This window comes from Neolamprologus brichardi, chromosome 18 (assembly GCF_056152115.1).
Source record: "Neolamprologus brichardi isolate AB-2024 chromosome 18, ASM5615211v1, whole genome shotgun sequence".
Classification (NCBI taxonomy): domain Eukaryota; kingdom Metazoa; phylum Chordata; class Actinopteri; order Cichliformes; family Cichlidae; genus Neolamprologus; species Neolamprologus brichardi.
The window spans coordinates 14233499-14521856 of NC_142121.1; the positions used below are offsets into that span (position 1 = coordinate 14233499).

At 39.9% G+C, this 288358-nt stretch overlaps 8 protein-coding genes across 11 annotated transcripts in view; 5 read left to right on the top strand and 3 right to left on the bottom strand.

Moving 5' to 3' along the window:
• Positions 1 to 2232: 2232 nt before the first annotated feature.
• LOC102799796 (receptor-type tyrosine-protein phosphatase mu) lies at positions 2233 to 168293 on the bottom strand. Of its 4 annotated transcripts, none has more exons than XM_087831285.1 (34): positions 167993 to 168293; positions 130603 to 130725; positions 117630 to 117904; positions 113294 to 113372; positions 111412 to 111527; positions 109710 to 109884; positions 102683 to 102976; positions 85103 to 85411; positions 79196 to 79305; positions 73291 to 73492; positions 72222 to 72324; positions 62244 to 62517; positions 59313 to 59349; positions 58479 to 58553; positions 56911 to 57046; positions 55635 to 55664; positions 46902 to 47179; positions 44457 to 44537; positions 43787 to 43813; positions 40464 to 40657; positions 36303 to 36390; positions 35352 to 35428; positions 30113 to 30149; positions 19767 to 19864; positions 17358 to 17474; positions 16568 to 16722; positions 15161 to 15296; positions 12988 to 13131; positions 12489 to 12662; positions 11496 to 11627; positions 7046 to 7171; positions 5558 to 5721; positions 5231 to 5366; positions 2233 to 3441 (listed from the first exon to the last, which is right to left on the bottom strand). In XM_087831285.1, the coding sequence occupies exons 1-34, from the start codon at positions 168063 to 168065 to the stop codon at positions 3388 to 3390; spliced, it is 4629 nt and encodes a 1542-aa protein (XP_087687411.1). In that variant the 5' UTR covers positions 168066 to 168293; the 3' UTR covers positions 2233 to 3387. The 4 variants fall into 4 exon arrangements, with proteins under 4 accessions (XP_087687411.1, XP_087687412.1, XP_087687410.1 ...); XM_087831286.1 differs by having other exon boundaries at positions 2234 to 3441; positions 7046 to 7159; positions 12988 to 13137; XM_087831284.1 differs by having other exon boundaries at positions 2234 to 3441; positions 12988 to 13137.
• A 4609-nt stretch (positions 168294 to 172902) lies between these two features.
• Positions 172903 to 174902, bottom strand: LOC102799523 (uncharacterized). The gene has a single exon (XM_006792275.3). It carries the CDS (start codon positions 174617 to 174619, stop codon positions 173720 to 173722), a length of 900 nt encoding a protein of 299 aa, XP_006792338.1. The 5' UTR covers positions 174620 to 174902; the 3' UTR covers positions 172903 to 173719.
• Positions 174903 to 184881: 9979 nt separating this feature from the next.
• Positions 184882 to 193564, top strand: rheb (Ras homolog, mTORC1 binding). The gene is made up of 8 exons (XM_006792274.2): positions 184882 to 185176; positions 185962 to 186033; positions 189073 to 189140; positions 189255 to 189337; positions 189445 to 189501; positions 189603 to 189650; positions 190043 to 190124; positions 192767 to 193564. The coding sequence occupies exons 1-8, from the start codon at positions 185125 to 185127 to the stop codon at positions 192857 to 192859; spliced, it is 555 nt and encodes a 184-aa protein (XP_006792337.1). The 5' UTR covers positions 184882 to 185124; the 3' UTR covers positions 192860 to 193564.
• An 884-nt stretch (positions 193565 to 194448) lies between these two features.
• On the bottom strand, positions 194449 to 195905 carry ly97.3 (lymphocyte antigen 97, tandem duplicate 3). Its single transcript, XM_035908350.2, has 4 exons — positions 195794 to 195905; positions 195341 to 195410; positions 194968 to 195090; positions 194449 to 194743 (listed from the first exon to the last, which is right to left on the bottom strand). Exons 2-4 carry the CDS (start codon positions 195402 to 195404, stop codon positions 194637 to 194639), a joined length of 294 nt encoding a protein of 97 aa, XP_035764243.2. The 5' UTR covers positions 195405 to 195410; positions 195794 to 195905; the 3' UTR covers positions 194449 to 194636.
• Positions 195906 to 197612: 1707 nt separating this feature from the next.
• Positions 197613 to 200095, top strand: LOC102789601 (gamma-crystallin N-A). The gene is made up of 4 exons (XM_087831747.1): positions 197613 to 197682; positions 197882 to 198130; positions 198532 to 198677; positions 199780 to 200095. The coding sequence occupies exons 1-4, from the start codon at positions 197662 to 197664 to the stop codon at positions 199913 to 199915; spliced, it is 552 nt and encodes a 183-aa protein (XP_087687873.1). The 5' UTR covers positions 197613 to 197661; the 3' UTR covers positions 199916 to 200095.
• Positions 200096 to 202485: 2390 nt separating this feature from the next.
• On the top strand, positions 202486 to 215081 carry acvr2ba (activin A receptor type 2Ba). The gene is made up of 11 exons (XM_006792273.3): positions 202486 to 202928; positions 206249 to 206456; positions 208233 to 208348; positions 208743 to 208894; positions 209062 to 209205; positions 209340 to 209483; positions 210163 to 210311; positions 210519 to 210633; positions 210771 to 210909; positions 211149 to 211279; positions 211801 to 215081. Exons 1-11 carry the CDS (start codon positions 202877 to 202879, stop codon positions 211993 to 211995), a joined length of 1545 nt encoding a protein of 514 aa, XP_006792336.1. The 5' UTR covers positions 202486 to 202876; the 3' UTR covers positions 211996 to 215081.
• An 806-nt stretch (positions 215082 to 215887) lies between these two features.
• LOC102797945 (rho GTPase-activating protein 29-like) lies at positions 215888 to 246850 on the top strand. Its single transcript, XM_006792271.2, has 22 exons — positions 215888 to 216074; positions 216692 to 217083; positions 229846 to 229989; positions 234046 to 234145; positions 234437 to 234509; positions 234761 to 234821; positions 235428 to 235577; positions 236173 to 236237; positions 236346 to 236456; positions 236566 to 236646; positions 236987 to 237154; positions 237292 to 237429; positions 239131 to 239318; positions 240654 to 240820; positions 241307 to 241441; positions 241816 to 241914; positions 242513 to 242676; positions 242819 to 243007; positions 243195 to 243332; positions 243592 to 243827; positions 244328 to 244628; positions 244895 to 246850. Exons 2-22 carry the CDS (start codon positions 216783 to 216785, stop codon positions 246149 to 246151), a joined length of 4266 nt encoding a protein of 1421 aa, XP_006792334.2. The 5' UTR covers positions 215888 to 216074; positions 216692 to 216782; the 3' UTR covers positions 246152 to 246850.
• A 2750-nt stretch (positions 246851 to 249600) lies between these two features.
• Positions 249601 to 288358, top strand: part of LOC102789304 (retinal-specific phospholipid-transporting ATPase ABCA4-like) — a 42808-nt gene continuing 4050 nt past the window's right edge. Inside the window, exons 1-40 of the mRNA XM_087831319.1 lie at positions 249601 to 249721; positions 249908 to 250049; positions 250143 to 250282; positions 250924 to 251051; positions 251225 to 251422; positions 255885 to 255974; positions 258117 to 258354; positions 259251 to 259390; positions 260010 to 260126; positions 261864 to 262061; positions 263519 to 263724; positions 265950 to 266126; positions 266944 to 267166; positions 267791 to 268012; positions 268502 to 268706; positions 268821 to 268913; positions 269380 to 269577; positions 270052 to 270229; positions 270565 to 270696; positions 270830 to 270969; positions 271053 to 271190; positions 271549 to 271730; positions 271928 to 272033; positions 274837 to 275042; positions 275577 to 275631; positions 278650 to 278810; positions 279074 to 279198; positions 279303 to 279401; positions 280294 to 280575; positions 280792 to 280824; positions 280948 to 281053; positions 281144 to 281218; positions 281486 to 281655; positions 282995 to 283172; positions 283295 to 283410; positions 283613 to 283760; positions 286268 to 286391; positions 287179 to 287308; positions 287448 to 287568; positions 288265 to 288327. Of these exons, the coding sequence (XP_087687445.1) occupies positions 249601 to 249721; positions 249908 to 250049; positions 250143 to 250282; positions 250924 to 251051; positions 251225 to 251422; positions 255885 to 255974; positions 258117 to 258354; positions 259251 to 259390; positions 260010 to 260126; positions 261864 to 262061; positions 263519 to 263724; positions 265950 to 266126; positions 266944 to 267166; positions 267791 to 268012; positions 268502 to 268706; positions 268821 to 268913; positions 269380 to 269577; positions 270052 to 270229; positions 270565 to 270696; positions 270830 to 270969; positions 271053 to 271190; positions 271549 to 271730; positions 271928 to 272033; positions 274837 to 275042; positions 275577 to 275631; positions 278650 to 278810; positions 279074 to 279198; positions 279303 to 279401; positions 280294 to 280575; positions 280792 to 280824; positions 280948 to 281053; positions 281144 to 281218; positions 281486 to 281655; positions 282995 to 283172; positions 283295 to 283410; positions 283613 to 283760; positions 286268 to 286391; positions 287179 to 287308; positions 287448 to 287568; positions 288265 to 288327 (5904 nt within the window). The remainder of the gene's footprint in view (positions 249722 to 249907; positions 250050 to 250142; positions 250283 to 250923; positions 251052 to 251224; positions 251423 to 255884; positions 255975 to 258116; positions 258355 to 259250; positions 259391 to 260009; positions 260127 to 261863; positions 262062 to 263518; positions 263725 to 265949; positions 266127 to 266943; positions 267167 to 267790; positions 268013 to 268501; positions 268707 to 268820; positions 268914 to 269379; positions 269578 to 270051; positions 270230 to 270564; positions 270697 to 270829; positions 270970 to 271052; positions 271191 to 271548; positions 271731 to 271927; positions 272034 to 274836; positions 275043 to 275576; positions 275632 to 278649; positions 278811 to 279073; positions 279199 to 279302; positions 279402 to 280293; positions 280576 to 280791; positions 280825 to 280947; positions 281054 to 281143; positions 281219 to 281485; positions 281656 to 282994; positions 283173 to 283294; positions 283411 to 283612; positions 283761 to 286267; positions 286392 to 287178; positions 287309 to 287447; positions 287569 to 288264; positions 288328 to 288358) is intronic.

The window sequence follows — 288358 nt, forward strand, 5'->3', positions numbered from 1 at the left end:
TAAAGCCTGTCTATTTCTGCATTTGTTCCGTCAAACTTGCAGGGTGCTGACGATTCTTTAGTTCCTATTTGAACAGGAACATTTTGAATGTGAAGTTTTAGGAGATCTAATAAAACTGTGGAATATTAGGAATCAGAAATTTCAATAAAAATCTGGAGATTTATTCACCAGAAATTTTAATGTTGCATGATCCACAACAATACGGAAGAGGATTAGGGCCACTAGAAAAAAAAATCTGAGAAAAAAGTCAAAATTCTGAGATTAAAGTCAGAATTCTGAGAAAAAAGTCAGAATTCTGAGATTAAAGTCAGAATTCTGAGAAAAAAGTCAGAATTCTGACTTTTTTCTCAGAATTCTGACTTTTTCATCAATTTTTTTTTCAGAATTCTGAGATTAAAGTCAGAATTCTGACTTTTTTCTCAGAATTCAGGAAAAGAAGAAGAAAAAAAAGACGTGCCCACTTTTTTTTTTTCCAGTGGCCCTAATCCTCTTCCGTACAACAAACTATTCATTTATTGGTTGAATATTTGACCAGGGGAATTACAACCAGGAAAAACTGGCAAGCTTAGCTCAGAGAAAATTATTTTCATGAAAGAACATATTTCAGTATGTCAATTAACCAATCAATGATGAAATTAAATAGATTACTCTATTCTATTGTAATCCAATGTGGCAGCTGAATCAGGATTATGAAAGGTTGTGTGAATGCAAAACCTAGTTTTATGGGTAGCAGATGAAACCAAAGGTGGAAATGGTCCAAGATAATTGTCTCAAATCAGTTTTGGGACACATACAGAACCCTGTCTGTATTGTTTTGTACTTACATAAAATACATTGAATTTGTGCACACATATGTTTTCCTATCAGGAGTATTACAAAAATGTCACAGTTGTTGGAATTATCAGTGGAGAAGAATATAGTCAGACTTTGATTTATCGTGTAATCATTAGCTTGATTTTTCAAGATAATCAGATGATTTTCCTGCACTGGTGTCTCGATCCCAAACAGACAGCCAGTGCAGTAAAAACTGCTGTGTTGATAAAATGAAGGTGGTCATACAAAATATTGTTGGAGAACGACACTGTCAAACTTATTTCCATGTGTGTTTGCACATATTTGAATAAACTGCTGCACGTAATTCTAGTTTTCTTAGTAAAATGTAAAGAAATGAGGGGTAGCTTTTGCACAGCACTGTACTGTATCAACAGATGCAGACTAAATAACACAAGATTTCAGCAAAGTTTCATTTTGTTTAGAAACTAAAACGTTTCAGTTTTTGTCTCTGTTGTTTTTAATAAACATGAGCAAACTACAAAAACTTGATTTGGCATCATTTCACATAGAGTGCTTAAAGTTATTAGACCACTACCCGGTGTAAGTTTTATGTCACAGTTACATTAAATTAACAGTACTGGTAATTACCAAAATCATTTTAAAAAAAAATCCTAATGCTCCAATATGTTGAAGCTCTTAAATTGAAATATTTTTAATACCAACATAAAATAGTTATCCATGAACTTTAAATTGTTTTACCAAAAACAATGATGCCAAATTACAGTTATTTACTTTCATTCCTGAACATAAAAATTGTTTTAGCGGCTGAATGTTACGCTTGAATGTTTTCTGTGTATAAAAATGTGAATTCAATTTGGTAAATACAGTAAATCTTTTAAATAAGTATTTGACAGATTTTTAAAATGTGTGTCTCCTAAGACCCGAACTCTTTCATGGCATGCATTTTTAATTTTTCTTTGTTATTTGGGCTGATTGTTTTTACATTGATCAGGTCCCAAAGAATTACCAGATTTTTTTGTTTGACCTAATTTTTGTTTCTGAGAAAAATGAGAGCCACATATGAGGACATTCATTTTAAACTTTGATAGAACAGTGGCAGTATAATGTCCTCGTTAGTGGATATCAGGCCCTTGTAGAGCAAAATTAGGTATTTTGGTCTAGACATCCCAAAATGTGATGTCCAGATATGTGGATGCCAGGTCCTAGGAGGTTAAAATAAAGAAATGACAAGTTTCTCAGAGTGAGCTTTGTCACAGCTGATTTGCGTGTGTTATTAAGAGGGCTTTGAATAATCTTTATTTTGTATACACACAGTATGTTACGTATATAAAGACTCCCAAAATATAACCGTTCTATTCCAAGGCGTTAATAAAAGCATTTTAGAGATGACTGTGAAAAATGAGAACAATAATTAGCTTTTGAACTATTAAATCATTGCTAATATTATATTTTGTAGCATTTTACTGTAATCTCTTTTTCCTCTGAAACCTTATGGGCATTGTCTATTTGCTCAAAACCAAACAAACTATCTTTTTATTCATGTGACTGTGCTTTAAACTGAACTGATATATATCTATAAACAAGTTAAGATAAATCATCATCATCATTAAAAAAAAAAGCTAACATTGGATAACACCTGTAGTGCCCTCATCTCTCCAACAGATGCTCCCCTAATGCCATCCTCCCCAGCTCCCCTTAGAAACGAGGCAAAAATAGATAATCCACCTTTTATATTGTAGATACATTTATATAATCATTTTTTGTTTTTGTTTTCTTTTTTACAATGGAATTGCTCCGTCATACAAGATGACTGGAAAAAAAAAAGCACACAATACACTCAATAAACCAAACCTATAGAACATATGATTGTCACTTACTTGCGAGTCACACAAAAAGTACATACCGCGAATAAATAATCTACAGAAATATGTACAATATGCACAACAAGAAATTCAATGGAAGTGCAAATAAAGCTTTGGATCCCTGCACAGGAAATAAGGTAAGCAAATGTGAGCCAGCTGTCCCCAACATACAGTATGAAGCAATAGTCATCCGAAAGTCATAAATTTACAGGACATTTAGTAACATTTAGGCTTTGAGCTCCTGCATTTAATGACTTTTAATAATGAACTGCGTGAAACAAAAATCTGAGAGATTAAAATGGACACATTACATTATGTACAGCGTATCGCATTCCACGGAAAACTGGAGTGTTTTCAGTGCTTGTCGTCCAATGCGGATCAAGGCAACAACCACGGGACTACAGGCAGAGACGGAGAAAAGTAGGGATCCAGAGAGAAGGCTGCTCACTGCAGAGGATTAAAAAAAAAACAAACTCATTGCACCTCTGCTGGCTTCCTTAGCTTGTAGTGACTGAAACATTCTGTGATATTTAACACTGTACAACTCTGCTAACTTTCCCATCTAGATCGAGAAGAAGAAGAGGGACGAGAGCTGGTCAAAGGAGGTCATGTGTGCACGTCACTCTTGTCGGGTCGGTAACACACACTCTTAGCATAATGCACACATGTGAGCTGCAGTTGTCTGTAATGTCCCGAATTAAGAAGTCCTGCTGGGTGCGGTAGCTCCAAGTTACCCAGAGTTCAAGTACTCCAGTGCCACTTCATAGCAAAATTTGTATTGGTCCTAGCAGGAAAGAAGAAACAGACAGAGGCATTAGAGATGTGCAGGAGTTGGCCTGAGAAGCAGAAGGTTATTTTGTAATATACAGTATGTCTAGGTGGGAATATTACCACTCCCAGGGTCTCCTAAGTCATAAATTAATACCACAAGCCCCCTGGGGATTTTTGCTATTCCCAAAGGGCCTGTTGTTTGTTTGATAATCATACCATTTAAATCCTATAACTAATTGACAATACATCAATGGGACTTTAAAGTCGAGGCTTTCGGCACATTAAACAATCTCAGTTCTGCACCAGACTGAAACTAATAAATAACTGACATCTTCAAGCGGATGAGAAGGTATTGACTTTATTGCTTTACTGCTTGTCACTATGGAATACGTGTCAAAGATGCAGATATATGGACCCCTAATCGTGCGATCACCATCTTCACAATCTTCAGCGGCAGAGGAAACCAACTGTCAGATACTTCTTCTTCATAAAAGTTGCAACAAGCAGCAGCATAACGCATCACTTCCTCTTCCACTGGCGGAAAACGTTTAAATAAATATGAGTTGATTTAATATGGTCCGGAGCTGAGTGTTTTTAGTGTGTCCTCTTGATTTTTGATTCCTGATTTTTGATGTTTTCTGTGACGAACGCTTCAAAGCTGTATTAATATAAGTGAATTTTGACATCTTGCCACAGTTTATGTTGAGAGTTGTCAAACATATGACTCACGGGCCCAGAAGTAGCCATTCAAATGATCCAAGACAGCCCACTAGCTAGCTTTGCAAAATGAGGAAGTTAAAATTACAGAGCGGGTCTGCTGGAGGTTTTTTCACGTTAAAAGGGAGTTTTTCTTTCCCGCTGTCACTGCCCAGCCTTGCTGATAGGGAATCATCTTATTGTTGAGGGATATCTGTATTATTGTAGAGTCTTTACCTTACAATATAAAGGGCCTTGAGGCGACTGTTGTTATTTGACGCTATATAAACAAAACTGAATTGAATTCATTGATGCACGCATTACAGAGAGGAGGCATCAGATGAAAAGTTCAAAATAGTTAGTTATTGAAGTCATAAGTAAGTAAAATACTTTTGCTCTTTAGTTCCAAAATATCATACGTAAAGGTCCACTGTCAGTTGTAATGCACAAGTGAAAGGCCCCAGGACACACAAACTGGGAAATATCAGGAAGGGAGTAAAGCCAAATGAAATATGTGAAGGTAACACTGCTGTGTTGACCATGTAGTTAAGGCAGTAACTGAAAGCAGCTTTTTTAATTACTTTTTTGTGACATTAATGGGTTTAAATCCCTGGTGTCATTCGTACAAAACAACGGACAGCGCACAAGAGAGGTGAAGAAGAGAGTGCAGGCAGAGTGGAGTGGGTGGAGATGAATATCAGGGGTGATTTTTGACAGAAGGGTAGCAGCAGAGTGAAAGGGAAGGTTTACGAGGTAGTAGTGAGACCTGCTATGATGTGTGGTTTGGAGATGGTGGTGCTGACATGAAGACAGGAGGATGAACTGGCAGAGCTATAGATGTTGCTATTTTTATTGGAAGTGACCAGAACAGACAAGTTTAGAAAAGAGTACGTCAGAGGCGGCACAGGTTGAGTGTTTTGGAGACCAAGTTAGACAGCCAAGGCTGAGATGGTTTGGATGTGCGGAAAGACAATATGTTGTTCTCTCTGCTTCTTCAGCCATTATACCTAGATTGTTGTAGATTCCCAACTGGTACTGTGAGAAACTTAAAACAATATACTGATTTATGAAGACTGCATTTTTTCAGCTCCTGCAGTGTCCCTCACCAGTAGGTCCACCATGTTGGGCTTATTATTCCTCAGTGTCTTGACAGCGTGGAAAACATCCACAGAGCGCTGGTGCTGAAGCATCTCACACACAATGCTGATGGCACAGAATGTCCCACTGCGGCCGCCTCCATTCCTATGGTTGTGAGAGAAAAGTTAAATATTCAAAATTTCAATGTCACCCAAGAAGAGTTCAAAAAGAAAGCTAAAGCTGACACTAAAGGCTCACAAACGGCTGAGGTGTGTTTTGATGCAGTGAAGGCTTTCAGTCAGTAGGTGGAGATGTTTCATTTTTAATACCAGCAGGGAATGAAGTTGGAAACTTACAGACAGTGGACCACAGTGCGTCCTTCTCCCCCGTCGTACTCCTCCTGCCACTTATCCACCTGTCGAATGAGCTTGAGGAAGGAGCGCTTGGACATGGGCGTGTCTCTGTACATGGGCCAACCCAGGAACTGGAACTGCTGCACCATCCGGTAGCCATCCTGGGGCTAGAGGGGGGAAGGACAACGGTTATCCCAGGTTAATACACATATGTAGGGGGAGGGAGTTAATCGCTGTTGTATAAAGATGCAATCAGACTGTAAAGATGCAGGGAGAGTGAAGCTAAGCTTCATCAGAGGCTGGATAGAGATGGTTAAAGGGCGCGGGGAGTCGCTGAAGAGATAAGCGTGCAGATAAGACAGGGTGATAGATGAGCACAGTTGCTGCTCGAGACAGATAGTTAAGCAATCTAGGATACAGACACTCTAAATCACACTCAGACATATCGATCAATAACACTTGTCCGCGATCATGTGTGATTAGCTTGTAGTTCACTTAACATGCTGTAGGTGCCTCTGCCGGCCAGAGGATGTTACAGCACGTTAATATGAGGAGCGATTATTGACAACAGAGAGCAGGCTGTTGGGATAAACAGCTTACACAGGTGACTGCAGGTGATGCCGGCATGGGTCAGGTGCCTGTCTGTGCAGTGATGTCTGGTAGCTCAAAGTTAAAGGGTCAGTACACGCCATGTTGTGAGATATCTCCCTTTGAGGGTTCTCTCACGATTCCAGCAAAATGCAAGTGAACTAGATATGTGATACTTATTTAAATCATTTAAAAAAACAAACATCGTTTTAGTTTGAGTTATTAAATAATTTAAATATGAAAGGTTCTCCCTAGGGGCTCACTTCAAAATAAATCTAGGGTGTCACAGGATGATACAAGAGACACAAAATAAAAGCAAATGTATTTCTTTTTATGATTTTTCTGACTCATTGCATGAAATAATTTATCCTCTTTTGGCCACTTCAAAAATGATGCAAAGGAAACTGTCACCTTTAAAAAAAAAAAGTTGCACATTGTGCTGCGGATACATTAGATTCCACTTATAAGAAGTATGTGTTGGTAGTTTTTGTTCAGCATCGCCGTGTTCTTGTTCGACCCAAAATGTGTTAATTGACGGGAAAACCTGTTTTCTGCTTCTTCTTCTTTTAACTACATGTGACAATTTTCTCAAGCTGTCTAAGAGACAATTAACTTGTGGCAATCACACCTCCATCCAGTCAACTGGTGCAGTGGCATAGTTAAAGAGCACAATGACTCTGCCTCTGCACAGCTTGAACGGACAGGCCGACGTATGAGTGGGACGTGTGAGGTGTGCAGTCACAGAATAAATTGGCTTCACAGCAGGGAAGACAAACAAGTTTCAAAAGTTACAAATAAATGGGCAGCAAAGCAGAAAAAAACAACAAAAAAAAAACCAACTACACGTCAGGCTGATCACACGGAATGCTTTTTTAGTTTGTAGCATGTCCATTGTTACCGTACCCGAGCCGCATTGTAGATCCGGAATATTCTGCTGATGATGTCCTCTTCCAGATCAGCGGAGACAAACTCCACCTGGATGGGTCCGTGGCGGTGGACTCCGTTTTCTGGCCAGTACTGTGGGCACAACTAAACCAAATAGGCATGTACACATACACACACACACACGCACACACACACACATATAGAGAAATGCATGTACACCAGGACGGAGACAAATCAACAAAGGGAAACACAAGAAAAGGGAAGATGACTTATTAGTTTCAGATCCAAACTATACTGACTAAAGACGGTGACTCTGATGTCAGCTCCTTTTATACACTTGCAAAAAAAAAATTAAGGAAGTCTGAAGGCAAAGTGGCACGGTACAATAGGCAGTCAAAAGAGGTGAATTCATTCAATACAAAGTACTTTTCTTTTTAAAATTGAACATTGAACTTTTTTTAAAAAAAAAATTGAGAACATTCAATATAAAAAAGATTTATTTATTTTTTTTGATATTGCAGAAACTAAACATACAGTGGGGCAAAAAAGTATTTAGTCAGCCACCGATTGTGCAAGTTCCCCCACTTAAAATGATGACAGAGGTCAGTAATTTGCACCAGAGGTACACTTCAACTGTGAGAGACAGAATGTGAAAAAAAAATCCATGAATTCACATGGTAGGATTTGTAAAGAATTTATTCGTAAATCAGGGTGGAAAATAAGTATTTGGTCACCTCAAACAAGGAAAATCCCTGGCTCTCACAGACCTGTAACGTCTTCTGTAAGAAGCTTTTCTGTCCCCCACTCGTTACCTGTATGAATGGCACCTGTTTGACCTCATCATCTGTATAAAAGACACCTGTCCACAGCCTCAACCAGTCAGACTCCAAACTCCGCCATGGCCAAGACCAAAGAGCTTTCGAAGGACACCAGGAAAAGAATTGTAGACCTGCACCAGACTGGGAAGAGTGAATCTACAATAGGCAAGCAGCTTGGTGTGAAAAAATCAACTGTGGGAGCAATCATCAGAAAATGGAAGACATACAAGACCACTGATAATCTCCCTCGATCTGGGGCTCCACGCAAGATCTCATCCCGTGGGGTCAAAATGATCATGAGAACGGTGAGCAAAGATCCCAGAACCACACGGGGGGACCTGGTGAATGACCTGCAGAGAGCTGGGACCAAAGTAACAAAGGTCACCATCAGTAACACACTACAACGGCAGGGAATCAAATCCCGCAGTGCCAGACGTGTTCCGCTGCTGAAGCCAGTGCATGTCCAGGCCTGTCTGAAGTTTGCCAGAGAGCACATGGATGATACAGCAGAGGATTGGGAGAATGTCATGTGGTCAGATAAAACCAAAGTAGAACTTTTTGGTATAAACTCAACTCGTCGTGTTTGGAGGAAGAAGAATACTGAGTTGCATCCCAAGAACACCATACCTACTGTGAAGCATGGGGGTGGAAACATCATGCTATGGGGCTGTTTTTCTGCCAAGGGGACAGGACGACTGATCCGTGTTAAGGACAGAATGAATGGGGCCAAGTATCGTGAGATTTTGAGCCAAAACCTCCTTCCATCAGTGAGAACTTTGAAGATGAAACGAGGCTGGGTCTTCCAACATGACAATGATCCAAAACACACCGCCCGGGCAACAAAGGAGTGGCTCCGTAAGAAGCATTTGAAAGTCCTGGAGTGGCCTAGCCAGTCTCCAGACCTCAACCCCATAGAAAATCTGTGGCGGGAGTTGAAAGTCCGTGTTGCTCGGCGACAGCCCCAAAACATCACTGCTCTTGAGAAGATCTGCATGGAGGAATGGGCCAAAATACCAGCTACTGTGTGTGCAAACCTGGTAAAGACCTATAGTAAACGTTTGACCTCTGTTATTGGCAACAAAGGTTATGTTACAAAGTATTGAGTTGTATTTTTGTTATTGACCAAATACTTATTTTCCACCCTGATTTACGAATAAATTCTTTACAAATCCTACCATGTGAATTCATGGATTTTTTTTTCACATTCTGTCTCTCACAGTTGAAGTGTACCTCTGGTGCAAATTACTGACCTCTGTCATCATTTTAAGTGGGGGAACTTGCACAATCGGTGGCTGACTAAATACTTTTTTGCCCCACTGTAGGTGTTCTCCAAGTATGGGAGCTTTCTCCTAATCAACTAACCCTTTGTTCAACAAATCCAACTGAAATTTCTCAAAATCTTTGGGTAATTTTTTTCCCCCTCTTTAGAAAACATGCACATTCCTTAAAAGCAGTTTAAAAAAATTGATTCATGTCTAAGAAAAATGTCATCAAAGGCAAGATCATCAAAAGATTGATTGATGGAAAGATAATTCATTGGCTGTATTTTTGATGAAAGAAATGTATTGTTCCTGTCCTTTTTCTGGTATATTCCTACAACCCAAGCGGCTAAAGATTTTACACCAACAAACTTGACAAATTTCATCTTCAGCAAAATTATTCCATCCTTTTAACATACATCATTTCCAGCCAAATAAACTTTATATGTTTTGGCTGAAGCTGCAAGAGACAGTTAAAAAGGTCTGTGGCCACACCCATTTCCCCTCAAGGCTGTCTCCTTGGGTAGTTTTGCACCACTTTTAGCGCTGACACTGCTTTTAAATCACTCTGCGGATGTCTTGTTCTAAATAGCTGCACTTGTTCGTCTACAACATGTCTGGATCTCCACCAGTGGGTCAAAATAGTCACCCTTCAACTTTTATTTATATTGGGGAAGAGAACAAAGTGATAGGCTGGGAAATCTGGCAAGTAGGGTGGATGTAGAGTGAAGATTTGTTGCTGTGGCCTTTTCAATGCAATGTGAGTGGACCGAGTGTCATGCTAGCACTGCTACGGCATAGAGTGCCCTTAAATCATCTCCCTTCTCACATGCCTTTCTCTGACCCTAGGGAGGCATTTATGGTAAACAGCCCTTCATATGTAAACTCTGACTTGACGCTCAATCTTTAGGCGAAGACATTTATTCTCTTCGCTTCATTCTCTGAAAACCGCTGTTTGGCATCTGGGGCATAGTCAGAAATCCAGCTCTTATCAGAAGTGATTGTGGACACAAATGTTTGGTCCGCTTGACACAGAAGACTGGTCTCTACACAAATTTAAGATCTGTGGTAAAATTGGAGATGCAAACAAGCAAGTGGGTGCCAGAGCAGGACTTTGAGGGGCTGATAAAGATACCAATCGTCCTGGAGGCTGTGCAGGGTTTCATAAGCAGTCGACCCTGAACAAGAGATGAGTCAAATTTGGAATGGGCATGGACTTTCTGATCTCTTATTGTAAAATAAATTACAAGCTTTTGCAGTGTCAGATGGACAAAGCAATGCTACCTTGGGTTTTGCAGTAAAAGACTGATTAATTAATATTCAATCAATAGATTGTTTCAAATAAACACTAATCAGCAGTTAACTCTAATTACAAGTCTTAAGCGGCAGTTATCAATATTAAGACTGCCTGCTCTTGTGCACTGTGCAGAAACCCCCTAGGATAGCCTCGTAAAAGCAGTAAAAACCCCTCCATTTCCGCTCCTTTATGAGAGAAAGCCCAGTTAAGAACTTGCGCCTGTGGAGCCAGTCGCCAGCCTCAGAGCTCTAAATCAGACAAATGGAAGCTTACACACAGATGGACACGTCTCACGTTGACAGACATGTCATGTCACAAATGCATGCCACAGTCATAAACAATCAAGGGGGAGAAAAAAGGGACCATCTTGGAGAAATGCAAATAACAGACCTCAACACGGGAATGCAGACGGACACGGAAATATTCGCTTACTTTGTGTCTCTTACACACAAAAGCAGAAGCACATATGCTGTCTGTGTGGCAGCTTAAGCACCGCTTTCCGCCTTCCTTTTAGAGCCCATCAAAACTTGACAAATTCAACAGATGCAAAAACAAAGATGTTGATGGAGAAGATGGTAAACCTCCGTCGCCTTCATCTACTCCTCAACCTCCACCCACCCCCTTTCCTACCTTCCCACCTGCGCTGCTTTCTTGGCTTGCTGACGGGCTGGCTACAGTGAGAATATTGAATGAAAGGCCTTTTCTATCCAGCCAGTCAGCCAGTCACCTAGGGAAAGGGGATTTGGATGGGGAGAGCAGCCTGGCTTCAGGCTTTGATCCCCGGGTGTTATGACAGAGCCTCGGGCTGAGAAATCTGGAGTCTCTTCCACAGGCCTTCTTTTCTTCGTCTACTTTTACAGCAAGTCCTATTCCTTCCACTCTGCAGTATATACCTTATTTCCCTGGGTTTGTGAAATGTAATCATTCAATCGGTTCCCATCAATGTCCTTTTTGCAACTTTCAGATAAAAAAAAAAAAAACTGTCATGAAAGAACTCATGTCTCATTTGTTTGTGAGTACAATTCTTGCAGTATCCCCTTCAGGATTTCATGTGCACGCTACTTATTTAAGCAAATGTACTGGGTCGGGTTTACCTGTGCTGGGTCGACATCATTGAGCATTACTATGGATGTGCAGTGGTAGTCCAGCACCAATCTCCAGAAGTCCTTTACTGTGTTTGGCAATGGGTGCTGTGTCACTATGAATGCAGAAGGCTGCTTGTAACTCTGGAAGGAGGGAAGAAGAAGAAAAAGAAAGAGCTGATGCTGAATAGACCAAGTGCATGCTTTTGTGCAACACTGTCAAGAATAAAACCATTTCTAAAACGACCTCCGTCTCTCAACCAGACTTCCTGCTGAGAGCTGTTTTCTAATGGAGATTCCATGTCTAGGGAGATTATTTTAGGACAGAGCACTTTTAATGTGGTTTCTGGCTCCCAAATGTAGCCCAGTGGGGACTGAGACAATCCTGTACCTGAAAGGTCACCTGCTCAATCCCAGCAAGAGCCAAAAAGTCCATCAGCGAGCATGTGCCTTGTCAAGGTGTTCTTTGTTAGGTCCCCTTAAGAATTTCTAGACATAGCATTTTCGATTGTTTCCTTTGATGTTTCTTAGATACTGACAGATAAGTGCTTAATTAGAAGTGACAGCGATGCAGAGATGTTGTGAAGTCTTAATTCTGTGGCAGAAGCTCTTAACTCAAGTAAGTGCTAGGTGGCTGCAGTCCAAGTTAAAAGTCTCAATGAGTAAATTTCAAGTCAAGATTGCAAGACTTAAATCTGAATTTTGACTTACTATATCTTTATAAAAATTAGCAACATTTAAAAGTCACATAAAAATCAGCATTGTATAGCAGGCTGAAATACCAACATGTCGTAGGTCTTACTGCTACAAAAAAATGCAAAATACCTGCTTTCAAATCAGCAACATTTTAAGGTTCCAGTATACAAATACAGGCAGCTGCAGTTTCACCACCTTGTGATTCAGTGCTGCTTTACCACTTTAAAATTACAGCGATGAAATCAGCAGGATGATCTGAACCAGCATGCAAGCAGACAGACTTTAAAGTGTAAAATGTTTGACCCTTACATCCATCAGAGCGGCATTGATGTAATTGGAGCTCTCGCCATCGATGGTGATCAAGAAGGGAAGGCAGCGGTCCGGAGGCAGGACGTCCATGCAGCGGTTCTTCTCGTGGTTCCTAGGCAGCAGGGCGATGCTGCAGTCTTCCACCCGCAGCGTGGGAGTCACCATATTGAGTGTCTTTGAGATTGAAGCAGAATTACATGGTGTCATACTGACGCAGGAAGGTAGGCACTTGGGTTTTGAGTGCGCTAATTATCTCCTGATATGGTAATTAACAATGCGATTTTTTGATCAGTTACATTAGTGATAGCTCTGACTCCCCTGAAGTGACTGGGATAAAACTTAGAGTGGGGTGGCGCATTTCATATAACTATATATTAGATGCATCACCTATTTATATAAAGTACGTTTATGCACAGAATTTGCAGCCTCGTGCTTCAGATAATGTGTCATCATGAATTTGCACACACTGTATGTCTAATTACGTTAAATAGCTCCTCACCCTGAACTCCTCTTTAATGGGGCTGGAGTTGGTCTGTGGGTCCAGGCGGTTCATGTCGTAGTAGACGGAGCGGAGCTGACTCGCAGGAATGGTGGTGTCGCCACAGAGACATGCCTCCAAAATGGCATCATGGATGAAGACATACTGCTCCTGAAAAAAACAGCATCCTCATTGCGCATCCATCAGACATCTATGACTTATGACAGAAGACAAGCTCCGCCCCCCCCCCAAAAGAGAAAGTTTTCTTTTATTTTTTATTTATACCACTGCTATAAGCACAAATATGTGAGCCAGGGTTTTCCTCTGTTTTTGCTAGAAAAATTCAGTGACCTTTCCATGACCTTACTGGGATTATGCTTTACCCCCACGGCAGTTTCTGTGTCTAATATTTGTCATTGTCTTTGTTCAAAGGTTACAATACATATTTTTGCATTTTTTTTGGTACACAGCTTATTTAATTCTCTTATAAAACCCAGAATTGTATTACATTTTCAAAAACCTTAAAATATTTAGAAGTCTAGCAGAAAATATTTTCATGAATGACTTGACCTTTTCCATGTTTTTTTTTAGGATCCCATGAAACCTCAGTGAACTTATCAAGGTTAGGATTTCCTCATGAGCATTGCTATCATTGTCACAGGAAGGTTAATGGTTGAGTTCTTATATAAAAACAAAAACAAGCAAACAAACAAAAAACCCAACACCCACTGTGCTCAATAGCGTGCGGTCTGAAACATAAAATCGTAACACATTTCCTCCTCCTCAGTCAGTCACTCAAGCAGTGGACATGGCGACACAGCTTGAAGCTTGATGCAAATCTATTCTGAAGTGACATTTCCAGCTGACACTTCCTTGTCACTTTGTACCAAAATCCACGCACATGCACAGGGGTCAGATTTACAGATTGAAAGAGGAACATGTGTTGCCATTTGTTAAGTCTAAAGCAGAACGTGAAATGTTGACCTCAGAGTTTGACTATCCCTGCCTGGGTCAGTAAGACCAGCTCTATCAATCCGCAGATTGATAGAGCTTATCTGAGCTCATAATACGTAAACAACAACAAAGCATTTCATTTCTGTGGTTAAATTAAAGCATGGTAGGATGGTGGCGTGTGGCCGCGGGGCTGAGGAGCTGTGCCAACCAGCCAGAACACCTGTGAGGGAAAATAGACACATACACAGAATTTGAAGGTCACTGAACTTGAGGAGAGTGACTCAGGGTGAGCAGCCTTTGGTCTCCAGTTGCTCAAATCCCAATCCAGACGTCAGCGATGAAACATTTGCCCATTAAATCCAATGACGCTTGTGATTTAAAGGGAATTACGGTGAAATGATGCATTCACCGAGACTATGGACACCTCCAGATGGCCGGTGTTCAGGAAAGCACAGAGTCTTTCGGTTGTCCGCATCAGCGTAAAACTACAGGATGAGCCGGGGATGTTTTGAAACCATCAATATGAGCCAAATCCTCAACACTCTAAACCCTTTTATTACAGCGCGTATTGCCAAGCACTTGTGTTTACCACTTGGAGAAATAGTTAGGGTGTGCACTCCAGTAAACGTCCTTTGTGAGAAATTATCATTAAAAATGTAACAGTAGTGCAAATGGTAACAATAAAATCCACACTCCTGTTCTAGACATAAATATGCCAGCTTTGAATATGAATATAATTCAAATAATATTAAAAGCAAACTAAAACAAGCGGAGCACTTGCTTAACATCAGATTATGTTAATTATTTGGATTGTTTAATTACATAATGAACATATCTTTGTTTGAGAAAAATGTTACACTTGAACTGGCACTTGAAAGTGAATGACAGGAAAACATTAAACTACCGTATTATACAGCATTTACAAAAATAATGAGCATCATCAGTCACTGGGAAAATGCTTAAAAACCTCTTGTGGATCACCTAAGCTGCAGAATTAACGACTAATAAATGACAGGCGATGATTTATTTGTTCCAAATATAAAACATGCTTTTAATGACACTGCTTCTGGCTGGTATGAATTCTCAGCATTTGTTCAGGACCAGAGAAGCAGGGGGCTCAATCTAAGAATTATTTATTGATTCTAGTTAATCCACTTTTGAGGACCAAAACCTGTCAAACTGCAGTCCTGCATTTTACTGATGTCTCTGTGGGGAACTGTTTAAACCAGTCGTACAGTACCTCAGTCTGAACCATGTTGACCCTCCGTGAACGCAGCTCCCTCACACAGTTGTAAATGTCCACCACGCCCTCTCTCTCCGCCATGTCCAGCATGATGTCAATGACGATGAAGCAGCCTGTCCGACCGGCTCCAGCGCTGCGGACAGACACGGATTTTTATTCATGAGAAGTGAGGTTTTTTTTTTTTGCTTTAAGTTTAAAGAAATATAACTTTTATGAGGTGGAATAAGATTAAATGATTTCCCTAACAATAAAAAGATGAGCACACTAGGGTTTCACATCAACAGCTTTACTTGATCTGTTGCCAACATTAAGAGTGCCCAGAGGTCACTTATGTTTCAAATTGGCTATTTAATGCAGTGATTACCAAGCACCACAGGGAGACCAGCTCAACTAAATTAAAAAAAATTAAATTACAATTTAATTAAAGAATTAAGTGGACCTGAACAAGTTGAAGCAGCAAAGCTAACATTAGGTTTAGGTGGCATGTAGCTAATAGGGATGCCTAAATTACTAAAAACAGATAAAAAACAAACTAAATAGCTACGTATGGAATAGTAACAGCAAAAACTGTTGGCTAACAATGTGGACAAATCACTGAAACTTCTAAAATATACCTAGTTGAAACACTGTTTCACTATTAGCTAAATGTAACTAGTTTAAAATGCTAGCTGAAACGAATTAAAACACTGAAGTTTATTGTAAAAATGGGGCCACCAGTTGAACATAAGCTAAAATTATGGATTAACAGTTGCTAACAAAATGAATAAATGATTACTGGCTGAACATAATGGATAAAAAGGTAATTTCATAATAATAAATGCATATCTGTTTGTGAATGATGGAAAAATAATGGGAATTGTTAGCTTGCTAACTTGCTATCCAAGCTTGTAAATATGATAAATGGTAAACAGAAGGGGTTTGTGAGCTCACCTGACAAGGATTGTTGGAAACCACTAATTTATGTAATGTTACATTACGATTTATGTTTTAGCAGTTATTACGATCCCATAATTGTGACCTACACTGTAGTGTACATTAAGCCCAATATACAGTACAGTAGAGGTGAATCAAATTTTGCTTGTTGTGTACACAGTACTATAAACACCAAAAATGGCAAATGATATTTAAAAACCTTAACAACACAACATCTTTCCATGGATACTGTCCCAGTTACTAATACACAGGTTTTGGGGACTAGTTCTTGGATTAAAAGACTGAATGAAAACTTAAGTAACATACCAGCCACAAGGCAGTACTTAGCTATACATATGTAACCTTTGCATTGAGCCGCTATTAGTCTAATGACTATTGTATAAAAATACGCAAATCACAAAAATAGGTACACACGGGTTAGAGCTAAAACACAAGTATCAACAAGAGTTCTTCATCTGAGTGCACACCAACCTGCAGTGAACCACCATGGGTCCGGCATTGGTCAGGGTCTTGGACTTGACTCTTCTAATAAACCCCAGAAGGCCGGTGGCGTGATATGGCACACCGTGGTCCGGCCAGCCAGTGAAGTGAAACTGTCGGATTTCCCGGATCTCATGAGCTCCTCTCTGAGGAACACAGTTTAAGCACACAAAGCAAAAGAGAATGTAGTGAGAAGAACATGGATGTGTGAAGTCTTTCTAAAGTAAATACGGGTTGAATTGAATATCAACACACTCTTCATCAAGATCCAAGAAAGGTTTGTACAAAGTTTAATTTAGCAATGAACAGGATGTTTAAGGCCAGTGTAGCCATGTGTCTTCACCTACTGTAGCAGCTATCTGTCATGCTGATATTAGACAATATGCATTGCATTAGTTATCTGGGCACTTTGCATGTACCATAAAGAACAGTATATTCCTCTATGTTATATTGGTATGTGTGTTTATTCTTTGAATGGATATTGCCTGAAGATTTTATAAAATGTCATAGTAGAATGTAACAATTAGGAGTTGTTATATGGTATAAACAATAGTTAAAGAGAGAAATCGAGAGTTACAAATGATTCTATTAGGTTATATTAGGTTAGGTTGCATATTAATATATGTTAAACATCCATCCATCTATTTAATAAACATTGTCATAAAGTGCTAGAGAAGCCTTATATATGTCCTTCTCCAGCTATTCAGGTAGGAAAGCTACATCTGAAAAGTTATGACTGTATTTATAATTGGAAAAAAGTGTTTAAAAGGTTGAAGTGTACCTTCTCTACAGCAAAGGTCCTGATGACATACTCTGACAGCAGCTCAGTCTCTATCAGTGTCACCTTGATGTCTCTGTAGATCTCCGTATCATCAGGCCAGTACTTACAGCACTTCACCTGAGAGTGACAAAACCAAGTGTTTGACAACATCCTCACAAGCTGTATGCTAACTGCAATGAATTTATATTCACAATGCTCTACTTCACTGCACACATTCATATTAGAATTTCTGCAAGTTGCCAGGCCATCATTTTTTCCAATAAAGATAATTGTCACATAACATTAGCCCCCATTTGCCACCTGATATTTCAGCTTTTGAAGCATTTCTTTCAAATCAAAATGAGATTTGCTTCATATTAGTTTCGGCCCCCGGTCAAGGATCTGCTGTAAATGGGAATCTTATGTATCGATGGGAGAGTTCATTCGCACGTTATTGCTTTTTCATTCTCATGTCGATAATGTGAAAATGAGTCTAAAGGTGGACTGTGCAAAAACCTGGAACAGAACAGTGGAGGTGCAATGGGAGTGTGTGATTTCTCCACCTTAAAAAATTGACTACCAGTGTGGTGAAATAGGATAAAACATAAAAAAAAAAATTGTGTACAACAATTAAATGAGGGAAATATAATGACAATCCAATATTGATATGAAATAATAAACCCTGAGCTGTTTAAAACAGATTTCCCAACAGAAATCTAAAACACCCCACTGGAAATATTACTTGTATTAGGTATCATAAGAGCGCAAAATTACCCCCCCCCCCTTCCCAATTAAACTGTTGATACAGAGGGAAGTAAGGCTGGTAATAGAGATTGAGATCACGGAGGTATATCAGAGAATGATCATTTTTGATGAGGTATAAATGCGACATCAGCCACAAGTAGATTCAATTTTCATTCCTGGCGTCTATGCACTGATTACGAATGAAATGAGATTTTGGTTTGTGGAATGACACAGACAGAGGGGGACTTGGAGGTCCCTCTCTCTGACACCCCTGATGACTAATCCCTGATGACAATCACAAATCCACCGTCCGCTTCCAGCCAGATTGAGTTAGGCAAAAGCCATTACCTTATTAGATCAATCTACCAGGCGCCTAGTTTGGGGGGGAATTAGCCTTTGGGCTAAAATATGCCAGCATAGACACAGATGTTCTTTGGTGCGGGCACACTTATGAGCATGTGACGAGCGTGCACAGGACTTGCACGTCGTCACTCATATGGATAGAGTGTATAGAAAAGAAGCACATGGAGCATCACCTCATCACACACATCAGCACGCTGACTTCCAAACCAAATCTCTCGTACATTAAAGTGTGCCGAGCACCGCCCCCCTGTCTGAAACCAGCGGGAGAGAGGCTGCGCGTGCTTCTGTGTGTGTGTATGCCAGGATTTCCCAGAGTTCATCAGTGACTGTGCCGAGCAGATGGCCCACTGTGATACGGTGGAGTGATTTTATAGGGCCCTCTGTGGAGCTACCGTCACTGTGACCAACTGTGCCTACCGCCCGCCATTGGACAAGGATCATATAACAGACGGTTTGAGGGCCGGGGCCCGCCGAGTACGGCACAGAAGCTAAGCAGGTGTGGAGAAGGTGCGGGGTGGGGTGGGCTGGACTCCGCTACTGTAGAGGAAAGGCCTAATGAGGTACCTAGAGATGGGGCTATGAATCATTATCAGCTCTGCTACATTTAAGCCCCACCAAAAATGCACATCAGCAAAATCAAGGTGTGCCTCTTTTTAAAGGGCTTTCAGTGTATTTAAAATTCTTAGAGAAAAATCCCGTGGCAGTCAAAGCATTACACTGTACGTTAAGACCTTCATTTTCTCTTGATTATAACCTAACCAGGAGGAACTAAAGTGCGAGTTAAGTGGAACAAATTAGGACTGAAGCAGGGCTCTGGGTTTTTTCCCCCCCTGAGGCAGGCCACATGCTGTAGTGAACAAGAAAAGTCAAGGCTTTACCATTAGTTTGAACATTATGAACTGTCCTCACTACTCAATAACAGTCCCCTTTTGTCCAGTGAGGACAGCATTAAGAGATGTTTCTGCTCGGAGGAGCCTGGAAGGAGCTGGCGGCTTCAGCGGAGTCTAATCTCCTGTTATAGAGCCACTGAGATGAAACAGTAGTCAGACGCCTGGATGCCTCTCTGGTAATGAAGGCCATCAATCAGTTTCTTCTCACTTCTCACTGATCAGATAGATGGAAAAAAGAGCTGGCGGCACACGAGTCCCATGCCTCACTAAGTCAGCGCGTGCGTGCACACAAACATCTGGGGACTGATGTTCAAAGATAATAACAAAAGGTGTCTCAGTTTGCCTTGAAATACAATCAGGCTGTTAGTCGACTGGGGGCAAGGTAATCTTATTTGAGATGTGCAGTTCAAGTGAACGTGTCATAAATACTCACCCTGCCCACTTCCACCAGGTTGGTCACCATGACGATAGCTGCAGTGTTCTCCTGCCAGACCATCCTCCAGAAATCAAATACCGTCTCCTGCATGGGGCCTAGGAGAGACATAGAGAGGAAATTACATTTTACAAATATTTTTTCCCCCCAAACCTACCTTAAATATCTTACAATAGCTTCACACAAGTATTGGGGTGTTGAGGCTTCAGTCAGGTTTTATTGCAGTCTAGCTCTTTCCCTTAGCTACCAACAAATGTCTGTGGGCTTCAACGCATGTTACACATTAACAGTACCCTTTAAAAAACTACAAGTTTGGCATCTTGTAAACACATCTGGTTAATCTGGTTCATCCAAAAACACGTTAATGCATAACCTTCAGTGGTTCATATATGAGCAATAATCAGTTGCATATTATTGCTATTATTAGTGGCTCTTATTAGTCGATAAAGTGCACTTACTACTTTTATTTTGCGCGGCCATATTCCTAAACCACGAGGCCATTACCTAAGAGTTTTCCCCTCCTAATTACTGCAGAATAAGTCTTAGGCTACAGAATTATTTATGAGCGAACCTCACTTTAGACTGCAAGACACATTCAGAGTTATTTTAGGGTTATTTGGATAATATTAACACTTGCAGTTTGCCATTTTGTTATATAAGAACAGACTGTTCAGAGAAAGGACTCATAGCATTACCACCTTACAGGCACAAAACTTTGTAACTATCAATGATTAGTATGCAGGAGGGTCACTAGGGTAAACGCTTAGATAATAGTCCAGTAGTTGTAGAATATGGTAGTGCAGAATAAAGCATTTGTAAGTGTTTACTAATGACTAACAGGGGACAAATGAACTCTAATATGCATTCTAACAGGCAAGCAGCAGATTGTAAATTTGTGTACCTTAAAACAACTACCTAAGTTTCCATGTCTCCAAGTTTATTTTCATATTTATTAGTGGAAGAATTTGTTTGCCACAATGGACTATCTATCACTAAATTTGGTAATGCGCTTTACTGCTGACGTGCATGCTGTGGGTAATGTTTTCTCATCAGTAACGTCAGCTTCTTCCTCAGATTAACTTCCAAACATAAATTTGGTGGTATTACTGATATATTGGAACAAGAGAGTTTACAGGGCATTTTCTCCAACATTTTCACTTCACGGATCTAGCGCTGAAAGACGTGTCAGGTATAATTTATTCATGGTGCTTCTACATCAGATTCATCACATAGTGCTTACTCTACAACACACAGCTTAAACACGGATGAAAACGAGAAAGGAAAATGAATCACAAATTTAAATATGAGCCCAACGGCTGCTGTTCTCCGTGCGTCCGCACATGCGTGTGTATGGCAAAGCTCAAAGTAATTACCACTACATCTCATCTGTTCAACACCAACCTTTCCACCGAACCGGACCCAAATGTGTCTGGTGAACATCAAAATAAATGAACAGAGAGCCAGTCAATGCCTCCAATATTTAAAACTTCACTGAGCAATAATTGTGGGCTGAATTTAATTATTATTCTGGTTAATTAAAATTATTAATATTAGTTTTAATCAAGCACCAAGTAGAAAAAAAATTACTTCTGACAAATTAATTAGTGAATGCAAATCTCTACAACTGTGCATTCTCCCGAGTTGGCCCGAATTACCTGGAGACATAACAAATTATGCAGACACACACACAGGCACAAGCTAAGACAAAACATGGCAGATACACAATCTGCTGGCGTTTTCTTCGTTGCCATTTATGTGGTAGGTAAATTTAATAAACCTTAGGCCACTGAAACCTGTAAAAACTCAAGTCATGAAAAAGAAAGAAAAAAAAAAGAGAAAGTTTTCCTCAGGAATGCACAAAGTACGCACCGCGACTCAGCATCTTGTAGACCAACCTTTATCAGCAATTAGTAAAATAGTAAATCTGTATGGCTTTGTAAGTCTCTCACATCATTATGGAGGAATTTTCACAACATTGCTTCAGTTCACTGAGGTTTGAGGTCATTTGTTTATGCACAGCTCTCTTACAACATTTGGACTTTGGCTGGACAATTGCAACACCTTGATTCTGTTGTAGATTTGCTGCGATACTTGGGATCATTGTCCTGTTCCCAAAATTCTCAGACAGATGGCCTCACATTTGACTATCCGGTCGTTAAGTCTGACGTCACTAGCCGTTGTCTGGGCCTAAACTCCGCTGCAGGTCCATATATCAAACGATCACTATGGCATTACTGAGAGTTGAAAAACTGTCTATAGTCTTTCATCTTTAATAAAATGATCAGCGTTCTGCTCTACCAGATGTAACAATTGAGTTTAACATCCAGGCATCCATGAAAACGGAATTTATGACATTTAACGGAGTTAGAAGTTAGCAGGAAGTTAGCTCGCTAGCTTCTATCTAAATACAATATAGCATGTCCTGACTGCGGGGTTTTGGAAGCAAATTCAAACGTACAGCTCTGTTATCACTCCCAACATAAATGAAGACAGAAAACTAAACAGCAGTGACGTTTGTAGGGTTACTGAAGTTTGGCTAGCTGGTATATAATGATGTGCTACGTAGCACATCATTATATACCAGTCACGTACGTGACCGCTAGCGACACAGCTATGTTAGCATAATATAAACAAGCTAACTTTTTTCCACTCGATAAAAGTTAACGTGAGTGTTCTCGGTGGTCAGGAACAAATGTAATCGCATGGCAGGATGCTGTAAAAGGACCAAACTTCAGCCAGGAGAACAACTGAGATGATCCATCCACAATATGAGGTTAGTCATTCATATACTGCTGCATGGGCTGGGCTGTAGTTACATCCTAAGGTTTTAAAACTGAGCTTAAATAAATGATTAGCGGTAATAAAAGCCGAGGGAGGTTAACAGTGATCACTGACTGTTTTAGGAGGTTTTTGAGATTAAATAGAAGAAAATACAAAACATTAAACATGTTAACAACACAAAAGCCATATTAAACGCAGACTACTTTAGGCCCGGAAGTAGGATTCGTCACATCATCACTTAACGACCGGATAGAATATTTTACTAAACAGAACAGTTCATGGTTGACTCAGTGATTTCCGGGTGCCTAGGACCCTGTGGCTGCAAAACAAACCCAAATCATCACCCCTCCACCACCGTGCTTGATGATGGGTATGGGGCATTTATGCCAATATGCTGTATTTGAGTTTCTCCAAACATGGTGTGGTGCCTCATGACCAAACATCTCCATTTTGGTTTCATCTGTTTAAAGAAAGTTTTTCCACAACTTCTTCAGCTGTAACTTGATAAACATTAGCCATGTTGCTCTAGAGCAGGGGTAGGCAACTCCAGGCCTTGAATGCCGGTGTCCTGCAGGTTTTAGATCTGTCCTTGATCCACCAGATGATTCAAATTGCTAAATTACCTCCTCAACATGTCTTGAAGTTCTCCGGAGGCCTGGTAACAAACTAATCATTTGATTCAGGTGTGTTGACCCAGGGTGATATCTAAAACCTGCAGGACACCGGCACTCGAGGCCTGGAGTTGCCTACCCCTGCTCTAGAGAGAATTCATGAAGTGCATTTGATTAGCAGCACCTGGCTGCTACTTACATTCTCAATTCCTATGGAAGCATAAGGATACACTTAATTGTCATACAAATTTGAACAACTGTTATCCAGTTAGGAAACAAGGATACTTTGACCTGTGATGTGCCCTAAAGGTATCTTAAGGAACACATAAAAGTTTTAGCATATTGTTGGTTACTCGGGAAGCACATTGCACCTCCTTTCACTTTAGTAGTAAATTAAAGAGTCTAGTCCATGACACAACACCTTGGTTAATCAGAGGACTTTGTACACCAGATAAGGTGAGCAGTACAAAGTGGAAAAAATGAAAAAGTCATTGGGGAAATTTGTGTTGTGGGTTATGCAGATGACTTTCACCTGGGAAAGTAGGGTTCAGATCCCCTATGCAGCCAAAAGCATTATTTTTAGTGTGTATAAAGAACATGTGCATGGCCTTGAAGGGAGAGGATAGTAGCAGGAAAAAGGTTTCCCATTTAAAAAAAAAATCTCACTTTTTGGATTTATGCCATCTGCAGCTGTAAGCACTAGATCACTAGGACACCCAGGGAAAGATCTATATAAAAAGTAGTAACAACAACAAAGGTGGGCATGAAGAGAGTTGTTCTGGCTACTGCATAGCTATACGGGCTTTAGTATCTGGCTTGAGTGCCATGATCATAAAACCACTAACTACACAATTAAAAGAAATGAACAACAATTTGGGAAACCTTAATGAAGAACTAAAGTGCTTGAATAAAAATGAAATCATTACGGGCTAAAATAGAATGTAGTATAAAAACACATTTGAATATATCATATTGTATTATTACTAATTTGTTTTGCCTTAGTATGAGGAGCTGCAGCATTTCCTGGATCCTATCATTGTGCTGTTTGTGCTTCTTATTGACTTACGCCTTCTGCAACAACCTAATTTCCCTCAGGACATCAACAAAGTGTCATCACCATTTTATTCACTTGATTGATCAAGCCATGTTTGATCTGCTTAGTGGGGTGCCTAAACACATCCTCACTGTCATGCATTTAATTGTGCAATATTGTTTGACAGAGTTTAAAAACATCTATTTCTAAAAGCAGATAAATTAAATTAAAAAGACACTTTAAAGAAATAAAAAACAAAAAATGATTCAAAACCAACCATCATTTCTGCGAACACATTTCCATCCTATTTGTGCTTTTACAGTAAAAATACAAATAGCATCTATCTCAACTAGACAGCTAGAGAGTTGGAACAAGGCTACTCCATAACTTCCATCTGTATTCCCCTACTTCCTGTGCTTTGCATGTGGTGGTATATCTCGATTTAACTGTAGGACTTCGGTTTCCGTCTCTACCCAACCTGATTGAGCCACCCACTCCGCTACCTCCCACATTTGTCCCTGAGGAAAGATGCACATTGCTGAGAAGTTTGGGAGAGGAAGAATGAGAAGCAGGACAGCTGGTGTGTAGGACTTCAGTAACACAATACTACTTGGCATTATATGATAAACCATCCAATGGGAGGCTCCTGCCAAGCTTTAGCTAACCAATTTATGCTTTGTTGTGAATGCAGAGATGGAAAATGGGTACAGATAGCTTCCTGGACTGTAACTTGATGACACCCATGAGGAAGTGAGTGTGCTTCTTGATAAGTAGATATACAAGAACAAAGGAATCGCTAACACAGTTGATTTGACAACTTTCACACAGAACGGCTTCAAATGTTGAGGAAAGAATTTATTTTAGACTCATTGGTTTCTTAACCAGTCTCCATTGAAAAATAGCATGCTTTTAAAATCCTAGATTTCTGCTGCTGTAAGCTGACATGTGCCACTGCAGTCAATGAGCTGTAAAAGTGGAGCTTTTATATTATCGAGTTCGCAAAAACCTGTTTCAGTAAGTTAAAAAATGTCTAGAAAGCACCTCTTTTCTTTAGCCATAGGCGGTGCTGGGCCACAGCATGCAGCCTGAATGTCTTTGCTGCACTTTTGGCTGACTGATTCTCCAAGTATCTGTAACTCTATTGAAGCCACTGAACACAATTGCTTCATAAGCACTGTCTAATATTACTTTGCAAAGTCACTCAATGGTCTTTAGTTGGCTTGAGATTTGGTGACAGCCAATTCTACTAGCAAAAAAGCCATATTTTAATTTGCATAAAAACATTCAGTTACAATTTGTATCTGATGCTGACGGGACGCTATTGTCCTGAAAGAAATCACTTCCATCAGAACAGTTTGTTTGTCGTCTTCTATTTTAAGGGTTACAGGTTCAGGCTTTTCTTTTCTTTATTCTGTAGTATGATACTGTGAGCGCATTGCAAGATTTTTAACCAGAACCCCCTCATTACCTTAACCTTAATGTTCATGTTTGCTGTTGATGCTTGTGACAGTTATTTACATTATAATATATTATAATAATAATATAATATTATAATAATAATTTACATAATAGGAATCATGTTATCTGGATTACACGGGTGCCAGATAAGAAAAAGCACATGCAGTTGGCTTGTGAGAAGAACAGCAGCTTTGAGTTGTGAGGTGAATCAATTTATTGGCAACACGTTGTCCTTTTTACACGAAGTTTCAGTGTGTTGGTTAGTGTTCTCCTAAAGTGGTGGCAGCTAAACTTTGAATATTTGAATGAGACCAGATATTTTCCTCTTGTTTCCAGTGTATATGCTATTCAGTACTGTGGAAAAGTCTTGAACTCCCCTCTCATTTCTTTATATTTTTGTAGGAAAATGGGAAAGATGTGCTGCAATGTATTGAAACGTGCATATATCCATGGAAATACTGTATATAAAGCAATTCTAAAAAACTTTAAAGTGAATATTTTGGTATTTTATTCTTCAACATCTTTTTTCCGTAGTCTTCAACAATAGTTCTCCAGGCTTCTGGAAGACACTTGAAGCTCTTCTTTGGATGCTGGCCTTTTGTTTGCCTTTTGTTTTGTTAATAACACTGAGGTCTGAGTTCTAGGGAGGCCAAAGACTGATAGTGTTCAATGGTATGTTTTCCTGCCAACTTATAGGTGCATGTTTGGGATGCTGAATGAACCTGCATGTTGGATCAAGATCTCGTTACTTTTATGTGTTCACAGGTCCACCAATTTTAACAAGACCATCAACACCACTGGCTGAAATGCAGCCCCAAACGGTTACAGAGCCCACATCGTGTTTTACACATTGTTGTTCAGTAAACACTCATTTTTTGTACCTAACCTCCTTCATCACTCCACAAGCTCTGCTGCTACTTATTTTCAGAACTGCTATTGTGTAATTTGGGATACCTAAGCCATTCCTCATAGTTTCTCTTCTTGAAGAATGGCTTTTTCAAAACTGCCCTTCGACTAAGACCATTTATGATGAGGACTCACAACAGCAGATAAATCAACTGAAGGGGCAGATGCATCTCTCAGATCCTGTGCCAGATCTTTGATGGATTTTTTCTTAAGAACATGACTTTCAGATGCTGGTCAATCAGTAGGATGGTATTTTGAAACACGATTTTATGGCTGTCAACTAAAGAAATGGGAACATTTTAACGTGGAAATTGTAAAAAATTGCCTAAAGTTACAATTTAAAATTGGTTCTTTGCCAACACAGAAGTGGTTCATCCCCTGAGTTACGTCCTTTTTATGCTTGAATTATTCATAGGCCAGTGCTAAGATGCTTAACAAAAACATTTCTCTGAAAATTGTCGGGTACAAGGACTGGACTGAAATGAGTAAAAAATGTATCCAGTGAACAAAGAAAACCTTTGAAAGACCTTTAGAAACGCTTGGAGAACTATTTCTCACAAAACTAAAAACAAAACAAAACAGAGAAAGCCTGGCTTCTTTCAAAGAAACTATAAAGAGATCAGTGGTAACTTAAGACTTGCCCAGCACTGTACTTAACCATTGAAACCTCCTCTTGGCTTTTGTTCAAGAGAGCAAGTGTGGCAGTACTGTCAAATTTGAACAATCTTTTTAAAATACAGATTCAGGCAACCAAAATTAATTTCTGGTACCTTTAAGATAAAAAATAAAGTCTCAAGAAAAAAACAAACAAACACTATTAAAAAATAAACAAATAATCCTGATAGCTAGCTGTACCGAGGGGAAAGCTTACATTCTCAAAGACTAGGCCACAGGTTATTTTCAGAGAAATCAGTCTGAGAGCTCACTTGAAGAATACAAGCAGAGTGCACTGTTTGTAGTACAGAGTGCGTGGTGCCTAGTTGGTGAAGTTTGGAAGAGGCACTTCACAGAGGCAGAACACAAGTAGGAGCTTCACTTCCAGCTGTCAGAGAGCTAACGCTGCTGCAGCTGATGCTGTGTTTTGGGACTAGGCCCGCACCTCCTCAGAAGCAAAGAGTGTGACAGCTGTAGAATCCCCAAGCCAGGTACGGCACAAAATTTCTGATCAACATGTTCACACAGACACTCACAGACAAACATGCAGGTGATGTTCCCCTCTTGCCCATTAATATTACATGTGGCAGGCTGTGGCATAATGTACACTCGCTTATCATTGATTTGCTCTCTCTCTCTCTTCCCATCTCCCAACCCCACACCTCCCCTGCTGGGCTTTGAGATGTTAACCTGTAAATAATAAAACTTTTGGGCTCCTGGTGACATTTGCTGCTTGTGAAGGAGGGGAAAGCGGAGAAGACCGGAGGGGGAAAGCTTGATGAAATTGAACCCTTTCCCGTGTCATGAATATTTTCCACATCACCAAGAGGATGCAGGGGGTTATCGCAGCTGTTTGCATCCCCGGTGTCAGTGTAATTCAGTCTCCACTAGAAGGAAGCTCATGTCTGATCAGTATTTAAAGCGATCTGCAGGACATAATAATGGACAGAGGCATCAATACGGGAGGGCTGAGGTGCATGCACACATTCAATCTGCTAAGTAGGTGAGCTGCAGTTAGAGAATTACTGACAGACAGTTATTGTATTGCTGCAGAAAAAAAGAAGCTCTGGATGAGAGACTGACCTACATAATGAGGAGCAGAGCTTGGGTGATGAGGCTTTTATGGAGTGACAGCTGTTCTACCTGCCATTGTCACCTTGACAGAGCAAAGGGACTCGTCAATAAACCCCAAACTAATGAGTGTCATTGTAGTTTATAGCATTATAGAACGGGGACGACGTTATCCCACCTGTCTGCCATATTAAGCACACCGCAAACCACCTCCACAACCAATTTATGACAAAGATTTTTTAGCTTATCCAGCAGTATTGCGGGTCTCATTTTCCTGAGCTACCGCTGGTCCCAGTGGACTTGAGTGGAAGTGTCATTCACTGAAAAACTTTACTGGGGGAGAGAGGAAGACTACTCCCTCATTTTCAGCAAGCGTGCCAATGCCCAGGTGCTCTTTTCAGGTGCTACAGTATGCCGTTTGTCTGACTGAGAGAGACAGGTCTGTGTCTGGCTTTCCTATCATCTCTGGCTGCTCTTTGCTTCAGTGTCAGCAGACTGAGGCTTCCTTCCTGTCAGTCTGCCGGAGCTGATGATGAATTATAAAAGGGCCTGGTCTCCCAGAGAATACAGATGTTTCCACACTCTCTCTCTCTCTCACACACACACACACCTCCACGCTTTTGTACTGGATGGATCTACCCAGTGAAAAACCTTATCATGCTTGCGATACAGTCGATGGAAAATGAGGACTTATTATGCAAGCTCAATGAGAAAACTGGGGCTAATTAACTTGAATGGAAACACGTTTGGCTTCTCGAGCTTTTCATCTTAGAGAGGGCCTTGTTTGCAACATTTCTTTGACTGCTGATCTCCTCATGCATATTTTTTTAATGAAAATTGGAATGCTCTTAATGACTATAGGACAATTATACAAGTCATAATAATCCAGATGAAACTCTTTCAGAGTTGAATTTGCCAGTTATACCTCCTTGTTTTGGTGAACTCGAGGCGCACAGGAGAGAGTCGGCACTTGACAGCTCAGTTTCGAGTGCTGGACTCAGCGGTCAGCGCGAGGCAGTTCAAACTAGGTGCCATTCATACAGACAAATGTGCAGACCGAGCGACCACTGCCTGATTAGTATGCCATCTCTTTCTGAAGTAAGAGCAAACAGAGCGTTGTTTTAATTGAGACACTGAGGAAGAGAGGCAATGCACTAATAAACAGGTAATTATGCAACTCCCAGCTCCGCCAAAGCAGATTGTGAATCCATTAAGGCCTCTTCGCAAAAATAATAATAAAAAAACCTTGCCTTTATCTTTTTTTTCCCCCTCTCTTCCACTGATTTTTTTTCTTAAGTAGTATGTAAAATCCCCATGCATGCTGCCCGGTTGTGTGGGAGTGAGGCTCGCGATGCAAAATTCATAACAATTAACCATCAATCAGACTTAACCTCTGGGGTCACGGTAAGTGCTCCTCACTCTGCGAATCTGCCGGCCAGATTAACACAGTGACAAAATGCGCCTGTACATGTCAGCTAATCCATTTATTTATTCAGCCTACTCCCAGACTGCCTGATTAATGGCTCCCACACCACCGACGGGATGGAAACAGACAGCGAGAAAGCGTGCCGCTACGCTTGCTCAGAGGCGCGTAGGTACGTGCGTTTGCGTGTGCACACCGAGAGGCACCAGACTCCCCGAGCACACACCTGACTGAGCATCAAAGAGTAGTTTGCAAGAGCGTATGTAAACAACGACGGGGATGTTCAGATAGATATTCGCAAACACCTGCACACATCCATCTGTCCAAACAAACAGACACCGTTAAATTCTCACCGCCCACACACACACCATTCTAGTCTTGCAATTTTTAGAAAGTTTTTTATTCTTACCCTGAGTGGCGATGTAGTGATTTGGCCTGTGGTAGCCCTGCAAACAGAGAAAAAAAAGGAGAGAATATAAGAATCACTTTATGTTCCATCTACTTCTGAAAGACCAGCGCAGAGAGGCTAAAAAAAGACACTGCTCTTGACATTTAGTTGGTTTTTTTGACCTTTGCATGCAAACTCAGTCTGCTCCTACAATGCGAACCATCACATTCATCACTGAACAGATTTGAACTGTATAGAAATCCCAGTTAACGCATTTTTGTTTGTTTGTTTCGGATGCCCTGCGTTTATGCAGCCAAGATGAACTCTCGCTTCTACGCCGCTCCGCCACAAGAGGAATTATTTGAGAGATTTGCGTGCTTGCTTTCAAGAAATACTCTGCATAGTAGATCTGCCAGCTGTTTGCCACTGCACACCCTTTCAGCTCTTTGTTTCAACATCCAACTGCAAGATGCACGACTGAAAGCTCATGATGGATGCTGCTAGATACAAGATGCAAAAAACACTCTCCATCATACACTCTATATACGGCACACCTCTGGAGTAAGCAGCCAAAGTGTTGATAATCCCCAAGATACAACTAACAGCACTGATCTTCACAATAGGCCCCTAGTCTCACGGATTACTCTAATCCCTTCAAGTTTTATTTGTCCAATTCCTTGTCTTCTCTCCAGAGATATGAGGCAGGAAACAAAACATTAGGACTTAAAGGCTCTTCCCCGCCCCAGCCTCCCCTTGATTGTCTACCCCCCCACCACCACCCCCACCACTTCCCATCCACCCCTGCTGCTCTGCTTATCTCACTCATATTCAATTTAACTTGGACTGTGATTAACGCTCCTCCAATGAAGGGAGAAAAGACACAAAGGATATTTTCCTCACTCACTCATCCACAGGGCTCCTCCAGCTATTCAGCTGTCCTCCATTTTTAATGACTTCTTTATCTCTGGACTGAGGAGGAGATTTGTTTGTGCTTTCATGTATGCTCTGTCAAGTAAAGTGGAGGCCCAATACTCTGTCGGATTAGCGAGGGAGAGACGGAAAGAAAGGAAGGGCCCTGACAGTGAGTGTCAGGTGAGTAGCGCTTACTATAAATGGGCTCGTGGCTTTCTGTAAGCATGTTATATCAGGCACGCAAGAGCATATCTTTAACACGAGAAGGTAAAGATGTAGAAATGTCAATATTGCTCTTATTAACTGGAAAAAGTACTTTTATTTTCCAGGGCTGCATAAGTTAGGAGCAGGAATTAAATGTGCCGTCTGTGTTTTGCTGCATTGCTGATTACAGTGATCATTAATTCTTTCCAGTAAGAAAAGCTGGCGAATGGAATGTCTAAAATATGCAGCATGAAGTGCTTTTGCCTGTGGGCATGAACTGGTATTTTCAATTTGAATATCATTAGATAGCCTACTTTTGCAAATCTGGAATACCTATCCCTATTACCTGGAAATTTTTGCTTTGCCAAATACATTTAGGAGAAAACAGAGTAAGTGATATTTTCACATTCTCTCTCTCTCCCCTCCCCCCCCCTCAATCTAGAATATGTAACATCCTTATCCTACAAATTCTACAAATAAGTCATATTACTAAAGGGGAAAAAAGCAAAGAAAATGCCCTGAGGCCCCTTATGCCAAGCAATCCCTAAGGCCTTTAAAATTGAATTATTATTATAATTATTAGGTTTTTATGATCATATTCTTAAATCTTTTCTGAAGGCTCACACGAATACCTTCAAGTTAGAAAAAAAAGTTATAAATACACCCAGCACCCCAAATAAAACATCTTTTGACTTTTATTCCATGGTTGTACTACTTATGTGTTTTCTCTTTTCTCCAAATTTCCCTTCTTCCTTCTTTACCGGATCCTTTTACCTGAAGCTGAGTCTGTTACAGGAAAAGGGAAATGTTGCGTTTAACTGTTGAAATCTTGGTCCCAAACCTGTGGGAAGAAGTTTCACTTCTGAGCTGTTTAAAGTGGCCACAGATGTAGAGATCTGTGTGCCAAAACATACAGAGTGAGCACTTCGCAGTAAAAAAAAATTGTTTAACCAAATTACCATAAGCAGTCGTCCCCTCTGCTTATTTTTGCCCCCAAGCCCCTTGCAGGATTAAGCCAGCAAGGATGGGTGGTTGGATGTTTAAGACACAAGGTTCAAGTTTGCTTCTTTTCTCCCATGTGCTGTTAGCTTTAGGATACAAGACCACTTGATGAGGGTTAGAGCCTGTTGACTTGCTTAAATACTGTAAAAGCTAGCTCATCCCGTTTTATGGCTCAAGTCGTTATGGATTCAGAAAAGTTTGGAAAAATCAAACTACTGTATGCTGACGGTGATAGTCTTGCAGATGGGGAGTAGGTACTGTTTCAGTAACGAGTCTGCAGCTTTGCTAAATATCAGCATTTTGTGGTTACACTGATAAAATTGTAATGTGAATCAGATAATGTTTTCTGCTGAGGCAAATTAGCAGTCAGTGAACATGAACACATTTTAGGAGACAGGAGCTTTGTGAACAACTGAGTGATTTCTGCACAAGCCTGCAAATTCACCGAACCACTGCATCACCCCAATATCCAGTTAAGAGACCCAGCGAAAACCCATATGTACACACATGACTCTACAGCAAACAGGCTATTACACTACGTTTCCTCTGCCTTCCAAATGTTTATGAAAATACTCAATCAGCTGGAGAGAAAGGAAACATACCAGAATGGCTCGGAATAATCGGCAGTGTTATAGAGTACAATAACAAACACTGTGGGAAATGTTCTACACATAAGAGTTTATTAGGCAGGACAAGCTTTTAGATGGGTTAAAAAGCTTTCTGAAGAGCAAAAACATCATTACCCATCTGCCTGCATTTCTACTAAGTACTTTTCCAATGAAGCTGGCAGAGCGATGGAAATCCTTTTCAATCAGGGCTCTCTTTAATATGCGTATATTCTTATCTTATAATGGGACCCTCTCTATTGCGAGCGTCTTCTCCGCAGCGCCACTTTTTGCAGCATAATGGGCCATAAACTGAATGGTGGGAAAGGTAAATAATTTAAGCCCCCTGCATTTGCTGTGGCACACCTTGCATTATGAATTTATGTTTGAAGGCGTAACAAGAGATTACAAATTACCACATTAGAGGGGTGGGGGAAGAGAAGACGGGAGACTGAGGGAGGGTTCTCTCCTGAGCGAAAAACCACTTAGGGAGTCAGGTACATCACCAGCCCATTACACATGGAGTGGAAGCATCTGCCTAAGGAGACCAGTGAGCTGCAGTGATTGGTCACATCCTGCTACTAACACTGCTATTAAGAGCAAATCAGTTCAGATCAGGAGCTTCTATACTGTGTGAGCTAAGTGAGTTAGGACTGTTTAAAACCTGAGCCATGTCTGACGCCACTTTTTAATAACTTTTACTTTAACAGCATGCCAAGTCATTCCAGTGCATGTAGAAGCTGTTTTGCAAGGACTTCCCTGAGGTAAGAAGTGTAACCGAACCTCTGCAGATACTGCTGTGTCTACTTTAATTTAGGGCGTCCTTGAGAGTTTTTCAGCATCTAAGAGTAACGAAATCAGCAGCTGCCTTATGCAGATATCAAGCAGAGAGATCAAATACAATCTATGGAGATTTTCCTCGCTAGAATAACAACCACGGCAGTCGTTTCAAAAGTTTAACTAATTTTAAATTTCCTAACCACCAGGTCCTAAAATTATGTTAATGACTGTTCTCTGGAATAACTAAATATAATACTACAGGGACTTTCCAGTCTTGCTACAAATGTCTTATGAAGTAGACAAGCGTGGATAGGTAGACATATAAATGATCAAACTTTAATATCAGAAACGACATTTCAGTAAGGCTCACTAGACTCAAAAGACGAATGTTATTTGAATTATATTTTACATTATAGCTCTCATTTGGGACCTACTGCACTTTCAGCCAGATGCAGAGAGAACAGCAGCAAAATCCCTCTTTTCAGAAGAGTGCAGGCATAATATTAACTCAGATCTAGGGTGCAGGCAGGTTGCAAAGTAGCTTGTAGATATGAAGCAGTTGCAGGCAGGCTAAGGCCCCATTTGCACTAGAGGAACAAACAGGGTGGCAAACTCCATGCACAAGAAAACTTGGTGATTGGTAAAGGTTTTTTTCTTTCTTTTTTGCTGTCTGGGACTGATTACAAATAGTTGAGGTAACTAATTTCCATCGCAAGGCACACAGCTGCACATGATTGCAATAATTTTGGTCAAACCACAGTTTTCAATCACCATTTTCCCTTGTGTGACTGCAGATGAAAGCAACGTAAATAGTGCAGCCTAGAGACGCTCTACCACATATAGAGAGGGTCATCAGCTGATCTGTTGCAGCTAATGCTATGCTGGAACCTCTCAGTTTAGTTTACAAAGGGTGTTATCAACAAGTCGAGACCAAGACACTTCTGGACACAATAGCCTACACCCAACATTAACCAGACCCAGGCAGGTATGCCAGTCACTGCATCAAACCCACCTCATAGCAGATAAATGGTTGTGAGTGGACCTACAAAGGCAAGGCCGGGCAAAAAAATATGTTTCTGTGGGAACTGGGCCAGGCACAATCTGCCACAGCAAATAAATAATGAGCTATCAGATCCGCCTGGTTCGTAGGCTGTGCGGGTCAGAAAAACTCACACGAATTATTTATTGTAGTAAATTGAGTTGCATACAACAACCTGTTTGCTGTTTGATTGTTAATCTTGAACATTGTTTCCAGTGTTACAAAAGCAACAGAACAGTTTTCGAAGCTTTGCTAACAACTTTAACTTTTTTCGTCTATACATGTGCTTTGTTTCCATTTGAAATTCTGTGTATTATTTCAGCTTTATTCACTATAACTTTACTAAGTAATCATCTATGAAACCTCACTCCCTTTCTCATCTTTTTGGTTCTCAACTATAATGTTGTTCAAAGCAAAGTCCAAAACTATAACCTCAGTTTCCCCTCTGTGCGGGTTTGCCTTTTCTCTCTCCCAGTGCTGTCAGCCTCTGATCTTTATTTCTCTTAATATATCCAATGAACAGAGTGATACAGCAGCCCTCTAAAGTCAAATAAAGGCAGTGTGTTTGTGTGTGTGCTTGTAGCTGTGATGGACAGGCGGCTGGGCTGCACTGTCCCTCAGGCCCCCCTGTGACGGCGGCACCAGCGCGCCCTCTCTCCCCCCAAGAGGAAGCGCGCTGACCTTTGCGTTGGTGGCGCTGGCTGGTGTGTGTACTTACATCAACGTAATTTGCATTAATGTAATCGGAGCTCTGTTCCCCCTCCAGGGCCTGCAGCCTGACACGGGAGTGATCATCTGGAAGAGAGGCAGAGAGGAAGAAACCAGTGTTGAATTAATCATATTAACGAGGGCATCGGGAGAAGAAAAGGGGGAGAGGGACAGAGAGACAGACAGTAAAAAGGAATAGAGAGAAATTATAAGAGGAGGAGAGGGGGTGATAGAGCAATAAAAGCATGGTTAGACTGGCATCATACAGAGGCAAAAATGAAATTGGTGCTGTAAAAATGCAACATGTCTCATAGACAGCGTTCACGTGACAGTCTTCATTAAAACCGCCACCACCCTATCGTCAGGTAAAAATCACAAAATCATAGCCTAAACCATTTTTTCTTAAGTCATTGACCTTAAAACTTGCTTCTTTAGTAAAATTTAGTAAAAAAGGATCGCTTTGCAACAAAATAATATACGTGCGGCATAATAATCTTTTTAAATGTGGGGAACAATTGATGGTAAGAGAACCACAGAGCCTTAACTTTTGATTTCAAATGACATTTTCGTAACTGTGGATAGCTGACGTCATTTTTGTTGGGCAATGCCCCTTTAACTGATGTCAGTCAGAAGAAGTAGATCTTCAAAGTTTTTCCATGGCATCAGTTATTAAAGAGGGTTAAACTGAACTCTTATAGCGATTAATTGCAAAATCAACATTTCTTTTTCAAACACAGCTTTGTGTGCCATATCCTGCATAGGCTTATATCTCATAACAGTAAAGACGGTAAAGGAAGATGAATATAAAAGTAGATCGGAAAGGTCAAGGCTGCTCTCGTTGGCTGATAATAAAAGTCGGTTTGAGCAGCTTATAGTCATCCAGTCACAAGCCTGGCCAATAAATCAGGCGGAAGAATGAGAACAAAAATTCATGAGCGTTGAGGAGGTGCTTTGTACACACATGCAATAATATTCCCATATCGGTTCTTCATGCGGTTCTCATCCTTCTTGGCAGAATCCCACGGCGCAGACTGTCCTTCAAAAAAGCTCTGAAAGGAGAGAAAACAGGACAGAGAGGGGGGGGGATGAAATATTGTGTCATGTGTGAACACTCCAAATGATAACCAGGCTAAAGAATACATTCTTTCTCTTTCAGCTCTACAAAACAGGAGGAAGTGAGCGCTGGCAACAGACACAGAAAGCGATAGATTCCCAGTGTTATTAGGCAGGAAACACAGGGAGGATTGGTGGATCCCGGGGAGTTGTGTCAAACAGCGAGTGCCATTAGGGCAGATGCAGCGGGTGTCACACTCAAACCTCTCCCCCTGTGCCGCTCTGCTGGGCGGAGCAACCGCGGCGGCTGTCTGTCTCCCTCATCTGAAGGACTCAATCAGCTCGTCGCGGGGAAAAATAAAGCCAGCTCATCGTCAACACATCAAAACTGCTCTGCTCAGATTACCCTCATGAAATATTTATCATCTCTCACTGGGGAGATTTCCATTCTGATGGCACACCAGGCACAATTAAACCAAATTATGAAAATACATCTACACTGCCAGTCCACCGCTGTTCAGCAAGGGCGGGCGGGGCTGGCTCAGAGCGGACTAGCCTGCAGAAAAACATGGTTTTCTGTCTTTTTGATAGTAAGCTAATGCACATTTGAAAAGTCAGGTAATACATTACGGGGCAGACCATCTGCAAATAAAGATTCAGGAACGTTTAACGGAGGTTAAAGAGACTGTTTGAGAGTTCCTTTTAGTGAGGAGTAGGAGGCATCGTCTTCAATCATCACTGCTCTAAGACTTGATGGCTCGATTCATCTCAGTGCTGTGGCAGGCAGCAGGCAGTTTGTCTAGCATATAAAGGCCTTTCAGAGACCACACAAGGACATATTCCTGTATGAAGTCCTAAGGATTAGTGATTTCACTGAGAAACAGCTTTAATATGCTAAAAATATGTTCCATCCTTCCAGTGAAGATGGAAGCATGTCCCCAAGATGGATTATAAAGGCCTCCTCCAGTGGCAGTATTTCTTGAGGAAATGCACAGGCCAATGTCGTGCTGTCGGTGTGAAGGATACAAGTCTAATATCAAGCCTGTAAGGACAAATCATCCTCAAGCACAAAGGCGTTACCTGGCAACTTTAAAATAGCTCTCTCTTAATCTGAGTGACCCCGCTATAGTCATATTCCTCCAGCCGTTATGATCATGAATTCTCATGGGGGTAAAATAATGAATGTCCCAAGAGGTAGAGATTACACGAAGGCTTTCAATTTAAAGGTTAAATGCACATAGAGGGAATAAATGGCCATTCGCCCGACGCGTATCGAAAAACAACTGAAGGCTCCACCTGTAAAAAGTATTTAGTAGCAAAAGGTATGTGATGAATTGTACTTTACTGCAGCTCGTCTGCAGGTAGTTTTTCACCTTCCTCAATTATTCCCACTGGCAGAGATCCAACTTAGTATGTTTTTAATTACAGGCTACCTGCTGTACTCCAGTCCCTGCACAGTTATTCCGCTATGCTGTTTCTTTGTCTGGAACTACTTAACCGTAAGTGAAAAGCAGAGTAATTTCTGTGGATAGGGATAAAACATTTGACACAAAGTACACACCATGGTGAAGTAAAAAACAAAAAAAAAACAAACCAGAAACAAAAAATAAATAAACAAAACATGGATGGTCGAACAGAAGCAGGAACGTTTAGTGAGTTGCTTCTTTATTAATTAATCTTTTACTATGTGAGAAGAGGAGGCTCATTCAGACTGACTAGTGTTCATTTGTGGTTGGAGCTTAAAGAATTTCAGGATTCTCACAGTAGGCTAGATACAACACATTTCTGTCGACATGAAACGGGCTGAACACAAGTGAAACAGTGACGACATGGCAGCATTAATGACGCTGAAACTTGTTCCTGCTTCCTGTTTGCACGGTGAAAATGTGCACCCAGGTGCAGGAGGCTGGACATGCAAAATGCTTTGTTAGGTCTGTAACACACACGGCCTTATAAAGCTTTTGCAAAGTATACAACATGGCTTTTGCAAAGTTTAAAGTGTTTATCGTGTCCCTTCTAATGGTAACATTCAATTTCCAGTCAATAAATCCACAAGGTAGCCCGAGCTTAGAATTAAATTTGGTACTTTGGTGGACTGGGTATATGATTGATCAGTCCATTTTAATTATACATTGGTATTCCATTTATCTTTCAAACTACTGCACTTTTACTATAAAAATTATGCTCTTAATAACTGATGGTGTATTAAGTATGCTTTTGAAAAGCTTTATAAACATCAGAATCAAGCTGCGGAGGATTTGTGGTGCTAACAATGTCTGACTAAGGGAAGAAAAAGCATGACGCTAAAGAAAAATGTCACTGCTCTACATATTTCACCAACTGAACACTGTCAGATAATTTGATAATGTTGGTAAATGCCCTTTTCAAACTAAATCCAAAAAAAATGTGATCTTTTAATCCCACAGGGTCTTAAAAATAGCCAGCAACCATTACTGATCCTGTCAGGTTTGTGATATAAATCTACAAGTCTAAAAAATGAATAAATAAACTCACAAAAAAAGTATTTTTCTTACCTCATTTATCTGATCCAAAGTTAACGTACAGAATAACAAGAAGCATGGGTCAGAGAGAGATATAGTACAGTGTAAGTCAACAGGTTTAGAGGTGCACTAAGCTCCAATCTCATCATGAAAAATAAACGGTTATTAAAAAAAATAAATAAAAGGGCATTAACCTTAAGACAGATTGAGATAGATATATATATATTTATAAGACAGCAGTGGAACAAAACATACAAATGAATCGCTCTAGCCATGTGAGAATGAGCTCCCTTGCACACTTTAAGCACCCCACAGGACTTTTTGCAACAGCCTGTGGACAATAAGGTGACAGCAGGGTAAGCAGCCAGTTGTTCCATATTACGTCTCTGTTGATCGACTGCTATTAATCCATGCAATGTTGGCCACGTGGACCCCAAACTCCCTTTATCCATAACGGATTAGACCCAGAAGGCAGCCCAAAGCACTCCAAACCCCTCAATGATCGGATGCTGAAGGTAGCAATGGGAGACGACGTTATTTCATTCCACAATCATGAATGGGATGTGGGGAGTTAATTACCAATAAATCTGACACTGATGGAGAGAAGGCGGGAGATAAAGAGAAGAGGAAGGAAAGCAAGGAAGGTATAGATAAGAAAGTAAGAGAAAGAAGTAAGCTGAGAACGTTAACAAATGTGAAGGTCGTTAAGAGAGAAGATGAGGACAGGGAAGAGTGACAAAGAGGGTGTGTTGTATAAAAAGTAGCAGCAATAACGGCGAAATGTGACAAGAGGCCGAACTGATACGGATAATATATTGAAACTGAAGGATTTAGCTCGAAGCCAGTCTGTTACAACATGGCGTCGGGGCGAGTTGAGGATGACTGGTGTGGTGCTGAGGGACAGCAAGGAGGGCTGGAGTGCCGCCAAACCCTGCCAGACTCTAATGCGAGGAAATGAGAGTGATGCCCTTCTGGGGCGAAAATCTTTTGTTTGGTGTCAGTAAGAAGCGCAGTGACAGATTACTGATGCTGTTGCGCGACAAGCAGTAGGCTACCAGTGCTATCTGACCCGTTTCAGGTGAAGGAGGGGACGCGGTCTAACACAGGCAGTTTGTGCATTTCGCATTGGTCTACAGCTGAGTCTCCAAGGAGAATTGGGACACAGCTTTTGACCAAAAAAAAAACAAAAAACCCACCACACTCATGCACACAAAATGCACAATCGCTGCAAACAACAAGGAACAGATGAACAACAAAACGAATCACACCGTAAACACACTGAGACAGGGTACATTAACAATTTATCATAAAAGTGCATCTGGGGAGAAACAAAACAGTTCTGCTGTGCGGTGCAAAACAGAGAGAGAGGCAGGCAGAAAAAAAGAGGGGCGAGAGAGAGACAGCGAAAGAGACATGGGGCTGTGCACCATAACACAGATGAGGCCTCGTATTAGACTGATAAAAATTTCCATTCAAGAACCTCAGTGGAGATGTTACAAGTCTATCACCAGGCTTTATTTGGGTTTGCAACCTTAATGGTGGGAGGTGACAGCTGGGCTGCTTCCTACCTCGTACTCCTCCTTAAAGCCGTAGCCCTCTGCGCACTTCATCTGAGTGATGTGCTGGAGGAGGTCCGCCACGCGGATCGCCGGGTGCAGCTGACCCGTCTGATACGGCACGTCGACGGGCTCCCGTTTCCTCAAGGAGTGAGTGTGCGACTGGACCAAGCTGCTTGTGTCGCTGCCCATGTTCTGACTCTCATCTGTGGGACACAAAGAGACAGAGAGGCCGGAGCAGGTCAGCAAGAGGAAGCTAAAGGAGCTAAAGTCACATCAAAGGTCATCAATTTATCGCTGTAAGATACATACGGGTGACATAATGCTCGAAGCAGTAAATGAAAGTGGTTTCCTTTGAAGTTGTTTTACTTATAAAGTTGATTTATCTAGCTTTAATGTTAGGTGTTCATATGTGACTTACAACTGTTCTCCTTAACAGATGGCACATTAGCTCATTTACTGGTTAGCATTATGTCACCACACGCCAGATTGACCAACAACTCGACTAGTAATCTGTTTGTTATGGATGGTCACAACAACACAACATCATTGAGTAATAGAATGAGTCATGTGGTGGGAAGGTTTAGGTCCATCTGTCTCAGTGTGGCTGGAAAATACTGCACTGTACAGGAGTCCATCGGCATTTAAAAACAAGATCCTCTAAGTGAAACCCTTATGCTACAAGCTTTTAACATTGTTACCAGCACTGGCTCTCAACTGTGAGAAACATTATACATTAATCATAAAAATCCCCATCAATGTGTTGTAAAAACAACAAGTTTTCCCTTTTTTTTTTTTTTAAACTGGCAGTACAACATGCTGGTTTGGGCTGAAGCTCATATTGAGAGTCAGACTCCATTCCAGCTCTTTCATACTGTAATCCAGTCAGTGGCAGACATGAGGCACAGATGCTGTGGGGAGCCAGCGGATGATGGAGGGTGTCCAAAAACATGGAGGAGGAGGATGTGAGGGGGTGCGGTGGGCCACAGTGAGCATGTTGCAGCAGGCACCTTCAGAAGCATCACACAGACACAGCGTGGATTCAACCCCTGCCACCCATACTTCCCCGAAAAATGAACAAAATAAGATAAAATAAAAACAAAACCTCAAATAAATAGAAAAAAAAAACAACAGAGAACCCAAGAGGGAAGCGGAGATGGGAGGAGAATGCATGTGGTGATGCTGCCATGGGGCACTGTGTTTGCTTTGACCATGCTAAGCTAATGGTGGCTTGGTGGCACGGTACGGAAGGGTGGGTGAGATGCTAACATGTCCACTTGTCATGCAATAAATGTCGTAATGCCCGTGTCAGAAGCAGCCTCTCACTGTCGGCATGCTGTCTGAGTAAACACCGTCTCCTTCCCCCAACCCAGGGCCCACTTGGGAAAACTTACCATTAATGGGCACTTTTTAGATAGCAGATACATAAGAGGTTACGTATGTAAAGAGAAAGAGAGGAGAAGAAACAGGAGAGAGGGGATAAGCAACAATCCAGCATGAGAACCTGTTACAGTAGTGTTTGAGCTACTCTACAGGGCAAGATCACACGCCTTCTCAGTTCAAACTGCCTTGGTATAAAAGCCTAGTCAAGGGGGATGTTGAGTGGATGGATGGGGCAATTTCAACAGTGCAAGACAAAAAAAAAAATAAAAAAATAGAAAAAATAAAAACAAAACAAGGAAGTCATGGATTCAAAAGGGAAAAAAAATAATGATAGTCTTTGGGGGAAAAAAAGAAGCTGCAATTGTTTCAGATCGCCGACTTGCATACGCTAATGAAGCTAATTATTTTTTTAAACGTTCTGACATTTTGAATTCCTCTCTCTAATTGCTATAATTTTATTTCCATTTGTGCTCGGGGGGTAACACCTGTATTTGTGCCATTTTCGTTCTCTTTTTTTTTTTTTTTTTTTTTTTTTAAACTGGTGCGCGATGAAATCAGAAATGCAACCGATACTCTGTGATCTAATCAGTTTTGATCATTAACCTCGAATGATGAGACAATGCCGTGACTGAATGTGTCACAAACCGAAAGCATGTAACCTTTTCTGGCTGCTGTAATTTTATGTTAATCGTTTCACGCTTCATTAAATGCGGAACTAACATAAGCAGCTGTCACAAGAGCGGTGATGAAAGACACTGCTTTAAGTTGCACTAATGTGAAAAGGAAAAAAAAAACACAACAACAACTGTTAAAGTTGCCTACTTAAAAATGCAGCAGTGGTGCTTGTGGTGAAGCCGGAGTCGAGCTGCTTATTGCATCTTTCTTTTTGTCCTTGAGTATTAAATTATTACACTCCTAGTGCCCCACTTAGTAGCTACTTTGCGGGCTTCGCTGGTAGAAAATGCATCTGCTCGTGTAAGATGCCGCACTTTGGGCTGTTGTGCATCTTCAACAAAGGCCAGTAATAATTAACAGGAGAACAAAATGCTTTTTTATAATTCTATTTTATCACTGAACAAGATGAATAAACACTGGAAAAAACAAAACAAAACAAAAACAAGTAGGTCAATAGCAGTTAGCCAAAGGCAGAGGGAGCGACATTAAAAAGAATAATAGAAAAGGTTGTCGTTTCAGAGGGGAGGGGAGGAAGGGAGTTTAATGCATAGTGAGGAGAGAGGGGAGGGGAGGGGAGGGCAGCACAGCTATTGCTAGACTTTAAATGTTCAGACTCAACGCATCCTGCTTTTGGAAGTTCTGGTTAAAGGTGGAGAGGGTTGTGGGGGCTAAGTGAGAGCGTTTTTGGGCCTCCCTCTCACACAGTTTTTGCCTGTTGTGTCTCAGTGCAGCTGCTACGGCTCCAGCATGCTGTCGCCTCAGTTGCCGGGGCAAACTGCCCCCCGCCCCCGTTGCCCCTCTTAGACACTCCCCCACATCCAGTCCACATGTCTGTCCATGCATATGAGAGGTCAAACACGTATGTGACATCACACGCACGACACGCAATGCGGATGGGATGGAGTGAAACCAGCCTCAGCCCAGGAGAGCCCCTCGTTGGACAGGAAGGGAGAGGAGGAGGAGGGGGGAAGAAGTTAGGGAAGGGTGGAGGAATAGGAGACGAGGAGGAGGAGGAGACGGGGAAGCAGCAGGCAGGTATGGAAGTGAGGAAGCCATCTTTAGTAAAAGAGCCATCCAAAAAATAAATAAATAAATAAAAAAAAAGAATGAAACAAAAAAATAATACATAAAATAAACAAAAAATTGTGCTTTTCTTTGGCCTCACAGTTAGGTGTTCAAACAGCATTCTTACAAATGTAATGCACGGTCATTTTCTTTAGCATAGAGATAAGAATAAATACTTAACAGCAATGGCAAAAGGAAAAATTGTGTCTCACCTAAGATAGCAGTTGGCACAAAGGGATCTGCTCAAACCCCCAAACAATCGCAGAAGTTGGAGGAGGAAAAAGAGTTGCAGTAAATTAAAGATAATTAAAGATAACGCACAAAAATAACACGAACAGAAATTAATGGACAGCTTTTTGGTTTCTTGCCAAGCAGCATAACAAGAAACCGATCATATTTTAAATTCAAAGCTAATTATACAGTAACTTTAGTTGATTATAAATCTAGCTGCCCTTTACCCCATTTAATCAATGAGCTGTGATCTGATTACATAAGACACTCAATTATGGATATTATTTGGGATAAACTGAAGTCATAATTAAACTGCTAAAATCTATCTTGGCAAAGTAATATAAAACATAACCAGAAATGTAGCAGAGTGTAAAGCCATCTAAAGTTAATCTAGCTGCTTTCTCATTTGTAAAATCATTTTCTAATTTTTAAAGCAACTCTATTAGGTAAATTCATACCACACATTACAGAAATAGGCTGTAATTTACATAAAAAAAGAGCCCATAAAACTTCATCTCTTATTTATTTATTGTGGAGTTTCTATTTTTTCCCTTTTCATTTCATCATTTGTTAAAAGCACCGCTTAGGCTGTGCAGTAAGCACTTCTGTGTTGACATACTGGATTATAACAAGGAAATAGAGTATGTTTACCTGGGTAGTATGAGTTGGTGGGGATAGAAGTACTGAGAGTGTTGGCTTTTGGTAGTGTGAAGGACGACGGTGATGATCCAGCTACAGATGGGGGGGAAGAGAACAGAACGAAAGGCATTAATAGTCTAATCTAGAGTTAATAATCGTGGAAGCAACTCCCACTGTAGTAAAATTCCGGTGTAATAATGCACTTTACAAGTCTTGCTTTTGAAATTTGCATGTGCTATAAAGGATCACTTTGAGGTTTCTGATTTACCCTGTGGGAAAAGCTACTTTAAGTACACAAATAAAATTCCTTTCGCATCTACTAAATTGTGATGGAAGCAGAAATCTAGGAGACCTTGACGAAATTAAATGGAAACTGCACTGGCGACACCAAAAGAAGTAGGTGAGAAAATATGTGGCTTTGTGTTTTGGGCTGAGCCGTGCAAAGCACACAAGTATGAGAAATAAACTGCACTTAACCTCGTGGAGTCCAGGTTGATTTGGTTGATTTTGCAGACTTTGCGTGCAATCCTTCTCGTCATTTTTCTGGTTCTTTAAAACAGCCTAATGCATTATGCATGCTGCTGTGTTTTTACGGCACACGCCAAGCTACAAGTTGCTACAAGTCGCTTCTTATTTTGTCAATTTCACAAAGCCAGAGGCCGCAAGGAACCTGCATTACATTCAAAATAAATTAGCTTTCCTTTGAAAATCCTCATGTCTAAATTATGATCAATATTAGTAAACATAGATTATGAAATCTATTCTGTCTCATTTATATACGCAAAATTAATTTTGAAAAGTTTGCAAAGTAAAAATGAAAAATGAGTTAAAAAAAAAAAAAGTTTAACTTGCACATTTTTTCCAAGTCTTCTAAAGTCCATGAATGCCTGCAAATCTCCAAAAGCATTAATAATTCAGTTTTTAAAGCTACTTTTAAAAAACAGTTAAAGATCAGTCAGTTGCTTTAAAGATATCATCATTAGGTAGCTTGACATTGAGATAGAGCAAAGGGGCCAGCGTAGAACAATAGTCACACAAACCATGGAGGAAGTGACATTTACTCCTAGACTGTCATTTTCTCCTCATGCAACGTCAACAGAAATGCTACGACGCCGACGGGCTTTACGCAGGCAGTATGTTCAGGACTATAATCTGTCAGCGATGATGTTTTGAGCCAAAACGACACGGCCGACAATAACGTAAGGTCACGGAGTGTGAGAGGGCTTTAAACTGACAGGCAAAGTGAGAAATAATGCATTTAAATCATTTGCGCTGGCAGACAGAGGGGCCAGATTTGAACATCGACACTAACAGACAGTTAATCAAGGTCAAAGCATCTTTGGGGCTCAGCCCCTGCAGGGGTGTGGAGACAGAAGCTGCTGTGCAGTTTTAATCTGATGGTTTTGACTGGGATTATACTAGGTCAAGCCCTGGGTGCAGACTTAGCCGAGCCGTCCATCAACAAAGTATTAGCTTTAACCTGGGACAGAGAAAATGAACAGGTTATCACACCAGAGCCCATCTAGTACGTGCTATGTGTTTCCATCATGAATTGGAAACAGCATGAGTTTGGGACCTCGTGACGGATTTCTTGGAGCTCGAATGTCTGCTGATAAGCTTTAAGGTCAGCGTTGGGATTTCAAGAAGTCTTGAATATTGATCTCAATACAAGACTCGCTTCAGGCTATTAACATGCGTTTGGACGACCATTTCTGCAACTGAACTAGCGTGTGCATTAGTGACAGTTAGCTGAAATGGTATGTTTGCAGATTTCAGAGGAATTTTAATTAATTTAACAAAAATTAATTAGAGAAACTGAAGCAATTTAAAAGGAAATGTTTGAAAAGGGTGGATGAAACCCTCGAGGGGTTCTAAAGAAGGAAGTTTCCACTAGAGAGGAAAAAAAGAAACAATTTGATCAAAATCATATCAAAAGATGTTTATATCCAATTCTCTTCTGCTGAGTTGAAACAGCAGTTTCCCTGTTGAGGGACAATGGGCAGTTTCACAAGAGCCATAAAGTAATGTCATTTATGCTGACTACAAATATTGCGTATTAAAGCAAAAATAATCCCTAATGTTAAGATTGGTCATTAAAAATTTATTTTATACACTTTTTTCTTATATTATTGAGAAAAAGTTGCACCGCCTTGTCTCACCACTTAGTTCTGATACCAGCATTATTAAGGACAAATGCAAGGATGTCTTTTGTAACGTCAAAACTCCAGTATTTACCAGAGACATGACTTCAGGTCTTTCTTGAAAATATTTCTAAATCAACAGTTCATTGGAAAGCAGACCAAGGAAAACATTTTCAGGTTTTCCCAGGTTGAATATTTCCTGTGCAGCCAAGTCTAATTTCTTTCCCACCTGACCAAACCTAATAAATTGCTTCCACCCTGCTCTGTGAGTGTAACCGCGTAAAAAGGGAGGTATGCCGATGTGGGGCCGTCTTACCTCGGCCGTTAAGAGTGAGGGCGCACTCGCTGCGGCCGTTGAGAGTGAGCGCACACTCGCTGCGGCCGTTGAGCGTGAGCGCACACTCGCTGCGGCCATTGAGCGTGAGTGCACACTCGCTGCGGGTGTTCAGCGTATGGTTGTGTGTGTCCATGAAGGACAGTGCTTCGTCACAGTTGGTGCCCTGCTCTGTGTAGCTCTTGTCCATCGAGTTGACCATCACTGTCATCTCCTGGCGTGTGCTGCTCAGTGTCTCCTTGCGCTTCTTGGCCAGTTTCCTTCAAAGAGGAGACAAATAAAACTGATGAGGCAAAAACAGAAATGACACAGCTTACATTGATCTGATATGAAGCTAGTAGAGATGACTCATTCATATAATGAGATGGGTGAGCTAATGTGCCCTGAGCTGTGGTCACATTAGGTTTCATTAGGAACCAGATGTTTTCTCCCCAAGCAGTGAAATATGAATCCTGGAGAATGTGCAAAGGTGTGACTCTCTAACCCAAATACATCAGGCCCTGATGATTTAAAATTAGCTGGAGTATTTTGGGGTGAAAGAATTAGAGATGTGAACAGTGAACTGAAACAGTCAACCTGCTTTTATTGACCTACTTTGAGTTGATGCGCTAGAGCCTACGAGCAATCTGTCCCTGATCAAACACCATTAATGCACAGTGTACAAAACCTGTGTGCACAAATCCACATACTGTACATGGACATGCATTGGTTTTACCCAAAGAACAAACAAATCCAACCTCCACTCAAATACAAAAGACTTTTGCAGTTTTGACTGCAGTAAAAAAAATATCCTTGAACAGACAGCCGTATGGCATACTTAGTGTTTTAGTGCAATTCTGTATACGTTTATTAAATTTCATATGCAGTTTTACCATTTATTTGGATGCCTTTATGTACTAACATAGCATTATAGTAGTGCAAATGTTAGGCATGTGCTCCAATCATTTTTTTTATATGTTACACCCCCCCATTCCACCCATGTATGAAAGGTTCTGGCTCCCACTGGAAAACATGGCACCCAACAGAAAGCTATTCTTTAAGCCCCAATTTGGCTCAAATTCAAAGCAGCGTCAACCTAGCATCATATGCTACGCTGTCTCTTTATATCCAGTCTGTGATGTTGAAACACTTAAGTAATATATGGTGCTAAACATCATCATGCATGACTGTGATTATGAGCATGTTGTATTACTGATGTTAGCAGTTATGTCACCAGTATGCTTCACTATGCTCATAGCTCACGGCTGGTAGTAGAGCTCGACCGATATAGAATTTTTAAGACCAACACTGATATTTAGTGATTTAAAAACATGATGTTTCAGCCAAAATTTCTTTTCATTCTGACAATGCAGTTAAACCCCCCCCCCCCCCCCCCTTTTTTTTTTATAGTTACTAGTCATAGATTACTTGTTTATGCTGGATCAGCTGGTTGTTGTGCTTGTTCCAAACAGGTGTTGCTAACAAGAGAACTGCAAAACGCCCTCTTGGTGGAACGACTATACAACATCCCTCCAACATGTTTGAAGGGCGTTCTCATGTCTCTGGTTTTAAAATTTAGTTTATCCGATGCTAATAAATGAGTATACAGTTGACGAGTAGCTATTATCCACTGATATATCAGTCAGGCTGTAGCTGCAAGCACAGCTGTAGAATTTTTTCCTTTTTAAGAAGTGAAACTATTTATTTTGATGAGCTGTGTTAAAAAAGAAAACTGTAAAAAGTAATTAAAACATGATGCGGTGTGATGAACCACTTGTGGTTACTTATTCCTCAACTAGATATATAAAAAAGTTGGACTTTTAAAATCTGTTCCAAACAAAGATTCAACTGCTCTCTGCAGCCGACCTTGACCTTTGACTTCCTTGATTAAAAAGGATATTTCACATAAGCGAATCACACGATCACCCGGATGAGTTAACTTTCCTATAATTCCACAAAAGATGAACTACAAAGGAATGGCAAACAGCTAGAGTGGGAACATACTGCAGCAACAGCCATATCTGATGCCTGCCACTGCTCCGTAGCTGGAGGGGAGCAAGTAGTGTAAGAATTAACTATGGCAGCCCTCACACTGATCCTCGCACTTTGTTACTCTCTGCGTGACCCCTCTGCCTATTTGGATTGCAGTCTCTCTCACGGACAACTGCTGTCTAATGATGCACTCCTGCTGCTTTGTTTTCGCAAATCTCCTCTGTTTATTCAATTTTGTCGCTGTCTCATGCCATATGGCAACAGGCCCCCACTGCCTTCAAACAGTCATTTGCTCTGAAGCCCGCGACGTGAGGCTAATAGTGGATCCGTTCTTCAGAAAGCAAAGTGACAAATTAGTGACATTTGTGTCTGCTGGACCCACTTTTTGTCTTCAATCTGCAATTAGAGCTGGGAACAAAATACCAGTGTTGTCTCTTTTTTTCCCCATTATAGCTTCATATTGCAATAAGGAAGAGTGAGGATGGCAGGGGGATGCATATACCCCAGGCAATATTAAGACAGATTCGGCACTGTGTGCACTCATGGAGAAGACTATTAAGAACAACTATAATCCAGGTTTTAATACTGTATCACTGTTCTTATTTCTGAGCCTGCTAAATCTTGGATTTCCTCTTTCCTGGCCTGTGAAACAGTTGAAGAGAGAGCGCTGAAGATAAACGAGGCTGCACAGACTCCAGTGCCAAAATGAGAAAAGCACCAGCAATACTGGGATGTTTGCAAGGCACTGTGGGTGTTTGATGAAGATTAATTGGCATGCTATTGTTTCCTCATTTGTAAGAAGGGAAAAATTAATGATAGATGACTAGATTACAGGGCCTGATATGATGAGAGAGATAGTATAAGGAAGTGTATAGTGGAGTGTTTTTGCGTGTTGATGAATGTGACCATTTATTTTATCCCTGGAGAGTTGGAGTAAAGCTGCACATGGAACAATGTCAACAAAAAAATGATAGTGATTGCTTGCAAGCATGCCCAACAATAAAATCCAAAATAAATGTGCATATGGGAGGGGGCTGAGACATACAGATGGCAGAGGTGTTTGTAGAAGTAAAGACAGTGCAAACACTCCAGGTAACTATATCAGGCAACTCTCATTAGAGAGATTGTCTTTGGTTCAGTACATGACAAGCCTGGCATATCTAGAATCTAAATGAGCACAGCTCCCAACTCCATGAGTTCAGCTACAACAAAAAGGCCGCGGCACAAATTTTATGTCTGCAAATGTTTGCCAGAATGTGTGTTCTGTGGGAGGTGACGCTGTTGCGACTTCTAAAACAAGAGCTTCAAAACCTCAAGCTCAGCGTGGTCGGCCTCATTTCAGCATCAGATCAGCCTAAACCTTTTGACACTGGGACAAAGAAGGCTTCATTAAAAGATCCACACACACACATCCATGGTGGATGAGTGTGTGCGCACGTTTTAGTTGACTGACATCAAGCTGGGAGGGGCAACAGAAGCATCTTTGATTAACCCAGTGGGGGCATTTCGGTAGCTGTTTGCACCGAGTCTCATTTCAAACTTCTCTTCGTCTACATTAGGTTGTCGTATCTATCTGTAAAGGTATTAGGATCAAAAACAGACTTAATACTGTTCATTGAATGTTCAATTCATTTCAATTACTCTATCAAGTCTGAAAAAATGTAAACAATGACGGGGCCTCTTCATTAAATTTTCCAAGGGGCCCTTTATCTATAGAAACTAAAAAAAGAATGAAGCAACAAAAACACAGAAGCAGCACACGGTGCTTCTGCTCCTACTCAAAACAACATAATGACAAATAAAGCTAGAAAAAACATGGTAGGTACTGCTGCTTTTCTGGGCACAGGCTTTTTTTTTTTTTATCTCAATGGTTTCATTCAAGGCTAAGCAGACATCATTGGTTAAAAAAAGAGGGTATATTAAAAATATTCACCAACTGTAAATATAACTGATTAGCCATAATACCTGAACCAAATAGCTCATTACAATTGCCATTGCATATATAAAAGTACACATCCAAACATTACATAAGTCTATTCCTTGATATGAATGGCCCTTTTCATCAGGAGACACTTGATATGAATGAACATGGCAAAGAGTTCAAGGTGTTTACTTCCCAAAATGAAGTATTTGAGAGATGTGCTGGAAAAAGTAAGTCCGACTGATGGGACATTGAAACTTCACATAATGGTTAAAAAACATTATTCGCACTTCAGCCTTTTTCCCCTAATACGGACCTATGTCAACATGCAACACATTTGCATAATGCCCGTCTAGATGCTGGGTGGTGCGCCCTAAACAAAGCTAATAAGCAGCTGTCTAAAAGTGTGCCATTTTTATTTACTAGCTCAAGCCTCTCTGCTAGCGCTAAAATGTCCCAGTCACAAGCAAGCCACTCCGACTATAGTGGATTAGTTTTATTTTTAAAGGCACTCTCCAGAAAACAATAGCCATATTGTTATTGTTAGCCTGTGCTATTTTCTGAACTCATGCTTAACTGAACTGCAGCAAACCTCTAAACATCACAGCCAATGCTCTTGCCTACATTTTGCTAAGGTATGGTAAGGTGAAACAAAGGGGACACATACATTACTGCCAACTGGCTGAAGCCTATCTCACCTGTCACTGGTTGAAATATACCAGTTTATCAAGAGAGTTTTGTTTGAATTTTCAAAAAAAAAAAGCAGTTTTTAATAGACAAACTACATTCACACCATTTCCGAAACCTATAGTGGCCATTTTTTACTATGCTGGATGAACAGATGTTCTGTGACTCGGCGTTTTATAATGTATCTATCATTTAAACTCCATCATTCCATGCTTGACATCCTTTCGGCCTGCTTGAGGTACTCTTCCTCATCAACATGCAGAGCTTGTAGGTGCAAAACTCTGCAAGGCTTGTACCAATTAATGTGATTCTTGCTACATGTTCGACTTGTAAAGTTTAATGAAGGTGTTTGCCCTGAGCACACTGTGTTATACATTGTACATTTAGCAGGCCTCCTATTCTGACATCGAGTGCAGTGGGGATGACTATGAAAAATGAGATTTATGAAGAATTGGGACAATGATTTATACGTCTCCATATGTATCTTTCCCATTTTGCTGTATGAAGGAATCCATATAGTTATTACAGTTTAACAAACTACCAACTATTTAGAGCTTACTCTCTCGTTCGTAAATACAATGTTGCGAGACAGATTGGTATTTTGGCAGGGAAAGTGGCGTGCAGGTTGCTTTATTATTTACCAACAATAAACAGTCACTATGCCTCTATTATCGTTGATAGATTAACATATTATCAGTATTTATAGAGTTGTGCCGTTTGGTGCAGACTGTGTTGTAGAACTGAGGGGGATTACAGTTGGATACAATATTTAATCAAATTTTAAACTATAAAATCTGTCATAAAATAATTGCTGCAACATTAAAAAAAATAATATAAATGCTTTATGCAAACAAAACTAAAGGGCAGGCTGTGCAGCTTGTGAGGTGGATTTTGAAATTTAAGCACCAACACAGTATTTGATGTCATATTTAGTTAAAGATTATCATTGGTTTGGCACATTAAACTGATATATTGTAATATATTTGTATAGTAACAAAGATAAAAATTTATATCATTATGTCATTTGCTTTTTTCTTCGATGAAGAAGTGTAAAGAGACACGTTAAGTTTCACATGTTACATGCTCAGTGTAACAACACCCATCCACCCTTATTGCACCACGGCAATTGATCTCAACTGTCCCCACCAGCAGCAGGCACAGCGGCCGGTATGACCACTTGATTAAAGAACGGTCATATATTTGATCACACATGTAACCGCACTGCTAATGAGCACTGTGATTGATGTGCGGCGTGTTAGCCCTCCCAGCCACCTCTGGCAATATACCTAAAGTGCATATTTTGGCGAGTGCAGTACGCTCTCATGCCTTTAAAAGACTTTGATGAATGCATGAGAGCATTAATGGTTTTCATCAATTGTAGAGGTGTTGCAAGCTCATAGCAGACAGATGAATTTCAGAGACTGCTCAAGTGGAGGTTGTCTAAAAATGCAGTCTTTTATTAAGTTGACAATAGAAAGCTTGGAAATATTGAGCATATGAGTTCTATTTGTTCGTTAGCTGGGCTTAGACTGCTTGAGGATAATGGTAGTAAGGAATAAAAGGCGTATAAAGCCTCCCTACACAACACCTCAGCAGTGAGATGCAACCTTTCAGCTTTCACATAACTCCAGGAAAAAAATAAATAATTAAGAGTTCTTCCCAATTAGCTGACATGAATATGCACTTCCCTCATGGGAAATGCTTTGTTCCATTCTAGCTTCTCTGACATATGACACGAAAGATATACACAGGAGGGGGGCAGACTGGGAGCCGTACTATCGATTCAAACATTTTCCATTTTAAATATCAGCTACTCATTGTCCACAGCTGCATCAGTAAAGAAGGCCTAGTGTTTAAAATCCTTATGCATTTAACTGATGACCTATTATAACTTTCGATAGCATATGATAACAAAAAACTAGTCAAATCATTAATTTTTTTGTCATGTGAATATTACTTTCTGAATGTGTATTATATTCTTTAGCAACTGAAGAATAAATATGCATTCTGTAAGAAAATGTTCTGAGGCCTTTGCAGCGTTGTAGATGTTTCATTGTAGCAGTTGTGCAGAGGTGAAGTACTTGTTACAATGAACCTGCGAAAGAGTTAAAATATGGGGAAAAATGTATACCTCTTTCTTTCTCTCTGTATCTATATCTATATTAAAAAACTTTTTCCTCTAGTGTTATGTATGCCTATATTGCAGTATATACAGCACATTTTCTCAAGGGGACCATTAATCCTTCTTTACTAGCTGCATATCATGTTGTTATCTTGACACTTTTAGAGGGGAGTCACAACATTTGGCATCCCGCTATCACCTCACTGCCACAGAAATCAACACTAAGGGGGAAAAAAAATGCCTATTTGAAGGGATTTTCCAAAAGCTTTTAACATGGGCTGTCTTGTCTAAACACATCCAGTAAACTGGTGGAATGTGTTAATTTAAGTGACCTGGAACCTGCCAATCAGAGCAAACACAAAGTGCATCACTATGAAACCACTATCACCAAAATTTGCTAATAAATCCTAAATTTCTGATGTAAAATGATTCATTGAAGCATTTCAATGAATCATTGTACATGCTTCTGTTGTACGCTTCTTGAAGAACTGCATTGACATTTTTTTTCCCATTCTTTGATTGATTGTCAAGAAATGGGCTGTTTTGATAAAATCCTCCTCCTTTTATAAATGTGCATCAAACCAAGAGAAGAAAACATGTAAGTAACAATAAAATACCAAGAATACAAAACTGCTATTTTGATGATTTCACAGCAACCAATATTTTCTTGCTTAGCTTTGGCCGATGTGTGCGCTCAGCTTTGAAGGCACTACTCTTCTAAGTCATTGGGGCTTTCCATTCTAGACAGCTGTGATCTAAAATGAGTGACACTCGGAGTATTCAGGGTTGTATTATCTCCAGGTGTATTCTGAGATTTTCTTTGATGCGAGGCAGCCTCCATTCTCTTCTCTGATCACAGTCATCTCAAGACAGATTAGTCGGCATCCATCACAAAGACTACAGAGGGAGCCTATGAGCTACAGCAGGGAAAGCAGAGCTGCAGAATAAGCTTCTTTACCATTCAGCAGTGTGATGTGGAATCATCTGTTACATTAAGAGCGCATAAAGGCGCGCTTCAGTTATTGTTTTGTGATGTCGGCGACATTGAAATAGAATAGAGAGATATTCTATGATCACATCAGCTTGTTTTGTAGTGATGCAAGCATCTTGTTAGCTAAAGACACAACTCCACCATCACCGTAGAATCAATGGGATGGTTGCGCAAAATTAAAAAAATCCAAAAACCATGCTGGATTAAAAAAAAAAAAAAAAAAAAAAAAAAATGGGGAGAAAAAGCATGAGAAATTTGAGATGATTTGATGAAAGTGTGACAGGATGGTGTGGGGGGTAAAGAATACTACAAATTATCACATGCACATGGAGCCAAATCGATAAAGTCAACATGTTAGCGATGTTCCAAATTTGTGGGTAATTAAACTACAAGTGTGGTTAATCAGGCTCAGAGTTATCAATTGCATCTGAAGAGTATATAAAAGTTTAGAAAAAGTGAAATATTTGGACTAGCTCATTGAAGTTCTGGGCACAACTGAAGTGTAAATGCACTGCGATAAGCACTTCAAAAAAAAAGAAAAAGAAATCTAGCTTTGACAAGTCAACAGAGATGAAATCATTTGAGGCAAATGAAAAATTCACACTCAATAAAAAAAAAAAAAGCAGTGGTGCTGGATTGATTTTTTTTCTTCTCTTTCACAAGATGAGTTCGGCAGCAGTACAATCATTAAGGCAGTTAAGTTCATCATTTGATAAACAAACTCCTTATAAATCTGGCAGAAAATACATCTGCAATAACATCTCGGTGGCAGGTTTATTTTGTGGGGGTGTAGGCGCGTCTTTCTTCTTTTCATCAGAAGTTGAGCCAATGTGACATACATTGTGATCTGCTCATCGTGTGGAGATGCATTGGAGTGGCGTCCTCCGTTCCTCCAGCAGAGATTACAGTTGGGCCTCTGTAATAGCTCTGGGCAGGAGGAGGATGACATGGCTCTTTGCATGCATGGGAAACAGCGTGTGGGTGAGAAGCATGGCACTAACATTACACAAAGTGGTTACTTACAGGTAGTAAGTGTAGGAGTGATAGGTTCTTCTGCCGAGTGGGGTGGTGGTAGGATTTAAGCAGTGGAGGAGGGGAGGGGATGGAATGAAAAGGAAAGAAAAAGTAAAAATATATTAATGTTTGAAAAAAGAGAAGAAATGAACAAAATCAGATATGGTGGCATACGTGGAGGTAAACTAGTGATCGTGAGGGCAAAGGTGATCGCTTGGAGTCATGTCATGCTTTGGCAAGGGGTCTCAGTACAGTACCAAAACCCCCTTTTATGAACACATAATTTGATACACCTATAAAAAAATTACCATATCTGACCTCCAAGGTTGAAACTTAATGAGACGTTTGAATGTCTAAACACAACTCGGATTCCCTGTTGATAACGGTAAATTACACAAAATTCAACCAATGAAGTCATCTCCATCTCCGGTTTGATTAAGGCTAATTGAAAACAATTCCATTACTGTGCGCCGATTTTCACACCCACCCACTGATTGCTGTGCTACACAGAAAGGCCCCGCTGTATGAAGAATCTTATATTACTGTCAAAAATAAACATGAAACACAGTGATTATATCAGTGCATAACTATGTCTTCCCACTCAGCTACATCTACTTGATCTAATGTGCTGACCTTTAGACTTGAATTCGAGACATGCAATTTCATATCAAAAGGACAAATTATATGCAACGCACAATAAGTTTTACTTGGGAATGAAGAAATCCCTGCAGAAACTGGCACTGTATTATTTTAAGCCTCGCCGTGGACAAAAGGGGGTTGATATTTGCTGAGCTTTAGCTCCCCTGATTGCTGGGATATGTACAGAAGACCTCTCTCCAGTATTGGGTCCGGGGCTAATGTAAACTTAGCCTTCAGTTATACGGCCATCCTCTTTGCTTTTGAGCCTTTCATCATATTTTCTTTCTTATCTCCTTCACGCCTCTCTCCGTACCACGGGACTCAAAAACATATTTCTTTCCCATCCCAGTGTCACTGAGGCGCTGCACATTTGTTTGAGGGTGCCGTGGAAACGGATTAATTTTTCATGGCACACTGTATCTCATGGCTGTAAACAGCCTTAATGGGGCGTATCAACATAATCAAATTAATTATTTACTACGACACTGACAATGCTACTGTTTGAGGGAAAAACATACAAACTGATAAAACTGAAACTACTTATTTGTTGGCGCTCTGCAAGTAAGTTCAGCCACTTCCACAAATCTGAAATAGTCATTCAAAAACTAAAAGGGGGGAGGGGGACGAAAAAAAAAAAACAACTTACCTTTTCTTCATGAGCAGCACCACTCCTAAGAAGATGATGACAAAGAGGAGGATACCGGCGATGACCCCTGCGATCTTTACGGTGTGGTCAGTTTGCTTCTCGGGCTCCACTGCGTCAGGCTTATGAGTGGCTGCTCCTGAAAAACACAGTGATGGATAAGAGTCAAACAAATGGAGCACAGATTCGAGCACATCTCGTGACCATTTTATGTTGTGTCACATTAAGCCAATACCCAACTACTAATCTATATATTCAGTATATCTTCTCACTGATTGACAGTGTGGAATCAGTGCACCAATATTCCAAGGACCATAAATATGAGCACAAACAAAGACTAATGCTAATCCTAACAGCATCCCAACATTGTCCTAAAGACCACCTCTAGCTCTGCCCTTAGTGGACATCAGCGCTCTGTGGATCAAGCTGCACTGAGAGAGATAAGTGCATACCATCTTTACCCTTGGTTAATCACATTTGAGGCAAATGGTTGCTGGGCTGTAGAAAAATGTAAGACGCAGGGCGGGAAAGATAATGCCCAAGAAGATAAAAATGACTGAAATAACAAAAACATTAAATATTAGCCTGAAAGGAGATAGCCAACAACGAGAGGCACAAAGAGAGAGGAAGATGTGGGAGAAAACAGCTTGTTTTTAACAGCATCTGTTCCTTGAGAAGTGATAAGAAGCACTCAGAAGGCAATGCTGCCAGAATCACAACTGTCCACCTCAACAACACCATTATTCCTTGTCACCAGAGGTAAATTTAGAATGACAAATTGTTATGTCAAATATCTTAGAGTGAGCTTCCTTCTCTCTCCAGAATTGCCATTTTCTCTTCCTATCAAAAAGTTAAATATCCATCCCGGGCCGGCTGTGACATATTGTTCTTCCTCTGGTGTGTCGTTATCAACAGCCATCAAGCGCCTTTATTTAAAAATATACAATTTTAAGGCCCGGGCTGTGGAGGATTTCAAGACGGGTGACATCATCATGTCTGGATTGATGGAGCTGATTTTGTCCCAATATACCGTTAGAGGCTAATCTCGCCGTCAGTGACAAATCCTCGATAGAGCCGCGGGGGCTGTGCGTCACCCTACCGCAACTCTGTGCTGTCAGTGAACTTGGGCGATTTGTGCACCAACAAGTAAAAAACTGAGCAGAATTTGAATAGTTTCACTTGAGCTTCCTTTTGTGTGTTTGCAGTTGTCACAGCTGCAACAACCAGCACCGACTCTCCCTTAATCTCCCAGAAATAATGAGAAATATTCATGAAAGGGGATTAACTCCTGTCAAAAATCTCCCAACATTGACACATCAAATGACAATCGCACCTCAAACGGGTCTTTAATGTCCAGTAATTCTGAGGAGATGAAGGTAGAAGGCAATGTCGTCAAGTCTTTGATTTAATCATAATGACTTTATGCAAATTGTAAGACGATAAACAAAAAAATGCACACATGCAACATTCCACTTGTTGCCCCCCCCCTCCTGTTGAGGGAATCATGAGTGCCCCCACCCATGAATTCGAATCCAGAGCGCTACTACCAAGCTGTGGAGAGAATAACGGACCTGTTAGTTGGTTGTCACCGGGCGCTGGGACGATGCGGATGTACGGGGTTGTGAGCTGAGTCACGAGTATGGCGGCTGTGTATAGTCAGTGGATCCAGGAGGGCATGCAGTAAAAAGAGACAAAGAAAGAGAAACAAGCCACACTGAACACAAGTCCCATCATCATGCAACACCTCCAAGAAAGACACTAAATAGCAGTAACAGCAGGGATTTTTTTTAGTTTGTTCCACCAAGTCTGCAGAAGCAATAATTTCACAAAGGTTAATATCTGTAATATCTTTATGAGTCTAATGTAGGGCACTAAAGCATATTTCTACAGGTGATAAAATTCCACAGCCCATGAACTCTTTGGCTTTTGCCTATTGAGCCATGTAGATGGAGACATCTGGAACTCCACCAAGAAATCTATAGCAGGGCTGCATGCAAACTACACAATATAAGAGACTGTCAGGGCATGTGACAGGACCTCCCACGGCCCACAGCCGAGTGTGACTACGACTCCCTCTGGCTTTATCAATCCTGCTCCCAGATCAATGGTGCTTAGACTTCATCACCCCTAATGTGTGGAGCAGGACGTTGAGAGCTAAGTACCTACAGACCTCCGTGGGCACACAGGCTGCCTCCAAGTCACGGAAAACACACTTCAATCGATAAATTGACTACATTTATGCGACTCTTATATCACACTATTTTGTCTCATCTCACACTTTTGTTGTCATTTAGAAAGAAAAAAAAAACATGTTAATTCTGTTAGTTCCTAGAATTCAAATGCAAGAGGCGTTAGGAAGTGCATGTGGTAAACATCTCTATTCACACAAACCGATCTAGTCCTACCTTTAGTGGCAACTCGCACACAGTCGATTTTGGTTTCCTGTACCAAGAGATGAATAAAAAGGAGGGAAAGAGATGGGGAAATAGGTTATTATGAGATGCACACACAAAGACAGACTTACAGCAGCAACAACACCTATGTAAGAACCCATAGTTACAACAAAACAGCAAGGCCAGTTCCATGCTGTCCCCTATCATCTGTTGAGCTCAATGACTGTGACACAAAACGCAGTTAAGCGAGAGGGCCCACAGCACAGATTAGTGGTGCTGAGCTGCTGATTTGTCAGCCAACAGCGATCTGTCGGCAGCTTGCGGCTCAAGGTGGTCAGCCACTGTGGAGAAACCAGAGCCCTGTGACAAGCGACACCAACCCAGCATGCAGAGCTCCAAAAATGACACGTCAGGGAGACTTTCTGAATATGTAATGAAGTTCCAGCTCTGACAACAGCCTTCAACAACATTAAAAAAAAAAGAAAAAGAAATTGAAAACACTGCTCTCGCTGTTGGCAGTGAAATTTGTTGTCAACAATATTCTGGTTTACAAGAAAAGGGACATGAGACGAACAGGGAGGCAAATGAGTAATACAGCACAAAAGACATGAGTGCTGTGTCCCTGTGTTGTCCCGGCCAAACTGTCCAATGAGCAATGAACCCACATGGGAGAGAGGCCATGAGAGGCATAATAAGGAGAAGAAAGAAAGAGGGGAGGGAAAATAAACCCCATCAATGTTCATGTGATCCCTTGTGCATGTGCATTCCCATTACTGTGGCTTTTAAGCCGTCAGATGGTTATTTCATTAAAGGCAACATTGCAAGTCACATTTGATTTTTATTTGAACAGAAGGCTGAAAAAATTCTAGGTATGGATGGCGCACACCTTCTCTAAGTGCTAATTTTGTTTAAAAGGCCCAAACAAATCATACCAAAATCATCAGACATTAATAAAGGCTTCTAGGACCATCTATTGACAGTGAAGGCTTAATAAAAGAGAGTGCATTTGCCCACTGTGAATCAAAACATTGAATGTAAAAATGATGTCAGAGATGTCTCCATTACGGAGACAGAGCTCTATGCTGTATCAACACAGACGCTTTCATTTTGTTTGTTCAAAGAAAAGCGCTGTCAGACAATACATCCGACTCACTGATTCACCCTGGAAGGTTTCAGACTGCCAGTGCTTTACTCTCAAGAGCAAACTTTCTAACTGGATTCAGCCCAGGCTCACATGCTATTTGTATTGCCTCCTTAAAGACACGCTGGTGTTTCTCAAGGAGACTGTTTATGGCGATTCTCATTCAGGACCACAATCGGCAAGGCTCTTGAAGTTGCCATTGAGCTGTCTGCTGCGGCTCCATCGAGGGAGAGCCCTGCCAAATGCCACTTGATGACAGAGGCTGCGACCTGTACGATTGGTAGCCCCCATTGTTGTTCCCTGCCTCTCACACTTAACGGCCACTGGGACAACTGCCGCTCTTAAATGCTGTTGATCAAAGGGTTGTCTGGTATTTGGCATAGAGCTCCATAGCAAAAGGCAGGAGAAGAGGGCCACAGAAACGGAGGGAGAGAGCAGCATGTCACGACACAGAGCTCTGCATTCCAAGCCTGACCCCGCTGCGGACCATTAAGACTGCACAAAGTGTCGTTAGTAAACTCACAAAAGTACTGCAGCACCTATCAGAAGCTGTGTGAAATGGCAAGGTTGCCATGCATGTGCTTGCCAACGTGAGCAGTTACTATGCTTAGTACCTTAATTCCTTTGAATCACCTAGGCAGTGATCGTTGTATTGTATTTAGCGTTTAGTTGTGTTTGTGCGTCCTTTAAGCGTATTGTGCGTGCACTGAGACAAGGCAGGGCACTGCGTCGCATAAAGGCTTCAATGGGGAAAAGAATTTCACAAGTTCGAATTTTTATTTCATTTCAGTTATTCTTTGGTCGTAGGAGGTAGTAAAAGTATTCAGTACTCAAGCAGCATAGCTTCAACTTGCAAATCCATCTGAATACCTCTCACTTCACCTTCCACCTTTACTTCAAAGCATTCAGGAAAAGCTATGGTGGTAGCTAAAAATGAGAGAAATGCAAAAATCCCATTCTAAGCCAGTGTTTGGTTTGCTTGTTCTGAACTACTGTGGAAATATGGCAACATCATAGCCCATAGATCCTCCTGTAGATACACAATACAGGCCAATATTGAGCTATACCCTGTTAATCTCTGAATTCAGGTGCTTTCAGTCCCATTGACACAGTGGTATAAAATCAAGTATCTAGCCACGCAGTCTGTCTTTACATACATTTGTGAAGGAATGGGTCATTTCAAATTTAATTCAGACCCTTTTGCAGCAAGTCCATTTATTATATTTTTCCCTCCAAGATATTTTACAACCAGCTTTAAATTTTAAAGTAAAAGTGTTAAAGAAAGAACCTCAACAACTTAACAACCCTACAAAGAGGGAGACCGTGTAAAATTACAGAGGGATTACAGAGCGCTGAGGAGGATAGTAAGTAAAAGCTGCCAGTGCTCCATAGACTCAGTAACTGCAAAGGTCCAAATATTAACATCAGCACAAAAATTGTGCTAACGGAACTTCATGTTTCTTCAGGTGTGTATGGCTGAGAAACTCTTGTGACACTTTTTTCATAAAGTGTATGATTGACTAATTTTAGGTTAACAAAAACAGTAATTTTTAGGTAACTACTGTATACACTATTGAAAACTAATATTTGATTAATTCTCATCCCAACCTTAAAGTAGTAATACCACGATGTAAAAATCTAGTTGCTGTTGGTAAGATGGAAATACACAAACACAGGCACGTTATTGTCGTCATTACAGGACTTGATTACGTTTAACTGCCAGTCAAGTTCAATTTAGAGCCAGGGTGTAGCTATAGTGCAGAAAATGCTGTATAAAATAATAAGAAATGACAACCACCCACCCCATTGGCTGTGCTGACCGCCTGGTAATATATACTGTAGCTCTTCTGTGGCAGCAGAGGGGCATTCCAGTACCCGTTGTAGGTCTTGTTGTCCCCCACAGTAAAGGGCTGGGGCGAATGGATGCCAGCAGCGGGGAACTGAGCAGTGAAGTAGTACTGTGAATTAAGAAGCGTGGCGTTCTGGAAGTGAATGGGAACTGGGTAGCAGCGCAAAATTTCTGCCGTCCCTCGTGCTCTGCGTGGACGTTCCTCCTCCACCACCACCTGGTACGCACTGAAAATGCAGGACAAACAAAATTAACATACTCCACTGGGCCAAGCAGGCTCTTGTAGAATTCAACTGGCAATACAGACAGTTTTCTGCTTTGCCAGTTTGCTTTATAAAGTGTAAAAACTGTCTCTTTATGAAAGCCACAAAAATGCATGCTGCAAAGCTCCAAATCTCAGAGCGAACCAAGTCTCCAGAAATTACTCATTACTCATTTAGACAAGAAATAAGAGATTTATGTGATGCAAACTAAGTTCTTATTCTCTCTAACTTTAATTATATAACAAGTCATTTAAATAGAACTTCTGTTGGATTAAAACTAATATACATTGGTTTTGCAATGTCTGTCAGATATGTATACATTCCCTTTTACTTAAATGCATTGATAACACTTTATAATGTCACACTATTAAGCATTAAGGTATCAGTAAGTTACAGTATTAGCGAGGACTTAGTTCATATAACATTAGTCCTCCTTAATATGCCATTTATGAATACATACATATAGATATATTACTATAAATATGATTATACTATGATTATCATTACAATTATTATTAATTAGTGATGTAGTGTAAAACTAGTGAGCACAACACGCATTTACATGTGAGCAATCAGCTATACACTGTGTAACAATACCATTAATGTTATTTAATAAATTACAAATGCATTAAAGCATATTTACAACTAATTGATTGTCTGCCCGCTGTGTAAAGGCTACAGCAATAAATAACTTGTTTTTCCTCGACTAAATAAGAACTCTATTTATATAAATCCCTTCTTAAAAGTGAAGTCAACATAAAAGACTGAAAAATACCGGCCAATAGAAATGAGCGGTGGCACGGGACATTTATTTGCCTTTTCATTATTCAGCAAATGAAAAGGTTAACGGCTCTTTCCATTTCCTCTCCATCCAAGTCTTGTGTTTAGCTAGATCAAAACTGCAGCCCTCTGTGACTCTGACAGGGATGACATTGTCTCCGAGCCGGCCACTTAGCCCGAGGGGGAGACTGACTGTCTTATAGACGTTCATGTTAGTATGCATCGCGCATCTGAAGTGGACCTCCTGTTAAATCCATTGAGTCGCTGAGTGACAAAGAGTCTGTTTACAGCTGCCACGCAGAATAACCAGCCATGATTGGGAACTAGTGATCCATTTGCAAAAGAGCTAAAGAACCAACAACGCATTATCACAGACGATGGAGCAAAGTTTTTGTGCTCTATGAATGAAGGATTTCAGAAATGAATGAAATATGGTGGAGCTCTAGTTTTGCGGAGCTTTTATTCGCAACTGCATCGTGTTTTTAAATACATAAATAAATTGTTTGCCTATTGTTTAAACAGGACCATGAGTCCCACACTGTTTTCTAGAGTTTGTGGGGTTTTTTTCCTTACTGTACATGTGCAAGGACCATCATACAGGCAATTTAACACATGCGTTATTCCACTGAAGGCTGGTGATGAAAGCTATGACTGAAGACTGCAATGCAGAAAACAATGGATGTAAACAATTAACAATTCACACAGAGAATCTAGAAATCCCTGTAAACGAGGACAGAGTATACGCACAGTATGTTGGTGCGAAAACTAAGAGCCCATTTTATACCTGAAGACATGTAAACTATATCCATATGTGTTTATATCTGGTAGCACAAATCTTTCTTGCCTTCTTCATTTTACCTGCTTTGTCTGCCATCTGACTTCATTTACAATTTAATTAGACTATTCGGAAGTCAACATTCGCAGTGCTTGAAAGGCATTCATTCCCCCCTCTATACTGGAAGTCTAGGAATCCCACTGTATAAAACCACTGATCACTTATCCAAGGTTACCATGAGAAAGTAGCAACACTGTAGATAGAGTGAACTTGATATGCAGCTTTATTTGAGTCGCTGAACAGGACTTCATAAGCATTTGCATAGTGTCAGTGCGTTTCAGAACACTTTTAATGCATCTGAAATACTAGGGCTATGTTTTAATGTATGTGTTACTATCTAATTAGCAGTTAGTGTTATGCAAGGCACTGCAGTCTTTGGATACAGCTTTCTAACCAAGCATAAACTTACAATACTAGATGAAATATTAATTGATTAGAATTTGAGATAAGAAAATGATAAAGAAATGACTAATCTGCCTTTTTTTTTTTTTTTAAAGAGTTTCTAACTGAAAAGGCTATATGAAAAATACAATCATCCTAGAGCCTTCATAACCATCTAACAGTGAATTCAATTTATCTATTCAGTTGCATTGTGCCATAAGAAATATTAGTGTCTACTGAGATGTAAAGCTTTGGTGACCCTGAACATGTTCCTTAGCCTAGATTATTACAACAAGTGGAAAGAAATATCTTTTAAAGAAAAATAGCTGCACTGTTGTGGTTGTACTCTTAAGCTGTGCAGTTGCAGTACAAACAGCCCTGGAGATGATCAATTGTTCCCCGCGGTTGGTACTGGATGATTAAGTATCCCCTTTGTGTGTACAGCATGTGCTCTTTAACCCTATAGTTTATCATAAGATGCTTGCTGTGTCATTAGAAAATCCCCCTCTGCTCTTAGTGGGTGTGTCCCAATTCCTTGGAGCTCTCCTATTTAGCACTGGGTTGGGAGGTGATGAAATATTTAATCCTGCTGAGAGTCTGCAGGAGAAATCAGGCTTTAATTACTGTCCCCTATTGAGATCAGAGGTCAAAGGGCAGGTGGAGACGGTACACGGGAGCCACTTAAGTAGTTGCAGAACAGCAGAGAAATAAATGATTAGACTTCATGGAAGCCTCAGCCAGAACACTGTCGATTTGATTTGAACTATAATAGGACGATGCAGTTTTAAATATAATTAATTTAATCACTAATTATCTCTGCTGTCAGTCACATTACTCATCAAGTAAGATGGATAACTATCTGTTTTTAAAGATATAACCCATGAAGGACAGCACGTCTGCATATTTCCTTTGGAGAAATAAAACACATTATACTCACAGTAAATATTTGCTGTAGCATGTACACTGATTCTCAGCTTGCTCATATTAGTACTTTATATTCCAAGTCAATCTGCAGACAGTGAAACAAAAAACTAGCGCTGGCTCTCCCTGGGTGGCTCCTTATGATATGATGATGCAGCTGTGCTACGACTTAATGACAGGCACAGTATGAATAGAACTGGTTTCCTTTCCTCAGGCAAAATACCAAGTGCCAAAGGCTATGAGGTTCCAAGGGTAAAAACTCTTGTAATGTGGAAATCTAATTCACTGCTTCTTCTCCACAGAATATTTACAGCACCAAGAAACCGAAATCTAGCGCACAATACATTTGCAATTTAATAAAACAGTTTTGTTCTTCTCTGTAACTGATGGAGACAATAAAACCTCCTTTACTGGTTTTACTTAAAAGAGTGTCAGTGCTAAACTGCTCTCCTGCTATAAAATATTTAAAGTAGAACACTTACTATACCATTTTCACTGCAACGGCTTAAATGCAAAACTGACTCGTGAGTTTAATGCTGGCAAGAACACACGTTGTTCTAAAAACCTTTTTTCTGTAATTAGTGCAAGCATGTTAATATGCCCTTGAGCAGCTGACACCTTGTGACCGCATGCTGAGTTCACAATTTACATTATGAATCATTTTGACAGACCAGAGTGATTTAGTCATTTCCTTGATTTAGGATGACATGAATGAGCACCGAAAAAACAACAGATGAACAACAATGGTTCTGGTAGCAAGAACAAAAATCCTTTGTAGCTCATGTCTCTTTTGATATGATACCAATCGGGGGAATTGCAAGAAACTTGCATTCATGTTGATGATAGAAGGGGCCTTCAAATCATTTACTAAAGTATAAGTACTTAAAGCAAAATGCCAAAGTACTCCAAGTACTTTAAAAAAATGGGGGGGGGGGGGGGGGGGTCCGCTTCTCTTTGTACTTGATCAACTAAAATCCCAAAGTGACAGGAAAGAGTATCAAAGCTACAAGTAGTCAATGTTTCAGTACTGCAATTTTATCATATTAACTTACAGTACTGTGCAAAATTTAGGGCCAGCCTTCTTTTTTTCAGACAAATGAGAAATGGGTGCAATGACTTATTGGTACAGGTGCAAGCGTAAATGGAATTACAGTATAGGCAAAGGACAAAAGTTTGTCTAATCCTAACAAACTTGAAAGTCAATTTTTGGTATGACCATCTTTATTCTTCTACACAGCCTGGATTTTCAAAGGCAAGCTTTCCTGTCATTTCTTCAACTAGTCCTTCAGGCTTCTTGAAGGACAGTTTGAAATGTTTCTTTGGATGTTGGCTGCCTTTTGTTGCGTTCTCTGTCAAGATGATCCCACACTGCTTCAATACTGTTGAGATCCATGCTCTGTGTGTTTTTCTATCAAGGTATGCTTTTACTGCATTGAAATTGTGTTTGGGATCATTGCCAGCTGAAATATCAAGGCTTTGCTAATCAGTGGGTTTCCAGATGGTATTGCACGGTAGATGAAAATTTGATGGTATTTTTCTGCTTTCATAATTCCATCCGTTTTGACAAGATCCCCCAAACCATTGGCTGAAATGCATCTCTGCCATGTTTTACAGATGACTGTAGACACTCTGTGTTGTACCTCATTCCCCTGACCTCCCCCATGCATATTGATAATAATTTAACCCAAAAATGTCAATTTTGGATTCATTACTCCGTAAGTCATGTTGCCACTTATTGTCAGTCCAGTTATTGTGCAATCTGGTATACCTCAAACATTTTGTCCCCACTTCCGTTCCATGAGAATGGCTTCTTGACAGCCACCCTGCTACTCAGGCCCTATCTGACGAACGGTAAACAGTAGATGAATCAACTGAAGGTCAGAGCCATGTCTCAGGTCCTGTGTCAGGTCTTTTAAGGATTTGAATTTTATTTTTCTGAAAATTAATTTTTAGGGGTGTCACTTGTTTTGTCTTCTACTGTCCAGTTTCCTCAAACTTTTTAAGGACACAGTGCACACCATGCTGGGATTTAAAAAAAATTGCCAGCTGATAGCTCTTTGGCAATCACCTTGTTAGTGCAAAAAATGACATTTTAAGTCTGTCACTAAGTTATGATTTGCAGTTTTTGTAGATTCCATTAAATCAATTGCAACAAGCTACACGTTTTCCCCCATCAGGCTCTCTGTGATAAAGTACCTAAATATAACATTTTATATAGTTTCTTTTCCAAGTTGTCTGTTACATGTAGACAACTGTCATTCATTCGTTGAGTTAGGATCCTTTTTAGTACTTGCTAGATGGTTTTAACCCCCCCAAAAAGTATTTATCCAAAAATGATCAGGTATGAGGGCTGGACTAAAAATGAGTGAAACACCAGCCAATGTTCAATGAAAAACTTTAAAAGACCTTTAGAAATCATGGAGAAGGATTGGACAAAACCATTAAATAAAAAAAAAAAAAAAAAAGGAATTAGGAAAAAACTATAAGGAAGTCCTGCTCTGTGGAAGCAAAATATAAAGAAATTAGGTGCAGTTCAAGACTTTTGCACAATAGTTTAGTTCAAGTTTCAGGACATTTGTGTGAAATTTTATAGTAAGTAAAAATTCTTGAGAATAACAATTGTTTTGCAAAGTCATAAACAAACTTTAAACATTTACTATGAAATTCTAACCAATTCTTTGACTCCATGTATTTTAAACAGTTAAGAATTGGCGTGGCCTGTGTACAGACCAACAACCCCAGTCATTGAAAGCATAAAAATGGATGGACCTTTGGATACCAAAACCTAATCAGATGATCTTTGCCTCAAAGTTTAGAATGGCACAGATGGATTGACTGACATCTCAAATGTATTCAACACAAGCGTAATGATGCTTAATGCCAAAGCCATTGAAATTTACTCTCCAACAGAAGATGGAAAGACAGAGAGAAGGAAGGATGAAGTGAAAAGCTGTACCAGCTGAATGGTATAAGCCGTTAAAAGTGGTCTGTCAGAATGGCCGGCAGGGCAGACCTGTATTCTTGGTGTAGCACTGCAACCTGAACTGACACCAATTAGGCCTCCTCCAGCCTTGCTGTCCGATAGATTTCAGCTCTGTCGCCATGTGACGCCAACCAATTATGGTGAAATCGACTGGATTGTGACCTGAAACTCTGATTTATTTTTCATGTGGGCTGATAAAGGGAGAACTCTGGGCAGTTTGAGTAGTTGAGGGAACGGGGTATGGGGAGCATTTCAATCACTGTCTCTCTCACTCTAATGCTAATCGGCTGGCTCTACAGTATAGGTCTGATTTAAGAGTGGTTGTAAGTAACACACTTCTCCTGACCCAGCATCCTTCCTCTGTACCCCTGTCTTCTTACTCTTTATATTTCCCTGGTGTCCATAAAGCTATAAAGCAAACAAATTAGAAAGTGCCATAGATTACATTTGCCATTAAATCGTAAAAAGCGCTGAGTTGTGTCATGTTTAGGCACAGCTATTAGCGTTCGCTCTGCTGTGATCAAAGAAAGTTAGTGCTTATTTTAGTACTGTAGAAAATCCTTTAACTGATTTCAGGCCGTGGTGAAGTAAAGAAAATCTGATGCTACAGGGTAGAAACTATATGGGAACCCGGCCTGCTTTAATATGGAACTGAAATTTGTATATATTATACATTTTTTCTGTTTATGCATATGCATTTAAGCTTGCTCAAGGCAAAGGTTATGGCAGAAAGAGAGGAGGACTGATTTAGTGGCATGAATGATAAGGAAAGCATCTCAAATCACTTATGTCTGCATCAACATGTACACATCTATTTTGATGTTACGGCGTGAGGAGGCGTATTCTGGCCCTGACGAGGGGCTATTGCAAACATTAGTTTAACGCGACATGACTGATAGACAGTTCGCTAATCCTCTTAAAGAAACAGTGTCCCCTCTGGTAAAAATTGTTCCCGGCTACGCGTGTCATCCCCAGAGATTAGAAGCAAATTCCAAGTTGGAAATGTTATACCGATTAGCAATTACACAAATGAAAAATCGACTGCCTCCCTCAGCAGTGACAACGTCTGCCCAGATCCATCTGAAATATGATTTGACGTCAGCGTGACTGCAGGATGCTGAAGTGAAATGGACATTTGTCGTCTGTTATGTCTTCCTTTTTAACCTATCGTGTGATCTTCCAGAGCGCTCCCCCTTCCTGTATTACAGCAAAACATCTGCTGTTAGAAACTCAAATGTCGGGAGCTCTATTACCTCCTAAACTCAATCAGCATGCAAGATTGCGTTATCAAATCAAGCCCCATGCTGCTTTGCTCTGTAGTGCTGTGGATCAGTGTTCTCCCTTGTCAAATCCTTATTTCGCAGGGGCTTTAAAACTGATTTCATAAAGCGTTCAATTTCAAAATGAGCCACCCACTACTCTAGAAAAGATGGCTACTCCTGCAACATGAGCAGTAGGGCAAAAATAAGTAACTATAGGGTGAAATTTAACTCCTTGATTGACAGAATCTCTCAGGCTGACTGGATCAGCCAAGTTCAAAAGTTTATGACTTCAGGCCATTCTTCCAGTTTCTCCAGGTGCTTGGACATATTTGCAGCTTTCGACGAACCTTAACTTTAAATCGCATCTTAGCCGTCTCACCCTTCTAACCCAAAAGAGATTAGAGAGGTTGTTATTTTTTCAGTCTGGGAGATTCATATGAGTACATTTATCATTACTGTCCAGACAGGAGATCCCAAAAGACCGCCTAACTCAACTCCTCTGAATGGAAGCTACTTTAAAGTCACCTTAAATTTTCAAAGGCATCGTGTGTCACTTGAGCTGGGAGTGAAAAACACCTTCAAAAGCCTGCCAGTATCTTGTCTTGGACCGGCATCATAATCTCCCCCGTTTGCTAACCTACACCACCTCTTTTCTTTTGCATTTCTTATTTATCGAGGCACTGGACGCACACATGAAGGCAGAACAGGCAGTGCACTGGCCTTTACGTCCTGTGAGATTAAAGAGAAGTGAGAAAGCGGGAATAGAAGCGTGTACCTGAAAACCTCTAAAGTTTAGACATGAAGAGGCTTTGCTGTGATCAAAGGATTCCTCAATTAGTTTTGAGGTGTATTTGTGCCATGTACTGAACTCTACTGATGAATTTTTTTAATGGATTGTCTTGAGACTCATTAAACATATATAATCCTTAAAACTAAGCGTCTCTATCAAAACACGCCATTTTCTCTGTATTTAATAATTAACAAGCACTGAATGTGCGAGTTTTAAAGCGTTACTGCACAGTTGTGGCTCAGCTCAGAACAGAACGGGTCTCAAACTAAAGTCGCTATCTCCAAAGCCCAATCCATTTCATCTTTTCCTGAGGTGCACATGCCTTCCAACGGGAAACAAAAGAGGAGTCCAGCATGCTAATGAATGGAAGCTCCAATTCACAACACACTGTTAATTATAATTAGGGGTTTGTAATTACTCAGCTGAAAGAATGGCAGCCTGCATAAGGCCTTCTGAAGTGTACCTGGGAGAAAATTAAAAAGCGATCACTCTGTCATTCTTGCTCAGGCCCCTCTGTTTGGCGCTGGGGCATTAATCTGGGCAGCTGCACATACGGCAAAACATGAGCTGACAAGCTTGACTAAAGATCTCCTGGCTGTAATCTTTAAAGGAATCCGATGAGTTGATAGTGTAAAATTGAGTTTTACAGCAAGCCCGAGTGTTCATTCCCACTCACTCCTCTCGGTCCTGGTGGCTGGAATCACAATATGTTACTGGCCAAGAATATAAATCAGTGTTAAAAAAAAAATAAAAATAACAAATAGGTTCTTCCTTTGGAAAACTTGGAATGTTAATTCACCACATACTTCTAAAAGGGTGCATGACAGTGCGTGCATCCAGTGAGCAACCCCAAACCTACCCCTGTTCTTACAGAACCTGTTCTGGCTTCCCACTGTTCAGTTGTGTTTGATGTACTGCCTGGCAAAGCAACTTACCTGGGCATTGCTAGTCAGATGTTTTATTATTCTGTGCACCCCCAACACAGTTGGCCAGTACTAACTATTTAAAGAAGGAGCTCAGCAGATAGATGGAAAGACCAATACTGCACCCATCTGTTTAAGGCAAAGCTTCATCCACCTGCCTGGAATCCAAAGCTCAATAATTAACATTTAATATCTTGTTCCTGCCAGTGGGGAGATTATTTTTTAATTTTGCACTTAGCCAGGCTAATTGATTGTTCCGGCTTCCAGAGCTGAGGTACACTAATACAACCAAACAAATACAATTGGAAAATAACAGAAGAACAAGCAAGATGAACTCCTGCCAGAACCCTGCAGCGGCCTGCATAAACCCTAATCATGACTTTTTGGCATTTGAACAAAACAACTGTACCGTTTCTTTAACAATGACTAATAAATGCTGCATCAAGCAGGCAAAAATCCTACATTTCCCCGGAAGCCTGTGATGACTCCGGGTGGGCAGTCTGGTACATAAAACAAGTGCAAAGGGAAGAGATCCTGAAGCTAGGCTCGGCTCCCCCAGCTTTGTTCTGATCTTCAAAGGCTGTGCTTCTTTTTCACAGGATCAAAATCCACAAACAAACAAACTCAGATACATGAAGTAAGGTACTGAATTTCCCTGGCAACTTTCCTTCATGATGAGGCATTGATAAATACAGGCTCTTTGATAGCTATTTGCTGTTGATGATATTTTAATATCCCATATTGTCTTTTTTTTTTTGATTGTGTGCTTGTTAGTGTTATTGTGACAGCCTACCTGACTGGGGCACCTCTGCTCTGTGCGGGTTTAAGCAGCACAGTGACTGTGCTGTCTGTCTGGTTCAGAGAGGTCTCCTGGTCATATGCTGGCATGGATGGAGCTAAAGAGGAAACCAAGCAGAAGTTTTTTTTTAGTTTATAATATAATATGCAATATAATATTATAATAGGAGATGCATTCATCAGGCATAAATCCTGCTACAAATTCAACATAAATGTATAACTGTAACAAATTTAGCTTTACATGGCTTTAAAATGCAAGATAATGTAGTCAGAAAAGTTATAATTTTGAAACCACAATGTAAAACCATTTTGTATAATGTTCAATTTTTACCAACGAATATACAATATAAAGTCCTATAATCCATCCCCAGAGATTGTGAACACATTCACCTTATGCACCCACACAATAAAATTTATAGTCCTGACTTAGAAGTAGATTAGCACCTCAGTTTCCCATCAATCTCCTGACTAAAGGCATCCATTTCTTTCACGAGCCTGGCAATAAACCAACGAGCGCGAAGTTGACCCTGTGACACACTGAATGACACAACCTCATACACGTGATGCCTCATGCATAACAGCAATTATACTGTATATGAGGTTGTGTTACATTTTTAACTGTTTTAATATGTTTGCAACATTTTATTTCAATACCACACAACGGTAATTTAAACAGTCAACCATTAACGTCTGTAGGGACTGTTTTTTATATCAGCTTGGCTTATATACATGTACATTATATCAGATGCTGCTCTGCTTTTGCAATTGTCAGCATTTTGCTTGCTTTTGAATAAATAAATAAATATTAAATTATTAAATTGGGCAATTTGCAAAATGAAACATTAAAAAAATGCATCAGTTTTCAAAAATTAGAACAAAAAAAGAACTACAAAATATACGAGTCTAACATGCAAAGTAAACAACAATCCAAGTTTGTTTGAGTGAAAGGAAATAACATTTTGCTTTCACACATTTTGACATAAGACCTCTAGAAGCAATAAGCAGTACACTGCTCGTTTGGCATCGTCCACACTGTAACGGGTCTTGCTGTTGACCCTACTGACCTGAAATCTTGGTGGTGAACTGGGTGATGACAGGGGGCCCATAGCCCTTGGCTGTGCTAGCGCGCAGGGTGAAGGAATACGTAGAACCCGGGTAAAGGCCTGTGAACATGTGGGTGGTCTCGTTACCCAGCTTCACAACCTTCCCGCTCTGGTTGGAGAGATCCAGTTCAGGGTCAAAGGAGCTCACCGCTTTGTATGAAATCTAGGAAGGAAGAAAATTTACATTCTGACCGTGGCCTCTGGTACTCCGCATTCAGCACAGTTTATCAAGAATAAGATTGGTATTCATACCACAAACGCATTTTGTGTTTTAGGCATTTAAGCAACTCACCAAGCTAAATCATGTACACGTCCTTACCGTTTTGAGGTTTTGCATCCCAGTCGCGGTGTGTGCGTTATTATACTTTTCCAGTCTTTTTCCCTTCTGCAAGTCTAAAATGCCAAGAAGCATTTTTTAAAAGTCTCATGCTGCGTTTCCTCACTTGCATGACCCTGAGTTACCCCCCTATTTAGGAATACCTGTACAGTAACTAATGCAATCATTTCACCAAATACAAATTGATGCTGCCTTCCACCAGTGAAACAGACGAAATGATTTGCACATGTAATGCAAAAAAAGCTCTGTGGAATTTGGATTTAATTCTAAAGCCAGTGTTTCAAGCAAATTTTTGAAAGGTCTTGCTTTGTGCATGAGCTTCTGACTTGTCAACAAGGTTTTATGCTTATTTCCAAAATTAGGGAAGTACAAAAGGTCTGTGGAGACACGCTGTCTCATTATATGGGTTAGTATTGTCTGTAAAAGCATAGGTACATATTTTTAAGGCAAAGCTGATGCAAGCTTGTGGTTTCAAGGAGAGAGAAAATATACTTAATGTATTCCTTCTCCATTAATGAAAGCAGGGAGCTCTGGAGGGAAGCATTAAGGTGAGTGTTTTTGCTAATATCCATTTTGAATAACTGTAAAGTTCCACTTTAAGAAAATGCCTCTGCTCGTAAAGGAAAACCTCCATTATAATTCCAATTAAGGAACACAAAGGGAGTTTGGAGTGCTGCATAATTTGTGTCCATCAAGTTTTGAAATGCTTCTAGGCTTTCTCATTTAGTCTTTGTCTCCAAAATGAGCTTGTGATGCCAAATCCTATATCATAACTTTACAGGAGAGGAATTCGGAATGACTTGTCAACACTGGGCATATGGGCAGGCTTTTAAAATCATAACATAAATCACGGAAAACAAATAATAGAACTTATCCAAGAAGATTAACTGGTCCATTTGACCATATATATCCTGGTTTTCAGACCACACTGGTTTAGAGGTGTCTGACAGAGGTAAATGACTGTATAAAGACATAAACAGACATACCTATAGCACCTCTGAAAAAAAGGCAAAAATAACAATGGAACATAAATTCTATTCGTTTAATTTTATTTGTGAAAAAACACCTAAAAATCAGTTGAGTTTTAATTGACAATAAGTCAAATATGTATTATAAAAACACTTTAGTACAATGCAGTGTATTTTTGTAATAGTTCGTGTTGCCACGAATGGCCGCTGAATTTAAATTAAAAGAAAATCCGCCGTATATCTTTCAGTAAATGTTGGCTCATGTCTGTCAGAAAAGCTGTCAATAAAATAGCATTCACAGAGCACTGGTCAAAAAAGGAATGGGGCTGAAGTCTCTTTGATATCAAGCCTTGTTAGATATATTTCACTTTGAGTTCTTTGATAATGTCAAATCAAAGCAAGGTCTCGACTTATAAGAAGCAACTTCTGGAGAACACAGGCAGAATAGATTCAGGGTTACTTTTCTAAAACCAGACTGGGATGTGGGATGAGGGGAGACACCTGGAGCGAGACGGCGGCTTGCTAGGTTTTACTCGTCTGTCATCCCATTTTAAATGAAGTGATGTGAATATTAAACCCTACAATGGATCTTTGGGAAGGCCAGAGAATGTAATACATTTAAATCCTACTCCTCACTTATGGGGCCCTAAACGATCAAGCCTCTTTACATCTTAACAGAACAGTGCTATCATAGTCTTTGTTATGCGTTTTTGTCCTCTTCCTACCCTCTTATCTAATTTTCATCTGCACTTTCTTCACCGAGGGCCCTGTACTATGAAGCAAGTTCAACATATCCATCATTTTTCTTATCTGGCTTCACTTAGCCAAACATCAGTGGTCACATACATCAACTCAGTCAAGTCAACGCCGGGTTTTCAAAGGTAGCTATGAGTGTGTTCCCATGTTAGTGGTCACATTGGTTGCATAGGGCAGCAGAGTGACACATTTGACAAAGAACCTTACACATCAATAGAAATTGTTCTCTTATCAGCCAACAAAACATCAATTCATTTATACGTATCTATATTCTTTGTAGACTGTTCTTTTTAACATCCTGTTCGCTAATCTTGAACGTAGGTCTAGAGTTTGTTACTATGGCGATGTACCTCAGTGAATTAAAATCACCTCTGAAAAAATGTGAAATCCAGGTTAAAATCGACCTAGAAAAGCTGCCCGGCTAAGATCTGAATGCTGCTTTGTAGTAAAGCCCTCAAATGTATGGTTAGCCTGTGGGATTTTCAAGCGATCTCATGTGTCCTGTGTTTCTCGTCATCATCGTTTGCTGGTTTCTCCTTTTGCAATTTTGTGGACCCGTGCCATTTTGTTTACTGGATTTCCTTTCTCTATTTCTCCATGTGAGTTTTAAAATACTGAATCCTTAAAAAAAATTGCTTTTAAATGCCACAAATACCAATAAAGTACTGGTCTCAGTGTACAGATGCATTTGTGGTTTCTAGTGTTTCCTGTAGTAAAATGGGAGGCAGAGTCTTTATTTATGGAGCTCCTCTCAGTTGAGGTTTAGGAGGCAGACACTCCCTCGTTTTTAAATTGGGGCTTAATTTTTTCTTCTTCTTTCGACACCGATGAATTTGATAAGCTCATAGTCAGGACCAGCCCAAGTGACCCTGAACCATCACTTGGTTATGCTGGTATAGGCCTAAGTTGCAGTGGGACTTCCCTTTACACCGAGCACCTTTCCTCTCTGTCGCTCTCCTTGCATTTATATTGCCACTATTGCATGTCATTAACTTTGTGTCTTCTCTCTCCCCCACAGTTTGTACCTCTTCCTTTCTGCTTCCTCCATTTCTCCGTTCTGCACACATTTCTGCCTCATCAGCACCGTGTTTCTAATCTGTGGTTACTCCCCAACCTGAACAGTGCATAAAGTCTGTTTTTCAGTGCTTAACGTTTTCCCCCCTTCATCTCTCCTCTTATTTTAACAAGTTGAATAAGAGGAGAGAGGAACATGACTATCTGAGATTTAGTTGGTCATGCTCCCTGAGCCTGGCTCTGCTGCAGCTTTCTAACTATTAAATGGGAGGTTTTCCTCCCCACTGTCACCAAGTACTTTGCTCAAACTACATCATGTGGCTGCTCTCTACAATATTTCACGACCAATACCAAGTTAAAAGCCCCAAGATTTGGTGATCTATGTTGAGAATTACATTAAATTCCATTTTCTTCTAAAATAAAAGCTGATAAAAGTGATTCAAGGTGAGGTTAGAAAATCTATAATGCTTTAATATATATTAAAAACCGGAAATGGCAGGATGTCAGTGACTTATTGCTTTCCTTTTACTAGGCACATTACAATGCTGTTAAGGCTTTAAAGACAGAAATAATAGCTGCAGCATGTAATTGATGGAGTGGGTTCATAAACTGAAATGCATTCGCCTCAATATAAATGAGAACCTGACAAAGTGGCGTTGCAGCCGTGCTATTGGCTCTAAATGCTTTTACCTGTATTATGAAATTTTTAAAAAGATAAACAACTAAAACATGATGCTCTAAAGGCAATTAAGTGTACTGGAAACCCACCATTTCTATGGACATTGTTTTCCTGCTCTCAGCTGACATCTCTTAGTGCCACGCAGCCGTGTGCGAGACATAACACTCCACTAAACACACTTGAATAAACAAGGTCTTGTTATGCTTCTCACTTTAGATCTCTCCGCTTTGATTCAGATGTCCCTGTGCCGTTGAGGGGAAATGTATTTTACAGTTCAGTCGTCTTATTGTATGGCAATAAATGGAGCAACATATGCAGCAACTCTATTTGGATTATTCAATCGGCTTTCCGTGAGTGAGGAACGTTTCTGTCGATGCTCGATAACCTAGTCAAAATACCAAGTGTGTGCAAGCGAGGACAGGAAGGAAAATCAACAGAGAAAGATCAATCTGTGGGAAAGGCTGGATGATTACTTCCACCTTAAGCTGGTTAAGATCAATGCGTACATATAGTGTGAGTGTGTCTGGAGACTGTATTAGTCAAGACTATGAAGCTCCTGGACAGCGCATACAGGAGCTCGGTGGAGTCTAATGTCAACAACAACTCAGAGCTGATTTGTGATGCATGTGGGTTGTTTATGAATCTAAAATTCTTTAGAGGTCATTCATGTGTTAAAGAACAGAAGATGATAGCAGCTTGCAGTTTAGATGTACAGTCGACCACATTTGGACTGTGCTACATTTAAAAAAGCCTGTTTAAAGCAAGATTATTCTGAAAACTCTGAACAAAGTAAATCTTCCATAGTGCTTTGGGTTTAACCTGCTCCACAAGTAGGCAATAACTAAGAGCTAATGTGGTTGATCTAATTATAACCTGTTTTACTGCAGTGCATAGTCAAGATGATTGCACTTTAATGACCTCAAAACACAGACCTGAAACATCAAGTAGATTACCGAGGCATAAGTTCACATTAAGTAGGTACTGAAAGAGCCAATTGTGATGATTATGGCGCAAATATTCTGTATTAATTAAGAGCATAAAAAGACTAATAGTTTAATGCGTAAATAGCAGCTTTGTGAGGCTGAACCAAAGCACATCAGTGCTAACATCATCAGACTAAGATGCTCACAATAACAAAGCTGACTTACTGATATTTGACATTTACCAGTACCCGACTCGTGCAAAACACAAAGCACTCTATACTCGAGGCTGCCACGAATCATCATTAGCGCTAATTCGTAAAACTAGGCAGCCAATTGGACAACAAAATTTTTAAACTAATGTCGTTTGCTCAGGCAAAGGACAAGGGATAATCAAAGTTATAAAAATCCATCCTCGGGGCGAAAGCTTAACAAAGAGAACATCAGTGAACACTAATATTATAACTAAACCAATAAACAACCTGCTGAATTTTGCTGTCAGCCTAGTTTGCTCACTTTATAATTATGTTAATCCAATGAACACATTATTTTCTTCCCCATTTTATCAGTAGTGCTGGAGCTAATTCGCATTATTTGAAAACATTAAACTGTACAGTGCTTAACAAATTTATTAGACCACCTGTCATAAAAACAAGAGAATAAATATTATGAATTCTAAAACTAAAAATTACACCATTACTAACTGACTCCGTGTTTTTACAGCCGTGTTTGAGCCGGCACACTGGACTTCAGAAATTAATCAAGCGTAATGTTCTACCACTGAAACAAAATTGTCTGTTCAGGTAAGCAAGTAAACAACTGTAATTTGGCATCTTAATCAAAAATTAATAATGTGCTTTACTGTTTTTTCCACTTTTGTGTGAAACAGTAAATTAGAAAAATTCATGGAGAACAGTTAGGTTTTTAATGCCAAAAACCTATTTACATTAAATAATTTGCCTAAATCAATTTAAAAAATGATTCAGGTAAATAGCATTATTGTTCATTTAAGGCGTCCTTGGCATAAACCTTACATTAGGTGTGGTCTAATAATAATAATAATAATAATAATAATTAAATGTGTTCAAGACAAAAGGCAAAAAACCATGAGCTAAATCGAAGGTGTTAGTCTGTTTACTGTTCGAAAGCGTGGATAGTTTCTTAAGCACGTTGCTAGCGACTGTGTTAGTACCTCATACTGAGTGATGATCCCGTAAGTCTGCGCCGGTTCTCTCCACTTCAGGATGATCTTCTCCTCATAGGCACTGCCCTGAATGGACTCCAGAGGAACCGCGCCAGGCACTGTGGGAAATGCGTACATGTGTTAATAACTACCGAATTAAGCAGTAGTTTACTTTAGTTTCGTGTTTCGATTATTCTTTTAATAGTTTTTTTTTACCTTATTCTATGGATTAGCTTTTAACTGACCTGTTTTTTAATTTATTTTTTAAAATACTGAATTGATTGACTGCTTTCCAAAAACTGTAGCTGAGTTGAAATCTTCAAGGACTGAAACAAGTTTATAAAAGGTTTTCTCAGAAGGATTTTCTTGCCACATTTTTGACACTTTTCACCTTTCTTAAGTTAAATTATTGCCAATAAAAGTTGATGAAAGCAGCTGTAGCCCTTTCCACTATGATTTACTAAGCAAAGCACCTTAAACTAATGTGCATACCAAAAAAGGTTTTTCAAGGATGCACGCTTAAAATGTGAGAAAGCCAACATCAAATGCATTTTTTTAAATTGGAATTTGCAAGATTATTTGAAGTCAGTGTTACTCAAGACTAGGGATGGGTATCGTTTAGGTTTTATCTGATACCGGTGCCAAACCGGTACTTTTGAAACGGTGCCGGTGCTTAAACGGTGCTCGAACCGGTGCTTAAAGAATGGAGAACACAAAATTGGTCCAAAAACCTCTCATGTTCAGCTGTTTTATTTGTAAAAAGATTACAATGTTAGCCTTTTCTGCAGCTATAGGGCATATATGGTATCACTCTTGGCTGGAAGCAGTGCTTAAACAATGGAAAAAACAAAAATTTTGTCCAAAAACCTCTCACGTTTAACTGTTTCCCACTTTTTATTTGGTCATTTTAGCCTTTTTGGCCAGGGTGAAGGGAGTATCTGCCATCAAACAAGAAGACAGCTGCATGTAGCTATGATGATGTTTGCTAGTTCACCTTACATACATTAATGTAATAACGTGGTTAGCCTACTCAACGTAAATTATACACGAACAACATTAAGCTACTCAGGCAGAGAAGAACGGCTGCTGCTGCCATCATCATCCTCATCATTTCTGCTACACTGTAGTGATGGGTCGTTCGCGAACGGAATGGCTCTTAGAGCCGGGTCTTTGAAGTGAACGACGCGAGCCGGCTCCTTATTGGGAGCCGTGAGGTTTTTTTTTTTTTTTTTTTTTTTTTTTTTTTCTTCTTTCTCTCACCCTCTCTCGCCCTTTTTTTCCGCTAAACTCCGCACGCGCGGCCTGTACTTTGCGCTGGGCAGAGGGGGGAGGGGCGTTAGTTACACTCACAGTAGCACAGGAACAGAGCCAGAGAGAAAGAGAGCGAGGAACAACAACTTCACATTAGAAAGGTATAGTAATCATCCGCTATTTTCAGTTGCAGATGATAAAGGATTCAGAAATCATGCAGGCCCATATGACAGAGAATGTACATCTTCTTTTTGTTTTAATATTTTAATTTATATTTAATTGTGTTGTGGTTTGCAGTGTTTTGTGTTGTTTCACGTTAAATTTGTTTAAAAGGAAAAAGCTGAAAATTTAAATAGTTAAAAGTATAAAATGTAAATAGTTGTTTTTTGTGATTTATTTATTACATTTTATGTGGAGTGAATAAATAAAGTATATTTATGGTGGACCTTAGAGACAAAGCACGTACAAACTCCTAAGCATGTACAAACTCCAAAACGCGTAAAAACTCCAAAACACGTAAAAACTCAGAAGCACGTACAAACTCCAAAACACGTAAAAAATCAGAAGCACGTACAAACTCCAAAACACGTACAAAATACAATAGAAGTGCTCCAGGTTTCTTGGGCCCAGTGTTGAGCTTTTGTTACCTAGTGGCTACACAAGTCAGGAAGTATCAACAACCGGATTTGGTGTGTGGTAGTAACAGGTAAATGAACTTTTTTTTTTAATTATTTGAATAAATATGAGTGCTTGTCTATAAATACACAAACAATACACACATGTTTTCAATTGTGTAATTTAAGTGATCTGGGTAGCTCTGTTTTGGAAGTTCAGTAAACGCTAGAAATGTGTTTTGGAGTTTGTATATGCTTTAGAGTTTGTACGTGCTTTGTCTCTAGGGGCCATATATAAACATATATAAATAAAACCACTTTTTTTACATTAGTAATTCCTTTTCTGCATAATTTTATATTATTGTTAATGATTAAATAATTAAAGCTACAAAACAACCTGAAGAGCCGGTTCGGAGCCGAAAGAGCCGGCTCTTTTTAGTGAGCCGAGCCGAAAGAGCCGGATCTCTAAAAAGAGCCGGAAATCCCATCACTACTACACTGGCAGTAGTGATGGGTCGTTCGCGAACGAAATGGCTCTTAGAGCCGGGTCTTTGAAGTGAACGACGCGAGCCGGCTCCTTATTGGGAGCCGTGAGGGTTTTTTTCCCCCCTTTCTCTCACCCTCTCTCGCCCTTTTTTCCGCTAAACTCCGCGCGTGGCCTGTACTTTTCGCTGGGCAGAGGGGGGAGGGGCGTTAGTTACACTCGCAGTAGCACAGGAACAGAGCCAGAGAGAAAGAGAGCCAGGGGCAACAACCTCACATTAGAAAGGTATAGTAATCATCCACTATTTTCAGTTGCAGATGATAAAGGATTCAGAAATCATGCAGGCCCATATGACAGAGAATATGCATCTTCTTTTTGTTTTAATATTTTAATTTATATTTAATTGTGTTGTGGTTTGCAGTGTTTTGTGTTGTTTCACGTTAAATTTGTTTAAAAGGAAAAAGCTGAAAATTTAAATAGTTAAAAGTTTAAAATGTAAAGAGTTGTTTTTTGTATTATATGATTTATTTATTACATTTTATGTGGAGTGAATAAATAAAGTATATTTATGGTGGCCCTTAGAGACAAAGCACGTACAAACTCCAAAACATGTACAAACTCCTAAGCATGTACAAACTCCAAAACGCGTAAAAACTCCAAAACACGTAAAAACTCAGAAGCACGTACAAACTCAGAATCACGTACAAAGGACAACAGAAGTGCTCCAGGATGCTAGGGCGCAGTGTTGAGCTTTTGTTACCTAGTGGCTACACAAGCCAGGAAGTATCAACAACCGGATTTGGTGTGTGGTAGTAACAGGTAAATTAACTTTTTTTTTTTTTTTAATTATTTGAATAAATATGAGTGCTTGTCTATAAATACACAAACAATACACACATGCTTTCAATTGTGTAATTTAAGTGATCTGGGTAGCTCTGTTTTGGAAGTTCAGTAAACGCTACAAATGTGTTTCGGAGTTTGTACGTGCTTTTTAGAGTTTGTATATGCTTTAGAGTTTGTACGTGCTTTGTCTCTAGGGGCTATATATAAACATGTATAAATAAAACCACTTTTTTTTACATTAGTAATTCCTTTTCTGCATAATTTTATATTATTGTTAATGATTAAATAATTAAAGCAACAAAACAACCTGAAGAACCGGTTCGGAGCCGAAAGAGCCGGCTCTTTTTAGTGAGCCGAGCCGAAAGATCCGGATCTGTAAAAAGAGCCGGAAATCCCATCACTAACTGGCAGGGCTAGGGGCCAGGACTCTACTCTTCAGCTTTTTGGGGGATGTTGCTAACTCTGGGTCTGATAACAGGCACCACACCTGCAGTAGATGCGCTCGGTGTGAGGTCTCGCAGCAAGCTATCAAATACGACGCATTTTTCAGCTTTTTTTAAAAAACGCTATGCGTCGCCAGGTGTTTCATCGGATTTCAGGTGTTACCTCCTTTCCACAGTATCACCTTAAAGCACTTGTTGCAGGCTGCTGAGTTTGCATCTTTTGCTGTGAAGTACAGCAAGACTTTTGACCGCTTCGCCTTTGGCATTTTTAATCTGTAGCTCTGCTCTAAAAGAACGTACGTACCTGGACCCGCCTACTATCCTCGGAAACGTAAAATGATTGGCTAGAATTCAAAGTGTATCACATCTCAGGAAAAAAAAGCACCGAAATAAAGCACCAAAATGTGCGCTGCTTTTCGGTCTGGTTACTACCGTTTTTGTCAGAACCGGTGCCATCATGGCACCGGACACCGGTACCCATCCCTACTCAAGACACTGTTATACATGTTTTACAGCAAACCTGAACACTTTCATACAGATAAAAATGGATAGAAACAATGAAGTTGTAAACCCACAGGAACAGCAGGAATCTTAATCTTTCTGCAATGTTTACTTGTACTGAGATACTGCCAAAGAGATCTAGTCCTTTAACCCCTCATGTGAATTGCTTTCATTCTTTAAGCGAAAGAGACTGATGTGGAGATGTACTTTTTTTTTTTTTTTGGTTTAAAGATTTATCTTGAAGAACACAACTAGAGCTACACCCTGCCTGTACACTTTCTCCCATGGGACCCTAAGCACACAGATACACATACAGAAACACATATCAGTCAGATACTGAGAAACAGTTGCCACTTTCAAGTTTCCAACCAGAGATATCTGAGCCAGACATGACTCTTTTCGTCAGCTGAGCCTGTTATCTGGCGGCCGGGGTTCCTTGAGACTTCTGTAGAGTTCATTTCCTGTGTCTGCTGAGGCAACACAGAAGATCTTTCATCTTTGAAGGAGGTGAAACAACTATCCGACACAGAGGCTTACTGTCTGACTTCTGTGCTCTCCTGAAAAATATTTGGAATATCCCAGACTTTGTTTGTGGCTGTGAATCGGATGAGAACCTTCACATCCTAAAGATCGAAACATCAAAACTGTAATAACAAAAGCAAGTTGTTCAGCTGTTGGAGACACATTTTCTTTTATTAAATGTTAAGAGAAAGTGTGTTAGCGTGCCATATACATACATATACACCGACTGAATTTACTACTGTAGAATCCAGTAGTAAATTCAGTCAGATCCATCATTTTGAGAAGTAAAGATCAGATTATTGAAAGAAGAAATTAAATGCAAGTCTTTGGGGGAGTTGTTTTTTTTTAAAACAATGACATCTAATATAGTTAGGACATGTCTGAACAGGTGGCGACACAACATCTCCACATACACAGCCTACTAATCCTAGAGCCTGTTTCTTAAAAAAAAAAAAAAAAAAGACTTTTAAGCTATTTAAATTTATACACACTATTACGACCCAAGGTGACCCCAGTGTGAGGTTCCCTGTGTGCTTTGTGTTCTCTCTGTGATGTGATTTGATGACAGAAAAACTGGCCAGTGTTCTGCAGGTCTATTTAAACCCCACCTTCTGAGGCCTTGCTCCATCTCTTTAGTTCTTTTGAGTTACTGTCTTAATTGGTTTTTTGCCAATTGACCCATGCACCACTTTACACCACTGACATGGACTTACACAAATCATGATTATTATAATAAACCCCTGGTAATCCCTGTTCAGTTGCTGGCATGTCTCCATTCTTTGTTGTGGCCTATGAGCAACTAAATTGTGTCTCATTTGTTGCATAGTGAATTTAACACATCAGACTGTAACAAATGTCACGTCTCTCCCCCCAGTGTCAGTATCACAAACCCAGTGATGGAACTGGTGATTAGCTCAGTAGGATAAGAAATGGGGAAGCTTGAACTCACAAGTATGAGTCAGAATTGAGGTGCATGGTTATTTTTTTCCTCCACTGTTGAGAATGTTTAAACTGCTTTCGTTTTATTATAAATTATTAAGCATTAATAGAAAATATTAGTCTCTCTGAAGTTAAAAAGTAAATTAAATATGTCTAGATGATGTTGAAGTATCTTGAACTGATGTCGGCATAATTTCCACAACTTTCATTTTGGAATTATTTTGTCAACCACGAATAGACATTGACAAACTACTTTTTCCTGCCCTGTAAGGCTTTATAGTTGAGCTAAGAAAAAAAATGGACTATTGATGTTACTTACCATCCTCATCGGTCTGGACCTCCAGCTCCGTGCTCTCCTTGACACCCTCCGGGTTGCGCAGCACCAGCTTGACGCTGAGGTTGGTGAATGGAGAGAGATTGTGGATAGTGTGCTGAGGATCGCGACTCTGAGTGTCATAACACACTTCCTCACGCGTCTCCTCCTTGCCGGCTACTCTGTACCGGTACTGGACGGTCAGGTTATAGCTGTGGCAGCGGGTCACGTTATAGCCCAGAGGTTCCCAGCGCACTGTAACCTGTTTGGACTGGATGTCCACCACTTCCAGCCTCCGTGGGCCGTGCATAGGCTCTGGCAAAATCGAAAGAGAAGGAAGTGTGAACTTACATCAAGATAATCAATTAGGTCATATTAAATGCCAAGTGTTTCAGGCCAGATGCAATAAAATCAAAATTACTGAGGTTTACGTGGGTTAGAGAAAGCTCCTTTTCCTTTGGGCCAAAAAAAAAATCCAGTAGTAAATTTTTCATAACACTTCAGACCCAGTCAATACTTTCATTCATATTAAAATACCACTTTTTTCTGTTTATAGTTCATATTTCCAGAAAATATTTTAAAATTTCAAAGGCACAGACTGATACTGAGCATTGCCAAATCCCATTACCGTTGCTAACTTGGGCTCACAGCAACTAAAGGCACCAAGACACCACAGGTCTGTCGCTGGAAACCCTCAGCAGGTGGTGTATCATCCCTTCAGAGCGTGCCATTCCTCTGCTTCTTCTGCCTTGTCCTCCGCCTTTTCTACTCTATTTTCCATCTCGCCCAGTGGCGGTCAGCTATTAGCACCACACTGATACAGAGTCAGCCAACCTGTCAATCCAGGCAGGACACAACCCCTACCGCTATCCTATCACCTCTAATCACATACACTGTGTCTCCTTGCCTTTTCTCTTCCACTTTATCCATTTTCTCTCTCCTTCCTTCTCTCTTTTTCCATGACTCCCCTTTTCTATTTCCCGCACTCTCTCTTTCTCCTTTCCCCACCTATTTTCCCCTCTTGCGCTCCCTCTCTCCCTCCTTTCCTACGGGAGGAAAGCAGCCCAAGCACAAGGTAATGGGATCAATTTCCATTCCAGGTTAAATTCGCAGTCCATTTCTCTGGAACTTAACACTTTACCACCTATTAGGAAGAGCCAGAGCTCAATTTCCCCGTTCCCCAGGAGACACAGTCCAGCAATTCAGAGGCGGCCACGGCAGCCATGTTTAACATTCTAGAGATGTGTGAAGGGAGACTGGACTCAGGCTAGAGCACGGTGTTCATTTTTACAGATTGTATAAAAGACAGAACAAACAAAGCAAGAAACCAACAAACACTGTTGGCATTATGATCACATTAGACGTTTCTTTTTGTTGTCTTCCGCTATCTAGCGTATTACTACTGCGATAAAATGTTCAAGGTTTATCGAGAATCCTTTCAAATGATCTTGCAGGAGTTTGAGTAGCGCTATAGAAAATCTACAAGGTGGAAATGAACGGTTTCAAAAAAATTAGGTCATGACATGTGAAAACTCGGGCCTGTACAAGTGGAAAAAGGGCTCCTTGATGAATGAAAGATTGAACGCTTGCCGATTTCACGAGGAGAAACAACGGATGTGATTTCTCCTGCACTTTTACAGACAAGACGAAATAGCATTAGAAGAGCCCGAAGGAGATGGAGGAAGAGCTGTTGAAGGCAGATTGGGAAAGGGATGTCAATGTGCAGTATATAGTACATGAAACACAAAAGACTACAAATGTGATGCCTCACAAAAGGTATAATCTCCTTCCAAAAGGGGAAAAAATGGCATCTATGATATATTCAAGACGGATTTGCTACTATAGTTCAAATAAAAGTAAACATTCCACTAAAATTCCTCATTCAGCACGCGGATCCATCAGCTTTAATCGTGACTTAACAAGCAGTTGAGAGAATATAGAGCTATCTGGTGTTGGTTTACTTGTGTTTTATCATTTCTTAGCCTGAATTTTACTCTGCAGCGAATGTCTTACTCTGCCACTAAAATGCAGTAATAATGTTAAAAATGGTGTGATATTTTAAAAAAAATGTAATCACACCCTCCAAAAACAAACAAACAGACAAAAAAGACAAAGATTCTAAGGAAAAACTGGGAGCAACTGGCAATGAGAAACAGGCTTCTTCACTCGATTGCAGTGTCGGGAGAGCCATCCAGAAAATAGAAGTTTAAACCCCTTTATTTGCGGAACTATCTGTTGGCCGCACTCTGTAGGCAACGGTTACACTAAAAGCACAGAGAATTGCAGGGTGGCCAGGCACAGAAATCAAATTAAACCAGATGCTCTCAGAGTTACAAATGCACCAAAGTGTGAATCTCAAACAGACGCGCACAAGCGACTGAGAGTTAGGCTCATTTCTGGAGCGTTCAAGGAGAATGTCACACTCCCATCTTTGTGGAACATCATAGATAATGTCCACTGCACCCTAATTCAGGCCAATGGAGAGCTGCCAGGATGGGAAGCACTTGTGGAAAATATAACTGTGCTGAGAAACAGCCGTAGGCCCACGAAGAAGGGACATTAATTTATTTGTGTCTATTTGTTTTACTGGCGGTAGGATTATTAGACGTATTCTTTTTATTTTTGGGCGTACAAGTCGCAGGAAAGATACACAAAAGAACATCGGCCGTTTGGAAGCAGCTTTTATAATTATTCTATAGCCTCTGCCTGGAGTTTTGTAGAGAAAAGGCTAATTGTTTGTTGCCCCACTGGCTCCCTGTAGTGCAAATGCCAGCTGTCTGAGGGAGGCAGTAAAACGAGAGGATCTGTGGCAGAACTTGTAACCCATGATTCAGAATGACTTCATTGCTTGCATGAACAACAAGGTGCCTTATCCGTTTTAGAGCCCGGTCATGGATGACTTTGAAGAAAGAGGAAAAGGAAAAAAAACGCTGTGCATCCTCCTCCCTCACTTAATCTGAAATGAACAGGTCAGGCTGAATGGCTGATATCCTTTATAAGTCCCTTCATGAATAGATGAAGAGCATGCAGCCATTCTCGAATGGGCCCACAGGCCCGTGAATGACAACTGATGAGATGAGCCTATTACCCCAGTTTACTGTGGCTGCAAGTTTAGTTTTATTGACTGAACAGTAAGAGGCTCAGTATCAAGAGCACAAACAGAAACAACAACAAGGAATAATAGGGCTAGCTCTGAAAATCCATACCATTTTTTTTCCTCCCCACAATGCTCTCAAGCTATCACAGTCTCAGGGCGACATTGGGGTGAAAGTACTAAAAATATGACTCCAATATCTCTCCAGTATGGCAGATATTTCTAGTGGAATAGAGTTATAATAATGGCTATGAAAGCATCCCTTGGAGCAGGAAATTACTGAGGTCTATCTTATGCCAGGGCACTCAGAATGAGCTCCAGTGAGAGCCAGATTGGTATTCCAAGCGGTGGACAAATTATCACCTGCCCCACACTCACCGATGTAATTGAATAATTTGAACTTGACATTTACACAGAACTATTAGTGATTTTTTGTCATTACAGTCTGACATTTAAATAATGTTTTTAGAAATTATCAGCACATTATTGCGTCTTGCTAATTTGATTGGGCCCTGCGTACATGCTACTGCAGCTCATGCGATAACATGATTTTGCCAAACATTAAATAAAAAAAAATTATAAAAACAACAACAACAACAAATAACCGCATGTTGCAACTGGCTGTCCTAGAGGGGGCTTCAAATGGTGCACTTAGCCCCTGGGAAGAGCAAGACATTAGTCCTGGATGAAAGGAAACAAATTGGGCATGTCTGGAGCACAGCCACTTTACTACTAGATGAATGCGTGTGCGCGGGCGTGTGTGGCTGTATAAAGGGGACCATGTGTGTACTCTTGTGTGTTTACCATCTTATGAGTGTGAAAGAGTTTCCATATGCGTGCACAGCAGCACACGTCTGGTTTCTCAGCATCTTTCTGGCTATATGTACAGAAGAGCGATTTACTTATCAGATTTTCCTCAGGCTTCGCAGCATACGAGCCATTCGGAAAGCCGGGATCTTTATCGGATCCACATCGATTAAGAGAAGAAAAGCCTGATGCTGGCTTAGACTTCCATCTACCTGCTCAGCAAACAGACCCAGAAGGGGGGGTGGGGAGAAAAGCCTGTTTCCCCAGTGATTAGAAACCCCCAGCAAGTCAATGTGGCTCCCTTGCCTGTTCACCGTCTCATCAGGCTGAGGAAGAGGAGGGGAGTGCTTTGACTTTCACAGGATGGCCCGTAGATGGTCTGATTTGCGGAGCATGTCAACCGGAGCTTGTCACGAGAAAGTACAGCTGTTGGAGACGGTACCAAAACAACTTGATGACGGTAAGATTAAATCCTGGCTGGAAGGGTGTTTTCATGTAAAGTGTTCCGTTCTAGGCAGTCAGGCCTGGTATTGCCATCACTTATCTCTCTCCATTTTGATTTGTTATTCTTTCTGTTGTGTTTGAGCTGGGTGGGCTGGGAAACAAGCACATTTGTTTGCCTCTTTCTATTACATCTCACTGATAGCACTATGACCATTGAGGTAATGACATGGGTTTTACACTTAGGAAATCATTTTCATATCCGACAGAAGCAAGCAGTAATGATAGCTTTTGATAACCGACAATCAAAGCTCCATCACCCTCCTAGAGTGCTTCTCTATGCAATCCTCTGGAGGAACAGAACGACTGTTTGACTCTGTGTGTGTATGTGCATGCGTGTGGGAAGAGATGGAGGGAGTCGGTGTGTGGGTAGATAGGTGGGTGAGGGGACTGGAGAAAGCAAGCTAAGACAGAGAAGGGGTGGAAATGTCAAGGTCTTTGTTGCCATCAAATGCAACAAGTAAAATTAGGCCTCAGAGCTGACGTGTGTACACATATTATAACTGATGGCACTTTAAAAGGCACTGTACATGGACATCTTGTGATCCAATACAAGCATTAGTCAGAGACAAATGCTTACATGCTCAGCACACACACACACACACACACACTTTGCTCAGACACCTTGGAGGCGTGGATAATCACAAGGATTTATTGAATGGTGGTGGTCGCTCCTCACTCTATCAAGTCCTTCTTTATAGGCCCTGTGATAAATGAGACTGCCGTGATGGGCGAGTGTGAGGGGCGGAGGGGCCTACAGTGCTCTGGATCAAATTGAAACCACCGAATGAGCCCGGGCGCCGGACCAGGCCAGGCTGCCACCTTGTCTGATGAACCCCCTGAAGCTGTAGGGGTGGAGATGAATGGGCGAATGCTTTCCTTTTCACAGAACTAAAGAGAAGGGGACGGTGAAAGTAAGACATTCTCTACCAACACAGATGATGTATGACAAGATTCATGACTGTCAAGGCATATCTAGTCCTTTCCTGTTTTTGTAAACAACCACGCTACTGTATGCTGGCCTAAAAATGCCAATAAGCTCAACGGCTTGAAAAGAGAAAACTAAGAAATACTGATTTTGTGTGGAAATGTCAAACTAAATATTCAGTTTTTGGATTACGCTGACATGCTGAAGACATGTCGTCTGACACAATGGAAAGCTGTTTATTACTACACTTAATGGATACAATATTCTACACGACTTGACTGGAAGCCAGAGGGTGGGGATGAATATCATTTAATTGTTCGAGATATAAAAATCCTCTGAAGCCGCATTTAGGTTCATGCATTGATATACGAGTCTCGGTTCTGGTTTATATCAGGGGGAAAAAAAAACAACATAGTACATTAAAAGCCAATGCAACCATGTTAATATAGTTTAATTCATAAACACTATTTTAATATAATACCAGTTCACACAATAGAATTATGTTTAAAACATAAGTATACCATACTTGCAAACCTTTAGCCAATAAGCAGTCAACTACTAAGTCTGTGGAAATAATAACTATTATTATATAAACAATGATAACAACAAAAAAAGGCCAATTTTTATATACACAAATCAACAGACATGAGAGAGATGTTATGCATGGAAGAAAAAAAAAAGTGTATTTGCATGGAATCGATACAGGTTATTTACTACCATCATGTGTTGTAACATTTGGTCAGTGCAGTAGTTTAAACCCCCCCAAAAAGCTCAAATGAAGCCTGCAGTTATTATACATCGACTTTAAATTAAAAGAACAAACCTGGCAAGTGTGCGTCATGAGGTGAAATAAAGTGCAAGTCTACAAACCGGATGAAAACAAATGGGCAGCCAGTTGATGGAAAGAGCAGAGGCAGCTGAGGAGGAACTGGTTAAATCAATCTTTCATTTTGTTTCCACCAATATGCTGTGCAGTGATTGGGGTCAGGGTGACAGGCAGAATGACCCCCTCTTCCCTCATCCGTCTTAACACATACATGCCCACACACCCATCTCTCCTGTCAGAGCAGACTTTGTCTTTTGTGTTCAGGTTCCTCGGAAAATGGCTGCGGATAGGGCTTACAAATGGGAAGAACACAAGCCCTCATTTACCAATGGGGACGCAATCTCTACAGGAGCAGTGGGAGGTTACCAAGGTGATTCTTCAACTTCAGCACTACCCAGATGGCCCTTGTGCCGCTGTCATTTGTCGCTAAAAACCCACATGTGTCGTATTCAACTCAGGGTGTTACCCACAGTGTAAATCAAAGTGAAGCGCTTGACTTTGTGAAATGGTTGCTGTGTTTTCTGAGCCACCCACTTAGGAGATATGAGATCCAAGATCTAGCTATCTAGGTGGGGGAATAGAGGGAATAAATCGCAACCCTTCTGACATTCATGTCCTTTAGTTGAGGAGTAGACGCAGAAATGTTCTTGAGTTAGAGTTATACAACCAGACTGAGTGAGTGCTTGTTGGATGCCTAGGAAGGGGAATGGGACATCTATAATTCAGCAAAAGGATGGAGAAAATCTGTGACAAAAATTACAGCAGATAGATCATGAATAATTAATCAGGGAGAATAGAAACATTTAAAGACCTTGAGAAGCATTTCAGTTCAAATTTAAAAACCGCAGAGAAAAAAAACGTAAAATCTTCCTGCCGAGCCTGACTAAACTACCGCTATTTATCATCCTCCTGAGGCTCGAGAGTAGAGGTTACTAACAACCTCAAAGATAATTGTTTACGAGGAGCTGAAGAAGCAGCTCTGGACTAGAAAGAGACAGAGTTTATGTGGATATCACCACAGTATCATTTATACACATCTGTTCTCAGGACTTTCAATTCTTCCCTGTCGAGAATAGATGGATGGAGTGATGAAGGTGAGGGAAATTGTAACAATAAGAATAATAATAATGAACTGGCTATAAATGCAAATCTTTCGCACACTCGTTCCTTTCCCACAGCAGTTGTTTGAAGACGTGTCCTTGAGAGGAATACAATTTACCTTTTGCAGCACCAATATCATAGAGCACAATTCACCATTATACTTCCAACTGCCTGTGATAAAAAGACTTATTGTGGTCCTCCTATAACCTTCCTGCACACCCCAAACTCAATCTACCCTGTTTTCTCTGACTGACAAAAGGACACAAATTCAATGGGCCTCAAACTAAGGCTTTTCATTCGCCTTGCAATAGGCAATATATAAACCCTATAGGTCACATGACTGGCCGCTATTGTGGGTGACAAACTGGACCAGTGTTATCTGAGATAGTAAGGTAAAGTGACTTTCTATTCATGGCTCAAGGCAACAATAGTGTTAATTAGACACATGCCTGGCAAACAATTTCCTTTTCTTTTGGGCTGCGAGAAACAAATCTGGTTAATCTCAACCTTAGCTAAAAAGCAACCATCATGAAGGGATAGATCTCACCGAGGAAAATTGCCCTGTAGACATGCACAAAGCTTCTGACGGGAAAAATAGCAGTTACATCTGACAGATCATCACTCTCCCTTTGTTGACAAAATGTTTGGTTAGACACGAATTGGCGAGGCAGAATGTAGTATACCGATTCAGTTAAGTGTGACTGCGAATGACGAAAAACGATGGAGTCAACATGCTTAGCTCTACAGCAATAATATCCTCTAATTTGGAAAACTACAAACATTTTTCCGAGAAGTGTTTGTTCAGTTCAGATGAATTTAGATTAACCTTTATCTTAAGGTAAGGCATTTAAATAGATGGTGCTGTGAAAAAAAAATATTCCTGATTTCTTAGTTTTCTGTATATTTATCAAAATTCTATGTTATTCAGAGATAACCTTTGTAAATACAAAATGCAGTTTTTCAATGATGATTTTATTTATTTTATTTCCAAACCATCTTGGACCTGTGTGAAAAGGTAATTGCCCCCATGGTAAATCATAGATAACTGATTAATCACAGTTTTGGAAAGCTGAGTTCAATTTCATTAGCCACACCGAGGCCTGGTTATGGCCAGATCTGTTGAATCAATAGTTAAATAGAACCTGAGTGACGAGTGTGAAGTCAAGTAGACTAAAATCTCAAAAAGCAACAGATTATGTCACGATCTAAAGAAACTCAAGAACAGAAGAGAAATAAATCCATCGGTCTGGACTAACTATCTATCATTAACTATGAGTCTGGAAAGAGTTACATAGCCATTACAAAGGCCCTGGGACTCCAGTGAACCACAGTGAGAGCTATTAACTAGGAAAAGAAAAAGAAAAGAAAAAAAAAAAAAATCAAGAAAACTTGGAACTGTGGTGAACCTTCCCAGTGAGTGGTCGGCCTACCAAAATTATTTGAAGAGTAATCAACAATCCATCCACGAGGTCACAAAAGAACCCCCAAAAAACATCGAAAGAACTGCCGGCCTCACCCTTATTAGTTAAGGTCAGTGTTCACAATTCAACAATAAAAAAAAAAAAAAAGCCTTAACAAAAATAGAGGGGTCCTGGAGGAAATTACTGCTGACCAAAAGGAACACAAAGGGTCGCCCCCCCCCCCCACATTTGTAAAAAAAAAAATGTCTTGATGATCATGAAGACTTTTGAGAAAATATTCTGTAGACTAACAGACTAACTCGCATCCCATTACACTTGGCATGAAACCAACATGGCACTTCATAAAAGAACATATCAACACTCGAACATGCTGGTGGTAGTGTGATGGTCTGGGGTTGTTTTGCTGCTTCAGGACCTGGACGACCTGCCGTTAATTTATGGAACCATGAATTCTACTCCTTACAAGAAGATCCTGAAAGAGTAATTTAGGCAATTTTCTAAAGTTCAAGCACACAGCAGCAATGAATGGATCAAAATGTTGGTAGATCACAATGAACAAAATGCTTGCACTGAATCCAGTGTGCATAGTTTTTCATAGCTTGAATAAATAAATACGTTACTGTAAAACATTAACTGCAAAATGCAAAAAAAAAAAATGAAGAGTGAAGAAGAAGAAGAAGAAGAAATTAGGGATTGGGAAAATACTTTTTCAAGGCAGCGAGAGAGAAACTAAGTCATTTGTCACCTATTCTGTGTGTCCTTAAGCTTTTATGAAAGCTATTCAGAAGCCTTTCTGCTCTGACTCTTATTTTTTGAATATGCAGTTTTAGTGAAGCTCCAAGGCTGTAACACTTCTTTAAGGTAAGGTCAACAGTAAATTGTCAAAATTTATATAAATCTTCAATGTGCCCATAGAGAAATTCACTGTTTTTCCCCCCACACATTCCTTCACATACCTACCCACATACCTAAGACTAATGTCATGAACGCTGCCACAAAAGATCCTTCAGTTTGTTCAGTGTCTACCCTTTGGCACATGGAAAGGATGGGTATTGAGCTACCAACCCTACATTTAGTGGACCACTTATTGCCACCAAAGCTTTGACCACCCAATGCTTCACGTTGGAATATTAGTGAATCTTATTTTGTAGCACTGCTGAATTTTAACCTCAGAATTCCTTAGAGCCAGACAGATTTCTACAAAACCAACACATTTTCTAAGAAGAGGTAAATGCTTGCAATTACTTTATATAACTGGTACTGAGCCCAACTATCCCCAGGTCAGGCCATCAAATCTTCTTGTCTATCAAAATAAATGGTTTCTTGACATATTAAGTATACATTGGGAAAAAAAGGGGCTGTTTTATACAGTGTAGATTGCACTTTTCAAAGCCTTTTTTTTGACAGTTGAACAATGGTAGAAAAGGGAATAACATTAACCTAAATCAGTCATACCATTATTCATTACTTTGTAAGGTTTTAAAGGGATGACGGTGACAGGAACCTACAGAAACCAATTGTGTAACACTCATTTATTTTTCAGAGTTTGTGTTATTCACAGACTTTTCAAGGTCAATATCGCAGTAGTACTCTTCAAAAAGGATCAAAAAGTTCTTTCATTATTTAAGTCATCCTATTTGGAATAATTTGTTCACTGTACATTGCCCTAACACTGTCTTTTTATTAGCAGAATACAAACTCAGCCATAATGAACTTTTATGTGTGACACCAAGAGCTTATACCTGAAGCCCCACAGTGTGTAAGCACTAGATGTTTTGTTTTTTCTTTCCCATTTACATGCTTTCAATCCAGCACCTGCTCTTGTTCTGGTGTGGATTTGCATGCATCCCATCGTACCATTGTCTTTGTCACAACAGTTCTGTTAACATCTTTTATCCAAAAGTATGCCTCAAGTATGTTAATCCATTACTGGGCAAGAAACCATATTTAGTGAGACATCCTAACCTCCCCTCTCCATGAGGTTGGAGTACCGGCGAAGGTTGCATCACAAAAAGTGACATCATGGCATCTAACTTTAAGGTAACATATATGGTAACTTCAATGACCCTGATTTGTAACAAAAATGAAAAACTTAAAAGTCCCAAATTTCTTTTAATACCCTCAATTGACGCTTTAGCTCTAAATAAGTGTTGTGGTGAGTCCCCTATAAAGACTTAAACCAGCTTTGTCAATGAATGTAATCAGCGGTGCTGCGGTATATGAAGAACATAGCCTCCTTTGCCGCTGTCTGTAGTTTTTAAACAGAACCCAGTTGTTGTTTTAAAACGTGACATGAGTTATGACCAAATGGGAGGTAGCAAGTAAGCAAAGACTTTGCAGAGGTTTTGCTGAATCTTCAGTAGCTAGTAATGCAGTATGTAGAGAAATTGCTGAAAGATCATTGCTTGGATACTTCGTATAGATTCTAATGCTCATGTTCGCAGGTTGGCTTCAAACTTACTGAGTACAGATGTACAAATTTAGAAGACCTCTGGTGGATGTCTTACATATCAGATGCTTTAAATATTTGGAATTTATTTAACTGTTTTGCTGGCACAGCGATCACATTCTTCTTTTTGTCCTCATGTTTAAAACACCTCTTTGTCCACTGTGTGACACTATTAAACTGATGTTGTATTGTGGGTGTTATAGTTTACTGTCTATATATATTCTGACTACTTGTATTTATATTTCCAAAAAACAAATACTTATAACATTGTGTTCAAAACACACAACCCGATAAAGTAAAGTTTTGTTCAAATAAATATGGCAAAAATGGTATTAATCAAGGAATTGTGAACATAAATTGAATCCACATAGATTTCTGTACCAGTATCACATCACTGAGATAAATAACTACACTTGAAAAAAAATAAAGTGATTATACTGTTTCCAGACTGCCATCATTCTTATTAGCGTCAAAACAGATCTGGGCTTTTACAAATTAACCATGAGGCAAAATGCAAATAACCAACCTCGGCGAGGGTGAACATAATTGCGCAGCTCCTCCCTACTCTCCACTATTATAAATGAGTGTTTAAGCGAAGGATGATCCCTGATTAACGCAGATTCCCTTGTGTTTAATAGCACTCGGTGCAACAGAATGGCAAAGTAAAAACAAACAGATGAGACTACTCCCACGTGGCATCAGAGCGCAGATGGAGACAACTTATAGATGGAGATGTGGAGTTGGCAGAAGCCGGATTCTGAGCAGGTGTTTGGACCCAGCATGGACATCATGTACTGCCATTTTTAAAGCGCCCGAGAGCCAGCGGGACAGCGGAGGGCACAGGGTGGAGATGATACACACAGGACAGATCGCTTTTCTACCATGGCAACTAGTATGAAATTAACATGCCACATGCAGGCCTTACACTGGCTCAATCAGCTTCAAGTGGCTGTAAACCAATTACTTGACTAATAAACTTAATTTATAGAGCACTTTTCATACAAAGCTGCAAAGTGCTTCAAAGAAAAAAAAATTCTATACACACACATCTATCTATCTCTCTCTATCCCTATCTCTGACCCACGTGCAATTTCTTTGTCGTTTGTTTCCAATGATCCACACCTTCTTGTATATTGGGCTCTTGAAAGATTGTTCTATAGACTTTTTCCCCACTCATTTACAGTCCAGTCCAGTGTCCACAGGACTGATTGTTTGTTAAGCCACTTAACACTGGCCTATGAATGATTAAAGCATATAAAATAGACCTAGTTCAATGGATGAACTGCTGTTGTGTCTACACATAACAGACAACAAGCCAATTTAAAATTTTATCTTTTGGCACTTTGTTACTACCAGCCTGCCAAAAGCTTTCATTTTACATAATTTCTTTAGTTAATTCTATGAAAAATGACAAAGATAACAGAGTTTGGAAGGCATAAAATAGCAGTTTGCCACAAACAAGGTGATTCCCAAAGGACTATTAGCTGAAGGCATATCTTGGCATGCTGTACAATGTGTCCTTAAACAATTTGACAAAAGCAGAAGTATCTAAAGTAGATGAACAATATCAGGAAGTCATGTCCCTAAAGAAACGGGGGGGGAAATCATTTCAGTGAAGTCTTGACACAGAACCTTTCGCTTAATCTGATGTTCACCAAGGGCTGAGATATGCCACATCACATAAGGACTTGACTGCGAATTGGTGGCTACAGATCCTATGGCGTGATAAAAATATTGGTTCAAATCGTCATGAATATGTATGGAGAAACTCAGGAAAGAGATACAGCAGTAAGTGCATACATTGTAAAACACGGTAGACACTCTGGCACGGTTTGGGGACTGCATTACAGCCAATAATGTTGGAAATTAAAATGAATGGAAGATTACTAATGGAGAAAAGTACCATCAGATTTAGACCCACCATACTTACAAAGCATTAAATTAACAGTGGCTTCATTTTCAGCATGACAATGAATCAAAATACACTGCCAATGCAGTAAAAGCACACCTGCATAGAAAAGCACTGGGGATGTGAGTGACTAGTACATTAGCAGACTAATCGTCGCTGTTGTCACTAGTCAGTAACAGACTTACTAGTTGGTTAATCTATTTATTTTACATTTTAATTGATGCCCAATGCCGGTAAATTATTGTGTTCTAAACATTATGCAGCCATCTGCCTGTTGTAGAGAAACATAGAATGAGATTTTTCATGTTCTTCATCTTCATTGCCTTAAGTAAAACGTGTTCATAATGCACAGTGTTGATTTAAGCAGCATGAGTCATTTACAAAGAAAGTGATTAATGGTTTAAAATGCTTTTGTCACTAGTTTTTGACATTTTCCATTAAACGGTCCTAAGATTTTACTTACTGAGTGTTTTTAGTTTAAGACTAGTGGATTAGTCTAATTTTTTTTCCTCAATTAGTCATCTCAGAACGTAGTCACTGAGAGTTTCCCTAAAAAGCACACACTGAAACAGAATCCAGACCTCAACATTATAGTAGCATTTATTTGTGGGGTCATCTTGAGACATATTTGCCATTTCAGTAAGTCATAGCACTTATCTCTCCTTTTCCTAGTAAAACACAAAGAAATAAGACTTTTGCACAATTCTGTATTAAAACAATACATTAAAAAATGACTAAAATATCTGAAAATTTTAAAAAAAAAACCACACATTTACAAAAATCTTTTAAAAAGACATTTAAACGGACAATTAAGAATTTGCCAAGAAGTCGGCCTAATCAAAAAGAGCATGAGCCTTATTCAGCAATTTAAGCAAACTGATTAGTAGAGTACATTTGTTAGTTTAGGATAACACATGTAGAAATAGTTTCAAATGTGTAGTGTTGCTGGAACTTGACCTGATTCAATACAAGTCTGTGAATACCTCAACACAAAACAAACAAATATGGGGAAAATAAATTTCCACCAAGACCTCAAATACCGCTCAGACTGCAGATGAGTAGTTGTTTAAGGTTTGCTTATCTGTCTTCCTAGTGTGGGCTGGAAATGGTCTCCTCTGCGTGAGATGGTCTCGCAATAATGTTGCCAAAATGCAGGGCAACATGCTGTGATCCTAGGGCACCACCTGATAATACAGTGCTTTTCTTCAAGTAGCACTTACAGAGTGTGGAGGACTCTCAAGTGGTAAACAACTTCATGAATTTCACATGGAAGTGCAGCATGGTTACCAAATGCTTTTCACTTTCAGCTCAGAAATGTTTGCCAGAAGGAAAAGGAGCAAATGACAAATGCTAACTTGTGAATTTCAGCGTCAACAGTCCATAGACACGAGGATATGCAAAAGCAAAATGCAGTTTGAATCACCCTGCAAACACTTGAAACCAACAAATAACCTCCCTAAAGCAATCACAGAGCCTTGGATGAGACACTCTTTTGTTGTTCACCAGGAAAGTAATGAAGGTTCTTCATGGGAAAGAAAACCTTTCAAGGCTACCCCTTTCTTCCTCCTGCCTCTGAATTGAATTGGTGGCGTCCTTGCATTATACATTCTCCATTTTACAGAAGATTGAATTACAGCATCCTTTGTCATCAGAAACATTGCTCATTTTGCGAAGTGACCAAAGCATGGCTATGAATAATGATGTGAGTGGCAGTACTCTAAAGTGGCCACAGATTTTCATTAGCGCCCCCAGACAGCAGTACAGGGAGATGGGGAGCGAGTCTCTGGGCCTGTCTGTATCAACATTGATGTATCACATGGCCCAGTGAGTCTTAACCGTTCAATTAGGAGCACTGCTGAGGCCCAGCCTGTCAGTGGGACAGACCAGCAGAGAGCTGGGCAAGATCAAGAGCTGCTTCCTCAAACACACTTCAGGAGCCACGGCCATCAATCTCGCAACAGTGACGGCAGGTGGCCAAAGGAGCAGGACCCCTGCAGAATCTGGACCCAACTCAGGTAGGCTCATTCATCCCTATCAACCAGACTAAAAATGAACAAGCTCGTGACCTTCACAGCAGGGAGACGGGGGGGTTACACCCTGGGCAGAAAGGGGAGAAGAATTTAATTTTCGTCAGCATTTTTCCGGACACCAAACGGCATTAGCCGAGGAAACTGCTGAGGCTCGGTTTGTTTTGGTCCTCATGTTGGCATCCTAGCACACCGAGGGAATTTAGCTAGTTAATGTTGTGAGAAGGGCAATTTGTACAATAACATCAAAGTGTTTATCTAAATGTTTGAGTTTAAATTCCCACAGTACAGCAGCGATGTAATAATCCAAATTTAAGGAGCCACTGTGCTTCACAAATATTATCAATCTGTGTTGGTGATAAATTAAAAAGCTTTAAGTCTGTTTGGAATGAGAATTAAGCAGAATAAACAAGTAGTTATGAAGCTAATCATGTGGTAGGCCTGTCCTCCGCTTTATATATCTGAGGGCCACTACAAATAATCACTTATGTCATGGTTATTGTTCCGCTGAGACACAGGCGCCTAGTCTTTCTTTTCCATGAAAAACTTAAGATCGCGCCATTGTTCCAGGTGCAAATGCTAAAGAAAAAAAAAAAAAAATCTTTCCAAAAATCTATGGCTGGGAACAATGACAACACACAGGGGCTTTCTCTAAACAGAAAAATAATTACCAAGTAAAGCAGCAATGATATATGTCGAGCAATTACCAGATTCAGTTATTTACATCAAATGCAATGAGGCTTTAGAGAAAACACAATGCAGCTTCGCAAACAATGGAACCCTGATGGCTATTTGTTGTATGCAGGGGATGATTCGTTAAACAAAGGGGGGGGGAGGCTCTTTTGAACGGTTTGTTTGTAAATGTACGTTCAGGACTGTACAAACACAACAAAGTTGAGGCAGTAACTGAAGGAACTGCTTGATCTGCTTTGACCACCGACCTTCCACTATGTTGATCCATATAATTCAACAGAGAATAAAAACTTAATAAAGCCCATTGGGTTGGAATGTTGCAATGCTCTTCCAACGAAAGTGAAAGTTTAAATTCAAATTGTTAGTGGGTGTTGTCTGACATCTTACAATGTTAAAGGAAGAGAACAGATTGTGATATCAAATGATAACGGCGCCACCTGAATACACAATTAGATGCATAGAAAAACAAGATGCGTAACAAAATACACCTTGGGTCATCTAGCTTATTTTGTAAACAGAAGCAGAACAGCATGTTGGTATAGCGGATCAACATCCTGGATAAAATGTATCATCATTGGTATTTGACAAGGTAGTCCACCCTTAGTTTTCAGCAATCGGAGCTGCCACAGATGTTACCATTATTTTTGGATCCATAACAATTATTAGCAAAGGGTTGTAGCTTATTCACAAACTGAACAATTAACAGGCTGTCGAGTCCCCACAAAGAAAATTCACCTTAATATGATTATCTGTGTGACAGTCTGTCATTAGAACTAGCTAGAGATGGGTGTTTATATTTAAACCTCTGACATTTAGACTCTGGTGTTCTCTTTGCTGCTTCTTTCTAAGATGCAGAAAAAAAGGCAAATGTTCAACATCTGGCAAAAAAAAATTAAAAACAAAGTAATTTTTTAAAGTAATTTATTTACTTGGAAGGAAAATCATTGGAAACATTTCAAACCCGATTCCATTTGTCGAGGGCGGGACAATTTAAGATGAGAGAAATTGCTCCTGAGCCAGAATTGCAGTGTTTACACTAACAATCTGAACAACAGCCAGTGCTCATACTGCGTTTGGGTTTTTGTTTTGTTTTAGCTCTGTTGTCTTTTGTGCAACAAAAATAGTTGAAATATAAATGACAGATTAAAACATATGAAATCAGTCTATATCGTGTAAATGAGAACTGACTCAACAAGAGAAACATTGGCAGGTAAATGTGACCTTACTTGTTGCTTTATCTTATTTTCCAACGATATTGGCTGTTACCAATGTTTGACCATTAAATCAGTACATCACTAGTGTGATGGATAAAGTGACCAAGGATTTACAAGAGTTCCTGGAATGGAAATATAGTGCACTACAATTAGACAGATACTGATATGCATAGGAAGAAGTCTTTTGTATCCAAATACTGGAGCAAATTTACAGTTACCCCATGAACACAAAGAAAAAGACTGGGTATTTTGAATTTAGTGCTTACTTGCTCAGTCACACTAGAGTAAAATTAGAAGGACAATTAGGAAAAATAGGACATTGACTAGGAAAATAATTGGTCAAACTGTAATTTAGTGACTGGCTGAAAGAAGTTGTGGCAACCTTATGCAAAGACTGAGCACGCAACAACCTCGGGCGAGCAACTTTGATCACAAGTTAATGGTACATGTCGCTTGGAGGCAAACTGCATCCAAACAATAGTGGTCAGCATTTATTTGTCTATGTATTTGTATTACTCAAGACATGAGCCTATTCATTTGACGCAGCAAAACAACATGCAAGTTTTAAAAAAAATTCTAGTGGTGTTGTGCAAGTAATTAAAATTTTTGGCCTTACCAGCACATTTGGTCCTGGCCTTAAGAGGGGGCCCAGGAGCTCCAGTGCCTCCCTCCAGAGGTCTGGTCAGCAGAACACTGATCTCATACTCTGTGTCTGGATCCAGGTGGCCAATCTTGTGTGTGGTCTTGTCTACAGGCTGCAGGTCATACATGGTCCCAGACACAGTGCGGTATTCCACCTCCCTGTCAATTATTGGACCGTCCCCGTTGATGGAATTGGCGTTGAGCTGGATCCAAAGATAGGTGGCACCAACAGCAGTCAGCTGGGGTGGTGCAATAGGCACTGGGGGCTCTAGGAAAACAAAAAGTTGTTTTGTCTTTGGTTTTTTGTGACGATAAGTAATCAAACTGTAATTGTGGAAAGTTTTCACATTAAAAAAATAATTATGTACTTTTGGTTTGTGTAAAAAGCACAAAAAAAGTCTGCCGATGAACACTTGCAAGTGAACAAGAGGCACAAAATCAATACCTTCTGTTAAACCAAATCAACCACATCAAAATTCTCTAGAAGCACATGAAGAATATCTTCATGTTTTCAAATAATCAACGTACTCAACAAGAGCCCTGTAACAATCAATAGTTCCAGCTTGATGAATGGAATCTCATCAGTAGTACACTGTGCCATGTAATCACATACATTTTAAAAGTGACAGCAGCCCCTCACAGAGGAATAAATAAAGTAAAGTAAATACCCAGACTTGGTAAATGGTGCTCCCATTAAACAATGTATTGATTTCAATCAGAGGAATTCTATGGAAAAGCCTTATGACAGCTATGGTAGGCGATTCTGGGAGCGTTTTATTAAAGACTTCTGTAGGATTTTTACAATTTATTTAAAGGTAAAGAGTTGACTGTTAGGCCTAAAAAACAAACACGCTCAGTATTAACCGTGTAATCTACTCCTACTATATTATAATCAGTGTTGGGGAGTAACGGAATACATGTACCGCCGTTACGTATTTAAAATACAAAATATGAGTAACTGTATTCCGTTACAGTTACCGTTTAAAAAGGTGGTATTTAGAATACAGTTACTTTGTTGAAATAAATGGATTACACGGCGGTACTTCACTGTTTCATATTGTGGCGGGTCAGGACTATTTGGGTTTTGTTTGACAGCTACGTTCTGTTGTTCCAGGCGGCAGCGTTACGGTTGCCATGGTTACAGGGTGCCGCTCTATCTCTCCGTGTTTCCTGGGTGAGAGAGAGCCTGTTGTTGTGCTAAGCTAATAGGCAGAATGCTACAGGCATAGCTCTAAAGAATGTAGCCTCATAGGCAGTGTAGTCCGTGCTGCAGGGAGAATGGACTGCCATACACGTTATGTGTCTGTGAGCGAGGGAGGGAGCAAAAGGAAAAGTACGAGCTGTCATCGAGCAAAAACGGGAGCTGGAAGCATGTAAATACAATAATAACCACTGCAGCCAAGAAGAGAGCCTGACGAGCCCAGCTGTAAGTAAGCTATTAAGACTCGACTGTACACCGTGTTCGTGTTTTCCTCCAAAAACAATAAGTTCCATTGGAGCAGTTTTTCAATGCCTCTCTCTGTCTCTGGCTAGCAAAGTTGACCCAGACAACAAAGTAAAGCTAGTTTTCAGCTACGAGCCCGACACGAACCGACGTATTAGCCAGAGGTCCCTTTACTACGGTTCGGAGCCGCGGACCTTCAGTAACAGTAATAAATCACAGCAATAGTACATTCATGTAGTTGTAAACAGCATGATAATATATTAAGTAATCCAAAGTATTCAGAATACGTTACTCTCATTGAGTAACGTAATGGAATACGTTACAGAATACGTTACAGAATACATTTTGGGGCATGTATTCTGTATTCTGTAATGGAATACATTTTAAAAGTAACCTTCCCAACACTGATTATAATAAGCTACTATGACAAATTAATTGATAACGCCAAGTATTTCTAGATCATTCAGAATAACCACATACACTATATGGTCAGACGCACTGGGTCATCAGCACAAGCTGCTTGCTTTCCATAAACCAATACCATTAAGATCCTGGTGCACAATTTCTTTTGCTGGAATTAACTTTTGCTGAGAAACATCTCAAACTCTGCAGTTATTGAGTCAGCAGTGTGTTTGTGACTTTTATGCACTACGTGACCCTGTTTTGAAACTTTATGCAGTCTGACACTTCATTGCTGAGTTGTTGTGGTTCTTAAACACTATAATACCACTTACATTTTATCATGTAAAATGTAGGAGTGAAGAATGTTTTTACAAACTACTTGTTTCCTATTGTCGCTTCCTATTACAGTGCCACGGTCGAACATGAATAAATGCAGCCAAGCACATAAACCAGAGTTACAGTACAGGTGTTTTAGATAAACACTGTGAGGTTAACCAATGCATCAATTCATTACCACCACAAAAACAGCTTATAAGTAATGGTAGCTGTCATTATTTAAGTAAACTAAAATGTAAAAATCAGATATTTGTGTAATGTTGTATTAAGTGGAAAGATAATTGCACAAGTCCACCCCTCCCCTCCCTCGCAAAAGAAAAAAAAACAACAAAATAATGAGAAATTGAAGGGAAGGAGAAGAAGCACTTTAACCTTCAATGTTTGAATTGACAGGAAAAAAAGAATATTAAAAATAAAGTTTCTCTTTCAGACAAATGTAGCGTTCAATGACAACCTTGAAGACGACCTTTTCTTTGTTATGTCATCTGTATTTTCCTAATCCAACTTAAACCTCGTGCCATTTCTTGTTTAATGGTGCTTCTCGAAATGTCAGGTTTTTTCCAACAACGGGTATTTTCAGGACTGCTTCATCATATAACCAGGTAAGGAGTTGCTGCACTAACATTTGAGCGATTGCCAATGGAAACTTCTGAAGTAGTTTTATACTTCTGTGTTTACACCTTTAAGCCAGTTTTTGACCAAAAAAAAAAAAATCTCATTAAAAAGGTCACAGTGATTTACAGAGGCTGCAAAAATTTCCATTTCAATAAAATGCATATTGGATTTGTTTCTTTTATTGAATTAATGTAAAATTTTGTTAAAATTACCATTCGAAGATTCAAACAGCAATATACAGACAGCACCTTGAGAAAAAGGTCTCTGGGTACAACCAAAAATCTAAAACTGTCAAAGAAGAACCATGACCAGCGGCTGCGGAATTGCTCAGGAATCTACCCTTGTCACATACTACAATAGTTGCATGTCCTAGCGACCCCAGTGAGCAGCTCTAATGAGGGTACACGTAACAGAATAATACCATTAGTCACCCGGCTGATTCTCATGGAGTTGTCATGGAGAGGCACAAGTCCACAGGCAAATGAGGAGACGGCTGAGGTGTCCAACGGAGAACTGGAGGCTCTTCCTCAGCAGATGGTTACCCCACAGTGACCTCAGCTGCAGGTCCCACTAAACTCCCACTAATCCAAGCTTCTAGTGTTGCTGTCAAACATCACCTAAAGCGAACCAGATAATCCACCAGGTCTTCTTCTACGCTTACACATTGTGCAACAGTCGGCATGTTGGAGCCAGACAGGGAAATAAGGTGACCCAAAATCTGAGTTAAACCATTGGCTTGTTTTGATGGTCTTTTATGGTCTGTTGTTTTGCCCTTAAAAGGGATTTAACTGAGTTAAGTGGCAATATGCTCAGATTAATTTAAGCAACAGAAAACAGCACATGCTCATTCTGTACTATCAGTATGATGAAATGGAGAAAAATATTGTTTTTTATATATTTGAAAAGATCAAATGTGACATTATTGGTTTCAGAGAACAGCACTTTTTGATAAAACAACAAATTTAAAAGAAATTCCCCGAAATCACAACTTAGAAATTTAATACTATACCCTGCATCCACAAAAGCACATAATGTAACCATTATCAGATTTTGACACATTTATCAACACACTCATTCTTCAATAATGCCTTAATAAGGGCCACAAAATATGGCAAACTTCCTAGCTGCTGACCTAGTCATGATGATTCACAGAGGCCACACAGCACAAAATGTAACCAATTGGTTAATAAAAATGACTTAAGCTCTGTTACTCCATCCAGCAAGACCTGTTTTGTCATCCAAGCAATTTTCATATGCACTGTGCTGCATGGTTCAGTTCTATTGTTGCAGATGTCACTTGAGACCATTTCTGCAAAAGACTAAACAGCATGATGTATTACAGCAATAAGCATTTCATTTATGTTTGAAAAGTTACTGCTTCACAAAGACAACAGCAGCTTATGGTGATGAAATAATTCCTGTAGGTGCAGTAATCCCCTGTTCAACAGCCATAGCAGATGCACTGAAAATAACAGATTACTGGTGTGAAATGCACTCAAGTGCTGGAACACTTCAGGATATTAACAACTCATTTCCCAATGTTTAAGCCTTAGCAGGGCAGCTTTGAAGCAGCGGGGCCCTGGAAAGGTCTTCGAGCTGAGCCCGGTGCTAGCTGGAAATGTGTGACAGTCCACAGATGACAGTGGCGACCATACGCGGGGTCAGCGAGCAGCTGTTGTCGCGATGTTGACCAGACAGGCAAACGGCCTGGCAACAGCTGCGCCCTCTTCTACCACAGCACCTGCCTGCCTTCCTGCCAGAACACAATCACACAACTGCACATCTATGCAAAAAAAACAAAACAAAACAAAAAAAAAAACACACATTAAAAGGAACCACTATACAAGGACTTGAAACTGTTGAAAGTGACAATTATATTCCAATTTTTATTCAGTGATTAATCTTCATTTGTTAACTTTTGCTGACAAATGTTTGTTCGGTAAAACTAAAAGCAGAACAGCAGCACTTTAAACCCATCCTCCAATAGGGGTGATGACCCTGGTTGTATAGAAATCTATAGGCAAACAGCTCTTTGGCTCACTCATCCGTTACCTCAGTAAACCCTTTTCTCATGAGTTCATAGCCTCAGCTGCTAGATTTGAGTCTTATTCGATGCAACATGTTGTAAATGATGATCCTCATTAGACTAGAAAAAGGACGCTAAAGCAGGACATGCTAACCAACGGGAGATTGACAGTACCACCATCCATTTTTTTTATACAATGTATGCATTTGACAAAGCAATCTTTTTCATTTTTGACTTACATCACTTGACTGTTCAAAAAATTTTTACATGTTATTTCTAATGATTCACAGCATACACACCAACTAAAGACAGGCACACACTCCACCACAGAGCGCACGATAATAAGGGCTGCCACTCTCCTCTGTTCTTAGGTTAGACCTCATCGTTTATAAATCCTTCTTTCAGTTGTCTGTTACATCCCCTGATCCTCTCTTGTTAAGATGCAAGAGGTCCTCATTATGATGTGCGCTTTCCTAAGTGGGCTGCTGTGAGTAAAGAATTGATCTGCTCCTAATATGAGAAGAGGTGGCCAGAGGAAAATGAGGAGCTTGACTGGCTGGCCTTCGATTTTCGGTGGCTATTCTCATTAGTGCCGACACAGTTGCACCTTCGCATTGTTCAGTTAGTAACATTGCCAAGTATACTGTGTTAGAGCTCAGCAAATGCTTTGCAGGCTCCAGGTGATTCCAACCAGGGCAAGAAAAGAGCCAGCACTTGGACAAGAAGTAATTATCCTTCTTTCAAAACCACCGGCTGCACTACAGGAGAGCTCATCACAAGGGGGGGACACCGGAAGGGTGCAGCTCTGGGCCAATCTGCAAATACATGCAGTGCACTTCCACATAGGCACATAAATCTGATGGAACACTGGCATGAAAGGCAGAAGTGATTATCAGGGATAATCAAGCATTCACTCTCCTCATGTTGAAGGAAAAGGCAGTGTATGGTAATGAGGGGTGGGGGGAGAGCCGGCGTGCGACTGTAGCAGGCTCATAATCCACAGAATCGCTCCATGGTCACTCCTCCAAAAACGAGTCACGGGCGCGGTGAATACACATTTAAAGAGGATTTACAACTCAGACTCATTGCTAGGAGGGTTAAGCACTTGTTTTATGACTGGTACGATAAGGCGAGATATCAGCATTTTATGTGGGACACTCATAAGTGTGAAAACGCCTCTTTTCCTCTTTTAATGAGCTGGCTTATGCTAAAGTCGCTGAAGTGTGACATCTCTGTTGAATTTAAAGTGGAATGACTTACAAGACTTGATTCACCCCTAAATATAGAAAATTACGATATTTTAAATATTTATGATGAAAGCACTTTAAATTTAAGAGGTTTGTCTTGAGTAAGAAGAAAATATCTACACGGTAACACGCTGGAAGCAGTTATCAGCAAAAATATTGCTCTCGTGTAGGTTTGTGCAAGCCTGAGGATGTGCAAGTGATTGTGTTGCTGAATTTATGCACAAGTGTGGTTTTGAGTGCCTCCAATGTGTCAGTAAATTTTCTTTGAGTACACCACTGAAACCCACTGATACACTCAGGCTGAGAGACTTTATCTCCCTCTACGCTCTGCTGTGTCTGGGCCCAGCCATTTTCGCATGATTGACAGACCTCGATCTGGACAGCCAGGATTAAACCTATCAATCACATAAAGCTTGAAGACAAAAAAAAAAAGAAAAGGGGAAGGAGAAAAAAATCAGGACCATAAATTCAATTGAGAGCACAGGGAGAAAATTGAGGTGAAGAAATATAGAAGGCCATTACTGGGCTATAGGGCTGTAGGAAAGAGAGGCCTTGCTGGATTTAGTTTCGGACGACTCCATAAATTCATATCAAATGACTGCAGGAGTGAAATATCAGTGAGGTTACTGTAAACCTTGGTGCCTCTTGCCTTTGTGATCTTTTAGGGGGAATTGTGCTCAGTCAAGGACAACCTTTGCAGAGGAAGTATTAAAGTCCTCTGGATAACAAATAAACATAAAAAGCTAGTATTTTTAGTACTGCCTTAGAGGACATTTTCATCTGCAAACACGCAGCAGTTCCTGTTTATCTCCCGTTAACTTTGCTGAATGCATGAAGGTCATGCGGATGGAAAACATTCCCGCTTTCTGCCTTGTTTTCACTGAAATAGGTCGGTTTTGCATTTTTACTCCGCTTTGGGACAAATACTCACGTTTTATGGTTAGTTCACCATAATTGGACACTCCAACCCCTTTGTCTGAGTGGACAATGCAGCGGTAGCGGCCCGAGTCGCCCTTGGTTGTGTTCTCCACATCGAAAGTGCCTATGAAGCGGCGGTTGTTCCAAGGTTTAGTGGCTTTCATTGGGGCCTCCCGTCCACCCATGCCCTGTTTGGAACCGAGACAAACGCACAAGTGAACCTCCAAAATGGAAAGGTTTAATAAGCAAAGTGGCCTGACCTTGTGTTTTTTAAAAAAAAACTCTGTTTGAGTGTACTTGTCCCCTGTTCTTGTGCGTGTTTGTTTGTGTCCTATCGTTCCCATTGGTGGTTGATAGTGGGGATACATTTATCACACTGGAATGCACGCGCACACACACAAACACACAGTGGGCTCTCCCCAGCTGTCACCCCTCACAGCAGGCAGATGGGGGACATTTGTTCATTAGAAATATTTCTTCATTACTGTCATCGGGGGACTTCACTTAATGTTTGTTTTCCAGCTCCTGTGCTAATGAGGACGTGTTTGTTAAAATGATGGAGTACCTGGCAGAGGACCTTTACCCAGCGTCATGCTCCCACTGATCACATGTGTGACAGTGTGCTTAGCAGCAGAGCCAGCAGGGTTATGTCTGCCAGATGCACTACCTTCGCTGTTCAGAACAAGGTCAATTCGAGACTGCTGTGCAGAACAGTTGTGCCAGATATAGTACACAGTATCCACAGAGCCCACGTGTATATAGGTTAAGACAATACTGCAGTGATCTGAACCAACCCTAATCCCCAGCCTCCCAGATCCAAAGGTCTCTGGGAATCTGGTGAGCAGGTGAAATCTCAAACAAGGGCAAAGCAGAGCAATGTGTGAATGTCTCAGCTTGAAATTGTCAAATGGAGCACAGAATGAATTTTAATGGCTGCAAGAGTTTCCTGAAAGAACGGGTGGCAACCAAGTATCAGTATCTTTGTATGGGCTTTGAAAGTAATGACGGTTCAGTGATAAAAGATCAAGAACAACCAGACTTGAAACCACTGTTGCACTACTGCATGTTACATTTGAATTTATGACTAGGGTTTACATTTGATTCTGTTTTATCAGGTTTACGGTTAAACATCGATCCTTCCCTCCATCCGTATTCCCTACATCTTATTCCAAGGTGCAAGTCCAGAAACTTCTTTCTATAATCGTTGTACTACTGTGCCACCCAGAATGAATAATGTGCAACAGTGGTAAATCCTACTGTATCTTCTTTTACAAACATACATACACTCACAGTGCTCCGTTTGATCCCTATGCTTTTTTTTCCTTATGATTTGTATCCATTTATACTTTTTAAATAGTTTTGACTTATTAGATCAGTGATTGTTCCAATCTAAAAAAAAAAATGATGTCAGTGGATATTTGCTTTAACATGATGTTGAAAAGGGTAATTGTCACTGGTTACTGTCCTCATTTCACCTGCTAAGACGTTGAGCTGGAAGTTACTCTAGCTGGGTCACAAAATTTTTATTCCAGTATTTAGCTTGATTGTTTGAAAACTGTCATCTATTAAAGAAAAAAAAAATGCTTAAACCAGAAGGGCCCGCTAAGTAACAAATATGCATTTCAGAAGTTCCATTTCTGAACATAAAGATTGATTTTCCCATTTTGCGCTACAGTGTAAAACAAACAAACAAGATAACGACATCTCTTACGTACCTGAAGCCAGAGGCGGAAGTTGTCCCGCTTGCGTCCGTTGACAGTGCAGTGAAAGGACGCAGTCTGTCCGGCATTGACCTCCACACCCTTTATAGTCAGGAAATGAGGAGTATTCACTGTGGGGGGAAAAAAAGGTAAACATTTGTACAATATTCTATAATATTTTGTGGTGATACGAAAAGATCTGAGTTTGACAACTCGGATCTGATTCTGACAACTGGAGTCGAGAGTAGCCGCTCTATAGCCACATCTTAACTATGCTACTATCAAATTTTACACTGGGAAAAGCATCCTTGAAAAGATAACCCCCACCACCACCACCGCACACAGTACGCAACACCCTTAAAGCCCAAGGCTACCATCATTTTGTGAGAAAGATTCACCAAAAATGAGACACAATCTCAAAAAAATGAGTTCAATCTCTCACCTACCAAAAGTCTAATTTCTACTCTCTTTTACTGCATCCTCTTCCAGTGATTGAGGCGGGTTTTTCTTTTTTTGTCGAAAAGCATTATTCTCTCGTCTCCGACTGTGCTCATTATCAGTACGCTCACTGACTGGGATAGTCCACAGAAAGTAACTTATGTAGAACATTTTTGATTAGTATCGCTATTCTGCATAGAAAAATGGGGCATTTCAGTGGAGCGACCTTGATTCGAAACATAACCAAATCTCTAAAGACTTGGCAAAAGCTAATTCTATCACGTTCATCATCAAGACTTTCACTTCTATTTAATATTTTACAACCTTGTCTTTGAACTATACCTCCTTTATAACTTTGTCATGTCAATCCATCCAGCACCATATATATCCATATATTATATATCTATATATATAATATATGTCTTTAATGACGGAAGGAGAGGCAGACCGCCCAGTGGCATAATCACACCTTAGATATTCCACATGGTCGTATAAATAGAAAATGAATTGGCTGTGCTCCACTGATGAGTTGCTCTGATCATTTTGCTTATCATTCAAGAATACCCAAGTGCCACTAAGTGGATCATTGATCGACTCGCATTTAAACACAGGCCTCGTCATGAGACCTCATTGATTTACTCGAATACATTTATATGCAACACCTATTTCTATATAAATCCATCTTATTGACATAACATTTGTAGGAATTCAGCTGCTTTCAAATGGTTAGCATGTCATTAGTTCCTGACAATCAGAGCTTGATGCTTCAGCTATGAGAAGTAGAGTAAAGCATAAATCAATTGATGAAAACCCTTGTGGTATTGATTTAGATTTTAGAATGTGGAGCGCCATATGGACTAATGCGACTCTCAGCACAGAGAAGAATAGACCTGAAGAATACTGAGGAGGCTTCTTGCTTCTGCTCCCACAGCAGCAGCAGCCTATCCAAAACGCAGAAGCCGAAAGATTCTAAATATGCGAGTGATTACTCGTTCATTACATCTGTAGTGCACTCTGAAGTGCTTCTGCTTATATTCAGCGAGGGATAGCAGAATTCTGAACAGATGTTGACGAGATACTTTACTGAATATCCTTAAGGCAGGGGGAAAAAAAATTGTGGAATCCAAACACAAGAAGCAGCATAATGTATGACAGGATTTGTTTCTCATCCCCCTTTTTTGACTATTTCTACCATCTCTCAAAGGATAGATTTAACAGCGCTACTCCGAGATTATATCCTGTGCACACTTCTGCTTGTCAACTGTGTGCTCATAAATCTTAAGGGAGCTAGGAGGAGGGAGACTCGCACTTGGATTGACTGTAGAATATTCTTTGAAGGCCTTTTGTTTGACTGGCAGGCCCTGAATAGAACAGCGACACAGGTATTTGGGAGGGTGTCATGGAAAGGACAATCACTGTTTGATGATATTCTTTTATGGTGACGGAAAAAAGGACTTACTGCACTGGTGGCCCTGGACCACAACGTCTTTGATGGCCAGCAAGCCTCGCTGCCCTGAGGTTACGGCTTCAAACACAATCTGAGGAAGAGAAAGGAGAGTTATAACACCAATGACAAATGACCACATCTTCAAATGACACCTGAGTAAGGCTGTCTGTGCGCATAAAGAAGTCCAGCTCCTGCTAATGCCCCCTGCTCCATAACCGGCCTGCAGCTGGTGACACAGCTGCAGGCCACCGACATTATTTCCTCAGTATGTCACAGCTGATAGGTGTTATGACATGCAAGTGTTAAATTAAGTTTGAGCCTTGACGAAACAGAGTGTGAGGGCTGAGAGTCCAAACATCAGAGCGATGCTTAAAACTCAATTTAGCTAAAGTTCACCCCTCGCTTACATGTGTCTGATCATTTGATATTAGCCGCTCAGGTACTGCCGTCACCGTGACAATTTCCACATTACCGATCTTCAGGTTTAGATCACGAAAAGGGACTCTGCAAAGGTGGGCGCCACCCTAAAAGTTTCCCTCTTCTAGTGGAAAAAGGTTGTCTATAACAGAGAAAACAGTTAAAACCCATCTTGATTTAACTGATTACACTGTAAAGTCATTAGTGTAATTGTATGCTAAATTTATAATGGAGTTAGTTTTAATATTAATGTGATTTTAGCTAAGTAGGATACAAATATTAGATGTTTTCATCATTATTAGTAAGATATTCCACTATTTGTTTTACTCTTTAACCTGCACAGCTAACACAATAGCTTGGTGACTGTGACAAAGTGGCTAGGACAGAATTCATTTGCCATTCGTCACTTGCATATATTGTTATTTTGTGTTCTGTTATTTTACAGTCAGCCATAATGCTTTCATTTAGACATTGCTGGTGTAACTTCTCTTAACACACACTATCCCGGGTTTTTGTTTGTGGTAGCAGTAGTTACATCCTTTACAATCATGCATGTGTTTTAAAGCAAACACTACTAACCATCAGATCATCTGAATTTTCTTCTGTTTACAGGCACATGTCTGGCAAATTATGTTTCTTTATGTTGCTTTGGTTATACTTACCATGGTGTCCATGTTGTGTATTCAGGTCCTATATGTGAGACAGGTGTATGGGAAGGGCCGCCCACTACTTCCTGGTTATATAGGGTCATGAGGTCAATGATTGCATCACTGGGTGTAACCAAATGGAGGGTTTTTCATTTTGTATAGTATTGTTTGTTTTCTTTAAAGTAGTCTTTTGAGTTATATTGTATGCAGTGTTTTACTTTACAAACCATTTAGTTGAGTAAATGAGTTTGTCAGTTTCATGCATGACTTTATTCCTGTTCTTTGTTTAGAATTGTATTATTTGGTTTGACCTATTTGTTTCAATGGTAGGGACTAACGAGGTCAGGTGTGGGCAAAGTCTTGTATAAAGCAAGTGGGATTTTTGCATGCCTGATTGATTGTTTTATGGTAAAATGGAGATGCCAGCAATAAACTATGCTTAAAAGAACTTCAATCGTCTGCTAATGCTATTTACTTATCACCTTCCTTGCTGCTTAAGTTATTCTACATCACAGTGACACACTATAGTATTTCCCTTACCAGGAAGTTCCTGCATGTAAATTCTTAGTACAAACTACTCTAACCCATTTGTATTTGACAGTTTGTGCAAGGCAGTGACTCTAAGCTAAGATTTGAAGTAGGCAGCTGGTAGTCTTAAGTTTCCTTGGATGTTAAATTTACAGAAGTTGCCACAAGAATTGGATTACATAAAAAAAAGAAAAAAAAAGAAATGTGAGCAAATCATCACTTCAGTACAAAATTAAAGTGTCATCTCTTACATGAGGAGGGACAGTTGCCTGTAACATTTGCTGTGTGGTGAGTGTTATTTAGTTGACAAGTTTCCATCTCTGACAAGACAAACTTGAAAAACAAGTGCAACTGTGCTGTGTGGGACTAGAGTAACCCTATTTTAAGGGTCAAGAGCTCCTGCAAAACAAATGGTCCAAAGCCCTGTCGGAGGGTGCGTCCTTGCAGAATGTCAGAGTTATGCACTCGATGGTCTGCAGCGTGATAAAAAGGGAAACAGAATGCCAGTCCCTTCCCAAACTCAGGGTGTGGTGCAGAGACCCATTACACCACATGTGCTACAGCTACACATGTTTGGCGTGCCACGATTCCCTAAATACAAGCTTGAATCTTCCAGTGAAACTCATATGTTATTGGTCGTGTTCCATGTGCGGCGTCACCCAGAAACTTATGTCCTGCTACTGCCACACACATTTATCTCTGAGATTCTCTTTGTAGCCTAGGAATGTGAAAGCGAAGATAGTTACCATTGTCATCTGGGAGGCAGGATGCCTTCAGATAAGGCTGTCTAATTATAAATTTCTTTTTTTGTCTCATGAAATATGAAAGTGAGTGTCTTGGGTGCCAATTATGGCCTCATTACAGACTAATTTAAAGGAAATTAAAAGGCCAACCACTCTATATATCGCCACCAGACAAATGAACTGGCCCCCACACTCTAATTGAAATCCTTTGTTTGTGCAACAGACATCAGTCAGGCTGCCTAATAGCTGTGATATAATTGATTCCAACATCAATAATAGTGCAGTGCATAATTGGGCCTGACCCACAGAGTGAAAATGTTCGCATGGGACGGAGCTGTTGATATCACAGGAAAGTTCACCATTCTCATTTGTCAGACGTACAGACAGTGAACCCAGCGTTCAATGCCTACATCGCCACATGGGTTATCCCTAAGGGGCTTGGCTAAGTACAGCATTACAGCAGAATTGATTAGCTCTGCCGTGGACTCTGCTGTATTAAAAATCAAGATAGATAACCACATTTCAGTTTTTCACTCCTTTTTTTTTTTTTCCAGGATAAACCATAGGTTTTTATCTTATGCACAAAGTATTTAAATAGCATACACATGACAGACATAGCTTCCAGATTAGTGAAAATTATATTGTTTTGCACAATGATCAGCAGTTCTGCAAATAAATGACAATGTCAATTAAAGATTTAGGGATAGCCTGACAGGAGTAATTATCAAAAGCTGAAATGCTCAAGCCTTACTGGTAATTAAAAAATAATTTCCAAGTATCAGGTGGCTTCCCTTTGACAATTGCGTAGGTTACCATGCAATTAAAGATACCTATAATTAGCACCATGTTGTTAATTAGTGACAACTTGAAGCACCGGTCTCCTTTCTTGACTGTTGCTGAGATCATTAGCATCCTCACATTTGACCATGTTGTCAGTCTTGGAACAATTACAAACAAAGCTGGGTTTGAAAGGTAACGGATGCTGGAGATTTCCCTCGACACACTGGAAAACAAAATGAGTAATCTCGGGTCTAACCACTCACCTTAGATGCAGAAATTTACTGAAACGTAACCACACACGTCAAAGGGTTCAGCTGTCACTGAAATTGCGATTCGTTTGTCAGAAAGAAGCAGCAGTTAATGTCAAAGTGTCTGAACTTTCTGAGGCTCTAACTTGGTACTTAAAAAGGTCTGCAAGCAGAGTAAATGCAAACACAACAAGCTGTGCTTCTGAGGCAGACTCTTTTAGTCTTTACATGTCTTGAGCCAAACTGAAAACATTTAACCAGGCAGGCTTTGCTTTATTATGTCACAAAAGTCAAAATCTTGCCAACAGTGAACAGTGACTATTACTGGTAATGGCAGCACATTCTGTTCTGCTCAACTGTTGCCTTTCCCCTCTTCTTTCGTTTCTCCGTGTGCCTCTCATTAAACCTTCTATACTGCATGCAGCAGTGAGAAGCCCAGCGGTGTCCCTTGTTAACTAAGTTATCAGTGTGGCTACAATGAACAAGCAGGAGGACTCCCCTCTGCTCCACTGTGGACTAGCTCTGCCAGGCCATAATGAAATAATTCACCAAGAGACCATCTCCCATTGGGAGGTTAAGGGGTCTCTCTGCATCAATTAACATGTGGTGGACTCGCGGAACAAGCCCGGTGAAGACTAATAGCCAGGCAAGTGTGAAATCACCTTGCCCCGGCCAGCAGTCATGTGCATTGGTAAGTGAAAATGAGTTTTCAGAATTGGAAAAAGAGAGCAGGCTCAGATGGAACAGAGAGAGAACAGATTACCATGGATACCGAGCTAGCCGCTGAAATCAATAATCTTAGGTGTTTTGAATGAGCTTTTGTGCAATTGTTTAGACCATCTCAAATAATGGTTTGTCCTGCTCCACCCAGAAAAAGGGCATTAATGACTTTGGCTTAACTACAAAGGCTCCTTACAATGAGAAACCTAGTTTTGCAACGAGACATTATGCAAAAGATGACTTGCTTTCAACTGCATGTCCTCACCTGGTAGAAGTTGGGCCAGTAGGTGCTGATAGCCAACTCCACCTGTCCCCAGGAGCGAGAGGCTGGACCTGACACGTTCCAAACAGGCATCCCCATCGGACTATTGTTTTCTTTAATATAGACATTTAAGTGGCCGGGATGGCTGTTGTCTCTGCCTCCTATATAGTAGTGGAAGATGACGCAGTGTGTGTCGTTCTCCTTCAGCTGGGGTGTCAGCAGCAGGGCCTTCTGTCCTGCGAAGCGTCCTGATGTGTTCACCATCATAAAGGTTGACCCTGCAACATGAGCAAGTAGTGTAATCATGGGTTAAGGTTTTTATACAAAATACCAGTAGAAACTTGGTCAATTAAATTATTTGTTTTTTTACACAATCCTAGCCTAGAGTCATATAAAAAGGGGTACAAAGTCAATCTCTGTAAATGCTGCAGTACTAACAATAACTTAGATTAAATAGAGATTAGATTAAGATTAGAGAGACATTACTGTGAGAATTTTTGAGCAATCCAATTTTAGTCACATAGCTACAAGTCACAATAGTCAAGTCACTACAAGTCAGTACTAACAATAACTTAGATTAAATAGAGATTAGATTAAGATTAGAGAGACATTACTGTGAGAATTTTTGAGCAATCCAATTTTAGTCACATAGCTACAAGTCACAATAGTCACCCCGAGGTGCTTTATAGTGTAAGGTAAACACCCTACAATGATAGTACAGAATATTGTTATATATTATTATATTATATATATTATAGCATAGAAGATGTAACTAATTAAAGGTCATGAATAAGCTGCAGAATATAGAGAGCAAGCATAATAACTTATTTAAAGTAGTGTATAAGTTAAAAAGTAAAGAAAGGTTAAACTAGCTCACTAACAGAGTTAAGAGTTAAGCTAATGTGTTTTCCAAAACTATGCAAAAGCATTTGACATTATTAACCAAAAGTATGGATAAACAAATATAATTGTTTAGGTAAACAGTTGAAATAGCCATCTAGAATTAGAAGCTAGAAATTATTGGGTAAAAGTAAAGGTAGCAGTTAAAACCATTAGCTAATGGTAAACAACTAAAAGTGATCAGTAGAAAATGAATAAGGCTTTTAGCATCCCAGGGCTTTGAATGTGGCATGGTTATTGACAAGCTGAACAGAATATTTCAGAACACACAAAACACAACCATCACTAGGGTTTTACAGAGAATGGTCTGGAAAAATAAAAATCTAGAGAGCAGCAGTTTTCTTGAATCTGTGGCATGAAGAATCAAGACAGCTCTGAAGGCAAAAGGACATCCGACCCAGTAGGGGGTAGGTACACTTGACTGAGCGGCTTGTAATGTCTTTCAACTGAAATGTAATGATAAATTCCAAAAGTAATTGGAAAAGTCTTTTTTTAATTAATACTTGTGATATATCATCATTAGCCAAAAAATCTGGTCTGTTTCTTTGGTCCAAAGTCAAACAAAGCAGCAACTAATGGATGTACTAGAAACACATTTTATGTAGCCCTTAATTATTAATCCTGTTACACATTAAGTCAGATTTCTACTGCATATAATGTTCACAAAGTCTAAGAATGAAGACAGCATCAGACCAGTGTCTGATTTCTTGGTGTCCGTTTTGCGTAACAAATGGCATAATAATAATTTCCTCTGAAGTTTTCATTTGACAGCCACGCTACATGTAAGAGGTGCTTCGTAAGGCTTGGGACGATGTTGCAGCAGATTTGATCGACTAATTAAGTCCCTGTTAATTGTGTGACAACACAACTTGGAGCTGTTGGTGTGCGTAGTTATAAACAAAACAAAGCTTTCCAGGACAACAAAACTAAAACTAGCAATCAGATCGTGAGCTGCAGCAGTCACCGCAGTTAATAAATGAAATGAAAGGAACAATCTTATAAAGGGATGTAGAGAACAGATAAATGGCTGCTTTGAGTGCTTTCCTATTAGCGGCGACAATTTTAGCCTGTGACCTTTGATGAGAATATGCTCTCATCTTTAGATTGATAGAAACACTCTTATAATTACCATTCATCAAAATACAAAGACATAGAAAGACCAATCCCTAAAAAATACTGGATGTTTGAGGGGAGTGTTTTTCCTCAATGACAGAGAGACGGGAAATGATGAGAAATCAATAAACTGAAATCTATTTGCCAAGAAAGCCCCATTTAGATTTTATCACTTTGGTTCAATATCAAAGGTTAATCTAATTCTCTACCCTCTTGCCAATAAAACACAAGTGAGAATTATTATATTGGCAAACTTTCAAGGAGATGCAGAACACATTCTATTTGTCATCATCTTATTTAGCTTGGCTTGGTAATGAGATGGCACAAATCGTAACAGCATTTGAGACACAGCCAAAAGAAAGCTTCAGTTTATGTTAAAATCCATTTTTGGGTAGTGTGCTAATGACTCGAAGGCACATTTTGCTTCGAGGAGAGACAAACAACCTGTAAGCAAAACGCTTGCTGTATGCAAGGCAGAGCTGTGGTGAATGCGATTCTTCGTCATTAAATTTAACATGTGGGGATCTGCTCAGATATGATGTTAAAAAGGGTGAATAATGTCAAACTAAATCAGCAGGCATGGCCCCCCGAGTGTGTCAGCCTAACAGCCTCTCACAAAACCCTATTTGTTCCATCGATGACTCGAGCTTGCCCACTCGTCTTGTTGTGCTGCACTTGTAACGCTCACCAATTCCATCTGTCTCCAGCTTCAGATAATGAGTGGGGGTTCTGTCATGTTTACACAATGAAACAAGAGGAGAGGGAGCAGAAGAGGAGGAGGAGGAGCAGCGAGTTGTGATGACACCAAGTCAGACTGATCAGCTTTGTGTGTCGTCAGGTGCAGGCAGTTGTTGTTTTAATTGATCTTAACATGTTTGGCGCATGGTGGTGGGTGGGGTCTATATCATTAATTCATCTACCACAAATAAGTGAACTGTAAAAATAAACCAGTGAAACAATACAGTGCTATGATGAACACGTGCACGTGCTAGTGTTCCCATTTAACAATGAATACAGAAAATGCTGATTCTGTTTGGCCCAGAAAATGTACTGCATTCGAAAAATAATAAGCGTTTTGGTACTGGTAAGGTTCAGTTTTTGGTTGTTAGTATTTCTGTCAGGTAGGCTAAAGAGTTTTAGCACAATGAAACTTGAGCTACAGTGAATAATTTAGAAAGTGTGAGTGTACTTGCAGATACACATTATTGCCAAAAGTATTTACCCATCCATCCAAATCACTGAATTTAGGAGTTCCAGTCACTTCCATGGCCACAGGTGTGTAAAATCAAGCACATAGGCGGGCAGATGTTTTCTGGATTGGTCGATTGGTCGCTATCAGGAGCGAATTCCAGTGTTGTACTGTGATAGGATGCCACTTGTTCAACAACTCCAGTCATGAAATTTCCTCGCTACTCATTAGCGGTATTATAACAAAGGGTTGGATCCAGTAGCCTAGAGCATGCTGGCGCTGGACTCTAGAGCAGTGGAGTGACGAATCACGCTTCTCCATCTAGAAGAGCAGTCCCCAACCTTTTTTGCACCAAGGACCGGTTTATGTCCGACAATGTTTTCACAGACCGGACTTTAAGGTGTCGCCGATAAATACAACAAAAATTTTAAAAAGATTTATTCATAACACACGGGAAAACACCCAGGGAAGCAGAGTTTACGATAAAAAAATAATGATAAAAATCCTGAAAACCATATATTTCACAACCGAACTTCAACTCTCGCAGCCCGGTACCAAACGACTCACGGACCGGTACCAATCCATGGCCCAGGGGTTGGGGACTGCTGAGAAATTTGATAGATGACTCTGGGTTTGGGAACAGTTTGGGGAAGGCCCCATCCTGTTAAAACATTGATTGCGCACTAGGGCTGCCACGATTAGTCGACTAGTCACAATTACGTCAACTATCAAAATAGTCGACGACTGATTTAATAGTCGACGCCTCGTTTGAAGCTTTGTAAGATCCCAAAAGACGCAGGAATAAGTAGTAGGATTTAAGAGTGTAATAACAAACTGAAACAGAAGATGGCAACACTGCATGTACAAGGATGCCAGCTGCCGTTAAACCCCGAAGAAGAAGAAGCTGTGTCCCAGAATTCATAGCGCAGCCGAGCTCTGTTTCCAACAATGGCGACTCTTTCTGGGTCACAAAATAAACATTTAACATATTTTCAGGCGAGAATGTAGCTGTGTAAACCTCAAATATCTGCTCAGTTTATCAAGACACCACATATTTTCAAAAGCGCTCCGACGTTTTCAGAGACGTCTGTTACCCACTAGCACGATAGCTAGCCGGGGTTTAATGCTCATTAGAGCCTGTGAGAACACCGGACTCCGGGCAAACCATTTTCAAACCCACCACCGTCTTTCACTACTCAAGTTAGTCACTTAAATAACTTAAAGATGTTATTGTTTGGCTTTTTTCAGTATTTTATTTGTTCCTAAGTAAATCGGTTTGGCTGAGATTAAAGTTATAGTTTTTACACAGCTGAATAAACGTCAAGCAGACAACTGATTATTAGAAGTGTGAGATGCTCGGGAATATACTCCTGTGTCCTGTTATATTTTAGATAGCAAGGAGCAGACGGCTGAGTTTATTAAGCTTCACTGAAACAAAAATGCAAATTTCATTAAAATGTAATAAACTATCATCTTGTCTTTATTTTTAGTTAGCACATACCTTAAACACTTAAAGCTGTAAGCTAATGACAGTTATAAAAGAGCAGATGCATGCAGGTGCAATAAGCTGTACGTTTTATGTCCAATAGATGCATGATCTGATTAGTCGACTAATCGCAAAAATAATCTGTGACTAGTCGACTATCAAAATAATTGTTTGTGGCAGCCCTATTGCGCACCAGTGCACAAAGGTCCAGAAAGACAGGGATGAGCGAGTTTGGTGTGGAACAGTCCTGGTCTTAACTTGATATAAGATCTTTGGGATGAATTTGAGCAGACACTGTGAGCCAGGCGTTCTCATCCAACACCAGTGTCTGATGTCATAAACGTGCTTCTGGAAGAATCATCAAAAGTTTCCCCAAATCACACTCCTAAGCCTTGTGGAAAGCCTTCCCAGAGCAGTTGGAGCCTTTTATAGATGCAAATAGTAGGCTGACATCATGTTAAACACTATGGATTAAGAATGGGTTGTGTGAATACTTTTGGAAATAAAGTGTAGCTTAAAGAAAAAAAGATTACACCAGCTCTTTTACAAGTTTCTTTATGTTAGCACTAAAAGTTTGGGTCACACGAGGTCTGTGATAATATTTTTTCAGTTTTGAGCTCTAATATAATGCGCTTTATAAAGCGTCGACTAGCTACTTGTGATCGTGTCTTTCCTATGTTAGGTGTAGATTTTCCTGCACAGTATGATCACCCTGTTTTGACCCTCTACTGTGAACAGCATGCTGCTAGGTTTTTTCCAGAGCTTTTAATGTATTATTCACTTCTAGTTTATCTGTGATTCAAGTGTTGAGGGTGATTATTTCTGGGGCTAAGCAGGAAGTTGTGTAAAGTACAAGAAGAAGGGCAGGAGTTAAGTCGACTTTGAGACACTTTTTTCCCAGCCTCTCAAACAACAATCAGGTGCCTCTACAAAAGGGCTGTAAGGTCTCTTTAATAACAACCAGCCTGCTCAGGTGCCCACAACATTTTTTTCTTTGAGGCATCAGCAACCGGTGTCATGCGAACCAGCACTAATAATCAGTTGATGAATTGTTCAGTTGTAGCTCATGTTCCAAAGACAAAAGATCCTGGCACCAGTGCTTTTCTCTATGATTAAAGCAGACTTTACTATTCATTTCAAACAGCCACGTTGTGACAGTGTTGCACTGGAGATTTATGCACTGCACTTCTCTTTGTTAGTAATTAAAGATGAAAATATCTGATCCCTCAAGCAGCATTTCTTTACTAGTTCATGAAATATTAATATTAATGGGCGCCACGTGTAAGAACTCACTTCTTGTTTAATTATGCTTAATACAGTAGCCGTAAATATCAAAGTGATAGTAATGTAAATGCATATGATGAAATGTCTTCCTCACCATTATCCGGGATACAGAACTGTAGCCATGAGGCTGTGCAAACTGTGTAGATTTGAGCCAGTGAACCCAAACACAACAAGGAGAAAACTTGTCCCTTTCCTCATTACTGACCGCCAGGCAATGTAAAGATACTGTATTTCGAGTGACAGCGTGCCACTTCTTTGTACTGCCATTGTCAACGTCTCAGAGTTGAAGAAGATGACAGGAGAACACTGATTGTCATTTGAGCTTAATGACCACATACTCTGCAGGACCTGCTGCACCATGACAAGATAATTAGCCAGTAAGCCAGTAAGAGCAAATTATAATGACACAGCGCTAGTGCTGTGCTAATGTGCTAGTGATGCACAAGGGTGTTTTCTCTCTCCCTTTCTTTCTCCATCTCTTGTACCTTAACAATGGTGTGTTCAGGACCAATTAAAAAAATAGAGGGCTCTCGGCACACTAAGCCCATCTCTGTAACTCTGTAAAGGCCAGAGCTCGCCTATTGTCTAAGGTATTCAGAGGAACAGATTTATTATTATTCCAATGTAGGCCACCTTCACCTTCCATTACAATGATGGCTGTACGTGGAGAACATGGAGACTGGTGTGAAAAATGAATGAGAAGGAGATGAAGTGTTCCTGCTGCAGATGCCACATACATTCATGTTGCTGTTCCTTGGAAATGAAGGACACACTGCTGAAATTGAAATGTGTGACTTTCATTATTCTGGAATATTTTGAACATTTATTAACAAGGACACTGACTGAATAGAGGCTGCTGCATTTAAAAACATACATCACACAATGCACCTCATACATATTCTAACATTGATTATGAGACAATTTGTTGGTAGAGGCCATTAATTAGAAGGTGTCACGAAAATCGTTAAGAATCGGTTGGGGCTCGATCGATCTCTTTGACCAGTTTCCATAGATTTCTCTCATTAGTCAGTTGTCTGTTTTGATTAAGGACATTAAGAACTTTTTAATTGGCTCCTTTAAATCACTTAGTCCATGGGTTATTTTCTCTGAGAGTGAAACAAAAAGCGGAAAACAAACCATTATGAGTCTGCAGCTTTGGACATTGGGTAGCTGGTCAGTGAAGTTCTATGCAATCTAATACATGATTTCTACTGGAGTACAGGCTTTTCCAGCGAGTGTAAACTCACAAATGCTCAAGTTCAGCTGGACATTAAGTAATCCCAAATAACAGACTTAGTGGTTTAATGGTATTATGAGCCATACAGAGAGAACCATGGACATACTCCAGGGAAGGCTTCCATTAGTTTAATCCTTTGCCCTGACAGCTCCCTCAGCTGGCAGAGCAGTTAGGAGTTGGCCACAGCTCATGTCCATCCATATGGGAAGAAAAGTCCCTGCTAGGAGAAGGGCCTAATAATAAATAAAGAAAATGTTTGAATAGTTTAATTTAATAGTAATGTATGCATAGACTAGACTACAGAATTATTACAGAGTATTTGCTCTTATGGAAAGCCGCAAAAGATGAATTTCCTTAATTTTTGTGGGAAACACAAACTATCCAAGACACAGAACAACGCAAAGTGTAGACAGACCCTAAGACAGCTGCTGGAATGGCTGTTTTCCTTTAAGAAGTGATTTATTTTCTTTTTTATGCCGTCCGATATAAATTAGTTCTCACAAATACGCTACTGTCTAATTCTAATCATCAAAGTCTATAGGTTGATGGTATTGAGATTAATTACGAGTTGAGTAATGGTTTGAGCAGGCGATATAATTTGCAATAATGAGTAGTGCTCATTATTTCTCTTCCATTCAGGTCCTGAACCCTGTGAAAATCATTATGTGGGGGAAATCAGAATGAAGGGGCGCTCTTTAAACCCAAACCCTCCAGGTCTCATTTGCTAATAAAATTCACAGAGGTCACCACCGCAGAAAAGAACGGCGGCCGCTTTGGAAATGTCAATGAAGACAGGGCTATTCTCACTGTCTGCTACCAATCAAAAATGCTCTCGCTGTGAGGGTTAGGCTGTTAATGTGAACAGCCGTGGCCTCCACTCAATTTTCCAGAACTTTCCCTGTGTCCTTTGAAACATGAAAGGAGCCTGATAAAATAACACAGAATAAGTTTGGGCTCTCCATATGAAGGACCTGGCAGGTCTCTTTGACGGAGTCAAACCGATTCACCCAGAATCATCCATCATGCGGAACACGTTTCAGCCCCGTCACTTTAGTCAGGTGGAACAACTGACCCTTATTATGTTCCCTGGCAGCATCTTTTGTTGCTGCATGCCAATCAAAAAGAATTCTTAATGGCTTAATATATCGTCTTAAAATGCAGTACGCTCGATTGCCAATCCATTCCAGGAAATGGGTCATTTAATGGGCCCATTTGCCTGTTACAAACCCATTCCACAGCATAAACTTTACACAAGACTCGCCTATAATTAGCCTTAATTGTTCACGTTATGATCACTTAAGATACAGAAAAGATACTATATGTAAATATGTCCTCCATCATGATGTCTTAACCTTGTTCATCCAAATCGGTAATTTGCTGAGACCACAGGACACTTCTTAACCCCACAAACATGCTAAATTGAAAATGCTAGTCTCTCATGCCTGGGAATTAATTCACAAATTGATCAGACTTTCTGCTCTGTTCCCTAATCATAATGGCACTTCTCCTTAAGCTTAACCTAACCTTGCCATTGGTGGTGTGCAAGGTGTGATTTTCACACATAGTTGTGAAAGGCTCAAAAGCAACTGGCTTATGTTCACAATATGATGCCCCTCCCTTCACAACAGCAAATCCCATCTTTTGCTGATGTGATTTAAATTCTGATTAAATTTCTGATGCCCTTCAGTCAGCGGGTGTTCTCACTGCTCATAATTTAAGTGCTTAGCCTTTTTTTCCCCCTCTTTCATTTGGACAGCACATTCGGCACAACAACCAACACTTGTTTTCCAGGTAAGACGGAGGGTCGTTCATTACCTCCTTATTGCAATGTGATCAGGAAGGGGAAGACTTTGCCATTTAAAAAGATCTACCTTTATCTATATGCAATAGGCAAACTCTTCCGTGTTTAAGAGTAAGCTGTATTGCCTGAAAGCAAATTGTCACCCTGTGAAGCACCTCGTTCTGCCAATCCTTCGCCATTGTCCAGGTGTCATTATCAACCAAGGATGTGCTATCAAAACAAAGACCCTGTGCAACAGTGAGACAAAAAAAACATTAAATTTTTCTCCGCAACATATTTTGAGCAGACGTTAAGAATAACACAATAAGTCATTTAGCTGGAGCTCCATGTGCAATTGTTCCTAGTAGAATACAAAAACCCTAATTAATCTCAGTTAGAGGCCCTTCTTTCTCTTCCTCTTGCTATTATTCCCCAGAATGAGTCTCAGGGGAGAAACAGAGCAGCAGCCTACTACTGGCAACATCCAGGACACCAGCGGAGAAGACAGTCTCTAACTAGCTAAGATTTACAAACCCCGCCCCCCAAAAAAACAGCTTAATAGAATCTGGACATCCTACCAGAAACTTCCACAGCCTTAGTCATTCCTCCAAGAGAAAAAAATAATAATCACAAGTGTCTTTTAATCAAGTGAAACTATTGTCTTTAAAGATTCTGTTCAAGCCAATTCAAGCCCAAATATGACAGAAGTGTATCCAATCGCATTCTCCAAAGCTGAATGAGAACTCTGTGAGATTATTTTATTTATGTATTTATTTTTAATTGCTCAGGACAGATGAGGCTTATTGTAATAGCAGGGCAGACTGTGACAGTTGTGACGGGGGTTCAGCCACTGGCCTTGGGAGAGGAACACACTAAGGATTGCCCATGCATGCAGACATACAGAGCCTCAAAACTGGGCTGAACCATACTAAAAGGAGCCAAGGCATGCAATCAGAGCTGCATGGTGGGATAAACAAGGCGTCTCTCCATCCAGACATAGCAATTAGGTAAGGCACAGACCATCATAAACAACCAAGAGTTTAAAGCAATGCTTGTCTCTTCTTCAGTAACCACAGAGTTTTCTTGTTGCATTTCATTTCACTTTTCAGTTGTGGTACTTATTTACATGCAGGCATGGAAATGGGCCAGTTTGGTCTTTGATTGCAGTAAGAGGAAGGAGAGTCCACAGCAGGCTGACATCAAACTCTGCTGAGTGCTTCTCTTGAGTAAAGCCTAAACACTAAACCACAGTGCCTCAGCACCTTCATCCACAATGTCTCCTATTGATTCTTTACTGCAAATTTTTGCAGGCACATAATCGAAGAGTGTGCAGCTTTTATTCTGAGTGTTATTAACCTCTGTTAAAAAACAAAAAAACAACTCATTTCAATATCAAGCTGTTTTAGTGACATTCACAGTTACAACTACAAATGTGGTAGTTCATACAGGACAACAAAACCATATAATGCTAAAGGGAATCTGTTTTATGCTTCAGGCACAAAACGTAGCTTGAATTTTTGGATTAACAATCTGTGCACAGCAGCTATGACAAAACATTTTTTGTGCTGTCAGCGTTAATCTCGTTAAAATGACATTAACGTCATAACCACATTAACACAGCAAATCTCCGTCAACACGTTAGCGCGGTTAGCTTGCTAACGCTTTAGCGCCGTGCAGCCCGACACGCGGGGCGATCCGTGCTTACTCGCTAACAGAGATTTGCCGCGTTAATGCGGTTATGGCGTTAACGTCATTTTAATGAGATTAACGCTGACAGCACTAATATATTTTCCTTTTGTTTCCATTTCTTTCCCTCTTACATTACCACTGGATATCACTAATATTTTAACTTTTGAAGATACTGGCTGATGAACAAGTCCAATGTTTGACCCCCCCAAAAAACAAAACTGCAGTACACTATAAAATAAAAAATGACAACCTGATAATCCAGTGAATGAAAAATTTAATATTAATTTCAAGTCTAATGTGGGCAATGAAACAATAACATTAAAAATGACAGAGGACAGTGTCACTGGAGTTTAAACCTCAAAAGAAATCAATTTTCTTGGAAAACTAAAGTAAACCAGAAGCAGTTAAGCATCATTTAAATCATGCATCGGTAGTGACAACACCTCTGATTGGACCGTTTGTGGTTACCAACAAATTTTAAAGAGGTACCGAGGTAGTAATGCCTTCAGTTCTCTGCTACTTCAATTCCATTTCCATCCTGGCACACCAGGTAGGATAACAATCTTCTCTCTGAGCATGATATGGTCGTTTTGTGAAGATTCATAAGTGCAAGTTGAGAGTAAGGCAGCAATCAGAGGTGAGATAGCTTTTCCACCAGTGTGGCTTTCACCTAAATGCATTTTTACCCATCAACCCCCACTCTAGTAGCCGTAAAACAATTTCATCTGTCAAGCACACTACATTTCCCATCCCTTTCAATGTGGTCAAAGAGGAGAGATTACAATTTTGCGCAGCAGGTTGAGTGCTCATACTGCAAAATGGAGAAAGAGCTGCAACCTGTTAATTAGGCCCAGTTCAAGACGCATAGATAGAAAACAAGCCTGTCTGAAGTGTACTCAGACTAGGAGGCACAATCAGGGACACCGCTTAACCAGACATGGGATTTTAATCAGGTATGTTAAATTTAGATCATGTGCGAGGTGTTAATTTGTAGGTCAAGGCTTTCACTGTAACCTTTGCCCAGCCTCCACGTGTCACGACATTAATCAATTGCGATGGAAAAAAGGAGAGACTTCCCTTCTTTGGAAAGTAATTTCTCTGGGGCAGTTCAGCACAGAGCATCCTGATATACACACAAACAGGTCTGGGCATTGGCTGCTTAAAATTAGTGAAGACCTGCTAATTAATTCCCCTTCTGTCACTGGGGGGCCCAGTGCAATCTATCTGTGATGCAGCCTTTGTGAGATCAGGTGTCAGATAGGAGGAGGAAAACAATATCCATTAGTTTGCAATGCTACCTTTATTAGAAGATGAAAAAAGAAAGAAAGAAAGAAAGAAAGCATCGTTCCATTAGTCTAACTCTTTAGGTGCCTTCTGCTCAGTGGCTGTGATATGTCTGCATTTCAAATCAAATGAAAAGCGATCAATGGAACATTAAAGAGACAAATTGCGTGCGACAGACACAAAACGCAGGGAAAGCATTTTAATGAACTTCAATACGTTGCCGACAGATAGACTTCTTCAATTAACATGGATCAGAGTGCGCTGATATCAAATGTTGCTTTTGTTTTAGTTCATGTGCCTGTCCCAAAGATTCTGTGTATCAGATACTGTTGTGGAAACAAGACGCATCAACATCCCACATCAATAAAACTTAAGGGCATGGTGTGGGAATACGAGTGAGGAATGCTGAAATATTGTTTTCTCTTCAAATGCTTCCAAAATTAAAGAGTAGTACCTGCTCACATACACCAACCAACCAGCCACTACATTAAAACCGCTAACAGGCGATGTGATTGTTTTGTTATAATGCAGGGCTTTGTTTGGAAACCTTGGATTCTGGCATTCATGAGTTTGTCGCTTTGAGACGAAATCGTCCATCGAAACACTGTTGCAGACGAGCACCCCTCATAAGACAGTGGGCGCTCTCCACCCCAACACCACATTGCGCAAAATTGCCACGGGTACTTGGCAAAAGGACTGAACAGGCCATACAAAAGTTGAGGGATGCTTTGACACGACGTGTAGCTACATTTACAAGTTATACTTTAGGTTACATAGGTTATACCTTAAGGTTTCCGTAGGATTTGCAGTTCTGATGTACCTTTTTAATAAACAAGTATAAATCCTGTGTAAGTCCCCCAAACTCCCCATGGAGACTCTGCCCCACTGCCCAGGTCATGAAGACTTCTACTGAAATAAAACTGGGTCAAATGGGCAACCTATCACAACAAAGTATTCTCAGTATGATGACAGGATAATTTCTTTCCTTCACTGAGTTAGGAGCCAGGTCCTTACCTGAGGGCATCCATGGATCTGATGGAGACTTCTCTCTGGTATTGACCTGCTCCCAGTCGAGATCATCATCTCGGCCTTGGCTGTATCCACATGCTGCCAGTGGCTTCTCAAAAGTACAATCGCCTGTGACAAAAGGAAGAAATTTATATGGTTATTCAAGTTTTCCATTAACTTCCTGCTCAAATAAATGAATGTATAAATTAAAGTCGCCTATTTTTTGTCAGTGGTATTCATAATGTAATATGCCAGACAATGAGATGCATTTAAGTGAGACAGAGTGAAGGATTGCTGTTGTAGGCGAGGCACAACATACATTACCATCATTAGCAACACGGCAGTCCAATTTCACAATGACAAGTATGAAGTGTCCAAACTCCATCATCGTTAGGCATTATGTTTCCAAACTACACCACCATCAGGGATAAATTGATTTATTTTCCTTGCCGACCGCAGAACTTTGCTGTTCATGCGCTCTTACTCCACAAAGCCACTCTAATCCTTTTTACAAGCTGCTTGCAAAATGACAGCAAGCAACCATTAGGGCCAGGCTTCACCCGGGCTTGGCGTGTGATCGATGAATACAAATACCCCTTTATTCCTCGCACCTTAAAGGCCACACAAAGAAGTGAGAGTTGAGCTGCCTCCCTCCAAAAGTGCTTTTCAACCCACTCATGAATCTACAAAAAAAAGCCTAAACAATATTTGGCTGGAAAGAGTCAAAAACGGGAACTGGAAAGACTATTTTAAAACCACGTTTCGTCATTTTCAGAGACAGCAAAGAAATTACACAGCGCCGCTTCAGATGATTACATTAGGTCTCTGTTGATAACAGATGTACAGCAATTTATATACCGTTCCTCGCCAGAAATGAATCCAAATGGCAAATCTGAGAATGTTTGCTGGCACACTGTTAATAAGTTTCTAAACACGGATTACATACAAATTTTATTGCCTCTGGGAATGTCCTTTGAGCCAGAATCTATGCTAGGCCAAAACCAATATCTCATCTCTTACAAGCTCCCTCTGACATTCTGCTGCATAAAGGCTACGAGCTGGGGCTTTTGTTTTCCCATTTATTTCTCTGGTGACATTTACAGTACATGTGCAAATGAGTGGCCAAATGAGGAGAACACAGGATAATTAATACCTTCCTCCACAGGGCAACAGCTGATGATATATTTGTTGCTTTGTCTGTTTTTATGAGGGGGCGGACATAGAAAAGGAAGAGACTGCCAAAGTATCACAGGTAATAAAAAAAAATAAAAATTGTTGAGGCATTTTGAGAGCTTGCCCAGAAATTCATTCCCTTGTTAATGAGAGACACAGGCCTTATTTAAGGTACCGGTTCACTAGGATGTACCTCTGTGGTGAGACTGGAGAAAGAAATCTAGCAGACCTAATCATCTGCTTTACAAGAGCTGAACCAGGAAACCTCAAGCCAACTGTGTTGTTGGACCTGCTGCAAGCATGATTTGCAAATACCTGACACAAATGGGCTAGTGTTGAGAAACATTGTGTTTGCCTGGTTAAATTATAAGATACAAGCTTTTTAAACCCAATTTTTACAGTTTTAATTAGATTTCACGTATGAATCTATACCTAAGGTTTTATGTCAACGTGACCACTGAACAAGAGTTACAGATATAACTACGGTTCTATGAATTGTGGATGTTACAAAGATAGCAAGACTTGCTTACAAGGACTTTGTAAAATGCTAATGTCTCTCCAAAGTTTGAGAGCAGCTAAGAGGTAACAGTCAAGACAGTCAGATATGATAAAGAAAATTAACTAAATACTGTTCATGAGTTAAAACATCAAACCAGAATTAAGCTAAGGTTATTTGAATTTTACAGGAAGGCAACAAGTCCACGAGATATTACTATTTTGGTCTGTTTAAACTAGATATGTAGCCAAGTGGGCGGCTGTTTGCTAAGAATGAAGTGAATGATATGACCATAGTTTACTCTGACAAGTTTGTTGTTGAATGTGCAGTCACAGACCAATTTAGCTTTAAAAACAATATTCCGATACAAATGAATTTCATCTTAAACTTTAGAATTTGCTCTTCAAACATTAGTCATGCATTCAATAAGCAAACAGCAGGTACGTCTCTCAAAAGATGGAACACAATGACAAAATAGAAGACTGCTCACACAGGGATGTTTGGGAAGCAGAGCCACTAATGTTACTCACAAAACCTTTGCTTGCCCTGATGACAGGACGGACCAAAAGTAAGTATGGTTGAACATGTTGACATTCGTTGTCATCGCATGATTCATACAATTTACTGTTACCGTGCATGATTGGATTAGCTTCGTTCTGCTGCGATTGCTTATTTTGCTGTCATAATGTTCTGAAATAATAAGAATAAAAATAAAAAAACAACTTAATTTGTGATTTTACACTCCTGTACTTTTGTACAATGTGCAAAGCCTGTAAAACCTGTACTTATAATTGTTCTGACCTGTAACCCTTTGCCAACACATTATGTGATTAGTGGCTTTTGAATATTGATCCCAAGTCTTGCCTCAAAAAGAAAACTGATAAACCATAAGTATTTAAATTTCATCCACAAAGAAAACGTTACTGCTCATGAATGATAATTTAGACCTGAGAGGGTTTTACTGTGAAGCATCAGTAACAGGTGGCTGAAAACTTCAATGACTAGCTGAGAATCTTGGTGAGCAATACTAAAAATCATTAGCGGTACGTTCTTAAGCAAAGCTATTAACATGCATCGGCTCACTTAAAGCTGTTCAGTAACTGATAAAAAGCTGTGGTCGTCCACGACCAGCGACACTGCAAAACTCTAGGCGTACGAAGGCGGTGCTGGAAAAGAGCATGTACTCCATTGCTCACTCAACTTGCACTCTAAATAAATAAAAATGCCCGCGTTGCCAAGATGTAACTTGGAGAACATAACATGATTAACATGATTCTTTGGCTTCAGCGTCACAGGGACTGGCTCCGTTCCATCAATATTTTGACTCGATAGTTCCAAGATCCTTCACTTTGTGCCACCCACCTTCTTCTCACAGCATGATGGAGCTCAAACAAATCAAAGAGGTGGCTTTTATTGGTGTTTGATATTCAAATCGATGGCGCTGACGAGGAGAAAAATATATTCAGAGTCAGTGGGAGAGGAGCGAGGATTTCGAACACTGAAGAAGAAAAAGGCCATTTAAAAGAAGATAAAGTAGAAACCTATTTCTAATTTAATTCTAATGGGTTTATTTTATTTTATTTTTTTGTAAATGCCACTGTGTTTAATAATAAATCAGCAGAACTGGGAGGGGGCTGTCTGAAACTTCATCTTCTTCAAAAGACATCATTAACAGCTCCATTAATGATTCTCATGTTGCCCATTTAATTTGAATAACAAAGCCATTAAAAACCCTAAACATCCAGTGCCATACATTTGCAGGTGGATGAAATAAGCCATGAGCATAAATACAACTTCTATCTATAACACCACTTCACACAAGGATGGTAATCTGTCATTTTTAGCAGCATGTAACATAAAAAGTTTATACAATAACAATTGAAATGACTATAGTTTAAGTATAAATGACAAATATAATGGTAATTAATAATGTAAATGGGTGATACAGTCTCTCTGGAGCCATGTTTCCTGATTAACGGTATCTGGATTTGATATTTGAAAAGAGCGAGTGGAAATAACCTACACTGCTTTTTCATTGACAATTTCAAGGTGTCATTAGGACAGGGTAACAGGGTGTGGAACAAGCAATGAATCAATGTTAATTGTTTTAATTGCTGCACAAGCCAATTGGTATCATATTCAGTATTGGGAAGTCTCCTATAATGCCTACAAGTTGTTATTGATATGCTGTGAGACTGTTCTTTGCTGATGTAAACATTAAAGCGTCTTGTCTTTACACGGCTTCCTTGAATATGTGGCTTGACCACTGTTGATGCCATAAATAAATAATAAAAAAAATAAAAATCCCAGAGCACATGTTGAATGTCATCAATACAAGCAAGTGCTTCTGAGTCAACATATTGTAACACATTCATGCAGATGAATGCATCAGTCAATGGCATCATAATAGTTCTTCTCTCTGTAGGAGGTTTATATCGCTGCCAGTGTGTGGCACAACCCCCATATAATCAGCCTCGACAGCTGCTGAAACAGATATCCCAACGAGAGGCTGCCAACTCTCTGAAGGAGATTTAACTTTCAATAAAAGCGTCTATGAGGTGTGCGTAGTCTGGGAGTACAGATGAATGTGCTCCACCCTGTCAACATTCCCCTTTCAAGAGAAGCAGGCAGCTTGAAGCTAAAAAAGGTGGCCCTAGATATGTCATGAAACAATTTATTCCTGAGTGAGAACACACAATAGTCTTTATATTCTCACGCAGAGTGCATTTCAAAGAAATCTATCCATCTTTTCCTGGACTGAGCCAGAGGCCAGAATCAATACCTCAACCCCTCAATGCTAGCGCCAATTTCTCCTAAAGATTTTCAAGTCAGACTTAAAAGGCCTTTTGTTAGTGCACCTGTAACAAAAGTAAACTTTCAGCATTAAAAGCTCTGTGTGTGTATGGAAGTTTAGTACTGTACTGAAGCACTATGCGCACATTCCTGTGATTGCAGGCGAAGGAGTGTGGGAGGGTCTGCGAGGGTGATAATGCAACACTGAGAAAGTACATCTGTGGTAAAGCATTAAATACTTACAAAAATATATATTTTTTGAATACAGCTTCACAGTGAGGTTGTACACGGCGTTCTTCTGTTATGCTACATGTGTTTGTGTGCAAGATTAAAACTCTTTTTAGTCTGTTTATTCTGATTGGACTGTCTTTATTACTTGGCATCAAATTCTGGGAGGCTAATATGATTGTGACAGATGATCCCAGTCTCAGACTTTGTAAATATTCTTAATAATCTATTACCTTCAACAATTATTATGCATCTAAGCTTTATTTAATTGTATAAAAACTAAAAGTGACAAGTGGTGATTTTCTAGGCTTCTGAGTGTCAGATTATTGCTTGGTAAGCCAAGAGTGTCCTTGTCCTAAGGCGACTGATAGAACTCTATGTAAGAAAACTGAGAATTGCTCCTTTGAAGTTAGTTTTGTGGATTTTATTTCTGTTTGTTAAGTTTTTAGCAGGACTGTATATTAACAAATTTCTACTCTGCAATCTTGACTTGTATATACCATGTTGCAAAGCAAGCACATTGCCAATTTTGCCATTATGATCTAATTCATCAAACAATATCCTCCCAGAGAGGATAGCGACCCCTTTTCCAGCAACACCACCGGTCCGGTCCAGTCCCAGTGGCAGATATCATTGCCGCAAGACCTTCTTAGCCCCTCTGCCAATTCTGCAATTACCAGCTTTCCAACCTGTTCTGTCATGCCAGGAAATCACAGGTCTGCCCTTCGCCCCAATCTGCCTGAATGTCTGCACTTGTTTTAACAAACATCTTGTCTGCTGGCATCCCCGCAGACTGAAACCAGAAGGCAATCTTGGGTAATTTAAAACCAATGTCGACTATCTTCCTCCACCGCGGCCAGTTTAGAGCTTCTGAATCCTGCTGCTAAACCCCTTAGAGACTGATAGGCCTTTTCACTCTGGCCCTATTTCACTTATCTATTGGCAGCTCCTGCCAAGTTCTATCTCTGCACTGAATTGCATGTATATATACACTATCTGTTTGGGGACTTTGAACTGTGGGAAGGGATTTAGACAATCAATCTCAATATCATTATCAATCACGTCTCGCTGTTCACCACATTGATTTGGGGGGGAAATAAAGAAGTTGGAGTGTAGATTTTCCACTGATAATCTGCCCAAAGAAGCCAATGTGCTTGTCAGCGATGTTTTGCAAAACAAAACCGACAACCCACATCTACTGCAAACGAACAAAACTTTCTGTTTTTCGTTGTCCTGATTAAGACAAGCTATGAACATTTTACTTTGAAAATACCATTCAGAAATTCATTATTTAAAAATAAATCTTTGGCACTATGTTTAGTTCAAAAGGCTCTCGTTATAAAAACTTCTTTGGCTTCTCTGCATATTTTTTTCCTCCTTGTCAACCAAATATCAACTTGATGAATGTGCTTTACATCAGGGGTACAACATAGTTCCTGATCAAATCCACCCTTGTGCGCAGATAGATGTACATTGAAGATGACAGGCAGCCTTCTCCTCAGATATGCTAAATTTTGACAGATGATTTTCAAGCTGCATGCCAGCACAGGGCTTGACGTTCCCTTCCACTGCGCCTGTCAAGAACTTCCAGTAAATGACTTCAAATCCATCTCCATTCTGCAAAACCTGCCAGGCACCAATTAAGATGAATATGGATTCTAACTCAGAGACATGGCAGATCCTTATTGTCATTTTCCCCTAAGTAATAAAAATGAGGACTTCAGGTCTGTCTGCATGGAAGTACCCTGTGGTGATAACGCCAAACATTATGCCTTTTTTTCTTCCCTAAATTGAAATCTGAATCACAGATACCAGAAGTTTTCAGGGAGGCTAAGGTTAACTTGAGAAGTTAAGAGATAGCAGAAAAGCCCACAAATATTTAGTATCAGATTCAATCAATTCTGGAAGAAGACAAGTACCTGCTGCGCATGGTATTTATTTTACACCGAGTGTGGCTTCATTCCAACTCCGACAACAAGTTAACAATGGCTTCTCTTCCAATTGTTCCCAGCATCCTCATTTTTGCTTCCAAAACAGAGAGAACTACAGTCTGTCTCAGTGCCTCAGCCCTCCTCAGAGAGAGTGAGAAATAGGCTTTTTCCTATCCTGCTTAATGCCTGTTGATGCACTGAATGAGAGGGGGAAATAGGCTTGTTTGGCTCCCTATTTTCTGGTGTTCAACATGCTCCCTGAAATGATACGGTGACACAGTATAAAAGGCGCTTTATTAAAATCACTGTTTATATTTGTTGCGCTGGTTCAAACCACAGAGGAGAAGCAGCATCGTGGGTGATGAGAAGCTGTGAAAAATGCTAAGACTTTATTTCTCAGATATTGTGGATTTTTAAAAAAAAAAGGAAACAAAGAAACATGCTGCTCTGTCTGAATGCTTTGCCATTGTCGATGTGTATCCGCTGCCGCAGACTTGTGAAGAAGGTTTAAAGTGGAATTAACCCTCTGCATTGATTCACCACGCGGTTTTGGCTCAGTACTGTAAGACTGGAAATTAAAACTTCCTCCAGCTTGGTTTCACATTTGATCCAGGTGTGATGGACCACTGGTCTGAGCTTCAATCAATGGGGATAGTATAGGAGGTAAATTCTCCTTGGTTTACAGCGAAAAAAGGGCCTTCGGAGGAGAAAAGGAATAAAATCCTAGTATCTGTTCAGTGTTAAAAACCCCTTGGCTCGCTGCAATATCCCACAGTGGATGACCCTTAACACTGAACCCCTTCAATCCTCCCAAAACCTGCTAAGTCAACAAACCTTTGAATTCTGCCTGAATAGTGCAACAAAGAGGATGAAATGCTAATGTCAGTATCAGTAGCTTTCCCCTGTTCTCACAGAGTTTCCCTGAGTCTAATTTGTCAAACATGCAAGTAACAATGCCAGAAATTAGCCCAAAGGGAAATTTCCTCCAGAGGAGAGAATGATTATGTTTGATCATGGAATAAACAAGAACGTTAACATGCTTTGTTAGTTTTCCAGAACTGGAACAAATGCTTGTTTTTATGTGTAGAGGAGGGAATAATTCAAGGTTGAATGTCAAAGAATTAGGAAATCACTAAAGCTAATTAGAAAATGTAGAAGAATAAAAGAAAGGTTGAATCAATCCCTCTTGAGAAGGAGGGGAAATCTAGGCCACGAGGCAACGCTTGTGCATTCAGGCAGACTTATCAGCTTGATGAAATATCATTGCTTTGCTCTTCGTCGTGACATATCGTCAATCACGCCATACGCGGCGTGTTTAATCCCTCGCCGCGCAACCACGTCATGCTCCGAACCCCTGATCAGCATGTACGCAGGCGGCGCACAGGTGGAAAGCTGATGCCTGCCCAGGTGAAAGGTTACGGTGAGGATCTGAGCTCTGCCTTGACAGGTGTGGCTGAGGAGATTTAAATCCCAGAGGGAGCTTTTTCAGAGTGCCATCTTAGGGTTTTCACTCACAGACTTCAAACACATTCAGACCCTTTGTCTCTCTACTGAAGCCCCATAAATCAGGCACCTGAAAGGAAAGACTCACGGTCCAGCTTAATCCTCCTGGGTCAAGGGGGGAGCCAATATCAGGCCAGCTTTCAAAGCATCCACCTTGTTCTTGTTGTGCTTGGCAACAGGAGGGCTTACATTCTAGTTAGTGTGGATCTCAAAACAAGTGGGAGGAAACACGTCTTACTCTGTTTAACTACAGCCTGAGTTCTTACAGACATGACATTTAAAAGAATGCAGATAATTAGACAAATAGAGATCACCAACAGCAGTTACCATGACATTTCTCTCCTATATGAAACACCTAATAATATATGATGCACCTGAATTTATCCTGGGAGCCTGAAGCCATTTCTGTAAATGACAGTACAGCTGGTTTCCACTGTGTGAAAATGCTGCCCATGATCACAATGATATTGGCAGTAAGATTGTTTCAAATAAGGCACCAAGTCAATGATAATCACAGAAGCCGAAAGTTGTAGCCAAATGCAGCGAAGCCTCGTTAAATGTGTTGGATTTCATTCATGCCAGGTCCCATAATTTCATCATGGACTGTTTCACTTTAAATTCAGCTCAGGTTATCTGCCAAAACATTACAAAAATTTGTGTAATTTGCTGTTCATAACTTGTATAAATCATATTTATGTAAGATCGCATGAGGCTGGTAATATACCATGACCAATCCACTTAAAGAAATAGTCATTGAGTAAACAATAACGGTGGAAAGGAGCCTGAGTGTAAGAGGAAAAGATCAATACTACGTACATCTCCTGCATATGAAGCTGCAACAAGAAACCAAATAGCTTAGCTTAACATGAAAACTGGGAATAGAGAGAACAACCTACTATGGACACACTGTATTGATTAGTAACTTTAGAAGTGGCAGGTGCATTTTGTTTCCTTGGACAGAGCCGTTTTATGCCAAGATAACCGTCTACTGGGAGTAGCATCATTTTCCATTATGTTGGTCTTCTCGTCCAAGTATTGACAAAAAAGTAATTTGGCATTTTTTCCTCCCAAAATATGAAAATATGACATTAATGATAAACTCCACTTTGCAAGATTAGTAACCAACCAATGGCACCCAGAAATGTTTTTCTACTTGCCAGATTATCTTTCCAAGCTCCCAGTTTTCTCCATGGCCAACCATCAGCATTTTCTTTGAATTACTCTATTAGCTGTATTCCTAGTATTAAACTTATTATAGGTTATTTTAAGTGTATAAAACCCCAAATAAATAATCACAAAGGTTATAAATAATGGGAAAAGCCTACAGTATATATTGTGCATAGTAGCTTAAAAATAGCTTAAAATGCATCAAAATAAAAAATACCATGCATATTTATTTTTAAACTACTGTTAACAAGATAACAAAGCCTCTATGCAGTGAGCAACAGAATAAAGTATTTTTAGCTGGTTTGTTATCAGTTCAGACAGTCAAGTGGTATGAATAAGTCAAGGAAACAAAGGAATTCCCCCAGTCTCATTAATATTATTAATTTTTAAATCCAATTATTGTATGACTGCTCATGACCTATTTTCTGATTTAAGTGTCCTATCAAAACCTCGCACATCACAGAGCGTAGAGCAGCCTTTAATGTTTTAGATGAATCTCGTGCTCCTGCAGAGTGTTCCTTTGGGAGAGTTTGGTCTTCCAATCTTGACCGCCCTCTGTCTTGTACCATTCAGGAGAATATTACAATTTAGCGACCACCCCATGAATGACTGCGAGCATTAGATGTTTAGAGTACAGAAACGTCTCAGACACAGCACCACTCGTCATGTTGCTTGGCAGCATTTTTCATTAACAGTGAGAAAAATGTTCCTATAAAGTCATTGTGAATGTGCAGGTTGCACAAAGATAATGGTAGCGTAACTTAAATAAAATATAATTTATCAAATTGAATTGAAAATTTAAAAAAGAAAAATAAATAAATTTGGAGAACATAAAGCAGAAACCACAGTTATACTCAGTAATTCTGCTTCAAGCCAAGGCCCACAGAACCATGCTAATCTTTAACCACGTCCACTTACAGCTGCCGTCAAAACCACTACAATTAATTCGATTTTAACAAAAAACCCATATTTAAGAAAAAGGGGTCAAATTAGTCCACATCATAACAGGAATACTGGGCTAAGTACAAATGAGTTAAGATTTCTTTTTTAAAGTGTCAAGTGTCTTAACTGTGTGATGCTTTGATTGCCATAATCACTGAAAGTGCTTCCTGAGGAGCACTTAACAGGCCAGAATTGAGTCTAAAGGGAACATACTGTACATACTATAAAAAAAATAGTTTGATGATGTGTATTTAAGAGCTAAATCACTGAGCCATTTGGAAATAAGCAGACAGACCTGTGAAAGAAAGTCCAAAAAAAAAAAAGGGGGGGGGGGGGGGGGGGAGAGAAAACACTAGTACACATGTGTAGCAAGTTGGGTGAGATATTCATAAAATGTTGAGGTTTTGGGGGGGATTTTTTTTTGTACATTTATTTTTTTGGACCTAAGACAGCAGAATACAGTAGACTGAGGGGTAAAGTTACCAAGCAACAGCAGTATATACACACACTAGCAAAAAACAAAAGACAGAAGTTTCATTTCATTTATACAGCTATTTTAACCAAACAAAAACTATCATACATAAAAAGGACCTTATTTACATTAGCAGACAAACTAGCTTGCGCATGCCCATGATTAATAAGGATCTTGTAATGCACAACATACTCTGAATGACTTGACATTCATTGCAGGAGTTCAGTGTCAGCTTAAAGTCTGACCCATATGCTCTAAAACTTTAAATCTTCCAACACTGCCATGGCAACTGAGGTACAAATCAGTATTAGAGAGCTGCGTTGTTTTTCGCTTTAAATTATACATCCATTAACACTAAAAACCCAGACAGAACAGCAAGTAAGAAATTATAATGCAACATTATTTATTATGTATCAACATTAATTTTAACTTGGGATGCGCTTGTGGTGAAATTCTGGGCCAATAACAGTGTTAACAATAATTCATACATCATCCCAGCACCAATGCCAGTTGTTTAAGAGTGTTTATAAAGTATCTGTTGTTATTTATTCCTCTGTTTTTGTTTTCCCAAACACCAATGAAAAATTCCTTCTGAATAAAAAGCTTGACGTCAGCTTATAATCTATTTTTGAAGGAGCACAATTTAGTTTTATAAAAGCAGACTTGAGATAAATGAACCAAAAAATGATGAGACACTACACGTGTACGATGACTTAACTTGTTAACAAAGCAAATATTGGCTCTATCAATGTTCAGCGTTCCTAATTATTATTTTTTTCCACATTGAATTTTAGTGATAGTTTTGTGAGTAATAGCTTTCATCTAACATGACCACCACTGGCAAGTGGACAGTGACACACATGATGGGCTTATAGGTTAAAAATCACACTACCGAGCTGCTGGACATGTCAAGGCTCATCGTTTTGTTAGACTGTATTAATACTGACTGAAAACAGAGGTTTTAACCACCAGCCACTCAAAAACACTGATTTATTATGGGTAAAAATAATGACAACAATGCTGTAGATGCAGATAGTTACCTGCACTGATCGATTGCGAGCAAAAGCAGAAACACCTTGTTTGCCTTATAAATAAATAATTGATTTTTTTTTTTTTTTTTTTTTTTTTTTTTTTTTTTTTTAAATGCACCAATGGACCTGCCAGGGACCAGAATCCGCATCATCAGCCTAGACCAGTGATTGGCCAGTCAGCCTCATCTACGTCTGATCATGAGCCTTTTCCTTTCTTGCACTAGCTTGGAGACAAGCAAAAATATAAAAGGATTGCTGTCCTGTTATATAGTGAAGCTATGAAGACGTACATACCCGACTTTTGGGGGGGTTTCATGAATCTGTTGCACCTGCTTTTGTTTAATAAAGTAAAATACATCAGGTAAATGTGAGTGCACGGCGTCTTATTTTCAGTTAGTTATTTATACCTCTTACCAGCAGCAGAGCACTTTATTTTCAGTTGTTTAAGTGAACTTTGAAAAACTGTGAAGTTTATGTCTTATTTTATTTTTTTACAGATTGAATTCAATAATTAGAAACCTGTAGCAACTCTAAACTTGGACTAGAAGCAAATGACTTCATAATACATCAGCTGGCATTGACACTTGAACATTAAAGGCATTTTTAAGTAGGTAAATCAAACTTTAACCATTGTCAAATAAATATGCTAAAACTGTTTGACTAAGAAGTCGTAGGAACGGACTTTTCTTGGCAGTACCTCGAGGCTGATCCTTCATAAAAACAGTGGCATCTGTCAATCTGTCAGTCTGATTCCTCAGGTCTTTCCCAAAAAAAAAAAAAAAAAAAAAAAAAAAGCAGCTACATTCTTTATGGCCAAAAAGGTCATGATACTCTCAGTACTCTTACATTTGAGGAAAACGTCTCATCCAGTCAGACATCACTTTGAGCCGTCTGCTCTGCTTGACCATCCCACAGGCCTTTCGACCTATATCAGTTTGGCTAGAGGAGCTAAATCAATCATAAAAACAAGGAGAGCTGCCAAAGCTTCTTTCACACCCCAACACTGCAGCACTCACTGCCATGTTTAGGCTATTTTGACATGGTTTCAGAAATGCCACGGAAATCAAGAGGGACAATATCCAAATGCTGCAGGGCTTGTAGCTGTCAGGAGTTTAAGCATGAGAAGATCAACAAACGAAGAGAGACAGAGCATTAAAAAAAATAAAAAGACAGGAGATGAAACATTTAACAACACTAAAATCAAAAACTAATGAAACGTCTTCATGACTCATCTATGCCGAATACAATAACAACCAGAGAAGTTTCATTTTATGTGACATTAGTCACATCACGTACGTTATCACAACAATTCCAACACCAGGTTCAGTCACGTTTACATCAATTGCTGCCAATTCAAAATAGAAAGAGAATATCCATCTGATAGAATTTCACTGTACCACTACTATGACAAATTAAAAAGCAATACACACAAAACAACAACCAGGCAATGTAAGATTAGTGTGGGAGAGCGAGAATGAACAGAGGATGGATCATTTGAAGGTGGGGGAGGTGCTACATCTCAACAAAAAGCTGCTGGCTTCAGGGTTGCTGAGGGAGCAGGTCTTAAAGGATAGTTCTTAAAAATCAAATATGCAAAATTTTCCATCTGGCTGGCATGCTTGGACTAGACCGTTTTTGGTGCATCTTCCATAGTTCTGATGATAATGCCTGTAGAGAGGTGTTGCTTGAGGTGATTGAAATACACAAAAATAAATAAATAAAAATCACATTTGAAACCCAGCAGCAATGGTGCTTTCTGGAAACAATGACCTTTTCTGTGAGCAGTTTCATGAAGAAATATCTTTTTGAAAAATGGTGTTCATACCTCCAGTGGAGTTCCCTATAGCCTATATGACACTAAATAGCTGCATCTGTAGCAAAGCATCTGATTTTCTCAAATAACTAAATAAATAACTAACTCTGCAAATCTTTAGCCAATCCAGAAGGTTCTTAAACAAGGTTTCCATAGCTGGGTATCAAACAGGGCTGGTAGCCAGAAACATACCAACATATTTAAGCACCATGAAAGACATTCACCCTGGAAGTGAATTTAAAAGAAAAAAAAAAAATCCTATTATATGTATACATGAAGGCTGGAACATATTTAAAACGAATACTGAAAGCATGACACAAACATCAGTGTTGCAGTAGAAATTTATGATCAGGACATGTTAGCCGAATCTCACCTGTGGTAAATATGATTTTTGATCAGTCATATTTCTTTCTAAAGTATGCTGAACCATGCTCAGGAAGTTGACAAAAGAACAGAACAGTACATTCGAAGGACTCTAAAACCCACTGATTTTCACCCATAGACAGTGTTGGGAAGGTTACTTTTAAAATGTATTCCATTACAGAATACAGAATACGTGCCCCAAAATGTATTCTGTAACGTATTCCGTTACGTTACTCAATGAGAGTAACGTATTCTGAATACTTTGGATTACTTAATATATTATCATGCTGTTTACAACTACATGAATGTACTATTTCTGTGATTTATTACTGTTACTGAAGGTCCGCGGCTCCGAACCGTAGTAAAGGGACCTCTGGCTAATACGGTGGGTTCTGTGTCGGGCTAGCTATACTTTGTTGTCTGGGTCAACTTTGCTAGCGAGAGACAGAGCGAGGCGTTGAAAGGCTGCTCCAACTGAACTTATTGTTTCGGAGGAAAACACGAACACGGTGTACAGTCGAGTCTTAATAGCTTACTCACAACTGGGCTCGTCAGGCACTCTTCTTGGCTGCAGTGGTTATTATTATATTTACATGCTTACAGCTCCCGTTTTTGCTCGATGACAGCTCGTACTTTTCCTTTTTCTCCCTCCCTCGCTCACAGACACATAACGTGTATGGCAGTCCATTCTCCCTGCAGCACGGACTACACTGCCTATGATGCTACATTCTTTAGAGCTATACCGGTAGCATTCTGCCTATTAGCTTAGCACAACAACAACAAAAAGGCCTCTCTCACCCAGGAAACAGCAGAGAGAGAGAGGGTCACCCTGTAACCATGGCAACCGTAACGCTGCCACCTGGAACAACAGAACGTAGCTGTCAAACAAAACCCAAACAGTCCTGACCCGCCACAATATGAAACAGGGAAGTACCGCCGTGTAATCCATTTATTTCAACAAAGTAACTGTATTCTAAATACCACCTTTTTAAACGGTAACTGTAACGGAATACAGTTACTCATATTTTGTATTTTAAATATGTAACGGCGGTACATGTATTCCGTTACTCCCCAACACTGCCCATAGGACATATGGGTGAAAATCAGTGGGTTTAAGAGGAGGAGTTCTTGTTCTTGAATGTAACTTGATGTCATTTGTAAGTGAAGTGATTAAAGCCTGATAGGGCCAGTAACAATGTGGCTGATATGCATCCCTAAAAAAAAGGTACAGAACTTGGAGATGATGGTGATGCTGACTTTTTGTAGCTATAACTGTATATTCATGAAATTTAGAGAAGGATAAGAGAATAGGTTTTACATCTCTGTTTGTTTGTGTATAACACTTAAGAAATGATCCTTTATTAATGATTTTGTTGCCTCAGATGGAGATTGGAAGAAAACCAGGGAGTTATTTAACATCTGTGAATATTTAAACTAACCAGGAAGCTTTTAATTTAACCTTGTGTACCCCGCTTCCATATGGCAGGAGGAATCTGAGAAAGTACACTTGTGATTATACAAAATATGGTCAGCAAACGTTGCACTGGATATTACTCCAACACCCAGATGTTTAGGCAGGAAACCGACAAGCAATTTTACACATGACCATCTGTAGTGCTGACCCGACACTACAGTAAAAAAGAAAAAGAGGAAAAGAAAATCTGTGCAGGCTTGAAAGCCTCTGAATTTGCCTCTCCAGCAATTAAAGCTGTTCTTACTCCAAACATGGATCCTGCAAGGAAACGAACACTGGAATCTTCTAACTCTGCCACTTGGGATAAACCACATGCATACAAATAAAAAAAACAAAAAACAAACAATGCACAAAGCGCTAACTTACCCGACAGATTGAGTGAGTTTGCAAACTTCCTAAACTTCGAAATGACAAATCTGAATATGATGATAACATATTCAGAGAAACATTTGCTCCTTGAAAGGAAAAGATGAACATTCGGCAGCATTTCCGAAAATGTGCGTGCATAAATGTATTATCCATCCTGTGCATAAAATTTACAAGCTGTGCCTCGTTTTGACATTCACAAGCTTAATTTTCTAATGATTAAGGTGAGAAGTTGCAAAGTAAGCGGTAAATTTACTACTGAAGCAATTTTGCGGATTGTGCCTCGGGCTTCAGCGCTTAATGAATTAGATGTGTGAAACTTTTCAAGAGGCATCTTCCATTTCACACACACTTTTCATTAACCTGTAGTTCATTCATTATTACAGTGGGTGTGGAGCAAAGTAGCAGCCACAGATATAATTGTGGTATCGAGGTTGTAGGGCTGTGGCTAATTACTGACTGAGAACACAACATAGGCGCTTCAGACATCAGTCTGATGGAACAAACCACAATGGCTTGTGACAAGAGCCGTCTTCCCTGAAATTTCAGGAGAAGACATGATAGCACAGCAATTCATGACTCATAACTGAATCACATCATCTCCATAGCATGGAAGATGACAGAGGGACACAGAAATAAGTCAACAAGTTTTCCATTGCTCGACTGAGAGACCAGATCTGACAGCAAACGGCTAAAACGGGAAGAATGTTTTACAACAAGTCAAAATTAAGCAGTATTTTAATCACCGTGTTCGTTGTGGTTATGCTGGTGCCGCGACACAGCGGTTAACACTCGCATGCATGAAGTGACCTGGCTGTGGGCCACAGAGCTTTTATGGTCTTATTTGAGTTAAGCTGTTTACTCAAGCCTTTGATACTCTGCAACTGGGTCTTGTCATCAGCACGGTGTTTCCATAAACCTGCAGTGCCTGTCCACAAACTGAAGAGTTTATAGCACTATGTATGTAGTCAGTAATGTAAAGAAGATCATCTCAAGTGAGTAACATCTTGGCTCCATGGCTCAAACTGCTTAAAAATGCCTTGCTAAACTACAAAAATCTACTCCATCTAGTCCCAATTCCAAAATTCACAAAACACAATGATCTGCTGCCAAAGTTGCCCAAAGGTCCAGTATCACTTAAGATGACAATAATGCTATATAGAGCTATTTAAAACTACGTTTCTTAGTACCTCTGTGTTGACAACATATGGACCTGTAGGGAATTATACACAGGGGACTCCAAATATCACGTTATTTTATTATGACTTCGTAATGTTTATTACAGTAATAACTATTTAATTACATGTATACTGTCCTGAATGAATATAACTTTGTTTTTGGAAAACAAAGCAAGCATGTGATCAAAAACCTTTCACTGGATATTTATTAGAAAACTTTTAAATGAATGAAATAAAAAAAAAATGCTACAAATGTACTGTCCACAAAAGTAAAAAGAAAATTAATTAATTTTACTCAGAATTATGTCAAGTTTATTCAAATGGGGTTCAATAGGGCCAGTAACAAAAAGCTGCACTTTGCATTTAATTTCACTGCATCACAAACTTCTCAAGTATGTTTTAAAAGACCAAAGAAGACAAAGTGAATATACTGAAAATAAAATACTCTTGCTTTAAAAGTAAACACTGTCCAGGGAGTGAACTGCCCTGATGGAGGTTTGTGCTCTTGGAGCACTTCTTGTTTTTGTCTGCTTTTTTTTTTCCTTTTTTTATTCAAACGGGCACATATCTATGCAGCTGGGGAACGCTTAAAATATAAAAATATCCAAGCAAAATCCAAGAAAAAGAAACAAAAACATGTTTGCTTATTCATATCCTACATTACCCATTTGCAGACAAACACGATGACATTTCCACTTGACCAGGTTAGGAAGATAATATAGAGTTAAATTAAGTCATTAGGTAGAATATACTTTTTATACCTAAAACAAACAAACAAAAACAGCACAAAGAAATAATGCAAGGGACTCAATAGTCTTCAGCAGGGTACAGAACAAAAGACCCAAGTGTCAGTGTGATACAGTAAAACAATCATTTTTCCAGCCTCATTCTGTCCAATCTGTGCTCAAGGAGTCCTTAAATTGTATTCAATTCTTCCTAGCCCTCTATTTTAAAAAACTAAATTCAAAAACATGAAGAGAGCTTATCCTGCAGCTCAGAGGAAGCCGTCTGTCACCTGGCCTCCCTTATCTTCTGGCCAACACAATGTCTGACTCATTTCGGTTCTGCAACTCCACATTTGGAGCTTGTGAAAAGCACTTTCTACGAGACGTCCGCAGCAGCATATTTCCTCACAATCAAAGCTTCACAAAAGAAAGAAAAGGAGAACGCAGACGCTGTAGAGTTATCCTCATGAATCTCTGGCAAGGTTTTTTTTTTTTTTCCCTCCCCTTTATCATCCTGTTGACAGCTTGTCTGATTCCTATAAAACCCATCCTACACGCGTGTCTGTCTTTCATTGAATTGGCTGGAGATATCTTCTCTACTGGCTGACCTTGAGAAACTGTTTTGAGCAAATTTCACAAATTTCAAGAGTGAAGCATTCAAGTTTAGGCAAATATTTTTAAACATGAGAGATACGTAGAAAAGCGGTAATAAGAATAGAAGATGGCTCAAACTCTCCATCTGTCTTTCTCTGACAAACCCCTCTGCAAAGCCCACCAGCCCCCAAAGAAGTAGAGCTAAACTCCAAGGATGACTAGTTTATTTTCTCTCTGCCATTTTTATCTCTCTGTTCACATGCTGTTCGGTGTCCATTTATCCGTGGTGAGGGCTTCTCCTTGGCAGGAACGATCACTTTCAACAACAGTCCCCGCGAATCAGAGCGACGTGTCACATCATTCCAGTGACAACTAACGACTACCAATGTATCTGGGCAGGCTGCCAGTGCGCTGGGCTAAGAACAGCCGGGGGGGTGGGGGGGGTGGGGTGGCTTGGCGGAGAAGATGGCGGAAGTCGGGGGGGGGGGCTGCACGCTCCAAGGAGACAGAGGTTTAGCTCGCTGGTGGCAGCATCAAAACCTCACATCGCATCCCTTCCGTCAACAAAAGTCCCTTACACGTCATGTGTCGAGAGATTAAATCAATCTGCTTTGAGAGGGCGACTCTGATACTGTATGTCTGGAGGCTGGCTGAGACAGGAGTCAGAGAGTCCAATAACCCAACCTAACAGGGGGGAGGGGGAGGCAACAGAGACACGGGGGTCATCTGATTCATCAAACTTTCAAACCCGCTTTTCTTCTGCTCATTTGTGTCATCAAGGTCAAAGCGGTCACCAAAAGTTGTACTTTGCACATACATTCTTTGGCATTAGGATTAAGTGTAAAACACACTATTCCCATAAATAAACACTAATTGGTAGCTAATTTTCTTAGTTCTAGCCTGGCTGATTCATTGCCTCTGGGCTAGTATGAATTATTCATCCAAGTGGCAAAACAGCTTTATGTAGAAACCTACAAGGCACTGCATTCATTATGCTATCATGCAGAGCAATTCCAGGCACTGACGGCTAGTATTAGAATAATATGCATATTGGATATATTTTCTTTTTTTTTTCCAGGGGCATTGGCAGGCAGTAATAGTGCTTCCGTTGGCAGGGACAGAGAGGAATGCAACGCCCCTCATGGCTGACAAACCCTCCTTGTTTTGACAGAATTGAGCGAGGAGAGGATGAGTGTTTCAGCTCTGCCCTCGTGGAGAGCGGATTAAGCTGTGTGGCCGTGCTGCCTGGTGGCGCAGCGAGCCGGTACGGGTATGTTATCATGTCAATCCTCCGTCCCATGACACCACAGATCTGCACTGGCCCCACGACTCCAAAAGCAGCACCTGGCCTGGCCGCCGGGAACTCATCAGGCTCAGTGTCCTTTCCTTTGGGAGCAAGGCTGCATCACATTTTTTGCAGAATCCAAAGTCTGGCCTACTGCACAAGAAGGACAATTCAAAGACATATATACTGTGAGGCCAGAGGCTTCATTCGTGCTTTGGAATAGTACTCTTTATCTGCTATCATCTGTAGACTTTGCATGTCTTTCCTTATACAAAGTTTAAAACGACAGCAGCAGAGCTGGGGTGATGACTTGGACGAGAGATGGCAAAACGCAAATGTCAGATCAAAGCAACGCGAGACTGTTAAATGGCATCAGGCGCCTGGCCGGGGTATCAGTCTTTGCAAGTGTTTCCTGTCTCCGCAGATCTGTCTCTGTACCGGAGATGCCTTGCCTCGAGAGGCACACGTAATGTCCTCGGGCCAAAGAAACAGCAAGCGTGAGGAAAAGCATGCAAGGAACATGGGTGGTTTTCCTCTGCTATGTTGCTGGAAGTTTCACCCCAAGTATTTGTTTTTTTGTTTCTGAAAATTTCATTTCAGGTTTCAGATCACTTGTGCTTGTGAAACTTCTGCTACCTGAAAAATGTTAAGATTTTGTTACCAAAATCAGGTCCCACTGGCTCATGGTTTTTTTTTTAAAGCAGAAAAAAAGCAAACTATGCAGCTCCACCCTTCAGTATTATGGAAGAAGTACAAAATGTGGGATTACTGTTGTGCCTGGTATCATTTAAGACATCTCTGGTAAATTTGTCATTGTTTTGTTGGCACCAAAAATCACTTGTTCAGCACAAGCACACCAAGCAAGAACAAAATGATTTGTCTAATAGAGGGCGCGTTTGGAGGAATTTGCTGTTTTTCAAGTGTTCTCCTCATTACTACTGATACCGAGTGCGAGACTGTGTGCTGCCAAACATTAGTGAGCATTAACATCATTCCTGCCCACTGGGCTGGAATTCAGCCCATCTCTGGACCCAAACTGGGAGAAATGTTTTACAAGACATTCATTTTAAAAGAACCACACAATCTAAGGACAGTTCAGGTGATTGTTTCTATCTTTTAACAAAATATGCTGTCAAACTATTAACCTAAGACTGTGCTTGGTATATTGTGTGTTTGAGTGACTGCTTATATCCAAGGATAGTGTTCTTAAGTTTGTGTGATGCCAAAAGTTGAATGAAAATGGACATTACAGCCAAGAAAAAAAGATTCCTGGTAAAAATCGAGCCTGCAAGACAGCTGCTGCTGCCGACTTTCTCCTGTGAGAGTAATAGTGTAGATATATTAAAGATGTTAAGCAAATCACTACATATTCCCAAGTAAATTGAAAAGATGTTTAAAAACTTATTAACTGGCAAAGGATAATATCCCTCCTGGAATTAGGGATTGACAGAATTGGAGCAACTCGGGTGAAACATTAATTAAGCGAAGGGTTTTAAATGTTTCACCACTGCAGCCAACGGATTGCCTGGCATCCAGTCAAACACCATCGTGTGGGGCCTCATTGCAGACCTAATGCAAACAGAACATATTTCATACTGTGGACTTCGACTAAACTATTCAGTCAACTCATTCGTTACTCCGAGGGCAAATCTTGAAGAGCCGTGAGAGAAAGTCACACATTGGTACCGCGCAACAGTAATGAAAAATTGCGATGGAATCTAGATAAGAGTGATATCATAAATCCAGAGGCACAAACCAAAGGTGAATTTTACAGAGTAAATGTCAGCTCCTCCCACAAGAGGATAAGCCTCTGTAAGTGCTCCATAGTGCACGTGTGTGTGTGCGCGCTAGTATTAGTATGAGATAAGGTGCACACATCAGAGGGCGTCCTATTTAATTTCTGAATATAGTACCTCTTTACAAGTGTGTAAGATGAACTTCCACCTCACCAAGCTACTTATAACGATTAAAATGAAATTTCAAAAATTGTCTTCTTCCCCAATTCTAGATAATGGTCCAATGAGCACACAAAAACAATGTGACCCCCTCTGCTGACCCTCTTTGTGGCAGGGAAATTGCCTCTAATGACATGCTGTAGCAGAGACACATTAAAAAGATTTCTCTTACAGTGTTGCCAATTGACACATCCTCAGAAAGATTTTCCACATGCAATAAATATGGCAACCCACTGTACCAGAGTGTAGAACGGAGAGGATAAAAAAAAAAAAAAGAAAAATCAATTTTAGCCTAAAGGAATAATCTTGCATCACTCACTCTGAAACACAATGTACTACCTTGATGTGACATGACAACTATACATGATTTTGAATTGAATCTGGAGGAAATAACCTAATTTCACAGGATGGAAGTGCTCTTAAAAGATATGCATTGCCCGGGTTGCAGCGGTACACTTGGGCATATGAAATTAGGAGGCCAGCCGTCAAAGTAACACTTTAATTATCTTGGAGAAAATGAAATGCGCGTGAATGCATTGAAGAAAAATTAATAAGACCAATCCTAATCTATCTTTTCTGAGTCAGGTGCTCCTGGAAAAGCTGGACAATCTTTGGGGATTTCTTCAATTAAAATTGTGGCACTAAAGCTCAGACCTGGTTATTATAAGCCTCACCCCACCTTCGTTTCATCTTCCAGCCAAAACCACATATTTTTCTGTTGTCACTACAGAGGCAGTCACTAATTACAACTCATACATAATCTTTTATGCTAATGTTTTTTGCCTTCTTTGATCTCCCCCCTGTGGTTGAAGACAGCCAGATCATAGACTTGGGCTAAGTTTGTCACTTGAGTCAGAAGGAGAGAAGTGAAGTGGAAGGAAACCTGATTTGTTGTGATGCTTGTCAGCCCATGAGCGCAGGGGGATGTTTGATCAGGTCATTACATGTAGAGTCTAAAACAACACGGTCAGCCCTTCCAGAGCTTTAATCACAATCTTTTAGGAAAAATAAGCCTAGCCTCAGATGTGCACCAGGGAAGATAAAGGATAGACTGGAATTTAAACACCTATTAGTTTTAGGATTAATCTTTCGTAAGCTGGAATGAAATTGCTTCTGTACCTAGTTCTTTAACTTAATGGACTGCTGGCGATATGTTAAAGTAAGCCATTCTTCTTAATGAACTTTTAGATGGCTTATATAATTCTGAGTTTCGATGACAAATAATGATTTGTGCAAGACATAAATGAAGCAAGTACCAACCATCAGTATTGGTATGAGACCAACTGAGTAATACAATGCACACTGTACCTCATTTCCTTTCGCACCAACATAACATTAGAGCAGGCCCCTGTGGTCTTTCCTGAGATATAAACACTGCTGGAGGCATGACAGATAGAAACCGGCTGTACAATACTCCTCCTACCAACAGAGAAAGGTCAGCTCTGACACTCTGCTAGGAGCCCTCAAGCTCTTGTGGACATTGGGGAGCCAAACTGGCTCTCTGCAAGGAAGCCAGGTCAGACAGTCAGCCCAGAGCAAGACAGGAAGCACTACAGACAACCCCTGGCACTATTATCCAGCCCATGGTTAAAGGGTGGCCTAATCCAGATTTTGGGAAGAAATAAAGTAATTCTACACCACACATACATTTACTTGCCTCTTCTGTCCATTTGTGCAGATATTTGCATTTCTTTTGAGACGTGTCTAAAAATGTAGTTCATTTGAAAGCAGTGTGTAAAATAATCACTGCACTGTTTCTGCAAAGACATGTTACTGCTCATTTTTCTTCAGTGCTGCGAGCATGCCACATTAGGTTTCACTTAATCTCTAAACAGATCTATCATTATGCAGAATATGTAGGCAAGATAAAAGTTCTTGGGCTCTGAAAGATTTCTGGTTTCTGTCTGTATTTCCTCTTGTATTCAAATACCATTAATCAGATCAGGCTTTGGTTGCATGCAGGTAAAGTGGTCAACAAAACAGCGATTGCATTTGCTAAAATGAAGTCTTATAAACAATGGAAAGAGCTGAAAATGTTCTGCTTTTTAAAATTTACTTAATGTAGAAAAAAAAAAAGGAACTGTCCAAGGTGTATCATGCCTCTTGGTGTATGTCAGCTAGGATACTCCTGTACTACCATCGCCCTTAAGATTCTGGGAGGTTTATGTTTTCTTACATTTTTGTGGTGGAAGAATTCTCAAGAGATCTACATAGAAAAGAAAAGAAAAATAAAAGAGCTTCTGCATGGTTGCATACTGAATCCGATGTGTGAAAATATTTCATTGCATAGATTGCTTCTTGCTGAAATTTTGCTTTAGTAGTCAATGTGCTAACAAGCAGTAGCTAAACGGACTTACGGTACTTATACCTTGAACATTTAAAGTGCTTTCTACTGTGTCTTATTCACCTAATCATACAGTGCTTTTATCTATGCCTAAGCGCTTTGTCCAACATTCACATGCACAGTCACACTCTGATGGATGCATCAGGGGCAACTCTGGGTTCAGCATCTTGCCCAAGGATATTTCGGCACGTGCAATGAAGGAGCTCAGGATTGATCCCCGATGCGCTGTACCACCTGAACCACAGCCGCCCCACACCGAATGGATACCACTAAGGCTAATAATAAAGCTAAAATAGATTTTAACATTTAAAACAAACAGACAGACAAACAAAAAACAACAACACTGAAGAGTAATAAAGTCTTCCTGACTCAGTAATTTATGCTTACAGAATCAGTTTAGGTTGATCATATTCATGATAAAGCACCACAAACAAAAAGGGACTATGGTTCATTCCTGCCAAACTTCTTCTGAAATAACAGCCATAGTGAAAGACTTGACAAGGTATAATGAAAAGAAGATTGAAAAAGAATAACTCTGCCGAGTTGAAAATGTAGTTACCAGGTTACCAGAGCCATCTCTGGTCAGAAAGGAGGTTTGCATTTGCAGGATTTTGATCAGGAGAGTGTCAGTGTCCTCTCCTCCTGTGTGTTCTACAAATGAACATGACAGGCTTAATTCAGTAGTGTGAGGGCCAGACTGTCCTCTCCTCTCATCCCTCCAGTCTGGTTACTGCCTTTCTCATTCCCTCACGCCACAGTGTCACCAATTAGCCAAGGCCTAGGTTTCATTAAGGCACTGGCGTTGCTGCCTGCCGCCTTCTGTAACACCCTGATAATAAGCCTGAGATGGGTCTGCTACCTGACACACAGGGACAAGGAGGAAAAACATAGCACACACACGTACGGCACAAAGGCACAAAATACCAACCCTGCCATGCACTAGACTGTGTGTCGTCGTGAGCAGCCACAGACTCACACGCTGTAAACACAGTCTAAGTGTTATACGCACAAACGCCTACATGCATGCATACTTGGATGTGGAAGATCTGTCAACCTCTGAATGCCTTTTGTTCAGACGGTTACAGAAATGAAGGCTGAATGATGAAATGTAGAATGATAGGCAGACTGAAAAATTTAGAGGGCTGATCTCAAACCAAAGTCAAGACAGCTTCAGAACACCATTGCAAGACACAGAAGCCAACAAGGGGAAAAATAAAAAAAATAAATATTTAACGTTTAAGTTCATCAACAGCAGCCTATTGTGTGCATTTAAGGGGAGCTGACAATTAAAACGGTGCCAATAGCTGCAGTTTTTGCAAGAATTCCTAAATGCAAGAATGTAACAATAAAAAGCAACATTTTTCTCAGGTTTCAAATTCGTGATTGATTTTGGGAAAAAGACTCTCACCATTAGATTCTGCTGTTTCAAAGATTGTGATGGCGTGGCATTAATCTTGATGACAACTCAGAGTGCTAACAGGGAACATGTGACCAGCTACCAAAAGCTTTAAAATGGATCGTGTGGTGATGTGACTTTGTTAAAATGTTCAGTTCAATCAGGGGCCATCTAACCAGAGACTTGGTAGATATCATCATTTTTTTCTTTCATTCATTATTTTTCTGTTAATACAAAAAAGAAAAAAAGGATTGACATTTGTACACCTCAAACTCATTATGGTTCTCAGTATTTCTCAGAGTCCACACAACAGTCACTGTACACTTCTCTATATTTCTTCTGTAGCTTTCCAGGCTACACATTGCTAGTTTGGCAGTTTGGAGAAAGCTCAGCTGGGGTGACGCCAGGTTGAAGTTTCCCCCCAGGGAAAGGAACCTGGTGGGTTGAAGGTGGAAGATTTTCAGATACACAGGTGCTGTTGAATATTAGTCTCACAGCAAGAAGTCTGAGCTCATGGGAGTGAATTATTCATCCTCACAACCCAGACTTTGCACTTCTACCTTACCAGGCCACCGTTTGATGCCGCTGCAACTTCCCAGTGACTAAATAAGGCTGTGGAGCTGCTCCAGAAATGAGACGCACTGGCCTGTCCAATGGAGGCATAGGTGTCACATAAAAAATTCACTGACATCGACATTTAATTCTGCTCACGTTCATTTGGTCCACTCTTTTCTCTAAGGGCACTATTGCGTATGCAGTGGCATCCGGTCCATGTCAGTATGAAGTTGGATAAAGTAGATATACTACAAGAAAATTATTTGGACATTCTACCGTTTCTCACCACAGACAATAAATTATTTAACCAAGTCATAAAGCTGACAGTTCCTTGACCACTAGTCAAGGACATGAGCAGCTTGGATTGAATGCAAGATCTGCTGATCTGCTTTTGGGAGTTTCACAAGCTGATCATGGCTCACAAAACAGTAAGAAACATAGTGAGCTCTGCTAATTAACTGTAGCAGAATACAAGTTCATGTAAACTGATTTTAATTTTTCCTCATGCAAACATGGGGACTACATTTGCCTAGTGACGGTAAGACACCAAAGCCTGTTGCTGGACTTTAGTCAACAGGCTAAAGCAAATTGCAGGGAAAACTCAATTTACAAGTAAACCACAAACTTGGGATAGAAATCATAAACTGGTTTCTTTTAAGAACAGACACCAGTTTGTCTAGTTCGTTGCAAACCAAAAATTTGAGAACTGCAAAACATTGGAGATAAAGTTGTAGCAGCACAGTTTTGTACGTCTAGTACACTCACGGGTATTCTCTTCTTCTCCGTTTCACACTTCATACTCAGCATGCTAAACAATTGGACCAACAAGCAGAATCACTAATGGCATTTGTATTAACCTCCTAAGACCCGAACTCTTCCACGGCATGCATTTTTAATTTCTCTTTGATATTTGGGCTGATTGGGACCTGATGAATGTAAAAATAAAGAATTAGCAGATTTATTTATTTTTACCTAATTTTTGTTTCTAAGAAAAATGAAAGCCACATATGAGGATATTCGTTTAAAATTTCGATAGAACAGTAGCAGTATCATGTCCTCGTAAGTGGATATCAGGCCCTTGTAGAGCAAAATTGAGTATTTTGGTCTAAATAACCCAAAATGTGATGTCCACGTATGTGGACGCCAGGTCCTAGGAGGTTAATAAAATCTTACGGAATACTTCGAAAACCATAATCGTGACTATTTACAGTATGATATATATTATTTTTAATATCAGGGTTGAATAACAAAGATTGTCTTTTTTTTCAAAACTAGCAGAGCAGTTTACTTACAGTGCATTCCCAATTGGAAAAATACACAAGATGGTTCATCCCAGGTAGGAAGTGGTTTTTAATGTTATGTGATAATATTGTGCAGCTTCCTTAGAGTTACAAGGTTAAGTTACTTTAGCTACATTAAGAAGTTATTTTATTCTTTTACTTAGAGTGTTGTGTCACTAGATATAAATCTGCGTCATAACCACTGTACCACAATGCCACCACTGCTGTCACCTGATTTCAGCAGATTCACAATCAGAATTTTTTTTAAGTATTTTTATTCATCTTTAGGCATGAAAAAAAGATCTTTGAACTTCTTTTTTTCTTTTCTTTTTTTAAACATGTACTTTTCAAATAGTTTTTTTTTTGTTTTTTATATGTCCCCTTAGGTGGACAACATACATTCTGACTTATGAATTTGACGAACGAATAAATAATATACACTGTGTGTTGTGTTTATGTGCAAGTTTGAATAGCTGTCCACTGTAGTGACCGCTATGCGTGAAAGGGTTAAAAAAAAAAAAATGCTCTGTATCATGTTTCTATATGATCAATAATGTAATCATTACAAATTTTCTAGAAATGCAATGATAATTTGAAGCTATTACCCCCAATAACTAAACTGGTACATGCTAACAAATAGGTAGCAACTTACCAAGAACTTGTAGGATAAAACAGTCAAAACTAAAAATAGACCTACCTGCATTATAAATTACAGATATCAAAGTTTAATATGCAATGAAACTTCTTTTTATTTGTTGTTATGTATTATAGCTCGAATATGGCTACCCATCTGTAGCTAGCTAGCTAGGATGTAGCCAACCTATAAAAAACAAAAAAAATATACAAATTTTTAATATGCCTACACACAAGAAAGTAACGATGTAGTTCAAACAAACCTAAAGGGTAATAGAACAGGTTGAGCTATTTTTGCTACCCCTTCCCCATCCAAAATCTTTCTTTGTGAAATTTCTCTACAAGCGATGTTCAAAACCATCTCCCATTGTGAATATTGTTCCTTTCAGAGATCTGGAAATGGCAAGAGAAATCCTCACATAGCCTTGGGATTTGCTCAAAGTCTTAGTAGAGAAGGGAAAAGATACAATTTTTGGTAAATGTTAGTTTCCTCAGTGGGCATAATATATTCACGCAACAGACAAATATTCACACTGTGTTTCTTTTGGTTGTATCGCTTGAAGCTGTAATGTACAGAAATCTACAGTAAAATCCTAAACTGAACAATTAAAATCATTTCACTTTAATATGATGGTTTCTTAACATTATAATAAACATGTCCCCCTAATTATTTTCTAAGTCTAGTGCTATTCATGACACCGAGACAGTCGGATTGATGATAACGTTGCTGAAAAACCAACTCAAGCTTGAGGCTTTCCGCATTAATTATTACTCCTTCTTTTGCTCCAGTACCAGTAAGTCTCCGAGACGTTGCACTCACTGAATTTATCCTCCCGGCCGGCAGCGTACTATCATTACAATCAACTTGTCAGATTTTCACCGGTTTGTTTATTCAGATGTGCATTATTCCAAAAACATGTGTTTTCAACTTTGTTTCCGTTTGCAATGCGAAGCTTCCCCCACACTTCTAATGACTCCGGTGCCCTGTAATTTCTTTAGCGTGGCAAACTCTGATTACAGGGTGGGAGTCAAGCTTCGAGCCAAGCATCATCTTTTCCAGTTATTGTTTTGTGTTTGCTCCGTCTTTAACACGGGCCCTGCAGCTGTGTGTCTCAATAGTCGTGTCGATGAAGCAGTATTTAACACCAAAATGACTTAGTACAACAGTTTGCTGCAGTGCAGCCATGGGCTACTGATTTCCGGTGAATTATTTGCTAAGGCATGTCGGCATATTAAACAAGGAAAGTGCAAGAAATGTAGCTGTCATCAGTCACGCTGCCCTTAACCAAGCCGTCCCGAGAACATAATTAATACACTTCACTCACATCAGATTTTTACATTGGAGGTTTGCCCCTTGCTTAAAAACAAAAATTGCAGCTGACAGTACAGGAAAAAAATGAAAAACACTACGAGGATATCTGATAATTCCAGTTCCACAAAGCTCAGGGGCATACAGGGGTCATTCACACAACCATCCTCATTTCCTGATGTTTGAGTAAGAGACAGCGGTACATCTTTTCCAGCTGTTTATTCTCACTCATTCTTTGCTCTTTTGAAGCCACAGACAATCCCCCCCACCACCACCACCACCACCACCAACCCCCTCTGGCCCTGACAGCTCCAGTGTGACCACCCTGCGTGGTGTAGAGCATACAGTAATGCCATTAAACTTTCCCCTGGGGAATCGGTCAAGCGAAGACTTGAGCTTCAGGCCAATACAAAAGAGACCCATTTGAAAAGGAGCCAAGCCCAGCCTGAGGAGGTCAGAGGGTTGTTTACAGAACAACAGTCTCTTATCAGCTGTACGCTTCCCTGAGGAGTCTCCACCGCAAACAGATAACAGCCTCCAAATAGGCGCCAGAGTGTGACCGATAGGAGTATAATCAGGTACATTCTGCTTTGGGAGGAAGAAGTGGAGGATAAGGGTGGATAATAGTGTACTTGACTGTTAGTGGTGCGATGATATGCTAGAGGGGTGTCTCTGCAAGTAGGTAAATAGAAGTTTAATTTCGCTACATGTCTCCCTTCAGAACCCCATAAAAATATATGCAGTGTGGTTTTTTTCTTATTTTTTTCTCCACAAGCTAATACCCGTATTCAACCGTAGCCTACCAACAAGGCCAAATTTATCCTCGGGGATCGCTTCATTATTGAACAGTTAAATGGTCAATAGGCTGAGCCAAGGCAGCTTTTAGCACAAGGGCAAATAGACATTGTAAAAGCCAATGCAAATAACTGGCACTCAAACAAGGCCTAATGCATTAATGACTGCATGACGTGCGCTAATGTGATAGCAACAGATTCAGACTGACAGTAATGGAGAATTTTGCCCCTGGTTATACTCATAAGGCCCAGACGGGGACTGGAGGAGGAGGAGGGATATACACCTGCCTACTGCCTGAGCCTTGACAGAATCCTAATAAATAAAAGGAGACAAGGTGAAACAGCAGTAGCAGCATCCCGTCCTCCTCCCACTGCCATCACCTACACTACCACCACGCGTGCGAGCAGCGGCAGCCTACACAGACAGCTTTTTGGCATGAAACGGAGTCTCCTCCAAGTTAGCAAGAGCACTTGCCCCACGAAGGAGGCAACTTGAGTTATTCATGAAATTACAGAAGAAACTTTGCACATTCTCCACGACGTGACTGCAGCAGCAAAGCAGGAGCGGCGGGCGCTTTATCTGGCAGATGTGAAATTAGGCTTCAGGCTTTGGGTCAAGGCCGCATGCTCACCTGAGCCAAATATCAAAGCGAGCGCTATCAGAATCAATTTCAATTCACATAATAACCCCCGGGTTATAGGCGACAATGCTGATTGAACAGCGGATTTTGAAGATAGGTGAAGGATGAGCCCGGGTTGAGGTCAATTCAATTTGAGCGTAGAACCGCTTGCGCCCGACTGCCAGTCATTTGTCACAGACAGACGGGAATCTCACAACACGAGGAGCCAACTTTCTGTTTTGAAGATAATGAGTAAAAGTGAGCTGACGGCCTGTGTGTGCGTGCAGAGAAAAAAGGCCTAATGATCAATTGAGCAGCCACACTGTAATGTCCTGATTTAAAATGCTTCTCCTACTCCTCCCTCATTCCCCTCCTTCATCCCGTCACCATTAATAACAATTGAGACCCTTGGAGCATTAATTAGTGAAGATTTCCAGAGTGCCTGGATTCTCCGAGCCACCTACAACGAATGCAGACTTGTGTAAACATGATCCGCTGCATAGTAAGTTGTTGTTTTTCCTGCAAGGATTTTCTTTTCTTTAAAGACATGGTGATGAGATCACAGAATTGTTCGAGCATCCCTAACACACAAACACACTCTCTCTCACAAATACTCGCCCCTCTGCCTCTCACTCTCTCTTCATTAGGCAGCCCCTGTGTTGGCCTGTGTGCGATTCATTAGCTTTTATCCTCTTCATTTGAAGAAGGAGCTGTGTATAATTAGAGCATCTCTGTTTGTCCGGCATCCTTCACACAGTTACATCTCAAGGCATTATCATTCCGCTGCAGAGCTCCCAGATAACATAGCCACATCAGTCGCCTCGAGAATGAACTTCAAACTATTAGTGCCTCTCAAGAATGTAAATAAAATCACTTGCAAATCAACAGCTAATCATTGAGTGTGGAGTGGTACTCCAGGGATATGATGAACCATATTGGTAGACTTTGCGATCCAAGATTTTAAACCATTTCTTTTGACTCAAAGGGCTCATTCCCATACTTACAGTGCAGTGTTTGTTGTTGTGCTGGCTGCATACTCCAATGGTTTAACCTCAAACTCTGTTTTTTTTCAGTATGCATCCAGCTTTAATTGGGGCTTTGCCCTTCTTTCAAAATGAATATGATCATATCTATCATAGTCTTTTTGGTGCACAGTCATTCAGTGTTCAGACAATGCAGATCCTAAACATACAGCGAAAGCTCCAAGAAAGCTTTTTATGGTTAACAGTGGTATTTTCTGACGAGACACTTAGTCATCCAGCCACCTCACTGAAAACCAACCTGAAGCCAAAACCCACCCACAACATGCTAGAAGTGAATTTAACTGCAATTCAGAAAAAGACAAAACAAAACAAAAAAAACCACCACCAAGTGTCTGCTGACATTCGGGGTCTTTGCTTGGAAAGCATTTTACGCCAATTGAAATATGATGCCAGAAAAAGCAGAGATGCCTGTCAGGAATTATGTTCAGTCTTTACAAGCTCTCCATTAGGGCAGAAAAAGGTATCAAACAGATCCATTACATCTGGTACAAAACAGAATATTGACAATATACAAGAAACAGATTTTTTCAGGAGGATTTTAAGGATTCGTTGAATCTTTGCTACAGGCAACTTCAAATAAGCCCTCTACTCTGCATTTGGAGGATTTAGTATGACATCACTTTTTTTTTTAAGTGCATGTTAACTTATGCTGTTATGACTAATGCACCAAGTGCACCAAATGAGATGAGGACGCCCAAATTGGAGTGCTGTTCTTTGCTCCCTATTCCTAATACTCTCCTCTGCATGTCTTAGGGTGCCTAAATTGGTGTGCATGTGAAACTGTGAAATTTATCATAGCTGTATTTACTTATGCCTAAACTTCCGCTGAGAGTCACAAAGTTCAAAATCACATTATGTCTAATGGCCTGAAGTATGTTGCCAGTAAAGTTAAAATGTCACCTTTCTAACCCTACTTAACACTCCCAACCTGTACCCAAACTCATTTTAGTTTCAAGATGATTTTCTTTTTACTTAACCAGGAAATGTCTTGAGGTTAAAATCGCATTTTCGAGAGAGACCTTACCAAGAAAGTACACCAAACAACAATGATAAAATCCTATAACACAAATATACAAGATATAAAAAAAAAAAACAAAGCAAGTCTGAGTCAACAAGTAACATAATACAGAGTCCAGCTTATGAATAGCAGTTGCACTCTTCAGTTACACGATAAGAGCTCTGAACTCTCTCAGGGAGACCAAAACAAAAACCCAAATGCACAATGACGTGCACCTTTAGTGTACTCTGAAGGTTAGTCTACCAAGTTCAGAAAGAAGCCTCGGTACCCTAAAGAGATGCCATTTAAATGGGAACAAGTCATAGCAGCTGTTTGTAAGTGTTAAGAGTTCGCACAGGTCAGAAGGGAGCCAACTCCTTTTGGTTTTCGTACGTAACAACATACTGGTGCTACCGTCTCCTCTGGCTTAATGAAGGCCAAGAAACCAGATTATAAAGTGTGCAGTGCTGCATACTAGAAACATAAAGAACTGTGACACACAGAGTCTAGACAACAAAGTGTCGAAGAGGCAGTACGCATGTAAATAACGCCACCATAATCAACAACACATAGATTTCCTCATGCATGAGGAAGTATCTGCAATTCAGTTTCCACAGCAGTCACTGCACTTGCACCCCCAGTTAGGTTCACCCTTGGCTATCCGTGCACCGCTATGCATTATCAATGTGTGATGTTAAACACAAGTCGGGAAGTACTTTGTAATGAAATGCTGTTTACTTTTTCAGTGCGCTGACGTCTCCTCCTTCAGACACTGATTTTCTAGCATGCCTTCTGGCAACTTCCACAGAACAGAGGCTGAATAAGCAAAGCTGAATAATGTGTCAAACTCTGTGCCCTTTCTTCACTTCAGTATTTTGTTATTCTGATAATAGGTCTAATGAGAGTGGCAAGTATTGCATAACCTCCTGTGTACTGCTCACTCCAGGTTTGGCTCTAAAGTCTAGAAATTCTTCTGAGTCCCTGACATTAGACCTTCGCCTTTCTTGCTAATGCATCAGATGGGTTTTGTGCAAGTGTGGGGTTTTTTTTGTTTTGTTTTGTTTTTCTTTTACACAGTAGTTGGGCTTGATTACTGCATTCTGGTGAGATATGCTGATGTCTATAGCCAAGTAATCTGTGGAGAAAAGAAGACATCAGTAGAAGTTTTGGGGGGTTACATTTCTTTTTAAGAATAGAACTATTGAATTTTGAATGACTAGCAGCGCAGCAGGATACTACGTAAATAAGGTACTTAAATTCTATACAAAAAACAAAAAAGTATGTTCTATCTAGCAGGAAAAAAAACCCTGAGCATTACTGTCAATCCAGTCACTTTAAATGGTGGTCTAAGAATAGTGTCTATATGGCAGCTCTAATATGTGCAATTCTTAAAGTTTTGTTTTTAAAGTGACACATCCTCCCCAATGTCTACCAGCCATGATCAGTCATAAGACAGCTCTGCTGACAAACTCAGCAGACCCTTTTCTGGGAAGTCACACATGTACCCACATTGTTTGAACAGCTTCAGTAAATCCATGTGTTTCTACCGCCTTCATTATCATCATAATAAAAGTGTCTGAAAAGCAAAGTTACAGAAGAATGTAGACACCTCACTTTCTGCTTTGTACTATCATCAATCACCACGCAGCTTTTTTTCCCTCCCCCTTCTCTCTCGCCTCCTCCAACACTGGTTGAAGCCATCAAATAAAAATAAATAATTTTTTTTTTTTAAAAATCACATGCATATTTAATTTCATTCTCCACTGGCTCACACAAAAGAAACTGCCATCCTTCAGGACACCTTTCGGAAAAGTCTCTATTAAATCTGAGTCAGCTGGAAGAGGGGAGGGGGAGAAGAAGAAACACTTCATGAGTGAAAAACTATCTAAATTATTGCCAGACTTCAAATGAAGTGCTGTTTATCTTCTCAAGCAGCCAATGTGTTGTTTTACTCCTTAGTCACAGCTTGGATGGCAATCAGGATCGGTCAACCAGGACGCTATCAGCAGCAGTCACTCTGCGGTGACAAACTACAGCTTTACTCTCCAGGCATAGACATTATTCTCAACACACGGCTCACCCCTATCACAAAACAAGGCAGGTTTTATGGCTGCTGGAAAAGGTGGTAAACATAACAAAGCGCACAGCTCTCTGGAATTTAATGTGCTTGGTCCAGAGACAGAGTATAGATATCAAAGGCCAGGCCTTCTGGAAAAAAAGCAAAAAAAAAAAGCTGTCCTCATAATGTAGAAAACAAAAGCACTGGCCATACCCAACAAGTGATTTATAGTGTTGTTTTTTTGCTTTCTCTCTGAACCTAGAGCATCCGGTGGGCATTGTGAATGCAACAAGGAGGGAGTAGAAGAAAAGAGCAGTTCATCTCTACCTCTGCTGCTGAGAGCAGATGTGCAGGTGCACAAGGAAGGAAGGAAGGAGGTGAAAATGATACAGCAGAATTCTGATTATAGATTTTGTTTTGAAATGCTTAAATTAAAAGACTTCCAAAGGGCCGCTCTCTGTGATCAAATTGAGGCTGTAGGTGCTGATACTGTGCACTGAAGTCGACCGGTGCTCTGGTTACCTCAGTGATCTAATTATCACACGAGCTGTTATCGCATACTCCCCATAACAAATGCCTCCCGCCTCATCTTCAGGCTCATATTTAGCCTCTACCTCTCCATCCGTGTGTGGCTAATCCGTCACCAAGCCACAGAGAGTAAAATACATCCAATTGATTTCTTCCTGGTTTACATATTTACACACACACTCATGCAATTAGGAGCACATTTATCGATGGTTTCAGCACCACTGGGAGACCTGCAGTGCAGCCCACTCCAATAAATCTGCCATTTGTGAGGTTGCCAGCGGGCAAGACTGATAAACCTGACAGAAAAATGGACTGGGAATACTTTGAGCTTCAGGGTAAGCAAGTTCCCAGTCACTAAAATTAACCCACTGCGCTGGTCTTGCTTGATAAAAGCTATTTGTTTATCATGAAATACCTAATAAGACTTTGAATTCTCTGAGTAGATCCACGTCTCCAGTTTAGAGAAAAAAGCTGCACACAAATACACACATACACAAAATTGACCAAATAAAATAAATCAGTAGCTATTTGACTGCAAAGTTGTTTTCTTCCATCAAAGTGCTTACACAAACAGTTGTATATCTGAATCCTGATCCATCTGACTTGTTGTCCTCCACTCTTGAGCAGCTTAACGTCATCATCTGGGTATCATATTATATATGTACCATGCTGCCCCCTACAGGCTCTCTGAAAAATGTGTTGTGTGTTGAATCTGCTGAAGTCCAGCATCCAAATATAACTGAAACCACACATCACACAACTTCAGCACACTCACCGATTCAGAGTCAGAACAGTATATACAATCAAAGACATTCAAAGATACAAATCAGACTGTTCCATTTATTTATGAGATTTTTCAAATGCGGCTCTAATTGCAGTGCCAGCATGGAACACTCGCACACTGGACATTCATTGTCCATTCATTGATTGGCATGAATATGGGCTAATGGGCCTTTTCCCGCATAGATAATGCCATTGTGCAGACAGCAAAAATGACCCCTGCTGAGGCTAATTTAGTCTCTGCATGTTAAGTCCCCTTGGGCAACCTATGGTCATTATATTGAAGGTGAAAGACTGCCACATCATTTCAGTAATTCCAATAAATCACATAACTATCTGGTACTAATGCCTGAACTCTTTTTTCCCCCTACACAAAGCTTTGAATAGACTTATTGCAGTTGACATTAGCTTAAGAACTGAATGAATGGGATTAATTTGAGGTGGTGTGCAGTTTTTGTACCTATGTGGAAGCTGGAATCACAAACCGCTCAGACAGTAAAATAGTAAATCCGTCAGAATTCAAGATGAACTCCAAATTAAAAAAAATATTTTTAAACAAACAAACAAACACTTTGCACTTAAAAAAAGACCGCGTGCAAATGAAAGAGTTCTTAATAACTTAAACCGTTCGTTTCTGCAGCGCATGTCGTTTAGAAAGGAGACGTGTGGCGCGCACAGACAGTGCTGTTAAGTGCAGATCATTTCCTTTAGCGTGTAGGAAAGCAAATGAACGCACAGAAAACGTGACAAAACTCTCTATATGACCTGCAGTAGAGGTGTATGGACTTTGACGCTATGCACAGAAGTTTAATTGCGCGTATAGGCTGCAAACCGCTAAATGAGCTTGGCAAGAAAGGGCGCTTTACGCACAAACTGTTACCCACAGTAAGTCTTTTGGATACGAAACCGCACATTGTACTGAGTGTGACTTATGTCTAGATGGACACTTTGGCATTTTAATTGAAGTTCACATTAAACTGACGGTCAAACGACCACAGAAGGTCTCGTTTAGCTTAACGCTTTGCCGTACCAACAGCGCAAGGTGACACTTGTAGTGCGCGAATCCCTTTGAGGTTAATCACGTTAGACAACAACTTCTCAAGCTCGAGTTAAACACAAACACTGAACTCCTTTAACTTGTGGTTTAGTAAATTCTCCCACCGAATGCAGCAGAGTGGCTCCGTGGCGCACCGGCTCATTGCGCACACAAGCACCGGGGATGGTGAGAACAACTACTGCTTCTATAGAAGTGTTTCCGCTATAAACGGTGACGTTCTGTTTATTGTACAAAAACGGAGTTTGGATAACACGGAGTATTTGTGTGCTAAGCTCACTTGTCTGATATAATGCCACCCTCATATAGCATTACTTCCAAGCTCAAGCTTATCCTCGATTTAAAATCGTAAAGACACACAACAGGCTTCAAACTGCAACTAAACTATGACACAAAATAGTGGTTGAACTCATTTTACCCGCATATCAGTTCTACTTCGTGCCCCGGCTGTGGCACAATTAAAGACCAAGCATGTGTTCGGCACCTGAAAAACATCTCCAGGTAATCGTCCTTACCTTTAAAAACTTCCCCTCGAGCGGACAACAGCAGGGTTAATGCAGCAAACAAGCAATTGATAACTTTATCCATGTCGACACCGCCGTCGTCGCGTTAACCCCCAGCCGAGGGGTTAACTGGCAACTCTTCTTTCTTTACTGGAACTTGAATCCTACACCTATACTTTAAGGAGTGGGGAATCTAAAGTCCCTTCGCGTGCTCTTGGCGGAGTGAGTGGAGGCTGTCGCCGACACGGCTGCTCCTTGCCGGCTTGCTCCACACTTGAAGGAGGAATGTGTGAGTGAGTCCTGATTCCTGAATTACGCCTGGATTGAGTGGTCCGGCAGCTCCAGGAGAGCAGCGGCTGTGTGCGCGCTGTCTGGCCAGTAGAGGGCACGTGTGAGTGAGAGGACAGACGAGGATGTCCCCTCCTCTCACCTCCGACTGTGCCTCTTATTGGTTTATTTGGAACAGCTGCGAAGACTGAATTTAGTTTAGTGTGATACTTTGGGGTAGTTAGACCGTCACCATGTTAATACTGGCCTGATTTTCTAATTGTTTTTTTAATTACTTATTCAAGATAATAGACGGACTGATGGATAAATACGTTATATTTAATAAACAGCTAAATACTGACACGATAAGACCTTTGTCAAAAACTAACCTTGAACATTTTATAAGCAGAATATTGGAAACAAAGTCATATGTCACATATGCCACACCGTTTTCCCACAGAAATGTGTATGGAATATATTAAATCAGTCAGTTATCAGATATAATGAAGTTACCCTATAATTATAACTTCTAATTAGGCCTCTTGTGGCTAGGATGTTATAACAGAATGCCCTTCTATCTGTGATCTGTAAGAAAGACTGTTGCATTCCTGTGATTTAAAGCCATTTTTATGGAGAATGTTCATAAAATTAGACACGCAGTAAAGTTGGTGAAGCAGTGTCTTTAAGCCAAAAAACGAGTAAAATAAGTGGAAGTGAGTCATAAAATAATTCACTTCCACCCAGCACTCCTTTTTTAAAGTTCTTTGACATTTGAACGTCTCTATTTCCAGAACAACTAGGCAAATGTCATTTGCTGATGAACGTCATGATATGATTAAACTCTTCATAAGTGTAGTGAGATGTTTTTACCTGCATAAATATGGAATATTTAGTCCATCCCCATACATATTATATATACTCAATGCTTCCTATCATACTGCAGACATCTTGTTATTATTGAAGAAAAAAATACCTGCCGGTTGCAGAACATGTGCAAACTTAGTTGGGACTACAACAAACCGATCCTCACAGAAGGCACGTTGAACTTGACACCTTAATGCATTCATTTATTATAACTTCTCCCATCTAGGCTCTCATCACAGTTCACCTTGTGTGTCCTTTTTGACAAAATGCATCGATCCTGTTAGAGCAAAGCTGACATTCAAAAAGCGCTCCATTATTTGACCAGGAAAACCACGGCTGCTCCGTCGCCCACATTTTTCCAGCTTCGATGAATCGGTAGTGATGCTTTGTTTTAATATAGGCAAATATTTGTTTAAAATTAGATTTATCCGAGACAGCAAGTACAAACAACCCTGGGATATTTCCCCTGCTATATCAAACAGTGGGATGAAGATCAGCTAATGACAAAGTCAACCAATGTCATCCCCTTATTGTTTTTGCATGCATAAACACACATGGCCATTTCACTTGTACCAGCAGTTTTCACGGCTAATTAAAATGCAGCCAGATTGACATGAGTCTACATTTAGTTTCAAAATGACCCCCTGCTGTCAAGGATATATGGTTCCAGTTGTTGTTTTTCTAGGTGAGCACACAAACAATGGATGAAGCATTTCATAGAAATGCCACATGTCTCTTTGTGGTGTTTTGGTATTGTTTTGGCTGTAACAGTTATGTCGCCAGGAATGCATGATTACCAGCAGAGCCGTCATGGGAATACGTGAGAATGTGAAGTCCTGTGATTGGATAGAGGAGAGAATGGATAACATCATTGTTTGCGCTTACACATGCACGGAGTGAGCGTGAGTCTGAGTGGGTTTGTGCGTCTTCGAGGGGTGTGTTGCAGTGGTTCGCCACAGACACAGTCTTATGTCGTGTTCAACAAATATATCCCATATCCCATCCCACTTCAGTGGCCTCTTTTGTCTGAGCTATCCCTACAGCTGTAACAAACTAAAACTGAGTAACACCACCAGCCAGGTCTCAAATGTGTCTGTTAAATAATGCTTCCATTACTTTTATCTATTTCAACCATTTATCCATTTTTTGCCTTTATCTCAGTACCTTTAACTGCATTATTTAAAGAGCTGAGAAGTTGTTTTAGCTCGATTTGATCCTTTTTAATAAAGCCTTTTATGCTTTTCACTTTTTTATTATAATCAGGTTTTTTAAAGTCACACTTCACACTTGAATTTTTTATTTGATCACCTTTTATTTTATTTCCTACCTGTGATCTCGTCTACATCGGTTTATCTCTGTTTTGATATCTCCTGTTTGTTTAAGTGCTTATAGAGAAATTTGAATTACACTTGACTAACTATGACCAACCTGTTATCTACATTCACTGGTAACTTACTCTGTTCTAGCGTTACCTCTGACTAGACACGTACACATTTCTTAGTCAGATCAGTTTTCTTACACTACATCGGTTCATAGTCAGCATCACACTTATTGAGCAGTGAAACACATTCGAGTTCATCACTAAAAATCCCGTACCTGGTTGCATGCCTGCTTTTTCCCGTAACCTTTCGCAATCTTTCTTTCATCACACTCTCAAATCAAGACACAAAAAGCTGTGATATTGCACTGATTGGAGGATGGAAATGCCTCCGAAATTGATGCCAGACCAGGTTCCCTTTGATTCTATGTTTAGGCCTCATAGACTGCTGTCATATGGCAGTAACTCAGTGCTGCTGATTTCAACATGCTGAGTTACCGAGTAGGTGATATTGGCATTTTGTCATGGATAGCCACCTGTTGTCCTTCCTCTAATCTATTCTCCTTCACATCTCTCCCTGCAGGGACAGTTTACACCAGCCGAATATAAGAATGATGAGCTAAATGACACTTTGTAATTGACATAAGTGGCAGTCTAATGCGTTGTCAATAAATGCCAATCACCTCACCCCATGTGAGGGCACTCAGTATGACTGAATAAATCTTAGAACTTAAACTGCACACTAAAGAAAGACTTACTAAGTCTCTCCTCATGTGGCTGCGAGACAACAGTGGTTTTGTCATTTAATTCCCCTGCGATTATCCCGTGCCGTGATTGTCAAAAGCTCAATACGAGATTGATTAGCTGTCCTTCACTGTGGGAAGTCCCTGGCTGCTAGTGATGCTAAACTGTTTTCTGAGCTTTGGCTTATGAATGCAAAACACATTTGAATGAAGACCGCCGGTGTCAGTCTGTGTTCAGTTGTTGTGTCGTGCAGTGTCTCATTAAAAAGCAAAGTTATTGGAGCACATAGCAATTAAACAGGATCAGCAAATCCTTTCAAAGCCTGGTAACTATAGTTATGGGTAATCCCTGGTGTACATCTGACCACTAAGTTAGCACCGCTGACTGCACTGAGGTTGATTGCCAAACAGGAAAGGATCGCATTAATTTGTTCTCGTGCTGCTTTCTAGTGTAGTTTTGTGCTTTATTTAACAATACACACGAGGTTACTTGCATTTCATCAGTGGAGCCCAGACTTTACTGATGTAAAATAAGACTTTTATCTATTACTTACTGAGGAGAAATGTTTCTATGTATGTTCACTTGATGTTGAATAAGTGACACAAGCAGACAATGCGACAGTATAATGTATTGTCACCGGAATAGTAACAGTAACACACAAAACCTGAATTCAGGTCATCTGACTCACATTAAAGCCATATCTTTATAGGTACTTCATTTGACAGCATGTCCCATGATCACTATCTAGGACAAAGACTTATTCAAGAGGGGTTCATCTATCATGAATGCATAGCGTGTGTGTGTGTGTGTGTGTGTGTGTGTGTGTGTGTGTGTGTGTGTGTGTGTGTGTGTGTGTGTGTGTGTGTGTGCATTGCTCAGCGAGTCAGAGAGAGAGAAAGAGTGAATCTCTCTGCTATTCCTGCAAACTCGACTTTGACTGGTGTAGTAACAGGTACATACCAACAGAGGTCGCTTTTCTCTCTTGTCTACTCCACTTTTAATCTTCACTTTGGTTAAATGTGACCTTTTTAAAGCTGGTCTATGCATTTGCATAAATACACTTAATCAAACTCATCGCATCGTAACGGTGTTCTGTTGCGGCACTAAAAACGAGGTCATTTTATGACAAGACATTTGCTGCTGGCTGTTGGAGAGCCGAAGGCATACTAAACCTCAGCCTTCCCCATCATGGGTGAAAAAGCAAGTCTTATTTTGAAAAGCAGACGGCTTCATCAGAATAAATAATTAACCTTTCAAAATAAATCCTCATCTACACAATTATGACAATACAGGAGTGAGAAGAGAGTGCACATGTTCACAGATGATGCTTTGGGTTTGCAGTGATCAGAATCAGAATCAGTGATTTGACCAATATTGCATTAATAATGAACTGCTGATGCTTGTGTTATCATTCCAATATTGAAGTAATCTTTAAAGGTTTTTGTAAAATGGTTACATTAAGTCCAATTTATTTATTCTTTTACACAATTAAATGGTTGAGCCAAACTTCAGCATTTAACTATACATGTACAGTCCAGACATACTGTTACTTTTATATAAAAACTAAACAAATTACACATTACTATCTAAAAGAAACTTCATAAAACCGAGTTGTTAAAGTTCTCAATGTGTCTGAACGTCCAGTGTCCGGAGACATCAGACATAATTTTACACAAGACATTTTGCTTTAACATTTTCACCTTGCAAATGGTTAATGTGATTACTGTTTTAAATATAATGTGTAATTTGTATGCACACAAATTAGTTCGACCTCAAAAGTCTACCCAATAGCTTTCAACTTTAATTACACTACATGTTTTATTCTAATTATTTGAAATTAAATGAATAATATGTCCCACTTTAGTACACATTTATTCTGTTTTTGGAGTACATTTCATGCACTGTATGCCCTTCTCTGTCGCTGTTTTTAAAATTGTTGGTGTAACAGTGTTACAGCATCCAGAATCCTCAGAGGAGCTGGTGCTCCCTAGCAGCCCTGCTCTGACCCGATGGAGTGGAACGACACTTAATGAGAGACAAAGTCCCTGTTGCATTTTGTTTTATTCTTTTGCAGATCTTAAGCTCCCTCCGCTGTTCTTTCCACTGACTTTACACACCTGATCCCTGTGACCTGAATGCAACAAAGAGAGCTGTGCTTAGAGAGCTGAACTTAGCCCTATGTCTTTCACTGCTGCAAGCCCAACAAGGTCAGCTGAACAGTAATCAGCACCCAAATGCAGACCTGTGGATTTTTGCTTGAGCTGAACTACTCATCCTGAGCCCATTACTTAACAAATATTTAGATGTGACACAACAGTTGGTTTATTTATATCCAAAGATTACATGAAAAATAGAAAATATGTCAGTGATTAAAAGATTACTTATAAAACTATTACTGAGCAGTTGCTTTGAATCATGATATCACTGACAGACAGTCTGAGGTAACAACAAACTCAGAGCGTGACTACAATATGCCAAGGGTCAGATTTGTGGCAGCTTCCCCTTACAGCACACTCTTTTAGACACACATGCACAGTAGTACCCTCTCAAGTGGGCTTGAGGTAGTTATAGAGAGCACTGAGTCCTCCTTGTAGCACCTCCTGGATAGGTTTGAGAAGGGGGTTATGCACAATATGGAGTCCTTTATCGAGTGGGTGGCACGCAAGCCGCCTCAGCTTACTTAATAAGTACATTTCCACTGGTACGCTTTGCAGATCATTGAAGTCAACATTTAGGAGTTCTAAAGACTCCAGGAAGCACAGAGTCTTGGGCAATGTGTGTATGCTATTTCCTTCCACAATGAGGATTTTTAAATTAACCAGGTCCTGAATCTGGTCCGCAATGGTCTCCAGGCGGTTGCAGGCGAGATGGAGGAAGACCAGACCCTTCATGCTATAGACGCAGGTGGGAATGTGAGCGATGTGGTTGTGGCTGAGATTGAGCTTCGTGAGATTGCGCATGGCTGCCAAGCTGCTTGGCAGGCCTGTGATCTGGTTATTGGCCAAACTGAGCACCTCCAGACAGGTACAGGAGCCCAGCTCCTCTGGTACCTCACTCAGGCGGTTGCGACAGGCGAAGAGCACACGCAGTTTCTTTAGAAGGCCAATCTCAGGTGGAAGGCGGGACAGGTTGTTCCCCCACAAGTTTAGAACCACCAGATTGTCAAGAGCACCCAGGGAAGAGGGCAAAGAGCGCAGGCAGTTCATTGACAAGTTTAGCTTCTGAAGGTCTTGGAGTTGCCATAGTTCAGTTGGTGTTTCATTTAGTCCTCGCATGGCTAGACTTAGGGTGCTGTAACCAAAATGCAGTCGAGTGTGTCTTCGGATCCTCCCAGCAGCCAAGGACATGCTGGGCTGGTCGTCTCTAATTGCACTCTGTCTCCGTTGGCTCACACTCATGTCATTCAACTCCTTGCTGGACAAAATGCGGGACTGCTTCCCACCCATTGCTCTGTTGACTATAACTTATCAGAAGATGTTAGCGTGCGATTAGCTAAATCACTTACTAAGAATACTGGCCTCTGATTGAACTCCGGAGTTCTTGAATGAGCCTCGCAGAACATCATCATTTCCACTATTACACTGTCTTGGTCTTGTAGAATTCCTGATGAATATTAGAAACTACACTGAATCCTGTCTAGGTTTTTCCTCACGAAGCTGAGTTACACGCCGCTGTAGCAGAGCACTGTTATGGTCTGAGCTTCCCATACCAACTGCCTCTCTGACTGGATTTCAGTCCCCAGCTGGTCCTGTCACTTCTTCCAGTCCACAGATAGCACACTGCTCCCCACCCACTTCAGGAGAGCAGGACTAGGGATAGGATTCTGTGTGTGATCAATCAGATGAGCTGAGTGCCATGATGTCATAACCTAACACCAGAAATATACCAGTGCTTACACACGCTGTGAAATGTTACATAACCATGTTTATTTTGTTAATATACTGTAAGCTACAGCTGTTATCTTCTGCAAGAATTTTTTATTTAAAATAAGTGAGATATTTGGCATACCATCGATCGCAATGTCCCCAAACATTGGCCTCCGCACCTTTGTAAATGTTCCCGTGTTTCTTCTTAAACTTCTCAAACTGGCAGCTGCAAAAACACTGAGTCATCTTTCAATGAAGCAACAACTCTGTTATGTGCCGGTTTAATCTCAAGTGCAAAGGGACATGGAACATTCCAGCATGTTCCTAGAAATCTCTGCTGCTATTCAAAATCTCACTCATGTGGCCCCCGAGGAGGCCACATGATCTTTTTATGCGAAAAAATATACTGTAGCACATTTCAATTTTTGAATTTGTCTTAACCCACAGCAACTTACACACCGCGGTAAAATGTTCTCAGTGTATTTTCCCTAAAGGGTTTGTCTTAGTTGCTTCCTAGCAGCCCTCTCTTAAACCTATTTGTTCCACTCAAACTTTAAAAATGTCAAACTAAAGTTCAAATATCATAATATCTCAGTTTTTATCTTAACTTCGATCTTGATGCCAGAATAGTTGCTTCATTTATTCAGGTGATTGTATACACTGTAAATGATCCATTAAGCACAAACCTATACAGATGTGTGAGCAGGCGTTATACACTTAGGTCCATTTATTTTCCAGGGTAGTGACACATTTCAAGCAATGCAACCAAGGATTAATGCTAAAGTTTGAAAATGATGATAGTGTGGCGGGGCGTGGCCTGCGGTGCCGTGCAGAGGAGGCGGGCGCACCTGTACGGCATCTGCAATCACGCCCCGCCGACTTAAATATTGTACTGGGTCCCGTGGTGGTTGTTGTTGTGATAATGTTGAGCGGGCAGCGGGAGAGCTGCAGCTCTGTGAGTATTGTGGACAGCAACCGTGTGAGTCAATAAAGTGTCGAAATGCCACTGGGTCTGCCGTGTATGTTTACAGATAGATTCTCAGCTTTAATTCAAGGGATTGAACAAAAACTTGCATTAACTAATGTGGAGTTATTACAGACATTACCAAAATATTAAATGAAATGCTAATTTTTAATACTTTGTCAGGATTTCTTAGCAGGCAGGTCCTAAAATCTGGTAACCTTGGATATCACCAAAGAATGCATTTTCTCTTTTTTAATGCTTTCTATGCTTAAATAAGAGCTCTTTTAACTACATGTTAAGGGTTCGTAGCACAAACACAAATGTTACATTTGGCCAATCAGATGGGATTTTAATACTCAAGACTAGTCAAGCTTTTTATCCTTGAGAAAACTAAATGAATAGGGCAACACTTTAGTTCTAGCTATACTGTTGGTTCCTCTGGTGGTAGCATCCATCCAACCTGCCATCCAGAGGCTGCAGTGTCACAGCTGCACAAAGCGTGATGTGTAGCCAAGTTTTGGACCAGATTAACTAGTGTGCTGATTGGTCCATCATCATATATTCCTTTGAAGCTCCTACATGGACACTCCAGTACTGGCTACAGTCCCTCAGTTTACTCACAATCTAAAACAAGTCATTTTAGCTCTTCTTCCTTTGAGCTAATGTTATTTCAGTTAGTTGCACCTCGCAAACAGAAGGCTTGAACAGAGGATAGGAGGGGCTGCTGTGCCTGAGATGAGTGCGCTCTCTTAAGCATCATACACATCCAAAAAAGTCTAATAGGTCTACCTTAAGTGCAAGTTCCAAATCTAAATAGTATTTTACAGAAAGTAAATAAATACATACATGAGTAAGTAAGCAAGTTCAGTTGTGGGCATCTCATGGATTAACAGGGCTATGTAGTAAAACACACCAATGGGAAGACAAATTATGTAGCTTTGCTGATTGCTACATGACATAAATTTAGCATGAAAGCGTTTTTCTTGTAAACGACTGATAAAAAATGAGCGAAGCTTGCCAGAAACAGTTGGAGAACCACTGCTTTAGGCACGTGTTGTTAGCAATAGGAGTGCCCTTGTTTTATTTATTTTCAGCGCTTTGGCTTTATTTTTTAATAAAAGCTTGTTTATATTGCAGCCCATGGGTTGAAATCACACAGTCAGACAGACATGCATATTCCAACTGAAAATCCTTAGCTGGATGGTTTGCACACAGGGTGGTGCTGGTGTTTTAACGCTATAGTACAGGTTTGTCTGTCATGCATTTAAATATAAAGTCAATTTTAATGAAAATGATTTGGAAACCATAACAATTTGCAAGCATGTCTGTAGTTTAACATGTATAGTTTTATTATCATTATGGTTCCTATACCAGCATGCTGTTCTTGATGTTTCACAGGATACATTCCACTGAGTTTAATTAAGTCTTGAAAGTATAATTCCTTAAACATTTACTAAATGCTATCTGCTCTTTATGAATGCTATACAGAAAATGACATCTTGTCATGTTGTATAATCTATTTTAAACAATATATAATGTGAACCATAGGGATGTTGTATAAATGTTATGGGAGAAATATGAACTCGCTTTCCTTGACAGCCTTAAAGAGTCTGACCAGGACTTACAGCGGCCTTAGTCATCATTCTCCTCCCAGTCCAGTAATCAAAGTACCAGGATGACAGTTAGCAGTGATATCCTGCTCTGGGGACTCGGTGGCTCTGCTCTGAGCATGGCTACATCAGCACTTATGAATGACAGGTTGAACCATCTGTTTGCTGAATTGGACAACAGAGCTGTTGAGGTGCATTGGCCATTCAGGCAGCTGCTTGTGCAGCATGTCTCATCTTGGCAATTTTTCTTCCTTTTTTTTTCGTTTTGGTAAATTCTAATACCCCCACATCACAGAAACTTTTGTAGAAACTGGCTGACTGGTAGATTTCTTGTGTGTGTGTGTGCTTGCAACAAAAAACAAAGTCTTTATATAGCCCCGTTTTTGTTTTTTTTAAGGCAATCTGCAGTGCTGATCTTGTGTATATGTGTGCCACGGCTAATTTCACACACAGCAGGATCGCTATATCCTGCCATCCTCTATTTACATGAAAAATGATACCTCAGCTGTAACTGTCAGAGCATTGCCCCCCCCCCCCTCCCCTCCTGCCCCCCATGTGCAAACGCATCCCCGGAGTGGCAACACCGGGCTCAGAACACATGCTGTCAAATATGCAGAAAAACCTTGGCTTCGTATGCATATCCCTCATTATGGGTTAACTGTGTCATCGCAATACCTGAATAAAGCCAACACGGATGGACAGATGGAGGAAGGAGATGGGACAGAAGCGAGATAGGTAGGTTGATGGATGGATGGACAGAGGGAATAATGGTTGTGTCTGTGACAGAGATGTCATCGTGACATACCTCTCTCTAACACACTGTAGCCTAACACTCTGTCATAATCATGTGTGGCATGAATCTTCATTAGATGTTCCTTTTCTCCATCCCGTGCATGTTTTCTTCGAAATGAATTGTCCTTTCTACACCAGAGGAACAGATGTGTGGAAACAGCTTGAGATTTAGATTACAAGAAAATGGGATTTACCATTCCTCCTGCATTCACACAACACCTCAATGCGGAGTCCCATTAGCGCCAAATGAGGATGAGTTATTCACTCAGCGAACAGTTACACCCTCCAGTCCTCAAGGCGACAAAAATGATCTCATTTGAGAAAGCTCATCTGGTTATGTGGCACAATAATGACTCTGGATGAGCTACCTTTAGAGACTCTAGTTCAAGATATATACTATTATTACTTGTTCATTATTGTGGAAGCTTCTGGCGATGACAGATGATATATGGTTTCACTGCCACAGAACCTGCTGTAGGTGTTTCTCCCCTGTGAAAATGTAAGAACACACCAAGACCCGAGGCTCTTTAGAGCCCATATTGCAGACACATTACACCTCGAAGCTAGCACTCCTCCTGAAGTATATGCTCGCTCTTAAGACAGAATACAAGACAAGATCAGATCTGAGAGACAAGAAATATGCATTTCGCAAGCCCTTTGACTATTACGGTCAAAATTAGCACCACGAAATGGGAGAAAGAACCCGAGCAGGGCTGCACGGTGTGCCACCTGAGCTGATAATCGTCTATTATTCAGCAGGTGCAGATGTGAATATTCACACCACTGGACACTTTCCACCACTTTTCCATTTGTGCACGTGCATGTTTTCCTCCCTCAGCTAATGGAGTCTGTGGATGTGGCTGTGTATTTTTCTAAAAAATTGAGGATATGTCACACATTTGAATTGCCATCTGGAAATTGGCTGCAACACCGCTCTGCCTGAACCTCCAGGTGACACAAAGGATCTACTAAGCAATGCAAATTAGTGGGGAGGAAATTTGAGGGAGTGTCCAACAAGTCTGCTCGGAGGCTGTGTGCGAGGCCAAGAACATTTCATTTAAATGTTACAAATGTTCATTTATTTACCAGATTGGACACGCTGAAGTTGCCCCTGGCTTGTTGTGCAAAATGTCAGCATGGAAATAAAAGTGTTGTTATCATATTCAAGCACACTGAAAAAATACTGGCGTTAAAACACAAATTCACCAACGCTCTGCGTCTTTTTTAGAATATTTTTCACTTCCTTATCAACTCTAAGTGAAACACCTCTAGTGTGTATCTTGTAATCTGCTAATCTCCCACCTCAGGCCACATGCCAGGCATCTGTAGTTAGATGTGTAGTGAAGCAGCCAGATTCATCTTGAGATAAACTGGGACAACATGATGAATAGATAATAAAGGCACCCATGGGAAAGCACTATCCGGGTTAACTCCACTGCGTAAAGATACCATTTGTAATGATGGCTGGAATCAACGGAGAAGCAGAGTGAGCAAAGCTAACTGGGCTCCTGAGTGACCAAATCAGTCGTGACTTTGCTGATACAGCAGATGGGGTGTACAAACCAATTGTAGCCGTGACAACAACAAGTGGGGTGATGAAGTACCGCCGAGCATCCTATCTGGGTCTCACCTGCTCATTGCTATAGGCTACTGGATGCTAAATGAGAACAGCTGTACAGTCAATACACTTCTGCACAAATCACAGAGAGATAAACTTTTAAGGCTTTTTTGAAGTACAGGTTTTGACCTGGTCACAAACTTCATGCTCAAGAGAAATGTGGGAAATGGTGATCAACAATTTATAGTCGAACTGGATTTTAAGTTTTAGGTAAACTCCTAATAGGATTTCTAGTAAAACTTAAACATTATGGCCAGGCTTGCTGCTCTGATCCTGGTACTGCTTCCCGATTTCCCCTTCATCTTATTTCCTTCCCTTCACTCCACTCTCCGCCAGATTGCTCAGCTCTCTGTTTGAGGTTTTCCTGTTCAGCTGTGCACCAGCTCACCTCGCTCCAGCTCCCCAAACCAACTGACTGTGGATTAATCCTATCTGTCCCATTCGCCAATCGTCTCCAGCTACCCAGTGGCCATCAGCCACTTGCCTTGCTCCAGCACCCCAGCCTCAGCCTCTACCTCTGGCTGAGCTCCTCCAGCCCCCATCACTCTACAACACCAGATGGCGAGTCAAAACTTCCTGCCTGCCGCATCACATGCTGTTCATTTATTACTATAAATCTCCTTCAAATTTGCTCTTAACTCAGTTTTTTACATCCTGCTTTTGGATGTTCCAACCCAATATTATTCATAAAATAACATAAGAGGTCACACTGAATAACCTAACATCCACATTAACAAGGCATTAAAATGCAAAGAGACATTTACAACAAGAACAAATGTCTGAGCTATGTCCTTGGAAATTGTTGTGTAACAATAAAATTTAATTAAAGAAAAGAATTGAAGTTAATGGGCTGAGTTTGCTCAGGTACTGCCAAGGCAAAGTCTGAATCAGTTAGTGTTACTATAATATCTGTTTTGGAACACATCTGATACAGTCTGGGAGGGAAATGCAGGATGTAGCTAACACATTTCAGACTTTTAATTGGGTTTAAACCAACTGTCGGCTGATATTGGCAGTGATTTGGTGCAGTTTATTCGTTTTATCAGTGCTTTTTGCTGAAAAGCTGCCTGCTACATCTAAAACGAATGAGTCTGAACCATCTGCTGGAGCAACTCTTTGCATATATATATTTAAACTATTGCATTTTTTTAAAAAGATGCTGATCATAGCAACTTTAGGATGATTCTAGCTATTTTTATTTTATCTCAGTTTTCATCGTGTGCAAAAGAAATGACAAAAAGTTCAGTTCGCAGTGATCATCGGGCTGATCCTGAAGTCACGGTGACAGCAAGTGTAGCGCATGTTTGAGTTAAAAGAGCAATTTAGCAGTTCAGCAGAAGGACAATAAAATTGGGGAAATGTCACTGCCAGCTAGAATAAACCACCTATTGTGTGTGGTTGTGTGTCAGGTGTCATAGAGAAACTCATATTGGAATTTTTGTTTTGACTGCAAGTGACAGAAGTTTCAGGGGCTGATGATTTTTCTGTTCACGCCACCAGAACTTGAAACAATAGGATCTGACAGGCTCTGTTCTAGAAATTAGGATGCTTGCCAGACCATCACTGCCAGCAAGCCATAAATGTTTCATGTGGTGCTGATATGGTAATCATTGGACCCCTACAATGACACCTTGTGAGAGTTGGATAACGATGGCTGTCTTTCAGGCCTGTGTGACTCTGGACTCAGTCCAACAGCTGAGGCACAGCCTGAAGTGGGAATCTGTCTGCTAAAAAAGCCGAGCTGGATCCAATAGGTGGATAAAAATGTCAATAAGATGAACAATATGAAGGTGCGCCAGGTGTCCTTTAGGCATCGCACAGCTATGGACTATTGCAGAGATATGCCGCACAAATACATTCCTCTTACTTAAATATGCATTCCGTTTCATGAGGTTTGCGAGAGGGTCCAGGTGCCCAGTGGTGGCACAGACCCAGCTGGAGGATGTGGCTGACTAGTGCTCAGGCTGGCATACTAACAGAGCCAGGGGTGCTTTTCACAGCGAGTTGAAAGAGGCTGGCGCTGGAGCCACGAACCCAGGATTCATAAACGCGAGCTCCAGCTGCATGCCCACTACCTCCCATATAGATAAAGAAATTAGAGACTAGAAATTTAAAGCAATTTTTTTAAACCACACCCAAGACTGGACTTGAATACTGGTCTTGTGACATTACCTGTCACATGCAGCAAATGCACATTGATCACATCTTCCTGCTGATGTTAGCATGACCTGTGTGATACAATTTGCTGGTGTGAAAAAAAAGAAACTTCGATGGGACGGAGCAATAAAAAGGGCAACATTTCTAAAACAGCTCAATGTGTTATTTGTCTGAGCTTCGTGTAAGCCTTTTATTAAAGTGAAACAATCATGTCAGGCACCTGTTGTTCTTGCAGGGGATATTTATTGTTGGTCTATGTCAGCACACTGAAATCCCTGGATAGACCATGGCTGTATTAACAGTATGACCTATTCTTGGTCATCATAATTTCCTGTGTGTGTGTGCGCGTGTTTGAGTGGGAGAGGCAGAGAAAGTGACAGTGTTCGTGTGTATGAGTGGGCATTTGTGTGTCCAGTGATTGCATGCACCATATTTTCTGACACCCAATGTCATGCAGAACAAATCGCCTATTGCTGACACCAGTGATTTCTTGTCTCTACTGCTGAGAAGTGTGTGTGTGGAGGCAAAACAGTTGGGTCTTACTGACGGGGAGTTGGACATTTCTGTGATTAAGTAGTAATGGCCCAGGACGTGACAGGGAAACTGGGGATTTCCTCGGTCACAGGGCAATAAGAACTGCACAGCTTGGGCCTGCGTGCTGCTATTTTTGGGAGTGTATATAATTATTTCAAGAGTTCTGCCACCAGAACTTTCTAAATTGATGTTTAGGCGCTCTGTCCACAAAATCCAACTTTACCGGGTGAATTGCTTGTGTTTGTGCCGAGGGATGATTGGCAGACATGAGTAACATTACGGCTTTAAAAGCAAAGAGAACTCTCATTATCCCACCACCTTCTCCACGCCTGCCTTGAATTCCGGTCTGCAGATGGGCTTAACCCACTAATTGCGGCTTCAGTTCCTATGGTATTGTTGCATGCCTGCGGTTCAGTTTAAGGTTTTAGTTATATTAAGAGATGGGTATTTTAGTATTTGTAATAGAATATGCAACAATCACGGATGTGTGCAGCGTGATTTATGCACCTTGTGCCTCACTGTTCAGGGACTTGTTGGAGCAACAGGGCAGCTTGTGATTTTAAATGTGATGCAAAAACAAGAGATGGAAACAAACAGTAATTGGAAGTTGATGTTTCAGTGGGAATATAAAACAGTTATTTGTGCACATAGGGCTGCAGTACTCCAGTGAGTCCTAGGTAGCTATAAATGATGCTCTGTGGACATCTAGTGGCCAATGCTGAGATAACTGAAGCAGGATTTATTTAAAAGCAGCTCAGCTTTTTAAATCATCAGGCGCTATTACAGTAGTAATAAATCTTTACTTGCAGTAATGAGTCTAAGTCTTTAGTGGCCCCTCAATTCTTTGTCTTGTTTCCATATTATATTCTTGCAATGTGTTTTAAAGTGGTATTGAGCAATAAGTCTCCAGGCTTTCTGAAGGGCTTTCAAGTTTTTCTTTGGACGTTGGCTGCTTTTTCACTCATTTTCAATCGAGTCCACATACCTGAGTATGAATCTTTTTGTTTGTTTGTTGCACTTTTCAACACTGTCCACTGAATTATCCAAGCTTAAAAAGCACTTAACAAATTTAGCAGATCACCAGCTAGTCTAAGGTTCATGCCACAGAACCCTTAAATTAACAGTATTTACAACATGCTGAGGTCAGATTGTGACCAAGCAGTAGCAAACTGAAACCTGCCAATGAAGAGATTATTATATAATTAATAGAGATGGGCAGATCGATAGATCCAGTACCGATACTATCGATTCCAGTATTAGCAGTATAATATTTATTTATATTAGCCAGTGGAATCTGAATTTGTTTCTAGCTTCTCAGCTCAGCATGTAGCCCACTGAACAGTTTTTCACTTTGTTTTTTGTTTGTTTTTTAAATGAAAAATATACCTCATACATATGTATACGTTTTTGTGCTGACTGTCTATTTTATTTATAATCTATTGCACATTTAAACAACACAAGTTGACTCAAAGTCCTTTAGAGACAGGTACATCTAGGTCTCCAAAAATCCCGTTTCAAACGATATACAAAGCTGTGCTTTATTGTTTTTGTTTTGTTAACTAATAATTGTGAAAAGTAAAAATCACAGTGATTTCGTGAACATTAAAATGTGTTCAGAATTTGCAAACTGGTGAGGATTTATCTCCTAAATCATGACACTCGGCTCTCCTCTACGTATGCTGCCTTCATAGATTAAAAGTATCGGTATCGTTGGTATCTGGCAATACTGGCCCTGAATTTACTCAATGATATTAAAACATTTATTCATAATTGTCCTTTCATTGATGTTCTCCCCCAGTATTTCCAAGCATTAATCTATGTTAACCTACTAATCTGTGGGATTTTTAATTGCGGTCGAGGCTGTTTCATTGTCATGTGATGCCTTATAGCCTCATTTCACCCGGCCTTCTGCGCATCTACATGAGTAAGGACCATCATCCCTGTTCCGGTCCTTCCTGACCCTAAAGATATGAATGACACCCCGCCCGACCACCCAGCACGTCACGAAGCCTGACACAGCCAATGAAAATGTCCAAACCGGGTGCCGCTGATTAACGGACAGCTGCCTTATCCAACGGGAGCTTTCCGTGCGCCTTCATCCCCCGCCTGTGCTCTACGTGTAGCCAATCAACGCGCAGGATCAATTACTAATTCATTACTTCGCAAAGGGGAGTGACGCAGTTATTGTAGATGTATAGATACTCCATGCTTTTCTCATATGACCTGAAATTACATTTTTTTCAAGCTTTCACGCAAAAAACCAAATCCACATAAACACAGCAAAGAAGAGGGATTCCCACTGTCATCTGCAAGCTGCATGACCATTCTCTGCGCCCCTTGAATTTGGATGCCATTCCGGGAGGAGGTTGCGGTAAACCCCGAGGACTAGATGCGATAACCATAAGGAGACATGCCGCAGCCGAAATCACGAAAAATCGCCATCCTCGGGTACAGATCCGTAGGTGAGTATGGAACGGAAGCTGAGTACTGCGAGGAAAGGCGGCTTCGAGTGGGACGCAGACCCAAGATTTTTAGCGGCCTTTCAGGCCAGTACAACTCCAGCGTGAGAGCGCTTTACGCCTCCTATAATAGACTTAAATTATAGGGAGTAACATCTGACACGCGGCGTCTCAGGGCGGGCGAATGAGCGCCACCAGGTGAGACGTGGCTCTGCGGTGTGAGCGCAAGAGGCCTCCCATAACGTGTGCAAGAGAGAGATTTTAATCGATCTTATTGATAGGTTTCCGTTAGCCCTTAACCCCGGTGCCATGTTAGGCAGTGCCACGCCACGCAAAAACCATCGACGGCTTTGACGCATTTAATTTGCGGTTTATTTAGTGATGTGTAAAAGCAAAGAAGCGCAGATTATGTGCGGTGAAAGGATGTAGAGGATGGCAAGATGGCACACACAGATAGCACGACTGGAGGCCCAGGCAACACCAACTGCAACCCTGTAACATCCCCACAGAGACGCGTGATGTGTTTATGGTTCCCTGCTTTGTAGTAACCTCGACGATTTCTAAACATGTTCATCAGTATTACAGCGTGCTTTATGTGGCGCATTCTAGGTTTGTTCACGGTTATTAAGCTTTATATTTGTATTTTTTGTATCATTGTATGGCTACATTCACTCATAGAGACTGATCTCGACAAAAACAATCATAATGATGACTTCTATAGATGTTATCCCTTAATTGCTACAGTGACTTCCTCCATCTGAGGTTAACTATCGTCTCTGTGATTACAGGAAAGTCCTCTTTAACCATCCAGTTTGTGGAAGGCCAGTTTGTTGATTCCTATGACCCAACAATAGAAAACAGTAAGTGGGGATTTTTTTTTTAAAATTCATACAAAAACCGTGTTTCCCCCAGGAAACTCTTTACATGAGGTGGCACACAACTCAGGTCCCTGTCTCTCTTGCGAATCAGTAGGTGAAGCCTACATGTATTGGCCCCAAAATAGCTGTTCCTGTGATATCCTATCCTCAGCATTGCTGCTCAGTGTGTACCAGCAAAGCTGAATATCAAGTTTATCCTTATTTATCATCCCAGCACTACAAATGTGTCAGTTTGTCATTAGATGCTCTTCGTAGTGCAATGAATAAATCCTTACCGGTGCATCTTCTGTAAGGTCAGAACATCGTGTTCCTCATTATTTGTCATTTACTGTCAGCCCCACACTCGGATTTGCTTACAGCCAATTCTCACACCTGAAAAGCTGGAATGAGGATGTGTTAGCTTACGCTTTCCAGCTTTAAGGTTGTTCAGAGCATCTTGTGACAGAAGAAGTTAACCACCAAAGGATTTCATGGAGTGACAGTTGTTTTTCTTTCATAACTGGTTTATAATTATACTACATCAGGAGTACATCCACTGTTTTTGGTCAGATGCAACATTAAATATTAGAGCTTGACCAATATAGGATTTTCAACATTTGGTGATTTAAAAAATCAGATCTATCATCATATATTTAATGATAAGCACAAACAAATCTACATTTATTAATTGTATTATTATTTATGAGTCCTTATTTTTAAAAAAACATGACAGTGCTTATTAAAATAAACTTGTCTTATTGTCACAGTTAGTCGTGAATTTCCCATTTATGCTCTGTCAAACTGCTCAGATCAGGTGTTTGCTTTTTTTGTGGTATCCAAACACCTGCTGGCAAAAGTCAAGTCACAGAGGGCCCTCTAGTGGACAAAATGTGCAACATCAACACTCATATCTTGAAGGGTGTTTCTCCCGTTTTTTCTTTAGTCTTTAAATGTTCATTTATTGTCTTTTGATACCTATATATCAGAAAATAGCTAATAAGGGAAAGTATTAGCTATTATTATAGCTATTATAGTTCATGTTTGCCTTTATTAGCTATTTGCCAATTTCATAGACTCCCACCGATATAGCTGCAGGACCGATATCAGTTGGGCTCTATTAGATCTTTAAACCGCACTTATATGGACGCAGATATCACACAGCAACTGTTGTAGGTAAAACACAAGGTAGCTTTATAATCGCTGCCGTTTGAGTCGTAGTAGTACTACACATGACAGTAAGTGGAATGCATTTGTACGCACTGTGTATATTCCACCTTATCTTTGTGGGTTTTTAACAAGGTTTAGAGACCCTGTTATGAAAAAAAGCAAGTTTGTTGTTTACAGAATTTTGATTGAATTTAGTAATGAATCACTGCAGCTAGGGCTGTTCGATATAACGATATATATCGATGACATATAAAAACGTCTATCGTTTGATTCTACGCTATCGTTTGTTTCATGGTGTCGCAAAATAAACTGTTTACGGCAATATTTTTTCATTATTTTGATGATCACTGTAGTGGCTATATTAATTTCTTAAAGTTCTCTCTTTCTCTTACATTTAATATAACCACACTACAGACAGACAAGCGTTTGTTTTTATGCGTTGTCGTTAGCAACAACGACGGTAAAACCACCGCGTGTCTGCTTGTTCCACATAAACCTTTCACAATAAAGCTCAAGATCCTGTTGAGACTTTTCAAAATAAACTGAATCACGTGAAAGATGCCGAGTGTTTACGGATGAGAAGCAAAAAAGAGCCGCCAGGTGCTAAAAGATAAACCTTAGACTCAAACGTTAGAACAGGCTTTTCCCTGCAGCACGCCGTGTAATAAATACTCACAAAGAAAACGGCGGCCGTTACAACTTATGTCTAAAAATGTATTGTTTCATGCATCAGTTAAAACACTCGACTCCAGGTACACGACCCCCCACTGGAAACACTTCACGCAAGTCAAGCTGCCCAAGATTCACAGAATTTACAGAAAATGTTGCATTTTTGTGATTTATATCGTTATCGGACGATAGATGTCTTAATATCGGGATATGACATTTTGGTCATATTGCACAGCCCTAACTGCAGCTGTAATACAGTAATTCAATGTGATAAAAATGTGGTAACATTACAAAGCTTATGCTTTATATTTTACATTTTGAACTTAAAGTGCAGTATCAGACAAAACGTTTTCTAAATGTGTCTAAATGTGCATTATGTTTAAATTATTTTTAAAACTTGTATGATCTGTTCTCAAAATCTAAATTCTATATTATGACAGCACTATGGTCTAAGTGACTTCTGATTGAAAGATAATGATTTGCAAGACTTTGCTGTTACCCAGCAGGGTGTGATGTTCCTTCTAAGCAAATGAAGTTAACCACCGCAACAGCTGATTCCACCACTTTCCACACTTTCAACCAGAAAGAGAGAGCTTTCTTTTGAGATATCAGCCGGCGTGCCGTTTGGTTGAGATAAACGTTTCTCTCCGACTCGCATGCAGCGGGACTTCTCTAGTTAAGAAAGGGAACTTTTCTTAAAGACAATTTAAAAGCACTATTTTGGAGCCTCAGGAGAACTTGCAGTTATTCATAACCTCCAAAACAAACCTGATCCCGGCCACCCCAGAGATTTGAGTCTGAATTGTAGGTTGTATCTGTAGGCTATTTCTCTTCTCCCTGACATGTTCGCTCACATGCTGTCCCACCCTACGCTTCTTAAATCTGTTATTTGTATCTATAAATAATCCCTGGATGGTTAATGTAAAATGAAGTGTCAGCATTATCAGTGAGATGCTGCAGACTGTGCATGCCCGCTGTAGATAATATGACCCATCTCCAGGCAAATATTGACATTCCTGTCCTGAATGTGCTCATCGGGATGAATCTATAACTGGATTGTGTCTTGCATGTCCTGCAGAGAGTAATAAAGATACACTCAGCTGGATAGTACTGCATAGTTGCACAACTGTGCTGTATTTGTCACACGTATAAGAGAAAGGAAATGTATTGTCGTATCTACAAAAAATTGTTTTCTTGTATTTGCAGCATTTACTAAGATGATCACAATAAATGGACAAGAGTACCATCTCCAGCTTGTAGACACAGCAGGGCAGGTATGTCTTAATGCGCTGTTTATGAACCTGCCAGTGGTTTTATTGATTTTTCTTTTTTTTAATGTGTGTCGTAACAGTACATGCTAATTCCCTCACTTCAAATCCCTTTTCCAGGATGAATACTCAATCTTCCCACAGACTTACTCCATAGATATCAATGGCTACATACTGGTTTATTCAGTTACATCAAATAAAAGGTATAGAATTCCCTCCGCTTCTCAAAACCAACCTAAATATCTCCTGTGTCCTGCATAATGAGGTGGACTGAAGAAAAGCAAATAAACTTTCCCGTCGTTTCTTCCAGCTTTGAAGTTGTACAAGTTATCCATGAAAAACTGTTGGACATGGTGGGAAAAGTTCAGTAAGTACAACTTTTCATTTTGCTCTTAAAGCCATTTCAAGCCATATGACATAAATCATGCATAAATGACAACGTGGCATTTACTTTTTCCTTCAATGCAGAGTTCCAATTATGCTCGTCGGAAACAAGAATGACCTACATATGGAGCGGTAAGCGCTAGCACACACCTAAATTGTACATCTCTCGAGACAGTAGGTATGCACATGGGTCAGGGTTTTTTGGTTTCTTATTATTTGCTAGCAGAAATGAAAATTTCATGTAAAACACACTGAAATACTGAGTATTTAATATTTAGTTCACACATGTCCCAAATGAAGACAGAAGCCATTTGCACTAAGCCAGGAAGCTGTACATTGTCTTGTTTAGCCCTGTGCTTTCACTGTACACAACACAGAGTCAGTGGATTAACATAAACAGGCAGATTTCTAAGGAATTTAATACTGTGGAATATTTACAGCAGAGACTGTGGCTTTATTCTGAAAGACAGTATTTGTGTTTTGGTCTGACTCTGCTGTCATCCCTGTGATTTTGCGCTCTTTAGAGTAATCAGTTGTGAAGAGGGAAAAGCATTAGCTGAATCCTGGAACGCTGCCTTCATGGAGTCCTCAGCTAAAGAGAACCAGGTAGGAAAGGCTTATTTAACTATCAGTGTGGGAGAAAAAAAATAGCCAAATATGGTTACATTCTTCACTCAAAAACCCCAAAAATAAATAAATAAATAAAGGTGGCAGTGATAACAAGGTGTGAAGTTTACACATGCTCCCTGTGACTGTGTAGGTTTCCTCCCACAGTACAAAGACATTCAAGTTTGAATGACTTTTAAATTGCACACAGTCATGAATGTACCTGTCAGCCCTGACATCATTTGGCAACCTGTCCGCTGCATATGACGCCTCTCACCCAGTGCCAAGTGAGATCAGCTCCTGCTTGCCTGACCCTGTAGAGCAAAAGCCTGTAGATATAATGGAGGGATATGTGGATGGAAAATTACTGAATTGCTTTCATTGCACAGTGATGGTACACATCCACAGGATTCTTCATTTTCACACTTTGCATTTTCTCTCAGTGGAGACAAGCTTTCAAAGTTTCTGGTGCCGGATTGTGTTTCAATCAGGTCATCGAGTTGCCCACTCCTAGAAGGCCTAGGTTACTTTAATAAAATCAGAGGTGACCTAGTATGACTTGAGACCTGTGAGAGCTCCTGAAAAAATGTAATCTAACATGAAGACAGCCTCATCATGGACTTCCTGGTATGTTTTTGTAACACCAAGAAAGATTTGCAAAAGAACAATAAAGCTGGTTTCAATTAGAAATTGTGGAGCAGCTGAGTTATGGTGTGGGACTTTTTAATGGTTCTTCTGTCAAGCATCCAGCGCAGTTTTGTATGACTGGCTTGGCAACGATCGTAAAGTTGTAATCTTCATTTTGATGATGTGTGAAACTTGTGAAAACTTGCATTTAACGCCATTACCTCACGGTATTACACGTCATCGAAGACTGTAAAAGGTGTCACTTGGAGTCTCAAACTAACATTTGACTTTGCTTTTTACTTCAAAACTGTGACCTGCAGCATTTTTTCAATGGCAGTTGTACTTATTAATCTTTAATAATCAGTCTTTACTAAGCCACAGGCTAAAAGGCCTCGTGCATAAGCTATACTTGGTAGCTGGCTTTCGGTAGCTGAAAACAAAATCGGGTGACAGGTTCATTTAAACAAGACAATGCAAAGTGAGATGTTTATGTTTGTCTTCCACTTCATTAAAGCAGACACCCCAGGACCATCTGGTTCTGATATGCAGTCGCTTTACTGTCAAGAGCAAATATAGAACGTATGAAGTGACATTGGAATTGAAATCTGATTAAAGGCATATTATACAGCTGGATAAAAATCTGCATAAAATGTCTTTTTAAAAAAATCAGGAAACCAGATAAATAAAGCAGTCTGCACTTATTTACATCAGTCCAGGAGATAATAACTTGTCGCCTATAGTTGCTTTATACAGTATGAAAAGCTTCTCCTTTTTTTTATTACAGTCTTGCAGCTGCAATGCCACTGCATGACCTTCCACTATTTTTCTATTTATTGAATTACATACAGATAGCCTGCCTCAGAGTAAAGTCCAATCAATAGCACACACATCAGACTGGGTCTCTTATGATATGTATTGCACTGGCACTGTTAATGTGGGAGATGTAGGATCACAGTGGCTCATCAGTCCTGTCTGTCACTGCCTTCTTTCTTTTGCAAAAAGTACCATATGGTAAATGCTAAATGGACTAGTACTCATATAGCACTTCTCTGCTCTTACTGAGCCCTCAAAACACTTTTATGCTGCAAGCCACATTTATCCCTTTGCACACACACTCCCCTACAGCACTTTGTTTTGTGGCTTTAAAGGCTTTTTACCCATCATAAGCATGCTCATATGTTGATATCAGAGGGATTTGGGGCTTTACTGTCTTTCCCAATCGTGCTTTAAACTGTGGTTATCAGGTAGTATTCTTCAGTAGTAAGATTGTGCTGCTTTACACCAATATGAAACCTCAACAGGAGCTCCTTAGCTTTTTATGCATTAGCTGTTTCACAGCGATGAGCCCAGTGATTTGACTGGCTAAGAGTGAATTTAGTAGTCAACAATCAACCTCTGATTTATATTCCACTTAAGCCAGCCCAAAATAGCAGGTGTGCTTGAAGCGCCCACACAGTCTGCCTTTCCGAGACCTATCATTTGGCACTTTTCACGGCCCCTGCATTGCAGTGTAGACCAATATGTCAGCACTGTGTTTCCTCCCTCCAAGTAGACTAAATGTCACTAATGTATTTTTAACAATAGTTTATCCTCCCTAGACAAAAATGTGTTTATTTGGTATTCTTTTGATGCTAACCATTTTTGCCACCGGCTTTGCCAACATACCCTAATAGTAGACAACAGCAAACTAGCCACATGTGAAATACAAAACAAACCCTCCTTCTGTTTTCTGCTGGATATATTTCTCAACATAGAGTAGCAAAGTTCATATTCAGGATGTCAGTTAACCAGCTTCAAATTAAGTTAGAGGCAATAGTGCTCAACTTCAACACAATGAGATCTCTGTTGTGACTAAAGTCTGTGAGGCTCCAGTGGATGAGGAGCAAATTCAAACGTGGTGTACTGAGGCATGTGACAGCATTCTGTGTGTGTGTGTGTGTGTGTGTGTGTGTGTGTGTGTGTGTGTGTGTGTGTGTGTGTGTGTGTGTGTGTGTGTGTGTTTGGCGCTCTCTTAGACGGCCGTGGAGGTTTTCCGAAGGATGATCCTGGAGGCAGAAAAGATGGACGGTGGCGTGCAGCCAGGAAAAACATCCTGCTCCATGATGTAGAGCCGCCCAATCAACACACAGGACACTGCACTGGGATATCCCGTTACTTGAAGGCTAGCTGCCAGTTCTCCACCTCAACTGACTCCACCCCCAGGGTCCTAAATATCCAATATTGTCTATTTATGGCTCTGATTCCACTGTTATTTATCAGTATTCCCTTTTGTCATCCTTGTTTTTCTTCATGTGTTTGATAAAAGAAAAGGACAAGTGGTGGCTCCTTGTCTTGCATTTTCCACAACCCGCCCCTCCGTCTCTGGGCTCGGCACTGATGCAAAACACAGAATATCACAGACGTATCAGGAAAAATCCTATATCGGAAATGATGACAACTGTAACTAAGTTAGCAGTGGCTCAATGAATCTTTGCTTCCCGATATGCAGCTTCCATTTAGCCCCTTCCCTGTTTAAATAAAATGAGATAAGAAGATTGTCATATCTATCTGCCATGCATATGCCTGGAAAATGGTTAGATAAACAGTCATTTTTTCTGATGCATCACCTGCTGTTTGGTCCCATCCATATGCATCTCTTTTTCTACTTCATCTACACACCGTACCCACTTCTCTGTCCCTCGGTTTGTTTTCATAGCAGATACTGTCAGCCAAAAGAAAAAAAGAAAAAAAAAATCTGCATTCATTTTCTAATGTTGAAAATGTTGTACAAATGTTTTTGATTGTAATCATTAAAGCGAAAAGTGGTTATCTAAGCAGGCTGTGTTTTTGAATTATTGCAGAGGCTGTTAGCTAATGAGTTTTGTCACTAGGAAGGCAGGGTGTTTCTCTTTGTTTGCACCCTTTTAATGATAATTGATATGTTTGGGCTAAAAGAAGAGAGAAGTACTTAGCCGTTTTGATTTGTTGAATGCTTTGTGCTTCTTCGTAAAAGATGGAATAAATAAAAGGGTGCAGGATGCAAGCACAGGGAGAATAATGATGTAATGATTTACTGCAAAGTAATAAAGGTTTGTTCCACCTCATTGCAGTATAATAACTAAATGCTGCTTCCATGCTTTCTTTCTTTTTTTTTTTTTTTTCCCAGGGAGCAGTTACTACACTTTAGAGGCACATCTAAGGTATCCAGCACTGACTGAGAACAGGAGTTGCAGCCATCTGCTGTTCAAACTTTTGTTTGTGAGATGTACCCAATCAAACGCAGGCTGACTTAAAGAGATGGGGGAGGGAGCTATAACAACTTATTATGGCTAGAACATGAACCGGGAGGCTACAATACTTTCTTACAAAAGAAGGATTTCTACGAACTGGTATTCATGGAAGTTTCATTTAATTTAGTCCAGAAATACAAATATATAGCTGGATATGAGCATAATAAGTCCAATTTAATGATAATCAGTGAGCTATTGTTCCTTTAATAGTAGCACAAGAGTTTTTAAGTAAATTTAGGTATTTAAAGTAAAACCTTGAACTACTTGGAAGAGCTTTTATTACAAGAAATAACCCAGATAATAGTCTGTTGCAAGTATAACATGATGAGGTTTTCTAACATTTGCCTATTTGGGGATTAGTAATTGGCTCTTTAAGAAAAAAAAAAAGAAACTCAGTGTCAATACACAAGAATAAGGACAAGCATAGGTGCTTTTTCAAAGTATTTTATTTTTCAGTCCAGGGAACTTCAGAGTATATTTTTCTAAAAATAGCTGCTTTAATGTGTTCACACCTGGGTTCTCCCCAAAGCAGCTGCAGTCGGCAGGATTCACTGGGGGTTAAGTGCCTTCCTCACACTGGACTGCAGTAAATTGTAATTTTCTTTGATGTTGAATTTTATAAGGTGTTGCACATGTCTTCGCTGCAGCACTTCATATCAATGTAGGCGTTCATCTTCAACATTTCGCAGCTGTCCAGATCCATGCATTTCTGGTAATGGCCATCTACGAAAGCCAGATGAAAAGGTTATGTTTCATTTTTTAAACATTTACACAATTCACATACACTTGACAGTCTCCTTTATTATACAAGGAATTGTATCTCTGCTCTATGTGACCTTATCCTGCAGAAAATTGATCAAAGTCATGCTTTTTTTATATAACATAATTTGCTTCTTGTGCTCTTTGCCCCTTTCCCTACTGGAATAAATATAAGATCAGGAACTCACGTGGTGCTTTGAGGAAGTTGGCGGCCGCGCACCCATTCTTTTCTGGTTTACATGTTTCTACAGTGAGCTCACAGTTACCTCCAGCCCTTTTTGGGACACAGCGGTGGCAGTCCAGGGCTTCACCTGAAAACCAAGAAATAGAAAGAAGATTACAGAATAAATTCTGTCATAATGTGGCCGAAATGTATCTTGGGACAAAATAGCATTTACCAAGGATTCAGAAGTTTTAATTTAGATGTTAAAGAGTGGTTTGAGTGGTTTGTGTAGGTTGTAGCTCACTGCAATGAAGACTTTATAATGAAGAAAATGGTGCTCACTGTTGCACAGCAGCAGAGGTTATGTTTATACAGTGGAGAATCAGTGACAGACTCACCGGCTGTAAATAGCAGGGCGACAGCAAGAGCCAAGACCAACAGCTTCATTGTTCTGTTCAGCATTGCAGCCTGTGCAAGATAAAGCACAGGCTTGATAACACGGACACAAAGTGCTTTCAAAACATCAAATTCCAGCACTTTTAATTCATGACATTTACCATGTATTTTAAACTTTTCCCTTTACTGAGTATTGTTTAATGGTCATATAAGACTCTAGAAAGTGACACACTCTTGAGTGAGTATATATAGTTAAATTATATAGTTTGTATATAAATGTGTCCATATATGCCAATGCAGTATTTAAATTTGACAGATCATATATGATCCCAAAACTACATCATTGCCTATGTTATATGCATGTTATTAAACATGTTCCCAAAAAACTGCTGACAAGATCTAAAAGACAAACTGCATTTGTCTGAAAAAAGTCTTTTATATATATACATACATACCTTGCTGTATGTCTGTCTTGGTTTCTCCCAGTGACTGAGAGGACATCAGCTTTCCCTCTTTATATAAACCCTTTCATACTTTGCACTGTCATGGTAACATCCCATTAGGTGCTGTGGCTCTTTTAAGTCTATATACTTAGCGTCGCACTCATCCGAGTACACTGTGTTCAGGGGTCATAGTTTCCCAATGCTCAGATCCCCTCGTTAAGCACGACCTGTCCACCTTTTATCCACTGTACAGTCTATAATTCATGAGAATTGCTAATAGCAATGTATGCATTCAGTTCAACCTCATATATCTATTTCTATAAGATACATTTGTACCTCAGGGGAATAAGAGAAAGAAAGAATCAGAAAGAGTCAGACGTACATTGTGTTTGCTTAAAATGGATCGTGTGTGACCTGTAATACCTCTGTTTAAGTGCTCTTTAACCAGTACTGACCAAATTTGATTTGAATCAAAACATTACCAAGGCCCTGACACGAATCTGCTCTTGATATAAATCTAATGAAAGGAAAGTAACAGGGTGGAACAGCCACTTGCTGTTAAACAATGAAAGGAAATGCCTTTAAGTCCTTCAGAGCTGCTGCTCATGAAACTAAGATATCTTACATAGTGCAAAGTATTACGCACATTCACTTCTACCTACAGTATGTCCACATCAAAATACATCTATTCATAGTTAAAAAGCTGGTGACTACGGAAGCGTAGAGCTGCCACCCAGGCAAAAGAAAAATACAAGTGTATCACGTTATAACGTGAAACGTTTATTGTTCTAACAAGATACTTTTCACGTTTGTACAATATACTATCACGTTTGTACAATATACTATCACGTTTGTACAATATACCTTTCACGTTTGTACAATATACCTTTCACGTTTGAACAACATAATATCACGTTATTACAATATACATAATTATCACGTTCGTACAATATAAATATCACGTTCGTACAATATAATTATCACGTTCGTACAATATAATATTTATATTGTACGAACGTGATAATTATATTGTACGAACGTGATAATTATATTGTACGAACGTGATAATTATATTGTACGAACGTGATATTTATATTGTACGAACGTGATAATTATATTGTACGAACGTGATAATTATATTGTACGAACGTGATAATTATGTATATTGTAATAACGTGATATTATGTTGTTCAAACGTGAAAGGTATATTGTACAAACGTGAAAAGTATCTTGTTAGAACAATAAACGTTTCACGTTATAACGTGATACACTTGTATTTTTCTTTTGCCTGGGTGGCAGCTCTACGCTTCCGTAGGTGACAACCGTGCTTTACAACCATGCAATAACTTGCATAGCATGCATAGACTGCCTGGTCTAACTCTTGGAAACATTTGTTCGGTTAAAACACGTGAGCTGCTTTGCACACACTCCTGCCATTAATTTTCATTTTAAAATAGGTTCTATCAGCACTTCAAAACAAGATGACAGATTTATTGTTTCCACTGAGCCAACCTTTCACCTCTGCTTTAACTTTCCCTCTCTGTGTTTGTTTTCCTCCCCATCTCCTCCCTCATCTGGACACAGCCCAAATATTACCCTGCAACCCCCCCGCCTCAGTATAACATCACTCTCAAAGCCCAATCAAAGCAAAATCTCTCTCCCGCTATTGTTTCGTCCTCCCGAGCCAAACTCCAATATCAGCACTGGCACATGTAAGGGAAACTGTCCATGTGGCAAAATATCTAAACCCCCCATTGTTGTGCTTTTGTTGCTTCTCTCTCGCGATACCGCCACACTCTGTGCTGTCCATATATATCTGGGAGTCCAAATTTGTCCACTCCTATACTGTGTGAGTAATTTGGAACAGCCAACAGTGGAAAATGTCTCAGTACTCAGGAAAGGTGAGTACCACAACAAGAATGCAGCCACAGATTTAGGCCAGTGTTTCACAACAAAAGTTAATCACAATCACATTCGTCTTGATGACCGGTCCAAACTCAGATGATTTTTTTGCATATCAGTTAGCTAAACTGATATGCAACATTTTTACTGTTTATTAGGAGGAAAATACTCAAATCCTCACTGTTGTTATGAATATAGATTGTCTTCTATGAGGGGAAATGTTTCACTGGGAGAAAGCTGGAGATCTGCAGCGACTGTGACAACTTCCAGGACCGAGGGTTCATGAACAGAGTGAACTCTGTCCGTGTGGAGAGCGGGGCCTTCGTCTGCTTCGACCACCCAGACTTCAAGGGCCAACAGTATATTCTGGAGCATGGAGAGTACCCTGAATTCCAGCGCTGGAATGCCCACAATGATCACATGGGATCTTGCAAACCAATCAGGATGGTAAGAGTGTGTGTGTGTGTGTGTGTGCGCGCGCGAAAGATAGAGACCCCAGGGACAGACAAATATTTGGTTGGTTAAAAAAACCAGGCAGATGGGCCCATGTGTGGCCTCATTTGTGCGCCTCTGTTGGTTCAAAGTAATAATGTTGGAACTACTTTTGCATAACAGACATCCTCAAAGAAACTTTCAGGTTTTTACATCTGATACTTATGTAATCAGCTTAAAGAACTGCACTTATATTTCATCCTCCACATGTACTAACCTTTAGATTTCTGTAGGTGCAAGTGTTTTGTGCCCACAATACAGCCTCTGTCACATAAAGGAGAAAGCCTTGGTCGTTTGCAGAGAGCTGAAGTCAAACACTGTTGACTCAGCGATCACGCATGTCATTATCCTCCCAGCATGGAGAGCACTACAGGATGGAGCTGTTCGAGGGGGACAACTTCTCTGGCCAGTGCGTGGAGCTGTGTGACGACTGCCCATTTCTCCAAGCACGAGGCCTGACCAAGAACTGCATCAACTCTATCAAGGTTTATGGAGATGGGGCGTACGTATCTTTGAGGCCATATATAGTTTTTGATTTAACTGAGAGAAGAGCGCATAAGACATGCCCTAAAATATTTTCCTTCATTATCCTTAAGTAATGAACTAAACCTTTGTGAAACTGGCCACTTTCGACTGACCTGTTACAAGGTCATTTCACACAATATATATTTTCCCACTTGCCTTGTGTTGTACTTAACAAGGCAGATAGTTCCATAAACAGATGTAAGCACAAATACATATAATCTGTATTAATTTTCTGTAGGCGTAGAAAGCAGACAGGTTGGGTTAAAAGAAAAACAAAGGCTAGCATTCAGAGAAAGTCCAGTCTGGCTTATGTGCAGGGCAAACTTTTCTAGGTGCCAGACCAATGACCAATGTGTTGCTCCGTATTAAACCTCACACATAAAAAATTTACAGTCTTTAACAGTGTAACAGCAAAACAGATGTTTTCATCATTTTAATAGGGACTACTTCTTTGGCGGAAAGCAGACTTGTTAAAAAACACTGACTTAATACAGAAAAAATAAAATAAATATTAAAGTAAAGGTGGGAAATAAGTTGAACATAGTTATCTTGAATGCCAGTCTTTAAAAATAGAGAAAAAAGAGAGAAAATTAATTTACTGTGGATCAGAAAAAGAGCAATGTTTGACTGTATTTTCACATGTAATTGCTCAATATTTTTGAGGTCTCAGAGGTGGGGCATTCTGGGGCTTTAACAACAATGTTCTGAGGTTCCAAGTCAGCGAAAGGGCCTTTGATAGAGACCAATTAGGGTGTCTGTTTCTCCCACTACTTATACGCTGCCAGTTGTCTCTTCAGTGTTGGTGTTTTATTGGAGGCACCATTACACAACAAGTATTACATTAGAAAGAGTCTATCTCAAAGCCAGACTTCTTGAAGCCTCAGCAAATCCAAGCAAAACTATCTACACCGACTGATCTCAGCAAAAGCAAAGAAGAAAATGTGTTTTTATGTTTTTAATCTTTAAACATCAACCAAATTAGAATACTGCCTGAAACTGTTTAGTAAGCTGATTTTCTTTGCACTAATTTATTACATGTTTGATCCATTTGCTCTTATTTATTCACTGCTACTGAACAGGTGGGTGTTGTACGAGGAGCCTAACTACCGTGGTCGCATGTACGTCGTGGAAAGAGGAAACTACTGCACCCACATGGAGTGGCAGGCTGAGAACCCCAACATCCAGTCTATTCGCAGGGTTGCAAACTACTTTTAAAACCATCTCGCTATCGCTGTCAGTGTGACTGCAGGGAATAGATCGACTACACTGTCAAGTCATCTCACACGTGGCTCTGTGGGGCGATAATAAAGATGAAGAAAATGTTTGGCACTGCTTGTTGTTTTATTTTTGTACTGAATTATTTAAAGGTTCAAATAAAGTAGTGATCCTACAGCATCTTCAATCTTACTTCCATTTATTGTTTTCTTCTATTAATGCACACTCTTTGTGCAGCTCCCAACTTAACCATCGCATTTCATTGTAGACATGGCTACAGGCTATGATTCAGGTAATTGCTTTAAGTGCTGTGCTTTCCCGTATACTAATGGATCCATTGCAAAGTTAAGATATCCTGAATACCACTCCCACGCAGATTAATAGATGTATGTGAATTTTATTTATCCAGGGGGGCAATTAAATGGTTGTAATAGTTTGAAAAAAAGAACTTACTGCCTGATAATCAACTATAGAAAACGCTCTAATGAAAATGTCCAGTCTTTTGGCACCTACACAGGTGAATGGTCTGCAGAGTCAGCACTGAACAGGAGAAACTGTGTGTCCTTCCTACATATACAGTGTATAAATCAAAAGAGAAAGAGAGATTCCGCACAGGGCGGCAAAGCAGCTGTGCCTGCACTCGGGAGCTCTGCTACCACCTAGTGTCATCTATCTATTTTACTGCGGAGTATTGACACTCCGCTCAGGGTGATCTAAGGATCGTGGCATAATTAACACCTGAAATTAATCTGCTACATGCTTTGTATGAGGTGTATGCGACAATTAAAAAATCCAAAAACAGAACAGGAAACACAATTTCCAGTATAAACCTCTTTTTTTTTAACCTTGTAAATTAATCTGACAATGCACATCACATATCCAATGTATTTTATGCCATCTACAATGCAACACAATAGGTGAAAGGCTAGTATACTTAAACGGATATGTAATTAACAGTCCTTTGTAACACTGTGAGCTCATAGTTCCATGCTTTTAATGTGCCACTGCATCATTTCCCACATGTTCTCATTCTTCTACAAATGTCACACCAGGGCTGTGGCCGCTGGACCTTTAATGAGCACTCATGTGCTTTCTCTTCCAACTGTCATGACAACAGAACATCTATCTTTACAAGGTTTCGCTCTTGGCCTCTATTGAGTTACAGGGTCAATACAGGATAGCTTAATGAGGAAATGCTTTGTCTTGAGTTACACTGAATTGGACTAGTTTAAGGGCGATTACCTATGGCTAACCCTATTCCTAAGCCATTTGCTGCATAAATTGGCTGAGTGTCACCAACATGCCATTAGTCAGAATGTCAAAGTAGGAGAAAGAGTGGAGGGGCCGCCGTGGAAGGCTTAATGGCATTTTAACAATGTCGCTGTTGATCTTCTGTGATGATGGGACTATTTATTTTGCACAAAAGACCTCAATTTTTAAAAAAGTGAGCCTTAAAGGCTTGGAAGGAAACTATGCACCTTACTATTAATACACCTTGACTACTTGCTCTAATGGAGGCACACGTTTCCTTTTAAGTAGGGAGTTCATAAAAGAGAAGCTGGATAAGCAATGAACTTTAATCCTTATGAGGGAAATACTTCTCAACTGTCTGTTGACTGGGAAAGTTAATGAACTGACTAATCCTTTGAGACAAAAACATGTAAGATCACAGATTGATGGTGTTAAACAATAACATTTTAACATGAGCTATTGGTAGAATATCAGATTTGAACACTGTGGGAGATTATTGTCACACACTTTAAAAAAAGAAAAAAAAGGGCTTGCCAGTACATTATGTAGCACGGTTGGCTCTGTCTTGGTAGCTCTATATATTATATATCTTATATTTAATAGTGTGTGATGGTACAATGAGTAATTAGAACGAATGCATTTTAAACAGCATTTATGGTAACGTGCTATTCCAAATTAGGTCAGCTATTTTTAGCACCGCAACTTATGCATAAAAGATCATACAGACAGAATTTATTTAAGTACTTGTGGGGCTGCAAAAGCTATTTGTCACACTGACACAGAGGACGACGTGGTGTATTATGCATACAGCAAAAAGAGATAATTCTGCATTTGTACAAGCTTCCTTTCACATTCCTAAGCATTAGCTATTAATCCTCAATTTTAAAAAAAATCTTTGAAAAAGTCCACACACATTGCATTCTCACCTATACCTTCGATTGGATTAATCAATTAGCCTTGGAATAATTATGATTATGGTTTAAATGCGAGGCTGTCTGTTAAGAACCAAAGAAGCGGTGGGTTTAAACCAAACCCCGACCGCAGAAAGTGCAAGTCTTGTATCGGCTTCGATTCGGGACACACACCGACGTGGAAAACACACCTCTCTCCTGCATTTGTATTTCTGACGTGATATGTGTAAAAAAAAAAACAATAAAAAATGTGATAGTTATCGACAGGAAGCAAGAATAAAGTCATTTCAGGCGTGTATCTGCGGTGTCGCGTTAAGGTCACTCGCTGGCTGCCTGAATTCCCCTCTTTGTGTTTATACATCCGGGTTTCCCTGTTTGCAGCCCATTCCCCATTTAGAAGCCATTTTGGACACAGATCAGTAACATGCATGTAAACCCCGACCGACCTCCCGACGCAGCGGTGCTACTATTCAAGTGAATAACCTTAAAAAACAACGAGCTTCCATTTCGGGTGTTTTATCGGCTTCCTATTCGGGTTTTGGATCCACTTCCGACGCGAAATGAAGCACCTATTAATGGAATAACAACCTGGCAGTCAATTAATCGCCCCTATCTTTTCTTGCAACATTGTTGCAGCGTCGCGGCTATTGACACGCGCTGTGGCCGTGGTGGTTTAGGCTGCTGGAGGGACCGGAGGCCTGTGGTCGTTTTGATCCTGGACTGATGTTTTGGGCCACCTGAGTTTTAATGTTCGCGACGGAAAGCGGGGGAAATCTCTGCCCTGTATTTAAAGCGGAACATGTCTTTTTCATGGCTGACTTGTTCACTTCTTCTGGGAACTTTATGCGCAGGTAAGCCGCCGTTGTTGGTCCCGAATTTGCAACAGTTTAGTCGAACAGTTCGCCGCGATTATTTTCATTTTTTTTCGTGGGAGTGTGAGTAATTTGTTCGCGTTTGAAATTTCGACCCGCGAACGAGTCCGCGGTTGCGAGTTGTTTAAACTTTGTTGGCAGCTCGTTCAGCTGGGATTTTTATTTCCCCTCTACAACCATAATCGCCTTTTCTCCGTTTAGCCCCCTTAAAGAAAAATATGTCACACTCGGGATTTTCCCTCATTTAAACGCTCGAATCACACGTAGTATTTTCACAGGAGAATATATCTTATTATTATTATTTTCTTTATTGTACATGTATCCAAATTTGAAACTGTTGCTCCTTCGCTGTGGCAGGAATAGAAGGCAGCAGCTGCATCAACATCCTGAAACCTTATAGGCTACCTCTCAGGTCTGCACTCTTGTTTGTGGTTACGGGCTCAACAAGAACCTTCTCCAAACACTCTTCCCTCTGTAAGGATTTGTATGAATCGTTGGCGTTTGATTTGGAGAGACGGCAGCTGTTGTCACAAGTCAGGTCTTTGTCGTGAATCGAGGTTATTGTCTCCCACTGCTGAAGTCTCCACAGGGTTTGACTTGGTACCACGTGAAATTGAGCATGAGGGTTGTTTTTTTTCTTTTGTTTGTCGTTTTTTTGCCAGCGTTTTTGAGCCCATATGGATAATTTTTAATGTCCCAAAACGCATGTGACCCCTCTTCCTAAGCTAGGTATCGCGTCTGTGACTGAACAGAGGGCTTTGAAACAATAATTTCCACTTTAGTTTTTTTTTTTCTCGAACTGTAATAAAAATTTAATTGAGGCACAGCTTTCTCTTGTGTGCCAGCAGCACTGTGGCTAATGTCTTTATGGTTAATAGATTAGGACTGGCTGTGTACAGTAAGCTGCTTCTGCGGAATTCATGTTGTTGTGGTGTAAAAGCTCAGTAAGTGACAGAGGGAGGGGGTTGGGGAATGATATTGTAGTAAAAGTCCTCGCGGATCATGTGACCGCAGATATCAGAAATGCCATTTCGATTCAATGAAGCGTTGAGCATCGCTGCTGTGTTTTATCCTTTGCTACCTTGCTTACTTCCAACCTTTTTTATAATGACTGCGATCTTTGGCCACTGTGTGCATTGCCTAGTTCTTATAATGAAGTCAGTTGTGTGCTGCTGAACAGCAATATGTATGCATGCGTGCCTCTGAGTGTGTGTGTAATGGGTTAGTGGGGGTAATATTGGGGGATGGGCAGGCTCCTATAGGCAGGGATTTAAAGAGACAGGCACCTTTTTTTTTTTTTTAAACCCTCCCCCCGCTGAACAAAGATTAGGCATGGATGTCCAAGCTAAATTGTGACTAACATGTACTCCATGTTGTCTGCTTTTGTGTTTGCCACAAACCCAGTTAGGTAAACAATTATTAGGACACGGGACACATATTTGATAAAATTTGCCTCTTTGCAGCACCACAGTTTGTTTGAAACGAAGCAATCTGATACAGCTGGAGTTAGAGTTTCAGCTTTAAATCAAGGGGTTTAAAAAGAGTGATTGCATTTACAATTTTTATTTGATTTTTTTTTTTTTTTTACATTTTCACAGCCTCAGAAGTAACTCAATAATTAACTGGTAAGACTTTTGATGTCCATAGTTATAGTATAGCTGCTCAGAGGAACTCTCAATTTACAAACCAAAGAGGTGTTAATGCAAATAAAGGAGCCCATTATTTGGCTGACAATAAATAAATAAATACAACGGGGAGTAACTTGAAGAATTGTGGGTGGGAATGAGAATTGGGTCGAGAAAGAAAGGATGCGCTAGGCAACAGGAAAAAGTCATGCAAGACTATGAGTGACAGTTAAAGTGTTTGACTTCTTTTGTTTTTGAAGATTTTTTGATTCCAACATCCGGCCATCGAGCTGGGTGTAGGACTCAAGAACAGAAAGGTCATTGAGAATTCCATAACAAATTTCCCAGCTTTAAACAAAAGCCTGGAAAGTTTTGGAACAAAACTCTTTGGACAGATAAAGCCAAACGTTTACTGGAATGATGGTAAGAGAAGAGGATGGAGAAGAAGGAGGCATCTGTCAAATATGGTGGAGATAGTGAACATATCATGCTGCCAGTGAAATCGAGTTGGTATTTGTTCATAGATATACTATAGAAATAAATTTTACACTGAAATTCAGTCAAGTGACTTTGTGCTGTGGAAGTCATTGTGTAGCAGAATAACAGTGAGCTGAAATGTGTTGCAGAAGCAAGCTCCTTAAGATTCATGTTGATTTCATTCACATGATCTCAGCCCAACTGGGTGTGCTTTTCACTAAAGATAAAAACTGAAGGCCAAAATACCCACAAACAAGCTAAAACTGAAGGTGGCTGTAGTCAAGGCCAAGTGAAGCATCTAAGGAAGGAAACCTGCTCAGTATTTGGTGTTGTCCATGGATTCCAGACTTCAATGAGTACAAGTTTTGTGCAAGTACTGGTAAAAACGAATCCTTGCATGTTATAATTGTTTGTTCAGCTACTTGAAAATCAAGACCATGTGTTTAGAAACAAAAACAAAACTTAATTCATAACAGGTTAGTTCAATATTTTATTAAACCCCCTGAAAATCTGAGAGTTCACACTTGAGTCACACCTAGATTGCTTCCTTTCAAATCCATCGTGGTTTGGTAAAGAGACATAATTACTGAAAGTAAGTCACCATCCAAATAATCATGGAACAAACAGGCTGCACACGTCTAACATGAAATCCAAGAAGAGAAATGAGAATAATGCCTTTTCATTAAATCATTCACCACTTGGAGACTGACAGCTATTGTAAAAAAAAAAAAAAAAAAATTACTGTAGTTTATTTTCTTTAGTGTTTCCTGTCAACGCTCTCAAAGAATGTCTTATCGGTCTTTCCAGATGCGTCTGTAGTCTTTATCTATAGAAAAAGAATGCCGACGTATTCATGCTGCGATTCTTTACCACAGCAGGGCATATCATTGTTTTATAGCTAATTGAATTCTGTAATTTTCCCCTTCTTCTTTTTTAACTTTTTACTCTCTGAAAAGATCTTAGTTAATGTGATTATGCCGAACTTCTATTCAGCACAAGTTTCTTAGCCCACAGGAACTCCCTTTTTACTACAGAGAGCTCCCAAACTTGGATACGTGCCAGAGTGACGATGGAGGCTCTGCTCAGCGATGTTTCATTGTGGCACGGAGCGGAGCCTGTGCCATATGTCTGTGCTTCCGCCATTGAGTTTCGATTCATTACGATGTGAGCTGACTGAGACTTTTCTGTCATTCTCAGGGTACAGTCTTGGCGAAGCGGAGACCCGGGAGTGTGTGTACTACAACGATAACTGGCGTTCGGAGAGGACCAACCAGAGCGGCTTCGAGCGTTGCGAGGGGGAAAAGGACAAGCGTCTGCACTGTTATGCCTCCTGGCTCAACTCCTCAGGGACTATCAAACTGGTGAAGAAAGGCTGCTGGCTGGATGACTTCAACTGCTATGACAGGTCGGATAACCGTGCGAGGTCATTCGCTGCTGCGAATTTGCATTTATATTTCATGTACCTGGCTCGCATCCAGACTGACGACTGACTGACATTGAGGACAACAGAAAAGGTTCCCTCAGTACCTGCATATAGTTCAGTGCATCTTTTTGTGCCCCTCTGTCGCTTTGCACTGTTAAAGACCAATTTAAAAAACCATTCGGCCTCGTGATCTCGCAGAGCAGGCAACCAGCTCATGCTCTTTGAATGTTTAATGGATGTTTTTCATTTAGCCTTGTGATGTTTTAAAAGGTGAATAACAGAGAGAAACCATGGGAAAATATCAGTTGCATGCCATAAAAGCAACCACGTATAACAAGAAAAGGAGATTAACTGTGGTCCAGTTTCATATTGCTTAAGGTGCTGTCAAGCAGTCAACCATACAGGTATACTGAGACAATTTTCTTGTGCATGAAGAATAAGATATATTCAGATATTTATATTAGCCATTTATCCAATTCAAGCTCACAGATATTCATCTTTAGACTGCTTGTTTTGTTTGACTAGTTGGCAAAAACTAAAACACATTCACTGTAGAATGATATAAATGTGAGAGCAGTGGCAAATATAGATATTAAGAAGCAGATGCCAGGTAATTTTTAGCAAATCATTTCCAAGTATGGGTGTTTGTGTCGGGGAAAGTTCTCTGCAGCCAACACATATTTTGTGCAAAAGCCAGATAGCCTCTGTGAGCAGTGCAGCACACAGTTCAGCTCGATGATGGCAGATACATACTGTGACACGAGGCCACTCAGGATTTTGTACGTGAGGAGGAGAATTTAAAACGAGCCTTTATCAGAAGTCGGCATTGAACTGAGTGCCGCAATCAAACTTTCCAGTTATTAACATGCTATCCACAGCCTTTCCAACAAGCTGGGGTCCTCATGTGGCATGGAAAGGGGAGCTGGAGAAAAGAGAGCTGCGATAATTGATCCTACATGACACAACTGTGTGTGTGTGCTTTAAAATGTGTATTTTATGTGGCTTTTATTATCCTTTCTAATACTTTGGCATAATTTGCTAGATTAATGTACAGATGTTGTGAGTTGCCAAATGGCAATTAAGTGACTATTTCACTCAGTGTTAGTGTGAAATTTGAACATTACCAACATGTGACTAAAAGCTAGAGTGGCATATGTAGAAATTGTAGGTTTAGATACAAGATGCTGAAATCTTCATTTACCCATGAGCTGCTGAGGGTAATTACAATAGAACCTGGGAAAAAAAATACATTTGCTGGTCAATTTAATCTGTGTGAAGCGCCATAAAATGATTGTAGTAATTGAAGAGCAATGGAGCAGGTGGGGGATTTTGAGTACATGAACATTTAGTGTCAATGGTTAATGGGAGGAATATGCAGATGCATAAAGGGTGAGAAATCCTGTGATTCCTCGGAATTGGGAACATCTGCTGTCTTAAGAGGAGTGAAAAGATGAAAAATTGGCTGTAAAAATTGTTTTTTTTTCCACCCAAAACACAAAAACTCTATAAATGTAGTCTTTGCTGCCTTATATTTGTTTATACCAGTACAAGTAACCAAGGTGAAAATGTACATTAGTTAATCTGTGGCAATATCCGATCCAATGATTAGATTGCGTTGTCTTAGAGTTAATATACAGCAAATACATGAAAACCATAGACTGACACTACTAAACTTTAACAGCCAATAATGATATCAGAAAATGTTTTTGTCCGTTGGGTCTAGAACAGTAACGTTGATGCGCCATCTGTTGTTTTTAGGCAAGAGTGCGTCTCCATGGAGGAAAACCCTCAGGTCTTCTTCTGCTGCTGCGAGGGCAACTACTGCAATGAACGATTCACCCACCTTCCCGACTTGATTGGCAGTGGCAACCGAGGTGAGTGGCAAATGCATCGTATAGATAGTAAAGATCTCTTCTTTCCCACTGTGATTATTAGGAGTGAATCTGTGCATTTCAATGAGACTGCAAATCTCATTAATATTAATAAATGACGCCATATTTAAGAAGGGGCTATTGGATTTGACCGATTTTGATTATTGGGAATGTATATGTGTGATTCTTCTGGTTCTGGCTTTTTAATCGAGTGGGATAAAACAAAAATTAATCTCTATGTCAACTAATTTCTCAGCTTAGAATTGATGTCAGGCAGTCTCTTACCCTGCCCATTGAAAATCAGCTCTCACAGCCTGTGAGGGACAAACGTGATGCTTAACATATCTTATGTGTCATAAGGCTGACATGCCGTAATTATTCTGTACCTCCTTGACAGTGAAAATCCAGCCTCCACCCCGAGTACCTTCCCTGCTCAATGTGCTGGTGTACTCCCTGCTGCCTCTCTGTGTGCTGTCCCTGGCCCTCGTTCTGGCCTTGTGGATGTACCGCCACCGCAAACCTCCCTACGGCCATGTAGACCTGAGCGAGGTGAGACGGGCTATGCTCATCTTAGTGTGAGACTTGTAAGGCCATCAGTAATGTAGTCCTGACAAGGATGGAGTGCTTGTCACTTTATTGTTGAAATTGTTAATGTTTTGAGGTGGATTCAGCAGTAGAATAAGACGTTTTTATTTATTTTTATTTTTTCTGTTCAGGATCCAGGGCCAGCTCCTCCATCTCCCTTGGTGGGTCTGAAACCATTGCAGCTTCTAGAAATCAAAGCTAGGGGGCGCTTTGGTTGCGTTTGGAAGGCCCAGTTAATGAATGAATATGTTGCTGTTAAGATCTTCCCAGTTCAGGTATGTCATTCATTCTGGCTTAAAAATATTAGTCATATGCTTCAGTGTATGAAGAGACGCCTTTTTGTTTTTGACCTCCAGAATGCTTCTTTGCATCTTCAAGCTCTAAAAATAACTCTGGTTTGTGTTTACAGGATAAGCAGTCATGGCAAAATGAGCGCGACATATTCTTGACTCCGGGGATGAGACATGAAAATATCTTGCGTTACATCGCTGCAGAGAAGCACGGAGCCAACATGGAGACGGAGCTGTGGCTTATCACAGAGTTTCATGAAAGGGTGAGAACATATTCTGTCTACATACAGAATGCACACAGACCGATATAGTAACCCCAAAGCAAGTTTATGGTGAGGTATACGGCTTTTATGTCGACTAGTACCGCTGGAGGTTTTCCAATATTGAGCGAGCCTCTCTGTTTACCTCAAAACAAGAAAGAGAATCGCAGCCTTTATTAAAAAGAAGATTTCACCACATATGTCTGATCTGCTGTTCCAGTAAATCCAAAAGCAGCATATCAGGCAGTGCTGCTTAAACTTAAGACGGTTTGTTTTTTAAGCGTGTAGCTTAAAACGTTTGTATTTGATGTCAGATATTGCAAGATGTTGTGCGTTTGCAGTGATGCTGATATATGAGGACACAATAATTATAAACACAAGTGGGACTGATTGTTGCAGCACCTTTTTATTCTTGGTATTGATACAAACGTGGTTAGTTGGAAGCATCAGTGCATGTGTCATTGTTTTTTCAGGGTAAACGTTTAAATTGCTATTTTTGATGTTTTGAAGTATGAAATTGGGTTTCTGTTATATTCTCCCAGACTACAGTATTTGCTGTCAAATGGAAATGAAACCAATTCCTGCTCCTTGGTGGATTCAGCAACAGCTTTTCGGTTATGCCTATGCCTGGATTCATGCGCAGTTGCTAATCCTTGTTTCATAATCCTTTGTGTGTGAGCAGGGATCCTTGACAGACCACCTGAAGGGCAACACTGTGACCTGGACAGAGTTGTGTCACATAGCAGAGACCATGTCGCGCGGTTTGGCTTACCTTCACGAGGACATTCCCAGTTACAAGGGAGAGGGGCCTAAACCTACAATTGCACACAGGTAGGAAAATCAGCCTGGATTTCCTCAACTCTCGTTAGTTCACTAAAGATTAAACTGTTGCTTTTGATTTGAACAGAAATCTTAATTTACTGCTGACCTCTCCTGGTTGTACCTCATTTAATATCTTTACTATGACAGTCTTTGTCTGACTTCTGTGACTAAACCTCCCTCTAATTAAGACATTGTAATGTGAAATTAATTCCCCAGGGACTTCAAGAGCAAGAATGTGTTACTACGAGATGACTTAGCTGCAGTCATTGGTGACTTTGGGCTTGCTGTAAGATTCGAGCCAGGAAAACCTCCTGGGGATACTCATGGACAGGTATGTAATAACTTCACTGCTGTTTTTTTTTTTTTTTTTTTTTTTGTCTGCATTGGCTCTGTGATGCAATTGTTTGCAGGAGTTTCCTTCAGCTTATTCTTAAGTGGATAAAACCCCCAAATTCATTATCCGTCTAGGTGGGTACGAGGCGTTACATGGCCCCAGAGGTGCTGGAGGGAGCCATCAACTTTCAGCGAGACTCCTTCCTGAGGATAGACATGTACGCTATGGGCTTGGTGCTGTGGGAGCTGGTGTCCCGTTGCTCAGACACAGATGGTGAGTCAACATGGTGAAGGAATGTGCCTTCACATTTATAGGTGAAAAGGTCACATTGCTTGACCCCGGGCCAGTAAAGATTCGTTTTTGTTTTGTCTGCAAAGCAAATGAAGGGCAAAGCTGCAATGTGGATAAAGTTACTCTTTAAATAGTTTTGAATTTTCAGAAGTCAAAGTACTGCAGTATTTTCTTCTTCTGCGTAACACTTTCCACTCTGTTGCTTTTCTGTCCCTTTGTAGGAACAGTTGGCGAGTACATGCTGCCATTTGAGGATGAAATAGGCCAGCATCCCTCCCTGGAGGATCTGCAGGATGTGGTGGTGCACAAGAAGATGCGTCCAGTCATCAAGGACTCCTGGCTCAAGCATCCTGTGAGTAACAGAATAATAGCTACTGCAGTTTCAGCAGCAATACCAGGAAGTGGTGCATCCTTTTTTTTTTCCAGTGAAGAGCTCAATGATTTGAGGTTAAAGTTCTTTGAATCGGAATCGGAAGGTTGCCGGTTCGAGCCCCGGCTTGGACAGTCTCGTTCGTTGTGTCCTTGGGCATTTCACCCGTTGCCTACTGGTGGTGGTCAGAGGGCCTGGTGGCGCCAGTGTCCGGCAGCCTCGCCTCTGTCAGTGCGCCCCAGGGTGGCTGTACAATGTAGCTTGCCATCAAGCTACATGTGTGTGTGAATGGGTGGATGACTGGTTGTGTAAAGCGCTTTGGGGTCCTTAGGGACTAGAAAAGCACTATACAAATACAGGCCATTTACCATTTAAAATGAATAGCTCTCTGATTTGGGTTTTATATTAAAATTATGAACAGAAGATGGACAGTTTTAGTGAAAATAAGCAAATGCAACTGCCAAAAAGAAAATCCTTATATATTTTGTCTTTTGTGCGTACAGGGGCTGAGCCACATGTGTGAGACCATCGAGGAATGCTGGGACCACGACGCAGAGGCTCGACTGTCTGCGGGTTGTGTCGAGGAGCGCATCGGCCAGATCTCTAGGACAATAGGCAGCACTACCTCAGACAGCCCCATCTCTTTAGTCACGTCTCTCATCAACGAGGACCTACCTCCCAAAGAGTCCAGCACCTGAACGGGTGACACCATCTTTCACCTGAGCTCCTGACTTTTTATTTTTCAAACCCAAACTCAGCAGATTTTCGTGAATATTTAAAAAAAAAAACATATATATAAAAAAACAAAAGAAAAACAACAACAAAAAAATACATCTAGCAACTTAAATGCAGCTGCTATTTTATCCCAATACTGGTATTTTTTTCCTGTTTTTAAAGTGTGTGTGCGTGTGTGTGTTTCAAGTCGGATCCTACTAACACATCCATCTGCTGTAGTTGAAGTAGTAATAAGCTATGCGATGGGCACATTTGATAACACCCATGTGTCAAATCTTAAATGTTGTCATTACCTCATGTGTTTCTTTTGTGTTAGTCTATATTATTTTTTTCTTCTTTTTTTAAATTACCTCATAAGTTGTCATCGTCGTATTTCGCGTCGTGGTCCTGATCGTCTGCGGCCAAATGAAATGAACCTTTTTGCTCCAAACCTCAGACGACGTGCTGCACACCTCGGAGGAACCGTTTTGAGACTGTTAGACAACATAAATACATCTTCCTCAGGGGTTGAAGCTTCTCGATTTTGAAACTCTGAGTGCGCTCCCTTATTTTAAACCTGTGATTTCCTCAAAATGAAAAACGGAAAAAAAAAAAGTTTCAAAAAACAAAAACCGGAGCACAGCTGTTTTATTGTAAGGGAGGGAGCTAAATGGGAGCTGTATTGGACATTTTGGACTTGGATTTGGGGCAAGTGTCTTGTCCTCGGGGAACTACCTCTCAGGTATTCAGTAGGCTTCTTTGGAACATTTTCTCTAAGTTAAGAGCCGAGCTATTGAGCTAGCTATCATGGACATATTCCTGGATTTTTATTATTATTTTTTTTTAAATTTGTTTGAATTCAGAGTTACTCCTTTGCCAGTGCCAGGGGCATTGCTGGATGCTGTCTGAAGTTGCAATGTTACACATTCTTAATTTGAACTGTGTGAGTGAGTGTGTGAGTGAATCTGAAAATGAAATGATGTGAGATGGATAGAAAGTTTTTAAAGTGAGAGTCATGGGCCATACTTGAGTAAGCAACATGTCTGTTTTTTAATTTCCATGAGTGCGTGTTCAATAGACTCAGTCGGACACCAGTTCCCAGATACCTCAGTCACTGTATGTCATGCAAGGAGAGCTCAAATGGTTGCCTTTTGTCTCAAATGCAATGCCATAGTTGTACCATAACATGAATACCATACATTGAATGTCCGTTATGCTGCTGTGACTATTCCAGGATACTCAAGGATTTGTAGATGTACATGCATTCTTTGTTAATATAACGCTAACATGTGATTACTATCCACGATATAATGTGAGGCTAATATTCTGTTTTTGTGCGTTTTTTATTTTGACTGGGTAAGCCGTCAGGTGCTTACTCCTACAGACTGACCTCAGATATTCTGAAAAGTACCTCAGGCTTTTTCTACATGTATATCAAATTGTGTTATGTATTTTATTGTGTTTTTGGTAGTTGAGATATTTTATTGCTGGTTGGGCCTCATGTCTGTTGAGATTGAGATTTGATTTGATTTTTTTTTTTTTTTTTTTTTTTTTTAGGAGTCTGACCAGTTTTCATGGTGTTAATTCTCTACAAATCTAAAAGAAGATGGGCAGATTTATGTAAATATGGGTGTACACACAGATGGCGAACACTGCTCAGTGATTTTTGGGGTGGGTTTTTTTTTTTCCTGCTCTCTCTTTTTTTTTAATAACACAAAATCAGGGCATTAATGTTCTCATTTTGCAGAAATGGAAGAGATTTCTCAGTTCCACCTCTATATATTTAAATAATTTTTATAACCAGCCCTGCATAATATTTTTTTTTTTCTTTTGGTAGAGAGTGGCGGTTACTGATTTCAGTGAATAATGGTATCGGTCCCTCTGGATCAGAAGCTGTGTGGGTTGCACTTTGCATTATAGAGCTCAGTGTGTATATTATCAAGAACAAACAGAAAAAAACATAGATTCCTTTTGTGATTTGGCTTCCTGTTTTGAACAGTATTGCCTCAATATTAACCTGCTGATGTGATGTTCAGACTTGTTTAGTGCTAGTTTAGCCACATTGGACAACACACAGGCTCATCTGTTGTACGTTGATTAGTGCTGTGGAAAGATGGTGATTTTTAACAGTGGTCTGTAATGCTTGCCGATGTGCAGTTTTGGTAAAGGACACTAGAAAAAAAAAAATCAGTCGAAATGGAACAATTACTTAACATTTTTAAAGTGTTTGGAGATCATCGTGTTTGTACCTACATTGATCGACTGATGATGCAGCACCATTGGGAGTCATGTGAGCGGTGGCATGTGCATGGTCCGAGGGTCCAGCAATATTTATTATACAGCAATAGTCTAAGTCTATCATAGTTTAAGACATTTAAACTCAGCTGTGACTTAGCAGGTTTCTTCTGCAGATCAATAAACTACATCTCATCACACCTGGACCATGTCCTGACGGCGTGGATGCGCTAAAGTCTCCTGATAGGTTGGGGGGGAAATGCTGACGGTTGCATTTTTAATGTGAACTGAGCATGGCCCAGGTGCTTTCACGAATTGTGCCAGAAATAAAACAGCAGTCGCGTAGGGGATATCTGCTGCGGTCTGTTGTTACCTCCAAATGCTGTCTTACACCCAGCTCTTCTGAACAGAAAAACCAGTTACCTCATGCAGTACCTCATTAGTAACACTAACATGGAGTCAGCCTCATCTTCAACAAAAAGAAAAGAAAAAAATGTATCAATTATTGCGTGTGTATATATCTATATATACATATATATTTGACAAATGTAAAGGTTTTCTTCCTTTTCATGTGTGAATCCCGTGAAAGAAATCTTTTTTTGTTTTTTAAAGTTCACAGTCAACATTGTTCATTTCTTGTCGTGTGGATGGATGTTTGACTGAATTGTGTGACTTTCCCTGTTTATGTGAACTGTGTGTGTGGGGTGTATGTTGGTTGATGATTTCACTAAAACAGTACGAATGGTAATTTTATCTGTGAAACAAAATGCTTAGAAATATAAACTAGATGAGAATAGTCATCCTTTTGTATATGAAAATAAAGACAAATCTTGATTAACCATTACTGGGTAAATGGAGTTCTTTGCATGTCTCTCACCGCTTTCAATACTGTCTGTCACTTGAGACAACGAAAAGATTAAAATCAAATAGAAGTGCTGTGAATATTTAATGGTAGAAGGGGAAAAAATACGTGCACTATGCCTAAAGACTGTAAGACCGTTCAGGGTTTTTTTGTGGCTGCATAAATCCACTAGATGGCAGCAATGGTGCTACTAGTTTGAACTGGTTCATTTGCAACATTTCAAGCTCAAGAGTACAGTCTGGCTTGAGTTCAGTGTATCACAGTGAATGCTGGTATCGCTTTCCGTTAAATCATTGGCGTACATTTTAGTTATTTTTGCGGCAAAGAATAGTGGAAGAAATTAATAAATGGACGCTCACATGATTTGTAACTCTTGCAATATTGTATAATACAACAGTAAATACAAAGCGTTAAACGTCATCAAATGTTACCATGTATCGGATTCTAGGAAAAGCCAGAAAGTCACTACCGCATTCAGTCATCCGTATAATCTGGCTTCAGCTCATTCCTATAATGAGATCATATGCCTGATAGCTATTACATATTTTAGGCAAAGTAGAATGGCAAAGATTGGCTATTGTGTCCTCAAATTTGCCCTGTATCCGATAAAGATACATTACAATACCTGACATAATTAAGCCACCTCCGTTTGCGCTTCTGTGTTTGGTATCAAAACAAAACGTCCGCCAGCACATGAAGGCATCACAGAGCTATCCTTCGGAGGAATCTAGCCAATCAAAACGCGTCATGATTGTCATGTGACGAGCCGACTAGTAAATTACGATTGACTGGAGAGTTGCCGATAGTCAGCTACTTCTCGATGTACAGTTAGGCAAAGCTGACAACTTTTTGCCTTTGTTGGAGTTTGTTCGTGTCTCACGGAAATACTTTGCTGCCTTCTCCGTCTTCAATAAGCAACGTTTTATTTGGATATTGTTCCCATTATGTCAGCAAAGAGCCAAACAGGTGAGATTAGATAGCGTATTTTGGCTGTGCCAGGAATGCAGTTTATGACCCGAAGTCGACTGTTTTTACCGGGGAAGTAGCATCACTTTTTACTGTAAACTGTATGCAAAGAACCAGCACAATTTTAGTAGTTGCTAGAGTTTAAACGTCTCTTGCAAGCTTACATTGTGTTAACCTTCTTTTAACTGGATTGTTTTTTGGGGATATTTTTGTGTGTGTGAAAATGTGTGTTACTAAAGGATAACGCTGGTTTTTTTTTTTAGAACTTAACGTTACCCTAACTAGCTAAGAGCTAAACGTTGCTTCACAAAACTTTACAAAAAACTTAATTAAGTAAAAGTGTTAGCTAAAAGTGGAAAAGCAAAAGTAATTTAAAGAAATGAAAGAGTGTGAGAAAACCCCCCATTACTTTTATGAACGTTATACGTGCTGAAACTCAATAGTTTTTTTAAATATATATTTTCCCTGATATAATAATAATAATGATGATGATGATATAGATTGAGTTCCGTGGTCACTGTATATATTTTTTTGTAATATAGTAAATTGAAATAATAACAATAATAGCCCGACCTACAGATAGACATCGAGTCCACGCGTCATTCTCTGTCTTTCAGCTGTCCACGGACCAGGGCAGCGTGCTGAGTTCAGGGGTTAGCTGGCCTACTGTACCCCCAGTAAAGGGTCGCAGCTGCACTGGATGCTGGGATGCTACGGAAGGGCAGCGGCAGCAGCAGTAGTGGCGGTGGAGGCGGTGGAACAAAGCACACCCAGAGACTGCCACAGAACCTTTCCAAGACATCTACAGAACCTTTATCAGCTGGATCCAGTAAGACCTTGGATATGGGGCGCAGTTCAAAGAACCCAAACCCTCTGAGCAACATGGGCCTTACCTCCCGCCTGATGGGAGCACCCGGAGTGGATGCCCAGTATGTAATGCAGCTGGTGAATGATGTGCGGTTGTTTGCTGATGTGCTACACAACCTCAAAGAAGCTTTCCAGTATAAAGGTACGTTCAGGTAGAGCTGGAATGTGGGGGATTGTGTGGGGGCTTTGGAGGTCAGGGAACCATAAAATGACAGATGATGAAAGAAAATGCACCCTGGGCGGTAGTGCATGCGCCATTAACATCAGATTCAAGGACATTCTTGAGGTTATTTTATGATAACGTACTATTGTTAGCACCGTACCTGCTTTGCTGACAGGTACTAATCCATCAGTTATGATTTCTTTGATATCCTAAGTCACATTCAAGTGATAGTTGAGAGAGAGCATGAAAAGAAAAATAAGAGCAGGAAAGTTAGTTTTTCCAGTTACCTAAGTATCTGAAATCAAGCAGCAGTGCTGACCGATGGTCTAGAAATAAAATCTTTGCTCTTTGAACTGAGAAACTAAAACCAATAGTTAAAAGTTCTCTGCCAGCAAATTCCACTAAACACCAATTTATGTGGCATCATGTTTTCTTTGTTTGGCCAGTTGTAGCAAATTCCACACACCTAAACCTTTTTATAGCAGACTGTAGTGAATATCTTGTTTTAGAATCACTATTACTATATCACACCTTCACTAACCACAACATATAGTGGCACACAGAACTGTCCCCAGGAAGACTCTGTGCATTTCATTTGTGATATTACCTCCCAGAGTTTGCCACCATAACAGCCAAAACCACCTGTGGCATGTTAGTGTGATAACAGCCTCACGTCAGCATGACTACATACTTTATACAGAAGAATACAAGACGAGCAGAGATTAGAGCAGAAACAGGGTTTACATTCTTTCTGTTTTTCTCACTTGGCTTTGATTGCTCGGCACTTGTTTGGAGACATATACAAACACTCTGCCCACACAAATGCTCATTATTTCACACATTATAAATACTGATAGTAGCTTTCTGTGAAAGGGCTGTTAGAGCTTTTTTATAATCAGCACTTAAAAGTTTAAAGTTGTCAGTTTAATAATTAATGACTACTAATGTTAAATTGCAGATTATAAGTGTAAGATTATGTTAACCTTATCTCCTACTGTACTCCTAAAAGACACACATATGCTGGAGTACTACTGTAGCTCTGGTAAGAAGGAGTGAGTTGTTTAGCCATTCCTCTGTCTTGGGGGAGGGGGTGAAACCTCTGTGAGAGAGAGAGAGACTTGGTTCTTGTCGTGCTGAGTGTTACTCTGAACCGTCACAAAAACATTTGGGGTATTTACCTCCCCAAGAACAGCAGTGCTTATTCATCAGGTGGGATGAAATCATACCGTATGACCCCATAATGTCATTTGAATTAGTGTTTATTATTGCTGAGACACTGACATAAGCAGAATGGCAGACCAGCGCGTGCAAGATGCTGTTGCTGCAGCGTGGTTTCCTGCTCATGCAAATGTAAACAATGAGCCATTTTTAATTAGCAGTTAAGCAACAAAAAGTAACTAAAGATGGTAGGAGAAATCAAGCATTTTAGTCAATAGTTCTAGTTTAAGTAGAGGCTATGATTGGAGACAAAGAAAGACAAAACCAAACAATGCCCTTTCATTTTAATTCTAGCAAACATGAATCCAACATAGTACTAAAAACTATCTTTAAAGGTTAATAAATCTTACAATCAAAGTCTTAAGACCATTTCTTAAATGAAATGAATGAAATAGATGGATGAATGAATGGTTTACAGTAGCCCTTTATAGTGTAGGAAGATGGCTCAGCTTTTCATTTAAATCAGTTTAACCATACATATTGTTGAAAATTTGGGGACTATAAAACAATGGGTCACAACACATGCATAGACATCAGGCATTCACAAAGGTTCTTGGCCATCATCTATGTTTGTCTACTACATTGTAGCATCCCTTGTTGACTTGGTGATGAATTGCTAATCTTATCATCTTAATCTTTAAGTCCTAAAATTTGATTGGAGTTAACATATTAACAGCAGTTTCTATTTCATGAAATTGTTTAAAAAAAAAAAAAAAAAAAAAAAAAAAAATATATATATATATATATATATATATATATATATATATATATATATGACTGAACCATGAATTTACATCCTGAAATATATTCAAATCATTAAGGTTATTAAAGGGGAATGTATACTGTAATTTCTGCCTCAGTTTGAAACAGTTTTACTGTTGTGTGATTGGCAGCATGCTCTATGTGTCCTTTACATGAACAGACATACAGCCTCAGCGACAGGAAGAAGGTTTTGAGAGAGGTGTGGAGGAGGTTAGCGAAACGCGTGTTGTCTCTTCTGTTATTCTGCTTTGTTGAGCACTCTGTGTGTGTGTGCGTGTGTGTGTGTGTGTTTTCTCTCTCTGAAAGGTGTGCAACCTGTTGAGATCTTGCAAGCTTTTATTCCTGTTGCAAATAGGCATCAGAGTCCCATATTTCCACTTATAGAGCAAATGTTAGTTTGGAATACACTTAATTTTCCACTAAGCTCACACCATACTTCCAAGAGGCAACACATTAGCATACAGCATGTTTGGTTGGTGGAAACCCGCAGAGACTATCCATGGCCATAAGTTTGAGTTAACTAGACCACCCACATACACACCATGAACTTAACATCTAATGTTTCTCCATAAATAGATTGTCGTGAACATTTACTCTTTGTATTATAAGTGGGCTTTCAGTTACAATGCTCACAAGAATGGTTAGCTAGCAGTAATCAAGCTGTCAAAGAATATGGTCTAAGAAAAGCATGTGAGGGTGAGTGACCCTTGATTGAGTCGGTGACCCCTGTCCCCATCCTTCTTTTATCCCTAAATTCCCTCTATCCAATCTCACAGCCTATAATCAATGAACCTTATTGTGTTCTCCCTCTACACAATACTCATAATTGTGTTATGATCCTGATGTAATTGTTGAACTCTAACATTAGAGTTGATTCGCCTGAAATTGTAAGTAGTGAAATGTTAACATGTAATTTCAGTATATTGTTTCGCCCAAATCTTTGCTAAAAAGAAAGGTTGAGAAATTATATAGTGAAATCACATATAACCCCTTCATGTGATTGTTGTCTGTGTTGAGTCAATTTCCTTTTGATAGAATATTTCTGCACATCTGGTGAGGATGAATGGCCTTTATGTCAGTATTAGAGCATTTAATAGTGTGAATGTAGTGCACAGTACTGCAGGGCCAACATTAAAATGCAATGAAAGTGTCAGGGAAGGTTCTTCATTGTTACGTTTCCATTTTTGTCTGTATTCAGCTGCAAAAGACAGTTTGGTTAATAGTTTTAATCAGCATGAAAAAGGAGTCCTCTGCACACAGCCTAGCTGCTGTCCCCCTCCCATCCCCCCGCTCTCCTGCATGCTCTGCATTCCTTCTGAACAAATGTTCACTTGTAGCTATAGTGCCTTCAATAGACTACTGGAAGGTGCGAAGCACATTAATGATAAAAACCTTGCAAAATAAATACACTTTAAATTTGAGGCCACGGTAACTATTCATAAAGTATATAGCAAAGCTTGTCGTGAAATTACAGTTATAGTAAAAAAGGAAGAATAATAACCTGCTTTAAAGGGAGTAAAGAAGTATTTCGCTGAATGAATGTCACATGTTGGGCAACAAGCTTGATAGCATTTCATATCTTTTCTTTTGCTTTTAGAATTTCACACTAAAATATCTGTTTTTGTTTTTTGTTTCTTGATTTTTCTTTCTTTCTTTTTTTCCCCTCAAAATGTTGAAATTGGTGACGGAGCTCACTACTTTGTCCTTCGTCAAGCCAAAACAATTTTAGGAATGTGTGTTTAGAAGTATCCATTGTAAGTTCGGGATATTGGGGCTTAACGGGATGAGGTTTTAATTTTAAACGTCTCTTATGACAACAGCAGATATGCATCGGAACAGGATACAAAATATTATTTCCTTACAGTTTTCTTTGCTCAAGAGAGTCTGTGTTTCTTATTTTATTATTTTAGCCTCAGGTGCAGAAGAATTTCACACCAGTACCTACCCAGTTGCACATCATGGTAGATTAGACATCTTAAATCGAGGAGCCTAAGCATGAGCTTAAGAGTTTATTTAGTCATTGTATGGTTTTCATTGTACAGTGAGTTTGTCCAAAGATAAACTAAAAATGATGTTCTTCACACAATCTAGTTCTTTGTAAGAAGAGGATTTAAATGTCTTTAAATGAGGAAGAACTGAACAGAACATAGGCCTGTGAGTCAGCTAGACTCATAAGCCCATGTTCAGCTATTAAAACTGTTGGTGTCATCATGACACTCTGATAAGATCTGGCTGCACTCCAGTTAAGCTGCATTGTTCTGTGCCTCACTGTACCAGCCTGTAACTGTGTTGTTGTCTAAAGGAGCAAATGTTCACTGTTGTGCATGACTTGTTTAACTTGATGCAGACCGTTAGAAGCAGTTAGAAGGAGTTTTTTTTTTCTTGAATGTTTTTCTGCTCAGAATGTTTTGTCTTGAGGTTAAAAAAAGGTTAAAACTTTGTCAGTGGCTCTCAGAAATGTTCTGTCTTTATCACTGAGCAGGGTCATAAGACTAAATACTGGCATTTGTTTTACGTCTATACCTTTATTTTTGATTTATTTAGTGATTATAAAGCCACTGTGGGGGAAAAAAACAGCAATAGCTTCCACAAATATCCTTTTTCCCTCACTCATACACACACACGTAAGTGCTCCTGTGCCAACCGAAGTGGCCACTTGCAGGTGGCGCCTTCAATTGAGAGAAAAGCTGAAATCTACCACATAATGGTTTAATGGCCTGCTGCTCTTAGTAGAAAGAAAGGCTAGAATTGTTGGGCAGTAACTTTCCCCTGTGATGCTGAAGGATGTTTTTGTGCAAGCTTGTGGTTGGGGTGTGTTTCCTGGGGTGGGATTTATGGTTATGGGCTGTGGATGTTTGTGTAGGACAGTGGTCATGGAGAGTGCTAGATTAGGCACTGGAGCTTCTGCTAGCAGGGGATGTTACTGCTGGTGATTGGGTCAGACTCTTGAAATTTACAGCTGTGGGACAGGAGACAGGCTTGCAGCAGTGAATGAGCCAAGGCCAAACTATAAAGGTTTTTTTGTTTTGTTTTGTTTTTTGTAGAGGAGCAAAACCATCTACTGTGTGTTGTGTTTCCCCAGCTCTGACTTTAGGAAGACAACAAAAACTTTGTGCCTGTCCCCACAAGTTCTTAGTCTATTCGTTTTACATGTCTAAAAGCATCAGTCATTTGTCTTGCCCAAGACAACAGTTTCTACAAGCATTTATCAAACAGTGTTATTTAGCCACGTAGGTGGAGATTATTTCTCACTTCTGTACTACCAAGTTCTCAAGGTGAGGTCATCACATACCTGTGCCACAAACCTCTGTAACAGTGCCAGGCATTCATCGTTCCTGTGATCATAACAATAGCCTTGAAGATGACACTATTAGGTCATTAACTGGCTTGAACCATTCTTCAGACAATAAATAAATGAATAAATAAATATTTCAAATTCAAGCATTTGCTGCACTTCTCTAAAAATCATCATCTAATCAGAAAAATTCAAGAATACATGTAATGAAGTGATGCCCAGACCTTACTCAGTGTAGTTCACTATTAGGCCGAGAGCAGGTAGATGTTTACGGGCTGCCCACTGTTTACTGTCTTTGTTAAGTCTGGGGCTCACTTTGTCTCCAAACAAGGCATGGGAAAGAAAGAGCGGCACCCAGCAATGCTATGTTTGGTTAGGCAGAAGGGGAAATTAGTGTTTAGAGACGGGATCCTGACAAAACAATTCCACCTATCGCATATCAAGTTGCAGGCAGCTCAGTAATACCAGCAGAGTATGATACAGTGATGTTTTCTGGCTTAACAGTTTGCTGTTGAAGACATTTGTGTATAATCTCTGCTTGGCTCATTTATTTCTATCTGTGGGAAACACGGAAACAAACAAGTGGCCGTTGAAGGGGGAGTATTTGGGGTGATGGCTGATTCACCAATCAGAACAATGTGTCATCAACCTGGTATGTGGCACACAGATATACATCTGAAACTAAATCTGAAAATCATCCGCTGCAGTGCGGTGTGAACGTGTCACCTTTCCTTCTTGAAGAAAAGAACGAAAGGTCTTGGTAAAGCCCTGCAGCTGTTTCCCAAAGCAGCGCTGTGCCACCAGAGATCCTGAGGCTTGTTTCATGTCGAGCAGATCGCGTGTCCAGACAGGCCAGTTGAAAGCTTGTTGTTATCAGTGGGGGGAGCAGAGGCTGTAACCTCTGTCAGGCCACCTGAAGATTTGGATTAGATTGGTCTCTGCAACCACTACACTCACAATGAGCTTTATTAGACACAATGGGTACCCACCTCCCAAACACACACACATGCATGCATGCACAGACACACACACGCACACACACACAATAATCTGAGAGGCAACATTAATTTAAAGGCGTTTGAGCTGCTGTATGACGTTAAAGTTAAGTCACCACAGACCTGCTTAGACGTTGTACTCTGGAGCACATGTTTTGAGTATTTAGGAATATAATGGCATTATATATGTGGGTGTTTGCAACACACTGCATAGAGATTTGACAGCAGAGAAGCGGATTATTCTGAATGAGTGGTTTGAGAACTTTTTATTGCCCTTCTTTTCCTGGTCACTAGTTTTAGATTAATTCCTTTACCACTTTTCTCTCTACACCCATTACATTTTTCAACCATGTTATTTAGAATCGATTAGATGAAAAAAGGCTGCAGATGTTAAAGGACTTTCAGATTAAGTCCAATAGGAAAATCTTTATCTTTACTAAGAAACAATAACAGCTATTGGTTTGGCTTTTTATTTGTTTCAAGTTCGTTTGAATATTATTTAACCATCCAAGTGGCCAATACATTTAGAACTAATTCTAGAAGCATGTCTACCCAATATGCCATGATGTTATAAAGCTTAATTAATTTATTAGCAGTTTATGACATTTTAAAAGCAACAGTACCAACTATTTCATGGTTGTAGTCTTAAATATGCATATGTAACTGCATTTTCCTCTGTTTAAATATATTTTCCTAAAAGAGAATGAGCTCTTGATCTTGTAGGAAGTAAATGAAGTAGACTAAGCCTTAAGTGTGGTTGGGACAACAGCAGCTCATCCCACCACTGTAAAGAAAGACAGGGGAGGTTTGAGAATCACTGAGGTAGGTAGGGGGTCTTCCTTTAAACAATGTGGCCTGGCTGTATGCCTCAACCCTGTCATCTCTACCAGAACAATGGAGTGGCCCCCACAATCACCAGCGAATTTCCAGTAAGCTTTTTGATGCCATTGTTGTGACAAAGCCACTTATCCACTGCTTTTTTTTTTGTTAACCAGCTTTCTGACTTGTCTCATGCTGCAGTAAGCAAAGATACTCTCATACAATTTTAAAAAAATAAAAAAAGAAGCAACAATGGTAATCAGTGTGAGCTGAAGACTACACACTGACCTTACTTTGGCAGCTTTATTCATGTTCCTAACATTGAAAAGTCTTTTTGGGTGGAAATTAGCTGCAATTTAAGTAACCTCTCTGGGCCCAGACTATACTGACAGAAAAAAGGAAAAGTATGTGTAGCTTGGTCAGAAAATAGTTTAAGTATTTTTGCACAGATGGAATAGTATAATGTCTGATATTTTTATATGCAGATTTTTTTTCACAAACCCTTGACTGAAATGTGGAAACTGTTTTTGCTTGCCTATTTATATTCCAGCAAAACAATCCACCAGGTTTCACAGGTGTGGTGCAAAATGTTTCAGTGGATTCATGAAACTCTTCTCTCATTAGTGTAGATTCTGTCTTTGTTTGTTCATGCTCGCTGGCAATATGTTTATCATTAATTGAGATTGCTGGCTGCTATTTATACATTTGTGCCATTCCAGTGCAGTGTTTTAGCTCTGCACAGTGCCACATGTCTGACAGCAGGCAGTGCAGCAGTAAACAAAGGATGAAAAAATGCCTTTTTTGGCTTCAAGTATCATCTTGTAGATTGGCTCAGGACATTTGTCCTTGCTGCCACAACATCATGGCTATTGTTATTTCCTCACAATTTCTGCCCCCTATAGTGGTCTGAAGAATAGATTAGTCTAATTAAATTCTTTTCTTTTCAGAGGAAAAGGAAATGGGTGATTCTCATCTACACTACTGCTGTGATACTGTAACAGAACCTTCAGTCATGCTCCACTAGTGTCATGCTAAGTGAAAATTCTCAGGTGTGCATCTCATTAGGACTGGCTGTTATATGCTAATATCTGACTCACACATGCCTTTGATAAGAAAATCTTCAAAAGCCAGTGAGCTAACCACTCAATCCCTGGTGACCACAACTGAAGGGGGTTTGGGGGTGGTTAAAAGGAAGGAAAGGGTGCTTAATGAAGACCCATCTTCAATAGGTGGACTTCAAAGTCTGTGTTGCAAGGTCAGGGTCTTGCACCTTGGGGGAAATGACCAGGTGAACCACCTGCTGTAATGGACACCTTTTTGTTAATCCTTGGGTGGAACCTTTGGGCAGGGTATGAGGGGCAAGATGGGCCATGTTGTTAAGCCATTTATATTTTGTGAATGATATAAAAAAAAAAAACAGGTCTCGTTGTTACTAACCTAACCTTGCCATTTTTCTTCCTTAGTCTCTTTGAATTTCTTTTAATTAAATTTAATGTCTGTTTTTCCAGTCATTAGTTAAATGTCACAGATGGTGAGATGTCAAAATTTCAAATGGTCCTTTTTACATTTTTTACACCAGCCAGTTGGATTGGTGTGTGTGTGTGTGTGTGTTTAAAAAAGAGTAGAAAGTGCAACAAAACCACTCCCAGACTTTCTTTTTCACTCCCTCTCTAATTCCTTTTAAATTTCCAATAAATTTTGTCTCGCCTCACCCTCCTGACTGCTAGTGTAGCTTTGATGAAGAACAGATGAGTTTCTTTTTTCAGCCGGTGCCCCTGCTTCTTCCAAAACAGTGAGTTAAACATGAATTCACCTATTGTGTGGTGCCAGCTTACAGGGCTTCTGGTGATTAGGTTGGATCAGAGCAGGACTCCTCTCCTGTTGTTGCTGTGTTGTGTGCATAGGTTCTTTGTGTCACATGATTTATTGTTTTTCATGCTGACTTCTATTTTTCCCAAAGTGCTCAGCTGTCTGTTAAAATCCTGTCTACGACCACTTGGAGAAGTTCCGAAGGAATGATGTAGAAATGAAAATAATCAGAGCAGCTATGGAATTAGAAAGAAGACAGTCTGCGGATAGAAAAATTCTTGGTTAGATACGCAAAACTGTTCTTTGGCTTTGCGTGGTTTTACAGGAAAGAGATACCTTTCATAGCAGTGATACACTGATGCAGTGTGATAACATCAAAGTACAGGAGTAATCAGATTGCATTTTGCACATTTTTTTTTTCATGTCGTCATCTTGGGTAACTTTACTGGCATTCAAAATATCTTGCAGAATCCCCCTTAAACATTCTATGTTGCTAACACTGTGTAGAAATTTCATTTCTACATCCTTGTCCACAGAAAGAGCCCTATGACTTGTATTCATTTTACAGATTGTATGGAGCACAAAGTCCTTCCCAGTACTGTTGCACTAGCCATTGCTAATAACTAATAATAAATATTAGATTTACCTGTCCATCAGGACTGAAATAGTGACAGAAACTACAGATGGATTTTTGGCTCACTTCTGACTACAAAAACACACAAAAAACACGTCATCATTTCAGGATTCATCATCTCTCCATGTATATGAATATTAAAGTTGTGACTGAGACAGATGAACCTGTTTACAACATACACCTCTTCCGTTGTACGTGTTGTCACTCTGCCTGGAGGAAGCAGAAAACAGCTTGCATCACAGCAGTTTCATGCAACCGAGATCATTGCTGTCACAACCACAAGCTTCTGTTTTCCACCTTTAAACTGGTAGAGACACAGATATAGACACTGATAAAAAAAAAAGTTACACAACGTACAGTTATGTGAAAAAGAAAGCACACCTTCTAAGGTTTTATATGTCAGGACATAATAAAAAAAATCTAGTCCTTATCACCCTCGATAAATACAACATCAGATGAACAACAACTTTGTTATTATTGGTTTGACAAAAACGAATCCAAAATGCAGATCTAGTCCCGTGAAAAACACCTCATGATTCAGTGATTTGCTGAACAAATTGTTTATGCATAGTTTTATTTGTACCATAGGTATCATATAAAAAAGTTATACTCAGATACTAAAAATTGTTATCAGATTAGATATTCATTTACAACAGTATAGATAAAAAACAGTCCCATCTTTGCCTCCTCCAGCTGACACACAGCTTTACCCAGCATGAGCAGACAGAAATAAAGCCCTTTCCCGTAACTTGCAGCTGAGCACATGAATACTGGGCAAAGCATCTCAAAGTTCCTGTTTTGACAGCATCCAAGTATTAAGCAGTTATCATAAATGGTAATCTGACCAGTGCACACCTTAACATTAGATATTTAACTATTAGCAGTTATCAGATTGCCACATTAGTTGTAGGTTATAAGTAAGGTAGCAGGTAGCAACTGTGGCGAATTAACAAAACAATGGCATTAGTGGTGGCACTAAGTAGCAGTTCCTCTCTGGCAGTTCCATCCTTTGCCCAGTATATCCACTAACCTTCTATTGCGCATTTCCAACCCATCTCAACCTTATTCCACTCAGTTTGTCTTAAAAAAGCTCAACCTGACCTGTCCTACTGATATAAAAAGTCCTTTTTACTCCTAACTAAAATCCTAGCATTTATTTAACTCTGCCACCTCCAGCTCAGCGTCATATCTTTTTGTCAGTACCATAGTGTCCAAACCATACGTCATACCAGCTCTCACCTTCTTGAATACTCTTCACGCTTGCGTCACTCTCTTCTTTATCTCTCTTGTGCACTTTGGATGGTTGACCGCAGGTATTTAAACTCATCTACCTTCACTGCCTCTAGTTCTTGCATCTTTGCCTTTCCACCTGCCTCCCTTTCATTTACACACTATCTATTCTGCCCTGGTTCTACAGACTTTCATCCTCTTCTCCCAGTGTATAGCACCCATTGTAGTCCACAGATACCATGGAGACTCCAAACTGACCTCATTTTTCAGCATCGCCTTTGCAAACAAGAAGCACGTCAAAGCGAATCTATGATATCATCACACCCTCACTTTGAATCCATCTGTCACTGCTACCACACACCTCACTGCTGTCTTGCTGTCCTAATATGTGTCCTACATGACCTTGACATGCTTCTCTGACAATTCAGACTTTTGTATGCAGTGCCTCAGTTCCTCTCTTGGCAACCTATAATATGCTTAATCCAGATCAATGAAGACACAGTGCAGCTCCTTCTGATCTTATCTATTTTTCTCCAGCAACACTCTCAAAGCAAACATCACATTTGTATTGCTGTTTCTCAGCATGAAGCTATACTGCTGCTCAATAATTACTTCTCTCCTACTCATCTGCATAACTCCACAGGCATGTTATCTGGGCCAACCAGTTTTCCACTTTTCATCGTCTTCATAGCTACCTTTACTTCCTCCTTGCTAATCCTCTGCGCCTCCTGATTGACTAACTGTCCCTCATACATCCTCCTCTTTCTCTCATTTTCATTATCCTTGACTTCTTCAAATCTTCTGAACACATTCTTCACTTGTCAGTAAATTTCCATCTCTCTATTAATCATCTATCTATTCTATCAATAATCCAGCTCTGCGTTTCAGTCTCTCTGCCTCACTAATTGATAAAAGTCATTTTCTCCTTCCATGTCCAGCTTTACATATAATTCGCTATAAGCCTTTTGCTTTGCCACACCTAGGCTCCCAGTACTCCTGTCTGCTTTTGCCATAAACTTGACTTTCACACTATTTCTTTGCATTCCTTTGAATATTTTTCTTCCCTTCCACATCCCACCACCCAGTTTTCTGTCTTTCCTTAAGAAATCCAGAGGATACACAAGATACCTTTGTGGTCGTTTCCCTCACCATTTCAGCTGTTCTTTCCCAGTCATCTGGTAACTCCTCCCTACCACACAGAGCCTGTATCAACTCCTTCCCTGGACTCTGGAAAACATTCTTCCTTCTTCGGATTCCTCCATTTAATCCTTGCTTCTGCTTTCACTCCTTCTCCTTGATTTCTATCTTACTAAATCTATTGATCAGGGAAAAAAATTACACCAGTATTGTAATCTTTATTTTTCTTTTAAAAGCTCCTTTAAAAGCTTCTTTTTATTTTTTCATTAAAATTTTCCCTATAGTATTGAAAATGCCATCATAGCAACACTACTTTGTACTTAGAGGAGTTCATGGTCAGATCAGTGCTTGCAAAATAAGCCCCTCCACTACCATGCTTGACAGTTAGTATGGGGCATTTGTGTTGATATGCTGTGGTTGGTTTCTGCTGAACATTGCGGTATGGTCTCATCTGTCCAGAGGAAATCGTTCCAGAAAACTTGTGGTTTTGTTCAGATGCAACTTTGCATACGTGAGCGGTGCTGCCATATTCTTTTTAGAGTGAAGAGGCTTCCGCCTGTCAACTCTTCCAAACAGGTCATACTTGTTCAGTCTTTTTCTAATTGTACTGTGATGAATTTAATATGCTAACTGAGGCCTGTAGAGTCTAAGATGTAGCTTTTGGGTTTTTATGCAGTTTTTCAGAACATGACAGACTCTTCATAGTTTCCAAAAATATTTGTGAAGTATTGTTTGTGACACTGACAAAGGAATGCCAAGAATTAACGTGACATAACTAACTTTAAAATGCAGTGTAATGGTGCTCATTTTGACTGATAGATGAAAATTTTTTTTTCCCTCAGAGAATTTGGAAGGTCTTCAGGAGGTGGTGCAGCAACGTTTGGCGGAATTAGTTCGCATCCTCAAAATTGTCATTGGCAAACACCAGACGCTCAACTCTTCTGACATTCTGGGAGCAGCTGGCACAGTTATTGCTAAGGTCAAAGGTGAGTAGTTTCTCGCTAGTATGCATGGATGAGACACACAGTTGAACTTGCACACCGGCACCCAGATGATGGTCAACTATAGATGCGTGGAATCTCACGATTGTAACACTGATGTCAGCATATGGGTCTACGTCAGTCTCTCAGATCGGTGTGGCAAATACCCTGCAGGAATATTACACTGATCTCTGTTTGGTTAGGGTTGGCTTGGAGAAATGTTGCTAAAAGCTCACACTGTAAGAAGTTGTTATTCCTTAAGCAACAGATCCATTTCCTGTCTCACAAATGAACACAAACAAAGGGAAGCTCAACTGAGAGGTTAATCTGCTGGAATTGAGATCCACTGCAAGTGTAGTTCTTCTCTTGACTTGAACTCAAGATAGATATATACATATTTCAGCTGATGTGGAAGCCTTCAACAGAACTGATTGTCGATCTTTACAGTCGCATTTCTTCTTTTGCTTTCTTTGTTCTTTGTTTTTACCTGTGTTGTAAGGTGTCCGGATGTCTGACAGGTCACCTGGCTTATCTCAATATTTGTGTTGTGACCTAATCCTTAAAAACACTCAAGAATGCCTGTTTGTAGCCTGAGTGTTGCTTTGACAATGATGAGAATGCAAAAAGGAAACAAAATAAACAGATTAGCCAAAGAAATTATAGGCACTGTGAAGACTGATCTTTACTGATGGCATGAGTCATAAGGACAAAGAATTACACCAGCTTAGTTCAGACATATTTATGCAGCACAAAGGTTCTGAATAGCTACAAAAAATGTTTTTTTCTTTTATCTAATTTAGAGAGTAAATTATACATATCAGATTGATTAAAACATTAAATGACTTTGTTGATGTATTTTTAAATTTTAGAATATGTGCTGTCTGTTATATATTCTAAAAGCTATATTTTAAATATCAGAAATGTTCAAAAAGAAAGATGAAGTAGAACTGAAGTAAAGAGAAAGTAAGCACTAATATGAAATTCACATCCATACCCTGTTATGAGCAAAGTTGGGTGGATCCCTAATTAGAAAAATATTTCTCAAAATATTTTTCGCGTCCTGGCTCTCCCTATGGTAGCTGGGATTGGATCCACTCTTCCCGCAACCCTGATAAAGACAAGCGGAAGAGAATGGATGAATTTTTGAATTTTAAAAACCTTAACTATTTTTAAGTATTCAGTAAAACTAAAACTAGACAAGAGCACGCCTGAATCAAGACCTTAACCAAGTTCATTGAGTCATTTGGTACTTGGAGACAACAGTTTCTTTCTTTAGAAAAGGCATTGCTCAGTTGTGGTTGGACTAACAGTTCTCCAGTTAATGCCACTGCTGAGATTAATGTGGTTTAAAAGCTACGTGCTGTGACAGAGTTCTTTTTTAAATTGCAAGTGTCCACTTATTTATTTAATTATATATTTTTAACCCACCTGCTTTGGCTGCTTAACAAGAGATGGAGGCCCATGGGGAACTACATTGCTCCACTTCTCTCTGAAAACCCTGGCAAAACCAGCATGCTGACATGTGGAGACCATTTAGAGGGCATGTAGTGTAAGATTGAAAATGAAAACGAAATCAACACTTCTGTCTGATGTCAGGCTTGTGTCATTCTGTACATGGCAGTGTGGTGTTGATCCTTATGTGTAAAGCTCTGCTATAAAGTGTTGCATTAAAGCCAGTGCGTTCATATGTAGTTGAGTTTGGAGTTTGCCTGTCCACAAGGGGGTGCCTTATGTCAACACTCTCCCTGGATGGACTGTCCCTAATGGCCAGTAGGTAACACAATACTGATACAGGCTGCTAGCCAGAGGATCGAAAAGGAGAGGTTGAAAGAGGGATGAATCAGTTAGACATCAGATGAAGAGTCAAAGGTCTGGATGATAACAGGCCTTGTGTGCTGCACTGTCTTCAGACCGTGTCATCTCTTCGCCCATGTTCCTCTTTGAAGCTTGGTCATGGCACCTGGAGCACTGGGACAGCTGCCAAAATTCACTGGAAAAAAAAATTCCTCCTTTCTTCTTCAAACACATGGTTGTCTAACCTGTTTCATGTGTGATATGATCTGCTCATGCTCTAACTATTGTTTTTCTTAATTTGACGCTGTGTCGAAAACTCGACAATGTCAGAAACATGTTGTGCTCCAGTTCAACTTTTAGCCAGAGACCAACGTTGCTGTCTGTGTCTTTGTGTGTCGTCACAAAGATAAAAATCTTTTTCACAGACTTTCATTGGCTCAGAACAAACCAAGTCAAGCGTTCTTTCCTGGTCACATTTCGTCTATGTGTTCCTTTTCCCCTCCCACTACTGAAAACTGCAGGGCATTGCAATAAAAGTGTTGACTTCCTCAGCTTATTGAAATTCTTTCCTCGCTTTCTGCTCCCCTTTGTCTATAAATATGCTTACAGCTGAAAGAGTGTGTTTGTCTAAAGGAGTCAGTCTTGTGTGTTCGTGACAAAGGCGATCTTATGTCCCTGTGCTCCTTATTGTAGAATGATTAAATTGATTTTAGGAAAGTGTGTTATTTACTGATAATGGATTCTGTTTTTTTGGATTTAAACACAGTTGTTGTTTTAGTTTTACCTAGTAATAGAGCCAATTACATCCAAGTAACGTTGGTGATGTGCTTCCAATAGAAACATTGAGACATCTAAAGTCAGAATGATACACCAACTTTAGCATACTTTTTCTTGAGCTAATGTTCACACTTACAGCTAAACCATGAGAAAACAATGGGTCCTGCACTTGAATGATGCAGTTTCCATATTTCAGTCATGACAAGGGGGGCTGAGCTCTGGAATCATTGTTAAAGGACCCACAGGATGTCCTGAGGAAGAACTCCGCGCTGAGTTGTACGCTAGCATTCAGGGCCAGTGAGGTGCACGGCAGGGAGGTTCGCACCACACCTCCTCTCTTTTTGGTGTCCTCGAGTGTCTCCCTGGAAAGTGGGGTTGCCTCTTCAAGCCAGGATGCCGTGACTTTTCTGTGCTTCTTCATAAGCTGGGACTTAATAGTTTATGCTTTTACAACTGGCACGGATGGAGATTACTCACGATGAGAAAATGAAAGCACAAAATATAGAAGGTGTCCTCGAAACGAGATCTGTTTAGAGATTTTTGGTCCCGGTTGCTAGACAACTGAGGCGGCAAGGAGAAAAGGTAAGTGTTGAATATATCGCTACATGTCACAGAACTCAAGCTGTGTGAGTGTTTCCTGTTGTGGGGCAGACAGGAAGTACTCAGCTCAGTCAGATTTCACTGACTGTGCCTTTAGCTGTCCTGATTATTTTCTGCAAGCGTGTTCTTGCTGAGTTAAGTGTTTTATGAGAAAGAAAGTTCTGTGTACATTTTATCGAAGATTTTTCAGTCTTGGATGGATTTCTAGAGTCGAAGGACATTTTGCTGTTACCAGATCACAAAGGAAGGAATGAGATTGTGTGTATGTGTGTAGTTTGATTATTTTTTGTGAATGATCAGCGGCAGATGGCTCCAGGGATATTAACACCTTTGAATGGAGGAAGAATTTTTTTAATTGTTTTTGTAAATTCTTTGAATGTCAACCTCTGAAGACTTTTGAACCTGCTCCAGGAAGACATTTTGATTGGGTAGGGAGATATGCAGGCTGCACGTCATTGCGTTTGACTGCTTCTACTCTTAACATGGTTTTTAAGCTGTTCTTGTAACATTTCTGTTAAACCTCTTGACCTTGTGTTATTGACTTTTTATACATCCTCAAGAATGTCAGCACTTACTTGAAGCCACTTAAACTTATAAAGGCGTAAACACTTCCTGCAAAAGCCTAGCTATGATCTTAGAGGCTTACACGGGTAAAACAAGAACAAATGTGCTTGCCATTGTTGCTTTTTTAATACTAATTTTAGAATTTTTTCACAGGTCACTCATTTGATCTGTTTGGCATTTGTTTTTTGCTTTGCAGGTTATGAAATTGTCATGTAGCCACATACAGATTCAGTTGTATCAGTGCTATTGTTGATTGATTGTGTATACAAAAGCTGGTTTGTAATTCCATTTTTTTTGACCAGAGTTCCTGTCTGTCACTCTCCACAGCTGTTAACTTCTCCACAGCTGTGAACCCAGAGAATAAAAAAGTTATATTTGCCGAGATACACACATCCATTGACACTTTGGCATTCACATTCGGCAATGTGTGAGTACAATGCTTGTTTACTTTTTTTAACCAATACTGGATTTTATTACTTTTTGTGTTGTTGTCAGGAAAGTTGGTCTGACTTTAGAGCTCAAGACAGCAACTTATTGGTCTTGTGAAGCTATAATTGTCTCTGTCATGTGTTTTGAATAGCAGGTTTGTGCTTTGTTCTGTCAGAGTTGCTTTGTTATTGAATAGATTGCATTTTTGACCACAGGCGTTTACATGCTTGTCTTTTAAACTGGATTCTGACATATATGTATATATGTACACAATTATATATACCTTTAGAGTGTCTGACTTCCTTATGGGAGATGTGGACAGCAGCCCAGGGTTGGGGATCGCCCAGAAAAACAGAAGCAGGGTGAGACACTATCTTCCTTTTCCCAGCTTGCACAGTTTCCATATATCTTTTCTAAAGCTTTGTTTTGACGGTGACAGTTTTCAAAGGGGTGCACTTAAAGCAGCAATTTTACCCCGCCCCCAAGTAAAAAAGCCTCAAAGACTTGCTTTCTGTATTTAATTGGGTTGTTGAAATCCCAGCTGCCTCTGATGTCTGACTTTGATTGTATGTCTGCTGTTCCCTCCTTATAATCTGAAATGTCTTTTTCACAGTCTTCTGACAACCTCTCTGTGGATCCCGAGGGATATGTTTCAGAGAAAAGGGAGCTTGTGGGTAAGTGTTGTTCACGTTTCATCATTTATCTCTGCGCAATGAATATAAAATAAAACACCATACTGATATGTAAGAGCTATTAATGGCTTCCTTACCAAGCATTTAATTGTTGCTGTCAGAGCAGCCTGAAGTGTCAGTCTGTGTGTTAGCAGAGTGATTTAGTGTTTGGACTCTTGAGTGCCTGAGGTAGACCCGCCTTAAAACCTCTGCTTCCACCCCTGTTATTTCTGCTGCCCTTTTTGTACTACATCCTCATTTTTCCCTCTCCGTCCACATATCTGACATTCCTTGCCTGTTAAAGAGTAGTTCTGTGTGGGATGGGAAACACATGGGATTTGTGTTGAATCAGATCCCGGGTAGCTAGAAAAGGTTGTAAAAAGAAAACGCTGCTCTTAGACTATTTTAAAAGATGCCTAGTCCTTTCATATCCACCTACACTGACAATGCCGCTGACCTCATTGTTGTTTTTCTTCTCCCTTCATTTACCTCCCACACACACACACACACGTCTGCTGGATAGTAAAAGTGAGTTCCATCAATCCAGCATTGAGATATTTTGGTCATACTACTAAACTCATATGGATTTCTCTTCTGTTGACTTTACAGGCTCAGAAGTGCCACAGCCACGAGAGGAGGAAGTTGACTTGACCCTGCTGAAGAATGACAGTGGAGTTGAGTCCGCCCTACTCTATGCCAAGACCTGCTCCAAGTACATCAAAGATCTTCTGGCCTGGATGGAAAAACGGCTAGCCATGGGTGAGACTACTGACAGTATATTAGGTTGGAAACAATGGATTACTGCACAGGGCTTAGGACATTATATTAGCTTTTTTTTCCAGAAAGAAAATGCTGCCAGTATAAGTCCACACCATCTGCACTGCAAAAGGCAGATAAATAGAGTTAACAGTAAAGTATATAACTGACCCATGGACAAAGCTAGAGAAGTTCTTGGAAAACTGTTTCCGCTGTTATATTTCATAAATTTGTCTTCCTCACACTCAGGGGAAAGCTAGATTTCAGAAGAAAAACTCTTTCCATTTAGACTTCTCAATGATTAAAATCATTTTAATGTTTTGCTCAAAATTATTTGTACATTTAAGTAATTCAAAAAATAATTTCTACCACGCCTTATTGTGAATAGGCCATTCTTTATTATATATTAGACAATTACATTAACAAAAGGTAAGGCAGTAGAGGGCTACAAATTGACTAGGGTTCTAGAGGCTTTAATACTTAATACAGAATTTCCTTAAGGATTAATAAAGTATTATCTATTTATGAACTGTATGTAAATATATTTTTGTTGAGGCATTTCTTATTAAGCAGTCTTAACTAATTCTCAATTTTTCAGATATTGAGAATGCTAAAAGCTACGTCAAAATGGCTGAGTCTGCAAAAACACTGGCCAGTCAAAAGGTAACTGAGTAGCCACGCGTTAAAGCAATATTGATTATATTTGCTGGTTGTTAAGTCTTATACAGTAACCCCAAAGACTCATGTATACATATTTTTTGTTTGTTGAAGGACTACATGCCATTCAGTGACCTCTACGTTTCTGCATTCAAGAAAGACATGGAGTACAACCAGCTGCTTATTCAAACCTCCATGACTCTTCAGACCAATAAATTCATGCAGGTAGGAGTGGCGAGAAGTAAATAGATAGTTTATAAATTGTGTGTTCTTTGCCTCGTTTTTATTAACAAGTAATACTGAAGTGTAATTGTTGACTTTCATTTCTTCTCAGCCTCTTGTGGCTCGCAAAAATGAACTGGATAAACTGAGGAAAGAAATCAAGGAGCAGTGGCAGAGGGAGCAGAAGAAAATGGTATTTACAGAATCACTGTGTAGATACATGTTTGATAATTACTCTTAGTTAAGTAGAAGTGCTCCACTGTAGTGTTACAGACTGGTGAGCTTTCCACAGAGCATGTTGCAATGTTGTCAACCTGCCAGGAGATTAGTCATCAGTGACTGAGGTGGTGTTTCTATTATAGAAAAATGTCCAATTTTCTAGACAATGGCAACAAACGAACTTCGGTGTGCCTTTTTAAATGCAAAGCTGATCGTCCGCCAAACGTATTTGATTAAATTTATGACAAGTTTTGAACACATATGCCACATTTTAATCACATGGTCTTTGTGGCTGATCTGTGTGGCTTTGGCAGCAAGAGGCAGATGCAACCTTGCGAAAGGCACGAGCACTGAAGACCCAGAGGAGGGAGGAATACCAAAAAGCCCAGTCAGCAGCAAGTCGCTCTCAGGAGGATCAGTCTAATGCTGGGAACAAACAGCTGGAGAAGAAGAGAAAGCTAGAAGAGGAGGCTTTACAAAAGGTGGGCAGGAGAAATGAAAACAGAAAAAAATAAGTGGTGTCAATATTTTGTGGCATTATTTGGTATGGACAGTAATTTTTATTTGTGCGCATTTCTTCTCTGTCCTTATGCTATTCTCTGTCCATTGTTTTGGGTAGGCGGAGGAGGCCCAGGGCCAGTACGAGAACTGTATAGCTGACGCAGGGAGCAGGAAAATGGATCTGGCTAATGCGAAGAGCACTATCCTGACTCAGATCCGAGAAATGATCTTCCAGTGTGACCTCACACTAAAAGCTGTGAGAAGCAGTTTATATTTTTGAAAGAGTAATTCAGACTGTACAATCACTGTTTTAAAAAAAAGCTTATATCTTATATGTACACCACAAAATGAAACTGTAAAACTTAAATATGTTATCACTTTCAGTTTACCTGACAAACCTTCACAAAAGCTGGAGTTCTGTTTCTTTCTGTGTGATTTCATTTCACAATGTTTCTCCATAATAACTCTGAAAATAGAAGTAGCTTGAATACTATATAACTGATATCTGTATCATATACTGCCCTTCTTTAGTTTGGGGTTAAAAAGAATTATGAATTAAAAGATTATTTTATATACATTTTTAAGGAGGGTTGAAATATGGACTGTGACCACTGTACTGGGTAATCAAATCAAATTTCAGAAAGGTCTCAAATAGTAAAAGCTTGCTCTATATATGTTTAGTCAGTGTTTGGCTGTTTTCTTATTTGGACTATGAGTCCAAGTATGATCGTAATCATTATATAGTGCCATGAAAAAGTATTTGACCCCATCCTGATTTGTCTGTTTGTATAATTGTCACAGTTAAATGTTTCATCAAACAGATTTTAGTATTAGACCCAAAGATCATCTCAGTAAATAAAAAATGCAGTTTTTTAATTTTTTTTTTATTAATAGAAAATTGCTATCCAAACTTATTTGGCCCTATTTGAAGAACTAATTGCTCCCTAAACCTAATAACATTTGCGATAACTGGCAATGAATCTTTCACATCGTCTTGGAGGAAGTTTGGCTCACTCATTGTTGCAGAATTTTTTTAATTCAGTCATATTGGAAGGTTTTGGAGTATGAATGGCCTGTTTAATATCATGCCAAAGCATCTCAATCGGATTTAAGTCTTTGGCTAGGCCACTCCAAATCCTTCACTTTGGCTTTTTTGAGCCATTCAGAGGTGGACTTGATGCAGCGTTTTGGAGCACACAAACTGATGGCTGGACGTTCTCCTTCAGGATTTTCTGGTAGACAGTTCAAGGTTCTATCAGTTATGGAAATATGTCCAGGTCCTGAGGCAGCAAAGTAGCCCCAGACCACCATACTAGCACTATGTTTGACTATTGGCTTATGTTGTTGTTTCAACTTAATATTTTCCCAAAAGTCTTGATTACCATCAAGATGCTTTTGGACAAATGTGAGACGAGCCTTTATGTTCTTTTTGGTCAGAATTGAAACTCTCATGGATGGGTTGTTGATTACTCTTCGAGTAATATGGTCGACCAGCCACTCACTGGGAAAGTTCACCACAGTTCCAAGTTTTCTCTGTTTGTGGATAATGGCTCTCCTTATGGTTCACCTGAGTCTCAAATTATTAGAAATGGCTGTGTATTTGATATAGACTGATAGATGCCAGTGACTTGGTTTACCATCTCTTATTTAAGTTTCTTTAGATTGTGGCGTGATCTCTTTTTGTCACACAGGTTCTAAATAAGTGATTTATTGATTTCGTAAGTCTGTCAGTAATCAGCTCTGGGTGTGGCTTTTGAAAAACTCAGCTTTGCAAAAATTCTGGTTAATCACAATTCATTTATGATTTAACAAGGCAAAATTACTTTTTCACATAGTGCCATGTAGATTTGGATAGCTTTTTTTTTTAAAGTGTTTACAGTTGTTTGAGCTCTCTTTCTTTATGTGTCATTTGCTGACTCATTCAGTTTAAATTTCTTTTTGTTTTTTTTGGTTTCAGGTGACAGTGAACTGGTTTCAAATGCAGCACACACAGACCGTGTCACTTCCTGCACACTACCAGGCCCTGAGTGAGAATGCCAAGTTGTATGAGCCGGGCGAATGCTATGCAGAGTTTGTGCGTAACCTGTCCAAAAATCTCCCTAGAGAGCATCTTCACTCCGACTCCATCTCCTCTGAAAATACAAGGTATGAAGGACTATGAATGCACACTCATGTTCTAGAAATGATTTTGTAAGTTTTTTAATGATTTATTGATCAGCTAAGAGGGAAGCTTATAATAAAAATGGCTTTGAAATGATTATGCATAACATGAAACTAATGTTTTTAAAATCAAAACTTCTTAGCTTTGTATAAGTACTTATAAGGATGACCTGCTTGTTACACTTTTTTGTGATACTTTTTGTGATTAAAATTTGCCATAATTCAGCAGAATGTTGTACATGTTGCCATAATATGTGATCATCGGATTTAATTGAGTTGACACAGACTGTCTGTAAGTAGACTCACAAGTATTAGTTGTGTTGCATTTTTTGGTCATTGTAGCTGAAGCTTCATTTTTGGACAGTTGATTTTGAAAGTACCTTTTGCAGTCGCTCACACCCCTTTGGAAGTTTCTCAGTTCTTCTTTCAGCAAAGGTTAACAGTGAGTCAGATTTGGAGCGAGAGAAAGAAACTAGGAGAGACAGAATGCGCGTTGAATTCCTTGCCCTTCCTCAGGAAATATCTGTGGCTCGGGCTGAATGCAGGAGGGAAGATTGCGAGCGTGAGAGTATGGCTCTGGTTTGGAGGAGTCCCAACACTCTATGTAGTTTGTCTGAATAAGATAAATGCTCATTATTACAAAGAAAATAATACACACTAAGTTAATAGAACAATTAATGATGCTGGTACATTACTTATTATTAGTAAATTACAGATGTTGCCACAGACTAAAATAACTGTCTGTCTGGAACGTGAACTTAGTACTTAGCTACGTTCGTGCTTCCATTTCTCTAAAGGCATTTTTAACGTGACATTATGTGTCGTAGCCGTCTGCTCCTGGGCCTAATTTCAGTTTCTGTTCCTTAATGTTGTCTTTCAGTTTTTACCAGAGCACAAGTTACTTCTGAAAAAAAAGCCTTGATAATTACACATAATTATCAAGTCATACAAATTGTATGACTTTTATCAACATGTATTTATAGCTGTACAATTACAAAAACCCTGCCAGATCTCTTAATTCTTTTCAGTTGTTGGACTAACTAAATATTGCTGAGACTGTATACGCATGATAAAAGTGTGCTTAAATGTTGTATTTAAATGCATTAAAAACATATTTAAGGAATTCTATTCTGAGCCAGAAAAGCAAAAAAACTATGCTCCAGGTGAAGTAAGGGTTGAGTCAGCAGTCCTGTCAAAATGCGACAGATACACACTGAAATATAATAATGCTGAATAGGGCAATAGCTTTAAAAAAAACAAAACAATTAGTCCTAATCAAAGTTCTAATTGAAAGCCTTAAATACCAACTTTATTTCTCAGATTTGGCAGCAAAAGGTCAGTGGGCAGCTATCATTCCTCCCACGGCAACCTCTCACAGGCATCCACCACCTCTTGTGACGTGTTGAGCGGAGAGGAAACGGACAGTACCATACATCGGCCTGCAAAGATCAGTGAGCACAGGTCCAGCAGCAGCACAGACATACAAGGTACATTCAAACACATGTTACGTTTATTTAACCTGCTGATGCATGTTCAAAGTATAATGGTCAAAAAGAATGGCCGTTGTCTGTGTCTGTACAAGAAAATTCACAGAAATTCCCCCTTGGTGTCACATTAGTGCTATAATGGGGAGTCTTAAAATAAACCTTTATCCAACATAGCTATGTACTATTTTAGAAACTGTACAATTTTAGAAACAAGCTAAGAATGATTGGCACTGTCTTTATATGAACCTCTCAGGGACTTACCCTGTGTTCTGAGTCATGGAAATGTTCTCTTGACTAGAGTCAAAACAGTTTGGGTTGTGTGTTGCTTAATCACCATAAGTCTGGAATATCTGTGTAAACTGCTTGTTTCTGAAAATAACTAAAACTGACACTACAAATGTCGCTTCACGAGCGGGTGCCATGTAGCTTTATTTTCTATTGTTATTCTGTTTGTGTGTGACTGCGGGTCTGTGTGTGCTTTTGCAGCTCTAAGAAACCAGGCCCCACTGAGAGCATGGGGCTCAAGTAGTCAGGGGAGCCAGGGTGGGATGTGCAGTGACTCAGAAAGTGCTGGAGGCAGCAGTGAGTCAAGGTCCATGGACTCCCCCACTGCCAGTCCAGGTAAGAGGACTTTAAATTTTAAAACGTCTCATAAATTCATTATAAAGGTCTTGTGAGTGTTTGACCAGTAGTAACTGAAAATTATTACATTAGGCAGGGAAATGAGTATTTGAGGATCTGGTTAAAAAAATATGAATATACGAGACAGTGAAATAAAACTTTTATCATATTGGACACGGTCTGAGTGATCTGAGAAGATGAACAGATATGGCTTTTACTGTAATCTGTTCACTTTATCTTGTGAAATATTCAGCAGTAAATCTACTTGTGCATGGTATAGCTTATTTTTTTATCTAGTGTCCCTGATTTTGCTCTTGTGTGGTAAAACTACATTTTCATATAGTAACTGAGCATTTTGGTACACATTTGTTCAGGCGACTTTAAGCGCCGTTTGCCCAGAACTCCTTCCACTGGGACCATGTCTTCTGCTGACGATCTTGATGACAGAGAGGCACCATCCCCCTCAGACAATGGTGAGATATGTTTGTAATTGTGGGTGTGTTTTGTTCCTGTCACTGTATGCTCTCTGTGTACTTTTCTGCTCAGGAGGATAGAAAGGTAATCATTATATACCTTTTTGTGACAAGGAAGTCTAGAAAGGGATGGAGAAATAGTTAGCGACCATTGCACAATTCTTTATCACGTATTACACATGGCGGCGTTCTGCTAGTCCAAATCTGTGGTGGTTTTTGCTTAGATCAAATGTTTTTATACTCAGCGGCGCTGCACAGATAGAGGTCGTGTTAGTTTTGGCTGATAGTTTCAGCTAACACTTCCTGTATCTGTGTTGACCTCATCCAGTCATTGTGTTCTTACTGTGAAATTAAACAGCCAATGAGCTATTCGATCTATTTTTCACTGTGCATGGTTAGAAAGCCCATTTAACTATAAAAAGCCACCATAATAGCAGATTTTAAAATAATTATGCTAACTAAAAGATAGTGTACTTCTCTTACGTTATAGTTTTTTTTTTTGTTTTGAAGTAAATGCCAGTTTCCCTTCTAATAATAACTCTGAATGATGTCACTTGTCGAGTTAGTTCCTTTCCTCATCAGCGGTTCTGTTTTTTAGGTCTGGCAGAGATGGTGACAGAGACCTCCAGTTCTCCTGGTCCTTTCCGAAATGCTCAGATGTCCAAAGCTGCTCAAACCCATAAGCTAAGAAAACTTCGAGCCCCGTCTAAATGCAGAGAATGTGATAGTCTGGTCGTTTTCCATGGAGCTGAGTGTGAAGAGGTACAGTAAATATGCTCATCGTCATAATTATCTTGTGTATTACGTGTTTATAAAGGATCAGTGTATTTTGCAATTCTTCAAGGGAAGACACAAGTTAATTATACTGTCGCTTCATTTGACTCCTTCTATCTGTCGTTTACAGTGCTCCTTGGCCTGCCATAAGAAGTGTTTGGAGACACTCGCCATCCAGTGTGGTCATAAAAAGCTACAAGGCAGGCTACAACTGTTTGGTATTGATTTTGCCCAAGCAGCAAAAAACAGTCCAGATGGTATCCCCTTTATAATCAAGAAGTGCACTTCTGAGATTGAGAGTCGAGCCCTCAACATCAAGGTAAGTCTTTTTTCCCTGTGATGCAGGGATGGTTGCTTTTACTACCTCATCTCTTATTGTGTTGTAGTTTTAAAGCTATAAAGGTTCATGTGTGACCTTAAATACAATACCATTGACTTATGTATCAAATACTTTCTGTGATTATGAGTTACATTAAAAAATGCATTGGTCTCTGTACATCTCACAGGGCATTTATCGTGTGAATGGTGCCAAATCACGCGTTGAGAAGCTCTGTCAGGCGTTTGAAAATGGGAAGGACTTGGTTGAGCTGTCTGATCTCTCCCCTCACGACATCAGCAATGTTCTCAAGCTCTACCTTAGACAGGTGGGCCTGAAATTCTTAGTTGTTGGGAGGTTATTGAGAATTAGCATGCCACTTAAGTTAAAGGTTGTTTATGTTTAAAGGCTGCTATGATGTGTAGTATTGTTAAGTTAATGTTAAGTTGATCATTTAGATTTTAGCCTTACTTTATTGTGCTTCTTTCATTTGGATTTAGTTTTTTGGGTACATGTAAAATGACTTTAATAGGATATTGATATTTTCCACTACAAGAAACTCAAAACACTTTGGTTGTTTTACTCAGTTACCAGAGCCACTGATCCATTATCGATTCTACAATGATGTCATCGGTTTGGCAAAAGAGTGCCAGAGGGTGATAGTGGAAGAGGCTGATAATAAAGCTCAAAACAACCAGCCAAGAGAGAAGACGGGGCCGAGTATGCAGCTGAACAGAGTCATTTTTAAGATCAGAGATCTCTTCCGCCAGCTGCCCCCAGCCAACTACAGGACTCTGCGCTACCTGATCGCACATCTACACAGGTAAAGGCTAAAAACTAAACCCCCGAGTTATTTCAGAGTGTAAATTCAGTCTGTTCCTCATAATTAGAATAATATGTGTAGTTCCTCATAACAGAAAGGGAAGCAGAGACTTCTCTGTAGCATAGCGGAAGTAGCAGGCTTACTAACACAAAATTAGTTCTCTGTTGATCTCATTACACGCAACTTTAAATTTACACCACCATTAATAAAACTCTAAATAGAATATATATACTTTAATTTAACTTAGTCGATGTTCTTACTTGATTTGCAGGACTTTTAGACCACGACATGACAGAAACATGCAATTGGCATGTAGATGATTGTTGAGGTTTTGAAAACTCACATCTTTTTATCCAGATCAATAAAGGGAATAAATGTCGCATTATGTCTGATTTTGATTCCGTGTAGTGTTTCATTAAACAGATACAGTAATACTTGAACCATACCTAGAAAGATGTCTTTTTAAAATGAAAACTGTTATCACTCTTTGACTCCCACAGAGTCTCAGAGCAGGCCGAAGAGAACAAGATGACTGCGAGCAACCTTGGCATCATCTTTGGCCCCACACTGGTGAAGCCACAGCATACAGATGCAGAGGTGTCTCTGTCCTCCCTGGTGGATTACCCCTACCAGGCACTGATGGTGGAGCAGCTGGTGAAACACTTTCAGACAGTCTTTGATGCATCTTTCCTACCTAGTTCTGACACAAGCAGCGCTGGCCAGGCCTCCCCCAGACTTACCCCGCAGGAGAAGATTCGACAGCTTAGCAGACACTCAACCTCCCTGACTGACATCAAAGAGGTGAGGAGGGATTAAGGCAACCATAAAACCAAATTTGAGTCATTTTGTTTATGCCGTGATTAGGGTGTAACCTGTCAAGTGAAAAGAGGCCATATGTGCCTTTAAAATGATCTTTCCCAACAGTTCAGTGTTAATAAAATCAACTTTAATACAGTATATTAATGTAATCAAAAAGATTCAGTATTTTTTTTATTTTTTTTAATAGAAATTACTCTGTTACATGTAGATACAGTTTAGTTTATTGTAATCTGTTTATATCGTTTCAGAGCACCAAAATCTACAAAAGATACTCATCTGTCATCCCATCATCTCACATCATGGGTGAGGTGCAGGAGGTCCGACCAGGAAAACATAAAATAGGGGTCTCGACATTGGACAGAGTTAACGGGGTCCAGACTTCTAGTGGAGGAGATGTTCAGAGATCAACCTTAGTGTTTGGTCGTCCCAGCACCACCGTCTCCTCTGTCACCACCATGGCACCAAAGGTACAGCTGCGCCACCAGCGCGGCAGACAAGCGTCTCGACCAGTCAGCATGCCACTGGAACGCCTGCCCGCACCAGCTCAAATCGGCGAGAGGAATAATCGAAACACCAGCGATGTTGTTGATTCAGGCTCTGTTAAGCGGGAGACCATTGCTGAAACTATACAGGAGATGCCAGAGCCAGAGAGGGCTCGGCAAAGTGGCTCATCCAGGGTTAGTACCTACTACATTACTCCTTTTATTGACACTCAGAGGAGGACGTGGGACAAGAAGTACAAGCACTATGATGTTACACCCAGGACTGCTATGATAATGGCCAACCTGCCATCTGCCAGTTCTGTAATGCAGCCTGTAAAGGCAACGATGCCTGTTAGCAATGTTGCAACCCCAACAACTGCGTCTGTGGTTCCAACGACGAGTAGCGTTAGCACCGTTTTCTCGAGTAACCTTTACACATCGTCACTCAAGTCTGTTTGGACCTCCAAAAGGGAAAATGACACTCAGAGTTCACTCCGCGAGTCTAGCAGTTCACCAAACCTTCCACTAACACTCAGGGCACCGAGGACTCTGCACCCTCCTTCTGGAACTTTCTACAAGCCCCCTGTTTCCAACAACGGCCGTGCTACAACACTCCCAAACTGGAATACTACTTTAACTACCGCCACCACCACCAGCTTATCATCCACCCCCACCATCATCTCCACTACCATTACTTTGTCACCCACCACCAACGTCACCATCATTACCACATCACCTGCTACTACCACCACCACCTCATCGTCTTTCCCCAACAGCCCTGTTGAAGCGGCGTGTCCGTCCCCTGTCCTTAAAAGCCCCGCACAGACGCCACTCCAGACTCAGGACTCCACTGACAGTGCCATAGACTCTGGGGGCTCAACCTCTGCTCCCATGTCACCCCCTCAGTCTCCTCCCCCTAGCAGCCCTGACGACCTTAGCCCTAGTGAGAATAAACCTGTTTACCAAAGACTGCGACCCCGGCGGCTGCAGGAGCTCGAACACAGAGAGGCTCATTTTGTGTGACACCAAAAAAAGGAGAAACAAACAAAAAAACTCATATGATATCTGTAAATATTACTTTATCACAGTGAATGCTGGGGAAAAGATTTTTATCACCAAGCTGAGCATGGAAGGAAATATCGACCTGTGAAAATAAACCATAAAAGTGTTATAAAAGTGCTAATATATTCTTTCATATGTCTAAGTCAACAGCAGCTGGTTTAAGCGCTCAAAATTTCGATGCCAACACAATCGTTTATTGCCACATTTTTAAATAAATAAATAGATTAAATATATGACAAAGGAAACTGGCAACAAATCAATTTCTGTCTGAAACGAACTTTAAGCCTATCACATTTCTTCTTGAATATTTGATTTATACAGAAATATATTTTACACACTGCACTTAATAATCCAGGTTCAGATTCCGGGGTTGCCTTTCATTTTTTAAAATTAGTTTAACTCTTATTCCACTAGGAATAGATGTAAGTACTTCAAGCATGAGGGTTCTTACTGATAAAGAAGTCAACATTTACATCTTTTAATGTGTTCATAGCCTGTGATTGGTACATCTTTTCTCAGCATGTAAATCATATGTATCTTTGTACATTTTTATATTCATTGATGCATATTCCATGTCTGTCACAAAGGTTGTGTTTATTCCCATTTTTGTGACTATACGGAAGACGAATGACACGCAACAGTTCCTGCTGCAAATTAAAAATTTGAAATGACTCTGTTTGAAATTGAGTTTTGTTGTTGTTGTTTGTAGATTTCTGTTCAGCGCCCTGGAGAATCAAGGTTATATTTGAAAGGTTGTTTTAAATTTATTGCTTTATGCTATATTTATTTGGTGTGTGTCTGTTTCAGTTTTCCCTCTTACTTATAAGGGTACTCACTTTTTTCTTCTTTTTTATCTCTACACAGTAGCTTTAATGTGATACTGTCAAGATTTCAGATTCCCTTCGCCTAATTTCCCATGTTACCTACTCCACCTTGTCGAGCTGCTCAAAACAATGAGTCATTTCAGAACTGAAACAAACCCCCTTGTCTCTGAGTCTGATCAGCTCCTGTGTCACTCAGTCCAAACTGATTTATTATGGAGGTGCTTAGCTGAAAGGCTTTCTTCCAGAGTGATGTGCAGTGACTGTGCAGGTAAATCTCGCTCCTTTATCTTTCTAAAAGCACACTGGTTGCCGCCGTGATGAAACACATCTCCAGTATAGGATGAAACGTCTCTCCACCTGGATTCCTCCTTTCCTCTTCCGTAGGTATCCCCTTAATTCTGCCTCAAAATGGATGACGGTTGTGTTTTTTCTGCTTGCCCATGTTGAGCTGGGAGATTAGAGCAATCAGATTAGGAGTGCTGCTGACCTGCAGGCAGAGGAGAGGGAGTGGGCAGCTAGAAGGCACACGGATCTCTTACCTTGCTTAATTTTTTCCCAATACTTCAGCTTGTCGGTGAACCTGTTTCTCTAGATGTCGTTCTACTTTTCTATCATTCCATAACAGGTAAGGATCTGAATTTACTTGTTGTTGTTTGGAAGTTGTTTGGAAGATCGTGTAACAAAGAGATATGGTTGCTAATTACTGTTTGGCTTTTAGATTCACTCAGAACATCTTGGTATTGATTTGCTGTGACCTTTCTCTAAAGGGATGAGTGGACCCAAACTGTATCAGAACTGCCCCCATATTCCAAAATGACTATTTTTATAACTTGCATACAGGTGAATGACAAATTTAACAACAAACAAAATAAGACTCCAGACTCACTGAAGGGTGTCATGGCCACTGGTTATACTTGGGGGAAGCTCAGCCAGTTCGTACACCTGTGGGAGATATTGGAGCGGTGTGTTAGGGTGTTTTCTCCACCATCACCACAGCAAATGAGGGAATATCAATGCAATAATTGCAATGGTTTTCACTCTGACCAATAGAGACATAGAAAGGTGCCTAGGTACATTAAAGCTGTTCTGGTGGGACATGGCAGACCAGTGCCTTTTAAAGTGATTTATGCCAGGGGGGTTTTTTTCCCCAAGGATGAGAGCAGCAAGCACAAAACCCCCAAAATTACATCCAGAGATGTCACATACATAATGATAGCTTTTACTCTCCTGTTTTAGTCTTACAGCTTCCCCTGTTTTCCAGACAGGTGTTCATGCGCTCTGAGGTAATCTGTTGGACACGTTGCACTGAGCAAATTACTCTTCATGTCCGAGATTTTCTGAAGCACCATCTGCACATATCCTGTATATGTCACTGACATTTTTCCCTTAACATCTCCCTGAAAATTAATTTGCCTTTGGAATACATCTGCATGAGAGTAGGTTCAAATTGCAAGTATAAAGCTTTATTTGTATCCACGCACAAAGTCATGTAAATACATCCTGTAACCGTGGCTGTTAACACATATGGTAGTTAATAACATCACCCATTGCCACTGCAGGTAAAATTTGTCCTTTTGCATTAATTAATAGAGGTTCAGTGGTTTTGCGGAACCTGTCAGGGTTCTGTGTGTTTTGTGAATTAATTATCTGCAGTTGTAGTAAAACCTCTCATAAACCAGTTCAAATATAAGTCTGATATGAAATGAGCACAAGACACAATCCAGTCCAAGACAAGACCTGCTCTTAGGGCTAGATCCACATATGGGTCTTTCTGAACTGCAATAATTTGATCTAGTTGGTCTCGTGTCTTCGAAATAGCTGTAGTAAATGTCACCACTAATGGAGTTATGTTATCTGCAGGTTTATTAAAGTCTGATGACCCCTTCCAGGGGTTGAGCTGCAGAGCAATGAAGACTGGCTCTCAAGTCAGCCTGTTACTGTGGAAAAACTGGACTCTTCGAAAGAGACAGAAGGTAACACTTTTTACATATATTGTATATTTGTATATATATAAATAGTATGGGAACAACAGAAACACAACCAACAGAAACACAACCAAAACAATTGCCATAGGGTTTGAACATTAATATACATACATACATACATACATATATATATATATATATATATATATATATATATATATATATATATATATATATATATATATACACACAAAAATCTTCTCTGAGCTATATATATAGCTCAGAGAAGAGCTCGAGAGGATGTGGAGGGTGAAGGTAACAGTGGTCCCCGTGGTAATCGGAGCACTAGGTGCGGTGACTCCCAACCTAGGCGAGTGGCTCCAGCAGATCCCGGGAATAACATCGGAGATTTCTGTCCAGAAGGACTCTGTCCTGGGAACAGCTAAGATACTGCGCAGGACCCTCAAGCTCCCAGGCCTCTGGTAGAGGACCCGAGCTTGAAGGATAAACTGCCCGCAGGGGCGTGCTGGGTGTTTTTATATATATATATATATATATATATATATATATATATATATATATATATATATATATATATATATATATATGTATTAATATTCAAACCCTATGGTGTTTCTGTTGTTCTCATACTTCACGGTGTATGACTGTATCACATCTGTCTATCCAGATCCGCTTCCTGGTGGAGATCTTCTGGCCAGTGTTGCTATTCATTGGTTTGGTGTGGCTGAGGAAAGCCAATCCACTGTACCAACAACATGAGTGTAAGAAGAAATCGCCAATTATGCATCAAGTTTTCAAATTAGAAAAGAAAAGAAAAAGACAAAATTGTATCTGCTGAAATTCCTTTCTGTCCTTGTAAAAATAGTATGCCTATACCCTTTCACGGTTCTGTTAACATCAAATCACAACCTCTCACATTGCCTCTAATGTAGTCTGTGTTTCTTTAGGTCATTTCCCCAACAAGGCGCTGCCCTCTACAGGGATTCTCCCTTGGATTCAGGGCATCTTCTGCAACGCCAACAATCCCTGCTTTAGATATCCAACCCGAGGAGAGTCCCCAGGCGTTGTTTCCAATTATAATAACTCGGTGTAAGCATAACTCAGCTCTTTTAAACTTGGTAAAAACCACTTTTAACCTTATAAAAAATGTTTTTTTTGTGTGTTTTGGGGGGGTTATTCCAGATTGGCGCGATTCTACACCAACATCCAAAAGCTTTTGCTCAATGACACGGAGGTCCAACAGCTTGGCAGGCTTTGGCATGAAATGTCATCGTTCTCAAACTTCATGGAAACTTTACGCAACAATCCGTCTGCAGTCTCAGGTGAAGTCAAAAAAGAGAAAAGTGGCAGGTAGACGTTTTTATTAATAAGCTGTAGAGAAAATGACTATTGAGAACAAGGTTTCTGGACAGATGTGAACCCAAAGGTGCTAATAATTTTCCTTTTAAGAGACATTAATTCTTAACCTAACATAAACATAAAACAGCTATAAAAATATTAATTTTTTTGTCCAATTTCTGTAAATTACGTTATACATTTTCAGTGCTGCATGGATGCAGGCTTTAAAAATATCTTTTATTGTAGATTTTGCCACTTGCTTTAAAAAGTACATAACATCTACAAAAAAATAATTCCTCCATAGTGGTTTATAAACTTCCCTTCACTATTTTTCACTTTGGCCTTATAATCCTGGGTAATTTAGACATTATGGTGCTGAGTCACATGCCGTTTTTTATGACTAGGCCCAAAGGCATACCCAAAATGTGTTCTCAGTATTTCTTCCTAAGAAATTAGCTTTAGTTTTTGGCAGGGAAATGTGCATAAACACCCTTCCTCACTGCGTTTTCCCTGAAAATCTCTGTCAATCTGTTCTGCTGTGAATCATTTCCTCAGCGCAGTGGGTCAAAGTTATTTTTCGCTGATTTTGACCTTTCGCTATCTCTGTTCATGATTTTCCGTTTAGGTCGCGGGCTGAAGGTGGATGATATTTTGAAGGATGATGAAGTTCTCACAGCCTTCCTGTTAAGAGATGCCGAGCTCTCGGAGTCTATAGTTTATCAACTTGTCAATGCACAAATACGACTTGAACAGGTACATCTTTTTAGAAAGATTTTTGCAGAGGTTAATTATGAATTTTTGCGGAGAATCAAAATTAAAACCACGCTTTACCTGGATTGTGGCAATTGCACTTGTCTAAAAAGACATTATATACATTATAGTAACTTACTGAATATGAATACGAATATTTTGATGCTGTTTTGCAGTTTGCATTTGGAGTCCCAGACCTGCAGCTGAAAGACATAGCATGTAGTCAGGCCCTCTTGGAGCGTTTCCTGTTCTTCCCCACTCGCATGGGACTGCATGGGGTCCGCAATGCTATGTGTGCCCTGAGCCAGCAAAGGCTCCAGAGGATAGAGGATGTCCTGTATGCTAATCTGGACTTCTTCAAGATCTTTAAGCTGGTTAGTAGCTTGTTTTAACTTATACAGTGGTGCCTCATTCATATCACTAGGTGATGATCTAGTATGTCTAACAGCAGATGTTGGTTCCCACGCACTGCTCTCTATTGAAAGACTGGTCATTATAGATACTCACACATTCGCTGATGGATATCGATGTGCATCTCTTGTGTTACTGTATTGATTTTGCATATTTACTCTGCTTTAGAATGCCAGGATGTATTAATGCATTAAGTCATGTACATATTTATATTATATATTATTTAATATTTGTAAGCACTTTAATCTATCAAAGTCTGGTAGCTTCACAGTTCAAACCTGAAGGGATAAATGTGGGTCCAAACTGTCACGATTTGTGGAGGCAAATCGTGCGGAGAGAGAGAGAGAGGTGTGGATCCAAACGCAGACACAGAGGGAAACTGAGCTGAGATGCGAACCAATAGCGGACTGTTTATTTAGCTGCTGATTGATTACAGGAACAAAACTGAACAGTGACTTGACTCAAACTGAGATGTCAAACTATGACCTTTACGTTGGCTGTGACTATGGGAGAGAACATAAGCAGACAACCAGACAGCTAACAGTAAGAGATACGAGACCTAAGTACACGGGAGGGTAATTGGGAAAGTGAACACACATGGGAAAACAGCTGGCACAATTACCCATAATGACACAACAGGGAAGTGTAAACAAAACACATAGAAATGCGGCAACAAGACCTTCAAAATAAACCGGAGCTAAACCTAAGAACTAGAATTTACAGAACAGAGAAAAACTTGAGTACTGGAAGTACAAAACAGAAACCATAACACTAGAAGTCATAACCATAAATAAACCCAAGATCAATAGTAATCATAATAATAACAATACAAATTCCAAAACCCTGGGTCACTGACCCAAGACCATAACACAAACTCAGGCAAAAATTGTCCTACACAGTTTTAGAGTCACACACTGCTGTGTATTTTCTGAGTGTGTCAGGCATATTCACTGCAAGACGTTTTCAGAGAGAATTCATTACATTTTGGCCAATAAATACAGCTCAAACCTGGATTTAGTCGGTGCAGACCAGACAGTTACTCATCTACAAACCTATTATATGGACTTTTTAATATTAGCTGCGGGATCAGTAAAATTGATGTAGTGGAAGATGGAAAGTCTTCACATCTGGCATTTGGTCATGGAGTGCCACAGGGTTTTGTGCTGGCACCAATACTTTTTACATTATACAGTACATGGTTTCCTTAGGCAATAACAATATCAAGTAACACTGCGTTCATTTCCATTGGTTTACAGATGATGCCCAGCTTCATTTCTCAGTGAAGCCAGGTGACACAAATCAATTAGCTAAACACTGGAAATCTTTTAAAGACAAAACAAAGTTATTATATAAAAATAATGGATCTTACCTGGTGTCTAACCAGACATATACCCTTGATGGCATTACACTGGCCTCCAGCAAAAGTGTGAGAGCTCTTGGAGGCAGTTTTGACCAGGATATGTTGGATAGTGTGGACATTAAACACATGTGAAAGAAAGCAGGACTGCTTGCAATATCTCTCAAATTAGAAACATCCCATCTTAAAGTGATAAAAAAAAAAAAAAAAAAGTTTATGCATTTATTAGGTCTAGGCTGGATTATTGTAATTTGGACTATTGTAATTTATTATTATCAATTTGTTCTAAATGTTCCCAGCAAATACTCAAGTTTATCCAAAACTCTGTAACAAGGGTACTAACAGATCATACTTCATACAGAGATCATATTTCTCTCATATTAGCGTCTCTTTACTGGTTTCCTAATGAATCCGCAATTTAATCTGACATCCTTCTCCTCACATACAAAGCTCTGAATAATCAGGGCTCATCGTATATGAAAGACCTCATTGTGTCATTTGATTGCAACAGAGCACTTCACTCTCAGACTGCAGGCTTACTTGTGGCTCTTAGAGTTTCCAAAAGTAGAGGGAGAGCTATCAGCCCCGTCTCGCGTGGAACCATCTCCCACTTTGGATTTAGGAGACAGACACACTTTCTAGTTTTAAGATTAGGGTTAGGGTCCCTTTTGATAAAGCTTACAGTTAGGGCTGGAATAGGTGTCTCTGAACCCTTCCTTATCTATGCTGCTATAAGCTCAGACAACTGCAAGACTTCATGTGATACACTGAGTACTTCTCCACTCATTTCGTCTTGCTCACCATGTGTTTGTATACCACTGCAGCATGTCATTACATTTTTGTCTACTCTCTCCCTTAGTGTGTGTTTTGCCCGTCTCTTCTTTTTCTCCCCCACCAGCGGGTTGTGGCATATGGCTGCACTTCCCTGACTCTGGTTCTGCCAGAGCTTTCTTCTTGTTAGAAGGCAGTATTTTTTTTTCTTCCCACTGCTGCAAAGCACTTGCTCACAGGGGGCTGGTTGTTGGCGCTTTCTCCAGAATACTGTACAGTTGTTACCTTATTCTATAAATGGCCTTGAGGGGACTGTTGTTCAAATTTGGCGCTATCTAAATAAACCAGAATTGAATTGAACTGAGCTGAATTGGTACTGTCCTCCTGGACAGCTTCAAAAGTGAGTGCTACAGTGCTAGTAAATCTTTTCTATAGAAACTGTACGTGTATGTCAAGGTTTGCATAGATATCAGTGCTGCACGTGAGGCCCAGTAGCTGGCTCTAGCAGGGGAGTCTGTAGAAGTGTTTGCTGGTTTTATTTTAGGCACTGGCTCTCTTTAGAAATGTTCGATTATCTTAAAAGCATATAGAGACTAAAACAGACCCTTTCTTTTTTTAATAACACTTGTATTCACCTGTGATTATTTGAGCAAGTTGTCCTCAACTCAAGAAATGTTATCTTCATTTTTGTCTCTTGTCTCCTTGTTCTGCACGCACACACAAATAGTGAAACAAAGAGTAGATAAGATCCACAAAACAACAGCAGGGACTCTCACGCTCATCTGAAGTGATAAGTTTCGCATATACAAAATGCACCTGAACCTTTTTTTACATTATTAAACAGCTAACAGTGTATAACTAGTGTTAGCTTACGCAATAGGAAAAAGATTTTTCCTAACGTGTAACAAAAGATTTGTTTGTTGAGACAGGAAACCTGGCTATTGGAATATATGTAACTGACACTGTAATTGACATCTAAGGATCAAATTTTTAGTCATTCTGTCCATACTCTTCCATCTTATAAATTGCATCGTATTTATATGATATCAATGTCAAAAACTCCATTTCACTGCACGTCCAGCTGTAAATGTTGTACTCTCTCTCTATCATATGTCTGTGTTGAGGTTCAGCCTGGGTGAGTCAGGTGATTGGCTGAGGGAGTTTATGTGGCATTATCCTTCTTGGCCTGTTTCTTTAATGGGCTTAGAGCCTGCCTGCAGACTCTGTGGTATTCTGTAAGACAGGATGCACTTCTCATACATATATTTTGAGTCAACATAGCTGCTAGCAAACCTGGTTTATATGGTTGTATAGTGCATCATCACAGTGTTGCTGTGGCTTTAATGACCATTTTTTAAAGAAAATCCTTGGAATAGTGAAGAAGTTGCTATAAATAGCTTGCAAATTAGGGTCAATTAGAGACTACCCTATATTTATACTTGAGAGATGTATGTTGTCAAATATCTTAGAGATGAAAAATCTTAAACCTTAAATTCCACCTCTTGTCCTATGGTAACTGGAATAGTCGTCCCCCCCCCCCCCCCCCCCCCACAACCCTGACAAGGATAAGCATAAGAGAATGGATGGATAGACAGTTTATGTGTGGGAAATCTGATCTCTTAATTTAACTCATTAACTCCATTGCACATCATGCCCATTACCACATTGACCTTGGCCTCATAGCAGCTGTCCTCCCATCATTACACTCTTGACTCCCTTCTTGCATCAACTTTTCAGTGCCCTCCCTTCCTACTCCCTTGCTTTCTCTCTATCCCCCTCACCATACTGCCTCCCTCCTTCCTTCGTTCATTGAAATTCAGGCACGAGGAATGCGAGAGGAAGGATATCTCATGTGTGTGTGTGTTTGTCTTGGCACTCCTGGTTTCCTTACCCTCAGCACTCCTGCCCTGACCAGTCATTTCCTAACACCTACTGTTAATGGTTTCTCAAGAAGATAATGCCACTGAAGGATGTGTAGGGGAGTTATAATACGTAGTTCCACATCAAACAATTGGTGGATCTCAAGTTTAGCACAGGTTAAAAAAAAATATGGCATTTTATGTGCGTTTGATGTGGTTTTGCCCAGTAGTGTATTGCTTCAAATTCCTGGAAGTTTCCTGGAAATCACTTGTGACCAGATATGAATTTACAAGTCACAAGCTGAGATATTATATGATTTAAAAAGAGCAGTAATGGTTATAACATAAAAGAACAAAGGACCAGCTGTGTTTAAATCCCCCTTTATCTGTAATCATCTCATTTTACTTTAATAGATCTCCTGTTTTGTTCCCCCCTAGATGCCTCAGGTTTTGGACAGAAGTTCCGTGGGCATTGACCTGCATTTCTGGGGCCAGGCTCTTAAGGCAACATCAGCGAAGATCCAAGATGTAAGTAGTCCAAATGTCATCCATCCCTTCTCTTCTGCTCCTTGAGTCTCTTCTTCTTCTCAAGCCCGCAGTATCAAAGGCACTAGTATTTTTAGTCATGCAGGAAACTCGCCTCTTCCGTTGCTCCCCGTTCAAGAATCGCTCCCAGAAGAAGCTGAATGATGTGCTCAATACTGTGAGGGTTACATGTACAGTATGTGTTAAAAAAATACATTTTTGCAAGTGCTTTGTGAGCTAAAAATATGTCTGTTGTGTATGTGCATACATGTAATGTATATGCATGCACATGCATTATAAATGAATGGATCTGAAACACTAACTACAATGGAATAGAACAGGATTGAAGAGAATACAGTAGATACTGTAGATTACATTTTTCTTCTACAAGAAGAATACACGTGGAATAGAAATGTAAACACACATATACACACACTTGTGCAAATGAAAGAAAAAAATATATGAATGAGAAGATAATGAACAAATAACTGAAAAAGTTTAAAAAAAATGGATGATAAAAAAATAATAAAATCAGCTTTCAAGAACTATCACTATTCAATTAAAGTCAGAAGAAGGAGACATAGTATGCTGGAGCATGTTGTTCCATGTGTCAACAAGTCACAGCCACAATGTGCATGCACACAGAAACACAGATCCGTTATTACACATCTAAAATATTAGACTAAAATAGAATAAAACTAAGATAGTCGACTAGAACAAATACGGTAGAACATAATGAAATAAGATTTATTGGTTTATATATAACAAAAAGCACAAACAGTATAAAACCGTATTGTAACACAATAGAGTAGAATAACGTCTGTGTGTTTATCAGGCAACACATATACACAAATCACTGTGACTGAGATGTGTGTTTAGGCACGTTCACGGTTTGTCCCAAGGGAGAGCGTATCCCATCATCACCTTAGCCAGGGGTGAGAGAGAAAGAGAGAGGAGGGTGGGAGGTAGAGGGAGGGAGGAAAAGAGGGACATTCTTTTGAGGTGACACATCCTGTAGGTGGGACCTCCGTATCACCGTGGTGACAGAAAGGCGAGCCAAAAGCTCTCATTACCCACCTCTTCTTCCTTTCAGTTCAGTGTGTGTGTGGATGTTTTTGTGCAAGAAATAATACATAAGAAAACAGAGGAAGAGGGAGTGAGCGCGACAGACATGAGGGGTGTGTTGTAGCATGCTTATGTCTGCGCGTGTCCACATGTAAAAGGTAGCTTTGAGTAGGAGTCATAAACGATCAAAGAGCCATTTTCATCACTCACCTCTGGAGCCAAATCAGTGATGACCCGTGCTAATAAATCCTAATATGATTTGAACCAAAACGCTCCCGGAGGAAATCAGTCCTACCAACATGTACGAGCAACATGCAATACGATTATTGATGGCCTCCTTCATTATCTTCATAGAGGAAATTACATGTAGCAGGGAGAATTGCTCTCCTGGTTGAAGCTATTTTTGTTCTGTCAATAGGAGGATATTTAGTCCACCTTGCAGCTCAGCTCTGTCCAACTTCTTTGCTTATCTTTAAGCTATTGTTTTCTTGTGACCGTTTATACTTAAAAATTCACAGGGCATGAATGAGTATGACAAACATAAATATCCCTGATCTGTGTATAATTATCTGATGAAGGTCAAATAACTCAAAATGGATTGTTTGCACTTTCCAGCAATACTAAATAGTTACTCATCCTGCTGTAGGCCAGAAAATGTTTGGTCGTACATCTCAGCAATGATCAACAGACACGCCAGAGAAAAAAAAATATAAAACTTAAAAACTAACAGCCAGTCAGGGTTTAAGATACAGCATATAAACCATTTGGTGTTAGGGGTGTGTACTGTATATTAGACAGAGGTGATTGAACTCTAGTTTATAGTTTAAAGGTGCTTTAAATCCTAGTTTATTCTGACTATAGTAAATCCTATTTCCCAGCTTGTGTTATCCGAGTAACCAACTTGTAAATATAACAACACCTTTTTTGTATTTTGCATTTTGTGATTAGTGCTAATTGCGGAGTGTGTTCACTGGGACCATGTTAGCATGCTAATATTGAAGCACTGCTATAGCTACAGCCTCATGGCTGCAGACTATCAGATTGTTTAAAAGTTTAACTGGGCCTCTCTGTCTTGCGCAGATGATGGAGCAGGAGAGCTCTCAGGAGCTCATGAAGGCAGTGTCCTCCCTGTTCCAAACTGGGGGTCCTTCCTCTTTCACCGAGTTGATGTCCAGCGTGTCAAGTCTCTTCTGTGGATATCCTGAGGGTGGGGGCTCTAGGGTCCTGTCTTTCAACTGGTATGAAGACAACAATTATAAGGTGTTTCTGGGGGTCAATGGCACCAAAAACCACAACTATGTCTATGATGATACTACCAGTAAGTAAAGAGGGATTTAAAAAAAATAATTTACTTAAATATAGTATTAAGACTGTACTTGTTACAGATAATAATCACAGAAACAGAAATATACCTGTACCTGCTGTATATGATAGCGCTATATATGATAGTGTTGTGCAGACACCACAAGTAGTTATAGTATGACTTTTTTGAAGTCTAAAACAATGAGTAAAAAATAACAAGTTTGCATCACAACACATACTCATGAAAATGTCACAGCTCTGATACCTGCTGTGACATTCAGATTGTCCAAATGTCACATTTTCACACTTACACAACCTGCAAACACCTCTCTTTCATTTGGACTGAAAAGTTTCGATTGAAAGTGACTGGTTGACCTGGAAAGAAAATACTACAAGGGCCATTCAGTTTCACTCTTTCAGTGCTTTTCATCATATAGTTTCATTCAACGTGAAGGAAGAAATAAATGCCAAGAAAGTGCTGTAATTAAAGTGTGACTTAAGAAAAAAATACCAGTCAGATATAGTTAAATATTAGAGAAACACACCTTCTTACTTCACATATTTATTTCTATTTATGCAAATGCAGTCTTTACCTATGCTTATTGTGTATTTGTTATGTGTCGTTTGCTTTCATTAGCATGAGAAGGTGGGACAGAAGTAATTTCACAAGCATTAAAGAAAGATGTTTAGATAACTCAGTTATCATGTGGACAGAGTTTGCCTCAAAAGGCAAAATTTGTTCCAGAAAGTTGGCTGATACGCTCTGATTGGCTATTTTTTTTTTAATATTAAGATTCTTTAGTTGATCATTTATTACGTCTGAATGCTTGACACTTATGGAGGCCATAAAGAAAAATTATTATATATGAATACCATTTGTTTCTCATTCTCTTCATCTTTCCCTACCCCTAGCTCCCTTCTGCAATGCCCTGATGCAGACCCTGGAGTCCAACCCTGTCACGAAAATTGTGTGGAATTCAGTCAAACCCCTGCTGATGGGAAAGATCCTTTACACCCCCGACTCCCCCGCAGCCCGCAAGATATTAAAGAGTGTGAGTGAGACCACCTCCAGCCTGACCCATCACCTCTCTCCCTTTTCCAACTCACTTTTGCCCCACTTCTGCGATTCTTTCAACACTCAGTATCAGTGCAGATGCATACAAACCCCCACCCACCTTTGGAATGAGCTGACTAAAGAAGCAGAGGAAAGCAAAGGGATGGTGGCGGTGATGGGGGTGAGGGGTAATCTGATGCAATGTGAGGGATGGGAAGAGGAGGGAGAGAATTCAGTGTAAGTGTGGGGGCGCGGCAGTGGAAGGAAAAACAGATCTGTTATGTCTCTTTTAATCCTCCTGACACAAAACAGAGTGGGGTTTCGAGTGTTTTGAGCGGCGTTTTGAATGTAGCCAAATTACATAATGTAACATTCCATTGTTATCCGCTGTATGTTGCAGCTTAAACGTTAGATAAATTGTTAGTGGACTTTTTTGATCTCTCCTTTTTTTATTTTTAACTGACACTATCCTTTAACAACTGACACTTCCACCAAACTCATTATTGACAGTGTATTTAGCACAGAACGCGAATGCTGTGTGTTAAATATGCTTTTGTTGTACTACTCTGGAAATATTTTTCAACTTTCATAGGATGTGTGTATTTGTGTTTGTCCAGGCCAACACAACCTTTGAGGAGCTAGAGAGGCTCCAAAATATGGCCAAGGCCTGGGAAGAGGTGGGACCTCAACTCTGGGCTTTCTTCCAAAACAGCGTTCAGATGAACATGATCAGGGTATGATTACTGCACATTCCTGCACACTAATTTAATGCACATTTGCACATCAACTCTCCTTACTACCACTGACATTATATAAAAAGATGGACATAGCCACTGTGAGTCCACCCATTAGTTTGTGAAATCCTATTTTGAGCACTTCATTTCATTACTTGGATAATAAAATAAAGTTAAAAAAAAAAAAAAAAACAGCAGCTAATGCTAGCAGGCTTTTTAGTAAGCTGCATCCATATATATCCACTGCTGATACTGGCATCTTTATTAGTACACCTGCTCAGCTGTTTGTAATTGGAAATATTTAATCAGCCAAACACATCGCAGCAACTTGATGCATTTAGGCATGCCGACATGGTCATGACAACCTGCTGAAGTTGAAACTGAGCATCAGATTGAAGAAGAGTAGTATTTTACTGTGGACTGTTTTAGAAACTGCACATTTCTGGGTGAAAATGCTGTGTTGACTACTTAAATCAAATAGGAAACCAACAGTAACTCAAATAATACATTTTGCAAAACAGCATCTATAATTGCACAATCCATGAAGCAGATGGGTTACAGCAGCAGAAGACCACACTGGGTGCCACTCCTGTCAGCTAAGAACAGGAAACCGAGGCAACAATTTGAGGCTCACCAACATTATAATTGAAGATTGGGAAAAATGTTGCTTGATCTGATTGTTCTGATGAATGTTGTGAGATTCAGATGGTAGGGTCAGAATCGCCATAAACAACATGAAAGCCTGGGCCTATCTTTCCTCGTAACATTTTCAGCTAGTGGTGATATATATATATAGTGTGAGAGATATTTTCCGGACACATGTTGGGCTCCTTATTACTAAATGACCATCAATTAAACACCACAGCCTACCTGAGTATTGTTGCTGACTATGTCACAAAGCTCAAATCATCTCAAACTGTCTTTTTGAACAAGAACTTCACTGTACTCAAATGCCATCCGGAGACACCAGAACTTAATCTAGTCGAGCACCTTTGGGATTTAGTTGAATAGCAGATTCACAACATAGATGTGCGGCCAAAAAATCTTCCACCTATACCAGCTACCATAGGGCGAGAGGCAGGGTACACCCTGGACAGGCCATCAGTCTGTCGCAGGGCTAACATAGAGAGACAGACAACCATTCACACTTACATTCACACCTATGGGCAATTTAGAATCACCAATTAACCTAACCCCACTGCAAGACAGACATTTGCATTAAAAATGCTCCTGAAGGGACCACAAACATGGATGAGTTCAGTGACTTGAATTAACAGGTGATATTTCATAGATGACTACCAGCTACAGCTGCCTGTGTTAGTTTCCACCTGTCAGGCACTGAATAATCCACTCAACCATCTGATTCAGTTCTGTGACTGAGTGGTTTGTGATTATGTGTGTGTGGCTGTCAGTCAGCAACCTCAAACCTAGTAAAGCAAATTTAAAGCATTTTTATAACCAATATTAACTGGGTATTATGAATATTACGTCCACCCACATTATGTCCATGTCTACCTAGCATAGATAATTTGTTCACAGTTAATTAGCATTCAGCAGATGGTGCACTATTCATATTTACGGCCTCTAACATAAGGTTGGTCAGCACAACCTTGAAAAGGTAAAATTTTACTCCTTACTCTACTATGTAGCCACCTGAATCAAACATTTTCTTTTACATGAGCATGTATTGTACTGTATTTCTATTATGCACAGTAACTCTAATTTCTCTCACTGAAGGATACACTGAGGAACCCAACGGTGATGCATTTCATGGACAACAGTCTGGTGGGAACCGAGTTTACCACAAAAGACATTCTCAACTTCCTCTATAATGGACCAGAGCGAGAGAGAGAGGCGGGCACGCCAAACTTTGACTGGAGGAACATTTTTAACATCACCGACCAGCTCATACACATGTTCAACCAGTATGGAGAGGTTAGTAACCTGTCTCTATTTCCGTGTCTCCCTACTTTTTTCCTCAATTTTGCACATTCCCATAACAAGGCATTTGGCCTTTTTGGTAGGCTTTGTCTAATTTCTACAGACAAGAGCGTCTGTCTCCCAGGTCTTCTTCCTGGAGACTGTGCCAGGCTTTTTGACACAGGGCACAACCACTTAGCACAGCTCTTCCATACAGCAGACTGAAAGGTGGCAAGAACATGTTTGCTGTCACCCCCTTCCCTTGTTTCCATTGTACATTCAGTGATAAAGTAGAGAGTAGGTGGGAATGAGTCACCTTCTTCAAAACCCAGTGCTTTTTAGTGTATAGCACTTCATTCAAACAAACTCCTGTGCTTGCTACATAAAAGAGGGCAAATCACTCTATCCATCCTTCACGCCTTCTCTCTCATCTTGTGTCTGATTAAAAGGGGGTAGGGGTTTGGATTTTGGAAAGAACCCTATCATTGCAGGCACCTCAATCTACCCTTTGTCTCATAGTTTAGTGCCAAGACCCTTCAGACTCCACAAACAATCCAGGGGGATTTAGCTAATTAGATATAGCTGTCAGTAATCACTGGGCCATAGGATAACTGCTGTAGTTAGCATGAGGTCCTCTTACTCTGTCAGGGGTATGTTTCTCACACTGGCATCCTATTGGAACATGTGTATCAGTGAGGCTCCTTCTTCTCAGCCCATCTCTGAGAGAACATCATTGTGTAGTGACTGTGTGTTCACATAAAGATGAATGGGAAGTGATCTCTTGTCTGTCTTTGAGTGCTCCGGGGGTATTGTACAGTAATGTGAATGAGGACATTAGACACGGTCTACATGGGAGTGTGAGAGTGGGGTTAGAGAGCTGTATCTATGGTGCAAATAGTGGGAGTTTCACATGGTAATTACACACGCGGTAAATATAGCAAGTGTGTGTGAGAAAATGAGAGTTGCACTCATGCGATTAGTGTGTGTACATTAAATGGATTTTGCTTTCCTGCTTGCATATATGAACATGCCTATGTCTGCCACTGCTCCACGAATATAGTGGCTCACATTTTCCCATGTGGCCAGATTACTCCACTGAAAAACCCATAAAAACAACAACAATGATTTAGGATTCAGCTCAGAAAATAGATGCTTAGAAAATAAGGAAACAAGATTTGCTTCCAGTATTTCATGGTAGTTATAGTGTTTAGCATCTAATCTAATGCATAATCTAATTAGAATCTCACATGCACTTGCATACTGTTACATCGATTTAGATGTTATAGAAGAAAGGGTTGTATATTTTTTCTTCTGTCAGCACATAGAACAACACCACTGCTCAAACGGCATCAGTAACCACACATACACGAAAACATAAATATTTATACTTGCTAAATGCTAAATCATCTCCCTGTTTCACTGCTTCTTATGAACACAAATCCACATCCTTCTCCATGTTTCTCTGTCTGCAGTGCGTTAGTCTGGATAAGTTTGTGGCCTACACAGACGAGTCCCAGATGATCCATGAGGCTTTGCACCTGCTGGAGGAGAACAAGTTCTGGGCTGGCGTGGTCTTCATGGACCTGTATCCCTGGACCACAAGTGTTCCGCCGCATGTCAAGTACAAGATCCGCATGGATATTGATGCGGTGGAGCGAACCAACAAGATCAAAGACAGGTCAGTAATGAATGACTACTCAACATTTGTAACCCCCTAAAATAAAGCTAAATGACAGCTTTTGTTGTACCTTAACCACTGCACTCAGAAAGTACCCAAATCCCTGAAGCTTTTCACATTTTTTATATTGCACTGACAAGCTAAAAGTGTTCAAATTAGATGTTCTTTTGTGATCAATTTGCACTCAGTCCCCCTCCACAATGATGAAAATTCTTTAAACTGATTACAAGGATGGAAGAAAAAGAAACATTCAGTCAACAGACCTTGAAATATAGCGCAGGCTTTGCTGCATTTAATATTCCCAAGCGCCATTGAGTGACCTCTATAATTCTTAAACTGAAAAGGTTTGGACTCAAGGAGGTGACTATATGATCAAACTAAGCAAATGGGTGAGCAACTCTTACAAAGTGAAAACCTGCGTGTAGTTTACAAAAGTTCTTCTAAAGGACTGTCAGAAAGTAGAAATTAGGTTATTTGGTCTGATTAAACCAAGATTAGACTGTCTGACATCAATTCTAGGCACCGTGTCTGGAGAAAGCACCCCAAACAGTGCACTATGGCAGCGGTCCCCAACCTCCGGGCCTCGGACCGGTACCGGTCCGTGAGTCGTTTGGTACCGGGCCGCGAGAGTTGAGGCTCAGGTCTGAAAAATAGTTTTCAGGGTTTTTATCGGTTTTCAGCGTTATTTTGTTATCGTTTTTATCGTTTACTCGGTTTTCCATAGTCTTTTCACGTGTGTTATGAATAAATCTTCTTTTTTTCGGTACTGGTACTAGTTTTATTTTGTTGTATTTATCCGCAACACCTTAAAAGGCCGGTCCGTGAAAATATTGTCGGGCATAAACCAGTCCGTGGCGCAAAAAAGGTTGGGGACCACTGCACTATGGTGAGCATGATGCAGGGGTGGGATTTTCTTTTTAGAGCCAACACAGGGAGAATGGTTAGGGTTGAGGGAATTGAGATAATAGAGCAAAGCACAGAGACATCTTCCATCTCTGTGCTTTAAATGAAAACAAACTCCACTGGGCTCAAGACCTCAAGGTGGGCTGAAGGTTCATCTCCAAATAGAACAATTACACTAAGGACACATAAATCCAATACTGGAGTGGTTTGGGGACAGCTTTGTGAATGTCCCCGAGTAGGTTGTTGGAGAGACCTGAAAATGTCCCTCAAAAACTAAGAGGATTTTCAAAGAATGACAGAAAGTCGTGAGCCAAGGAATCACTGTGTCATAGCAAGGAAACACTTTGGTGCTTCAAAGCTGAAGGTGCTTTAGCAACAAGCTGAATAAAGTGTCTGAATATTTAGATTTGTGTGACAGTTTTTCCTGCTGTGCAGTAGTTTAAAGAAAATACAGTTTTGAGCATAACATGTGAAAAAGAAGAAAAGCGTCCTTGAGGTCTAACCCATGTTTTTGATGCTTTTGTTTCATTGGAGTAATTATTTATTTTTTCGATGCAAAAAATACCTGAAAAACTTCCTCTTTACAGTTTAAATTAATTTATCTTGGGACCAAACAAAGAGCTCATAATTATAATAAACATCTTTGGCAATAACAAAAGCCATTCATGGGCTTTAATTGTACTTAATTAAAAGTAGAAATAAAATTGATTAGATCCATCAATATCATTTTAAAATCAAAACCAATATCATTTAAAGCACTAAATATCCCTGTCAGCTTGCTCCTAGATTTTTTTAAAATCTTGTTACTGCCGCTTAAATGAGGCAATTTATATGGATTTGTGACATTCCCCAGAGGAAAAGCATCTCTCGCTGTCTTCCAAAGGTTTTTGGCTGTTCCATACCTGCCCTTTCATCCAACCATGTGTAGCTCTTACATGCATTTCCCCTTTCTCTTTGATCTCTTATTAATAAGCAGACAGTATGTCAATATCCCCCGGGGTGAACAAGCAGATTTAGCTGTTTGCAGCACACCAGCAGGCTGTAATGGAAGCAGAGGGACTCCTGCCGCTATACAATTGAATAATCAGATTGTAAAAGAGCTTTGAGTCAGACTTATCCGCTTAAGTAAAATCAGCTGGCACAGCGTTAAAGACTTTGGCTTTAGGATAATTTATGGTGGAAAGAAAATCAGTGGAGATTGTGGCCGGGATTATTTAATACAACTACAACAACAAAAGCTTATATATTACTCTGATATGATGACAAACACCATAATCGCGTAGATCCGGACATCTTTCATTCTTCTGTGTCCTCTCTCTCAGGTACTGGGATCCTGGTCCTAGAGCAGACCCCATGGAGGACCAGAGATACATCTGGGGAGGTTTTGCTTACCTGCAGGATATGATTGAACACGGCATCATTAAAATTCACACAGGCAAAGACTGGCCACTCGGGGTCTACGTCCAGCAGATGCCATATCCATGCTACGTAGATGACCTGTGAGTTTACCAGTCACTGCAGTCATGTAGCATTTTTCACAATATGCCTTTTCATTGAAAAAAGCTTTAAAAAGAAATACATAAAGCACTTTCTGCACATCAGAAAGTGTAACAGTGCTTTAGAGGGCTGCAAAACCTATTATTAATAGAAAAATATACAATTAATTGCAGAATAAAAATGATGCTCCTGTATATACTGTCCATGCAACTGATTCAATTTAACCTACATTGGTGTATAGTTAAGGTGAAGCTTTAATTTATTAATAGATGCGTTGAATAACTGTCCAACTCGGTGATTGACTGCTTAACTTCTTTCTGTGTGGACAGGTTTTGTAACTGAATTTCAATAGATTTCAAAGCCCAGTCAAGCCGACTCAGACATACAGTAATGTAACCGTGAGGAAGAGAATGAAAACTCACATTATGAATTAAACATTTTCAGCCTAATCAGCCAACTTGAGCGCTGGTTTGTTGAAAGCTAAGCCAAGGACAGTAAAAAGGTAAATTAAAAAAGTCTGCTGTTTCTTTCATGCCATTCATCTTGGTGGCTCTTGTTTGAACGCAGAGTTGGGTATTGCTGTTTATTGCAGTCTGTATTAGTGCTATTCTAGTTATTATCAATGGAGGAACCAAATGTGTGAAAATTTCTAGTAGGCGTACTACACTACACTGAATTTCCTCACTAGAATATAGCCTTTTTTTTGGAAATATGTGCTGCTCCTTTGTCTGACTAAAATTGAGATTAATGCATTCTGTGCTGAGAGATCACAGAATCAGTGTAATCCTAATTCCTTCCTCTCTCCTACTTCCACTCTAGCTTCATGATCACACTGAACCGCTGCTTCCCAATATTCATGGTGCTGGCCTGGATCTACTCTGTGTCCATGACAGTGAAGAGCATCGTGCTGGAAAAGGAGCTCCGTCTTAAAGAGACCCTCAAAGCCATGGGGGTCAGCAATGGAGTCATTTGGTACACGTGGTTCATCGACAGTTTCCTCATGATGACTGCGAGCACAGTACTGCTGACCTCTATTGTCATGGTAAGAAAACACAAAGAGCTGGAGAGAAAAGGTGAAAAAAAGCTGAAAGTAAGACTGAGGGAGTTTTGTCAGCTCTTAAGAGTATGTTTATTCAAACCTGCAGCTTGACCCTTGGGCCTATATGAACTCAGTTAACATGTTATTAATGTAATAAAAATGCAAAAAAACAGTTAAATACCAAATCCTCGTATAAACTAATTTATGGTTGAGAGGTTTAATTACTGTGACCTTAATTATAGGGCCCAAAAATACTTTGTGGCTCCACACAGATGGAAAAATTGCTAAATATGTCTCTTTTGAATAGTAAAGGTTGCCATACCAAAAGGTTGGTTTGGAGGGTTCATGTTTCACAGGGTTTAATGCTGCCCTCTTGTGGATGATATTAATATACATACACACGCACACATACACACACACACACACACACACATATATACATATATATATATATCTATATATATATATATATATATATATATATATATATATATATATATATATATGTATATTATGTGTTTTTCCTCTCTCTACCTTTTTTTAAACCCTAAATGTGCATGTTTAAATGTGAAAGTAAACCTCACCGCAGAGATAGTCATGCTCTATATATCTCCTTTTTAATCTCAGGGTGGCAAAGTGTTGCATTACAGCGACCCGATCCTTGTCTTCTTCTTTCTGATGACTTTCACTCTGGCCACCATCATGCAGTGTTTTCTGATGAGCGTGTTCTTCAACAAGGCCAACCTGGCAGCAGCCTGCAGTGGCATCATTTATTTCACCCTCTACCTACCTCACATCCTGTGCTTTGCCTGGCAAGACCGCATCACCACGAGCATGAAACTGGCTGTAGTATGTTTATTTTTTTGTTTAAAGTACAAAATCAGACGTGAAGTTATGCTTTTCAAGCATAGTAAATATGATTTACAGTGCTTAACACATTCATTAAACTACTAATGTATAGTTTATACTACAGTTCCAGTATATGGTGTATTTTTTATAAATGTGTCAAATTACTCTTATTTACTTCCATTTCTGAACAGAAAGAATTGTTTTAGCAGTTGAATGCTTGATTAATTTCTATGAATTTAGTCTGTTTGCATTATAAATTAAAATTTTAAGTTTTAAAGAAGTTTTTAACAGATTTCAAAAAATTTTGTGCTGTCATGTTTTATGACAAGTCTAATAAATTAGTTAAGCACTGTATGTAAGTAAATCTCATGGTAAACATGAGCAAATTTAACCCAGCTGACTTTCATGACTACACACAGATATTTAGCAACAAATGAAACGAGTGATCATCCTGTTTTTTTTTTTTTTTTTACCCCTTATGTTTTTCAGAGCTTGTTGTCACCTGTGGCCTTTGGCTTCGGGACAGAGTACCTGTCGCGGTATGAGGAGCAGGGTTTGGGCCTGCAGTGGAACAACATTAAGACCAGCCCCTTGGAGAAAGACACTTACTCCTTTCTCACCTCCATCCTCATGATGATTTTTGATGCTGTCCTCTATGGTATCCTGGCCTGGTATCTGGATAATGTTTTCCCAGGTTGGGATTCCTCTAATTTGTGTAGCTTACTTTATATTCTACAGTATTTTAGCAATTCATTGATACTATGAGCTTATTACTAATAAAATCAAACTATTTGTGTCTGCCCATTAGGACAGTATGGCATTGGTCGGCCATTCTACTTCCCGTTCCAGCCCTCCTACTGGCAAAGACCTAAACCCTCACACACAGAAACGGCAGACAGAGGTTAGTCAACAGCAGAGCAACACTATGACTAAAACAGGTGTCAAATACATGAATTTCTACCTTTATTCTTTATCTTTAAAATTGCGGCTAGAAGGGCAACTTATCACCAGAAGAATAGTGTTGTTGTTCCATTGAATGTCAATATACGGTGAAGTTAAGGCTCATCCAGCCCATCCCATCAGTGTCAGAGCTGGAAGTAAAATCTAAAGCTTTTTAAAAGACAGATAAATAGGGTGTCTGCACTTTGAGTAACTGTCCCTATAACCATATGATGGGTCAACAAAGCCAGTGTATTATTTGAACAAAGAAAAGATTAGGTGCTTTCTTTCGTCTTTCTTTTTAACTGGAGAGTAAAAATCGATATGTAACTTCAGCGCTTTCATGGTGATGATTTTTAATTATAGGCCTGGTAAAACTTTGATCAAAAAGCATGCTAGTAAGCTGGTGTACTGTCTATCTCTTATAGTTCCTGAGAAACCTGAACCAGAGAACCAAGAGAAGGATATCGAGAGCACACCAGAGACAAACACCTGTAACGGCTCAGCCAGCAGGAAAATCTGCAAGCACCACAGTAAGAGGGAGCAGCGGGAGAGACAGAGGGAACTGCTGAAACAGCAAGAAGAAGCGCCAAACCAGGAGGACGGCCAGGACTCGGGAAATGAAGGTGATGACACAAATACAGAAGAAAAGCTCAGAATGCTGAAACAGTAACTTTGACTACACTTCACAGACTAAACAAGGAGAAGGCATACTAGATAATGACACAGTTGGAGAGAGATGCCACACTGCATGTGAGGAACTCTCTGGGGGCACCTGGTGGAAACATGCAAATCCTGCAGCAGAATGGAAAAACACAGGGGAAAACGGAAAATGACAAATTTGTGCTGATTAGAAGCTGTAATTATATTGTTATTAGGGAAGCTGCTGGTACAAGGCCTCAGTCAGGTTAGTGAAAGGAAGGGAAAATAGTATTAGGTAGGTAAAATACTGAGAAATCAGACTAAAAACTCTCTTTCCTCTAAGTGCTCTCAGAAACTTTCTTTCAGACAGAAGTCCATCAAATTAAAATAAACTTTGAGAGCTACTGTGTTATTTCTGTCATGTTTTGATAATATTTTCGATCTGTTTTTGCATGCAGACCAGTCGTTCTTTGAGCCTGACCCAGTAGGCCTTGTGATGGGGGTGCAAATTCAGGATCTGGTGAAAGTCTTTGATCGAAGCTCTCGTCCAGCTGTCAACTGCCTCAACATTAATTTCTATGATGGGCAGATCACATCCTTCCTGGGGCACAATGGGGCTGGAAAAACCACGACAATGTAAACTGAAATGTTGTTGTAGGAGTGTTTCTTACAGAAAGTACACTGTTTTTTTTAAAAACACACACTGAAAAGATGTAAAGGGAATTCCTGTAGTGTGTCTGAGCGGCAATGATTCAGCAACATTTCAGATTTGAATGGTTTTCATAGAAGCCTTTATGCATGGAAGCTCCCTGCAAGGGTATTTCATTAAAACTTGACAATCATATCATATTCAAGTCTTTAAAAATGGTCTATTCAGAACTTTCTGTTTGGTTTAGATTCAAACTGAATTTTGATAGCTACTTAAAGGTTGGTAACACCTGTTTATGGTGCTCTGTTTCTGGTTTTTGCAGGTCCATCCTGACCGGGCTCTATCCTCCCACATCTGGCACAGCCTATATTAATGGGAGAGACATTAGAACTGACATAGACATTATCCGCACGTCAATGGGGATGTGTCCTCAACACAACATCCTCTTTAACCAGTAAGTTCCATTTTAGGTAATTTAATCAACTAAACAACCAACAACAATATTAATACTTTTTAAGTTATTCAATCATTCACAATCAGCCTTCTTACAGAAACGTCTTACTGACTGCTGCTGTGTTTTGTACCAGTCTTACAGTAGAAGAGCACATCTTGTTCTATTCACTGCTGAAAGGTCGGACCCAGGCGGAGGCAGAAAGGGAGGTCGAGGACATGCTTGTGGACCTTGGGCTGCCTCACAAGAGAGATGATGAGGCTCAGAACCTCTCAGGTCATTGCTTGCTTCTCTTTGTGTGTGAGAGAAAGCAGGAGAAAAAAAATCTCTTTTAAACATCTGTTCTATTCACATTAAAGGCGGCATGCAGAGGAAATTGTCGGTGGCTATGGCGTTTGTCGGAGGGTCAAAGGTCGTCATCTTAGACGAGCCCACCTCAGGAGTGGACCCCTACTCCAGACGATCCATTTGGGACCTCTTACTGAAATACAGAACTGGTAAAAGCTGTCTGTAAAGTCACATTTAATGGTCTGGTCCACACTTTAACTCTCTCAGTAACTTCATTTTGTAACTCTTAAAAGGTGTTTTTTATCCTCAAGTTGACTTTTCACTGTTCCAGAATTTACTGAAGAATGAAAGAAAGTCTTTTGAAGCTGTACAGCTCCCCTGAGGCACTTGGATTTTGTAGAGAACTGATCAAAAGGGGAAAATTCAACTGGGTGGCTACAACAAAAGACAGAATTTTAGTCATAAAACCAATAAATTCTCCATCCATTTTCAGCACTGAAAAGCTTTGGTATCACACTACTACTTACAACAAGCCAAGATTTTGATAAAAGCTCGCTCCTTGTGCAGGCCGCACTGTGATCCTGTCCACTCATCACATGGATGAGGCTGACCTGCTGAGCGACCGCATCGCCATCATCTCCAAAGGGCAGCTGCACTGCTGCGGGTCCCCCCTATTCCTCAAAAACTGTTTTGGAGTTGGTTTCTATTTGACGCTTGTACGGAGGATAAAGGACCTCAGGAAGAAGGAGGTGAGGATGAACTTTTGTGCTTAATCAACCATCTGTAATGCTTCTCATCTCAGCAGGTTTCTGCACAGAAAACAAATCTGTTTCCACCACAGACATATGCAAGAGAATACGTGATTTTTGTCTGCTCACTTTTTAGTCCGAAAATCCTCTTTTTCTTCTTTTGCATTGTTCAAGGTGTTATTTTCTATTTTTGTCAGAATAACTGTGACTGTGCCTCAGACTGCTCGTGTTCCTGTTCCATCTGCACCAGATATAAAGATGAGTCTCAGAATCAGTTTCAGCATCTAGACAGAGTTTTGGATGGTAAGTGGATATCGTATATCCCTTTAATCTTCCTCCTCATGAGCAACGCCTCAGGAGTTGGTTTGTTTTTGCGTCTGTCTATGTTCTCTTGTTTTTCTGTTCCACTGAAGGCAAAGTTTACACAAAATGTAGATTTTGGAAGACAGTTTTTGGAAAACGAAAGGATTTTGGCTCGCTCTTTCTTCTTCAAGGTGTGTTTTGGAAAGTAGAACTCAGTTTTCAAGTTCAAGTTAAGTTTTGTTTTAGGGTAAGGATGAGGATAAGGGTGCGGCTACCACACTGGATATCAGAGAAGTCACTGTAACAATACTATTGGCTAAGAGCAACATTAGAGGTAGCACATTTTATAATTGGTGCATTGGGCTTAAAGCAAAGCCCCAGTTTCTCAAGACTCTCAGGACTCTGCTTGGTTCAGCTATGGTTTTACCCCCTTTTACTTCTCAACCAGCAACCTACTTGGCCCATTTAACACTAGAATAAATGTGACTCTTTTACACTTTTCATCTATCATGCTAGCTCTGACTTATGTTATCATTAGCAGCAACAGGGTTATCAAGTGCATTATTTTACACTGGTTTCTATGCGCAGTAGTTTGAGGTATAAATGAACATAAATATTACATTTTAAAAAAGACCAGATCCACAAGGTCTAACTATCAACACAATATTTAACTGTTAGCCATAAAGTAACTGGTACTGACATATGATCATATGTGTGTTATTAACTCAATATCTGTATCTATGAGTGGAATCATATAGGTGATGCTTAATGAATGTGGACAGGGGTATTATTACTATTACTATTATTATTATTACTATTAAAAAAAGGCCCAAAATACTGCCTTCAAAAATGTAATTATATGTAAATTTCCATATATTTTGTTACATGAGAACAATGTCAAATGTTAGAGTTAATAGAATCTGGTAAAATGAAGTTTACTTGATTGGTATGCATTAATTATTTGAATAAACCAGCCTTTATGTATTTCAGAGGCATTTTATTCAAAATTATTGCTTTATATTTACTGAGAGTGAAGAATCATTTGTTGACTCTAGGCTTGTGGTGTTGTTATATATAAGAAACAAAGCCAAAGGCAATTGAGATAATATATGTTTGAACTGTCTGTGTCTGATTATAATTATTATCCTGGCAGCAATGGAGTCATCAGTATTCAGATGACTTACATACACTCACTCACTTTATTAGGCATACCTGGCTAGTACTGGGATGGACTGGGTTGGTCCATATTGAGGTAATAGCACCACACAGTTGCAGTAGATTTACTGGTTGCACATCTATAATGTGAATGTCTCATTCCACCAAATCCCAAAGGTGCTCTACTGGTTTGAGCTCTGATGGCTGCGGAGGTCATGTGAGTACAGTTGGAGATGATCTGAGCTTTGTGACATGGTCAGCAACAATGCTCGAGTAGGCTATGGTGCCACAATCATTTTTAGTTGCACAAGTTTGTGCGCACAGACAAGGAATTTTACTTTGCTCTCTTCATGATATGGTTAAATAGGCAGTAACTAATTATGTAACTTATCCCCAGTTATATCCCCACACCATTACACCAGCAGCAGCGTCTGAACCACCGGCACAAAGCATGCTTTCATATCGCTTGTTTGGGAGCAGAAATTGAGACTCATCAAATCTACAACATTTTTCCAATATTTTGTGTCTAACTTTGGTGGGTCCATGCAAATTGCATCCTCAATATCCCGTTCTTGATAGGACTGGTAGTCATTGGTCTTCTGTAGCTGTAGCTCAGCAGGTTCAAGCTGTTCTGCATCCTGCAGAGATTGTCTTCTACCTTGGTTGTAACAAGTGTTTATTTGATTGACTGTTGTCTTCCTTCAGCTTATAGCAGTCTGACCATTTCCCGGCTGATATCTGAAAACAAAAAAGGCATTTTCACACAGAGAACTGATGCTCACTGGATATTTTCTCTTTTTCTGATCATCCTCTGTAAATCCTAGAGATGGTTGTGCGGGAAAATCCCAGTAGATCAGCTGTGTCTAAGATTCTGTCTCAGAGCAGCTTGTCTGGCACCAACAATGATGCCACAATCAAAGTCACTTAAATCACATTTCTTCCTCCTTTTGATGCTTGGTTTGCATTCTAGAAGGTCGTCTCAAACATGCCTGTATGCTAATTATATATGCTTAAATGCACTACTGCCATTTCTGTTAATAAGCAGTTGAACAGGTGTAAATAATAAATGTATCGTACAGTCAAACACACTTTTACAATAGAGCCCTGCCTAATAAAAATGTAGTAGTAATGATAATAATAATAATAATATAATGTCATAATAATAAGAAGTTTTTTCTTTTGAATCTGGCCACAAAAGTCTTTTACTGTTGGAAGAAGCTGTTCTTTATGTAAGTGGGCGCCCTCACAAGTGTAGCAGAGGAGCACGTGTGTGTGCAACCTGCTGAGTTGTTTATACGTTTCAGTATGGACTTGTTGAAATTTGCATCACTTATCACTTATCAAAGTTGTAAAACAGAACATAAACAGATTTTTTTTTCACATTCCCAATTTAATGGTCATATTGACCCATGAGCTTGCTATTACTGTTCTGCCTGAGGACACGTACTTAAGATGCAACCCCGTGAAGCTGGTGAAGTATAAATTTGCTTATGCGTTTATGTGCTTGAATAAAATTGTTGGTTTTTTTGGGGTTTTTTTGCATTTCAAGCAGTTTTTGTTTCTTTGTCCTTGTGTTAGTTTCTGCTATTTTGGGAACACTTTGCTCTTAAGTAGCTCATTTATATGTGAATTTCTGTCCTCTTTCCAGGGGATATAGACAGCATCACAAGTCTTATCCACCACCATGTCCCCGAGGCCAGGCTGATTGAGATGATTGGACAGGAGTTGACCTATTTGCTCCCCAGTAAAGGGTTTAAACATCGGGCCTATGCTAGCCTGTTTAGGGAGCTGGAGGAGACACTTGCTGATATGGGTCTAAGCAGCTTTGGCATCTCTGATACATCACTAGAGGAGGTACGGATGTCTGTTGTTTGTTGATACTGTGGATAGCATAGTTAAGAGTCTTCAGAATATATATTTATATTTAATTTTGGAAAGTTTGAATTTTGATAAACCCTGTTTGAAAATTCTGATAAATGAAATAAAGAGCCAGACATTGTAAGAGAAGTTTGTTTTTTTGCCCTTATTGGTACTTTTAAAAGCTCTGAAAAGGTCAACATTTGTTTTCATTGGATGGATTAGAAAAATTGTGTACTTTTAAACATTACATGCCTCTGCAGCATTTTAACTATATTAATACATCTGTAAAGTTTTTTTAAAGACCAAGTGCTATACGATTTCAGCTAATGTCTTTATTAGACTTGGATCCTGCATCTTTTCTTCTTTTCTCTTTTCTGCTGTTTCTACCTGCACACAGTTCTAGGGATTTGTCAGTTAAAAATTAAAAAAGAAAAAAGGGTACAATATATTCAGAACATAAAGGATGAACTTATGCTAAATGAATGAAAAGTTTTGAAAGTTAAGGAAGTTCTTTTTCTCTCTCTGCAGATATTCATAAAGGTCACTGCAGACGGAGAAGCTGCGAATAATGCCACCACTCCTGGTAAATACCACCACTGATATTCTCCATGGCCTTTTGCTGGAATTGAATTTCTGACCCTTTGTCTAGTCTCACACCTGTTTTTATTAGGCTGTTAGTGTTGCGTATCCTCGAAGTAGATTATACAACTGTGACTATAAAAGCCGCCAAAGTACTTGTTTAGATTTCACGTGTGGTGTGGTGCTTCATTTGTCTTTTTTTTTCAACCCTCTAGTTTGTGTGTATATGTGTGTGTTTTTTGTTTCACTTATGTGTCCTACTTCTAGAACAGTGGATGTTACAAGGGAGAAAAAATGGCTGCAAAGTTGGCATAGAGGGAGATGAAGGTCAGAGCGTTAAGAGCCATTAGACTGAACTCTGGCAATATAAATGCTGTTTTTTGTCACTGGACCTGGGCCAATCAGATCTTTTTTTTTCTTTCATTGATTAAATATTTTATTCCTAACTTTTTATGTGGGACTTGTCACATAAGGACAGTTATTTATAACACTCTGAAAGGCATTTATCCCAACCAGGGAAGCAAGTACCCCAGAGAGTACCTTTCCAGTAGCTAGGGGTACTATAACCATTAATTAAAGAAGTGACCTCAAAAAGTTGGGTAATGGGTAAGCAGTAAAAATAATAGCCAAAGGGAATGCATACACAATTAAAATGTAAAAGTGACTGGTTACTTTAGTCAACACTGAAAATTTCATACATATTATCTATGAATTGAATTCATAGACCCAGAAAGATATCTGGATCCTTTTCAGTTTATGATATTTTCTTGAGAACAGCAGTTTTTCTTTTTTCCAAGTGCCACATATATGTTGGAGTAGAAGTCTAACTAATTACATGACCTCTTTGGCAGGTGTAGAAAAAGTGTAGAAATAAATTCTACATGGGTTAGATGAGGTTTTCAGAGATAATTATATACCCATATCCATTTACATTTGATATTTACATGTTTACATATTTGAATCTTTATGTTTGCACTTTCAAAGCAATAATATTTATGTGTTGAATTTACCTGAGGATAGGAATTCCTGGCTTCTGATTGGTTAGTGAAGTCACAGGGGGTCCGAACAAGGAAGTTGTGCCACGAGTGAACATGCTGCTAATTTATCTTACATCCATCTCCATCTTACTGTTTATAATAGCTCAGAACCACATAGTGATCCCTTCGGTTTCAAAAGTATGGCTAACTAAACTATTAATAAATAGTATGGCTAATTCATAGACTGCGGCTCAACTAAGTCTTAGTTGAGGAAGAGATGAAACATGCTAAAATTACTAATGAAAGTATGGCTAACAGTTTTTTTTAAACAACAATATTTGGACATGGAAAGATAAAAGCTTGTACAAAAGTTGGAATTGTTTCCTGAGAGTACAGAATAATCTGTTAGTTATTGATTTACAAGAAAATTAGTCTAAAACAGCAAATTTTTAGACAGAATGTTGAACTAGTATCCTAGTTGCTATGGACGGGGGATACAAGTAACTGATTTAATGAGAAACATAACAAATTTAAAGCAGATTAGAAACATTATAAGATGAATTCACCTGAATATGAAATGAAAAATGTTGATGATAAAGGGTTTTAGTCCACCTGACATGATAACCCTGAGGTAAATCAAATTAGAAAATGATGAAAACTGTTATACACTGCTGTGAAATATTTTTGTCCCGTGTTCTGATTTCTTATTTTACTGCATATTTGTCACAGTTAAATATTTCAGACTTTTTGAATATAAAGACAACCCAATTAAATACGAAATGCAGTTTTTAAATGATGATTTTATGTATTAAGGGAAATAAACTATCCAAACCTACCTAGCCCTATGTGAAAAAATAATTGCCCCCTGACCTAATAACCGTTTATGTCACCCCTGCATTCAAGTGTTTGCAATAACTGGCAATGACTCTTTCACATCACTGTGGAGGAATTTTGGCAACTTTAAGATTATGCAAAGAATCTCAATCAAATTTACATAGAATACCTTTATTTTTATTACCTGAACCATTCAATGATGGATTTGCTGGTGCTTTTTTGGATCGTTGTCCTGCTGCACAACCAACATGTGCTTCAACCTCAGGGGACAAACTGATGGCTATACAGTCTACTTGAGCATTATTTTGTAGAGAGCATAATTCGTGGTTTCATCAATTATGGCAGGTCATCCAGGTCCTGAAGTAGCAAAGCCGCCATGAAAACCCTCAAAAAAGTTCAGCTTTTGTCTGGTCTGTCCACAGACAAAACGCTTGGAGACCATCAAGATATTTTTTGGTATTAGATCAGCCTTTTTGTTCTTTTTTGGTCAGCAGCGGTTTTCACGCTGCAGCTTTTCAGTAGATGCCATTTTTGCCCAGTCTCGTTCTTATTGTTAAATCATGAACTCTGAAACAAGTGAGGCCTGAAGTTCTTGCAATTTCTTTGGTAGGCTGGCGACTCCTGGGAAAGTGCACCACAGTTCACTCAATTTGCACATAATGGTGCTCACTGTGGTTCACTGGAGTCCCAGTTGTGTTGTTTTTTAAAATCTTTCAACCCACTTCACTTTGTCAAGTGTATTCTTGATTCAACAAGAAATTAATAATTGATCATTTATTATTTACTCTTTGTCTGATATTAAAATTAGTTTGATGATTTCAAACATCTAAGTGTGACTGCAAAAAAGTACTATTCGAGCTCAGAACATGTTTTCTGTGACCATTTAAATCCTTTTGTGTTAAGCCTCACTTAGCTTGACTGGCCCAGGTACAGGCTGCCTTAGTTAGAATTTAGTGTCTGTTTTTGCTGCTTATATGCTCTTTTCTATTTATAGTGCTGCATCAGATTCATATATTTACTCGCATTCATCCATTTGTGGTATTCAGAAAATATATTCATAATCCTCAGAATACTTGCCTTGCTCAGTGGATTTGAGCAGTAACACTCATTCACAGCCTGTTCCCACATGCAGATTAGGCTGTTCATCTACAATGCTTTGTTTTCTGTAGATATGGTTTTAGTGCTGCTTACTGTTTTCTTGTTGAACACAGAACATAATGGAGTGAACCCCACCAACCAGTCATCGGACAGCAGTGCAGGAAAGGGCTCCATGCAGGTGAAAGGTGGATTTCTGATCCTGAAACAGTTCCATGCTCTGCTGGTAAAGAGGTTTCACCATGCCACACGAAGCCAGAAAGACTTTTTGGCACAGGTACAGGATCTCATAAACATGGGAATGACGTGATGAGTGAAATGGCTTTGTGGTTGCATTGTGTGGAGCATATAAACTGAATAGACTGGTGTGCGTTTCTTGAGAGACCCATTTGAATGAATTTGACGGTTTTAACAGATACAATGTGTTTATTGAGAACATTTTTAGCCAAATTTGTTTGGATGTATCTGTAAAAGTGTCCGCTTATTTTGCAAAACATTTTCTAAACTGTTGTTATTATGCTTGTGACTGTTTGATTCCAGATCGTCCTTCCTGCCAGTTTTGTCTTGATAGCACTGATCTTCACCATGATTGTCCCTCCTTTTGGAGAATATCCCAGTCTCACTCTGAGCCCCTGGATGTACGGACAGCAGTTCACCTTCTTCAGGTGTGAAGGCTTTAATAAATCTTTCAGTTACATGTTGGATGATAGATATTTGCTTTTTTCTCCGATTTAATTTTCTTCTTTGTATTTTTTCATCACTGTATTAGCAATGAGAGGCCATATGACCCCAAAATGAAACACTTTATAGAGCGCTTGCTAAACCCACCAGGCCTGGGCACGCGATGCATGGAAGGAGAGCCCCTAGGGTGAGCATTATGACTAGAGATAACAACACTCCTTCTGCTACATCTTAGAGCACTGATGCCTATTTTCTTAGGGCTCATACAATGCCAGGAAACAATATAGTCAAACAAACACATCTTTAAACTGTATCCATATGTATTTTTTTTAATAGAAGCAAATCTGCAGAATCTGGATCTGGAATAACATTAAACTCATTTAAAAACATAATATTCAAATTTGCTGTCAAATACTTTAACTTTAAGCTTCATACTTCCGTTTTGACTTATGAATCCAAAAGACTCAAAATCATAACAGTCAGCTCCAAGAAGTTTGGAAGGAAAACAAAAAAAAAAAAAGCAAAAGCAGTGAGAACAGAACTTTTTTTTTCAGTACAATAACAAGTAGCATGATACAGGGGAGTCCCGAATAAAGGTGGGAGGTAGTGACTAGACCACTCAATCTCTAGATGCTGCTGGCGTTGAAATAGAATGAGCAGATGGCTGATGGAGACTTCGGATGAGACTCCAAGGACAGTCCGAATGAGCTGGGTGTAGGGAGGAGGAGGGATGAAAGGCACAGAGAGATATTACAATGAATTTGAAAAGCAGGAAAGTTTTGGAGAGCATAAGTAAAGTGGACAAGAGCTGCAAAATTAAAATTTAGAATTTTGACAAAAATGAAATAATGAAGAATTTAGGGCAGCAAAAAAAACCTTTATTGAACTTCATTTAAATTATTTATTGGAGAACTGCAAAAAGCAAAAAAAGCTTCATTAAAAAAGAATAATCCAGTGGCTGAATAATATACAGTGGATGGTTAAAACTACAACTAAGTATATACAGTGCATAGATAGTAGCTTTACCACATGAGTGATTTTACCTTTGCAGTTTAATTTCTTCACTCCTCTCCCTCCAGAGTTCCCTGCAGTAACAGGACCCCAGAGTGGGAGTATCCTGATGTCTCCCCAGTGGTTAGCAACATCTTACAAAGTCCTGCATGGAACCAGAGAAACCCATCACCTTCCTGCCAGTGCAGCACAAGTAACAAACTGACCATGATGCCCATCTGTCCAGATGGTGCAGGAGGTCTGCCCCCTCGCCAGCGACTGGAGCCAACGGGAGACACAATGCTGGATCTGACTGACAGGAACGTCTCTGACTACTTGGTCAAAACCTACCCCAGCCTTATTAGAACCAGGTGAGTTTTAATGTAGTTGTAAGCTGTACTCAAAAGGTAAAACCAGGTGGATTTAAAGAAGAAATACAAGTGTGTTAAAAACCCTCACAGAGATGGAAAATATGTCCTAAAGGAAATTAAAAGGAGAAAAGGTTTAAGGCAAAACAAAAAACAAAGAGCTAAAAAAAGAAAGGCAAATAGCAAATAGTAATGATCATTCTCCATTTCTTTTCACAGTTTGAAGAGCAAGTACTGGGTGAATGAACAAAGGTAACAATTTTATTTCTTTGTTTAATGTTTTTTTTTTGTTTTGTTTCCCCCATTTTTGGGGAATGTGTTAAAGACATGCTGATGTGAGGAACTGTGATGTGAGTGGAAATCTTCTGTCCTCAGATATGGAGGTTTGTCAGTTGGAGGGCAACTCCCCATCCTGGATGTGGACCCTAAAGACATCCGGAACGTTTTTCATCAGCTGGGACGGATGCTCAACATCACTGGGGTGATTATTCTTGTGTTATGATTTACAGATCGAGTGTGCAAGTTTGAAATAAGTCAATAAAAATTAATAATAATGAACTGGTGTCTGCAGGGTTACTATAGCAGACTTGCCCTGAGGGACATTGGCACTTTCTTACGATATATGGAAAGTGAATTCAATATAAAGGTAGGTGTGCAGCTTGATAGTAGAGTGGGTTTTTCTACAAATAGCAAAGTGGCAGAAATGACTGTAAACAAAAGCAGTTTGACAGTCTAATACTTTGCTTCTGTTTTACAAACCTTTCACTTTCTGATTGATTCCTGTAAGTTAGCTTAAATGTTTTCCACTTGTAAATTTATTCTGAAGACTACATTTGCAGATCCTCTATGTCGTATAACAGGCTGATCACACAGTTGCGAGATGTGCTCAATTAGTTCTGTTCTTCTCTGCCAGGTGTGGTATAATAACAAAGGCTGGCACGCCATGGTGGCCTTCATCAATGTGGCTAATAATGCTATTCTGCGAGCCTTCCTACCCACAAATGCCAACCCTGTAGAGTTCGGGATCACTGCCATCAACCACCCACTAAACCTCACTAAAGAGCAGCTTTCTGAAGTCACTGTGTGAGTAATAACTGTAGTTTTTTCTTTTTTTAGCTGTGTTTAAATGTATGTGTTTGTGTAGTCTGTAAATCAACCATAGACGGTATAAAAGATGGACATAGGTAGAAATCTGTGGGGAAGTGCCTTAAACCTATGATCTTTTCTAATGATCCACAAAGTGAAATGCAAAAAGAAGACTGATTGCCTATATATGACTAGCACATACAGCATATTATTATACATACCATATTTAATGACCCCTGCTTTTCACTTGATTTACTACTCCCTAGTGACTATAAACATTTTCCTGGTGGCTTTACTGTCTCAGTTTCTTATTTATCAAATTTCATTTTCATTTTATAAATTATGATGCCATTTAATTTAGTCACATTAGTGTAAATTGGACAGTAAATCAGGATGCGATTAGGGACAGGCTCCGTCAAATTCACTTCTTACTCATCACGTCTTACTTACTTACTCATCATTTTTCTCTTATTATGAAAAGAAACTGAACAATCAGAACCTAAATGTGCAAGTTACTGTCTGTGTTTCTAATGTTAAGCTGTGAAGTATCACATTATTTGGATTTAGCTTAATATACATGGGCTGTCTTTTCTGTAGGCTTAACATATCTAGTAAGTTCAAGTACTGGGCAAAGGTTTCAGGCCACCTTTGATTTCTTTATATTTTGTTTCCAATGAGCCAGAAGTTCTTTTAAAAGTGATCTTGAGCAATGCGTTCTGAAGCTTTCTGACGGCCTTTGAAAGATTTTCTTTTTCAATCATTTTCAGTTCAGACTTTGTAACTGACCATTTTCAGAGGAATATATTTAACCACTTAAAACTGACTTATGAAACATTAAATCATAAAAAATGCACCTAATTCAAGGGATGAAGGAATATTGTAACAGAAAAATTGGCAAAGAACCAATTTGAAGTTGTATCTTTTAGCACTTTGTTACTAGCAGCCTGTCACAAAAACACATCATTTGTTCCCATTTCTTTAGTTCAATCTGTAAAAATGCCAAAGAAAACAGAGTTTTATTAGTGCAACAATACAGAACGTATTGTTGCACCAATAAGTTGAATCCCAAAGATTCACCTTATTGTTGATTCAAAGATTGTCCTCCACTTCTCCAGAAAAAAGGAGAAATGTGGTGTGGCTCAAGACTTTGGCACAGTACTATAAAGATATATTTATAGCCAAAAATGCTTTTATTTTTAATTATCTCATTATTAATTCTGAGAAAACCTAAAGCCTCAAACCATTTGTGACTTAGCATGGATTCAGCATTGTTTTTAGTCTCTTAATAACAAACCCCAGAATATACAGAACTGACTTCATCTGCTTCCTCCATTAGGCTGACCACTTCAGTCGACGCCGTGGTGGCAATCTGTGTTATTTTCGCCATGTCCTTCATCCCTGCTAGCTTCGTCCTCTACCTCATACAGGAGCGCGTGACCAAAGCCAAGCACCTGCAGTTCGTCAGTGGGGTCAGCCCTGTAGTATACTGGGTGACCAACTTCTTTTGGGACATGGTAAGTGAAGCTAGACTGGCTTAAGTGAAATGTAATAACTGTATGTTAATATATCCTATATCAGAGCTATTTTTCATAATATTAGATTTCTGTCTTCTTACTCACTCTTCATGTTTATCTAGATGAACTACACTCTCAGCTCTGCAATGGTAGTTGGCATTTTCATGGCTTTTGACAAAAAGTGTTACACATCACCATCCAACCTGCCAGCACTAATAGCACTCCTTTTGCTCTATGGGTAAGCTGTTGTTTACTTTAATTTGGTTCAGTTTTGTTGTTCTGTTGCTTTGGTATAACAAGACAATAACTGAATAACTAAATAATTGACAAAAGGTTAATAGAAAAGTTCAAATGAAAAGTACAAACAAAGAAAAAAATATTTTTAATTGAGAATTTTTAAAAAATATGTTGGTTTTTGTCTTTTAATCTCTTGCCTTTAGGTGGTCAGTGACACCCATGATGTATCCCTTGTCCTATATATTCAACATCCCGAGTACAGCGTATGTGTCTCTGTCCTGCATCAACCTGTTCATAGGCATCAACAGCAGCGCCATCACTTTCATCCTGGAGCTGTTTGAAAACAATCGGGTATGCACTGATTAAAAATCATGTAGCCTTCTAACATTTCGCTGCACTTAATGCTTATTTGAATTAATCATTACATCTTACATTATGTTTTGCATTTGCACAGTTATACTCGCATTCCAGTTCAGCTTCACCAGTAACTACAGGGCAACATTTTCAGTGCTATTACTTTTGGAATGAAGCAGCCAATGTTTTACAATAGTGAGAGAACATTTGAAAGCAGAGAATATAATTTTTGTGAAATAAACTGAATAATTCATGAAAAGTTAATAGATGGTGGTTTGATGAAGTAGCAAAACAGGATTCTGAATGATAGGAAACAGGACGAGACCTGTAAAGTCTAGACACTGGAGGATGAGTTGGATGAAACGGCAGGTGATGGTTTGATTGGGGATCAAAGACTGAGGTGATTTGAGTTTGAAAATCGGAAGTAAGATTGGATCAGAATTCTTCAGTGGGAAAGGAGATAAACAGAAGAGCAAGAACAGACCAACACATGAATGCAGAAAGACATGAGAACACAAATGTTCCTTATTAAACTCACACAAAAGCTTTTTCATAAAACAATACAGTGATAAAACTGTCACCAAACAGTATTTTGTAACAGTGACTGTTTATATTCTAAAATATTATAATACAGCATTATTATGGTGTCATAATATCTACTATATAATATTATTATATGTATTGTAATATCACTGAGTAAATATTATGGTCATTTTATTCTTGCTCCCTGATGGCTGCATGAGTAAAATGTGTTTTTAACCATATTTTTTGAATACATGGCTGCTGATGTTTACCAGCAGGGACAGAATGATCAGAATTAGGATTAGAGTCAGGGGAGTGCTGTTGGAGAGTATATGGCTTTTTAGCACCATAGCAGGAAAGCACAGGTGTTACTCATGACATTAGGTGCAGATCTATACTAAGTCAGGACAATGTGACAGTTAGCTGGCACGCAGAGCACTAGAAGCCTTACACTGAAGCAGTTAAGTGGAATTTCTCTTTTATAAAACAGCTATATAGTAGGTGCTTACACAGAAGCTGATCAATTGTTTGGCACAGCTGGGGAAGCATGAGGGAAGTTAAGCTGCTGGTCTGCAGGGCAGGGGATAACTAATAACTGCAGGGCTTTTAGACTCCTGATTGACAGTTTGGTGTGAACATATAAGTCGACCACAACAACTGCCAACACCTATGCTGGCAAGTGGAAAATAAAGGAAAAAGAGAAGCAGAAGGAAACTGAAGTTGGAGGGAAAGGGCACATATGTGCAGATGTGCTCTCATCGTGACAGGTGACTGCCTGCTCAAAAAAAAAAAAAATGGAGATTGTCCTTCCCTCCAGATGGTTCTGTCCAATGCACATCTGTACACAGCTTCTCTCATGACATATGAGTCATGAGAGCAGCTGAAGGTCAAATGGGCTATATTTTTGTTGCCTGATATTTCCAAGGATTTCAGAGAATTTGTGCATTTCTATGGTGAAAAAACTGTTTGCTTTCTACATGAATACATTTAAAACCCATTAAAAGATTAATTGCTATATTTTAGACTTATCTGTGTAGGCAAAGCAAGACATAAAAATGATCACTGGAAAGAAAGAGGTTTTATTTCAGCGGAAAGGAAGTATCGCTTTCTTAATTTCTAGAGTCTTGTTCTTTGGGAGAAAAATAGGAAACAGCTGAGGAAGGCTGTTCTTATATCAAATGTGCAATTAACATAAGAAAAGACATCTGCTCCAGTGTCAAGCATGACTGGGTGGTGGGTCTACTTTGAAGAAAATTTCAGCAACTTTTTAAAGTTTAACAAGGAGAAACTATGTTTATACCAATTTGATTTGGGAGCCCCTGGTTATGTCTCCCAAGTTAAATTGGTCCAGGCGCAGACCTAGCAATTCAGACAACCCCTAGAAAGACAGAAAAAAGAAACAAATGAACCTCACCTGGACTATGGATACCAGAACCTCGGCCTGGAAGAGTGACAGCCAGACCTTAGCTTGTGGACCTTATTGGGCCTTCTTTGTACCCCATCTGTGGATTCCACTGTTCGGAAGTGCACTTGAAACCAGGATAGATGATCGATTTTGTAATCATCAATCTCTGGCTGTATGTTGTGTGAACTCAGGTGAAAAGAGGGTGAAATGTCAGCTGATTATCACTTATATGAGGTGTTTTGGGAGGAGAACCTAGAATAGACACAGGACATGCTAGAGAGATGTCTCTTGGCTTGAAAAGCTGGAGGAGATGACTGAGGAGAGGGAGGCCTGGACAGTTCTGCTTAGACTACTGCCCCCATGACCTGGATAAGTGGATGAATATATTTTAGGTCCTCAACTTTCCCTCAAAACCAAAGTAGAATATTTGCATTTATATGAGCTGTTCATTCTTAGAACATCTGGTGCATTTCAAATGTTTTTAGAAAAGATGTTGCAATTATGTGATATATTTTTATATTTAGATGTTTGAGGTAACTTAAACTCAATGTGTATATGTGTGTTTCTGTGTGGCCAGTCTTTGCTTGTGTTCAATGAGGGGCTGAAGAAAGTCCTGCTGGTGTTCCCTCACTTCTGCCTGGGACGGGGGCTGATAGACATGGCCATGAACCAGGCTGTTACTGATGTGTATGCCCGCTTTGGTATGTACTGTGTACCTATCCATCATTTTAGCTGATAAAATTTCATACTGTGTGATTTGTGAAAATATTCAAGCAAACTTTTACAAAATTGCTAATTTGGGTTCTCGCAGTTTCTAGTAGTTTGTACTCTTAATACCACACTGTAGTGTCACGGCTGGGGTAGCAGACGTGTGGTGTTGAGAAGGAGGACCCAAGATGCAGGCATAGACTGTGATGCGAGTGAACTTTATTTACACGAGTAACAAAGTGGCAAAAACAGGAAGAGCAGAATGGGGAGTTAACAAAACCTAAACTGGGGAAAACTAAAGAACTAACCTGAAACCATAAGAACGCGGAGTGATGAACCGGGCAGAGAGACACAGAGAAAACACAGAGTTACACAGATGACATGACCACAGGAGGGAAGCACAGCTGATCCTAATTCACATAATGATAGGAAGACACAAGCTGAACACAGTGAAGTCACACATGGATCTACAAAGTAAAACAGGAAGTATACACTGACGGAACAAAGAACGTGAAACTGACCGGGAGCATAACCCGTAACCAAAGAACTGAAACATCCAACCCCAAATACATAATCAGAATACCCCCAAACATGAGATAATAATAATAATAACAATAACAACAACAAAACGCTGGGTCACCGACTCAGGACCATGACATGTAGATCTTATAGGCTAGATTAAGCATAGTGTTGTACCATCTGTACTGTCTATGCATAAAGTACCCTTTCACTCACTGAAAATTGTAGTAAATTTTGAGTTTGGACCTCATCTGTTTCCAGGTGAAGATTACACATTGGACCCTTTCCGATGGGACTTTGTGGGGAAAAATATTGCTTTCATGGCAGTGGAAGGCTTCGTTTATTTTATTCTTAATCTTCTGATCCAGTACAGATTCTTCCTGGACCACTGGTAAGAACACAGCTAAAAGCACACTAGCTTAAAATTTAAATAAACAACAGTAACTTAACCATAGGGTTAGAATTTAAAGCAGAGGAGCTCTTTTGCACTAGAAGCTTCAGTGCTGCTGATTTTTTTCCAAACCTCCCAGGTTGTCAGACTACAAGCAGAGTCCTGCACAAGATGAGGATGATGATGTCGCAGCAGAGAGGCAGAGGATTTACGATGGAGGGAACAAGGCTGACATTCTGCAGATCAGGGACCTCTCTAAGGTATACATTTTATTCAAACGACTAATTTCATATTTATTGTGATATTTCATTGCGCATTTTGGATTATAAGACCGTATGAAATAGAAGTTTCAAGGTTTCTTCCAGGCCAGTTTTGTTAATTTCATTTTCAGTTTCAGAATTAAATTTATTTCCAGACATCCTTTCATTTGTATTCACATCAGCATCCAGTTAAATGAAAAATTAAAAAAAAGAGGGGAAGGCATTAAAGGTTAGTATTCGTGGGAACATTCAGAAAAACTCCAGTGGGATAAGTACTGAATACAGAAAAGGTCGCCACACATTGGAATTACAGCTCCCTTTAATTTCATTAGCAATGTTTCTACCAGCTACAAGTCTCATCATGCAAGTGCCTGAAAAAGAAATAAAAGTTGTGAAATTCAGATTATAATGCAAAACAGCCCACAAATAACATAAGTAAATCCCTCTATGGAGATGGAGCAGGAAAGAAGCTGGGAGTTGTTTTGTTTTTGTTTGTGTCTCAAGTAACGCGAGAGTGCTTTCCTGATACCAGAATCATAGAACTTTTCTTAATAAATATTGGATAGCAAACTTAATGCAGTGCTAAACATGAATTTAACTATTTTCCCAAAAAATCCACCACCTTTTTTAAACATAAATTCTTATTGTTCGAGCAGCACTACACAACTTAAATGTCTCTCTGCCTTCTCTGCACAGACGTATGTGGGCAGGAAGAGGGCAGCTGTGGACCGGATTTGTGTGGGAGTCCCTGCAGGAGAGGTAAAGTCACTGAGGACATTTATATTGAGAC

Excerpts from the sequence above, each read along its gene's own strand:
- LOC102799796 (XM_087831284.1), bottom strand. The coding sequence starts at position 168,065 with ATGGATAAAGTTATCAATTGCTTGTTTGCTGCATTAACCCTGCTGTTG. Across the intron at positions 44,538-46,901 it reads CCTCACTCTTAACGGCCGAG|CTGGATCATCACCGTCGTCC; the intron begins GTAAGACGGCCC and ends CCCCATCTGTAG. Across the intron at positions 16,723-17,357 it reads GGACCTTTGCTGTAGAGAAG|AGAGGAGCTCATGAGATCCG; the intron begins GTACACTTCAAC and ends TGTGTTCCTCAG.
- LOC102799523 (XM_006792275.3), bottom strand. The coding sequence starts at position 174,619 with ATGGGTGGGAAGCAGTCCCGCATTTTGTCCAGCAAGGAGTTGAATGAC.
- rheb (XM_006792274.2), top strand. The coding sequence starts at position 185,125 with ATGCCGCAGCCGAAATCACGAAAAATCGCCATCCTCGGGTACAGATCC. Across the intron at positions 189,338-189,444 it reads TCAGTTACATCAAATAAAAG|CTTTGAAGTTGTACAAGTTA; the intron begins GTATAGAATTCC and ends CGTTTCTTCCAG. Across the intron at positions 189,502-189,602 it reads GACATGGTGGGAAAAGTTCA|AGTTCCAATTATGCTCGTCG; the intron begins GTAAGTACAACT and ends CCTTCAATGCAG.
- ly97.3 (XM_035908350.2), bottom strand. The coding sequence starts at position 195,404 with ATGCTGAACAGAACAATGAAGCTGTTGGTCTTGGCTCTTGCTGTCGCC. Across the intron at positions 195,091-195,340 it reads CGCCCTGCTATTTACAGCCG|GTGAAGCCCTGGACTGCCAC; the intron begins GTGAGTCTGTCA and ends CTTGGTTTTCAG. Across the intron at positions 194,744-194,967 it reads CAACTTCCTCAAAGCACCAC|ATGGCCATTACCAGAAATGC; the intron begins GTGAGTTCCTGA and ends TGGCTTTCGTAG.
- LOC102789601 (XM_087831747.1), top strand. The coding sequence starts at position 197,662 with ATGTCTCAGTACTCAGGAAAG. Across the intron at positions 197,683-197,881 it reads TGTCTCAGTACTCAGGAAAG|ATTGTCTTCTATGAGGGGAA; the intron begins GTGAGTACCACA and ends TTATGAATATAG. Across the intron at positions 198,131-198,531 it reads CTTGCAAACCAATCAGGATG|CATGGAGAGCACTACAGGAT; the intron begins GTAAGAGTGTGT and ends TTATCCTCCCAG.
- acvr2ba (XM_006792273.3), top strand. The coding sequence starts at position 202,877 with ATGTCTTTTTCATGGCTGACTTGTTCACTTCTTCTGGGAACTTTATGC. Across the intron at positions 208,349-208,742 it reads GATTGGCAGTGGCAACCGAG|TGAAAATCCAGCCTCCACCC; the intron begins GTGAGTGGCAAA and ends CCTCCTTGACAG. Across the intron at positions 210,634-210,770 it reads CTGGGGATACTCATGGACAG|GTGGGTACGAGGCGTTACAT; the intron begins GTATGTAATAAC and ends TTATCCGTCTAG.
- LOC102797945 (XM_006792271.2), top strand. The coding sequence starts at position 216,783 with ATGCTACGGAAGGGCAGCGGCAGCAGCAGTAGTGGCGGTGGAGGCGGT. Across the intron at positions 234,146-234,436 it reads GCATTCACATTCGGCAATGT|AGTGTCTGACTTCCTTATGG; the intron begins GTGAGTACAATG and ends ATATACCTTTAG. Across the intron at positions 235,578-236,172 it reads GGAAAAACGGCTAGCCATGG|ATATTGAGAATGCTAAAAGC; the intron begins GTGAGACTACTG and ends TCAATTTTTCAG.